This window comes from Chelonia mydas, chromosome 8 (assembly GCF_015237465.2).
Source record: "Chelonia mydas isolate rCheMyd1 chromosome 8, rCheMyd1.pri.v2, whole genome shotgun sequence".
Lineage (NCBI taxonomy): Eukaryota > Metazoa > Chordata > Testudines > Cheloniidae > Chelonia > Chelonia mydas.
In genome coordinates this window covers 6,253,148-6,533,456 of record NC_057854.1, presented here as the reverse complement: position 1 = coordinate 6,533,456, position 280,309 = coordinate 6,253,148, and the positions used below count along the sequence as shown (strand labels likewise).

At 52.3% G+C, this 280,309-nt stretch overlaps 8 protein-coding genes across 27 annotated transcripts; 5 read left to right on the top strand and 3 right to left on the bottom strand.

The window, feature by feature from the left end:
- Positions 1-31,483: 31,483 nt before the first annotated feature.
- On the top strand, positions 31,484-40,976 carry GPX3 (glutathione peroxidase 3). The gene is made up of 5 exons (XM_007071529.4): positions 31,484-31,722; positions 37,691-37,844; positions 38,549-38,666; positions 39,428-39,527; positions 39,650-40,976. Exons 1-5 carry the CDS (start codon positions 31,636-31,638, stop codon positions 39,884-39,886), a joined length of 696 nt encoding a protein of 231 aa, XP_007071591.2. The 5' UTR covers positions 31,484-31,635; the 3' UTR covers positions 39,887-40,976.
- A 1,708-nt stretch (positions 40,977-42,684) lies between these two features.
- Positions 42,685-88,160, bottom strand: TNIP1 (TNFAIP3 interacting protein 1). 5 transcript variants are annotated; one of them, XM_037906460.2, is made up of 18 exons: positions 88,032-88,160; positions 65,121-65,291; positions 63,401-63,523; positions 61,968-62,056; positions 61,286-61,354; positions 57,218-57,406; positions 56,339-56,433; positions 56,076-56,166; positions 54,529-54,618; positions 53,776-53,841; positions 53,197-53,328; positions 52,175-52,303; positions 50,818-50,946; positions 50,162-50,287; positions 48,553-48,633; positions 47,817-48,014; positions 46,887-46,977; positions 42,685-46,359 (listed from the first exon to the last, which is right to left on the bottom strand). In XM_037906460.2, the coding sequence occupies exons 2-18, from the start codon at positions 65,251-65,253 to the stop codon at positions 46,316-46,318; spliced, it is 1,875 nt and encodes a 624-aa protein (XP_037762388.1). In that variant the 5' UTR covers positions 65,254-65,291; positions 88,032-88,160; the 3' UTR covers positions 42,685-46,315. The 5 variants fall into 5 exon arrangements, with proteins under 5 accessions (XP_037762388.1, XP_037762387.1, XP_037762389.1 ...); XM_037906459.2 differs by lacking the exon at positions 88,032-88,160 and adding an exon at positions 82,998-83,205; XM_037906461.2 differs by lacking the exon at positions 88,032-88,160 and adding an exon at positions 82,998-83,205 and having other exon boundaries at positions 46,887-46,973.
- Positions 88,161-100,466: 12,306 nt separating this feature from the next.
- On the bottom strand, positions 100,467-140,220 carry ANXA6 (annexin A6). Of its 9 annotated transcripts, none has more exons than XM_043521270.1 (27): positions 140,150-140,220; positions 138,511-138,770; positions 132,065-132,123; positions 127,954-128,044; positions 127,046-127,140; positions 126,556-126,669; positions 126,097-126,187; positions 123,385-123,464; positions 123,230-123,286; positions 122,217-122,310; positions 121,015-121,110; positions 119,603-119,661; positions 118,896-119,018; positions 118,139-118,197; positions 116,412-116,490; positions 115,231-115,312; positions 113,286-113,380; positions 112,384-112,497; positions 111,086-111,176; positions 110,051-110,130; positions 108,828-108,881; positions 105,437-105,454; positions 103,477-103,570; positions 102,864-102,959; positions 101,885-101,943; positions 101,437-101,559; positions 100,467-100,864 (listed from the first exon to the last, which is right to left on the bottom strand). In XM_043521270.1, the coding sequence occupies exons 3-27, from the start codon at positions 132,080-132,082 to the stop codon at positions 100,805-100,807; spliced, it is 2,022 nt and encodes a 673-aa protein (XP_043377205.1). In that variant the 5' UTR covers positions 132,083-132,123; positions 138,511-138,770; positions 140,150-140,220; the 3' UTR covers positions 100,467-100,804. The 9 variants fall into 9 exon arrangements, with proteins under 9 accessions (XP_043377205.1, XP_043377203.1, XP_037762517.1 ...); XM_043521268.1 differs by lacking the exon at positions 140,150-140,220 and adding an exon at positions 136,539-136,774 and having other exon boundaries at positions 138,511-138,663; XM_037906589.2 differs by lacking the exon at positions 140,150-140,220 and adding an exon at positions 136,565-136,774 and having other exon boundaries at positions 138,511-138,663.
- Positions 140,221-144,833: 4,613 nt separating this feature from the next.
- LOC102945989 (cationic amino acid transporter 2) lies at positions 144,834-154,096 on the top strand. Its single transcript, XM_043520698.1, has 11 exons — positions 144,834-144,849; positions 145,081-145,236; positions 147,426-147,606; positions 148,165-148,277; positions 148,659-148,863; positions 149,579-149,715; positions 150,162-150,264; positions 151,031-151,187; positions 151,508-151,674; positions 152,395-152,503; positions 153,006-154,096. Exons 1-8 carry the CDS (start codon positions 144,834-144,836, stop codon positions 151,110-151,112), a joined length of 993 nt encoding a protein of 330 aa, XP_043376633.1. The 3' UTR covers positions 151,113-151,187; positions 151,508-151,674; positions 152,395-152,503; positions 153,006-154,096.
- Positions 154,097-156,738: 2,642 nt separating this feature from the next.
- LOC102941225 (platelet-derived growth factor receptor-like protein) lies at positions 156,739-163,204 on the top strand. The gene is made up of 6 exons (XM_037907864.2): positions 156,739-157,148; positions 158,538-158,883; positions 160,047-160,198; positions 160,407-160,700; positions 161,479-161,618; positions 162,820-163,204. The coding sequence occupies exons 1-6, from the start codon at positions 156,944-156,946 to the stop codon at positions 163,039-163,041; spliced, it is 1,359 nt and encodes a 452-aa protein (XP_037763792.1). The 5' UTR covers positions 156,739-156,943; the 3' UTR covers positions 163,042-163,204.
- Positions 163,205-167,610: 4,406 nt separating this feature from the next.
- CCDC69 (coiled-coil domain containing 69) lies at positions 167,611-193,783 on the bottom strand. 2 transcript variants are annotated; one of them, XM_037907028.2, is made up of 9 exons: positions 193,286-193,783; positions 181,470-181,542; positions 177,688-177,857; positions 176,535-176,622; positions 175,518-175,591; positions 174,228-174,329; positions 173,521-173,640; positions 172,942-173,039; positions 167,611-172,353 (listed from the first exon to the last, which is right to left on the bottom strand). In XM_037907028.2, the coding sequence occupies exons 1-9, from the start codon at positions 193,331-193,333 to the stop codon at positions 172,185-172,187; spliced, it is 942 nt and encodes a 313-aa protein (XP_037762956.1). In that variant the 5' UTR covers positions 193,334-193,783; the 3' UTR covers positions 167,611-172,184. The 2 variants fall into 2 exon arrangements, with proteins under 2 accessions (XP_037762956.1, XP_043377202.1); XM_043521267.1 differs by lacking the exon at positions 193,286-193,783 and adding an exon at positions 192,350-192,397.
- A 9,278-nt stretch (positions 193,784-203,061) lies between these two features.
- GM2A (GM2 ganglioside activator) lies at positions 203,062-218,062 on the top strand. Of its 2 annotated transcripts, none has more exons than XM_037907862.2 (4): positions 203,062-203,124; positions 209,620-209,772; positions 212,870-213,052; positions 214,333-218,062. In XM_037907862.2, the coding sequence occupies exons 1-4, from the start codon at positions 203,077-203,079 to the stop codon at positions 214,486-214,488; spliced, it is 540 nt and encodes a 179-aa protein (XP_037763790.1). In that variant the 5' UTR covers positions 203,062-203,076; the 3' UTR covers positions 214,489-218,062. The 2 variants fall into 2 exon arrangements, with proteins under 2 accessions (XP_037763790.1, XP_037763788.1); XM_037907860.2 differs by lacking the exon at positions 203,062-203,124 and adding an exon at positions 204,492-205,048.
- Positions 218,063-220,182: 2,120 nt separating this feature from the next.
- LOC102941450 (proton-coupled amino acid transporter 1) lies at positions 220,183-272,283 on the top strand. Of its 6 annotated transcripts, XM_043521264.1 has the most exons (12): positions 220,217-220,336; positions 225,595-225,600; positions 230,791-230,938; positions 231,993-232,083; positions 233,491-233,579; positions 235,200-235,295; positions 237,056-237,140; positions 240,002-240,220; positions 240,894-240,992; positions 245,968-246,134; positions 252,934-253,103; positions 264,354-269,958. In XM_043521264.1, exons 3-12 carry the CDS (start codon positions 230,796-230,798, stop codon positions 264,611-264,613), a joined length of 1,419 nt encoding a protein of 472 aa, XP_043377199.1. In that variant the 5' UTR covers positions 220,217-220,336; positions 225,595-225,600; positions 230,791-230,795; the 3' UTR covers positions 264,614-269,958. The 6 variants fall into 6 exon arrangements, with proteins under 6 accessions (XP_037763786.1, XP_043377201.1, XP_043377199.1 ...); XM_037907858.2 differs by lacking the exon at positions 225,595-225,600 and having other exon boundaries at positions 220,183-220,307; XM_043521266.1 differs by lacking the exons at positions 225,595-225,600; positions 264,354-269,958 and adding an exon at positions 258,739-260,279 and having other exon boundaries at positions 220,183-220,307.
- Positions 272,284-280,309: the final 8,026 nt, after the last annotated feature.

Here is a 280,309-nt window from a genome sequence, read left to right as displayed (position 1 = left end):
TTTGTGAATGACCAGTTGGTGATGTATCAGGGCGAAGGGGCTCAGCATGTGGAGAAGGAGAGGGATTGGATTAAATCTCCCCAGAGGAACAAGAAAGTGCTGCTCAGGAAATGTGCCTGTCCCCGGAGAGCATGTGCCTCTTTTTGGCAGAGTACACAGTGCCCAGGAAATACTTGTTTACTCCCAGCAAACACACAGCTCAGGAAATGCTTCCAGCCCCAGACCACACGCAGCCCAGGTTGTTAGAGGACAGGCTTCCCAAGAGACACTGTGCTTCTCTCTAGGGAACATGATGTCCCTGGCCACGGAGGACACTGTTCAGGAGATACGGGCATGTTCCCAGAGAACACAAAGCCCATCGTGCCACCAGGCCTCTGACAGGGGCTTCCAAACCAGCTCTGAAAGAGTGCCATGCTGGGGAAAAGCAGATCGGGGGGAGCCCTTCCCAGCACCCGCTGAAGACAACAGTTCTGAGAGCAGGAGAAATCTGTTTTCCTTCCCCCTGCATTTAGTGCTGCATCTCATTCCGGCTGATCCTGCTGCAGCTGGGGCCTCCTCCACTCTCTCACTTGGAAGGGGCCCTGCTCCTTGCCTTCTTGACTTGCTCCACCATCTTTGATTCCTTTTGTGGCCTCTGGCCATGTGTTCCCAGCTGTCCTGGCCATAGGTAGTTATAGGGCACTGCCAGACTGTGCGGTGGGAGAACAAATGCAGCGTCCCCTCCCATTGCTACTCTGCTACGCTTCAGTACAGCATGCTACAGCTGTGTCCGCAGCTCTGCAGGGAGTGGCTGTTTACTCAGAACTGAGCTCTCAGTTATCAAAACAAGCCTTTGCTGCCCAGGCTTGTACTTCGTTTGTGGGTGGGTTGGATTTTCCAAGCTTCCTCTTAACCACTGAACCACTTTTCTCCAGAAGGCAGGCGGGATTATTTGCAGGGCATTAGCAGAGTGTGCGTGGGTGGATCAGAAGACTAGACTCCTGGGGGGCTGCTGGTCAGGCCTGAGGTGCACCGGGCAGAGCAGTGTGCACAGCTCCGGGGGGCTGTCGGTCAGGATTGGGCGCGTGGGAAGTAGGGGAGGAGCAGCAAGTGTTGCTGACGGTTGTGTTTTGGAGGCGAGCACCGTCTCTGTTTGGCCCTGGCTATCTGGCTCTTCTCTGAGCCTATTTCTCATTGTGAACCACAGACACTTCCTGATGCTGAAGGCCTAGAAAGGGTACAGGAATGTATTCTTCTGGGGAAAAAAAAACAGGAAATTCCTCTCCTCTGCTGGGCCACTAAATCGTTTGCAGCCCTCCCCCGGCTCCCTTCAACTTACATTCCTTTTATTATCCCTCTGCCTCATTCCAGCAGGCCTGGCACATCGTTCTGAGAGCCACAGCTGGAGTCAGTTAAGACTATCCTGTGGCTGCTAGCTAGGTCCAAAGCTGTCCCCTGATTCCTCCTCACACATATTCCTGCAGTCCCACCCCAGCCCTCCTCAGCCTCTCTTGAACTCTTCTCACTCCACTAGCTAAACTTTAATGGCCCAATGAAGCCAATGAAAAGACTCCCACTGACCTCAGTAGGCTTTGGACCAGCTCCTAAATGGGCGAGGTCTAGGTTGGATATTAGGAAAAACTGTTTCACTAGGAGGGTGGTGAAGCACTGGAATGGGTTACCTAGGGAGGTGGTGGAATCTCCATCCTTAGAGGTTTTTAAGGCCCAGCTTGCTACAGTCTGTCAGCTCAGTGAGGCTGACGCACAGATATCTGACAAGCATGCTGCCCCGATAGCCAGACAATATCCCGGAAAGACTCTTGGAAAGCAAGCTCTGCAGGCCCCAATGAGGCTGCCACGGACTGAAACATCCCCGTGATATGTCGCTGTTGGAGGGAGACTGGCTAAGCACCTCCTCTGGGATCTACCCTTCCACCACCACACTATTCCCCCGTGCTAGCCCATCAGAGGCCCCACATGCAGGTTCCCCTCCTTCTAACCATGGAGGGTGGGATATGGCTTCCTCTGGGGCCTGTGAACAATGGCCACTCAAGAGAGATCAGAGATTGCTCCCCTTCCCCAAAGGGTATGTCTTCACTGCGGAATTAGCCCAGGTGTTACCCATAGTGCCCTTTCCTGGGCTTGAGGGATTTGAACCCTGAGCTAGCAGGCATGGCTGAGTGCATGTATAAGCGGGGGAATAGTCCCGCTCTTGTGGGGAACTTTCCTGGCTTCTGCACTACCCCGGTGAAGTGGGCTAGCGAAAGGATCTGAGTCCTCACTCCCACTTCCTTTACCCACTGGCCTCGCTGCCCTTGAGGACTCCCCTTCCACTCTCTGTCTGGCAGAGTCCTCATAACCCCAACAAGGCTGGGCCCAGGATTCCTGGGGGGCTTGACCCCCAACCCTGCTGTGGTCACCTAGGACAGGGGCTAGGGTGTCCCCACTCCGGGGTACTCTCTCTGCACTGGGCACTTCTCTGATCCTCTGACCATTACATACAAGTTAAAGCAAATGCAAGTTATTTAATCAACAATTAATTTTAAAAAGAATAAGGAAAAATGGGAAAGGTTAAAGGAAACACATCAACCTGCTCTGTGGCAGGGAACATCACAAACAGTGTCTCTGGAATGTCAGAACAGTTCAGTCTGTTCCTTGTAAGTCCCAGGCCTCCTTCCCAGGCCTTGTCTGTGCTGCAGGGATGCTGTAGGTTGGACACTTGCTCTGGTGGTGGCCACATGCTCTCAGGCTCTAAGTGGTAGGACCCTTCTTCCCAGTGTTGCCCCCGCCCTGTCGGGGTTACGATCCAAGCCTGGCCTGCAGAGTCTCTTGGCTGAGGCGTCTCCCTGTGCTGGGCCCGCTGCCCAGGGTCCCCCTTGCTCTTCCCAGCTGCTCACCATGCCCAGCTCCAGACTGCTCCAGCCCCAGCTCCACCACTCTATCTCAGCACGGCTGCTGCTGCTCTGCCTCCAGCTCCCTGGGCTGCTTCTTTGGCCCCTCTGGCTCTGGTTGCAGCAGCTCTGCTCCCAGGACAGGTCTGCTCTGCAGGCTGCTTCTGTGACTCTGCTTCCAGCACTGACCTGCTCCCTGGGCTGCTTTTCTGGCCCCTCCGGCTCTGGTTGCTGCAGCTCCGCTCCCAGGGCAAGTCTGCTCTCTCTGGGCTGTGCCTCTGGCTTTGGGGCTGCAGCTCTGCTCCCAGGACAGGGTCTGCTCTCTCTGGGCTGCTTTTCTGGTCCCTCTGGATCTGGCCCAGCTCTGCTCCCCAGCTCAGCTTGGGCCCCTGCTTTCTCCTTAGCTTGGCCCCACTCTGTCTGTCTGACCCAGGCAAATCCAGCTCACATGGAGGACGGAGGGGACCTCCCTGGCCTCCTGACTCCCTGATTAGCCTGCCCGCCCTATCATTCAGGCTAACCTGGAGCATTGGCCTCTCCCCATTGTTCCTAGGGGCTGGCAGTCTCAGGGTCCTGATTCCCCATCGACCCTTCCCCCTTTTTAGTACTTGGAGCTAGCAACTAAAACTCCACCCCCTGACTGTTAGTAAGGGGACAACAGTCCCCTTACACATGGGCATGCACTTGGGATTTCCTTCGGCCTGGGCTGGCAACCCACCTGCTATGCAGTGAGAATGCAGGCTAATCAAGCCCCGGTACCAGTAGTCCTCCAGGCTTATCCACCCTGGCTGTACTTTCTTATCTAACCCTTCCCTTCTTCAGCACTGCATTTTAACCCCATGTTTGCCTGCTCCATTTTCCGCCATTTGCAGTGGTGCTGTGGCTGTGTTGGTCCCAGGCAGTAGAGAGACAAGGTGGGTGAGGTAATATGTATTATTGGGTCAACGTCTGTGGCTGGAAGAGACAAGGCTTCTGAGCAGCACAGACCCGAGGAAGAGCTTGTCTCTTCCAGCCACAGACATTGACCCAATAATACATATTACCTCACCCACCTCATCTCTCCATTTCCTGCTATGCTTCCACAGCACTGGAGCAGAGAGGCCATCCAAGAAAGCCCTCTCCGGTACTGCCAGTTGGCCAGAAGCTGACCCCAGCCTTCTGGTAAAACTGTGGTTTGATGTCAGTAAGAGCACTTCTGCCCAGGAAGGGCAGGCTGCTTCTCCCACAATACACTGCATATGAATTTGTAGAGTGGCCCAGTTTAATACACCGCTAAGAACCATGGGATACCCCACTAGAAATCCAGCCCAGCCCGTGGGCTAGTACAGCACCATTGTGGATGCAGTCACACGGGGCTGACACTGGTAACGTATTGCAGTGCGGATGCTCCACCAAGGCTACGCTAGCTCAGGCTAACAGCAGGGGAGACGTAACCCATAGAGACTGAGCATGCTGCCTCTTCAGTCCTTCCAGCCCTCATAAGCCTGGAGGGTGAGGGATGGAGTTTGGGACCTACGGAGCTTGGCTCACCTATCCAGTACTTTTGACCTCCCTTCCCCACATGTTGATAAAGACGCATGTCCTGGTGCTGTGTGATTCTGGGCCTAGCAAACAAGACGAGCTGACCCTGCGGTTTCCAAACTAGCCCCAACATTTGCTCTGCTGATGGTCCATAAAACATCACATTAGGAATAACAACGTTGGGTTGGTCTTATAGAGGCACAAAGAAAACACCTGTCTGGGCTGATTTCGCTGGGCTGCCCTTATCAGCGCCCCGCTTGCCATATTGTATTGTCCACGTTCCAAAGTGGAGAAGAAAGACTTGCTCCCGCAGCAGTGAAGTTTCAGCCCTGGAGCAAACACTTTCAGCCAAGTGCCTGCGAACCCCTGCTTGTTATGGGAAAAACACAGCCCAAAAGGCTAGCAGAGGGGAGGGCATGGACGGGGTGGTCCATTTTTTAAGCATGACAATTGGGGATTGAATTTAGGTTGATTTAGAGCAAAGAGTTGGAAATCCCTCCTCAGAACCCTCCAGGATTACATAAAATAATCAAACACTCGTTTGGCCTTTTCCTGGCCATTGGCGTAGTACCAGAGGTCAAAGCCAGGTCCTTTCTTCTCATGGTATTTCTCAGAGGAACGAAGTGGCATTTCCCATCCACATAGGCCAAATCTGCCTCAGCAATGAACCTGAAATTCACACACACTTTGCCATGAGTTGCTGGGCTTGCTTGCCTCTGCTTCATGATCAAGGGAACGAGGCAGCTAAATAGTTCGTACAACTGCAGTGGCCCTTGTGCTTTCAGGTAATGATCCCAGGTGCATGAATACCAGCAGAGCCACTCCCCAAGGAGCTCCAGTTCTAAAGACCGTCAAGATATGTCTACGTGAGCTAGCTGGGAGGATTTAAAATAAACTTTATTAGGCGGAAAATGCCAATTTGGCTATACCAAAACTTTTCACAAAAAAGGGGGGTTTTGACGAATTTCTGGTTTTGAAAAAAAAAAGTTTAGAAATGTTCCAACTGTCCCAGTTCTACATTTTCAAAACAAATGCTCCCATCTCTCAGTTCAAAACTACTTTTTGTGTTTTGAAATTTAAGTTAACATATATAATCAGAGAATATTAACAAAGGTCAAAATCAAAAAGACAATGTTTAGACGTTATTGACATGAAATGTTTCGATTTACCTGAACTGATTTATTTTTTTCTCCAGATTTTTGGTTTGCGAAGATTGGATATTTTAACTTTTTGTTCAGATTCAGGACAAGAAACATTTTCAAAATCATAACTATTGTCACAGAATGGGAAAGCCTCATCTGTATGCCTAGGATGCCAAGTCTAGGGCTGGTTATTTCCTATAAGATTATAAGGAAACCAAAGTGGGATGCTATTCTTCATATCTCTTACCAGCAGCAATTGCTAATAAGAAACCTGATGCTGCAGCCAGTCTCCAGGCAGAACTTTTACTCCTCTGGAGCTCATTGGGGGTTTTGCACCACAAATGACCAGAGGATGGGCTCTGGTCCATGAATTTAGGGCCAATCCAAATCCTGCCGTAATCAGTGCATGAGAGCAGGAAGGAGGATTTTATTGTTATTTATTATATCACTGTAGCACCTAGAGGTCCTAAGCAAGATCCAGGCACTATACAAGCGCGGGGTAAGAATGCCCCAAATTGCTCACCATCTAACCAAGACAAGGAGTGCAAGGGAACCAGAGAAGGGAGGTGACTTGCCCAGAGTCACATTGCAGGTCAGCGGTAGAGCAAAGAACAGAATCCAAGGCCCCACCCACTAGACCACTACCTTCAGGACACCCGCGAATGGGTCTGAGATGTGCTGGGTCTAAAGGCTCATCTAAATGAACACTTGAGCTGAGGTGTAAATCTACTCCACACGCGCCTACTGTGCACTGAGTGTCCATGTGACCCGTGCTGCCGCACACTCCGTTCTCTAGTGCACTTTGCTCTACCCCACTTTGAAACGGGAGGAGATCAGAGCACACCCGGGAGGTTTTAGGGCACAGCAGCAGGGTCCACATGAACACTTAGTGCGTGGCAGGCTAGACGGGCCATGCGTGAAGTTTTCGTTTAGACACGCTTTAAGAAAGCGAAGGGCTGGGGACAGAGGATGAGCACTCTAGACGCAGGAGCTTTCGCTTTTTTGCTGTCATGACGCAGCTGGTGCCCACTGAGATGAGCTTTCACAGAGCAACAGGCCATTTCCTCTGTTTTAATCTGGCTCTTTCTTTTCTTTTCCCCTTTAATCTCAGCATCAGTGAGACCCATAGAATTGCAGGTTGTGTGGAGTAGAGTCACTGCAGCACGTTCTCAAAGGGAAAGCAACCCCTTGAGGTTCATAGGCTGGGGAAATGGTACCTGTCCCGGAGCATTAGGCTGAGGAAACGTTACCAGGACTGACGCCCGGACAGTAGCTGCAGCCAGTCAGAGCTTGGGGAAAGCTGGCTGAGCATGAGGACGACACCAAAGGATACCCAGGTAAAATGGCTGCCTAGAGAGACCTGACTCCGCAGGGGGAAATCCTGGTGACGTGAGCTTGCACCAGTCCTGGTGAATGTGCCCAGTCAATCCAATCCACACCTCTTCACTGAGGCCGGCGGGGGGTTTGATTCTCTGTATCCATTTCAGAGGCAGAGGCGATGGAGGAGGGGCTGCGCATATGACAGAATAGGGACCAGTCAGGGCAAGAAGGGATGGACTGTTCTGGGAATCTGGTCAAGATCCAAGGGGGCTGCCTCCGCCCCCCCCGCCCCCGGCCCAGGAAACGAGTGAAGAGGTGTCTGTGCTGGAGAGCATGTGGATGTGGCGACAATGAGAAGGATGGCAGGATCTCTGAAGGAAATGGGGGGATGCTCTAAGACCCCAGTGAGACAGAGAGTGAAACTCTGAAGGGTGATTGGACATGGTTTACTCATCACTTTAGCACCTCCTGGTGGCTGGTCGGGACATTGCCGGGATCCTTTCATTCTAGCCCCCCATCTTGTCAGCTGACCTAGTTCTGCCATGGACTTCTTCTGGATGACTTGGCCTCTGGCCTGGTCCCACTTACATTCAATCCCCGTTCAGGGCTACAAAAGTCCATCTAAACAATCCAAAGGTCCCAAAAGGTCCTTCTCTTGGGCTTCGCCGCAGCCCTCGCCCTGGACTCAGTCTTGAGCTCCATCCCGAGTTGAATAGTGTCACACTTTTATGTCCTTCCTTGGGGCTGGTAGGGGAGCCCAGTCTCACCCTCTACTCTGGGTTCCAGCCCAGGGACCCTGTGTTAAGCTGCTAAATTTGCCCCTTTGGACATACTGCTGCCTCCCTGGGCACCTCCCTACCTCTAGTCTTCTTGCAGTATCTCTGGGCCCTTCCCCGAGTATCTGGCAGTTACTCTCAGGAGACTCCTTAGGTCTTCTCAGTTCCTTGCCCTTCTCTTGGGACACCGACCGACAGGGCTGCCTCCATGGGTTTGGCTCCTTCACCAGGCCTAGCATGGGGCTAACTCCACCCTCATGGTTTCTCTATGGTTCCTTTTCCCATAGAGAGGAGACCTCCTATCTCCTGGCTTTCCTCCTTCCAACATAGGTGTCTCCCCTAGCCCTCTCCCTTTATAAGAACCATCCAGTCTGAATCTCCCCATCTGCGTCTAATCCTTAATTAGCTCTCTCCCCTCCAGATGCCACAGAATAGGCCAGCGGGGCCCTCAGGCTCTGTGATAACCCTTTATTTGCCAGTGTGTGACATATGCCCCATCACACTGATCCTTAATTACTGACTCAGTCCCCCTTTTCCCAGACCCCTCAGCAGCACTTCAGCTCCCACCAAAGAGCACAGAAGAATTCGACCGAACACGGGGAAGAGTTTGACCCTGGGACAGGAGATCCTGAGGCAAGCAGGGGCCATGGGGGGACAGGTGAACGGATTGTTCTGTGAATGGCTTGGGAACGGTGTCTCTTTTAGCTGGCAGGCTCGCAGGGTGGGAGTTCAGGATCAGGCTCCCTGCCCATGGCTCTCGTCTCATCCCACTACGTCAAACCCCACTCTTGAAGCCGCCCCTTTCATTCATCACTACATCACTGCCCCTGGCAGAGCACATGGCACGGTTCTGGTTATTGTTCCTGCCATCGCCTCTCAAGGAGGCTGCTGTACATCTCCTATAGTGCTGTTTATCATGGCAGGGACACACACAAACACTAGCCGTCTTTCCCTTGTTTTTTTAAATCCCACTTAATGCCTTGCTCCCCCCCAGGTGCCACGTTGTTATCCCTTGGCAGTGAGCATGGTGCAGGGGCATCACATATGTACACAGGCCAAGGGAAGACCTGGTTGCCCTCCATCTAATACCTAACAAGCCCTGCTGCATGGAGGGAGCAGTGCAGGAGCAGCCCTTGGGGACTCTGGTTAGCTGGATTTTCCTGCAAGCATTTGCATCATGCCTGATACTTGGACTCCAAGCCATTCCTTCTTTATAGGCCCACACAAAAGGCTTGGTTAAGGTGAAGCTAAGGTAGCAGGCCCATAGCAATGGTTGGCCTGTATTGTAATGGCAGCACCTCCACCAATATATGGCGCTGTATCTGTATCTTAATGTTAAGTTGTTGTCTGTTATGTTATTTATGTTGCTGTATCTGATTTGGGAGGTGGAGGTTAGTAGGAAGGTTGAGCTCTGCCCGTTGTGCTGGAGTTGTTCCCTGCAGTGGTCCAATATCTCTTTTGAGTTCTATAAGCGAGTATTATAGTGTGTTATCTTTCAAGAATGTCAGAGCCAAGGAAAAATCCCAAATGTCAAAAGCCCTGGAAATATAGTTTGCATTGCTCAGACAAAGCACACAAATCACTTTAACTCTGGCCCCAGAGCAATGCCTGAAGCAAAGCACACAATATCCATCCAGAGCAAGCAGTTCAATTTTAGCACTGATCAGAAAAAATCTAGAATCTCCTAACCTTAATTGTATGGTGGTTTATGGTCATGCACAATACACCTATGCAAATTTTACATATTCCTGATTGGACAAATAGCATTTTCACTCTTAATTAAGGACTTGATCCTGTGAGGTGCTGAAGGAATTTCTCTTTGTAGGGTGACATAATTCAGGAACCCCTTGTGCCATTCACTTCAAATTTTATAGAAAAATTCTTTCTGGGCATCGATCCCTCCTATCATTTTAGACACTTGAAATGATTTATTTGGTGACATTTCGAGGTGGTGATGAATGAGTTTGCTGCCATACCTGGCACATTTATCATTACACAAAAGGTTAAAATACACAAAGGAAACTCAGTGGCATTCTTAACTCTGGAGTGACTGGCCCCGTTCTAGTCAATTCCATACTAGTCAATTCAAACATGTGTAAGGAAGTAAGAGAAGCAGTCAGTTGTGTCAGACATCTGATATTCCCCTTTTGCTTCATCTACTACCGCCAACAAGGCCAGATAATGAGTGAGACTCTTTGACTCAGCGATAATGCCCACAATTGCATAAGCAGGCCTTGACACACAGGGCTCAAGTCGCTGGTCTGTGGTGCTTACTCACTGGGTGCTCTCCTGAGACATGAGTGCAGTATGCATGATTGTGCATACGCATGTGGATATGCAAGGTGGGGGTGTGCGAGAGAAATGATGTGTGCTGGGGGTGGGGGAAGAGGTTGGGAATTGTTGCGGGAGACACAATTAATTCATTAGAAATCTGGGGAGAAACTGGAGGCTTGTATGGCTTGTATATGCGTATGTGCTCTCAGGCAGGAACAAAAGCTCGTGCAGCAGGTGCCAGAATCCATTCATGCCATAAATTTGGGAGAGTTGTCAGCACTAATTGCCTCTCACTCTCTTTCTCTCTCTCTTATTGGGAAGTGTAATCTTTTGAGAGCTCTGCGGCTTTGCCTGTAACTGAGAAGCAGCTGCCGGCAGAGGGAAGTGAGGGCAAAAGGTTGTTGCCAGGGCAGTGAAGGAGGGCCATACAGCAGCTAGTTCTGGAAGCTCAGGCAGCAAGCTCCTGCCACGTGCCCGCATCCTGAGCTGCCGGACTCTGCCAGGGCGCTTCTGTCACACGGCCAGGCAAAGCAGCAGATAAAGAGGCTCAGAATAGCTTTCAGGGAAACGAAGTGCCGGGGCTGGGAACGACACCCAGATGGCTGAGTTTTCTTCTTTCGGGGCTGGCAAGAAGATGAGTTCCTTCCACAAGAGCTGCGAGAGGCCCAGCAAAGGGGTGTGTTCTCTCTGCTTCTGGCTGGAGGTCATCCGGCCAGTGTTACAGCCACAAGCATTGCTACAAAGAGCCCAACCCCCAGGCACGCTTGTGGGCGCTGTAAATAATAATCAGCTGCAGAATAATGCTGCAAGATCACTCCTGGGCCCTCCCTTCCCCCAGCCCCCACTTACCCAAGCTCCCCAGCCAATCAGTTATGTCAGTTCACGAGTTTCCAGTGGCTTCACTGGGCAACGGATGTTGGATTGGACCCACTCTGAGCAATAGGTGGGCTCTTGAGGTCATTGAAGTCAATGGGAGGTTTGCAGTAGGCAGGATATCACCCCAGATATTGGTCTATCTAAGGTATTTAGCTGGTCCACAGTCCTGTTGTGTTAGAACACGTCCCCATCTTTAATGTTTGGTCTGTAATCCTCACAATGGCCCTGTGAGGCTGGGAAATAGGGTGGTATATCCCTTTAGATAGTGTGTAAGCCCTCTGCTGGTGCTCACCATGTTCTGTGTTTTAGGAACCACCAAAGGCCAGCCGTTGTCTGGAGTTAGGCTTGGCCCGTTTGTGTATATTTAGCAAACACTGTTATTTGGGATCCACGTGTGCTGGTGCAGTCTCTTCACAATGCTTTGTTGTGTAAAGAGCAAAAGACAGCTGTAGCCCCTGTTGTACAGTGGGGAATGGAGACACAGAGAAACTAAATGACTAGCATTGGGTCACACAGGAAGAGTAGGAAGATCTGAACTCAGATCGCTGAAGTCCCAGACAAGCTCCTTAAATACTGGACCATCCCCTTGTCTCCTACTTGACCTGTGTGGCAAAAGCTTCCCCGCCTATTCAATCTACCCTGAAAAGCACAAAGCTCTCCTGGCAGCCCTAAGTGAAGAGGGCTGTGGCTGGTCCAGACCAGCTGACTGGTTGAGGCACCCAGCATGATGCTGGGATTTGCTCCTCCTTCTCCCAGTGAATTATTAAAGAGAAGACAGGACACAGAACTGACAACTGCTTTCCCACCCCCTTGTTTAGCACCCACTGGGCCAGTCTTTCTTATGGGAGCTAAAATGAACCCAGTAACTCTCAGGAACCCCCACTTCTTAGATTCTCCATTCTCTGTTATATAATCTCGCGAACACCATCCCTTTCTCTCCATTCAAACACCAGCAATATTCTTTCCTACCTGTGAAACCTCTAAAGAATGTCCATGCATAGCATGGGAAGCTGCAACTGCCGTATTACCGGTCCTCAACATCCCAAGAGCGCGTGATTCCCTGCTGTGATTCAGCAAGGACAGAAGATTTATGAAGCCTGAAGAGAACACTGCTGCTGTCAGACAGCTGGGTAAATAATGTCCTTACACCAAGACGAGATGCAAAGGTAGCTGGTGTCCCTCACCCATCGTAAGCTGTTATTCTTTTGCCTCCTTTTGTGCAACTAGAACAAAAGTTCAGAGGTTAAGTGGACTTTAGATAAATCGTATGTTGCCGGTTGTACAGATTGTTCCTTGAAAGAAATTGCGCGGCATGTTACAATTGAGCACCGTTCCTCATACTCTTGATCTTGGTGAGAGCCTGAAGGTACAACCCTGTTCTCCAAGATATGAAGACATTCGGGAAAGACAGCTTCCTGGCTTGCATTCCTCCAACTGCAAAACTGGACACCTGCTCAGCCTCTGGCCTGGCTTCTGTGCTCAGGAAAAAGTGGTGAGGCTTTTTCATGGGCTGCACATCCAGGCTTTCCTCACTAGGCCATGGCTATTCCTCTGCCAGGTTCCTGCTCCCATCATGGTACCTGATGACCAAGTCCTCAGACTGGGGAACGCACGCAGGCTAGCGTCAGGGTACTAAAGGAGGGAGGAGAAGTAACACAGAGTCTGATCTCTGACCCCAGCTCCCTGGGTAACAAATTGCAGAAGGGACGTCGACATGGGCATTTTACCAGTGAAGAAAATGCCTTTGCTGGCCGCTGACGAGCTGCAAGAGGCAGATACAACATGGGTGCTGATCTGAGCTGAGCCATCCAAGGTATTGCTTTTTGCTCCTCATGCTCCAGTCATGGGTTTTAGCTCTCAGGGGGCTGTAATGCAGCCTGTACTTTGTTGACAATCCCCAGCTCTCAGCGACTGCATTGAAGTAATTGGATTTGCTCCAGAGTGGCACCATTCTTCAGGGCAGAATTTGACTCCCTGGCTTTAGAAAACAAAGACTTTTTGTTTTATACTTTAAAATATATTATTTTCACGTAATGCACTCCCTCCTCCGCCTTGCTGGCTTGGTGCAGGGGAAGAATTCAGCCCACAGAACAATTCGTGCCATCATGGCGGGGTCGTTCTGGGCTGAGGCATCTGAAGGGCATCCCAGTGGGTCAGATATTGGCCTGGCAGCCTCTGGAGGGTCAGGCAGGAAAGTGCTTTCCAAACCAGGACGCATCATTTACAAGAATGGAAAAGGCCCAGATCAGCCCTAGAATTCAAAACACGTTTTATTTCCTCCGGGGGGGGGGGGGCGGTACTGATCTATCTATCTATCCATCTTACTTATAGGGCCCTCAGCATGGCAGTACCAGACACAGTGTTTAATCTAGTTATCCTCACAACACCCCATGCGAGGGAAAGCAGCGCTATTATCCCCGTTTCACAGATGGAGAACTGAGGCACAGAGAAACGAAGTGACTTGCCCAGGGTCACCAGGAAGCCTGTGCTAGAGCAGAAAGTTGAAGCACTGTCTCCTGAGTCCCAAGCTAGTGCCCTAACCCCTGGAGCATCCTTCCCCTTGCACAGCTTCTGAAGGCATCCTGTTGCTTATTGGGAGAGCGACTGATCAGTGGCTCTGTCATGTGACAGGCAAATGCTGGTCAATGCCTGCCCCATGCCTCAGTTTCCCCATCTATACAACAGTGACAGTAAAGCCGAACTCACAGGGCTTTTGTAGAGATTAATTAATGTTTGCAGAGTGCTCTGAGATCCTCAAACGAAAGGCACCACAGAAGTGTTAATGTAAATAAAAGAAGAATGAAGAACCGGGGCGAAATGGTGCAGAAAAGAAAGACTCTTGCAGCAGAATAGTTTCCAAAGAGAACCTTTCCCCACGTTGTCAGGAGGCGCCAGTGGGTCTTTAATGGGTCTCTGAATTCCGCTCTGAACAATTAACTTGCCAACCTGCTTTGGCTGAACGTCAAATGTGAAGAGCTTCCAGAAGAAGAGACAAAGGAGCACTGAAGGGGATTGCATAGCTGGAAGGATTCCAAACGGATCTGGCGTGGAAAGAAGAGGAGATTGTTGGCATGAGGCTTTGCCTTTCTCTGGAAGTTTCATCTCACCAGCATGGGGAATTCTTTGCTCGCCCTTCGGACGTCATCTTCCTGGGAGACGTCAAAGGCTCGTGCTTTGCTGCAATCTTGACGCTGGTAACTGGGCTCATGGAGCACATGCAGGAATCTTGTGTTCCGGCAGATCCAGACAGCTCCGAACGCTAATTGAGTGTCTCCTAGTGCAGATGCCCCGGTGGTGCTCGCACTGCAGTCAGATGAGCAGTTCGGAGGATGTATTGGGACCCGTTGTGCGGGGACGGCTTCATTGATTAGAGAACATAGAGCCAACCCAGGAGGAGAAAGATCTGCCGTTTAGCTTGAGATAAGGAGCTCTCTCCTTTGCATGGGCTAAGAAGGATAGGAGGTTCTCTGAGCTGGAAGCAGGGCTGAACTCAAAATGCAAGCAATGCAGGGAGATGTTTGGGGCTCCATTCCCCCACAGAGTCACAAGCTCTGTGGCTCACAGGCCAGGCCTCTCTTTCCTCAGGAGAAAGCCACTTCACACTAGACCTCCCACTTGGCAGCAGGAGCAGAGGACAAGCAACTCCTGACCTGAAGCTCAGTTCCTCCAGCCTAGGCCCTGATGTCTGACCTGAATGGGAATGGGTGGAACCAGTTCAAGCGAAACGCTGCGGAGGAGCCAGTGGCAAAGCAGACGATTCGCAAGGTGGCCAGCGGGTTAAAGGGAAGAAAATGAATTCAGCAATGAAAGGTGGAAGGTCCTGAGCAGTGGCAGAGAGACATGCGTGGTGCATGTAGGAGTGTGTTGCAGTGTACATGTGTCAAAGTGAGTGGATGCCACCAGGTGTTTGCAGCTGCAGAAAGGGTGGAGTTGTGGGTACAAATACAAAAGCATGCAGCTGCCAACGTGTGTACATGTGCGCGTGTAAAGTATGTGTTTTCAGATGCATGCACTTGCAAAAGTGCAAGCTTCAGTTCGCACAAGTGCGTGAGGGTGCGTTAACTTGTGTGCAGAAGTGGGCGCACGTATATGTCTCACTAGGCTTGATATTAGGGATCCCTTCCCGGCTCTCCTTATCCCAAATCTATATTTCTTATACCTAGTTAAGATAAATACATCTCAGAGCCTAAAGATGGTGCTAGCGAGTTTTGGTACAGCCCATGCGAACTGCAGCCCAGCCTGGTCTCTCCAAGTGCATGCAGCTTTTCAGTCAACCCAAAAAAGGACTTTTCAAGCAATCTGATATGAAAATATCAGCTATGAAAAGCTTTCTTTGGGGGGGGGGGTGTTCATGTGTGCAACCCCAAACGTTCAAAAACCATGAACCAGCCCACCCCCCAATCATGAAGTTGGCGAAAAAATCCTGAGGGTTTTTAAAAAGCATATTACATGGGGCGTAGTTTTGATTTGCCTTTTAGTTTCCGAGCCTGCAGGGTGCACTCGGGTTACGTTTTCCAGCTTTTTTCCATAAACAGGAGGGCTGGAAACGTAGTTTTTTTAAAAACGAAAGCTGGGATTCTCTCTTCTCACACATCCAGGAGCTGGGGCTTTCAGAAAACAGCCCAATATCGCACCTCTCGTGATAAATATCGTGAGCGTTGGCAACAGTGAGGCACTGTTATTCCAGACAGACTCTCAGCTGGTCGCGGGAGTTTCTCCAGGCCCTAGCGGAAGCCCGAAATGAAGGGAGACCACAGAGCAGCTCTGTCTGGAGGAGCAGGGAAATGGAATGACGGGAATCCCGTTTACTTCCCACAAGCCATCTCCTGCCAAACATCTGTAGTAACAAACATGGGGCTAGGCGATGGAATGGAGCCTGTTGACTTCTGATTAAATGACAAATAAGGGCGAAGGTTAGTTACATTGGTCTAACCCAGGGGTCTCAAAATCAAATGACCACGAGGGCCACATGAGGACTAGTACATTGGCCCGAGGGCCGCACCACTGACCATCCCCGCACCCGCTGCCCCGGCCCCACTCCCACTACACTCCTTCCGTGAGGCCCCGCCCCTGCCCTGCCTCTTCCCACCCCTTCCCTGCCCCCATTCCAACCCCTTCCCCAAAATCTCCACCCCAACTCCTCCCCCTCCCTGCCCCCAGGGGGTGCAGGAGGGGTGCAGGGTGCGGCAGGGGGCTAAGGGCAGGGGGGCGGGGTGCAGGAGGGGTGTGGGATGCGGCAGGGGGCTTAGGGCAGGGGTTCGGGTGGGGTGCGGCAGGGGGCTCAGGGCAGGGGGTTTGGCTGCAGGAGGAGATCGGGGGGGGCGGGTCCGGCCCGGCGCGCACCATGGGCAGGGCAGGATCCCTGCCTGCCTGCCTGCCCTGTCCCTGCGCTGCTCCGGGAAGCGGCCGGGACCTGTGGGGGGGGCACAGGGGTCTGTGTGTTGCCCTGGCCGCGCCTCCAGGTACCTCCCCGAAGCTCCCATTGGTCGCGGTTCCCCGTTCCCAGCCAATGGGAGCTTTGGGGGAGGTACCTGGAGGCGTGGCCAGGGCAACACACAGACCCCTGTGCCCCCCCAGATCCCAGCTGCTTCCCGGAACGGCGCGGGGGCAGGGCAGGCAGGAAAATACCGTGGGCCACATCTCTGAGACCCCTGGTCTAACCCACAGACCCCTCCTTTGGCATGTAAATACATTGTCGTGGCTGCCGTGTAGCGCTCCTCCTGGGCCGCAGCACTCGACCTACACGTTGCCTGCTTTGGAAATATGCAGGCGTCTCCCTTTCCTTTCCGTTACTTTGTTGCTGGTGAAAAGGGCTTGAATGAAAAGCCTGGAGATTAAGGGCCCCAGTTTATCCAGCTAGTGGCTGGGGCAGACTTTCCCCACCCCAACCCCTCCCCTGGATTCTGCTATGGAGGGTTCACCGCTGCGAGGAAGCGGGGAGTTCAGGTCTCCTTGCCCATCCTTGTTCTCGTTTCTGAAGATGCCTATTGGTACCAACTGTGATGGCAGCTCTGCTTCTCCCGCGTCACAGAGCAGCTCCGAACTTCCAGCCTGCATGACGCTTGCTGGAGTTTCAGGGAAACATCAAATCAAGGTAGAACAAAACGAAAGACTCCAGGAGAGAGCACCCAGGATGCGTCTCCTCCTTTCTAACATGCTGCCCCAGATCTGCCTCCACAGCAGGCGTCTCCAAATGGCAAGTGCTGTGCAGAGGAAATGAAATCACAGTGCCTACCTAGCTACATACAACACAGAGGTCATTTTTCCTGCTGCAGACACGTCTCCAGTTAGGAAGTGGGCTGAAAATATCCACCCCACAGAATTCACTGAGCAGCAACCTAGGGACAGGAGACCCTCGGAGGGTTTGCAGGTTCTGTTCGGCTAAGCACAAGTACTGGGGATGTTTTTCTTTTCCAGGGCCATTCTTGTGAACCAAGTTTCACCCGCAACGGTGTTTGCAAATTGTGAAAGGGGGGGTGCGGGAGGTTGAAAATATAAGAAGCAAAGTTTTAAATATGACCTGGGTATTAGGATGGGGGCAAGTTGGATCGATACCACAAACTCCTTGACAGTTCCATGGGGGTTTGGGAGGCCTCCAATCGGGCGCATCAGTGGGGCTGCAGTAATTGCCCCACTCTATGCACGGAGCTAACACAGCTCTCTTGCACTTCTCCTTCCCTTCCAGGGCTGCTGCAATCCCCATCTCCATGCCGACACCAGCTGGGAACGTCAAATCATCTCCAGTGGGTTGGGTGCATTTGGGGCGGGAGGCACAGCTGGACGGGGAGGTGGTGCATCCCATGCCTACACCGGCCCTCCCCTTACAAACATTCCCAACAAACCCAGAGAGGAGATGCCGAGGGAGCCTGCCAGAGCTGCTATCACACTCCTGGTGCTAAATACGGAACTCCTGGGGCCAGGCGAGATTGCCAAGGTGTCAGGAGACGGCCCTGACGTTGTTAGTCACACGAGGGTCCCTTTGCTCACACATCGAATCCAGAATCTGGCCCATCTTTGCACTCTGGCTGGGTTTTCTGTGATCAGAACCATAACACTGAGGTGTCCGCAGGCTCAGAGGGATGGTGAGCAGGACCGGCTCTAGGCACCAGCAAAGCAATCACGTGCCTGGGGGGGGGACGTTTCCAGGGGCGGCGTTCCGGCCATCCCAAGCACGTGCTTGCTTTGCTTGTGCCTAGAGCCGGTCCTGTCTCCTTCCCCACGAGCACGCCCGGGGGCTTGGCACTGCCCTCTGGAGCTGGGCTTCGCAGCCCAGTGCCGGCAGGAGCAAGCAGCGGGCGTTGCTGGGGGGGGCTCCCCAGTCCCTCCAGCTAGGGCACAATCACCTCCACTCTCCCGGCCCCAATCCCAGTCTGAAATGGCTGTAGCAGCCCTGCCCACGGCCCCACATCTTGCTATGCAGCAGGAGGCAGGGGAGCGTCCCCCAGCACCAATCCCAGCCATTTCAGACTGGGATTGGCGCCGGGGGAGCAGAGGTGATTGTGTCCTGGCTGGAGGGACCAGGAAGACCCCCCCCCCCCAACACCAGCTGCTTGCTCCTGTCGACACGGGACTGCAACACCCAGCTCCGGAGGACAGCGCCAAGCCCCCGGGCATGCTCGCAGGGAAGGAGAGACAGGAGGCAGAGCTGTTCGGTGCCTCCCAACCAGCTCCAGGCCCCTCTAGTTACTCGGCAGCGACAGCCAGGCTGGGCACCCCGCCAGCAGCGTGACTTGGTGCGACCCACGCAGGCCACGTGAGCCCTGGGGTCAGTGCTGACGTCCTGCCTATGCTAAGGCCTCTGGCGCAGGGGCAGCCATGGCTCTGCCCAGGCAGACTAGCCCAGCTCACTCCATGGCCGGCCCGGTGAGTAAATGAGGACACTAGTAGGAAATTGTTTTATTTCACGAGTTACAAATGCTCTGTTTTCATTTTTTTAAAAATTTAAACAGTCAAAAAACAAAACAAAACAAAACATTGCAAAGTGCAAACGTGTAAAAGCCAAACAATTCGAGGGGGGTGAGGCGGCCAAAATATCTTTTTCTTGGGGCAGCAAAAAACCTAGCGCCGGCCCTGATGGCGAGGGACAAGGAACCTGTCCCCTCTACTCCATGGCTCTGATTTGGCCTGCAGCCCAGCTCTGCTCTGGAGATGGGAGCCCTATGGGTGGACGAAGAATTCAAGGTCCCAGGGGCTGCCGCTGTGCTGGCATTTACTCTGAAGGGGGCCCTCCCTACAGATCACTAGTGCCATGGGAAAGCTGTTGATTTAGTGAGCCCAGCTTGTGAGGTGTCAGCTGATCTCAGAGTTACAGTCATGCCAGTTGCCAGCGCTGTGGGTGTATATTTGCAGTCCCCTTGCGCTGCTCCTGGGCTGAGATGAACTGTGTGAAAGATTGTGGCAGTTTGCCCAGCATAACAATACACTACACGAGTTAGTGGCACAATACATGAGCTGACGTTGGGCAGGCTCTTGTGCATTTTCTCAAGCTATTCAGTTCCCCCTCTATCCTCTCTCTTGCCAGTGTTGTTGGCTATACAGGTATTATGCCCCTGAGACCCGCTGGCCACTGATCTTACACGTTCGCCTACATGCCCTTGGGTTTCTGATTCCCTGGCTAGAAGCCATGCAAAGCAACAGGGTTCAGTTTGCAGGTTGGAGGTCCTCCCTGGAAGAGTCAGGAACTGTCCCTGATGGAGAAGGGACAAAGGAGGAAGCGGATTGATGTGAATCAAGGATGGAGTGAGTGCTCCACCTTCTGCATAAGCCGCCCTGCACTGAGGGATGCAGCCTGTCGCCTTTTGGTTTTTACATCCCCATCAGGGCAGACATGGGAGAGGAGGAGAGTTTATACCTGGCACCACTCAACAGATTAACAGCTCCTTTGGAAGATCACACATTCTGGGATAACAGGTTTGCCTTTGTCCTTATGACCCTCCCCGCAGGGCTGAAGAGACAGATTCAGCAATACCTGCCATACGGCTCAGTAGCCATATGATATGCTACTTATGCCAAAGCCTGGAGACAGCCTGTGATCCTCAGCACGCCTTTAGGTAAGGAGGGGGTTTTGTGGTATGCTAATAGCGGTGTAGTGCACTTCCTTCTCCTATAAGCCATATGCAGGGGTCACTGGATAATGCACGTCAGTCGTGCGCAGCATACACACTGTTGAAAGGAACCACCTGCCGTGCCATGGAAAGGAAATTTGCTGTCCAGGAGCCTTGCCGGGCGTGGTCAGTGCTGTTTGATGGCTCTTTGGCCTCTCTGGAATAGATCCATGGGCTCACTCCTGGTCCTAGTGGGCAGGTGGCCACTTCACACCCACAAAACGACAACCCACTGACACCCTCCGAAGAGAGGCCAAGAACTGAATGGGGCAGCAGGGAGGCTGACCTGGCTTCTCCTCCCTCAGGGTGAAGCTCAGTGGTAGGGGTGGGGGGCAGTGTAGGGGGAAGCTCACAATGCTGTGGCCTGTGCTGAATCCCTTTTGTGGATAAAGGGGTGGTTGTTTTTCCAGTGCTTCCATCTTCCTCCTTGATGCCGGGACGGTCTTTGTGTTCTGCGTTTATGCAGCGCGAGCACCCTGGAATCCTGCTCTCTGACTGGGGTGCTGAGGTGCTAGCTGCAGTGCAGATTCCTCCTTTTGCACTCGGCCCCTGGCCGCCAGGCATGCAGCACACGGCTCTCGAGGGAGTTTTCACGGAAGTCCGTTCCAGGGTTTTGCAGTCATGCCCGCGGCACCTTGCAAAATCTCTGCAGGCTCCACTCCAGGCGCCAGGGTCATGGTCCAACAGAACACAACCCCTGTCTCCCTTCCTCTCCCCTGTCCCAGGGCTGTTGTAAACAATCCCAGGCTGCACTTCAGGAGGGGCCGAGGCTGGTCTTTGATCCCCTGCTTTCCTGGGTTTGACAAACAAACCAAACAGGCGACAATGGGCTGCTGTTTTTAAAGCCTTGCTGACGTAAGCAGGTGCCACCAAGCCCTGGGCACATTCTGCCCCGGAGGGGAGCCAGTGGGAGAGACAAGCCCCCGGGGGTTGTAACAGTCCTGACTGAGGTGCAGGGAGGCTCGTCCAATGCTCCACAGGGCGTCGGCAGCAGAGCTGGGAGTTGCAGGCAGGTTTCCCAAGTCCTAGGCCAGGCCCTAAGCAGCCTTCGGCTCCACTCACTTTGCCATTTCTACACAGTCTGGGCAGGTCCTGTCGCCCAAGGCACTTGCTGCTCTTCCATCTCACCTAGACCCTCTGCATCCGTTCCCAACCCTCGCGCCCCACGACCCTCTGCCCCCACTGCCTTTCTAGTCCAGGCCACTGGGCGGGTTTCCTGCATGAATACCTGGTGGCTCCTGTGCTGGTCTCCCTCCCTTGCCAACTGCTTTTGCAATGGCTGCATCAGCAGCCCCCTGCTCTTTGATAAGCCAGGTGACAATGATTAGCTACCACCCTCTGTGGCCTACGCAGAGCCCTGGTTGAGGGCTTTTCTGCTGGCCAGTAGAGGCATTTTGTGCTCCTTTGTCTCTCTTTCCAAGACACGAGCTCTGTGCTCTATGAGACAGCTGGGCCCAGAGCTATAAACTAAAGTCCTGATCATCCCCTGGGGAGTAAAAACCCATGCCCAGGAAAATGCAATGGAAGTGGGGTGCCCCACATACCTGCTGTGGGGCTGCACATAGCCAGCTCTGCCGGGGCGGGAGGGGGAGGGGAACTATGCTGGGGCAAAGACGGGTACATCTGTAACCAGACTTACGCTGATTTCTTTGATGGTGTATTTCTCACCCAAGCCTGCAGATGTCACAAAAAATAAGCAAACAGCAAACAAGCCAGCTCTGCTGTGTCCCAGCTGCCATAGGGGTCTGGCATGGGGTCGCCACCCACAGAAGAGGAGAGCGAATTGGGGAACCAGAAGTGAAAAGACACCTCAGTGCGTGGAAAGCACAGCCAGCAATTAGCGGCTTGACAACTGCATGCGACATAACAAGCTCTTCCCGTTCCCCCCGCCTGAATGCTGGAGGAATCGGTCCAGGGACTGAATAGCTCAGGAGGATGCACAAGTGATTGTGCAGGGCCAGCTTATATTGTGCCAGTAGCTCACGCAGCGTATTGTGACGTGGGGCGAACGAGCCGCACTCTTTCACACAGTTCATCCCAGCCCAGCGGGGACAGCAAGCATACAAGCCCCGCAAGGGCAACTGGCCTGGCCATAACTCTGCCATCCGCAGGCAGGCAGAAAGCCGGGCCTCGTGCTTCATCAACCGCTTCCCGGGAGCTGTTAGTGGAATAGGGCCTCGGCAGCCTGACACTGGTCACTGGGTTTGATTTCAGAGTGCCGGCTGCCCATCTTGACACCCTAAACACCCTCCTGGGCGGATCCGCAGGTGGAACCTGGAGCCGCTTTCTGTTGTAGCTGTGTGTGGTGGGGCTTGTGGTGGAGGAGTGTACAGCCCTGATCTCGTTTCTTCTCCCCACCCCCCAACTCCTTTAGTCACTGGCATGCCCCCATTTGGCTCTGCGCATCAGTGGGGCTGCAGTAATTGCCCCGCTCTATGCACGGAGCTAACACAGCTGTCTTGCACTTCTCCTTCCCTTCCAGGGCTGCTGCAATCCCCATCTCCATGCCGACACCAGCTGGGAATGTCAAATCATCTCCAGTGGGTTGGGTGCATTCGGGGCAGGAGGCACAGCTGGACGGGGAGGTGGTGCGTCCCATGCCTACACCGGCCCTCCTCTTACAAACATTCCCAACAAACCCAGAGAGGAGATGCCGAGGGAGCCTGCCAGAGCAGCTATCACACTCCTGGTGCTAAATACGGAACCCCTGGGGCCAGGCGAGATTGCCAAGGTGTCAGGAGACGGCCCTGACGTTGTTAGTCAAACAAGGGTCCCTTTGCTCACACATTGAATCCAGAGTCTGGCCCATCTTTGCACTCTGGCTGGGTTTTCTGTGATCAGAACCGTAACACTGAGGTGTCCGCAGGCTCAGAGGGATGGTGAGCAGGACCGGCCCTAGGCACCAGCAAAGCAAGCACATGCCTGGGGGGGGACGTTTCCAGGGGCGGCGTTCCGGCCATCCCAAGCACGTGCTCCCTTTGCTGGTGCCTAGAGCCGGTCCTGTCTCCTTCCTCACGAGCACGCCCGGGGGCTTGGCACTGCCCTCCGGAGCTGGGCTGCGCAGCCCAGTGCCAGCAGGAGCAAGCAGCGGGCATTGTGGGGGGGGGGGCTCCCCAGTCCCTGCAGCTAGGGCACAATCACCTCCGCTCTCCCGGCCCCAATCCCAGTCTGAAATGGCTATAGCAGCCCTGCCCACGGCCCCACATCTTGCTATGCAGCGGGGGGCAGGGGAGCGTCCCCCAGCACCAATCCCAGCCATTTCAGACTGGGATTGGCACCGGGGGAGCAGAGGTGATTGTGTACTGGCTGGAGGGACCAGGCAGCCCCCCCCCAACGCCCGCTGCTTGCTCCTGCCGACACGGGACTGCAACACCCAGCTCCGGAGGACAGCGCCAAGCCCCCGGCCGTGCTCGCGGGGAAGGAGAGACAGGAGGCAGAGCTGTTCGGTGCCTCCCAACCAGCTCCAGGCCCCTCTAGTTACTCGGCAGCGACAGCCAGGCTGGGCACCCCGCCAGCAGCGTGACTTGGTGCGACCCACGCAGGCCACGTGAGCCCTGGGGTCAGTGCTAACGTCCTGCCTATGCTAAGGCCTCTGGCGCAGGGGCAGCCCTAGCTCTGCCCAGGCAGACTAGCCCAGCTCACTCCATGGCCGGCCCGGTGAGTAAATGAGGACACTAGTAGGCAATTGTTTTATTTCACGAGTTACAAATTCTCTGTTTTCATTTTTTTAAAATTTTAATCAGTCAAAAAACAAAACAAAACAAAATACATTGCAAAGTGCAAACATGTAAAAGCTAAACAATGAGGGGTGGGGCGGCCAAAATATCTTTTTCTTGGGGCAGCAAAAAACCTAGCGCCGGCCCTGATGGCGAGGGACAAGGAACCTGTCCCCTCTACTCCATGGCTCTGATTTGGCCTGCAGCCCAGCTCTGCTCTGGAGAATGGGAGCCCTATGGGTGGATGAAGAATTCAGGGTCCCAGGGGCTGCCGCTGTGCTGGTGTTTACTCTGAAGGGGGCCCTCCCTACCGATAACTAGTGCCATGGGAAAGCTGTTGATTTAGTGAGCCCAGCTTGTGAGGTGTCAGCTGATCTCAGAGTTACAGTCATGCCAGTTGCCAGCGCTGTGGGTGTATGTTTGCAGTCCTCTTGCGCTGCTCCTGGGCTGAGATGAACTGTGTGAAAGATTGTGGCACAGTTTGCCCAGCATAACAATACACTACACGAGTTAGCGGCACAATACATGAGCTGACGTTGGGCAGGCTCTTGTGCATTTTCTCAAGCTATTCAGTTCCCCCTCTATCCTCTCTCTTGCCAGTGTTGTTGGCTATACAGGTATTATGCCCCTGAGACCCGCTGGCCACTGATCTTACACGTTCGCCTACATGCCCTTGGGTTTCTGATTCCCTGGCTAGAAGCCATGCAAAGCAACAGGGTTCAGTTTGCAGGTTGGGGGTCCTCCCTGGAAGAGTCAGGAACTGTCCCTGATGGAGAAGGGACAAAGGAGGAAGCGGATTGATGTGAATCAAGGATGGAGTGAGTGCTCCACCTTCTGCATAAGCCGCCCTGCACTGATGGATGCAGCCTGTCGCCTTTTGGTTTTTACATCCCCATCAGGACAGACATGGGATAGGAGGAGAGTTTATACCTGGCACCACTCAACAGATGAACAGCTCCTTTGGAAGATCACGCATTCTGGGATAACAGGTTTGCCTTTGTCCTTATGACTCTCCCCGCAGGGCTGAAGAGACAGATTCAGCAATACCTGCCATACGGCTCAGTAGCCATATGATACGCTACTTATGCCAAAGCCTGGAGACAGCCTGTGATCCTCAGCACGCCTTTAGGTAAGGAGGGGGTTTTGTGGTATGCTAATAGCGGTGAAGTGCACTTCCTTCCCCTATAAGCCATATGCAGGGGTCACTGGATAATGCACGTCAGTCGTGCGCAGCATACACACTGTTGAAAGGAACCACCTGCCGTGCCATGGAAAGGAAATTTGCTGTCCAGGAGCCTTGCCGGACGTGGTCAGTGCTGTTTGATGGCTCTTTGGCCTCTCTGGAATAGATCCATGGGCTCACTCCTGGTCCTAGTGGGCAGATGGCCACTTCACACCCACAAAACGACAACCCACTGACACCCTCCGAAGAGAGGCCAAGAACTGAATGGGGCAGCAGGGAGGCTGACCTGGCTTCTCTTCCCTCAGGGTGAAGCTCAGCGGTAGGGGTGGGGGGCATCGTAGGGGGAAGCTCACAATGCTGTGGCCTGTGCTGAATCCCTTTTGTGGATAAAGGGGTGGTTGTTTTTCCAGTGCTTCCATCTTTCATCAGCACTGACCTCACTCGGAGAAGAGGAAGCCCGCACTAGACTAGCCTTTCCTTCAGGCTTGGAAGGCTCCTTGGCAATTACAGGAAGATATAGTTGATTATCAAAGCTCTGTAGTCGGGAAGGTGCATGCTGTTGTTGGCATGGATGGCTTTTCCTGTTGGCATGGATGAGGGATTAGTTGATCAAGCCCACAGACAGCCTGTCTCTCTCACTAGCTGGTCCGCCCCATCATCTCTGCAGGCTCCACTCCAGGTGCCAGGGTCATGGTCAAACATAACACAACCCCTGTCTCCCTTTATCTCCCCTGTCCCAGGGCTGTTGTAAACAATCCCAGGCTGCACTTCAGGAGCAGGCGAGGCTGGTCTTTGATCCCCTGCTTTCCTGGGTCTGACAAACAAACCAAACAGGCGACAATGGGCTGCTGTTTTAAAGCCTTGCTGACGTAAGCAGGTGCCACCAAGCCCTGGGCACATTCTGCCCCTGAGGGGATTCAGTGGGAGAGACAAGCCCCCAGGGGTTGTCACCGTCCTGACTGAGGTGCAGGGAGACTAAATTACTCGTCCAATGTTCCACAGGCGTCTGCAACAGAGCTGGGAGTTGCAGGCAGGGTTCCCAAGTCCTAGCTAGATATGGAAGGTAGAGGCTGTTGTTGGAGTGAATGGCTTTTCCTGTTGGCACGGATGAGGGATTAATTGATCAAGCCCAGAGAGACCATCTCTCTCACTAGCTGGTCCGCCCCAGCCATCAGGGTGGGAGCCAGCTGAGCCTCGTGATGGGTCTTTACCCCTCTGCACCCATAGCCGGGAACATGGACCCTACATGGCCTGGCCCTGGGATCTCCTGTTCTATGCAGGATGCGGCAGGAGCAGGGGTGGGTCTGGCTCAGAGCATGCACAGCCCCGAAATGGTTCTGTATGGAGAACAGAGTGGATCGTGCGCAGCCTGTTGGCAGGACTCGTGGGGAACTCTAGTCCTAGCATGGCAGCCAGCTCCCCTGCTGTGTCTGGCTTCCCTGAAAAGCATTCACACTGCAAACCTTCTCTGCTGAGAGCCTGACACCCTTCCCTTATCACAGGGGCAGGGAGGGTCATGCTAGCCAATGTTATTAGCACTAGGCCTTCTGCTGTCCTTGGCAATTGCCCACTCCTAGCAGCCCCTTCTCAATCATTCTCGTGGCTCTTCTCTGAACACTCTCCAATGTATCAACATCATTCTTGAGCTGTGGACCCCAGAACTGGACATAGGATTCCATCAGCGCCCACCCCAGTGCCAAATACAGAGGGGATAGAACCTCCTTCTCCTACTCAACATTCCCCAGTATAAACACCCAAGGATCACATTAGCCTTTTAACCACGGTGTCACACTGGGAGCTCATATCAGCTGATTATCCACCATGACCCCAAAGTCTTTTTCAGAATCACCGTTTCCCATGATAGAGTCCCCATCCTTTAAGTACAGCCTACGTACGTTCTTCCTAAATGTATGCCTTTACATTGGGCCATATTGAAATGGATAGTGTTTGCTTGTGCCCAGCTTATCAAGCGATCCAGATTGCTCTCAATCAGTAAATCCCCCAACCTTTGTGTCAGCGGCCAACTTTATCAGTGCTGATTTTATGTTTTTTCCAGCAGGTCATTGATAAAAGTGTTAAATGGCATCGAGCTAAGAATTGGTCCCTGCAAGACCCTACTAGAAACATACCTGCTCGATGATGATTCCCCATTTACAGTTAAATATTGAGACCTATTAGTTAGCCAGTTTTGAATCCATTGAATGTGCGCTGTGTTTATTTTGTATTATTCAAGGTTCTTAATCAAAATGTTAAGCAGTACCAAGACAACGCCTGACTGACGTCTAAGCGTATTACAGCAGCATTTCCACCTTTATCAGCCAAACTTGTCATCTCATCAAAAATGTTACCAAATTAGGTTGACAGGATCTATTTCCCATAAATCCATGTTGATTGGCATTAATTACGTTACCCTCCTTCAATTTTTTATTAATCAAGTCCCGTATCAGCTATTCCATTCTTTTACCTGGGATCAGTGTCAGGCTGACCTGCCTATAATTATGTAGGTGGCCCTGTTTACCCTTTCTAAATGTTGGCAGGATTGGTCTGTGGCAGTCATTGCAGATTTCAGAGTAGCAGCCGTATTAGTCTGTATTCGCAGAAAGAACAGGAGGACTTGTGGCACCTTAGAGACTAACCAATTTATTTGAGCATAAGCTTTCGTGAGCTACAGCTCACTTCATCGGATGCATAAAGTGGAAAGTACAGTGAGGAGATTTTATATATACACACAGACCATTGCAGAGTGAGCATCTAGAGGCACCTGGGATGCTCCTTGTTATCTCCAGCTATGTAATCCTCCAAAGCGTGGGGCACTTTGGCTGAAATCAGAGAAGCTACACACTGCTTTCTCCAGCTAGAATCACTCCAGTGCCAATAACCCTCCTCCACTGCAGCACACCTGGCCGAGATCTTCACCCGCAGCAGGAATTAAGCGAAAGAGGCTATTTTGTTTTCTGATAAAGACACTAAAGCTTAACGAGCTCAGCATTTCCCGAAGGGGAACAGACTCTCAGGCACGTTAACAAGTGCTCCTATCTCTTCCTGGTACTGCCCATGTCAGCTGAACATAGATGGGGCCTGTGGGGCTATGGTAAGCCCCTGGGAGCGCTGTCAGATGGAGCCCAACATTCAGGGTGGCATTTTCAAAAATGCTCATCGTACAGCCGCCTAGTGCAGTGGGGTCCTGGCCCATGACCAGGGCTCTTAGGTGCTATGGAAATACATAAGTGAGGCCAACACTGAGTGCTTAGGAAAATCCCAAATCTTTATTGCCCCTTTCTGATAAATCCAGACCCCGTCTCTGGCAGCTTCAGCCCACCTCCCTGAACTACACGGATCCCACTAGGGAATATTCATCTGTAGCCCAGACAGCTACAGTCAGCATAGCAGAGGGAGCCACCCTGGAGCTATTCAGTTTTTCGTGAGTTCAGGGATTCACATTTATGTCCTCCAATTCTGAGCTTCTCTCCAGAGTTTGCTGTCCGCTGTCCTGCTGCCTCCCAGGGACCTTTGTCCCATATCACTGGTCACTTCTACGTGACCTGGCCAAGAACTCACTTGGATTGCTCCCCCGAACGTCCCCTCACTCAGCTCACCGCTCTCCACCAATCACCTGCAGGGACACTGGTAGGAAATTCGTTTCAGCACCAGGCATATTGAACTTTGATCCAATGCAAGGTAAACATTTTGATTTCTCCAAACTGGGGGGCACTCGAGTCCTTGGCTGCTTGTGTCTGTCCAGGGAGCTAAGGCTACAGGGGACTTTCTTTGCGCTGTGCTTGGCCAGAGGTCATGACCTCATCTCTTGGTTGCAAGCCTTGCTGCTTTTCCCCGGGTGGCTATGGGATCTGCCTGGGGCAACGGTTTAGAGCATGTCTCAACCCCAGCCTGCCCTTTGTCCTCACACACCTCAAATCTCCTCCAGGCCCTGCTCATCTCCTCCTGCGGCCTCCTCTTTGGCCTCCCCAGCCCCACATTCACCCCACCCCCATCCAATACAAGACAGCTTAAGAGCAGTTTGGCTGCTCCTCGCTCTGGCCAGGACACCTCCCTCTGCTGACTCCCCATTTTCCACCACATCCAACTCCTTGTCATTGTCCCCCCCTTCAGAGCCCCTCCTGGCTCTGCACCTCCCTGCTTAGCCACTCTAATCCCCCCTCTCTGTTTTCCCAGCCGTGCCCTGAGGCAGGGGTGGGGAGGCAGAGGGGTGTATTCTTGGGGGACTGGGAGGTTGTCTCCCGACACCGATCCAGTTCCAGGTTTGCATGTGTTTGCCGAAGCTCCCTAGAGAGCAGCTCCTCATGCACTGAGGCTCCCAGGGCAAGCCTTCCTGCGGCCCAGCTTAAAGGAATTCCTGACCCCCACCCCAGCCTGCATTAGCCAGCCCCACTAGTAACTCCTCCCTAGGCGAGAGAAAGGAGTCTAACCCCAGCTGCCCCCATCAGAGCACCTGCTCCTGCAAGCCTTTGCTCTGCTGAGAGGCAGCCTTTATAGGGGCCCTAATGGGTTCCAGCTGCTAACCAGGCTTTCTGGTCTCCTAGTGGCCAGAGGGACCCTTTTCTAACCCCTCGGTGGGGAAGGGGCTGTGAGCAACACAGCAGAAGGGCTGGGGGTGGAGAACAGAGGGGTTACTTGCCTGAGTCACTGCAGTGGCTGGAAGCATAGTGGAGACGTCGGGACTGGGCTACATGTCAGCATAGGGGGTCTGACCCGTGTGACCTCGTGGCCCGATGACAGAGACACAGATGAGCAGTGGAACCATGTCCCTCCTATGAAACCCCCAGCCCCACCCAAACAAGTCTGTAAAATGGAAAGGAGCCCCAACCTGGAGCCATTTGTACAATTTCCCCCGAACCCTGGGGTTTCAGACCCCGGTCTCCAGACACCACCTGGCAAAACCCAAACTCAACCAGCCCTCCAGGGACAATCCCACCCACTCTGCTTCTGCTCAGAAGTGAACAAGGGTGGGGTTGTTCCCAGGCCCGTGTTCACTGGATTGTCTTCTCTAGCCACACCGCAATCCAGCAGGGACCCAGCGTGTAAACAGAGCCGCCCAGCTTTGACAGGCACTTCATTAATAATCCCAGCGTTCCCAGACGCTGCTGAAAACTCAGGGACGGCATCAGTGGGGAGTGGAAAGCAGGCCGCGAAGGAAAGGTTAGGAGCCAAGGAGTCTCTGCTTAGCAGAGGGCAGGAGCCAGCTGTCTCCTGGAGAGAACCCCCAGCTGCTATGGATGGGCAGCCCCAGAACTGCAGGCTGTGGACCAGATGAAAGCACACACAGTGAGTTAGTCAGTGTCGGCCTGGAACAGCCTCTGTTAGGGCTTAATGGGGCTCGCTAGTGTTACTAGGGCTCCTTCCCATGATCGCCCTCCCCACTCAGAGCAGTAGCAGCAGCAGCCTGTGTGTGACTCGAAGGAGGGATCTGTGCCATCGCCATGTCTGTGACGGTGCTGGCCGCTGTGGCTCTGGGCACCCCGAGCAGAGGACAGCAGAGAGGTACTGTGTGCACTCCCTTGCTGCTGGGACCTTCCGCTGCCTGCCCAGTTCCCTGGGTAAACTGCAGCAGCTTGGGGAGTGCTTTAATTTACACTGGCTGCCAAGCAGCTGGGGATCAGCACAGGTGCAGGGAGCTCTGGCCACACCTTCTTCCCCCCCACAGCTCCCCACATCAACAGCTGAGAGGTGGGGTGGTGTAGGAGCCACTCTTTCTTTGTCACCAGAGGGACACTCTGTCCCAAGGACTCTGGCTGGCTTTAGAGCTCGAGCAGCATCAAGTGGCCCTAACACAGGGAATTGAGACCAAAAGATTGCCAGCTCCAGCAGGGATTTCCCCTGGGCTCCCCCAGGCAACAGGAATTGGAATGCCTTGGTCCTTCCATTCAGTTATACATAAGACCGGCCAGACTGGGTCAGACCAAAGGTCCATCTAGCTCAGTATCCTGTCTTCTGACAGTGGCCAGTGCCAGCTGTTCTCTAACCCTTCCTAGGATTATTTGCCTTTATTTTATACCCCACCGCCTACCCTTGGGAGCTCCCAACGACTGCTTTAACCACTGACACTACCATGTGAACATACCCATCTTCCTTGACCCCCACCCCATTCCCGCTCTGCTGGTTTATCCACCTGATGGTGCGTTTAGCCCGTGAGTAGCAGGGGTTGTAGTTGGAACGCTGGGTTGTCCCTGCTCATGCCCCATTTGGTGTGTGAGATACAACTGATCAGTGGCTGTACTTGGGCACGTCCAACGGGATCACCAGGGTGAGACTCGAGGGCTGGGCCACAATAACAGCTATGAATTTCTCCACTGTTTTGATCCTAATCTCCAGGAGCTCAGGCCCCTAGCGTGTTACATAACAGCCAGGTCCGTGGTTAATCTCCCTTCCCCTCCACCCCATGCTCTTTGGTTTCATGTTCCCCTCTGTTTTGGAAAGTGGCTGTAATCTGCACTCAGATCCCAGCCACACTTTCGCACGGGGGCCCTAGCTTTATAAGCCAAACCAAAGCCCTGCACCCGGACCGCTCCAGCCATGGGGGGGTGGTGGGGACGCCTGACCTGAGTCCCGATTCTCCAGTCGCTGAAGCAATCAGTCCCCTTTCTCCCGCCCCCAGACAGCTCTGGAGCTCACCAGGGCCCACATGGTTAATCCTCTGGTAGCAGCCCTGCCATCCCCGCCTCCCTGCGATTGGCTAGGAGGACTCAGGCTCAGCCTTCTAGTTCTCCCTGCTGCTGCGGGTGGTGCTCCTCGAAGGTGGCAGCGTGTGGGGAAGAGGACAGGCCCAGCCGGACCCAGGCACCCAGCTGCTGTGCTCTGTGGGGCAAGAAGCGGGTGCTTGCCCCCCACAGCGGCCATGGTGGGCAGACTCAGGGGCTCTTGGATTTTCCCCTTGTTCTTGGCTGGGTTAATTCAGCCTAACCAGGGAGAGGAGAAACAGAAGGTAAGAGGAAATCCCACCGGAGAACGGTGTGTGTGCAGGGTTGGTGCTCTGGCATGATGCTCTTGGGTCCCAGGGGGCACGCGGGGGTCGGAAGGGCATCCTTCATCTCTGTCTGGGGGGGGGTCTCTCCCCATCACTCATCAGGAGAGATGGATCCAAACTGGATCTGGGTTTCAATGCCCCAAAGTTCTGGGATCTGGGCTGGGGGGCAGAGGGCTTGGGGTGAACAGCTCCCCCCAGAAAGGGCCTGTTTACAAATGTGGAGCAGAATTCCCATTTCTAATGGGTGTTTGCCTCATGGGGCTTGGTCTGGGCCAATTCCTGTTCTCAGCAGGCAAACACGGGGAATGCACTGATTTGCTGGAGGGAGAAAGGGGTAATTTCTCATTCCCCTCTCTCAGCTGATTCCCTCTTTCCCTTCCGCCTAACTGGGGTTCACTCATTTAAATACATGGCGTTAGTGCAGGGACACAGACTTTTCTTCTCCCTGCTCCCCACCTACCGCTGTGGCAGCTCACCCCATTTCAGGGTGAAGTTTCCTTTTGGTGTGTGCAGAGTCCTGGGGTCCCTGGGAATGATTATTCCATGGATCCTGGCTGCTTGAGGATCGTAGAGGAAGACATCTAATCAGTGTCATTGTCTCGGTTGCTTAAGTGAGCAGGGATCCTTGCTTGGAAACATGGTTCAAGTTACACTGGGAACAAGTCTGGTGGCTCTCAGCTTGATCTCTAAGAGGCCACGTCATGAAGCCAGCACACAGGTCAACATGACTGGCAAGCTCTGCGCAGGCCGGCCCCAGGACTGGACTAGCGGGGAGCGGAGGGTGGTAGGGCCAGAGTGAGGGGCATCAGAAGAGCAGTGGGAGGTGCCCAGGGAGGCAGGAGGGTCCGGTGGTTAGGGCGCAAGCCTAGGACTTAAGTTGCATTGGCAGAGCTCAGTGGGGAAGGCTAGCTGGGTGTTTGTCTCTGGCAGGGCTATCAGCTCCCCAAACAGGGCTTACGTGAGAGTTGAGTGCTGCATAATTCCTGGCTGCTCCTCTGCATCGCCCATCCATTGCCTGGGAAGTGACTGTGATGTCACAAGCCCGGATGGTGGCGTCTTGGACTGAATCAGAGGAGCTGGGTGGAAAGGGGGAAAGCTACCAACGTTTGGCTCCCACTGTTAACCCTGTTTTGTCTGTCCGCCTGTGTGTGGAGGCTGCCTTGCCCTCCTGCTGGCAGAGGTTGGGAGGGAGATGGCAGGGGGAGATAATTCTAGATGCCCCAGGGTGTCGGGAGGAAGGGCTGCAGGGTGATGAAGTGCGAGAGACAGGCGTGCTGACACATCAGTGCTGGACATGGGGGAAATGCATGCCAGTCTGCATGAGATGATTAGATACAATTATTGCAGCAATCCTTAGTCTCCCCTACACCTTCTGTAGGTAGCATGTCAAACCCTGGTCAGGAATCAGGGCCCCCACCAAAAGACATATAATGAAATGGTGGTCCTCCCACCAAAAGAACTCACATTCTAAAACGATGGTGAGAGGCAACAGATAGGTCTGACAGACAGGGGCTGCAACAGTGAGATGGTTGTGAGGAGCACAGCAAACAGCAGTCACATTACGGTTATATAAAACGCGTTCACCGACGTTAAGCTGGCACGTATCAGTGCTCTGAGTGCATCTTGCCTTCTGAGAACACGAAAGTGAACCAAAATGCCAACTGAGCAAACAACTTAAGAACTCAGGGAGTTCAGAGTTGAGGTTATACATACAAAAGCCCCAAACATTGGAAGGTTTTAGAGCCATGACTATTTCTTCACTTCTTTGATGTAGAGGGGAAGTAAAGGCAGCTCTAAAAAATAATAAAATATATAACAAATGGAGAAAAGGGGAAGTAGATAGGAATGAATATAAATCAAAAGCTACGAATTGTAGAAAATCGATAAGGGAAGCAAAGAGGCACAAGGAGAAATTTATGGCCAGCAGAGTTAAGGACAGTAAGGAGTTTTTAAAGTATGTTAGGAACAAAAAGAATCCTTATAATGGTATTGGTCCATTACTAGATGGAAATGGTAGAATTATTAATAATTACTCAGAAAAGGCAAAAGTGTTCAATAAATATTTCTGTTCTGCGTTTGGGGAAAAAACAAATATTGTAGTCATATTTTATGATACCACTCTTTCTATTCCACTAGTATCTCAGGAGGATGTTAAATAGCAGCTACTAGCGTTAGACATTTTTAAGTCAGCATGTCCAGATAACTTTCACCCAAGAGTTTTAAAAGAGCTGGCTGAAAAGCTTGCTGGACTATTAAAGCTGATTTTTAATAAGACTTGGAACACTGGGAAAGTTCCAGAATATTGGAAGAAAAGGGTAAACGGGATCATCTGGGTAATTATAGGCCTGTCAGTCTGACATAGATCCCAAACAAGATAATGGAGCAGCTGATAAGCCTTGGATTAATAAGAATTAAAGAAGGGTAATTTAATTAATGCAACTCAGCATGGGTTTACGGAGAACAGACCCTAGCAGACAAACTTGATTTTTTAAAATTTGATTACAGTTTTGCTTGATAGAGATAATAGTGTTGACGCAATATACTTAGACTTCTGTAAGCCATTTGCCTCGGTACCACATAACATTTTGATTAAAAACACCAGAAAGATATAAAATTAACATGGCATACATTAAATGGATTAAAAGCTGGCTAACAGGTCTCAAAATGTAACAGAGAATCCTAATCAAACGGGTGTGTTTCTGGTGGTGTCCCACAGGGTCTAGTTCTTGGCCCTGAGCTATTTAACATTTTTATCAAGGTGTGGAAGAAAACATAAAATCATCACTGATTAAAGTTTGCAGATAACAGAAAAATTGGGGGGGTGGTAAATAATGAAGAGGACAGGTCACTGATTCAGAGTGATCTGGATTGCTTGATGAACAGGGCACAAGCATTTTAATATGGCTAAATGTAAGTGTATCCATCTAGGAACAAACAACGTAAGCCACACTTACAGGATGGGGGACTCTATCCTGGGAAACAGGGACTCTGAAAAAGATTTGGGGGTCTTGGTGGATAATCCGCTGAATGTGAGCTTTGGGCAAAAGGGCTAATGCGATCCTCAGATGCATAAAAAGGGGAATCCTGAGTAGTAGAGAGGTGGGTTTACCTCTGTATGTGGCATTAGTGTGACTGCTGCTGGAATCCTGTGTCCAGTTCCGTGTCGACAATTCAAGAAGGATGGTGACAAATTGGAGAGGGTTCAGAGAAGAGCCACGAGAATGACTAAAAGATCAGAAAACCTGCCTAATGGTGGTAAACTCAAAGAGCTCAATCTATTTTGCTTAACAAAGAGAAGGTGAAGGGGTGACTTGATTACAGTCTAGAAGCATCTACAAATATTGAATAGTGGGCTCTTCAATCTAGCGGAGAAAGGTGTATCACTACCCAGCAGAGGGAAGTTGAAGCTAGACAAATTCAGACTGCAAATAAGATGCACATTTTAAACAGCGAGAGTAATTAACCATTGGAGAAGGTCAGATTAGATGATCACAATGGTCCCTTCTGGCCTTGGAATCTATGAATCTGTGCTCTTTGTCGGCTTGGCTGTTGGCATGGGTAGTTACCCTATGTTGCTGTGATCGTATAAACTAGACACACATTGGCAAGACCCAACTTACTGGAAAAACCTGTGGTCTTGGAGCATAATCATTAGGCTTAAGAGTTAACACCTCATTGAGGTGAATGGGCGTTCATGCCTCCCAGAGCTGCTGTTTCAGACACAGGGAATCCATTCTGCATTGGTTACACTCAGGTCACTGTGGGAAGGTTTCCTTCACAGCCTGAAGGGCTAGGCACTTCATGCTTACATAAGAAGAATTGGAACCCATCCTATAGGCCAGATCCGGTCCATGGGCTGTGTGCTTGGCATTTCAATCCTAGAGTCTGCAGGAGCAGATTTCCCTTCCTGAGACCCTCTGGGGAGCTGTAGGGACAGGGGCAGGCAATCTCTCTTGCCAGGGCCCTTCCCCTGCCAGGTGAGCCGGCTAGACTTGCTTTTGTTTCTCATCTTGATGAGAAAGGTCTCTTCCCCTCTCTGTGTCTCTCTAAATCTCTCCTGGTGAACAGGGAGCCTGGGCCACCTTGGGGCACAGTTTGGCTCCCTGCTCTCTGAGCCAGCGGCTCCACCTGACACACATGGCTGAGTGGGATCCTAATAACAGTCTGTTTCTAGGTGACAGATACTCAGCCAGGAGCCAGGCAGTGAGGAGTAGCAAGCCACTGTAAATCCCTCGGACAGCAATCCTTCTACTGAGCAATCTCCCCTGGCCCTTCTTACACGTACAGGAGGGGGCAGCCAGCACCACCTCCTTTCTAAGGCCCTTCCTCTCCCATCCCTGCAGAAGAAGCAGAGGGGCCAGCGTGAGCGGGTCAGCTCCTCTCCCTGCGCAGGAGCGAGCAGCAATAGAAAGAGGCGCAGGGTTGACACTGTTGACATACTGTGGCTATTTTTGGTCCTTTCCCCTCCCCACCTGTGGTTCTGTGGCTGCTGCTTGGGTGGAATAAACACGCTAGCAGCTGCAGCCCTGGAAAGTCAGAGGCGCTGGGTGGGAGGCCGGTGCACGTCAAACCCGATTTCTGAGACTCCAGGGGGATGAGCACACCGTGCGAGAGCCCGGCATTGGCTGCTGACTGCTATTTGGTCTGGGAAGAGTCTCTGTGTGAGAAACCCTGACCAGGCGATCCACGGAGCCCAGCCACGGCTGTCAGAGACAAATCCTATCAGGGGGCTGGAACAATTTATATAGTGGGGGTGCTGAGAGCCATTGACTCAAACTGTAAACCCTGCATATGATAGAAACCACTTCAAGCCAGGGGGTTCAGTAACAGCCCTAGTTCCAGCACCTATGAATCCTACCCCTTAACGTGATCTGCAGCAGACCCAGAGTGGTAGAGGCACGCCCATGGATCAGTTAGGGTTCACCTCTTTAGAACACAAAGGAGAATATAAACTAGGGGTTAACTCCCAAGAGTGCCCCCCGCTTGACTGTTAATGCGTGCCTCGATAAGCCAGGCCTGTTTGCAGGGAGCAGAGGTGTAATGAAAGCGGAGGGCAGAGTTCGAACAGAGGGAACCATGGAGAAGATTTTCCTCTCACCAGTAGAACATATCGGCTAACCCAGCTTCCCATGTGACAACCGCCATCTTGGCCAACACTCCAGGGAGTGCCATGGGGCTGCACCAACTCTGGGGAGGAGCGCACGGTGGGGCCCGGAACATACACTTCCCGGTGGGTCACCAGAGCTTTGCTCTCTCTGGGAATGCACCAAATGGCATGGAATCGCAAAGCCCTTTTCTGGGGCAGGTGATGGTGTCCCACTGGGCCCCTTCCCCTCCCTAAACTGGATGTTGCCCCTCTGCAGATTCCTTGGAAGAGAGGGGTGGAGGCTGGGTGGAGGGGACAGGAGCTAAGGGAGCATGTGAATGAAGAGAAGAAGGGGAGAAAGGAGGCTGAGGACAGGAGCAGAGGAATGAAGTAACGATTGTGAGGCCAGCGAGGAGGTGGAGGAGATGAAGGGAAGGGCGGCAGTGAAGGCAGGATGCAGGGGTTGAGGAGGAGGTGAGAAGGACTGGGAGGAAAGGAAGAGGAAGGATTGAAGTAGGTCACCCCTGGATCCAAACCTCCCGGTGGTTGGTGGTGGGGGCTGGGTTCAGACTCCAAAAGCGGATCAGAACCTCACAGCTGTCTCCTCCCTCGCCTGAGCCGAACCAAACGCGGCCACACCGGAGGATCCCAGCAGTGTGCCTTGGCCCCCACTGGTCAGAGCGAGTGAAGGGGAAGCCAGGAGAGGAACTGGGAGATGTGGAGCTCCTTGGGGAAACAGTAAAACCTAAAGAAGCTAGTTAATCGCTGGTCGTCAGACCTTGTTCCTTGCCTCCCTCCAGCCCTGCCCCTTCCCACGTGCCCTGCCTGGCTGTTTTCCAGGTGGACTGTTACAACTCGGTGGAGGGAACAATCTACAGGTATGGGGCCCTCACCATAGACGGAGAGGAGTACATCCCCTTTGGGAAGTACAAAGGGAAGATGATCCTCTTTGTGAACGTGGCTACCTACTGAGGACTCACCATGCAGTACCTGGGTAAGATCCCCTGCCCAGAGGAAGGGGGAGGGGATTGTGCTGGAGTCTGGGATAGCCACCTCTGTGCACCTCAGGACACTGGGTGGTGGTGGTGGGGGGGGGGGTACCCTGGTGCAGGCCAAAGAGAAAAGGAAGGTTGTGAAATGAAAGAGGACGTGGCAATGAAGGGGCGGGGGGGGGGGGAAATCCTCCACTGGTGCAGGGGTCAGGTCAGGGTGTTCGGGGGCAGATGGAGCGGAGGAGCCATGGCCAGGGCATGCCTGGGCTCCAGAGATTCCCCTTTGCCACAACGCTTTAACGGAGACAGGGAGAGAGAGAGATGACAGCATGAGCAGGGATTTAAGCACAGACAGGGCCCAAGTCCCAGGAGACCCATGCTGCTGCTAGGAGGACTGAGGGGAGGCTGACGCGCTGGCGTAGAGCTCACTACTGCTGACGGAGAATGCCAGGACTTCTGCCCCTGAGGCCTGACCGATGCAGAGTGATCCTGGCCTGAGAGTCCTGGGAGAAGCACAGAACTGGCGCCCTCTTCCGCCTCCCCTGTGCTTCGGATTCCCAGCCAGGTGTGTCACTGTCACAAACGGGTGCCATCTCCAATGCCAGCCGGCTGCTTGGCGACACCGCGTGCGGCTCAGACACCGGGCAAGCAGCTCCCATCTGTTGCTGTGACTAACCTGTCTCTGGTTGGGTTTTCTTGTGTGCAGAATTGAATGCACTTCAGAATGAGCTGGCGCCACATGGACTCGTCATCCTGGGCTTCCCCAGCAACCAATTTGGCAAACAAGAACCTGGCGAGAACTCCGAAATCCTCCCCGCGCTGAAGTGAGTAGACGGCTGAGTGACGCAGGGGCCTGAGATCCCTTGCGGGGGCGGGGGCAGGGTGGCTGCCCTTGCTTCCACCTGGGCTGGAAGAGGGGGGGGAAACAGTGCGCAGTCAAGTGGATACACTGGAGATCAGTAACAACAATGGCACTGACTCCCTATTGCGTGTCTGAACCCCCCCAAAGCCCCAGGGTAATTACAGCCAGCCGTTCCGCACAGTCTCTGACAGGGGTGCAGGTGTGTAGATCAGCATTGAACCAAGCCCAGTGCAGTTAGCGTGGGGCAGGAATGCAAAAGGACCATTCCTGCTTGACCCCAGCCACTAAGCAGGTGGTTTTGGGTCCCGTCCTTTAGATGCAGTTGCTGCAATCTGATAACTGCGTGCTGACCCTGCAGGCTGCATCCCCCATGGCCCAGGCTCCTCCCTGCTGCTTGTGATGTCGGGGAAATGCGGCTGAGGCCCCATCACGCCAGCAATTGAAGCAGCATCAGTGTGACAGTACACAGGAGTGATTTAAAAATGGTTCCAGCCCACACAGCCTGCGTGGGCACGTAGACCAGTAACCACTTAGAAAACCGTTTACAAGCCTGGCTGTTGACCAGGTCGCTGCTGTGTCTAGCACATGGGTTAGGCCTGGCTTCTGCCGGCCAGGCAGCGTGTATGGGCAGGAGCAGCAGTTTCATGTCTCCATGCTAGGTGAAGATGGGCTCCGGAGACTCCTTTGAACCAGAACCTGACTCTTCTCTCCATTTGATTTCAGATACGTCCGGCCCGGGGGTGGCTTTGTCCCGAATTTCCAGCTTTTTCAAAAAGGGGATGTGAACGGGGAAGAGGAGCAGAAGTTCTACACCTTCCTGAAGGTGCGTGCCTGCAAACGCCCTGCCCTGAGCCTAATCCTCAAGGTTTGGAGAGCCACTAGGTGGGGGCAGATTAGCTTTTCCAGCACAGTGTCATTGATGCTTGTCCTTTGCTCTCCTTGCAGAACTCCTGCCCTCCCGTGGTGGAGAGCTTCGGTGACCCCAAAAGGCTCTTCTGGGAGCCCCTGAAGATCCACGACATCAAGTGGAACTTCGAGAAGTTCTTGGTTGGCCCGACTGGGCGGCCCGTGATGAGGTGGGGCCCCAGGACAAACTTGGCCATGGTGAAGAATGACATCATAGATTATATGAAGCGGCAGGTCTTTGGTCAGAGGAGGCAGCCCCTGATCAGAGAAGACTAATGTAGAGATGTCAGCGGTTGGGTGGGGTGGGACTCAAAGCTTTATCCACAGCCAAAAATCTCCATGCAATGCATCCAAAGAGCTGAATCCCTTGATACAAAATCCCTTCTGCTATGACACCAGTACGGGTAGAATCTCCCAGGAAAGGTACCAGTCTCTACAGCCTAGTTTGCATGCACACTTGTGCTACTCTGTAGAGACAGGCCCTGTCCGTCACTCCCTATAGACCGGTCCTGCAACACGTTTGGGGGAAACACAGTTGGCTAAAATGACACTTGATTTATGCCAGTCACCTCTCTCCAGGTGGCGTCACCTCCCCACGCTGCACCTGCCTGTCATCCTTAACCTGCCCGCCATCCTTAACCTGCCCTTCTCCACTGCCACCCGTTCCATTCTGGAGAGATTCATTATTAGCCTAGCTTCCCACTTCCTAGAGAAATACGGACAGGGGAAATCTCAGTGGAGGGGAAAGACCCTTTGCAAGTACAGAGACCAGCCCTCCCCGCTGCTCCCTCAGGAATAGACTCATGCTGAAAGCCACTCATCACTATTTATTTAGCAGTCCAGCCCTCCTCCCTTAGAACTGATCTCGCTGTATATTTGCCGTTGCTATCCCCGTAAGTTGGGCTGCTCCTGCTCTTGTCCCGGACCTGGCAGGAGAGCCCTCGGTGATGGAGGGGCTTGGATGCTTGGATAATGTGCATTGTCCCACCCCTCCCCACAAAGCCTCCCACACCTGGAATGTGCCCCTTGGAATCTCTCCTGCAGCCCTGAGCTCCCTACAGGGCGAGTTCTCTCTAGCTGCTGTGGCTTAATGTGTAATCTTGGGCGTGCGTGAGAGCAGGGCATGGGCTCTGGGTGCTAGGAGAATGCATCAACATGAAGGTTAGGTCTGAAAGCCCCCAAAGGGTGGACCTGTCCCAAGCCTGCATGGGTGTAGAGTGGCCCTTCCAGTGCATTCAAGCTGCTCTGCAGTTTCCTGTGCAGGGATGCGCTCTCCTCTCTCCCCCAGGAACCCAGCTTCTCCTCCCACGCCCCCGCAGCCTGTGTAGAGCTGTAGAAATGCAAAATAAACACCTGTGCAAACGTTCAAGGAGGCGCTTGGTTTTTAAGGCGTTTTGGGGGGTTTCCTTTCAACCAGGAGGGAAGGGCATGAACCAGTGAGTCCATCTGGCACTTGATCCTGCTAGGCCCCAGCTCTTGGTTCCCAGTCATTGCCTTCTCCCCTGGGCTCCAAAACCAGCTCCTGTCATCCCAGGCATGAGACACTACACAGATGTGCTCATGGACAAGGGCCCTTGAGACACTGCAAGTGCCAGGGGACCCAGGGCCCTGGGGTCCTCACCCTACTTGTAACAGCAACAATGCTGGCTTGGGTTGAGAGCTCTGTGGTGCTAATGCTCCCAGGGAGCGAGGGTGTCTCTGTCTCTCAGTACCTGATGTCCAACCTGCCTCTTCCCTCCCACCACACACCCTCCCACCACACAGCATCAAAGGACTCCCCTTCCTCAGCCATGGGGCCGAACCCACCCATGCCCCACACCAGCTGGCAGAGCAGATTGGGGCAGGCCCCACACTGGGTCCAGAGCCGCCCCAGTCAGACGGCTCTGACCTCACATTTGGGCAGAAGTGCACAGCCCTTTCCCTGCCATAGGTGCTTCTGTGGCCCCCCATCATGGAGTACCTCAGTCTTCAATAGACTTGCCCTCAGTACAGGTGCTCTAATCCCCATTTCACAGATGGGGCACTGAGGCACAGAGAGACTAAGTGACTTGCTCAAGGTCCCATAGGAAGTCTGCGGCAGAGTCCCGGACTCACCCCAACCGCTAGCCCCTCCTTCTCATGGGCTAGTGCAGGGAGAGCTCCCTCCCTCTCCTGTTTCAATCTAAGCCACTCGCTGGACAGGTGATCACCACAAGAACCACTGAGGCTGCGGAAGTGCTTGGGGGTCCCTACTGGCAGCCCTAGGTGGAGTGGGGCTGTGTCCACCCTGGGACAGATACTGGCTGAGGGGGCTGGGGTGACATTGTGCCTTGCTCTTCCATCTCCACCTGTACAGCTAGGAGCAGGCCTGGCCCAGGGCAACATGGAAAGCTCTTCTCCCAAAAAAGGCACCCCCCCCTCCAGCCACTATCCCATTATCTGCTCATGCAAAAGCACCCCCCCCACACACACTCCCCAGCTGAATTCCCGATGCACAGTGGGGAGATGGGCACCCCAAGCAGCTCCCTGCAGTAGCAGATGATACACGTGTAGGGCACGAGGGAGTTGTTTCTGGCCAGGGAAGCTTGGCAATTGCTAGTTAAGAAGCACAGTGATCAAGAATTTTCTGTAGTATCTGGCTGATGAATCTTGCCCATATGCTCAGGGTTTAGCTGATTGCCATATTTGGGGTCAGGAAGGAATTTTCCTCCAGGGCAGATTGGAAGAGGCCCTGGAGGTTTTTCACCTTCCTCTGTAGCATGGGGCACGGGTCACTTGCTGGAGGATTCTCTGCTCCTTGAAGTCTTTAAACCACGATTTGAGGACTTCAATAGCAGAGACATAGGTGAGAGGTTTTTCGCAGGAGTGGTGGGTGAAATTCTGTGGCCTGCGTTGTGCAGGAGGTCAGACTAGATGATCATAATGGTCCCTTCTGACCTAAATATCTATGAATCTAAGAGCAAAACTCTGCTGGCAATTCAGTTTAGGATGCCAGCCTAACACACTGTTTTTGCTCCAAGACAGGAACCCTTTGCTAGGCATCACCGCTGTCTGAGAACAAAAGGAGACAAAGCAAACCCACAGTGGACAATGCCTGGGGTGGAAAATCTCCAGATAGTTTATTAAGGAGTATTGCAAAGGAATAGTTATTGTTACAATTCATCATAATTTTTCTGCACAGAAACCAACCAACCAACCTGTGTCATAGATCTGTACACGCGTCTCTGGGGTATATGTTTGCCCCTGGGGGAATATTATTGTTTTCCAGGATATTGGCTATACAGGGTGCATTTCAAAACCTAGGCTGAGTGGCTGGATTTGTATCAGTTTAAAAGGTTAGCATGTCTGGGCAAAATGGATGGTGAAACATCCCAAATATACGGAAATGGTCTTCTCCATGTGGGAAACCCATGGGGCTTGGGGTGAGAAAAACTAGCCCCCTCACCCCTTTTCAGCTGCAATAATAGCATGGTTCACCGTGTGTCGTAAACACAGTGCCAGCAGCTAGAAAAGAAGCCCAGAGCTAGAGCTTTAATGTTGGATCCCAGTGTCCAAGCTAGTCATACAAACTGGGCAGACCCCTATGGGGACATCACTCTTCAGACTGGTTTTCATCGGGAGCAAGGTTGGCTTTTCGCATACAGGAAACCAGCCAAGATTTACATGGACCCAGGCCTAGATACAGAGCTGTACGGAACGGGATTTAACCCATGTGAACAGGGAACTGAAGGGACAGGGAGCAACCAGAACAAAGGAACAAGAGGCTGCGTTGTTTAGGAGCCACACGGAAAAAAACCAGACACGGGGTGGTAGGTGCAGAACTGGACAGTCACAGGAAGCCAGCAGGACCTGAGGGGACCCACAGAGCTAAGTGACTGAAGTCAGGGTAGATCAAATCATGGAGCGTTTCACACACGCACGTTAGTTACAGGCTTCACTCACTGTAAGCTATAGAGCCGTATTCACAGGAATAGTACAGCCAGCCTCTAGAGCTGGGGTTTTGTTATTCTCCCTCTGGTCTTGGGCAGGCAGGACAGATTTTGAGCCAGAAGAGCAGGTCCATTAGTTCAGAGGCAGAAGCAGACTCAAATCTCTACATATGGACTAGCCACTAGAAGCGGACAAGGAACTGCTTCTATTAGCCTGGGTTACACTGGTAGCCTTGTCTTCAAAAACCCATGGCCAAATCCTGCTTGCTTTGTGCGTGTGAACAGTGCCTGCAAAGCCCATGGGGCTGCTGACATGAACCAGACAAACAGAGGCCAGCTCACTAAATACAGTGCTGTTAGATTGACAGTCTGAAACCCTCAAGTCACATGCCAGTGATGGCCAGGTACGGGTTCTTGGGGACACAGGTGCCATGTTATCACAGACAACAGTCCAGTGAACGGCTGGTGGGCGAGTGCACCCCATGGACTGCAATATGTGCAGTGCAGAGTCAGCGAACAGACAGAGCTATCAGCTGGCCTCCCGTACTGCAAGCTCCCCTGGGGTTTAAGTTCACACCCTCTGGTCAACGTAGCAGATTTAAATAGAGATCATGGGGAGGGTGTGTACACGCAGACAGCTGTTATATTAAAATATCTACCAGTATGGACAAGCATATTTCTGCACAAACAATACAAAACCCAAACTACTTAGAATAGGAGTCCGGCCTTCACCCCTGCTTTGGACTGATGAAGCGTGAGTGATTTAGGGAGCTGGGGGTGCTCCATCATACTGCTCACTTCCTGAATTTACCTGCCTGTGTCCTACGAATGTCCAGGGTTACGATGACTCACAGCACCTCCCTCTGATGGGGTTAGTCCCTTTCCAGGGATGGTCAGCATCTGGAGGGGACCAGAGTCCACTCACATCCCAGAAAGTAAACCCAAGCAGGTGGAGTAGGGGAGGAAAGGGTGAGGGGCAATGAGCTGGGTGTTTTCTCTGTAGGGCAGATGGGGGTGAAAAGTTCCTCTTCTCCCTTTCCCTTCCTTTCAGGTTATTGTTCAACAGTACAGAGAACGGCAGAGATCTGCCCCACTGTTCCCCAGAACTAGCCCATGCAGCTAACAGGGAATTGGAGGAACCGGGGGAAGTGACGTCCACAAGAAAGGAGGGGCAAGAGCCCCCCAAAGTACACATTACCATTTGCATGTCAACATTAACATACAGCACATTAATTACAGACCACAGTACACTGCACACACAATACGCACGCATAAGAACAGACACGTTAGCCTCTTCAGGGAGACCACAGGGGAACTCCCCAGCACCCGAGGGATCAGAACCCTGGCCATTCCTTTCCTGTCCTCAGACCTTGTTTCATTGTTATTTTTTTTGAAGACCTATCTCTCCTTCAAAGCCACTGCTGGTACTAAACAGCAAGTACTCAAAGCCTCTGGTTCAGCATACCCCAGCACTTTGCCTGCAATCAGGGCTTGCAACAGCTACCCCGGGGAGTCTGCGGAGCAGGGCAAGCCCAGGGGCATGTTGCAGTGGGATAAAACAGGACGGAGAAGAACAGGTCTGCCTGGGCCCACAAACGAACTCATGTCTATTGTTTGCTACTTCCATCAGGTTTTCCTCCTCTCCCTCGGGTCCCCAGTTCAGTGAGGTAGTTAAGCACACGTTTGCCTTTGAGCAGGTGAGAGGTCCCACGGACTTCAAAGTGCGTCTGATGTTAGACATGTGTTTAAAGTACCTTGCTGAATCAGGCCCTAAAATATTAGCTCATTACTGAAAGGCGGCTCATCAGCTCTGCTTTGGGGATGTGGGAGAAGAGGGGCAAAGTTCACAGCCTGCTCCCTGGGAGCAATAAAGGCAGGGTTATTGCACACCATAGGCCTGTGGCTCCCCGATAACTCAGAGACTGGACTGTGAGGTCAATCTAATAAGAGAATGAGGGTTGCCACATCTTATCTAGACAGCGAGTGTGTATGTATATGTATGTACAGAGGCCTGGGCAGTATCTACATGATGCAAGCTCTACATTCCAGAGTTTCAATGGAGAGTCGAGACACATTTACATTTGGCCCCTGGACTCGGGACACTTTAAAAGCCATTCAAGCCAGAGCGCTCACTTTAGTCCTAGAGAGTGTTCACAGGTAAATGATATGAACCAATGGATTCAGTTTAGCTTCAGCTTGGCTTCTTTTTAACTATGAAAAGAACACACACAATTAAACCCTCTCCCCCACCCATCTATCCAGGGTACCAGACCTCCCTGTACAGAGCTCTGCTTGTCATGGGATTGTATAGGGGTGGTTCTCCCACCGACACTATTCGACGGGAAAAGTCTCTAGGGTCAGCCAGCAAACATGTTACAATACAAAACCAGGCTGCAGGAAAATCCTCCACTGAAGACTGTTGAAACGTAGGGAATGGGAGGCTGCTGCAGAACGCAAGCTCCCCTCTTAGCTGAAGAAGAAGAAGGAAGGAAGGCTGGGAATCAAATTAAAACCAAAGCGACGTGACTAGGAACAAGATAACCACGCATGGCCATTTGCACAACCCCTGTAGGCCGGGCTCCCAGCTGGGATTCCAGGGAAGCGCCCGCGCTACCTGCTCCTCAGGGCAGGGGGCGTTCGCTCTTCAGCAGCTCCCGAGGGAGGCATTCCAGCCCGTCAAGGCTCTGCTGTTACATACAGAGTGTGTGAACAGGGATAAGGAGGCAGGAGGCAGGCTCTATATACACACAGGCGTGCACACTCCCCGCCCCACTCTTCTTCTGACATTAGCCCACAGCTAAACCGGCCTTTGGTTTTTTGGTAACCCAAGCCCTGCAGGTTCTGAAAGACAGAAAGCACACCCACATCGCGTAAGTATCGCTCTGGTCTCCTTGCACACCTGCTATTTAGAGCCATTTTTAAACAGATCACAACAGCATCCCGTGTTATTCCCACATGCTGGGCCAGAGGGCAGTCGGGGGCCATCTCAGGCTTTTAGTGAACTTTACTGTCAACTTTGAGACAGGTGTTTCCACGCTCCTGGGGCTGAGCACTGGCAGAGGTGAGGCCCAGTGAGGACAAGGGAGTAGCGTGCAAGCTTCCCCACACCCCACTCTCCCAAAGCACCTCGGTCTGTTCCACTACAGCCCCCGGATCCTCCTCGTGCAGCGGGTCTCTGACATGGACAAACCAATGCCAAGCTGGTGACAGATGGGATTTGAAGGTGCAAGCCCACTGCCTCAATGCACTGCAGTACTCAGAGCCCTTCTGAGCCGCAACCTGAACGGCAACTGTCCGGGGTTCTCATGCAGCGCCAGTCTCAGCAGAAGGAAAGTAACCCCTGGCGTGTGAGAGCAGCGTTTCCTTACCGGCTTCCTTGGACAGCGGTTTCACTCCCTCCACTGCTTGGGAGTTCTGGGTCCTTGACACAGCACAAGGTGGGCGCCAGGTGTATTCTGGCTGAAAGGAAGAGTGAGGAACGGGCAGCGTGAGAGAGGGCATGAAACAGGAGGTCTCAGATTCTGTACAGAACAACTTGGCAGGAGGAAGAAGGGGACGTAGGAAGGATAGTCCAGTGGTTAGGGCCCTGGCCCAAGACTTGGGAGACCCAGGTTCAATTCCCTGCTCCACTAGGCTTCCTGGGTGACCTTGGGTAAGTCATGCAGTCTCTTGGTGCCTCAGTTTCCCTCTGTACAATGGGGTAACAGACTCTCCCTGTCTCCCAGGGATAAATGCATTAAAGAATGTGAGGATCTCAGATATTCTAGTGCTGGGGGCCAGATAAGCACCTAGACAGATAGATGGGGGAGAGGTAAGACATACCAACACTGACATTTTAGTTCATCAGTGGTCCGAGTCCACCAGATGGATCATGGAATCATGAGCCACGAACTCCTGAGGGCTACCCCTGGCTCTGCCACTAAGTCACATACCAAGTGTGGACCACCAGCAGCATGTGCAAATTGCCCGGATCAGTCTTTTGTGCATGCAGTCCCTGACTTGTGCACGCAGTCATGCTGACTACACACACATTGTGTGTGCACAGCTGCACTCCCTCCGGGATAAGGAATGAGGCCCATAGCGAGTGGGTGGGCAGCGGCCTACACTTAGCTGGCAGGGGGTTGGGTGGAAGAAGGTGGCCATGCTGCTACCTGGGGATTGTGTGACAGGAACCGCCTTGCCTGGAACACATCCAGATGCTGCAGGAGAGGCTGGGAGGTGCGTGCAAGGAGCAGAGATGGTTACAGGACGGCTCCCCACCCTGGCCCATCCTTATGCCTTCCCGAGAGGGTACTCACAGGAGGGAAGTGGTGGAAGTTTTGCACTGGTGGATGGTCGCCCGGCATTGCTGAAGGTGGGTACCGGATTTGATGCCAGTCTTCATAGCCATGGTAGACGTGGTGGGGCACTGGAGGGCTATACTGGAACTGGTACATGGGGCAGCCAGGGCCAAGAGGCCCCGGGACCGGCTCTGGGTGCAACCTCTCTCCAGAAACCTGCAAGAGGCAGACAGGCAGATTCAGGAGCAAAGCCAAGATAGCCCAGCTTGTACAGACCCCCTTCCGCCCATCTGTGCAAATCAAATGTGCCCATCGTTGTAGCATCTGTGCACCATGAGCCCTGATCCTTGGCTCTGGCCGAGACGCACTTGGCACAAGATCCTAGGCTGAGGCAAAGGTGCCTGTAAGGTCCCTTCATGTCCTCTGATCCCAGCACCAGCCAAGGGCAGGTTCAGTCCCCAGCATCACCTAGAGCAACCTCAGTGGTGCTATGGCTAGACGCCCCCCCCCCCACCAGCCACGCCCCGACACACCCTCTGAGCTGGGGGCACCGGTAACTCCGGCACACGTTCTGATTTCTTAGCCTCCCTAGCAGCTGTACGGGTTTTTACAGCCAGGGCCCCGAACCCCCAGGGTAGCCCTGGCCTACGCTGCTCCCCTTCCCACCCCGCCCGTCTCTGCGGGGCCCATGTTGCTCTGGCCAACAACCCGTCCCCAAGAGGGGAGAGCTGCTTCCGCCCACCACCCTCCATACCTGCTTGTGCTGCTTTAGCAGCTTCTTCAGTTTCTCCTTCTCCTCCTTCTCTCTCTGACAGTCGTCCTTGAAGAGCCGCAGCTGGAGGAGAGGCGGGGTCAGAACCGAGAGGGGACTTGCCGCAGTGTCGCACAGCACCGGCCCCCACCCATGGACGCTGGCAGGCGCCGGAGAGAACTCCTGCCCACCGAGGACAGGGCAGCCCAGCAGACCTGGTAGCAGCGACCGACAGCCCCGCTGGGGCCCCGAGCCAGAGCACTGAACGCACCCACTGCCCCCACCCTCGCTGGGCAGATGCCAGTCTGACCTTAGCATGATCCCAGGGGGGCTTTAAAATAAATCCGCAGCCTGGGTCACGGGCGCTGGGCACTGGCAGCGGGTGGCTGCTCGTTTCCTGCGGGGGGTTACGGCCCAAAAGGCAAGGGAATTTTGGCAGCTCCCGTTCAAATGCGGGGGGGGGTTCCCTCGGGGCCAAGCACCTAAAGCCACCTCATCAGCACTGACCGAAGCCCTGCCTGGCGCCCCCGATGCCAACAGGCTCCTGTGGGTCTCCCACCACCTGCTGCCCCGAGAGCTGCTGACCGGCTGGGCTGCGTGCCGGGGCAAGAGGGAAAGTGGGGGACAGCCCCAAATCTCCCTGAGGGGGCAGCTTCTGCAGCTCTTCAAACAGAGAGCAGCTCAAGCAGCTGCTGCCCGGGGCTGCGATGGAGGAGACGGCTTGGGAGGAGAACAGATCTTTAAAATCTCACTGACAACAGGCCCAAACCACCCTGGATCGCCCACCCTGCTCAGCACGAAGCTCCCCAAGGCTAGAGGGAGCTGGCTGTAGGCCACAGCAGAGGCAAGAAAACAACTTAATCTCAATAACCTTTTAGTGACCAACCCTCGGGGCTGGTGGGAAGCCAGGGCTCACAGGAGGCCGTCGTCGCATACCCCCCCGCCCCACCGCGAAGCAAGGGGGCTCAGCTGAGTCGGGGGGAATGGGGACCTGAACTGGGGCTCAGCTGAGTCGCGGGGAGTGCAGACCTGAACGCTGCTAGCTGACACAAACTTTCCTGCGCTGGGGACACAGGTCTATCGTCATCATAGGTGGGGCTGCACATGGGATAGCAGGACCCCGCACACTATGCATGTACGTGTCTGCTGTGTTTGTCTCTGCTCCCCAACCCCTGCTGACCCCAAAGCACTATGGAAACTGCCGGCTTCTCCCACACAAGTTCCCCTTCCCCAGCTGGCACGGCCTTCACCTCCATCCCATCTGTGTGGAGCAGTAAACAAACTGCCCACACCACACACTGAAGGGCTAGATCCCCCGAGGGCCAGGAGGCAAAGACCCAGCTCGCTGGCCGATCGGCACAAACAGGGGTCAGGGAAGGATCGTGCTGCGAGATCCGGCTCCATCTGCCAGTGGGTTTCACTTGTACCCAGTCAGCTCTACCAGCATTGGCTGTCTCAATGCATCCATACACACAGCAGATGCCATCACATGGCAGAGCTGAAGGCTCGGGGCGGACTTGTCTCCCCTGCCCCCAAAACACCTTTTGGCGTGAGCTTCAGAGCACAGAGCATTCTGAGCATGACTCCCCCACTCCTCACCCAGCTGCCCTACCTGGTTGTTGGAGACTGTTAACTGCTTCTTAAGTTTCTCCAGCTGCTGCTTCAACTCTTCCTTCTCCTCGTTCATTCTCTCCCTGTCGCGCCGCTCCCGCTGAAAGTCCTCTTCAAAGATCTTCACCTGGCAGACAGAAGAGGCAAAGAGGGTCACCAGGCCCTTTCAGACACCTCCCGCAGGGGCCAGGGCGCGGCAGGGGAGGCGCCCTCCCTGGGAGCGCACGTTGAAATTCTTCATGCCAAGCTAACCAAAGAATTCACACCGAGCCTTAGAGATACGAGACACCACTCCCAACAGTGCGAGCCCATGTCAGACCTGGCACCCCGCTGTGTGTCCTTCAATGACACTCCCTGTCATAGGCACTTCCAGCCGAGGCCTGGATGGGGCCACGGTCAGATACCACCAATGCCGTTCCTTACAGCCTCTTCCCAGTTACACAAGAGTAAAGCTAGAGGAATGTCAACGGAGTTGCTCCCCAGCTGACCATGTTGGTGGGAATCCAAGCAGAATCTGGCCCTTTAAGCAGAGAGGAGGCTGGGGCTACCTGCTCAGAGACCCGAGACCCTTCCCAGGGTCTGCGTGAAGGCTCTCTCTGCAGCCTTAGCTAGCCCAGAGAGCTAGAGTGAGAGAAAAGAGCCACAATCCCTCCTTACCTGCTGCTTCAGGAGCTCGTTCTGGGTCAGCAGCTCGTGTGGTCTCATGCTTCCACCTGGCTCCGTGGCGTTACTGAGTGCAGAAGGGGTGGGAGCAGGGGCCTGGACATTCAGGGCCTCCTCCAGGGCCTGAGGGTGGAGGGGGACAGAGGGCACCATTAAAGTGCATAGAGCAGTGGGGCACATGCCCAGCTGGAAGGGGGCTGAGAAGGTAGCCCGGGAACAACAGATATCCAGAGTTAGTGCAGACAAACCAAGTGAACATGGTGAAGAGCACAGCCACCACCCAGGCCCTTTCTCCTCTCGTGCTCCGACTGCTGATTAAAAGAAACAAAATCCCCACCTTTCTGCCTCCCGGAAAATCCCGTGTTGTCACTGGCCCTCCCTTCCCCCGGTCACCACTTAGACAAGCCAGGGGTGAAACTAAGGACCGAACAGAGCCCTGGTCACTATCCAACAGCGAGACATGCCTGCCGCTGCTGCGGGATGTCTGGGCAAAGCCTCCGGCTCGTCCTGCTCAGGGCATAGCTGTGTCCCTCCAGGATTTAGACATGGGAGCGGCGAGGGGCAGGTCAGCCAGAACAGACAGAGAGGGCTCAAACCCAGAGACAGGCAGGATGGGTTTGAGGAGGGGCAGGCTGGTACCCAGAACACCAGGAGAGGCAGGCTTGATGCACAAGGGGTATCTGCCAGCCAAGTGCCACAAAGGGCTAATTCCCCTGTAATGCCCCATCCCCAAAAGAGAGACAGGCCCTCCCCGCAGCTGCGCTTGCAACATGCAGCCTGTACACTGTCAGCACAAGCTCGATCTAGGACCCTGGTGACCTGCAGCTACCAACCAATGAGCTGAAGTGCCCCCAGCTGCCCTCACACTGTCTGATGGAGCCCTAAGCGGAGGCCCTCCCATAATCCCCTGGCGGGGTGCGTGCATGCACCCCTGAGCGAGGCAGATTCCATCAGAGACTCTTCCCAGGGGGGGAGAAACGTTTCTTCTGTCAGCTCAGCCAATTCCTAGAACATTGGCACTCCCCCCTCTTGGGGACCGCAGATCTCCCCGGGCCGCTGCTCTCTGGCACTGCAGTGGCCAGGAGGTATTTCTGTGAAAGATCTTGGCTAGGAAGGCAGGACAGGGAGCAGCTGCTCTGGGTTTACTGCCCAGCTGGGAGGAGGGGGACGAAACGGGGCAGCCGCTGCCTTGCTCTGAGGCACAGTGCATTGGATACGAGGTGCAGCCAGTGCCCGGGGAGCCAGGGGATCTGCACTTTGCCATAGGTACAGGCACACCTCTTTGAACAGGCCCTTGGAAACCAAAGGCTTATCTGGGGCGACCAGGGATGGGCGCTGCCAGGCTGCCCACCTTGTTTAGCCTCTGGATCTCCTTCTCCTGGTACTCCCTTTGCTTGGTGACCGGTGCCAGCTGCTCCTGCAGGAACCTGATTCTTTGCTTCAGATCCCTCACCTCCCCAGCCAGCCTCTCCTTTTCTGCCTGAGAGCGCAAGAGGCAGGGAGGTCAGAGGAAGGAGCAGTCGTATGTTACCCACCGCCCTTCCGCCCAGGCCTGTTGTTCCCTCCCTGGGCGAGAGGGGCGGGAGAAGCCAGGTGGCAGAGCGGGGTTTGAGACAGGAAGACTCATCCCTCGGTTCAAGCGCCGGAGAGCACAGAGAACAGCACCTCTGCTCCCATCGGGAAGGTGCCTTCTTGCACGGCCGTGGCTCCGCAGAAGGGAGTCTAGTCAGACCTCTCTGCCCTCCCCTCTAGTAGAGCTGGCCCCTCTGGAGGGCTCAGCAGATTTCAGAGCCTCTTTCCCCCCACCCCCAGCAGACATTTCCCTGAGTCTGACCCTCTTTCCCACCACCGCACACCAGCCGGGCTTGTCAGCCTGAAAGCAGCGAGATGGGCCTGCTCCTGCTTATCAGGCCCCGTGGAGGCCCTCAGCTCTGGTGCTGCAGGGCGAGTGGCAGCCCGGTTCTTGGGGCCTGACAGGACGCAGCCTCCTTCCAACCGTTCGCTCCCATCCGGGGGAGTTTGACTACGCTGGGAGGCAGAGTGCCCCCAGAGACCCTGCATGGGGCCCGCCCGCTGCTCCAAGGCGCGGCATGCAGAAGGGTCGCTGCGTCCTCACAGAGCCTGGAGGAGAGCAACATGCTCCATCTCTCCCCACTGCCCCGGCCCAGAGTTTGGTCAATCGTTCTGCTACCACAGGGGCTCTGACTCGGCCGAAGAAGCCTGGCTCAGGAGATACCTCAGGAGCCAGAGGGAGACGATGTGCTGGGAAGAGCCAGGGTTACTGTGGCAAGAGGAAGCCAACGCACAAGTGCCTGGTTTTTGCCCAGCTCCTGGGTGTGGGGAGGATACAGCACTCCCCCCAGCAGGACTCACCTCCTCCACCTCAATCTTGGATTTCGCCAGGAGAAGCTTGCGATCAAAATCCCTCTGCTTCGGCTCCCGCTCTGCCTCCAGCTCACTCAGCGCCCTCTGGGAGTCCGCCAGCTTCTGGCGGAGATCCGTGATCTGCCGGGGGACAGGGCGGCCGCGTGACCGTCTGGAATGCAGCGCTGCCCGCAGCTGGTTGTGCACAGCAGAGGTGCAACCCCCACCCCTATTTGCCCCCCCCCGCATTTTAACGTAAAACTTCCCAGAGCCTCTTCTGCTGCCTCTCCCCACCCGTGTCATGCATGAAACAGGAGGTTCCAAGGGAAAGAGATGGGCTCCGATACCAGGGTGAAGATGAGAACAGCACAGATGCCTCGGCTGGCATGGACGGAGGGGGAACGAACGGCTGTATGGGTGGGGAGAGAGGCTGGGGAAAGACGGGTGCACTAAAGGGGCTGGGGATACCCTAGTAGCCCCCACGCTGCTCCCTGCAAACACATGGCACACGTTCGCCTCCGAGACATGTGCATACACAGCATCTGCCACAAGCAAACTGCGTGACACAGGCTGACACCTAGGAGGTACCTTCTGCTCGTACTGCTGCTTCATGGACCTGAAGTGCTGATCCCACTGCTTGTTCACCTCCAGCAGCTAGGGGGAGAAAGAACAGAGTTAACTGGGGCACAGACCCCCCTTGCCCCCCAGCCGAGTGGGGCGAACGGGCGTTTGCAGCCTACCAGTCTCCTACTCACAAAAATATTCTTTTCTCTCTCAGGAGCTCTGTGTGAGCAGTGTGCCCAAGCAGAACCCAGTTCTTCTCCCGCTAGCCAGGCTCATGCTCTTCGAAGTTGAGCTGAACCATCGTTTGTAAAACCTTCATGCTTCGGTGACTTTTAGTGAGCGACTAGCAGCTCCAGCAGGAGAGACAGTAGGAATGTCACAGACAAGCACGGGGCAGGCCAGCTCTGCCAGGGCACCTCAGTCTGATCCACAGCCCCCCGCTCTCCCAGCGCTCCCCCGCCCAGCTCTGCCAGGGTGCCTCAGTCCGATCCACAGCCCCCCGCTCCCCCCTCGCCCAGCTCTGCCAGGGCGCCTCACTCTGATCCACAGCCCCCTGCTACTCTCCCAGTCCTGGGCCTGTCCTGAGCAGACACGTCACTGTAAGACCCCCATCATGCCAAGCGTGGGACTGCTTTGTAATGCGCGTACATTAGCACTAGGCCACCCAACTCATTCTCCGTGTGAGCCAGGCCTGGCCCGCCTTTGGGGGAAACGGCTAACATGCTAAGCCAACAGCTCCTGTGTGCGCCGTGGTGCTCCGCAGCGGGCCCAGCTCACCTCATTACGCTGATGCTCGAGGATTTTCACCTTCTTCTCGCTTGTCCCTGTCACGCCCTTGCCCGATGCTTTCTCTGCCAGCGCCCCACTCTGAAGACAGTGCAAACAGAAACCCTCAGGACCTTCCTGGCAGCTGGGCCAGACGCATCGCAGAGCCAGGGAAGCGGGAGAAAAGTCCTGCGTCCAACGGCTGCCTGCCCCACCTCCCTCAGCTGTCCCCTGCCATCCCAGCGCACCTGAGCAACACAGCTCATGCTGTCTCGCACGGCGATGGCCGTCAGCCCCGCACGGATGGGAGCAGAACCCACCCCCGTGGTTCACCGACACCAGCCTTGCGCTGGTTGTCTCTCTGCAGGTAACCAACTCAAACTCGCAGCCCAGGCAGAGTCCAGTGGCCTGTCCCCATAATCCGTCGATTCTGGCCACCACTTGCCACCCCCCAACAGCCACCCGAGCAAGCGCAGGGTGGGGCAGGGGAGAGGAATTTAGATGTCGTTAGTGTCAGGAATTGCTTTTTGGACCTCAGGAGGCATGGGTCCCCCACAGCGTCACCTGGTGTCTGCCTCAGTCCTGTCCCCACCCCCTTCTCGGGGGAAAGGGATATCTCCCCCTCTTTGAGGAAGTGGACGTGGTGGGAGCAGCCAGCCCTCCGCCTACAAAGGCGGGGGACGCCTTCTAGTTCAAGGGAGATCAGCCTTCGGCTTTGGCCCCTGCTGCTTTACTGCCTCCCTTGGCACGGGAATCCTCCGCGCGCTCCTGTTGCTGGTCTGACGGAGCAATCACCCGCCCTCCCAGTCACACAGGGTTTTCAAGTCAACGGTTAATGAGTGCACCCGCACTCACTTGGCTTCACCACCTCCTGCTGCGGAAGTAGCATCCTCCCCAGTGTGGAGAGGGGGTTTGCACCCCAGCTCCGTGGCCAAACCCTGGTCGCCATTTCTGTGCTTTGGCCCAAGACCATTCCTCCCCTTACAATGACTTGCTCCTTTCCAGCCCAACTCTTGGCAATGGGGGAGGGGAGCAGCCGTGCTCTGCCGCTTTGCACTTCCCTGCTGCAGCAAGGTTTGCTGGTAGCCAGCACTGACCCAGTGGCAGTCAGCAAGGCTGCAGGGAGCATGGCAGAATCATGCCTAGCTCTGCCGTAGCTTTATGTCCCTCCCTCCAAAATAAGCCTCTTAAAGAAACAAATACTTGCACTTGTTCCAAGCTTAGGGCCTGTTTTCCCACCCTGGAGCCCTCCTTCTACAGAGGGTGACTGCTGGAGTCAGGGGCACCACCCCAGCAACACAGGGGTTCAATGGGGAGAATCGGGCCCTGGAAGTTTAAAAATATCAGCCTATGAAGGGTTAAAGGATGCTTTGAAGATAAATGGGGGGGTTTGCCAAGAGGGCTTCCTGGCACCCTCCAGGATCACACTGTGCTCTGGACTTGGGACTCCATTCCAAGGTGCGATCAGGGTATTGTTGCAAAGGGTGGGAGCTATCCCTGTGGCGTGGGAGCTGTCCCGGGATGGCACAGGGAAGAGGAAGTGTCTTGGCTGCTCTTACCTGCTGCTGGCCAGCGCTCTCCACACCGTCCCCTTTCACGCCCACCTTGTTGCTCATCACCACCATCTTCCTCAGCTCCAGGTTCTCACACCTTTGCAGCAGGAAGAGCACAACAGAAATGCAGATTGAGAGACCCTCAAGGATTCATACAGCAACCAGCATTTGAGGAAGTTAACAATCAGGGCAGGAAAGATGCTCAATTCCCTCCGATCCACCCCACCACCAACAGCCTCTTGTCCAACCAACATCCTTCCTGCTCTCACCTAAGCTTCTCCGTAGCCTGGTTCCTCTGCTCCAAATCCTTCTCCAACTTTGCCCGCAGGTCCTCGTTCTCATTACGCAGTTGCTCACACAGCGTCTGCCAGAGGAACAGCAAGTGGCTTTAGGCTCATGCTTCACACAGTCCCCTTGACATACAGTGAAAGGGCATTCCAGCGACAGAACCCCCCTTGGTTTAACAAGGCCAGGTCCCTGTCCAGCACCCTCATGGCCAACTGGGCTCTGTGACTTGGTCTCTCCTCCACTAATGCTACTGGAGGAGAGAAGCGCATACACACCTATCCCTTGGGCACTACACATCTCACTCACAGGCAGAACGTGACCTCAGGGCTTCAAAGGGTGGTCCTAAAGCGGCCAACCCTACTAGAGACCATAGGAATTGAACCAACGGTCCAGCTAACCCAGCAGCCTGTCTCTCGGTAGCATCTGCCATCAATGCTTCTGAGGAAGATGCAAGTCATTCTATGGCCAATAGTGAGCAATTGCATAATCAAGCTGTCCATGAGAGAGATTCCCCCCTGGCCCCAGGCACTTACTGCTTTGGTCATGGCTGGAAGTGGGAAGAGACAAGGGGATGCAGCACAAGAGCAGGCTGGACACAGATGAGCCTGCAGTTTCCCCACACACAGATAGCAGGGGGACACAGAGAAGAAAAGATCGAAGGAGGGACTGGTGTGGCGGAGGGGGAAGAAATGAGGAGAGGAAAAGGGGGAGTGTGGAGAAAGGCAGCTAGGCAGTGCTCCCTGGCGGAGGTCCCTGCAGGATTTACATGGGGGGAGAGGTCAAGAGCAAGTTTCCTAGGCATGCCTACGGGGGACAGATCCCACAGGCCTCTCTGCTGTGTGCAGAAGGAACGTCCCTACCTGCAGAACGGACGTCCTCTGCTCGTTCTTGTGCACTTTGGAGGCCAGGCGGTTAAACTCCAGGGCCATGCGCCCCAGGTGAGCCAAGACCTGGTTCTTGTCCGGCTCCTCAGCGAAGACACTCAGGGTGCTCTCCAGCCGCTGCAGGTGCAGCATCAGGTTAGTGTCCTCGTTCTGCAGCTCTGCCTCCTGGGAGAGGAATTGCAGGCGGTCAGAGAGGTCAGCCTGGCAGCCTCGCACCGTGGAGCTGAGGGAGAGCAGGGCTGTGCAAGGGAGGAGGCAGCCAGCCACTCAGGCAGCCTCTCTTGGCATGTCAGCAGCACCTTCCAGCCAGTGCGGAGTTAGCCTCACCTCGGCCCTGCCAGGCGAGCACTCCCTGACAAAGCACTTGGTTAAAGGGCAGCGAAGGTAGCTTAGCAAGCACCTTCCAGCAGGCAGAAGATAGCAGCCAAACCCACAAGCCTCCGAGAACTGGTGCTCATCATCCCGCTGAGATGCCCAGCGGCAAATGAATGTGGGGCCAACTCAGACCCCTAAACAGAACCCAAACAGGGCATCCATACAGCACAGGGGATTTACGGGGTTCACCCCGGGGTCCTCCTTTCTCGACCTAATTCGCACTTCTCCCTGCTGAAGGAACAGTGTCTCCCTCCATGCAGGACTCTGAGCCTCCAGTGCCCTCTAGTGGCTTCTGTGTCTAGACAGCGGTGCCCTTCTACATCCCAAAAGACACTACAATGAAACCCAAGTGGCTACCAGAGTTCTAGGATCTCCCGGCTTCTCTCTCCATCATCCATCCCACACAGGCAATGCTGGAAAGCACCAGTCCCAGCCTGCCCTCAATGGCCAGCCAGAACCCCAGAGCGTCCAGAACGCGCCTGTGCCCTGTCAGTGAGATCTGAACCAGCCTGGTGCAGGTTCTTCCCCACCGGGGTCTCCGTTCAAGGACAGTCCCCTGGGAGACATATTGTGGGTAGCCCTGGGACCACACAGGAATCTTGGAGCGTAGGAGAGCTCGCCCAGACGACTCGGTACACAACCCTGCTCTGGCTGGGGCGCCAATCAAATGCCAGAGTCCAGGGAGATGCCCCGCCTCTTGGGGGACAAGTAAGCAAACGGGACCCAATGGGCGGCGACTCCCCTCGCCCCCACCTCGCTGAGAAGTGCCAGAAGGTGCCGCTTTTGAGCTACACACTGGAACAAGTTCAGCTTGTGCTACCTGGTGCGGTATGGGAGCTGGATCCCCTGGACCTGCTCCGGCCTCGCTCAGAACTTGTCTCATCCGTTTCCTCTCTGTCCCACTGCCAGCGCCAGGCCCTTCGCCTCTGTAGCTCCTGGTATATGGGCCGGCCTTCCTGCAGCCCTCCACTGCTTCTCCAAGCTCAGCTGGGCGCAGCTCCCTCTCTTGCCTCTACCACGTAATTCCTCTCTTCCGCTGGGCTTTGTCCCTGCCGTTGTCCTGCTCCCAGTAACCCCAGGGCATGTGGGGATCCAGGTCCCAAGACAGACACTTGCCGAGATTGGCCCAGGCTGTATTTATCGTGGCCGGGCACACCTGCCGGCATGCGTCACCCCGCACACCCACTTACTTACGCACATGTTGACAGAACTCCCGGTTGCACCGTTCAGCTACTGAGCCCTGACTTGCCCTAAGCTATTGTGGGTGTTTAACTGTTTGGTAACCTTGGAGACTGAAGACACCTTCTGGAGCCATGACTCCCAAGAGGGAACAGGTCTCACCCTGCGTGCCACCTGGCCAGTCCACCAAGAACGGGGCCTGCCCCGGGCAGAAGCTTGTGAGCCTGTCACCTGCTGGGAGAGCCTGGCACCGCTCCCCGGGCTGTCTGACTCACGCCCCGCCCCACCCCCCTGTCCTTTTGCCCCCATGGCCCAGGGAAATCCCAGAGTTGCAGGAGTCCATATCCACCTCTCACGCGTCCCGTGGCTGACTCAAAGGGGAAAGCGAAAAAGCAGCATCCCCCAGCTTCACAAACCACAGGCCGTCCTCAGCCCTGTGACTTTTTGGCCCCATCAGCTTTTACCACCGTTAGCAATGCTGCTGAGGAGGGCACCCTGTCCGGGCACACCACGCCTGGCTCACACTCAGCCCTGTCAGCCTCCATATCTGCCCAGCCAGGCAGCACACAGGTCAGCTGTAAAGCCCCCCTGCCACTGAGTCAAGCCAAGAGAAAACTGGCTAAGACAACGGCAAGCAGTAAAGTTACTGGAGCGAACTCCATTCCCAGCATCTGCCGGGGGAGCTGCTTGTATGTGGGGGTAGCTCCCTGCTATTCCAGCCCCAACACCAACTAGCAAAGGGCGTGACAACATAACACGCTTCTGACTTTCATCACTCCACCTCATGTGTCTGCCACACATGCACCCAGCTGCCCTCTTGCCTGCTCCTGGTTTCTCTCTATGCACACTGGTTTCCTCTTAAAACGGGGTGAGTTTCCCTATGGGGTTTAAATCGGTTGAGCTGGCACCTCTCAATGGACGGGTGGAAGCGGGACGGATATAAGCTGATTTCAGAGCATCCACACACAAAGTCGCACTGGATTAATTAAACCGCTACAAGTCACAGCCTTTAGTGAAACTGGTGCAAATGTGTGCGTGGGCTGGGCTTCGCACAAACCCGGGGACCTGTCCCGGTGGAGCAGCACGGGTTTCTGGGACCTGGCACTGGGGCTGTTTTTATCCAACAAGAAGCTATTCTCTTTACTGTCCTATTTCCCTCCCCTGCCCCACAGTGGTCTGGACCCAGAGCAAAGGGTGCAGCGACTCGCTCCACCACAGTGCCGGCAGAGTGGGAAGGATTCCCCCCTTCGCAGACTCTGGGAACCAAAACACAGGTACAGTCAGTAAGTGGACACTAGGGGGCGAGTGCCCCCTTCCTCAGCAGCTCAGCTCCTCCTCGTTCGGACAGCTCAGTCTGAATCAGCCTGCCAGGTAGTGCAGCCTGCGGACAGACTCCCAGGAAAACATCCCCAGCCTGCTCGAAGCAACAGGGCGGGCGAGCGAGAAGGGCAGGGAGGCAGTGACTGGCAATGCTCTCAAAGGATGCGCTCCCCTTACACCTATAGATTTGTTCTGGGACTCCTGTCAGGGATACAGCCAAGCTTACCACAGGCCGGCTGAGGGCAGGCTCCCCGATGGGCCTCAGTGGGGACCCTGCCCTCCCAGCTCTGCTGTGCCAGCAGCGGGCACCTGGTGAGCCGAGCCTGCTAGCCATGTGGAGTCCTATGGTGGTTTTCACAGGGATAGTTAACAGGGGGCTAAGAGGATCCTAAATAGGTCAGGGTGGGTGAAAAAATCCCATCAACTGTGTGTGGGGCAGGGGGGCAGTGGGGGGTGGGTGCGGGGGGAGAAATAACCCAGCGATTGTCAAGTTGCGCAGGGACCGAAAGGGTTACGAAATGTGCGGCACCAGATTGCTCCAACGATTGCATCACTCAGGACTTTACGGCCCCTTTCTTCAGCCCTGAGGCGCCCAGTTTCCCAGGCCGATGGCCTGCCCTCCTGGCTGAACGCCCAGCTGCACAGAGCCCACGGCACCTGCCCAGAGGGAAGTCACCAGTGCCGGCCCATTTGCATAAGTGAGCAACGAGGCCCTTCTGCAGCAGCCTCACGCTTTCCCCTTGTGAGCTTTCTGACCATGTCCTGGGAAATGGGCCAAGGAAAGCAATCACACGGCGGTTCCTGTGTGCGCCCCACAGCTCTCATGCATCACACCAGGGACTGAAACGGGGTGAGGCGATGGGGAAGTGGGTGTGGGGAGAATTGGCTGGCTGCTCCTCTGGCCTTGCTACTCCCCTAGACAAGCTGGGAATCAGCACTCTAGTCCTAGCTACTGCCCCTGATCGTCCACCACCTACCCGGCCTCCATTCCCATTCAGGAAGAGCAAATCCTGTCAGTGCAGGTGAAACCAAAACAAACAGCCTTGCCCATCTCACACAGTCCCCACCACCTGCCCGTGGACACGCTGTGCCCCCGCTGTGTACTAATAGCCCTGTCTCAAGTCCCAAATGAGCTTCCCCCCAAGGAACCGAGCTGGCAGGATGACTCACCGACTTCCTGCTCTCCTGGGAAAACCTCTTGTCCTCACCAGATACAATTTCGAACTCCGACGAGGATCCCTGAGACAGGAGAGAGGGGAGTGAGGCCCTCACCAGGGAAAGCAAATCCTGCGGTGCTCCATCATAGCAAAGGGAGGACGGAGATTATGGGGGCAGCAGGGAAGAGAGACATTTCCCCGTTCCGCCTGCTAGCTTAATGCCATTTGCACCAGTATAAAACAGGAATGGTTTGGGCCAGCGGGTCAGCTCTTTAAGCCGCTCTATGCATTGTAAAGATGATCCTCCAGGTCTGGGGACTCGAATCCAGTGACAGACAGGTTTCCCCACAAACAGAGAGCAAGTCCCGTGTCTACAGGGGTCAGAGTTGGGATGGAAGCCCCTGAAGGGAAAGTGAATGGGCGTAGATAACGGTAGCTGGCTCTGCATTCTAATGCTGTAACGCAGAGCAGCGGTTGCAATTACATGCTAGTCTAAAGCCACAGACTCACAGTCCATTCTATCACTGATGTGGGAAACAAAACAGGGAACCCGCCCCAGTCAGGCAGAAATTCTAGCCCCTTCGACGTGTCTGTTTCCTTAAGTCTCCGAGTTTGTTTTTTTTAATTGCCTGATAATTTCAGGGTCTGGGCTGCTAAGGGTTAACAGGCAAATGCCCCCCTTTCATCAGACTTACAGTGGATGGAGGCTTCTGAGCTTCTGTATCCTGCTCCTTCTCAGCTTTGCCTGGACCCGCAGGGGACAGGCGGGGCTCTGGTTCACCTCCTGTAAAAGGCAGAGGACACCATAGCTGTGAATGTTGGTAAACAGGAGAGCAGTAAAGAGGCAGAGACCAGACAGGCTAAGAAGTCAGAGAGAACCATGATTTCCAGCTAGTGGGACAAGACAGAAACCTACATCCCGTTCCCCGGAGGGGAAAGGGAAATCAGGTTTCCACGGGGTGAAATTCTGCACTGGCAACAAAATGTTACTCAACTGGCCCATCTCCAATCCCTTCCCCCTGGCTACAAAACAACAGTGTTTTGTAACATCAACCCGTTGCAGAGAGAGGTCAGACTGCGGACTTTCCTCCCACCTAACCCGCAGCAACGGACTAACAGGCACCGAGGAACGGCTTCCAGGGCCAAGCACCACACTTGCCCAACCTTCTCCTGTCTCTTTACCCTGGCCAGTGACTGCTCGGTGGGTAAGTGGCCCAGGTAGCGCCCTGCAAATGCAGACTGTGTGCATTAACTCCCAGGCGTTTGCCTTTGGTCAGTCAGCTTTGTCACATAAAGTGGCTGGAACTTCCCCTGTTCGGATGCTTCACACAGCTATCCTGAAAGGTCAGGTCCAGGGCTTAGATAGTCTCTTTGCAGCCAGTCCCTGTCTCATCAGCCAGTCCCTGTGAGCAGACAACTTTAAAATAACAGCCGTCACACAGGCCTTGCCCATTCATGGATATGCTTTGCCGGGTGCAGGGCGCCATTACCTCCCCGCAAACTGAAAGCCTCAGGCAGGTGCGGAATTTGCCCCCTACCCCATGCAACTCCATTGACTTGACTGGAGCTTCTCCCCCGCGCCCCCCAATACAGAAGGCTGTTACATTAAGAACATAAGAAGGGCCAATACTGGGTCAGACAAAAGGTCCATCTAGCCCAGTAACCTGTCTTCCAACAGTGACCAATACCAGGTGCCCCAGAGGGAATGAACAGAGCAGCTGATCCATCCCGTCGCCCATTCCCAGCTTCTGGCAAACACAGGCTAGGCACACCATCCCTAATATATGTGCACCAGGGAAGGTTAACGGGCAGGCCAGATGCGACTTGCCAAACTTTGCTCTGACCTTCTCCCTCCACAAATGCAGAGCAGTGGTTGCAATTACATGCTAGTCTAAAGACACAGACTCACAGGCCATTCTATCACTGATGTGGGAAACAAGGACACTTCACAGGCCATGCAACTCCCTGGGAAATTAGGGTCAGAGAGGAAAGGTCAAATTGTGTGTGTGTGTGTGTGTGTACGTACGTACACCCAGCCAAGTGTGAATCTGCTCAGAAAAATACTTTATGTCCTCTTCCTGAATCTGGAGTGGATGGCTCTCCCTGGGTAAGCCTCCCACCTTCATACCTGTTATTTCGGACAGTTTGTCAAAAGAGGAAGACGACCTCAGCATCTCATTGTCCTTCACGAGGTCCTCCACCTTCTGCCGCAGCTTTGATGCTTCCATTTGGGACTCTTCCAGCAGTTCTCCTGGTGTATACAGTAAACAGAGGAGTTCGCATTTCCTGGTATTTACCCTTCCCTGGTATATAGCTGCCATGCCCCAGAGGCCAGTTCCCCAGGCCAGCGTGCATAAATCCCCTCCCCAACTTATATTTCACAACCAGAAGAAATGGAAATGTCCCACATGGCCGCCTTCACCCAGAAATAATTCTTCCCAAGCAAATAATCCCACACTGGAACTACAGTTGTTGCTTCTCTGCCACAGAGGGACTCTGGCACGGAAACATCAAGGACAGCACATCTTACAGGGGAGATTTTGTATTTCCTATGTCTTCTCCAGTTTTTAAAAGCTCTGATCTTAAGCCAGAGAACCTCACTCTGGGCCAGGAGGGTCCCTTTTCCAACCCCTTTAATCTCCAGTGGGTAATACAACAAGATCTAATCTTTTCCCACACTCAGGCATCTTGTCAGGTGTCTCGGAATGGTGCATCGCAGTCTTCTGCCGCCTGTGAACTCTCAGATGTTACTGGCTCATCTACACTCCAGTGGCACAGCGACAGTGCGGCCGTTGTGGCAATGCAGCACCGGAGCGGAGTCGCTGCCTACGTCGATGAAGGAATCCCGTCTTCTTAACGGTGACTACACCAGGCGCTACACCTCACCCCGGCACGCAGCAGGCGAAATTTCTCACAGCTCTGAGCGATGTAGCTAGGTCGAGCTAATTCTTCAGTGTGGATCAGGCCTTAGTCTGCATTATTTGGGTCCACAGGGCCAAAAGATTCCCCTACTTTTGCAGCGCAGAGGCCAGCAGTGAGGTGGACTAAGTGTAATCAGGTCCCACTACAGCAAGAGGGGAAAAAGCCGTCAAACGGATTGGGGGTGGGAAGTGTCAGGTGGCAGCTGAACGTGAGCATAACCTTATTTAAAAGTAAACGCTAGCTGGATCAGGGCTCCTGCGGTACATCACAGAAAGATGCCGGAGGAGCTGAGCACCCTTAAGATACTTCTCAATTCTCGTCCATGCATCAGCACAGTAACCAGAGCAACCCATCCATTTTTAGCACAGACCATGGGCCTGTCCGTAGGCTACACCAACAGCAAGTGTCTCAGCCCCTTCGCACGTCCCTGTGCGCAAGCCAAGAGATCCTGCCGGCACCATAGCAGATTTTACAGAGAGCCAAGAGCTTTCAGTTGCCTTCTCAGTGACGAGCTAGCACCTGCTGCCGGTATGCCCAGCTGCGCCCCTCGCTGCAGAATGGCATAATTCATACCCGGGAGGGGTTTCCCAGGCAGGGACTTACCCGTTGGGTATCAGTTGTCCAGGGCATGTTCAGGAAAGCTTAAGAGGGGCTACACATTGAATACATAGTCCCAGTTTCCCATGCCCAGGCTAGGGAGTGCTGCAGAGTCAGCAATCGCACCCTGGGGTGGGGAAAGAGAGGGGTGTCACTCTGTAGCACCCCCTCTAGCTGATGAAGCAGTCAGAGCACCATGCACTTTCGAATAGGGCATCGTGGCTGCAAGGCAAGGGTCTGTCACAGGAAGGCAGCGGACTCCAGAAAGTAGAAGGATAAAATAAAAGCCACGCCCCCTACCCACACAAGTCCAGCACCACAGCAATTACCTAGAGACTTTATCCCCTGCATCTTCTCCTTCAGCCGGGTGTTCTCCTCCACCAGCCGCTCAAAGGCTGCGGCCGCCTCTTCCTGTGTCCCCCCACCAGGGTCGTAGATGCGGTAGGGTCCTTTCCCTTCCATGTCTGCAGTTTAATCATCTACCTCCCAACCAGCCATCCCTGAAAGGCAACAAATCAGAAAGTCACCCTTCCCGACCTGAGCCCCTTGGAGTGTGAGAACGGCCCTGGGGTACCTCACGCCCTAGCTCAGATCTCACAGGGCTCATCAGCATTTGGGTTCCAGCGGCTGCCAGACACAGCTCTCTCCAGTTGGCCTGCTCACAATAGCTATATGTAAATGTCACCAGAGGTGGGTGGGTGGGTGGGTGGCTGGCTGCATGTGTTACAGTGGGTTAGTGCACTCCCTGGCCTCGCTGCAGACCTGCGTTTGAAGCCTGGTTCAGGTCAGCAACAATGAGCACACTGGTCTCTGTTGCTGGGTGTGGCTGAGCCACAGGACTGGGCACCAACTGGCAGCCCCCTGCTCATGGACAAAGCCTGTCCCGCCACTTCCTTTCGCCCTGTCCCCAGCATGCACAAGTGTGTCGCTGGTGTTCAAAGCCACCTGGAAGCATCACAGCAGATTCTTCTCCTGTACCCTCCGTCATCTCTCACCCATTAACGCAAGCTACAGCCCCTCTCAATTGCATTTACTCACATTCAGAAACTCTGGTTATTTTGGACCCCCAGCATTGTGTTTGCACACCTTTCCCTTAGAGAAAACATCTGCGGGACAGGAGCAGAGCCAGTTAAGGGCTGCTCTCTGCATGGTTTTTGCACCAATTTAACTAGCTCAATTCAGAAACCGATATCATTAAATCGGTGAGACACCTGTGAGCAGACCAACCCCAAGATGGTTTATTGCAATTATCTTTTGAAGCTTCTGAGTGACACACGTTAGTCCTACACCCAGTTTGCACTCAGGGTATTCTTTCCCCGCTACTGACTGGCCCTTTGCTCCAATCTCCTTCTCCACCTCCCTCAAAGTCATTTCACCGCAGTCTCATTCCACTTGGTCATGCTTGGAGCTGCTGGGCTCTCCTGCTCTTTGGCCATGTGGTTAACACTAGAGCTGGTTAAAACATTTTTTTTTTAAAAGATCACGAGAGCTGTGGAAGTTGTTTTCATCACAGTTTGACAGAGCAAGTTTGTTCGTTTTTTAAAGAAACATTCCAAGGATATGGTTTTTTTTTGTAAAGTGACATTTTCTAAAATGATTTTTTTCAGTTTTGACAAGATTCCCGCCACATGACCAAACAGATCAAGTAAACCTGTCAGTGCAAACAAAACAGAGAGAAAATTGCCCCACAGAACCCCCAAACTGAAACCCTCACAAAGGGAAACCAAAAGATAAGAGGGAAAAAATCTCCATGAAAAATTTGTAAAAGACTGAGAAAGAGCAGAATGGTTACATGAATATTTCCGTTGCCAGAAAATGGCCACATTTTTTAATTACAAGTTTTTTAATTACGAGTAAACGCCTTCAACCAGCTCTCAAACACACAGCTTAGTCCTGTCTGTGTTGCAAGATCAAACTCTGTTGGGCTCCACCCTGTTAGATCCATCTTCTGCAACTCACTAGATGATGACCAAAAAGAAAAGGAGTACTTGTGGCACCTTAGAGACTAACAAATTTATCTGAGCCTAAGCTTTCGTGAGCTACAGCTCACTTCATCGGAAGCATGCTATAGCTCACGAAAGCTTATGCTCAAATAAATTTGTTAGTCTCTAAGGTGCCACAAGTACTCCGTTTCTTTTTGCGGATACAGGCTAACATGGCTGTTACTCTGAAACCTGTCATAGATGATGACCGTGTCAACACAGAACCACAGATCGGGCTCTGAGATATCTCAGATAAGCCCAATAATTCGTTAAATAGCATTTTTGGCCCCTGGATACATTCCATGGCCCAACCCAGACATATTCCCAGGTGGAAAAAACAGTCTGTGTTAAGTTAACCAGTTATACAAGATACAAAAGGCCTGGGGAACCACTAAGTTATTTGCAGGGCCTAAATACCTGGACGTGGCTCAGCCGTGTGCAGAGAATCAGGTAGCGGTGGGCGAGGGGAGAAGAGAGAAAACAGCTGACACCATGACATTTATTTATTAAGCCACCATTTTTGTGGATCTCTCAAAAAAAATAAATAAATAAAAAAATTAAAAAAAAAATCACACCACTGGCTGGCTTTCTGCAGCAGTTAAGTGAAACACTCCTTCTTTAAGCTCCAGGAACACCTTTGCCAGCTGCTACATGGCAATCAAAGGCTGCTAAATTACATTTAATACTTCTCAAGTTACTTTTCCAGGTAAGCAATGGCTGTAGTAGTCACCACAGGGATCTTATGAAATTGCGAACGGGGTGGAGCGGCTACCTGAGAATCACTGTATCACCACAAGTTCCACGCTAGAGCTGGTCAGGAATTCTTCCACAAATAGTTTCGGTTTTTTACCCCCAAAATGCCAATTCATCAAAACCAAATCTGTTCACAAAAAGGGGCTGGATTCGATAAATCTCCTAACTCAAAAACCTGGGAAAAGAAAAGTTTTGAGATTGTCTAAATGGACATTTTACCATTTTCAAAACAGGAAGTTTCACATGTTTTAAACAAAATGACTTTGTTTTGAAATTTTTAGTACATTTAAAAAAAAAAAAAAAGGAAGAAAGGAAGGAGAGCCGTTCAAAGAACAAAGATCAAAATTGAAACAAGATCTTTTGATTGAGCCAAACTTTGTTTTCCAGGATTTCCACTGGCAAAAATTTTCAAGTTTTTGATTTTTCATCCTGGTTCGGGGCTGGGAATTTTCTCGATATCTCACATTTTTGTGGGACAGGAAAGCTCTAGTCCACGCTCTGAAAATTTGAAGCCCCCTGGCCTGAGGCACAGAGATACTTCCAAGTTTACATAACCTGCCTGTCAGCGGGATCAGGGACTTTCCAGATGACAATTGCCACCTGACAGGATCTGCAACCAGAATAGCAATTAACTCACTGGATTGTTTGAAGATAATTAACATGACCTAGGGAGGGACTTTTCCTCCAGAGTAAGGTTTAAAAAACTGGTAGTTAGAATGCACTGGGACACTAAAGGCACAGCTCTGTGCACTTTCCCTTCTCTCAATGGATGTATTTCACTAACCAGGCCTGGATTCCAACAACGCCCACTATGATACAATTTGTGTCCTGGGTTGGAGGCCCAGGAGAAGATTTGCAGGTCCAGTCCCTCAGTCCCTCTGCTTACTTCTTTGGAGTGCTGCGAGTGCATTATCTTATCATGAACATGTCGCAAAGGCCTCCAGTGCACTGCAGTTAACACAGGGCAAATCCCAACCGTTCCCTTTCCCCCACCGGCAGGACTCGTGAAAGAGGAAGTACTGAATCCCAGTCTACAAGTACCTACACGGGGAACAAATATTTAATAATGGGCTCTTCAATCTAGCAGGTCTAACACAATCCAACAGCTGGAAGCTGAAGCTAGACAAATTCAGACTGGAAATAGGCATCAATTTTTAACACAGTCAGAGTAATTGACCATCGGGACAACTTACCAAGGGTTGGGGTGGATTCCCCATCACTGACCATTTTTAAATCAAGATGGGACATTACTGATAAAGCTCCACTCTAGGAATTATTCTGTGGAAGTTCTATGGCCTGTGTTATACAGAAGGCCAGACTAGTTGATCAGAAAGATTGCATGGGCAGAAGGGACCAATGAATCCATAAGGAGAGACAGCAGTGATAGATAGGCACTGAGCGAGCCCCCTGACCCCTCCACAGCACATAGCTCTCCCAGTGGACCGCCGTCCTGGCCAGCAGCACCTTCTGCCATTCCAGCCCCGACCTCCCTGGGCAGAATCATGCCCAGGCACATGGGCAGCTTGCATGAGGTACATGGACGCCCACAGTAAGGCACCAAGCCTAGATGTTAAGACTGGTGCTTTCTGCACCCTGAGGGAGTTACGACACCACATCTCCAAAGGGAAGACAGGTGCACTCTGACCCTCCAAGGGGGTGAAAAGCAGTCAGAACAGTCACTAGCTTCTCAGCTGCTGCCAGACCAAAGGCTCCGTTTCTGTAGCATGCAGGAGCAGCTGACAGGAAGCTGTCCCAGAGCCGTGGCAGTTTCAGTACCTGCTGACCTCCCATAAGGAGCGAGACAGCATCCAGCACTGGGAAGTGCTCAGTACTGTCAGATTGAGCATCCCACAGAAGAGATGCACCGAGGGCTAAGGAATTCCCTAAAAAGAATGCAAGCCAGCAGGAAGGGACTGGAAGTCAGGCTGCCTTAGACACGCCGGGGAACTAGGACCATCTCACATGGCGGGGAGGGGGGAAGGGGACGGGACATTCACCACCAGCTGTCCTAGCAGTTCTCCCTCATTATCCAAGAATCAAACATTTGGCTGCTAAGCCTCATGGGACTGGGTGGTTTGGAGGGCAGGTGGGTTAATGCACAGGTCTCTCTTAAGAGAATGAGCCATAGAGAACCATTGTCCTAAACTAATGATTCCAATAGCCAGCGGTTGGCTGACTGGAGAGACTTGAGCCACCTGTAGCCTCATATGGATGGCAGCTTTTGTCTGCCTCAGTCTGCTGATGGCCTAGAACAGTAGTTCCAAGCCATCCGTCTCTGTCACCTCTGAAGTCTAATGAAGGCAATTCAAAAGTCAAGGTTATTAAGTGTTTCCCCACCAATTAGAAGTGGTATTTAGGCCCAGCTCATTGTGACACACACAGCGTTTCTCTGTCTCACACAGGGTCCAAGTCAAGGCTCTTTCTGTCACACCCAGCCCCCACAATCCTCCTGCTGTTCAAGGCTCCACAGGTGCCTTTGTTAATCCCTGGGGCCCTCCCATCCCCTCTGACTCAAGGCCACTAGAAGTTTTGTTCATGTTCTGAGGTACGGCCAGAAGGAGCTGTGAACTTCACTGTTCCTCAGCCCCGAACTGACGAGAAACGTGGGGTGTTTGTTTGGTTTTTTTTTCAAGCTGTCCTGGTCTTTTCATCAAGCGATGACGACTCCTCCCGAGTTGTGAGACTCTCTGGGGAGAGAGCACAATAACCTCAAGAGAACCGGAGGGAGAGGACACAGTCACGCAAGGCAGACTGCGGTCACCTGCCCACCAGCTCCGTTCTCAGCCTGCTAGAGTAGAGGGTCGGGGCACAGAGACCTTTCAAAGGAGGGCTTTTATAACAACTCAGCACAAGAAGAAATGAGAGGATGAGAGTGGGTGGGGGAGAATTCAGATTAAAGATCAAGACTGTCACATGTCTAAATAGCCACATTACAGTGTCTGGGAGAAAAATACAACCCAATGAGCCATCAGTGCCAAGTCAGCAGCATTGGGGATTAGTAACGGGGGGGGACAGCTCTTGCTCTTTCGTTAAGAACAAGAAGGAGCTTCTCTTCCTCTCCCTCGTTCTGTTCTCTCCCCCATGCCCGATATGTTGACTGTAGAGCTAGTCAGGCATTTTCAGACAACTGTTTTTCATCAGAAAATGCCAATTAGTTGAAACCGAAACCACTCGGGGAAAGGGTCGTTTTTCTACAAAAATAAATAAAAAAAATAAAATAAAAAATTTTGAGTTGAACAAAATTGTCAAAAAGTTTTAAAATTGTTAAAATGTTTCATTTTGACATTCCAGGTTGAAATCACTTTTTGTTTTAAAATTAAACTAATTATAGTAAAGAAGCAATAAAAATTGGTCAAAATTGACCAAAACGGGATTATTTTTTGATTTTTCAGTTTGTGAAAATTTCCTTGGTTTTGACTTTTCAGCCCTATTTGAGACAGGTCATTTTTTCAACATCTCGAATATTTTCATGGGACAGTAAAACTGGTCCGGTGCTAGCCCCTGCTTAGAGTTCTCCCTCCTGTCTCACTCTACTTTAAGTAGCAGGCAGCACCAAAGCAGATTGAAAAAGGAAAGGCAGAGAGACAGGGCTGCGAGGCAGGACTCCTGGGTTCCCACCATATCCCTAGCACTGACTTGCAGTGATGCCCCTTCTGCAAAATGGGGATCACGCTGGCTTAACACCCATTCAGGTGTGACAGGGACTAGTTAACGGTTGCTGAGCACTCTAGAAAGCATAAAGGCAATGGGCATTAGATCAAGGGTCTTCAAGGCAAGGTCTCTCCAGTCCGAGGTCTGAGCAGTGTTCAGTTGAGTCCAGTCCTATACTGTACCACACATTCCAATAATAATGCCAGGAAAAATTCCAGCATGGGATTTTTCCAGAACTGCTATACTCAAGTGGGGAGTGTTCCCAAGCAAAGTCTCTCCTAGAATCAGGCAGGTATAGGAACTCTCTTCGACAGCAATTAAAAACGTTCCAGTAGCCTGAAGTGCACCAGATGCAATCCAGGGAGCTCATTCGGATTTGCCTGTTTGAACTTCACTTCAAACCAAGAGAGGGCTTTGCTGTGGCCCTCTGATGGAAGGAATCAGGGCTGCTCAGCTGTGAACACTGGGGCCTATTCCGCTAACAGCCGGTAGAGATCCTTCCTTAGCTCAGACAGTGGGGACCTGTGCATTTGGAGTATACGGTGACCAGACAGCAAGTGTGAAAAATCGGGACGGGGGTGGGGGGGTAATAGGAGCCTATATAACAAAAAAAACCCAAAATGCAGGGCTGTCCCGATAAAATCGGGACATCTGGTCACCCGATTGGAGTAGGATGACCTCAGTTCTATTCCTGTTGCTACCATCATGCTGTGAGTGGCCATGGTGTACAGGGAGGAGCCTCACAAACCCATAGCCAGGTCCATGCCAGGAAGAACACAAACAACTTCCTTCCCTTCCGACTTGAGCTCTAGAATTCAATACAATGAGCATGTGCGAATTATGTAACACCACTTCCTTGGAATTTCCCTGTGGAGTTAGCCTCCTCTGAAAGGGTTCTTTGAGACAGTATACAATAGAAGCCAGTCGCGAGTGAGCTAGGACAGTACATCCAGGCACTAGCCTTTCACTTCTGGAGACCCACGTTCAAATCTGCTTACAGTCATAACGACTTTGGTGACCTCCTCTTAATCATTAATGAAAGACTGTCAGTCCTTGGCAGAGAGAGCCCAGCATGGACCAGAGCAGGTGACACCGCTCAGGACGGAGGTGCATCCGCAGAGCTGGGTGGGGGAAATTTGCACGGTGTTTCCTGGAACCATAACTGGTTCAAACTAGTGCTATGTGCCCTTTTTGCTAGCACGGGCATTAAATTCTCACTCATAGTTCCAGCTGCCCTGCAATGTGCTTATTTGTAGATCTCATTGGCCATGACCAGTCCCTCCCACCCCACCCCCAAGGTGATTTAAAAACCCAAGTGGCAAGAGGTTAATTATCAGCCATCCAGTGGGGATGGTGTGAACCTAGTCACAAGCTAGTGAATAGCAGCCCTTCGGAACACAAGCACCTATTAAAACATCCAGCATTCACCACCACTGAGAAATGGACGCACACAAAAGCAGCCCACCAAAAGCTCCCCTTACAAGTTCAACACCAACCCACTGACTAGCAGCAAAATGCTGTTTCCAGATCATTCCTCTTCTTGGCGAGGCCCATGTACAGATGAGAAAACAATAAGAAGCCGCACTGGTTTGGGCTATGTTAGAAATATACCACTTTCTTTTGTTTTGGTTTTTGTTTTTTTAAAAGCAGAAGCAGATAGACAATTGGAAAAGAAAAAATATTTTCTTCTGGGCAAGAGGAGCAATTGGTATCATATGAACTGCTTAGAGCCCAGGATCACAGAACCCTTAGCTTTAAACCACAATTGTTGGCATCATCTTCCCCTCCTTCCACACGCCCTGCATTGAGAAACCATGGCACACCCAGGAGACTGAGCTAACTAGAGTAGAAGGCACAGTGTAGTCACTCCTCCCCCCCCACCACACACACATTGCAAAACGTAGGCACCGGCACATCCATGGAGGACAACCCAAAAACCCCCCACCATGGACCAGGCCTCCAGAAAACATGAGATTGGCTCAAAAATAACACACAGTGGGTTCTTTTTATTTCCCTTCGGGGTCCACATTTTCTAACTTTTCGTCACAACCCTGAGGCTAGAAACTTACTTTTCGTAGCAAACACAGATATTGGCGGTAGCGTCAAATGGTTTCAGCAGATATTGGGGCTCCACCGTGCCTGGGGCTGTACAAGCACAGAAGAGACAATCCTTGCTGTAAAGGGTTTACACTCTAAAGACACAGACAGGTCATGGGTAGAGGAGACTGATACAACATACAAGCAAGTGGGAAAGGTGAAGAAGTGACCCGGCTTGGTTAATTACATGTAAGGCTGCGAGTTTGTCATGGAGGACACGGAAAGTCACGGAATCTGTGACTTTCAGCGACCTCCATGAAATTCTGCAGCTGCAGCAGCCAGTGTGGCTGACCTCAGGGCCGCACAAGCAACGGGCCCCAGGGGCCGCTGCTGGAGCCGCCCCGGGGACCACCCGAGCAGCAGCCAGAGCAGCAGCCCCAGGGGTGGCTGCACCTGGCCCCAGGGACCGTCTGAGTCGCGGCCGGTGCAGCTGGCCCCGGGGACCACCTGAGCGGCGGTCCTGGGGCAGCCAGAGCAGGGCCCTGGGGGCAACCGTAGCAGCAGCCGTGAGGCAGCTGCACTGGCTGCTGCTCAGCGACCCCAGGCAGCTGGCCTTGGGGACTATCCTACCAACGGCTAGTGCGGCTGGCCCCGGGGACCGCCTGAGCACTGGTCCCAGGGTGGCTGGGGCAGCAGCCCTGAAGCAGCCACACCAGTCACTGCTCGGCGGCCCTGGGCAGCTAAGATTCAGTCAGGGGTGTTTATAGTAAAAGTCATGGACAGGCCACGGGCCATGAATTATTGTTTACTGCCCGTGACCTGTCCATGACTTTTACTAAAAATACCCATGACTAAATCTTAGCTTTAATTACATGGACTGTAGGGTTGGGTTGTTTTTTAAATAATTCGGGTTACCCGCAGAGCGAGGCGGGGGGGAATAGGAAGAGAAGAGAAGGAACCACAGCTATTGCAAACGAAAGCGGAGATTCTCATGGGCTCTTGTCATTCCAGGAGCTGGGGTTTTAAGGGAAAACACCAGATATTGTGAGACTCGCAATAACGTTGTGACCCTGAGCCATCAGAGAGCCAGCCTGCATGTGACCCTTACCCGGCCCCTGGGAAGCCCCAGATATACCGGGAGAGTGATCCCTACATTGCTGCTGACAGCCATGGTTGTCCCCTCTCTAGTGGCTCTGAAAACAATGGACAGTGCTGAGAAACACGCTGGTGCGTTTACACTAGCAGTCAAAGGAGTTCCAAGAGCAGTGGAGGTGTGGGGACAGATTCTGTGCTGAGCCGGAATGACTGTAACAGGGCATTTTCATAACGTACACAGGGGACCTCAAGAATCATAAGGTTTAAGGTCAGACGGGACCACACCAGATCTTCCCGTCTGACCTGCTGTACATCACAGGCCACCAACGCCACCCAGGACCCAAACCCCAAATCCCGCAACCAAAATTGGATTGAAGTAGGACAGCCCACAGGAGATGAGGCTCGTATGTGTCACACAAAGAGAACAGGCAGGACCAAAGTGCACAGATGCATGAGGCCCCTGCCATGGCAGGGAAATGATTGAGAGAGATAAACCCAGATAAACCTGGCAAGTGAACCCCACACGCACCCTGCAGAGGAAGGAGAAAAGTCCCCAAGACCACTGCCAATCAGACTGGGGGGGAAGTTCCTTCCCGACCCCCATATGACAATCAGTTAGACCCTGACCAAGAACCAGCCAGCACCGGAGAGAGAAAATGTCTAGTGCCACCTCAGAGCCCGGGATGAAGCCCTGAAGCCAGAGCTTTTAGGAACATAAGATATAAACCGGCAGTGAGTCCCAGAGGGCTGAGCCGTTCCCCCACCATCACAAGCAGCCCCAGGTGTCACATAATCCCATTCACGAATTCACCCAGCTCTCTCAGAGTTAATTCAGTTGTTTGCCCCCACAAGCCTTATTGGGAGGCTCAGAATCACCTGGCCAGTGAGTGAGCCTCTCTCAGAGCTCCCCTTCACCCCTCAGACTGTGGCTCTGTCCCACACATCCCTTAGACACCACCAAATCATTCAGCAGGACTCTGGCACTCACGGGAAATCGAGACAGACGCCCCTCCACACGGGCAGGGCCAGGAAGCAGGTGTGCCAAGCATCAGGAGTCACTGGCACAGCACCATAGAAAAACGCTACTCAGCATCAGCCTATCCTTATGCAGAGCAGGGGGTTTCCTTCTTGCAACACAAGGCAGTCCAGGGCACCCAGGAATCCAGGGCATGAAAGCAATCCCCCAAACTCTGGCAGCACACTTGGATTCCAAAGGGCACCTGCTGAGGACAGCAACTATCTCCTCCAAATGAAAGCAAAAGCACTTCAGCCTTATTTACTGGAAAGCAGCTAACTATAATGCGGCTGTGCCGTCAGTGGCCAGGAGGGTAGATACCACGGGGGCTACAATTGGTTTAGGTCTCGGTGAGAACTCCAGTAGTTCCTCAGTCCAGATACAAGTATTCTACAAATAGCTCTCACACACACCCACCTAACCCCCCTGGGGACCTACTTGGCTGGCTACCCTGGGCGCACTGCTGTTTTTAGCATGCTAGCTCAAACAGCTCTAGCGCATGTCTGGTTTCCCATGGTGGGAAGCACACTCCCAGCTGCCGTGTAGACATACCCTTGGAGGTGAAGCCGGAGGGGGAAGCGCGTGCCAGAACACTTGCAGGGCGGGGAGTTGGTTGGGAGAAGGGACTTTCCTGAACGAGGAGCTGAACCTGGAGAACAAAATCCAGATTGTATTATAGTGAATTCAGCCTAGAGTTTGGGTATCTCCTGGCCGGCTGCCTGCAGAGACCATGCCAGAGTTTTATTTACCATAAGGGCTGGCTGGAAAACAACTATTTCAAGGGTTCAAAAAGCAAGGTTTCAAAATTTGTTTTCATTCTGATCCGAAATGAAACCACGACCTTTGGCCGTTTTTTATTTGTCGGGGGGCGGGGGGTTAGAGGGAGAGAGACACACCCCAGAATAGCCAAAAGCCTAGTAGTTCTAGTCCCTGCTCTACCTGCTTCACCTACCTCCCCAGCTGAGCGCCCTAACCACTGGGCTATCAGATATTCTAGTCTCGGTCTCTGGGTATGTCTACATGGGAGCTGAAGAAGGTGGAATTTCCAGCTTGGCAAACGTACCCACGCTAGCTCTGATCAAGCAAGCACACAAAAAAAAACACAAAACAAAACAAAACAGTGTAGCCCGATGGAGTGAGTTGCAGGATAGCCTAGTTGCCCTGAGTATGTACCTAGGATCTCTTACCGGACTGTACTCGGGCATCCCGCTGTCCATGGCTACACTTCTGGTTTTTGTGTGCCAACTCAATACTAGATAGCAGAGGTATGTCTACACAGGCTGGAAACTACACCTCCAGTGTAGGTGTACCCTCTGTCTAGAAATTCCACCCCAGACCCAAGAAAACGTCCCAATGAAATTTGTGTCCAAACAGATATATTTCCACATAACATTTCGGTTTTGATGAAACAGCATTTGTCACTGGAAAAATGGTTCATCAAAATTTTTTCCAGCTCTTCTTGCAATTCCCCTGGGGGCAGTGACCATGCAGGGGGCAGGTTTTTTAGCAAGCAGGAAAGCCATTGCTCTTATAGGTTCCTGCTAGAAGCAATTACCAGCCACCTATTAGCCAGAGACCAATGCAAAGGAGCACCAGTAGTGAGATTTTAGCAGTAGCGCCCTGATCAGAAGCTAAACCCCTTCTGTGGGGTGATGGTCTTCTTTGCAGGATTCTGTCCTTGGATGCTGCTTGGGGACCCCATCCTCTTTTGGGAAGATAAGTTCTCTCTACTAATCTACCCTTTCCCTAGACCAAGTATTTTCATTTCGCTTCCCACACTGCATCAGTACCTGCCTCAGCTACTGATCACAGCTTTCCAAAGTAGCAGAATAAACTGACATGCTTTCCCAGCAGCCTTCAAAGCTCCAAACAGCAGCATTTAAAATGAGTCAGAACTTGTTAAGTGTACTCTGCTGCTGCTTGAGGAAACTCTGAGCAGCAACAGTGGCAGTGACACTGCCAGCAGACTCAGGAAGTCAGCATGGAACCAAGTCCCATTTGAAAGGTTTTCTTAAATAAAAGCTGAAATTCTGTAGAAACTGATGGCTAAGCTCCTCTATGCTCTCTTCACTCCCCGGGCAACATTTTGTACCCATCATTGGCAAGTGAAACTTCAAGCCCTGTGCAAAACAGCGGGTCAGGCTGAAGGGGTATTATAGGATCAGCTCAGCCCGTAGTGCTACAAGAAGAAAAGGCCGTTAAAGACTCACTTCCCTTTCTGTCATTATTTTGCCTTTTCAAACACAGTTCTGAGCTCCGGATGAGAAATCTTATATGAGTGTCACTGTTTCCAGAGCTCCCAGAATAAACGCCATGGCTCAAGCTATGTGGGACGCACACCCCCAACTCCAGTATCCCATAATTGTCTTTGCAGGAGGTAACAAACAATAACTACATTTAGCAATAGCTGAGGCTGCTCCAGGATATACCCCCTCCACCCAAAACCTGAGAAGCATGGAAATAAGATAAGGGGAAGGACTTGTGCATTCTTTTCCACCTTCATCTTGCTTCCAATGCCATTAATAACACTGCATAAGGCTCTCACTTCCATCTCCAACAGATACCCAAAAGCAATACCAAGAGTCATCCAGCTCACTCTCTAAAGCAAGTGCTCAACAGTGACCTCAGATGCATCTAGGATCCATCCTTTCAGCACATCTGACTATCCAACATGCCATGTGTTGGGGGAGTTATTCTGCCTTGACCCTGCTGAGGTCACCATATGATGCAGCTATGTCATGACACAGCTCCAGCTTTTCAGGTGTGGTTCCAGGTACATTAGTAAACAGATCAGTTTTCCCATAGATGTTTCAGAGCAGCAGCCGTGTTAGTCTGTATCCGCAAAAAGTAAAGGAGGACTTGTGGCACCTTAGAGACTAACAAATTTATTTGCTGTTATACCTACATTTAGAAGTGTGATTTCTAAGCTGCAGGAAATAACCAAAAAGCTTTCTGAGGATGGCAGGGGAACAGGCCTCCCTACCCCAGCCCTTATGAGGTGCTCATTCACTCACACCTAATATTGTTACAAAACATGTATGTAGAGCTGGAAATGTACACCATGCTTTATAAATATAGAGAGGAATGTTTCTGGACTAGAAGAGCTTACAATAGCTGGACCACGTGCCATTCTGTCGCTAAATGCTTTCCAGATTGTCTCAGAGAAAGCATCTTTATAATCCAGGAAGCACTGTGGGATTACGGGTGGGGGCTGTGCCAAACTGCATATGCGTGTTATTATGTAAATGAGTATTATTATGAACTAGCAATCTGGTAGGCACACCAGCCTGGTCCTCTACTAGGTTTCCTGGACAGAAGACAAGAAAAATGACGGACAAAGCTTGCTCTGTTTATTGTAAACTCTGTGGAGTGGGGACTGTCTTTTTGTTCTGTGTTGCTCAAACTTTCCCCATAGGACAGAGCATATCCTAACAGATAGACTGGCTCCCGGACACCTCCCCTCTCATTTGGGACCACACAACATCCCTGGGGTCACTACAACAATTGCTTACACGAGAAAGTAAAACTGGAAGGACCGCATGTATTTCAGAGAATCTTATACATGTAGGGTTGGAAGGGACCTCGAGAGGTCATCTAGTTCAGCCCCCTGGGCTTAGACAGGACCAACTAAACCTAGACCGTCCTTGACAGGCGTTTATCTAACCTGTTCGCAAAAAGCTCCAGTGACGGGGATTCCACAACTTCCCTTGGAAGCCTATTGCAATACTTAACTAGTCTTATAGTTTGGAAGTTTTTTCTAATATCTAACCTAAATTTCCCTTGCTGCAGATTAAGTCAATTGCTTCTTGTCCTATCTTCAGCGGACATGGGGAACTGATCGTCGTCTTTATAAGAGCCCTTAACATATATGAAGACTGTAATCAGGACTCCCCTCAGTCTTCTTGTCCTCAGGGCTAAACAGGTCCAGGTTTTTTAAAGCTTTCCTCATAAGTCAGGTGTTCTAAACCGTTTATCTTTTTTGTTGCTCTCCTTTGGACTCTCTCCAATTTGTCCACATCTTTCTGAAAGGCGCCCAGAACTGGATACAGTACTCCAGCTGCGGCCTTGCTCGTGCAGAGCAAAGTGGGACAATTACTACACTCCTGTGAATAAACCCCAGAATGATAATCAGCTTTTTTCACAACTGCGTCACATTCTTGTCACATATTCAGTACGTGATCCACTATAACCCCCAGATCCTTTTCTGCAGTACTGCTACCTAGCCAGCTATTCCCCATTTGGAGTTGTGCATTTGATTTTCCTTCCTAAGTGTAATATTTTGCACTTGCCTTTATTGAATTTCATCTTGTTCATTTCAGATCAATTTTCCAATTTATCAAGGTCATTTTGAATTCTAATCCTGTGCTCCAAAGTGCTTCCAATCGCACCCAGCTTGGTATCATGTGTAGATTTTATAAGCATACTCTCTGTTCCAAGTCATTAATAAAATATTGAATAATACTGGACGTAGGACAGACCCCTGCAGGACCCCACTAGAAATATCCCCCTAGTTTGAGAGAGAACCATTGATAACTACTCCTTGAGTATGGTCTTTCAACCAGTTATGCAACCACCTTATAGTAATTTCATCTGGACCATATTTCCCTAGTTTGCTTATGAGAATGTCACGAGGGTCTGTGGCAAATGCCTTACGAAAATCAAGATACATTAGGTCTACTACTTCCCCCTATCCACCAGGCCAGTAACTGTGTCAAAGGAGGAAATTAGGTGGATAGGACATGATTTGTTCTTTACAAAACCATGTTGTCTATTCCTTATAACTATTATCCTCTAGGTGCTTACAAATGGATTGCTTAATAATTTGTTCCAGTATTTTTCCAGGTAACAAAGTTAGGCTAACTGGTCTATAATTCCCACTCCCTGGGTCCTCTTTGTTCCCTTTTTCGAAGATAGGTACTATGTTTGCCGATCTCCAGTCCTCTGGGACCTCAACCCATCATCCATGAGTTCTTGAAGATGGTTCCAAGATTGCTTCAGCTAGTTCCTTAAGTAGTCAAGAGTGAATTTCGTCAGGCCCTGCCAACTTCAATACATTTAACTTATCTAAATATTCTTTAACCTGTTCTTTTCCCTGTTCTGGCTTATGTCCGTCCCCCTTGTTGTTAATATTAATCATGCATCTGGTCACAATTAAACTTTTTGTAAGTGAATCAAAATAGGCATTAAACACCTCAGCCTTCTTGATGTCATCAGCTATTAGCTCTCCTTACTTGCTAAGTAGTGGACCTACACTTTACTTCATCTTTCTCTCACTCCTAATGTATTTATAGAACCTTGTCTTATTGCCTGTTATGTCCCTTGCCAGGCACAACTTAGGTGGTGCTGTAGCCTGATGTTGTCCCTACATGCTTGTGCTATTCTTTTGTATTCATCCTTAGCAATCTGTCCATGTCTCCACTTTTTGTAGGATTCCTTTTTGATTGTCAGTTTATTAACCGATGGAGCCATATTGGCCTCTTACTATTCTTCCTATCTTTCCTTTACATTGGGATAGTTTGCTGTTGTGCCATTAATACTGTTTCTTTGAGAACATGCCAGCTTTCCTGACATGTTTACCTTTCGATTTTCTTCCCCTGGAACCTCACCTACCAGTTCTCCGAGTGCGTTAAAGTCTGCTTTCTTTGAAGTCCATTGTCCTTATTCCCCTGCTTTCATGCCTTCCTTTCCTTAGAATAATGAAACCTATCATTTCAAGATCACTTTCACCCAAACGGCTTTCCACCTTCAGATTTGCAAACAATTCCTCCCTGGTAGCCAGAATCAAATCTAAAATGGCTTCCCCTCTGGCTACTTCCTCCACCTTCTGAAACAAGAAGTTGTCCCAATACGTTCCAATAACTTATTGGAGATTGTGTGTTTTGCCATATTACTTTTCCAACAGATAAGTGGATAGTTAAAGTTCCTCATTACCATTACAACCTGGTCTTATTTTTAGATGTCTTTGTGTGATGCAGGAACTGGAAGCAAGGAGAGATGCCAGCCCCATATGACCAGCTGGCTGTCTGGACCACTAGCAAGCACTCTGTGAACCACTGATGGTCCATGGACTACACAGCTCAGTAACCTTTGATCTAACCCAAAGAGGCAATCAGCAAGTTATATTTTCCTAGGGCTCGCCTTTGCTTTTCAGTCAAAGCAGATAAATGCAAATCTGGAAAGGTAAACTGCAGGGAGAACACGGCTCTCTCTTTCAAAGATCAGCTAGGACGTTGTTCTTCAAAATCACAACTGGATTGACTATTGAGATGTTTCTTCCCCCCATCAGATCCTTTGACTTGCAGCACACAGAACCAGGTGTCCACCAGACACTCTTCTAAGGCCAGTTCCGAGGCCTTCTGTGCACGACGCTCCCTTTGTCATTTGGTCAATCTGTGACAAGGGTAGCAGGGAAGGCTGTGTCTAGTGATCAGTTCAGAGGACGGGTTGTCAGGCCTCTTGGGTTCTACACGCGAGCGACGTGAGCGAGGCAAGTCATTTCCCTGAGGATCAGCGTCTCCATCCGTACGGCAGGGATAATACTATATATCATTATCCCAGGATTGTTGCAAGGTTTATCTAATGCATGTCCATAAAGTCCACAGAGACTCTTGGATTAAAAATACTGTATGCGAGCAGGACGTCGCCAATATTACCTGGGGAGGCACAGCCTACAGGGACTCACCAAGGAGCCTCAAATGGCTCCTGGGAATGGGTAAGTTTCTCTTCTGAAAGCTGCTACTATGATAGACACTGTCCCCAAGGAAGAGCTGTAAGTGGCATCTATAATCAGCAGCACCCCAGGTCCCAGCACGCCCCCAAGGTCTGCGCTGTGTATGGGCAGCATGTAACACCCCCACACCTTACCCCATGCACACTGTGCCTTAGGGGGGACCTCGAGGGAGTGTGGCACTGCCGGGGATCTTTGGGGTGAATGGGTTTGCAGGACGACGTCTCATGATTCGCCAGGTGGGCACCGCACCTCAGCCCTTCCACCGCAGGTCCATGAATCCTCCAGGCCCGCTCAGAAAGAGTGAGTCACTTGGTGCCGGGGTGGGGGGCAATGCAGGAGATGTCTGAAGAGCCGCCGAGAGGGTGGCGGGGTGGCTTTACACACACGCCCCGGCCTCCATGGCACAGAACCCATTATCAGCCTTGTAGGAACCCCACCCCCCAGACCCCACTGCTCCGGGGAAGCGGAGCAGAGCGTGACTTCCATCAACCTCCCCACTCCCTCTGCAATAACAACATCCCCTCCGGGACGCCACCACCTCCATTCCCACACCTACGGTGCTTCCTTCCCAGGAGCCCCACAGCAGGGGGTGGGGGACCGCACTTGGGGAAGCAAAACGCCTCCAGAGACAGCCGAGCTGCTGGGTGCAGAGAGGGAGGGAGGAGAGAGAGAGAAGCCCGATCTGTCAAGCCCCGGTCTGCTTCCCAAACATTCAGCTGTAGTCTCCCTCCCAGCCAGCCCCCCAGCCCAGCCCCCCGGCAAGGGGGACGCAGCCAGGGCCAGCCGAGAACAACACAGCGCGGCGGAGCCAGGCAGCAGCAGCAGCGCCCCGCCCCTGGGGCCGGCTGCAGCCAGGGCCCCCCCCCCCCCAGCGGGGCCGGCTGCAGGAGGGGCCCGTGCACCGTTGCAAGCGGGGGGAGGGGAGGGGAGGGTCGCGTCCTACCTGGGAGACGGGCAGCCCGGGTCCGCCGGCAGCGCGCGCCCTACCGCGACTGCGGCTCGGACATCGCAGCGCCCCGCGCGCTGGCCGGCTCGCGGCGGAGGCGGAGGAAGTGTGAGTCAGCGCCGCCTCCCCTGGAAATTCCCACCCGTGATTGACGGGCTGAGCGCTAACCCGCAGATCCCCCCCCGCCCTCCCCATGGCATGCCGCAGACCAGCTGCCAGCGGCAGGCGGAGGGAGATATAAACAGAGAGGGCAAGGGGGGAGCGGGGGCGGGAAGCAGAGGGAGCGGTACGGTCAAGGGGAAGGGAAAGCAGCGGGACAAAAGGATGGGAGGGACCATCAGGAAACTACCCTCGGGTTCTGGATCGATTGGCCCCCGTGCCCCGCAGCGTCCGGGTTGCACGCGGTGGCGTTCTGGAGCGTTCTGGATCGATGGCCCGGTGCTTCGGGGTCGCGCGCGGTGACGTTCTGGAGCGTTCTGGGTCGATGGCCCCACAGCATCGGGGTTGTACCCTGTGACGTTCTGGATCGATGGCCCGGTGCTTCGGGGTTGTACCCTGTGACGTTCTGGATTGATGGCCCCGTGCATCGGGGTTGTACACTCTGACATTCTGGATCGATGGCCCCGTGCCCCGCAGCGTAGGGGTTGTACCCTGTGACGTTCTGGATTGATGGCCCCGTGCGTCAGGGTTGTACACTCTTGACATTCTGGATCGATGGCCCCGTGCCCCGCAGCGTAGGGGTTGTACACTGCGACGTTCTGGATGGATGGCCCTGCAGTGTCGGGGTTATACCCTGTGACGTTCTGGATTGATGGCCCCGTGAGTCGTGAGTCGGGGTTGTACACTCTGACATTCTGGATCGATGGCCCCGTGCCCCGCAGCGTAGGGGTTGTACACTGTGACGTTCTGGATGGATGGCCCTGCAGTGTCGGGGTTGTACCCTGTGACATTCTGGAGCGTTCTGGATTGATGGCCCTGGGCCCCGCAGTGTTGGGGTTGAACACTGTGATGTTCTGGATGGATGGCCCTGCAGTGTCGGGGTTGTACACTGTGACATTCTGGATCAATGGCCCCGTGCCCCGCAGCGTCAGGGTTGTACACTGTGATGTTCTGGAGCATTCTGGACCAATGGCCCTATGCCCTGTGGGTTGTACAGTGTGATGTTCTGGAGCATTCTGGACTGGCGGCCCCATGCCCTGTAGCATCGGAGTTGTACACTGTGATGTTCTGGAGCATTCTGGACTGACGGCCCCATGCCCTGTAGCATCGGAGTTGTACACTGCGATGTTCTGGAGCATTCTGGACTGACGGCCCCATGCCCTGTAGCATCGGAGTTGCATATTGTGATGTTCTGGAGCATTCTGGACTGGTGGCCCCATTCCCTGTAGCATTGGAGTTGCACACTATGATGTTCTGGAGCATTCTGGACTGACGGCCCCATGCCCTGTAGCATCGGAGTTGTACACTGTGATGTTCTGGAGCATTCTGGATTGATGGCCCCATACCCTATGGGATCACTCGCCTGAGCTGTAGCGTGCTGGATCATGGCTACAGAAGGCTGTCATTGCCTTTATAATGCAAAGAGCAGGAAGAGGCAACCACTCGTATCTCCCTAAGTTTCCCTTCCTAAATTTAGCACTCGAATGGTTTGGAGTCTTCGAATCACTGATCCACCTTGGCTATCTGTGAAGGGGGAACGGGCAGGCAGGGAGGCAGAAGGCTGATTACATATGTGGAGGGGATTTCCACTCCTGGATGGAAGTGGGTACCGCCACTGTGGTGCCTGCAGTAAACATTGGGCTGCTCACGATCTGCTGCTTCCTCTCAGTCTCTCCAACCCACAGAGTCACTCCGGAAAAAAAAAAAAGCCTTTAAGCCTGCATCTGATTCTGTTAATATTTACTATTCGTATTGTCATAGCAAGCAGCAGCCCCGGACTGCCCAACGACCAGGACACCATTGTGTGAACACAGAACAAAAAGATTGTCTTTGCCCCACATGTTAGATGCCCACTGGCTGTCTGCTTGCATCTGGCAGTATCGGTAATCATTACGAGATACTTATGCATGGTGGCCTTTGTGATTTGCAGGGTGCCAAGGGAGAGCAGGTCCCATGCCGATGATATAGCTCAATGTGCAGCAGCAGTCAAAAAAACTAACAATGTTAGGAACCATTAGGAAAGGGATAGATAATCAGACAGAGAATATCGTAATGTCACTATATAAATCCATGGTACGCCCACCCCTGCAATACTGTATGTAGTTCTGGTTGCCCCATCTCAGAAAAGATATATTAGAATTAGAAAAGGTCCAGAGAAAGGCAACAAAAATGATTAAGGGTATGGGACAGCTTCAATACGAGGAGAGATTAGAAAGAGAGGGAGTTTTCAGCTTGGAAAAGAGACGACTAAAGGGAGTTATGATAGAGGGCTATAAAATCATGAATGGTGGGTAGAAAATGAATAAGGAAGTGTTATTTACCTCTTCACATAACACAAGAATCAGGGGTCACCCAATGAAATTAATAGGCAAACAAAAGGGAAAGTACTACTTCACACAACACACAGTCAGCCTGTGGAACTCCTTGCTAGGGGATGCTGTGAAGGCCGAACTTATAATGGGGTTAAAAAAATTAGATAAGTTCACGGAGGATACATCAATGGCTATTAGCCAAGCTGGTCAGGGATACAACCCCATGCTGTGGGTGTCCCTAGCCTCTGACTGCCTGAAGCTGGGACTGGATGGCGAGGGTTGGTCGCTTGATGATTGCCTGTTCTGTTCATTCCCTCTGAAGCACCTAGCATTAGTAGAGGGGGGAGTCTGTCAGCAAGGACTGTCAGCAGCTGTCAGCAAGGACTCCTTGGTTCTGGGGCAGGGAGAAATAGAACAGAAACCCTGAACCTTTAGGTGGATGCTCTTAAGCCGGTGAGTATCATAGAATATCAGGGTTGGAAGGGACCTCAGGAGGTCATCTAGTCCAACCCCCTGCTCAAAGTGGGACCAATCCCCAACTAAATCATCCCAGCCAGAGCTGTGTCACGCCTGACCTTAAAAACCTCTAAGGAAGGAGATTCCACCACCTCCCTCAGTAACCCATTCCAGTGCTTCACCACCCTCCTAGAGCAAAAGTTTTTCCTAATATCCAACCTAAACCTCCCCCACTGCAACTTGAGACCATTACTCCTTGTTCTATCATCTGGTACCACTGAGAACAGTCTAGATCCATCCCCTTTGGAACCCCCCTTCAGGTAGTTGAAAGCAGCTATCAAATCCCCCCTGACTCTTCTCTTCTGCAGACTAAATAATTCCCGTTCCCCCTCAGCCTCTCCTCATAAGTCATGTGTTCCAGCCCCCTAATCATTTTTGTTGCCCTCCGCTGGACTCTTTCCAGTTTTTCCACATCCTTCTTGTAGTGTGGGGCCCCAAACTGGACACAGTACTCCAGATGAGGCCTCACCAATGCCAAATAGAGGGGGGACATCACAGACTCAGAGGTGGAACCCCCTGCCAGACTGGGGAGGTGAAGGTGGAGCTCGGGGAGCATGCAGGTGCAAAATCCATTCTTACTTAAAGTTTTCACAAGTGAATTATACCAATGTAATTGTGAGTTGCCAGACAAAGCATTCCGCTAGCTAGAGAATGGTCACTGTGTTTCCTCAGAATGCCAGAGACTCACTGCTTTGTTTCACAATGACCACATATTTGCCTAACCTTGTAACTATGGCTGGCTCCCCTTGATATCAAGGGGAACTGTCCATGAAGGTCAAGAGTGATGCACGAGAGGCACGCCTATATACAGTGCAAAGAGCAGCTCCAGAGTTACCGCAGCTTTCCTGGCACCATGAGCAGCTCAGATTGTGAGAATTCCCCAGTCTTTATTGCCTAGGGGAGAGTCAAGTCATCTTTGAGCTGTTTGTTCTCATAATATATTGGAAAACTGACATTACGATCTGTTTCCTTATCACATTCCCCCCCCCCCCCCCGGCACCATCGCTTCTGTTATTGTAGGGTTGCTCGTGAGCAACAATGGTGGATAATGACAGGAAAAAAGAGCCAGTGACAACTGCAGGGAATTTCCCCATTTCTGCACAATATTGCATAGATTTTCACATATGCTGTACCGATCTTCCATTTAATTATTAGCCATTTTTTGCCAGCAAGGTGCTAGGGAATATGCCTATCAGGCTGTGGAACAAGCAGAGGATCCACACTGCAAGCAGAGAAGTTGAACCATTCCCCCACAGCTTTCAGCCTATGCACCTCACTGCTGACTTGTAGCAACTCCAGCTAGCCCATGGTGGGCTCTCCCAGAAGGCTGCCTGTACACTTCAGTCCTGCCCTACAGCATGGTCAGCCATTCCAGTCTTGGGTTCCCGCAGCACGCTGCTCACGCACCACCATCACTTTTTGGAAACTGGAGGCTTCAGGAAACACTGGAGAACACGGTCATTAAAGTACGTTACAAGGGGTAAGCTCTGTGGCCTAGTCCCTTGTTGCTCTAAATAGAACAATGCCTTAAAATGTTCTACAGGGTTTAATTTCACAGCTCACTGTGTTCTAGGACTTTGGTCGTGGGACTCTCTTCTCGTGTCCTGCATTTTAAACCAGTGCAGGAAATGTAAATGCCTATGTTCTACAGCTGAATGTACCACCCAGGTGCTCCGTGCACCCAGGAATCTATGGGAACCCTGGGACTGAAAAACAGTCAAATTATCCCTGCTTCTCCTAGCCCAACTGGAACTCGTTTCGTTCTGTTTTTTGTTCTGTGAGCCAGCAGAAAGCCTGGAGGCAAAGCTAAATACGGCCATATTGAGCCACAAAGGGGCTTATTTTTAAGATAGTTTCTCAGCCTGCAAATAAATAGCCTAAGGCAGTCTGTAAAAACTCTGGTCTATTTCTGTCAAAGAGAGACAAAGAGGTGTCGTGTCTCTATCTCCATAGTTCCAGAATCTTGATTTACAACATAACTGACTCTTCTCCCTTTCACCTTATCTACCACATGCTCTGGCTAAAAGAACCTTTGGTTACTCACCCAGGTAGGGCCAAGGGGAGCTGGCGAGAGAGAGCCTTCGGTCCAGACTCTGGGCTGTTAAGCGAATACAGGAAGGAGAGCCCAGCTGAGTTTACTTTTAGGCAGGAGAAGGGAAATTCCCCATGCTGAGGCCCCAGACAGCTGGAGTGGTTTTGATAAGGAGCCACACACAGCATGAAGGGCTATCCTGTGTCTGTCCTCCTGAAGAGGGGGCTGTACCTCACTTATTAGTTAGTAATTGCAGCCTGGAACTACAGAACAGTGATTCAGTTATGGAATCCTAGAAAGGCTGATGAGATCATCCAGTTCTTGCCTGGCCATCGGAAGATTGTTCTCTTTCCCACATTCCCATATGTTTAGTGACTTCCCTAGGAAGCCTGTTTAGCGTTGCTAGGAAATACTTCTTACTGGCCAGCCTGCCTTGTTCTCCCTAGCCAGTGATCAGCGCATCCCATTGACAGTCCCTCACTGTCCCATCAGCCTCAGCAGCAGTGAAGTCAAGTGGGCCAGTGGTAAATTCTGAAGGCAGGGTGAATAGACGCCAGCCCTGCAGTCGTTCCAGATAAACCATGTGGCGTGGTTACCAAGTTCTTTGAGAGTCTGCTCAATGGCCGGAACTAGTTGGCACTGGAATAAACATGAAAGACTCAGAGAGTCTTTTCCACTTTAAAGAGATTGATCCCAGCTCTCCACGGGGCCTTGGACTGAGGCCATAACGTTACTTCAGTTATAGTGCAGAACGCTGCTCTGACAGCATGGACTTTGTATTCCTCCGATTCCCTCATTCTCCAAGTCAAAGGATGATGGAGGACCAAGTCCTGCTGTCAGGTACACCCAATGATTCCAGCAGCCTTGTCTATACTAGCAAAATGACTGCTCGCACTATATAACAGCTGTTGCACTGGTGTAAGTAGACAGTAGGCAGTGCTCTTACCACAGTATCATGCAAATATGCTCCGAATATGTCCTGGCAGTTAAAACGCCAGAGCCCCATCTACACGGGAGGACAAATTCTCTGATAGTATAACTCCGCTCATGTCAAGGGACTCATAGCACCTAGAGCAGTTTAGCACCCAGCAGCTGCACCATTGCTGGCTCCTGCTCTATTGTGAGCATTTGTTTTTCTATTCTAGATGCACCAAGTGACAGCAGAGTCTGGAGAGACAAGGTGGGTGAGGTAATCTCTTTTATTGGACCTTCTGGCTCAGTTTTTCTAGCTGCCAGCCCGGCATCTTCTACCTGGCATCAGAAATTCAAGCTGTGTTCTCCCAGCCCATTACATCACCTTACTTCTACAGTGAGAATTAAGGGGACAACTTGACTGATGCTGCATGAGGCAGATTGGAATCCAGCTTGCTCCCCCATTGGCATTACTGTCCTTGGCTTTGGCACTTGGAACAGGAAACTAATTAAATTTGAACTGGTTTAGTTATACCAGTTTGGTTACATTGGTGCAAACCCCAGGCTGCACACACTTAGTTCATTTCAGAAGTGGCTTATTACGGTTTAGCTTAAACCTGTTCCTAATCAATCTCCTGCTAAGCCAAAACAGACCTGGTGTAAACCAGAGTCCCTCACACGGCCTTTTGCACTAATTTATGTAGATCAGTTTAAAATTGCCCCTTTCGTTAAACTGGTGCAACTATGCATGCAGATGAGCCCTGAGTAATAAGACATCCTGGTGCTCCCTGTTTGCTTACTCGGGTTAATTTTGCAATCCAAGCTCTCGCCCTATATCTTTGTGCAAGTGGAGGGGGGAGGGGGGTTGGGGACAAAGGAGAGGAATAAAATCCCAGACACAGAGGGCACCTCGAGAGAAGGCACAGAGGGGAGTGGCACAGGATCAAAGGCTGAGTGCTTGTCTAGGCTATTTTTGCACTTTGATCTGCGCAGGGCACCACATTTCTGACATCTCGGCATCTACTGACATCAGAAGTGGGGTTTCGCTGCTCCTGTGGCTGTAGTATTTACCAGTCCAGGCTGGTCTGTTTTGTTGCTTTGGTTGACAAAGGAAAGCAGAAGAACTGCGAGGATGACGCCTTCTGAGCTCAGGGAGGAAGCTTTGGCCACAGAAGGGGATTTCCAGAACATCAAGATCTGACTATGTAAATCATGCACTCAGATTACCCTGGCAGCATGAGAGGGCTCAGGGACAGAGTGCGAGGGAGAGGGATGATTTGGAGATCAAGTAGAATGGAGGCAGGAACTGAGAGGGAAAGAGGAGAAGGAGAATGGAGCATTGAGGAGGTGAGAGAGGGAAAGAAGATGTGTGGAGGGGAGAAGTGATAATGGGAGGAAGGGAGAGGAAGGGGACAGGGCTATTAGAGGGAAGAAGAGAAGAGAGTTAAGGTAGGCAATTGCTGCTCCATACCTTTTGCAGCCCACGGCCTATGAAATGCACCAAGCTATTTAGGCTCATGCCTAAAGGGCAGCTTCCTCCATGACCCATCCCATCATACTGGGGCTTTTACCCTTTTGTTTAATCAGGTAACTCCCCCCACTTCCCAGAACGTGTGCCAAGGATCTCCACTACCCAGCCAGCAGTCCTATGGGCACCAAAAGCTTTGGTGGCATGATCTGATAGTCAGTGATGGGCATAAACTGAATATCCAGCCAGATTACCTTCAGGACCTAGCCAGAGATGGAGCTGGGTGGTGTTCCATCAGCAAGGAGGTCATCATTCCCTTCCCATGACTGTAGGTACTCGAGACCATTTGGTGGCGAACAAAAACTGTAAAATCAAGATGAGGCATGGCCAATTCTACGGGCCACATTCTGGTGCAGCTCCAGGGATAGCAGCAGAGCCACACCGCTATGCAGTAACAGAGAATTTGGTCCCAAGAGATCTCAGATCATGTTTTGCTTTGCTTTAGCCTTTAGCTATGTCAAGCCTAAATTTTCGAGGTCAGTAACACACAGGGGATTCTCTAACCCCAGAGACTCAGAACTGTTTGCCATCAAATTGCCTTTAACTGGACACGACAACAGGAAACAATTAACAATCATCATCTTCTGGAATGTCGGCACCGCAGAGATGAGCAGGTTCCTGGGACAGCCCTGTGTGGGCGGGGAAGGGGATTTGTCCCATGCACTGAGAAAATTAGGCAGTAGAGACACAACTGAAAGAAAAGGAGGACTAGTGGCACCTTAGAGACTAACCAATTTATTTGAGCATAAGCTTTCGTGAGCTACAGCTCACTTCATTGGAAGCTTATGCTCAAATAAATTGGTTAGTCTCTAAGGTGCCACTAGTCCTCCTTTTCTTTTTGTGCATACAGACTAACACGGCTGCTACTCTGACAACTGAAAGAGTAACACAATGGCATAACATGGTCATGCCTTTACCAGCTTTCTGCAGCTACACTTCTCTGTAAATAACCGGGCCCCATGGCCAATACACCTCCAGCATGGACATCAACTTGGGACCCAACTCTAGTTTCCATCCACTGTCTCTGGTGAGAACAGGTCCCTTTCTGCACAAGCCAGTTCCACGGAGCTGGTTTGTGATGGTGGACCATTAAAACTGGTACAGGGAGTTTCGTGTGAAAACAGGCATCAAGAAGGGTTGTCAACCCTCCAGAATTGTCCTTGGAGTCCAACCAAAATTGGCAACCCTAGAATCAAGATTGTTTCCTCCTTATCTGTCTAGTTTGGGAGGGCTGAAAAGCCAGAGAAAAACAAGAATAACCTATTCACTCCCCACCACATACAGAGAAACATGCTGAAATCACTGCTCCAAAATCCAGCTTGCTGGTGTTTTAGTGCACTCAGATTTCTCCAAAGCAGCACAGTCGGTTCTGGCCGGAAGTCAGAAGCTTAATGAGGCCACAGCATGGAATGTAGGAAGAGGGGCTAGGCCCCAAAGCCAGCCTCATGCTGAATACATTCGCCAGACCTCCCAGAGTATGTCAGCAGCAAAGAGGACCTGCAATAGCCCTGGGAACTGACTCAGAGTGAAAGCTCATCCATTTGGGACTCAAATCACTGGCTTTGGGGGTTTTTTAAGTGTTGCAACAAATGAAATGCAATTTTGCTTTGCCTGGAAACAATCCATCACTGGCAGTGATGCTGCTGCAGAATGCAAAGCAGCTGTGTGTGTCTGGCCCTCTCTGTTCTCATACTGGTACACGAAACTCTGGCCCTCACAGACAGTTTCCTGTGGGAACACCGAAGGCCTTGTTTTCCTGGTGGGGGGGGAGGGGGGGAGAAGACAGACCCAGACCTGCATTCATACCTCACCCACGAGTCAGCTTTTGGGTGCTTCCCTTTTTTTATTGTACCCCTCCTACCTTCCTTCTATAGCGCTGTGGCTCTTAAAACATTAGAAGAGCTTTCCTGTTGCATTTATTTCTGTGTTTAACATGGTTTTCCCCAGGAATTGAAATTGGGGGGGGTGTTCAAATTTTCAGGGGGGTGTCAGGGCCGATGAGGGGTGAGACTGCGAGGGTGAAGGTGGGCTGTATGGCACCATAGTAAAAATTGAAACATGTTTCATGACCATTTTATTAGATTTTTAAATCATCACACAAATTAAAGTTGGCTACTCAAGCCTTCTATGAAGCACATCGTCTACATTCTTCTTGGTTTCTTGTTATACTTTTGCACAACTCTGTTAATGAACTTCTTGAATGCAATGCGTTCATCTTTGGTGGCTTCTCGTGTGTCCGGTACTTCCAGTCCTTCAGTTGATATGCTCATTAGTTCATTCCCATGATCAGGCAGAAGTTTTCTAAACACAAAATTCTAGTCAATGATGAAAAAGAATGCCCCACTGTAGCTGTTGTGACTGGGAGTAGCAAGAGATGAATTCCTAGTTCTTTCAGCCCAGGAAACACAGCGTAAAGATCGGGTCGAGCCACTAATGATGATAAAAAAGAAGTTGAAGTCAAATCTTCATTCATTCGTCGTAGGATATTCCACTCTGTGTTCAAATTCTCTATTCTGTCCTGAGCACATGGGACCCTCATTGCTGGTAGTGCCTGTTAGATATAGATATTCAGGCCTCTCTGCAAAGGCCTGTACTTTAAGAATTTAGGTGTATTCTTATCACTTGGCTAGTTATAGAGGTATAAAAGAAAGAATCAAAATCACTGTCTGCCAGTGTAATGTCCTTGTCTTACTGTGACAGTTTGAGGCCCTGTGCTTAAGCTAAGGCCTTTGGCTAAGCAACAGAGGCAGCCATAAGCTGGGAAGTGAACGGTCACATCCTCACATTCCAAACTAGTCACATTGAAATAAGGTGCTATTGGGCTGTTAGGAATACAATCCTGTCCTGATAGTGCCTATCACCTCCAGAGAAAGGGAAGTGCCTTGAAAATGTAAAAGGAAACTTAGTTTGATAGCATCCTGTCTGGCAAGAACTCACTTATCAATAGCTGGGACGTGAAATCCTCACTTCTGTATTGTTTTGTCATTATAGTTCCCACTTTGCTATTGCTTGTCTGTATAATCTCTGTCTGGTTCTGTGATTGTTCCTGTCTGCTGTATAATTAATTTTGCTGGGTGTAAACTAATTAAGGTGGTGGGATATAATTGGTTACATAATCATGTTACAATATGTTAGGATTGGTTAGTTAAATTTCAGGAAAATGATTGGTTAAGGGATAGCAAAACAGAACTCAAGTTTTACTATATAGTCTGCAGTCAATCAGGAAGTGAGTGGGTATGGGGGTGGGAATGTGTGTGGGGGAGATGGGAACAGGGAATGGGGGTAAGGAAATTGGAATCATGTTTTGCTAAAGGGGGAAATGGGAACAGGGAATGGGAGTAAGGAAATTGGAATCATGTTTGGCTAAAGGGGGAAATGGGAACAGGGAATGGGAGTAAGGAAATTGGAATCATGTTTGGCTAAGGGCAGGAATGGGAACAGGGACACAGGTGTAAGGCTCTGTGATGTCAGAGCTGGGAAGGAGGATACTAAGGAAGGAAACTGGAATCGTGCTTGCTGGAAGTTCACCCCAATAAACATCGAATTGTTTGCACCTTTGGACTTCGGGTATTGTTGCTCTCTGTTCATGCGAGAAGGACCAGGGAAGTAAGTGGGTGAAGGAATAAGCCCCCTAACAGTGCCTCACTCCACTCAACTGTCGGTATTTTATAAGACAGGGATCTGTAAAAGCTACGCAGAGGTTGAGTAGAATCTAGAAATCGCTGTTGTAGATTTTTAAGAATCTAGTCTGTGTACTTTTTCGGTTGTCTTAAACACTTCTTGTCCTCTTCACTTAAGGATTCATTAGTCAACTTCTGGACTGAAGTCTTTGCTTCTTCCAGTATTTTTTCAATGGATAGCTCTCTGATTGACCCAAATGTAGCTTCTATTGCTGGACAAAGATCTACTACTGTTGTAGCAGATGCCTGGATGGCATTGTTTAATGACCCAAGTGGTTTCAACAGTAGACTTACAAGGAAGAGAATGGCAATAGTCTTCTCTAAACATAGTAGCAAAAGTAATCCACCAGCCTCACTACTTAGATCCATCCCATTTTGGTAGATACTTTCCAAAGCCAGTAATAATGGCTGGAGTAATTTTAAGACAACAGCCAAGGATCGCTCATGAGAAAGCCAGAGGGTTTTCCCAGGTTGGACTAATATGAACTTCAGTTCCAGTTTATCTTCTATATTTTCCAAGATATTCAGTCTTTTTGGACTCTTGTTGAAAAAAGAATATAATGAAGACATCAAAAGACATTTAAAAAGCTATAAATTTAAAGAGTCTGCAGCTCATACTAGCGCTAGTTGGAGCAGATGACCTCTGCAGTGTGTATAGGAGAGATTAGGGTAACACTTTTCTCTGAGCAAAGCTTGTACTCCACCATGTCTTCCAGAGAAGTTTGCAGCTCCGTCAAATGCACAAGCAGCCATCTGTTTGGGGTCTAACTGACAAGCATTTAACTCTTCTAAGATGTGGGTTGTCACAGATGCAGCCAATCTGTCTTCTATAACTTGAACATCTAGAAATGCCTCTACTGGCCTACCACTGACATCAAGATAACGAACACAATGACTTAATACTTGGTGACCATTTGCATTGGTGCATTCATCAGCCATGTATGCAAATTTTTTGAATGCGGTGAGAGAGTTCTTCACTTTTTCAACTGTTGAGTCTTTCACTGTTGCACCACATGCATCTGGCCAGTCAGCTGAGTTTCTTGCAGAAAGATCGTGAGCATTTGCTGTTCTTGTTCAGAACTATGTTCAACTTCAGGATGAACAGTGACAATGCACTTAACATTGGCCTCCAGTTTGTAGTGTGTGGTATCTCTTGCCTAAATAGAAAGTATGATGCCACAGCCATGTTTGTTCGCATGAACTGTGTTGTGTAACAGCCTCATTAACACTCACCGGTGTTGTCCTTGGTCAGTGGAGACTGAGTTCAGAGGTGCTTTCACATGAGTTCACTTCCCAGGTGGGGGGCAAGAAGGCACCTTGCTCGCTCCTCCAGCTGCTCACTGTTCGCTCTGGCCACTGTTGTTCGTTGTGCCACCGTTCACTCCATCGCTCTGTTGCCAATGGCCCTGTGCCGTCACCTTCGGCTGCCACATGCCACTGTGACCCCTGCGAGTTGGTCTCTTGAGGTTCCACCCAGCTCTCAGTGATTTCAGCGGAGCTCTCAGTGGGGAACCTCACTGCTAGTGCAGCCTGGGCCGTCTCTTCCACAGAAACACTGTCCCACAGCAGGTCTAAGCACGTAGACCTGATTCTCAGTGATTTCAGCTGTAGTGGTCACTGGACACAACAAAAGACTCTCTCTGGAACCTAATCAGCTCTGTCTTTAAACAGTGGAGAGGGGCAGGTCAAACAGTACTTGTGACTCAGCAGACCATCAAGTAAAACACCTGTCCCCACCCTCTCTCTCGATGCCCTCAATCGGCACAGGCTAAGTACAGTTCTGCTGCCCTTTACTTAGACAATAAGAACATTTCTTCCCCCCCCCCCCCCCCCCCCATTCAACTGATTTGTAACCCAACCCCAGCCAAAATCTGTCACTTGGGCAACACAGCTCTATTTGCTGGATACCTAGGTAGGTTAGGTATGAATGTAAATACAATCTGGTCCTGAAGCTTTCCCCCCAGCCCCCAGCTCATCACTAGCTGCCAGGGAGAGCTCATTTAGACTTTGCTTACGAATCATAATTTGAAATTATTAGGTTGGCCAACATCACCGAAATGAATGCACTGATGTGGTCATAAAAACAACAGCTGTATAAGGAAGCTAGTCTATGTTCATACTTTTCAAATCTCTTATACTTTTTCAGATACACGTATTTTATCATACACTGTATATGCTTTAAAAGTGTGTATTAATGTTTCAATTTCAATTCAAATTTCCAAACAATCACTAAATTGGCAACACTGCATGTAACTAGTTCACAAAACAGGGGTAGGGGGGGCGAAGTAAACACCCCCATGGGTAGGGGGGTGTAGGGAAATCCCTGCATGGCCCTTTTCATGTACTTACTGGAGGCAGGGGGAGAAGCTATTTGGGGTGTGACAGGTGAGAGAGGAAATACCACCTAGGACCGATGACGCTTTCCTGGTTACAGGTGTCCATTGAATTACCAGAGGTAATTACCAGAGGTCGCCATTTGCCTTCAGAACCACATACCCTAGTCAGGTGAGGTCCTGAGAAAGATTTCAAGGCTGGGAAAGTTTAACCCATGGCACCTGAGCTTAGAACAGGCTCAGCTCCAATGCATGATGGGGGAGAGAGAGGTGTACTGGAGGGATAGTCCCAGCTCTCCTCTGGAGACCAGGACGAGAATCCTAGATGGGTGAAGATGGCCTGGATTCAAGGCTTCTCACCTTCAAATATCTCCATTTGTAAAGGTCACACACACTCCCCCGCCCGCAGACTTGGCCATGAGCCTCAGGGGACCGGGATAGCAGGGGCTGCTAGACAGGGACCTAGAACAAGAGTAGCAAGAGGTGCTGCCAGAGGGGGATCAAGATGCATTTAAACCCTGGGCAGGGGAACCACTATGCTTGGCTCAGGCTGCTTCAATTAACCAAACGCCATCCTGCTTGCTCTTGCGAGCACCTTGCAGCAGAGCCTATTCCTTCCCTGAGGCCTTGCACAGCATCAAGAAGTCTGTCAGAAGTTAAATAAGATCACTTCTCCCCCGCACCACCCAATTTCCTGCACCGCAGAAAGTGCCGGTAGTTTACACGGTGACTGAGTTATCTTTTTGGTACACAAGAAGTCTTAAACCTTGGAGCCCAGAGGTTGTTACTCCCTCATTTCCTCGTCATTTGTTTCAAGTGGGTGCTACTGCACTTTTGGTTTCGGTTACAATTCTCACTGCAGAAATAGCTGCACTCTTCCCCACTCATCCATGACGATGAACAAGGACAATTTCAGGGGGGCTGCCTGGGAAGTAGAGAAGAAGGTGGAGTTGGATTATTTCCCAAAGCACTGGAGGGGAGGGATGAAGAGGGAAAATACTCCAAATGCAGAATGAATCCTGTAGGACTGTGCTTGAGTTCCCCAAACCACTACAGCACTCCTATTGTTCGGGGGAGGGGGGCAGGGATGGGGACCCCACCTCCGACATACTCCAGGCCACCAGGAATTGCTCCCTCCTGGCTTGGGATGCTTTTAGGGGCTGCTGAGCTTCCCACAGTGATGGGACATTGATTTCATGGTCTAGGTCTGCACTGAGGATCTTTGGAAATTCTGCCACCAGCGAGTGCTGGGTACTAACCAGCACTAACAACAGCAGGAGCAGACATGGAGCTCGGGGTGTTACAGTTAGTGCAGATGGTGGTTACAGTGATGATGGCTTGTTTCTGCTGGAGCTATAGCTAGTGGAGCTTCGTTACCACAGCAGTAAGGGCCAGATAAGGACCTAGATCAATAGATAGATGCCCTGGGGCTAAACCATCAGTGGCAGGGGTAATGTCAGAGAATCGGTGTTGCAAAGGGAGCCCCTTTGAGGAGGATTTCTCCCTCCTATCACTGAGTGACTTTGGTGTCCTCATCCACTCAACAGGGAGCAGCCAGGACTTAAATTCATAGCCACGCCCTCCCAGGGAAATTCCTCACACATGAAAACAAAGACGCTGGTCTCAGTGTGTCAGGTTCAGCTGGAATTTCTGGCAGGCGGCGGAGAGTGAGTTTAGGGCAATCTCCTCCGAGCACAGGGCCAAAACAAACAGACCTCCCAGACCTTTGGGGATCATCTCTCTATGTTTGGCTTGCCAGTGAATGGAAGCAGCTTGTCTCTAGTTGTGCAGTTTGGGGTGGCCCCCAGCGCATGCAGACAAACAAGCCCCACCTTCAGGAGTCAGAGTTACATAAGGATGCCATGCCCAAGAGGGCAGTGGTAGCTCACCATCACATTTGCCAGCAGTTGCGTGTTGCTGTCAATCTTCCTGTTTCCAAGCGAAGAGAGACACTTGACGTGCTGCTCTGGATTCCTCTTCCGACATAGGTGTCACTTCTAATGACACACCTTCCGACAGAGGTGTCACATCTCCACCAAGTCAATGGAATTACTCCGAATTCACCCCCCGGTGACTCAAAGCAGTAACTGCCTCACAGCTTCATGCCTACTTAGAACATTCTCGATGAGCAGCGCAGAGGAGCGAGTGGGTCAGAGCAACCACTAGACCTGCTCCGTTCTTGAGTCTAACCTGCTCATGCCCACAGGGCTGACAGGCCCGGCACTGAATTGACCTTCATACAATAGCTTTAGCCCCTTTTAAAACATCCTCCTGCAAAATGCTCTCAGCTCTTCCCAACAGATGGCAGCAACATGGGTTAAATGCCAGCTGCTATGTTACGTGGCCCACCCTCAAGGCAGCTGTGTTTTGGGGATTATGAGCTTGCATTGCAATGTTGTCCCTCCGCTTGGGTTGCCTGTTTGTTGTACATGGGGTGACAGGGTATGGTAAGGTACGAGGAGAGTGGGTTAAAAATTTTTTGATGGAACAGTTTTCCTTTGGAAAATGCCCTTTTGTAGAGCCCTGCAAATCCACGGGTATCTGCTTTATATCTGTGGACCATTTTTGTGGATAGCCACTCGGATGCGGATACAACTTTTGCATCTGCACAGGGCTGTGATGGTAAGAACTGGGCAGGCAGCTGTGAGGAACCGTGGTGCGGACCCTCCACCTGCCCACGGTGCGGGGATGGGGGGGAAGGGGCTGAGAGCAGCCCCTGGCCGTGTCCCTGCCCCCCAGGCCCCCCACCCGGCCAAGGGCAGGTGGAAGGTCAGCGACTCCTCGCTGGCTCCCCCCAGCTGCCTGCATAGCAATCCCTGCCCCGGCTCTGGCGGAGGGGGAAGCAGAGGGGGGACGGTGCCTCGGAGCCTAAGCCCGGCCACGGTAAGCAAAGCCCTGCAAATCTGAGGATATCCACAGACAATTTTTGTGGATTGTGGCCCAGATGTGGATACACATTTTTGTATCCATGCAGGGCTTTACCCTTATGTCCAAATTGTAATGTTTTGCGGGAACACGTCGATTGCAAAGAAATTTTTGGTGGCACTATCTAAACAAATCATTTTGACGTTCTTGTTTTGATAATTTTAAAACATAGGTTCCACGTTATCATTTCATTTTGATGTTGATGTTTTGATTATATTTATAACAACAGTTGGAAGTTCCAAAAAAAATTTCAGTTTGGAAACATCAATTTGGCAAAAAAGTTTTGACATTTCAATGTTTTTTTCCCCCCGATTCAGAATGGAAACAATTTCCAAAATGTTGGAATTTCCTGCAGAATGGATATTCGAATTTCCAACCAGCAACACTTACTAGGATCTGAGGGCAATTTTAAAATAAGTAATTGTTGGGTGCATATTACAGGTTTGGCACATGTGCTTTGAATGCCCCATTAGCAGCTTGTAAAGCACATCAAACCATGAATGGGATCAGAGGTGAGGGCAGGAAGGTCAGATGTTTACTTCAGCTTTATTGTACCAATAGCCACACAAATATCTGATATCCAGAATTGTAACCACAGTCCATTCCATAAAGGTACAGAGATCCAGTCCAGATTTTTCACAGAGGAAAAGGGAAGCTTACATAGGCTACTGCCAGGGAATGAACAATGGGTTTAATTAACCAACCTCTTCCCAGTTCAGACAGATCCTGGACTGGATTTCTGTTTCCATTTGGAGCGGATTCTGGGTCACACAGCACTTGGAGAACTCCTGACAGCTCTGTATTTTGGAATTAAACCATGAAGTCCCTGGATGGTTTTTGCATGTACCGTTCCCGCTATTTCCCCTGGGTATTCCGTTCCACACTCCACCAGAAAGAAAAAAAGACAGATTTCCCACAGAAAATACCCACGGGAGTGAAAGTAGCAGAGCATGCAGCAGCCAATGTGATCAGATAACAGAACTAGGTGGCACTCAGCCTTACATAAGGTTCTGAGAAGATGGGCTTTCTCTCACATGAAGGTCTTGCAATAAGCGAACTGGAGTCGTTCCATGGTCAGCAACATTAAGGTTTTATTTCTGTGGTTTAAAATGTTTCTTGTATCACAGTAACTTCCTGGGTTAGTGACACATTTGGACACGAGTCATCTTGCACCAATTCAGACAATAATTCCCCCCCCCCGCCCCAAATCCCCACCCCTTGACCACCTGGGTGGTCTGCACTGCTTGCAATGTTACATTCTTCTGCGGTACATTTTTCGAGGTGAATCTTCTTCCAAATGGAACTGAACGTCCTCTGAAGCCCCCTAAAAGCTACAGTGACATCTAGGCTGTGTGAACGTGATGGCTCAGACACAGGGACAGGCTTTCACAGGGCTCCCGGGGCAGCTTAGTCGTCCCCTCCACAAATGGCCAGCAGAGCTTTGCAGTAATCGCCGGAGGTGTCCTTCTGCAATAAGGAAACAAACGCCAGAGAGAAATGAAAAGCCAGAATCCATCTGGGATCTCTGCCTCTGCAAATCAGTCTCACCCTGGGGGAGGGAGGAGAATCTTGTGTCAACCCGATAAGGGGAGCGCAATCTGGCCCTTGAAGCATTTTGATCTCCTCCAGCAGAAGGCAGTGATCAGTACTGCTGGTGCCCAGACATTATGGGGACAAGCCTCTTAGAAGTACCTTAGAAATTTTCACTCACAATGTTCACTGCCTGCCTGGTACATTTAAAGCGTGAATGGACAAAGTGCCAGTTACCATCCAGCGGGGCACAAACCTGCATCCCCTGGCAGATGGACTAGCTGGCTCCCCGAAACAGTGGGGGCCAGACTTTCTAAAGTACCCAGCAGTCACCATGGTGACACTAATGGCCAGCGATTAAGAAGAGCCCAGGACATTCCCCTGCAGTCAACTTTAAAGGGCAAAGGCCCAGCTAAGAGGCATATCTTTAAAGCCTGGACTACTACTGGTCAATGATAGGGACAGTGCCCAGTGGGAATGTGACAGGGAAGTTCCCGCCTCCGCCTCACGTCAATCATGTGGTGGAGTGACTTCTCATGCATCTCCTTGAACACACGCCGGATGTTCAGCAGATCGATCTCGCTCCTGGACACCATGATCCTGGTGAGGGTTCTCTCATCGGTGCCGATGCCCTGGCAACGTGGGGAGAAAGTACAATAAGCAAAATGGGCAGGGCGGGAGCACGGTGGGGTCCCCTCCCACCGTTCCTCTAGCTGATAAATTAGACGAGTTTCCCAAATCTTCGTGCCCAGGGAAGCATGGTAGCAGCGACACTGTCGTCGGACATAATGCGGGGCAGAGGCATTGCACCTGGAGCAGCCAGGCGGATGCTTCACCTGAACCCACGGAACGGAAAATACCAGCCACTGCTAGAGGGCCGCCCCAGCTCCAGCCAGGCTGCAAATGCAAAGAGGGCCCAGTTGCCATGGGAACCCCAAACCGAGAGTTTATGTTCACCTTCATGGAGTCGTAGAGCTTGTCGGCAAAGAAAGCTGGCTTGTCCTTGACGCTCCGCACTGCAAGCAGAGAGAGACAGTCTGGAAACCTTGCCAAGGACCAAGTAACCAGTCCTGCCCCACACCCCCAGCAATAGTAGTAAGTCTCCAGGATACCCCAGTGGGGGCTGGCATGGGGGAATCAGTCCCCACAGTATAGCCCCTCTAACAGCTTTTGCCTTGGGGGTGCTGTTTGCTCTCTGCTTGGGTATTTCAGAGGGAGCAGCCATCCTCCCTGTATGTTAGTAGGGCTGGGATAGGAACCCAGGGGGAAAACCTGATCCCAATGAAATCAATGGCAAAACTCCTGTTGACTTCAGTGGGGTCAGAATTTCACCCTAGATCCCAACTTCACAGTTTAGGCCACTCTCTAAGATCTCTCCCCGCCCAAATCCAGGCAGGCAATTAGCAGGTTCTGAATTATCCAGCTGCCTCATCTCCACTGAATGGAGAAGATGGACCAGAACCAATCCCCGATTTTCTTTTGTTTGCCCCTAGTATGATTTTGATTATGGCTTTCATACAGAAAACAAGAGAGAATAAAAGACAGCTTTCCCGATACCATCACAATATTTAAATAATACAATCCCTTCCTAACAATGGGTCCCGCTCAGTTCCCACTGCGGTCACTTGCAAAACTCTCCTTGACTTCAGCAACGCAGGACTGGAGCCTATAGTACAGCACCATGAACTCACTATGGCCCTGATCCAGCTGAACACTCAGGGAGAGAAGAGGCGCCCCAGAGCCAGCCCTAGAGAGGTGTGGTACATGAGACTGCAGGTCTTAAAGTGGATTGTGATTTGCGTAACCTAGTAAAGGAACCCCCTGCATGGGCAATGGCAGAGAGCCCCACAGGGCCATGCACCATCCCATACGGGGCCAGTGTACACAGTAGAATCCTGGGCCCCCCCACCCACTGAGCACACAGCGGGGAACTGACCTATGGCCACGAAGGCATCCCTCACGTCTCCAGACATGTGCTTCCGGATGGTGTGTGCCACGTCATGGTTGGTCATTTTAATGAACTCTTGAAACACTGGGGACCGAAGGAGAAGAGAGCAAGTCACAAGCCAGAGCATACAAAGTCCCAGCCCCACAGTCCTGAGGCTGCTCTAAGTTCTGCTGCAGGCCAAACCAGCCTCAAGTTGACCCCAAGATTGGGGTGCAGGGGAGCAGGGTACAAAGCCACCTAAGCCCCTCCTTTGCATCCTGCCCCAAGCCACACGCCCCTAGGACCTGAAGATGAAGCCCTCTGGTCTGTGTTAGGAAAGGCTAAGTAGGTGCCAGAAGGAACGGTTACAAAATAGCACATGGGTATTTCCTAAGGCAGGCGCAGTTGGCAACCAGAACCCAGAGACCCAGAGACGCAGGGTCTGCCACTCTTTCCCTCGGTGAAAGGAAAATTTCCACCCTCTTATCAGGGGCTGCATCACTATGGGCGAGGCCATCGAAAGCTCACTCTTCCAGGAAGCCGCAATGTGGGCACCACAGGTCAGATTGAAGAATTCACGACTATTCATAGGGCCAGATGCTGGTGATTAATGTGCTCCTACCTCTGCGGAGATGGGGGTAACTCCGGGTGCACAAAATGCTCAAGAAACGGGTTTCCAGGGATGTGGAGTCGCCGCTGGAAACATCGGATAGTTTCTGCAAAACCAAGCAAGAGTGAAGGAGGAGAGGAGACAGGGCAGAGAGCAGGAGGTGGCATGCTGTACACCCTTTCTTTCTGGGAGAATTGGTGGAAAAATTTACGTCCAAAAAGCTTTTCAGAAGGAAAACAGCTTCTTTGACAAAACTGGGATTTTCACACAATAAAGTCCATTTCTCTGGAAAATAGTTGAGTTTTCACTGAAAAACAGGAAAACCCAGACACAGAAATATTGTGGTTTTCCACAATCTGAAAATCTGAAAAATTGCAACACAAAGGATTCCCCCGCCCCCCTGTTGTTTTTGTTGAAAAAGTTTGACAGGGAAAGTTAATTATTTCCCAACCAACTTGGCTCCCTCGGTTTGATTCTGGTCCAGGGGGCTGAACTTGACGTCCTGAGGTCCCTTCCAGACCCACAATTCTGTGATCTTATGTTTTACTCAGGCCTTGCCCACACACAAACACTGTAGTGAACGATGCCCGGTGTAGTTAAAGACGTGTGTGTGTGTGTGTTGGTGCAAAGGTGCTTTATTCCTGTAGGGAACGGGAATAGCCTATACTGAAGTGAAGCCCCTTTATCCCACCAGAACTGCGCCCACCCTAGGGATTTTACCGATTTCACTATTTCAGTAGAAAGTCACACTGCAAATAGCAATAGTTAGCCCGCTCTAAAACCGTGCAGGCCCCCGAGTCTCAAGTCATTAGTGAGCAGCGGTCACTCCTGAGCAGTGCTGTGGTCCTGACTGGGCTGTACACAGTCGGAACAGCCCCGCCGGCGTGACCTTGCACGCATGTCGGGTGCGCCATTTTGAGAGCCAAATGGCCTCCTCTGTGCGGCAAAAGTGCTGGTGCAGAGTTTCAGCGCCACTACCCCTGTGCTCCTGAGACACGCTCCCTCGGCGGGGGCCTGAGCCTAAACTACTGCAATCCAGGGAAGTTTTGCCCTTGACTTCAAAGGGAACAGCACTGGCTCCCAGCTGTTCCACATCTAGGCTGGGAAGGATCCGATCTCCCTTCTCCTCCCCCTAGTGCAGGACCTTCCCACTTAGTGTGGACCCTGTGTAAGCAGCTTCCATTCAAGCTCCCAAGTGCACCTTGAGGCCTGGCCAGGCTCTAAGGTGGCGGTCCCAGAGGACATCCCATGGGGCCCTGTTGGGCACGGAGAGGCTTGTCGGTCTGTCTGGAGTCTGCAGACGCCTCTGTAGATTGCTGGGAGGGCAGATATAAAGCCTGGGCCAGTGTAAATCAGGAGTAACCCCACGGCAGTCAATGGGGCTACGTGGTGTACAACTAAACTGGGCCCGGGGGCATCATTTCAGAAGAGTTCGGGAGGGGCGGGGAAAGTTTGTGTGAATAAACCAAGGTGTGGGGGGAACTGCCCCTGTTCCCCATAGCAAATGTCTCCCCTGCTTGGGCCCACAGTGCTGCTCCCTCTGAAGTGACTTGGGACTGCCCCGGGACTCTGCCATTACTCACATTTCCCAGACACCCATCATCAGTCTTGTCACTTGGGTTCCCCTGGGACTTTCTGGGAGGGGGTGTGTGTGAGAAATTGAGGAGTTGGACCACTGCCTAGGCTGCTCCCCCAGGACACTGCATACATGGGCTCAGGCCTGGAGCCCGCACTCCTGCAAAATTCCCCAGCTGGCATCAAGGGAGAGCTCTGACAGAGACAGGAGTCAGGATTTGGCCCATGGGAACGAGATGGAGAGCTCCCTGCACAGAGAACCCCTAGGAGGAGCCTGCAGCTGTCCAGCGGGCAGGCTTTTACTGCCCCCTCCCCCTCCGGCACTGCAAACAAACTAGGTAGGATCCTGTTAATCATGCAGATGGGGGGGTCAAAGAATAAAAGGGCAGGCACTCACCAGGCTCTCAGCAACCACCTGGCAGAGAGAAAGAGAGAGGGGGGGGAAGAGGAAGGCAACAGGGTCAGAGATGTGCAGCACACCCCCTTTCCTGGGGGAGGCACCGATCATTCCCCCCTACCGAAAGAGAAGGAGACAAGGGTGGCAGAAGAGGACTCACGTTTGCCTGGGGAGGCGCCCACCGTTCTGGCCACTGAGCGGCTTGGCCATTCCCTTTGCTTCCCTGGCTGCTGAAAATGCCAGTGGTCACCAGGGCAGGCAATGAGGCTGTTCACAAGTGCATTAGGTAACATATAGAAAACTCCATTGCCCCTCCTCTGCTAACAACCCCTTAAAGAGAGGGCCCTCGTGTGGGGCAGAGGAGAACGGCGTGCACAGTGGAAATCCCGTTGGGAGTGGTGGTCTCCCAGCAGGGTGATGGAGCATAAAAACATAAGAACGGCCCTACTGGGTCAGACCAAAGGTCCGTCTAGCCCAGTATCCTGTCTTCTGACAGTGGCCAGTGCCAGGTGCCCCAGACAGAATGAACAGAACAGGGAATCATCAAGTGATTCATCCCCTGTCGCCCATTCCCAGCTTCTGGCAAACAGAAGCTAGGGACACCATCCTTGCCCATCATTATTATTCACAGAGCACCAACAATACACCCCGAGTTTTGCAAACACATTGGAAGACAAGACCCCTGCTCTGAAGAGCTTGCAGGCTAAGGCAATGTCTGGGCTGCAGTCCCAGGGGGTGATTACAGCTTTAATCTCACTGGCTCGGCTTCAGCAGCAGTGAAGGCGGTGGTGCGCACTTCAGCACAGGCTGCCCAACCCAGGGTAATTACAGGGCTAAGCGTGAAGCTGCTGCCACTTCACTGCTCTGGTACCTGAGCTGGCTGGATTAAAGCTAGTTCAGGTACATCTACGTGAGCTGCAATCACACCCCGTGACTGCAGTGTGGACATACCCGGAGAGGGGGAGGAATGAGGACGTGACAGGCCACCTGTGCACGTGCCAGAGAGGAGCTGGGTGATGCAAGGCCAAGCCACAGGAACTGGGAGGAGGTCAGGGGGTTTGCTTGGTGCAGTGAGAGGGAGAAGATGTTCCACACACACACACACGGTGGCCCACAAAAATACATGGCGACCGTTGTTCTCTTCTGCCAGCCTCGAAAACCTACTCTGCCCTCTCTGAGCCCACGCGGGCGGGGAGGGCATTGGTCTTGCTATCTGACGAAATGGGAGATTATTCCCGTGCATTCCTCCAGGGCTGAGCCACGGGGAGTAGTTTGGCTGGAATGGCCTGAATGGGGGCCTGGGATTTGGAGTTCATCTGCTCAGCATAGGTCATTTTAGCCACTGATCGCTGCCTCTCTCTTTCTCCGGGACAATCAGCGGCAGGTCCGAGTGAAGCACTGCACAGGACAGGCAGAGGAACGCACAGCAGCATGCAGTCGTGATGTTAGCCCCCCCTCTGCTGGCAGCAATGCTAACAACGTCCTCCAGGAGAACAGCGCCAGCCGTGCTAACGAAAGGCACATGTCACCATGCTTCAAGCACAGAGAGCAGTGCATGGCGGGGCCACAGAGCTAGGGTGACCAAACAGGGGGTGGGGGGTAATAGGCGCCTATATAGGACAAAGCCCCAAATATCGGGACTCTCTCTATGAAATCGGGTCGCCTTACACGGAGCAGCCGTGTCCACAGGCATTGCAGCAGCAGACTCTTCACGCAGCCCTTGGAAGCCACCTCAGATAGTTCAGGCCAGTGAGATTCTTAAACAGGCTTTGGCTCTCCAGCTGGTGCAGTGCAGGGGGTGGGGGAGAAGGGAGACGATTCTTGTCACGGGGGTTGAAGTGTGTGCTCTGTGGAGGGCAGAGCTGTGCCAAGGGGTCTCCACGCTTGACCCCCACCAGGCTAACCGTGACTGGATCCAGGTGACGAACCAACAGGGCACTCGTGCCATGCTCACTGGGAACCAGGGGCCTTTGAAGCAAGCCCGGGCTGGTTTAGGTGCTGAAAATCATGAATTCAGCAGTTCCTGGTTGATTCAGATTAGGAACCAGGTGCAGCCCAGCCGCTTCAGCTGCCTTCCACTCTGAGATTCGGAGTCACTGCCAGCAGAACGCAAGGGATCGGTAACTCCCACAGATCAAACCACAGCAGCCACTGGCGCCAGCCTGTGCAAAGCGAAAGTGCTGAGCTTCTCCCCGTGGGACAGCCTTCCTAAGCTCACTGCAGCGGTGGTGCCAGCAGGGGGATCTGACTTTTATTTGTGTGGCCTGGAAAAATGGTGGCTATTTTGCCAACTAGCTTCTGAACAACCAAGTGGTGGTGGTGGAGGCAAGGAGATGTTTCCTTTGATAAGAACATTTACAATCCAGGGTGCCAGCCTGGGAGCTTCTCAGGAGAGGGACCTTGTCTTCTGTCATGGTTTGTAGCCGTCACGTATGTTTACAGAGCTCTGGCCACAGCAATGGCTCCAGGATATTAGAACTAGGGCTTGCAGAAATCGAGGGTGGCAGTTTTACCCAAACATACACAGTTTTGTCCCAGAAACGGTTTTGCTTCACTAGGCATTTTTCTTGTGGGTTTACGCATGGGAACATCTGAGTCATGAAGGCCAGTCTTTCCAAACATGGGGGCCTGACGTTGGACACCTGAAGCCGTGGCTTGATTTGCAGAGGTGCTGAGCACTCACAGCTCCCATTGGAGCACCTCAGAAGACCAGGCTCCTTGTTTAGGTGCTGGATGTTAGGCTCCCAGTTTGAACATTTTGGCTTTGTTGGCTTTCCAAGTGCAGCGGCTGGTGTCGTTCAAGGCAGGCGGAAGGAGCAAAGCGAAGGCAGGAGACAAACAGGGAAAGAGCCAGCGATCGCACTAACCAGCGTGGAGCTGCTGTGGAACCCAGGAAGGAAATCCCTCCAGAATGGTCTGAACAGTCTATCTGAGTCAATGCCACAGGGACCTCTGGGCAGACTGGCACACGTTACAGCACTTCATTCAGGGCCTTGGACACCAACCAGCTCACTAACTCTACGTCTTAACTAATAAAATGATTGATTTAAATTCTAAAAGGAAGCTCCACCCCCACAACTCCTCCCAGTTCTCCTAGCAGTACAATGTGATTTCTGCAAGCCCCAGCTAGACAATTCTCATGGAAAATTTCATTGAGATTTTTCCTTTAGGTTAGGAAAAGAAGAGCTACTAAGCAACGCAAACTCTTTGAAGGCCCTTCACCTCAGCGCTGGGTGCAGGGAACCCAACAGAAACGGAGAGGGTAGGCGGTCTTGGGGTGAGCATTCTCAGAACCAAGGAGCAAAGGAGAGGTTGATAAATAACACCCACTCCCACACCCACGTCTGGGAGCATGCCTGTACGTGTGCATGCCTGCCGGTGCAGTTCTCACCTTGGCATCTTCATGAGCTCGTGTGAGGTCTTCTCCTCCTTCGTCACGGTTGCCCTGTGTTTAAACATGACAGCGATGGAGAAAGGATCTTGGAAGAAATGTCTGCTCAGAGTAGGAAGGGTCCTTGTCTCGGCTGCACACCCAAACAATATTGGACGGCCGAGGCTACTAGCGGTGGCAGAGAGAGTCTTTCACAGCCAGGTCACGTGGTTGGTGGCAAAAGCCTTGGCTTGCTGACAACTGTTTGGTGACCTCTGCCTGGTTCCTAATGCACGCGAGTCTACATCCCAAAGGCCACGCATTTAGCACTAATGGGCACCCTGGGGCCTGTACTCCCTTTTCACCACTGCCAGGGGTCTCTCCAGAAGACACCTGACACACATGGATGGGGCTGGGAAGCCAGCGCTGCTGCTGCCTGTTCCGTATTGAATTAGAGGACCAGAGTCCACGGTACCATCTGCGTGGCAATGTCCCTTTAAGTCACCGGGCTCCCTGGATCTTCCCTGTTCTCTGCAGTGACAGTATATTTATCAGGAGTTTAACTGGGGCACAAAGACTCCAGGACCATCCACAGTCAGATCTCCAGTCCCACCCCAGCATGTGGGCACAGAGGACGTTTCCTCCAGCACTCCTTGACCAGCTGGGATACAGCATCACCAAGTCCTGTTCGCTAAGGACAGGCTGCCTGAGAGCCCTGGGCATTTCCTGCCCAGCACTCAGTTACCATCTCAGAAATAGAGATGAGATGGGGCCAGATCCGGGGTCAACCACCACAGCATCATGGACCTAGAGCAGGAGGTTGGCTTTAGTAGAGCTACACCAATTGACACCAGCTGAGGATCTGGCCCAGGGACTCTAGAGACATTTTTGTCTGGATTTATAGCTCCGTTCCCCCCTTTAAAAAACGTGCCCTAGAGCGTGACCTTTTCAACAGCCTGCAGTCTGACTGGATGGCCATTTGGCATGTTGCTTTCCTATAGGCCACAGGAGCTAGAAGTGAAAGATTTGAGCGGGTACAGCCAACCAAAGGGCACACACCAAGGCATCCTGGTGTATTCCTCAGTTCTGCAAGCTGTCTTAGATTCTACCTGAAGAAACACAACCACATCCCTGTTAACTGTTGGGGAGAAGGGGGGCTATGAGGAAACTGGAGTTTTGCGAGGGGTTAGATTGGAAAACCAGAGTCCCACAAGCAAAGCACACTGGACAAAAAGTGACCCTACCAGAGCCAGGGAGACAAGAATCCTCTTGAAGTGTCCTGATGTGTCAGAGCTCAGCGCATCCTCCAGAGATTTGTGATACGCTGAGGAGGAAGGAGTGCAAAAACAAACACAATATAAATGTGCATTCCACCTCAAAGAGTCAGTCCCCACCTTCCGCTTACGCATCCGTTTTTGCTCAGGCAGCTAATCATGCTTGCCACACGGGCCCCGGGGCTGGAACAGGGCAGGTGAGAGCAGTCCTTTGCACCTACGGCCTGTGTATCCAGCTGCCCTATTTGCACACATAAAATGGACGCACAATAGCTTTTCCAGGCACAGTTTTGGACACGGAACAGTGGGTGCTCGGAATTGGAGGCTGGCTGAAAAGCCTTCACCTGGATCCCACGTGGAAAAGGACAAGCCCTTTGTTCCACAGATTCCATAACGAAAGGGCCAGATGGAGGAAGAGTGGGCGAGGAGAGGGCAAGGGCAGGACATGAGTCATGTAACTGGGTCATGGCGAGGCTCCAGGACAGGCATGTACTGCTAGTTACTACGGATGGAGCTGCCTGGTCCAGGGCAGCGGGTGTTTGGGAGAGAAGGGGAGGGGCTCGGAATCGGATCCTGGACTCTCCCGTTTTCTAACGACAGACGCTCAGGGAGAAGCGATGGTGATGGGCACTAAGACAAGAGCCTGGGTAGGCAGGCATGGATCCCGTTTGCCGAGGATGGAGATGCAGGAAATCCAGGACTTGTGCCAAGCACCTCATACATTTCTATTGCTCCTGAACGGAGGCAAGGGCCATGTGGGAGATGTTGGCCATGCCTAGAAGGCTTCATGCCTTCGTAGAGCTGCGTGAGGAACCCAAGGCTGGAGCAGCAGTGGTACATAGACCACTTACCCCGGCAGAGCTGTGCTGGGGGGAGCTTGGGCAGCATCGGTCTTGAGTCCCTCACTTTCAATAATGCTGAAATGTAGCCCTCTTCTCCCCAGGCTCACTGCCCGTGCAGATTCCCCCCGGCATTTCTCTAAGATCTCTCCTCCGGCTTCCTTACCTGCTTTATACGCCTCGTTAATAGCCTGGATCTCCCGATTGTTCCGAGTGGCCAAAATTTCAATGAGAATGTTCTCATCGGTACCAATCCCCTGGAAGCACAAAGGGAAGAGAACAGCACGTCCCTACGTTAGCGACGCACGACACTGCGGGATGGGAACTGCCTTCCAGAGGGATTTTGCTGGTGAAGTTAGGATGAAAACCCTCCAGGCTGGGCATTTCTACATCATCCCAGTCACACAATAAGGAAGATCTCTTTAATCACAGCAATGCTTTGTTTCACGAGACAAAATCCATAAGTACACGGTAACTCCAGGGTAAATACCCTGCTGCTATGTCCTCATTTCTGTTTATTTCCTCTGTATTTGTGGAGACCGGAGAACCCCCCAAGGCAGTGACACCTAACGCTGTGTTTATGGACCTCAAGGCAAGTCATGACTAATTCACAGCACAGCAAACAGAAGCTATTCTCCTTGGATTGCTGGCTTGGTTCCTCTCCCGCATAGTTATCAGGGGATTCTCTCATTGCAGTTAGGCATTCAGTGAAGAGCTCTCAGGATTCAAGGCGGCAAGAAAAATCCCTTTTGCCCTGAAAATCCTACAGGTGCCCATTCGGTTTTTAAAGGGAAGTTCTGCTGTTCTAAATGCTGAGAGCTGCAGCAGGCTCTGGAGATGGTAGGATGATAGGTTCTCTATCGTCATCATGTTTTCTTGTTGGGGTGGGGATGTTTACGACACATGGGATGCACAGCAAGTCTCTGAGCTGCATCTGACCCTGGTCTCTCTCTTCACTGACAAATGGTGCTGTCCCAGGCTGTCACATTTTGCTCTCCCTCCCATTATAGCTCCTATCCCAAACTCCTGCTGGCATGGCCCCGTGGTAGAGCATTGCACGGGCCCTCAGTGAACCTGTGTCCTATTCCCAGCTCTGCCCCTGGCCTGCTGAATAACCATGGGCAAGTGACTTCACCTCCCCATGACTCATTTTCCCCACCTGTCATGATATTGACCCCCTTTTGTAAAGTGCTTTGAGATCTACTGATGACAAGAGCTGTATGACAGCTAGGTATTCTGATTATTTCTGCTTTGGGTCTGGGCCTGTCCCCTGCCTCTCTCCCTGTTAGTTTGTTGCAACAGGAGAAGCAAACGGAAGTCGCCAACTGGATGAAAGATGCCACCCTATGGCATTGCTCCCGTGCATTGGCCATGCAGCACTGGAAGCCTGGCTAGAGTGCAGCGGGAGCACCACGTCTGACTTTCAGACACAGCTGTGGAGAATTTTTCGACCGAACAATTTACCTCCATGGCCTTCTTCAGCTGCTTGGCATCAAACTGTGCCGGTGTCATCATCAGTCCAAGGATCAGCTTGGCCAAGCTTCCCGACAGCTCTGATTTCAGATCGGCCATCAGATCCTGCAAAAGGGAGGGATGTCAAGACGTTTAACTCGGTCTTCCTCACCAGTCACAGCTCAGAGCAGCTAGTGATGGAGGAAGTCACAGCTATCCCCTAATCTTCAGTGCTCCCTGCTGGCCAGCAAGGGGAAAGGTGCAGAACGCAGGAATAAGAGAGGGGAGCAAAGAAGAAATACCATGGGCAAATACTTAGGCTACCCTGTGCCTCAGTGCCCTATCTGTAAAAAGGGACTAAATACTTCCGCACTTTGGGTGGCATGAGGAGAAAGTCCATCAATGAGTGTGAAGTGCACGTACTATGGAGACATGGAAATAGTATATTTAGGCCCAAATTCTCAAGTGTCTCCTCTCATTATGAGTGCCTCCGTTCTGGGATGCCCCACAGGAGACCCCATTTCACAGGCATGAGCTCAGTTCTTGGAAGATCAAACCCCAAGTTGTCTAAAGTTGGACACTCAAAACTTGAGGCACCCAAAAATTGGGGTCATTTTGAAAACATGGCCCTTAATGATAGGGTTATTTGGGGAGAACGGACAGAAGGGCTTTCCACTAAAGACCCAACTCCTTCCTGGCTGGGATTTCTCTCACAGGAAAGGGATAGATACAAAGATGCTGAACTCTGTCTGAGTCTTTCCCCCACCCTTCACAGCTTTGTCAGACCTGGGGGAGACAGAGGAGACAGTAGTGGGGAAAGAGAAGGTGAAAATGAGCAACCAGACGGAAGGGAAAGAGCAGAAAGGAAGGGAAGGCGGCAGGAAGCGGCAGGGGAAAGGAGCCAGCGTCATTACCCTGCCAAAGTGAGACTTGTAGGTTCTCAAGATCTCCTGTCTCTGGGCGTTGCTCCTCTGTGTGACCACATCGATGATGGCACCTTCGTCAGTGCCTGCAATGACACAGAAACCAGCCCATGTGAAGACCAGGGGACCTCGCACTAAAGGGATGGGCCTGGAGGACAGGTCGGCACAGACTGAGCCAATCCAGGCTCTAGACAAGGCCACTCAGCAAAGTCCAAGCTCCTGAGATGTGTTTGCTGCCACAAGGCCTGTGAGGCGGGAAGTTGGGTTTCTAGGGGTCTGGGAGCCCCGCTATCTAGACCCTTCTCAGCAGGAATGTGAGGGGCTTGAGGCAGAGGCCTTCCCCACCCTAAGGCCGTTTCTAACAACAAGCCTGGTATTCAGAGTCAGTCTGGAATGGCTGGGACACTATGCTCATCACATCCAAGGCAGTGGTGTCACACGATCACCCCAAATCGGCAGCACTCCCCAGAGGTGCTTGTGCAGCATCTGCCAGCCACAGGGGAGAACCTTACCAGAGAACTGAGCAAAGCTGGCAACGGCAACTTCTGCCAGTAAAACAAACGAGCACGCGGGGGGAGAATTTTCAAGTGTCTAGACAAGGACAAGTCCCATTTTCAAAAGTGACTTAGGTGCCTAAATCCCACTGAAAGTCTAATGGGTCTTTTCTAGCTCGGGTAGCTACGATTCTGGGATTCTTCCCTACGAGGAGAAAGGTGAGGCTACAGCTAACTGTTAGGTTGACATTAACCCTGCTTCCTCCTGACTCACAGTGTGTCAGCCATGGCAGTATGACTCAGGCTCGTAAGGCTACAAATAGGAGAGCAGACGTACAGACCTGGGCTGGAGTCTGGGCTGTGAGACCCTCCCCCCTTGCTGGGTTTCAGACACCAGGCTCCAGCCAGAGTCCAAGTGTCTACACTGCTAACTCTGAGAGCCACAGTCAGTTGAACCAGTGTCAGGTATCCCAGACACTTTCCTCAATGTAGACACCAAAGGGCCTGATTAGCTTATCAGCCTGCCAGCGAAGGGGTTGTTCCCTACTGTATGTTCTCCAGTCTAATTTTCAATGACCTAAGAGATGGGCTTTAGCTGTCCAGAGAGAGAAGCACACTCCAGAAGATCCCACTGGCAGGACATGTCCTGATATTTAGTCTAAATTTCCCTTTGATCACATTTCATCACATCCTCTGACATCCCTCCTGGGCCACCCCAAACAGCCCCTCTCCTTCCTACTTGTAGACCAGAGCTGGGTGAATTGAGAGCAACTATCCACAAACATCTCAGTCACCCAGGTGCTCATCTCTTCCTGTTGTTTCCTTTCCACAAAGATGTGCACAAGCAAAGTGCAGGAACCCAGGTGTTCATGGGAAGTGGATTTGGGGCCCATGGCCCAGAATCGTCTACTCAGGAATCAGAGTTTGTTCCCTAACTAAATAAAATTCATGTTGGGTGTAGGAGCTTCTAAAAGTTAGGCCATTCAATGGTGGTGGTGGTAGGGGGTACACATAAAAAAATCACATGACTTACGTGACCCGTCACACACGTGCAAATCTCTAACGCTTGAAGGCATACTCCCTGGTGTGAAGAGTTTGCAAATGCCTTTTATGCTGAAATATGTTTGCAGAAAACATGCAAAACAAAGTCCGTCTGTTGAGGGACAATCAGCGATATGGAAAATGGGCCAAATTCTCTGAGTAAATCCTTCACTACAAGCTTTCCACTCTACGCAGCTCCAACTCCAGTTGCCTGAGCCTAATGCAGACAGTTCTTCATTCCGGTCGATCTGCAGAATTATGTTTCTAGATCTTTATTCAGATAGCCTCAGTCCTTCATGGGTTTTCTGCTCTAGAATCCACTAGGGAGTGGAACGTTTCCCCAGAAGATAGAGGAGACAGGGCCTCCCACCTTCCACCAGTGCCCACAGTGTCCTACTTACCAAGTCCCTTCATTGCCTTCCTCAGCACCTTTCCATCACCATCAGCATTGAAGTCTGAAGCCGGGCGCACGGTTCCTCTCAGCTGCAGAAATGTTAAGAGGTTTCAGCTTAAATCCAGAAGCCCACTGGGCCAGGACAGGAGAAGAAACAGAGGAGAAGGCGTGCTAACCAGCAAGCCAAAGGCAAAGCAGAGAGTGGGATTAGAAAGCAGTTGGGGGTCTGTGTGTGGATGCCAAGCCAGCAGTGTCCAGATACTGGCCCCCAGGGAAGGAAATAGCCAAAGAAGCCCCAAAGAAGAGGTGCTGTTGCTCGTATAAATACCATCCTCACGTCATGCTGCCTGAGAGCCAGACTAGGCTTCACCACCTCACACGCCAGGCAAAGGGACAGAGCTGAGAACCGGGAGTCAGCAGCACAAACGGGATGAAAGTCTTTCCGCTCCCGCATTAGGCCAAATTCTACCCTCGGGTGTCCTCATGCAGCTCCCACCAAAGGGAACGGAGCCATCCGTTCCCTCCACAAGCTGACTGGGCTGGGAAGGTCCTTGCCACCCAACCCAACTCTGCTCCTCGTCTAATACTCTGCCAGGCAATGTTTCTATGGGGCTCCTTGAACAGCCTTGCTGCTGGGGACAGAGCCCCCTGGTCACACACACCAGATCTGGAAAAGGCTCCTAGCTGATCTGCCGCGCTGCCATTCCTCAGGGGGTTAAAAGCATGTCCACCCCCATCACCACCCCCCATAGCCCTGGGATGCCTCATCAGTGCAACACCATTAATGTGGTGAACACGAGGCCCCCTGAGCCACACTGCTGCATGTGAATGGGACCTCCGTGAGGCACCGAAGCCAGCCTGCAGGTTGCACGCAGTGAACTGTGCTGACATGGCACGGGACAGCACCAGCATGCAGCCGGATCCACCAGGCTTGCATTTCAGTGTTAGCAACATGTGTTAGTAGACACACGTGCTGCCGCTGGGCATGGGAGAGCATCCAGCACCTCAGGGGTTAACTCATCAGTGCAAATCAGAACCTCAAGAGAAGCCTGGTGTTAATATGCACGGTAAAGACGTCCGATTGGCCAGGGCAGCAGCCAGTTAGAAGGTGCCAGCACGCAGAGGGAGGAAGCTGTGATTTCCGAGCTAGCAGGGAGCAGAGGAGGAGGGATTGGAGTGGGTTCTGACCTCTACTTTAGCCACTGCACTAAGCTCCCACATCCGATAGGCCACCTGCGCAGCTTCAGGGAAGAACTCACCTGCGGCACTGAAATGGGAGGGGATAGGACACAAGGAGAGTGAGCAACTGGGGAAACTCACCAACACAGGACAGATCAGCCAGCACCATAACCCAGCCGCTGAGTGATTCCAAGCCAAACCAGCCCACACCATCACCCGATCTCTAGTGCCCCCAAGCCAAACCAGCCCACACCATCACCCGATCTCTACTGCCCCCAAGCCAAACCAGCCCACACCATCACCCGATCTCTAGAGCCCCCAAGCCAAACCAGCCCACACCATCACCCGATCTCTAGAGCCCCCAAGCCAAACCAGCCCACACCATCACCCGATCTCTAGAGCCCCCAAGCCAAACCAGCCCACACCATCACCCGATCTCTAGAGCCCCCAAGCCAAACCAGCCCACACTATCACCTGATCTCTAATGCCCCCAAGCCAAACCAGCTGACACTGCAATTCAGTTCTTAATGCCCCTGGGTACAAATCAGCCACCACTCTAACCCAGTCCCTAAATGCCCCTCAGGACAAATCAGCCAGCATCCCAACCCAAATCTGCAGCCCTTTCCCCACAGCTTGAAGCTTAATGTGACCCAGAGCTGCTGAGAGACTAGTGGGGCTTCTGTGCATTGCCAGGATAAAGCGGCCGGATGAGGCGGGTGAGTTGAGCCTTGGGGGCGGAGGTGTGTTTCACACTAGCATTGCCAGGACGCGGGGTGCCGCCAGCTCACTAAGCTGACACTGCATCGGCTGTCCGGCTGCTTCACTGCGCTCTGGGACACTGGTAGGTGACGAGGCGCTGGCTCCATAACCGGAGCGATTGGTGGGCCGGGAACAGGGCAGGGAGGTTTCTCTGCTCCTTGCACCCAGCACTGGGGGGACAAGGACAAAGCATTCTCCCCACCATTGCTTACAGCATGGGACCCACTCTAGTCCATATCCTGCATCTACTGTGCTCCCCCGGTCATGTCCCTGCCTTCCCCCAGCTGGCAGCAATAGGGTGCCGCAGGGGGGACCGCAGGACTGCGAACAAGGCTGGTTTCTCATCAGAAGGTGCCTGCCGGTGCTGGGGCTCACATGGGTTTGGACAATGGCCCCGTCCCTGCAGGGTGGGGGGAGTTGGGTTGGGTTTTTACAGCTGCGTTCAGGGGCAGCTCCTATGAAAGGAGACTGTTTCGCGCTGGCATATCACCAGTGGGAGAGTGACTCCGCTGCAGATGTGGAGGGGGCCCCGTGCCAATGCAAGCTGGAGATACGGGAGAGCGTGGCATCCCTTCAGCAGCTCCCTCAAGCCCACGGACCAGGAAGCTACAAATGCTTCAGCTCAGATGGGGCTGCCCCCAAAGCCAACGTCTGACAGGGGCCCCTAGAGGCAACAATTCGGGGGGAGGGGGACATTAGGGGATTGGGACAGGACTACAACCCCTCTGGTTGCGCTGACCATGTGGACTACGGGACCTGCTCCTGCTGACATCAGTGACAGAGGATCAAGCCCATGATGTGGACGCTCCACTTTGGCACCAGACCAGCGCTGCGTGCCTTTCCCTGGACTGCGGTGGGCCCCAGACGGAGCTCCAGTCAAGGAGGCTGGAGAGCCTAGTGTCTGGCCTCCCCATAGACCCTGACGGAAGCTGGCGGGACAGTACAAGGTAGGCACCGGGTGCGGCGGGCGTGCTTACTCATCGTCTCCCCCACACAGCTTCAGCAGGGCCTTCTTGTACTCGCCGGACGTGTCGTCCTGCAAAGGAAGAGGCAGAGGGAGACGCTAAAACCACACACTCGCACAGGGCAGACCTCGCTGATGGGCCTCTAGCCACATCGCGGAGCCAGGCCTCAACCGGGGTTGTCTAGCTTGAGCAGGTCATGTGGGCGTGACGCTGGGTCTCACAAAGTAGCTCATGAGCGGGAGGGGATTTCCTGTCTGCATTCTCCAAAGGAAGCCAGGGCACAAGGCAGAGAGGGGCCGGTTGGGGTGCCACCATCCAACACACTGTGGATTCAGGAACAAATCCGTTTGGCAACATATTAGGTGGAGCTTTAACCAGCCTGGGGCGGTGGAGCCCCAAAGCTCACTGCAGTTCTGGGGGTGTCCTGACCAAGAGGGGAAAAAAATCTAGTCAGAGCCTTCCAAAAATGCCTTAGGGATGATTCCAGGGAGCATTGGAGAGTCTCTCCCTAAAGCTGCCTCAGCAGCGAGTGGGGAGTAAGGGGTTCTGCATGTCAGAGAAGAGGCTTTTTCACAAAGCCAAAATCAACCTCAACAGCTCCCCAACGTTCTCCTGTTGGTTTTCCAAGCCCTCCTCCCTGCCGCCCCTCCCCACACTGTCAAAAGATGGGGCGAGGATGGGATTCCCTGGCACTACGTGTCTCCTTACGTATGTGGTTGGGATCAAAGCTGAATTACTGGGTATTCTCCCGGCCGTGCCCTCTGTTTACCTTAATCATGCTGTGCAGGGACTTCTCATACTTCGTCCTAAACACTTCCCGGATATCCAGCATGTCGATCTCGCTGCGGGAGACCATGATGCGGATCAGCGTGTTGTCCTTGGTCCCCAGCCCCTGGAACGGATGCCCCACAGGCCACAGCTTAGCCACACAATCATGCCAGAAAGTCACAACTTGTTTGCAGACAATTCGCCAGCTGAGAAAGAGGCAAAACCCTGGACGGGGGCGGTTCTCTCTGCACTAATCACCCAGCTGGGCTCCCAGTACCTTGCGAAACCAGCCGAATGCCAGCTAACCAATGTCCCCGTGGCCCATTGTCAGAATCTCTGCTCATGCACACTGCTAGTCCCCAAGCCTCTTCAAGGTTAATTCTCCTGCAGCTGGAGCTGTGCAAATCTTCTCCTAGGGCTCAGTTTCAGAGGAGAGCAATGAGCACAGTATCATTATGCTCACCTGGGCTAGGAGTTCCATGGCCAGAATGAATCTGCCCAGATTGCTCCCACCCCTCTGTCCCATGCTCTGCTGAACTCTCCCTGCACCTGCCCGGGTGTTAGAACCCTGCCAGGCCTGCACCCGGAAGAGAGAGCCCCTGTGCCTCTCACGGACTAATGGAAACGGGGCTTGTGCCTCGCTAGTGGGGTTTCCCTGACACAGCATCTGCGGAGCCGGGGCTCCTGAGAACCTCCTGCACCACTCACCTTCATGGCCTTGTAGAGCCTTTCAGCGAAGTACTCTGGGGTGCTCCGGATGCACTTTACTGCAGGAGAAACAATGAAGGTGAAAAAAAACAAGAAGAGTCACAAAAGTCCAGTGACCCATTGGCCAGCAGAGCAGAGTGGATTCCTTAGCCCTTCAAACCACAATGCCCCAGCTGACTCCTTTAAATCTTCCAGGCTCCTGGTCTCTTCCCCCACACCTCCACCACCACATTAGATGCTGCTCCCAAACCCCCCACCCCCGCCCCAGCTTTCTCAGCCTCAGTTATTCTCTCTGTACCGGGTCTGTTTTCCTCCTTTCCCAGTATAATTCCAGAGGCTCCCTCTAAAGTCTATTGTAGCCCACCCGCAGGACAGTGGTCTCCCTCTAAGATGTATTGTAGCCCACCCGCAGGACAGTGGTCTCCCTCTAAGGTGTATTGTAACCCACCCGCAGGACAGTGGTCTCCCTCTAAGGTGTATTGTAGCCCACCCGCAGGACAGTGGTCACCACTAAAGAGCCAGGATGAGTTATTGTGTTGTGGTGCCTCAGATGTCACAGCTGTTGGCTAATCTAGTTAGAGGGAAATGAGAGTAGCATTGCAGATGCTGGTGTGAGGTAATAGCTCGTAAAGGTCTTTTTAATGGTGGGTCAAATCTTGGAGCTCTATTTTCCTGCTGCAGATTACAGGTCATTACTGTAGACATGGGACCTCACAGCTCTTCCTCCTTCCTTACGCCCTGCAATAACGGGGGTATGGACTGAAGGAGGACTGCAGGATTTGGGCTTGCATTTACACGCACAGCGTGGAGCTGGCCCCATGGCACAGCAGAGATTTGCACATACTTCCGCGAGTCAGCCTCGCCGCGGGCTCCTTTCCACTGTCCGGGGCTCTCCAGCCATTCCCTGCACGCTCAGGGGAACGTTACACGTTTTAGCACGAACGATTGTCCGCCCAGAATCTCTTTCTGAGACAGGACACCAGACTTGACAGACCGTGGCCTCATGCAGTCGGGCAAGTCCCACATTGGTATACGTGGGGGGACCCAGTGTGTTTTTCCACAGGGATTAGCGTCAAATATTCAAACTTGGGTGCCTCAAGATGGGCACCTGGGGCCTGATCTAAAGCCCATTGATACCAACAGGAATTCTGCCATGGACTTCAGTGGGCTTTGGAGTAGGCCCCATAATCCATATTAAGGCACCTAAATAAAAGCGGCCCATTTCTGAGAGGGGTTGAGCACCCACAACACCAGGTGACGTCAGTGGGATCACGGTATCAGAGAGTGCTCAGGTATCTTCTTCAGCTGTCAAAATATGGAAACGGGCCCTTCACTTTAAGTCCCCACATTTGACCCTTTTGGCTTGAGTGTCTCCTCCAGCCCTGCCCCTCCACAAGACAGCACCAGCTCACCCACTGCCAGCATCAGCTTCTCAATGTCCCCGGACAGCTCGCCCCGGATGCTGTCCTCGATGGGCTTCCCGGAAATCTTCAGATACTCGTCAAAGACTGTGAGGTGAAAGCAGGAGAGAGGCCCCGTCACAAGCCACACTGGCATGGCCCACAGGCTGGGGAATGGAGGCCAGCGCCTTTGTGGGGGAGCAGACACCACTCTGCACATTGGGGGCTCTCAGAGGCAGGGATTATTGCCTTTTAGGTGCTTGGCTGGCAAGAGGCCGCAGAGCATCCGGCTGTTCTCAGTAACCCTGCCCGTCGCTGCGTGGGAGGAGGAACTAATCTGTTGTGTTTTCTCTTCACTGCCATATGCCAGGGTTGCAGCTGCCCCTGTGGTACACCCTCACTGGCCACAGAGAATGTGTCAGCCACCGGAAATCTTCAGCTGACATGCTGGGGATTGAACCGGGGACCTCCAGAACTAAAAGCGTGGGCTCCTACAGCTTGAGCTAAAACCGCCAAACCCTATAGCTTGGGGCTGTAACCACTCATATCCTCTGTGTACCAGCATAAAGGGTCCCAGTAACCTGCACCCCCTGGCTTGAAGTGGTTTCCATCATATACAGGGTTTACAGTCATGTCCAATGGCTCTCAGCACCCCCACTATAACATACACTCCCAGTGGGTTAGACAGACGTACTCCCGCCCTTTGTGCATTAGCCAGATTGCGAGTCATTCGGACACCACAGCACGAAGGCAGCCATCCAGCGGCTGGTTTACTCTACCACGTGCACAGCAAGTCTGCTTTTAAGGCAACTACCCAGCAGCCGACTCACCGATGTGGGTTGTAATCAGCGGAGGCACTAGTGACAATAATGAAAGCTATGAAGCACTTCTACAGAAACAAAATCTCTTGGGGTGAACAAGTTATTGCAGCCATGAGGCCTGAGCATTCAGGGCTCCCCCCAGCAACACCCCGATAAGATTTTGCCAGAGATGGAATGGGCACCGGGGTCTCCTCCCTCAAAATTCATTAGATCTCATGGAAAACGGTTACTTGTCCTTTCCAAGCGTGACCACCAGATGGCAAGAGCCCAGACTGTCCGGCATGTTACCGCCAATCCACAGAGAATCTGCAAGAACCAGCTAGCTGCTTTGTGGGGAGGGAGGGAGGGGCATTGTGGTTTGGTGATTGCATGATCGCTATGAAAACAGCTTACCCAGCCGGAGATGCTGTTTGCTTCGGTTTCCCAGGATGTAGATGAACTGGGCCTCGTCTGTGCCCCATTTCAGGTCGCCAGCTTCCAAAAGATCCTTGTAGAGAGGCGAAAAGAGCAGCAAAAGCCCAGAGTCAGAGAGTGCTAAACTCCTGGCCATGCAACCCAGAACGAACACGCTCAACACCTGCCTTCAGCGCCAGCTCCAAACCCTAATGCCACTGCTTAAAAAGGCAAAGCTCCTTCCCGGTCTCACTCAGCTGCATGGAATGCTTCAGGCTCGATCATTTGTTTAACTGACTTCATCTATAGGGACGTTGTCAATTCAAAATCTGATCTGTCTTGCCTTCCTTCTCCCATGCTATATCTGATTGTGTCTGTGTGCAAAAAACCAGTTACAATCTTGCGAGATCACATGGTTGGAAATGAAGGCTGGTGTGTGTGTGTGTCTGTGTTTGTGTGCATAAAACCAGTTACAACTCTTGCAGGACCACAAGACTGGAAGTAACAGTTGCAGAGGAGGGCTCAGTGGCTCAGTGAATTAGATGCACTGGCCTTTGGTTGCTGGAGACCTAGGTTCGTATCCTATTTGGCCCACAGCCATGCGTGTTTGTGAAGCTTTCTACTCAGTTCGAAAGCAGGTCCTGGGTGGCTCTTGCCCACAACAGCATTTGAGAGGCTGAAGAAGGGCTGATAAACATGGGCCAGAGGTCAGAGCTGAACTTTTCCGGTATGGGGTGTCCGCAGCCAGGGCTTTGGGCCCCTTTCCAGCTGCCCAGACACACAGCAGAGCAATGAATAAACTACAAAAAAAATGTGTTTAAAACTGAAGTCGGAGGGGCCAGGTTCTCAGCTGGTATAAATCAGCGTCGCTCCGATGTGAACTGGCTGGGGATCCAGCCAGTGCCATAAAAAGCTCGTTCTTTGGCCCTGACCCATCATTCTTCCTCCCAGTCACTGGCTGTGTAATAGTGATTGCCAGGGAAGTGAGCCAATCTCAATTCAGCGACACTTACCTTGGCATCCTGCTCTACCAGGTCCTCGCTCACGACATCGTCCTCCTCCCGCGTGCCCTGCATCAGAGACAAGAAGCCAGCGCCTCAGTCACAGAGGAATGAGGGCAGCGGACAGACAGAGGGGATCGGGGAGGGGTGGACAGATCAAAGTGTACCTGAAGCAAAACGACGAGCATCTTCTTGAAGTGCCCCGAGGTGTCTCCCAGGACATCCGCCTCCAGCTCCCTCTCATAGGCTGGAGCGTTGGAAAGGAAAACGGAAAGCACGTCAGTTCTGTATTCAGGTTAGGCCGGAGCCCAACACAAGGTACATTCCTTGGCTCCCAGGATCCAGACCCTGGGTTCAAAGGATGTATGGGGCACTGGGCTCCGAGGAGCTGCTGTCCAGCATGCCACCCTCTCTCAGGTGCAATCAAAGCTGCCCTGCCTCTCACAGCAAGTCCAAAACAAGCCAAACCCATTTCAGAGGCACTGCCCCCTGCTAACAACTCCCTCGCCCCCACAGACCCAACACCGGAGGCCTAGTTTGACTTCTATATTTGGGGGGCTGCTCCAGTCAAGCCAATTGCGCTGGGCATGGGCAGGGGGGAATTCCGTGCCTGCCCACAGGGGCACCATTTCAGGTTTTTTATTGCGGGGAGGGGAAACTTTATACATGATTCCAGGGGCTACTCAGAAAACTGAAAACTCTAATTTTTTTTTTCCAGATAATAACTTAGAAATGATCTGACAGGAGCACTGTATTGAATTCCTATATCAAGAAAGAAAGAAAATGAAATAAATAGTAGACCCACTCAGCTCTAATACTAACATGTTCCGACATCTTGTGGGAAGTCACTTAAGGGACACTGGTTAGGTTGAAAATGGTAACGTCTATTCTTACTCAACTACTCTTATTAAAGTCAGAAGGGACCATTGTGATTATCTAGTGTGACCTCCTGCACGTTGCAGGCCACAGAATCTCACCCAGCCACTCCTGTGATAAACCCCTAATCTCTGGCTGAGTTACTGACTTCCTCAAATCGTGGTTTAAAGACTTCAAGTTACAGAGAATGCATAGGTTTCAGAGTAACAGCCGTGTTAGTCTGTATTCGCAAAAAGAAAAGGAGTACTTGTGGCACCTCAGAGTCTAACCAATTAGTCATGCTCAAATAAATTGGTTGGTCTCTAAGGTGCCACAAGTACTCCTTTTCTTTTTTTAGAGAATTCATAGTTTAAACCTGCAAGTGACCCTATGCTGCAGAGGAAGCGAAAAACCACCAAGGTCTCTGCCAATCTGACCCAGGGGAAAATTCCTTCCTCACCCCAAATCTGCCAATCAGATAGACCCTGAGCCTGTGGGCAAGACCCACCAGGCAGATACCTGGGAAAGAATTCTCTGTAGTAACTCAGAGCCCTCCCCTCGAATGTCCTGTTTCCAGCAGTTGGGGATTTTTGTTACAGGCAGTCACCGCTGGGCCACACACCATTGTAGGCAGTCATGTCATACCATCCCCTCCATAAACTTATCAAGCTTAGTCTTGAAGCCAGTTAGGCTTTTTGTCCCCACTGCTCCCCTTGGGAGGCAGCTCCAGAACTTCGCTCCTCTGATGGACAGAAACCTTCACCTAAACTTGTTGATGGCCAGTTTATATCTACTAGTTCTGGGGTCCACACTGATGCTTAACTTAAATAACTCCTCTCCCTCCCTGATATTTGTCCCTCTGATGTATTTATAGAGAGCAATCATATCTCCTCTCAGCCTTCTTTTGGTTAGGCTTAAGGGGTTCTCAAACTTCATCACACCGTGACCCACTTCTCTCAAATTACTACACGACCCCAGGAGGGGGGACAGAAGCCTGAGCCTGCCTGAGCCTCATTGCCTTTGGAGAGGGTGGGGGCAAAGCCAAAGCCCAAGCCCTACTACCACAGGTGTGGGGGGGCAAATCCCAAGGGCTTCAGCCCCAGGCAGAGGGCCTGTAACCTGAGCCCTGCTGCCCAGGGCTGAAAAGCTCTTGGGCTTCGGCTTCTGCCCTGCGTGGTGGGGCTCAGGCTTCAGCCCTGGCCCCCAACAAGTCTAAGCCAGCAATGGCAACCCATTAAAACGGGGTCGCAACCCACTTTGGGGTCTGAACCCACAGTTTGAGAAGCACTTAAACAATCCAAACTCTTTGAGTCTCCTCTCATAAGGTGGTTTTCCATTCCTCAGATCATCCTAGTAGCCCTTCTCTGCACCTGTTCCAATTTGAATTCATCTTTCTTAAACATGGGAGACCAGAACTGCACACAGTATTCCAGGTGAGGTCTCACCAGTGCCTTGTATAAAGGTACTAACACTTCCCTGTCACACAGTGAGCTGTAGCTCACGAAAGCTTATGCTCAAATAAATTGGTTAGTCTCTAAGGTGCCACAAGTACTCCTTTTCTTTTTGCGAATACAGACTAACACGGCTGTTACTCTGAAACCTTTCCCCTCCTCTGTCACTTCCAACTGATAAATCCCCAGCTTATAGCAAAAATTCTTGTTGTGAATCCCTAGATGCATGACCTTGCACTTTGTACTAATTTCTCATGTGGAACTGTAGCAAATGCCTTACTGACACCCGGGTAGATTAGGCACAAAGGCAACAGCAACATTTGGGAAATGCGAGACCTTCTCCCACCCATGTGCGAGGTGCCCCCAAGAAGCATGCACAGAGTTTGGAGTGGAGGAGTCTATCTCAGGAGCGGCGGGGGGAGGGGGAAGCCCACAGGAAGAGGCTATTGGGGGATGTTCTAGTTCTGGTGAACCTGTACCCCCTCTGACTTTAATCCTCCCCTGCCCACAGGGCAGTGACTGCTGGCCTCCTGGCCCCAGAGAAGCCGGGACGCCCTTGTCCCCCACACTCACCGTCTCTGTAGGCTTCCACCAGGTTGCGTATCTGCTGGTTGGTCCGGGATGCCAGGATCTCAATCAGGCACTTCTCGTCGGTGCCAATGCCCTATAGGCAGGAAACACAACCACCGCGTGAGATGCCATGTGCTGATGCCAGGTGGGTATCACCCAAGAAGGGCAACCTCTGGGGGACTGCATTGGGGAGTGGGGATAAGTACACCTGCCCTTAGAGGGTGCACAGTGGTTCTCAAACTTTTGTACTGGTGTCCCCTTTCAGATAGTAAGCCTCTGAGTACGACCCCCACTTAAATGCTGGAGGTGAAGCGGGGTTTGGGGTGGAGGCTGATAGCTTGCAACCCCCCATGTAATAACTTCGCGACCCTCTGAGTGGTTCCGACCCCCAGTTTGAGAACCCCTCCTGTAGCACATACTGTATTCCAGGATGGTCAGAGAGTGCCCTTTCCTGCCCCTTACCTGAAGGGCGTCTTTAATCTCCTTGGCATCAAAGTATGCCAGGGGCCGCATCAGACCCACAATCAGCCTCTCAAATTTCCCTGTTAGCTCCCGCTTCAGGTCTGCGATCAGGTCCTGGCCGCCGGGCACAGAAGGGAGTGCGAGAAGGAGAGAGAGAGAAGAATGCATGAGTGGCAGACTCTCCAGGAGAAAGGACTTATGAAGATAGCCCCCTTAGATGTTGGGAGGAGGTCACGACCTTCTCAGTAGGGCTGCTGGCAGAGTCCAGGCTGGCCATGAGTATCCAAAGGCTTTTCCCCACCCTACCATTAGCTAGTGAATTTTCCCAATGATTTTACTTTGCTTTGTATGCCCATTGCCAGTCTGGCAGGGACAGGGTGAAGCAGGGAGCTGTACACCCTGCACGCTCTGGTTTGGAGGAAGCAGCAAAGGCTCCCTCTCCTGCGGATCACAGAGCAGGGTTTGGCACCGTCCGATTCTCTGGGGTTACCTTTCCATAGAGCGATTTGTAGGCCTGGCTGATCTCGATTCTCTGCTTGTTGTTCCTGGATGTTATCAGGTCCAGTATGGCCTCCTTGTCACTGCCTGCAGGGAGACACGGTCAGTCACCCTCGTCCCACTGCCTAGATTTGGGTCTGCTCTAAGATCCAGCTTTGCCTGGACCAGAAGCAGATTCCAGCTCTGTGCTGGAGTTGATAGGACAGAGAGCTGCAACCAGGGTGCACCCATCCACAGCTGGCCTACCTGGGAACAGGGCAAGGGACTGACTGGCCTCAGGGGCATCACTTGGGGAAAGGGAGGGGTTGTGGGGCATAGCATGCTAGCACAGGGAATGCCCCATTCATTCACTCTCCCCATGGGAATCCTGCACTTGGGCACCAGAGACTGTCCCAGGTCAGATCCAGACTGAAGCGCTGTGCCTTCTGCCCGCCCCCCCCCCCAGATAAATTGCAGACATGTCCTGCCTTTCCCCCCGAAAAAAGATAAGCGATGGGGCATTTCCCATAGGAAGGGTAGTTTGTGCATCATGAAGCCACTCCGGCGCCCTGCAGAAACAGGCAGCAGCCGTGCCCTGAAAACACATGCACTGTGCCAGGGAGGCACAGGGAGGTGATGCAGTGTGCACCGCCTGCCAGCGCCGGAGGGGGCAATGCTGAAGGGCCAGGAGGTGCTTTCATGGCCTTCTCCCCCTAATGTTCTCCCTTGCCTTCGGAAAAGGGACAACCAGGGCATCCAGCGTCACCCCTCCATTCCGCTCACACCCGGGCGTGCAGCCCCAGCGGCTATTAGCAGGATGCTTGCACAAGGCCTGCTCCAGAGCCACTAACGTCAAGACCCCTGGAGATTCGATGGACGTTGGCCTGGGCCCATAGCGGGCCGGCAGCGGAATGTACGCACCGAACCCCTTCATGGCGGTGTACAGCGCCTCTGCATCCTGGCTCGCGTTGAAGTTTGGGAACTCCTTCACGGAGCCCCTGTACCTGCCAGCCTAGAGAGAGGAAACGAGAAAACAAATGGGGAAGAGCCAGCTGGAGGCGCCTCTCCACCGCCTGGCCAGAGCTGGCATGAGGGCGGCAACGTGAACGTGTGGGGCAAACCCAACATCTGATCCACCCAGCTGAATTCCACCACTGGGCTTGCCATCCAGCCTCCACAGGGGGACTCCGGGAAAACAGGGCCCAGATCCACCAAGAGCTGGGGGCTTCCCAGACAAGTCACCTCCCTGTGCCCTGATGGGATCTTGTCTTTGTTTCTGCTCCAGCCTGGCCCTTCTCCGGAGCGAGGCAACTCAGCTCGGCCAGCAGCCAACGGGGATCAGGCCCCAGGATCCTCCCTTAACCCTTTGTCTTTGCAGTCCTCGCTGCTCCAGTGTGCGCGGCTGCTCTGCCATTCTAGCACAACTACCTGAGCCAGGCTACAGGCGGGCTTGGCCATCGATATGGATGGCAGGCCCAGCCAAATTTGTTCTAGTGAACACTCAAAAACAAAATGCTTTGAGAGATGCAAAGCCTCCTGCCTCATGGCATATGCCAACCTCCAGCCACGGCGGGTTGAGAGGAGGCTCCCTGAGGGGCAGGTTATCCCATCAGTATCTCCTTTGGGGTTTCACGCACCTTCCTCTGAAGCATCTAGTACTGGCTAAGGTCAGCGATGGGATCCCAGACTAGGTGGAGCCCACGGTCCAACCCACCATGGCAATTCCTATGCACCATGTTGCTAGCAAGTCACCATGCACAGTTATAGCAGAGGAATAGAGTCTAAGAATGAAGAAGTCAAGTCAAATTGGAGCAGCTAGGATTTCTCTCACGGTGCCTGGCTAATTTTTAGCCACCGTCCTCTCAGGCCAGTGCTGAATCAGCCCTCACAGAGGCAGAATCATCTACAGAAGAGCTTGTGCAAGAACACAGAAGCAGGGCAACTGTAGACTGCTGTCCAGTAGGGCCTCAGCTATGACACCCGATTAGCAACACTCAACCACCACAATGGTTCAGTTCAAGGAACAGAAGAGAGACCACAGCAGGGGAGAAGCAAACAGTAGGGTCTGGTGACTCAAGCAGGAGACTGTGAGCCTGTTCTTAGTTACATGTGTGAAGGCATCTCTGCTCTAACCACCATCCTCTCCCAGAGGCAGTGTGCAGTGCCTCTGGCATGGCTAATAAGAGATGCCGATCGCTGTCCCGGCTGCTAGGGCAGGATCATGTTGCGGGTGATTCAAGGCTTTATCCCTGCTTTCCCATAAGGAAGCTCCTGAGGTCCCTTATTCCCAGTGTGAGCAGCTTCCCACACAAATGCCTTGGAGAGACATGAATAAATGTTACAAGGCCAAGCCGCCTGTCACCGACTCGAGCAGAATGTGTGGGGGTGGGGCGTGTTCTCTGCGGATGAGAACTCAGAGCAGAGGCCCACTGGGTCATCAGGTACCAGCAGAAATGCTTTCTGCCTGGGAGCTGGGGTGGCATAGATCACGTTGGCAGGGGCACACTCAGCGTCCACCACTCGGGCAGAGACTTTAATAGTACCCAGCACTGACATGGCACTTTGTAGTCCCAATGTGCTTTACAAACATTAACTTGTTCACCCTCACAGCCACACCACTCTGAGCCCAGTGGAGAAACTGAGACACAGAGAGGCTAAGTGCCATGGGCAAGGCTGCACAGCGCATCAATAGCAGAGCTGGGAACAGCCTGCAGGAGCCCGAAACTGTGCTGTATATATACACACTTAGCAGGAATGGAGGGCCCCTTTGGCACTGAATGGGGGGAGGGGAAGCAGAGGCTGCTCCATGCTAGTAGTGAGCTTTCCTGGGGCAATAACATCCCCCACCCCCTATTTCCTGCCTTGCTGGGCAGCAGCAGAGCGAGATGCTGGGAATGAGGGGAGCCTTCCTTCCCCCCATTTGCTCTGCTGTTTTAATTAGTGCATAGGCTATAAGACTCCCTCCTGCTCCCATCCCCCACTTCTGAGTCACACCAGCCTCTAGACAGCTGGAGCCGCTGAGGCTATAAATAGGCAGGCTGCTCCATGCTGGGTGGAAGCCCAATTCCCTACACAGCTTCACTCGCTTTTCCTCACACAGCCTCAGCATCCACCTGGGCCCAGTGATCGCTGGGTGCACATGCTCACCCGCCCAGCACCCTAAGCTCTTGCCACCTCTCTCTCGGGGGTGGGGGTCACTTTCTTTACAGTGTGAATATTTGTCTGTCGCTTTAAGGGATTCCTCCTGTTTTGGGGACAGGACTTCCCCAGTGGATGAGAGGAGAGAACGCCAGCTTCCCACCCACCCCTCCTTCCTAAGTGTCCTGCGGGGACACCTGGACGCTCCAAGGGAGTGAAGTGGTGCTGACTCCTTGCCAGTGTGATAGCCACCATCTTGGCCAGCACCGGGATTGAACCGGGCCCTCTAGATCCAGGAGCACAAGGCCCTGCAGCCTGAGCTAAGGAGCTGGGCTGTCTAGCGAGGGGCTCTAACAGACCCACAACATGTGTGGATCGGGCACGCAGAGGGAGACATAACACACGCTGACCAGTGGCTACGGGATGCGTTGCAGTGGGAAGAAGCGCAAGCCACAGGTGCCCATGGGGGCCGCGAGGGATCAGGTGGCAGGAGCTGCCCTCCAGCAGTGACAGGCATGGGTGCATGCAGACCTCATTGACACCAGAGACAGGGGATTTTCCACCTCTCCGCCCCTCCGGGGCTCGGCAGCGAGTGGGTGTTGGCTTATGGAGCTGCCAGATGGCAGAGGGTGAAGGGACTTGCTCTCTTAGCAGAAGGGAGTCGTTCTCCTTCAGGGGAGTTGCCAGATCGGTTTCCTCTAGGCGTGATCAGAGGCCAGGCTGGGACATTGTGGGATCGCTGAAGTGCCCACTAAGGACAGGGCCGAGCAGGCAGAAGGACCCTTCCCTCAATCTGATATAAGTGCAGGGTTTGTAGCAAACAGCCCCCCACCTGTGGCTGTTAAAGGTCACGCCCAGATGGCTGTCCCTGCTCCAGGCTAGAGGAGCTGTGGTGACCTTTCCCTTCGCTCACACTCCTCCCGCAGTCTGCATTACAACAAAAGGTTTGGCAACAAGCTCTAGATTACAACTTCTTGAGCTTCCAGCACCTGACCGACGCTTGGCACCCAGCCACAACCGTCACCCCCAGCATTTTAAAAACAGGGGTTGTACCACTTGCTTGGAAAACCAGGGAAGTGGGCCAGGCTGTGATCTCCATTAGACCAGTGTAAATCAGGAGTCAGTCCTTCAGTTTCTGTGAAGTTGCTCCAGATTTACACTGGGGTAGCTGAGACCAGAATCTGGGCTGAAGGCCATGAACCGGTCTGATCTATAACCTCCCCAGGCTGAATGAGAAGTTTGTTGTACACGCCACTTCTTTTGTCCCCATAGAGACTCCTGACCCCCCTCCCTTTTTTTTCTTTTCTATTTCTACTTTCCTTTCTTTCTTTTCCTACTAGTTCTTTTTTTCCTTCTGTGTTCCCCTCTGTCTTTCTTCCCAGCCCCACTCAGATCACAATCATTTGGATCTTACTGTGCGTCTGCTTTGTGTTTATACAGAGCGCTAGCCGAAGGACGAAGACCGTAAACAGTGTCTGTCAGCAAGATCTCAAGCCGCATGGATGAAAAGCAACGCCAGCTGCCAAACTTGTGGCTGCTTTCCTGCTTCTCAGCCTTAAAGCTGTGTGAAACAAAGAAACTGCCCCCACCCTGAGCAGAAATGCTGAGTTAACCAGTACTCCTATGGCAAGACGGGTCGGTGAATAGTACCAACGTGCTAGCTTCACTAACATGGCCCCCTGGCAAAATATGGGATGGGTTCTTGGGTAGCCAATCCTTAAGCCAGGACTGTGGCTGCTTTACATTGCCAGAGAGGCACAAAACAACTGGAGTGAACCAGTGAATCTGTCCCAAGGACAAAATGGGATCCCTGAGCCCCTCTATGTCTGCAGAGGAGTCGGCAGGAGGTAACCAGCGCTACGACACGTCCCATGGGCTAGAGCTAGTACAGTACCTTGCCGGTGGGCGCCATGGCTTCTGGATCGGAATCAATGGGGGAGGAGGAAGAGGAAGCTGCAGGAAAAAAAGAAAAACGTCAGGCAAAATGTCCTTTCACCCAACAGCTACACTGGCTTTGGTGGTGCTTGTGCTCTCAGTCACAGCAATGTAAATCCGGAGTGCTGCCACTGAAGTCAGCGGATCCACTCCAGATTTACACCGGCGTAACTGAGGACAGACGTTTGGCCTGTTATGTCCTTTATTGGCCCCTATCGAAGGCTTGGCCAGGCTCACACACCCAATACAGTTGCTGCAGGGCACGGATGCCTCTGTCGGGCAGAGATGCTGCCCAGATTTGCTCTGCCCTTCATCCCCTCTCTTCCCTAGAGCCATTCTGCATGTATTGATAGACCTAGAGGGCGGAAATCCTGCTGCCCTGTGCTGGCTCGTGGAGCATCATTCCAAGAAATCACCAGCATTCACCAGTGAGAGCAGCCCATGCACATCTAGATACACAGTGCCTCTTTTTCTGTGGCCAGTTTTGCTTCGCTCTCGGTCCCTGGCGTTCTGCTCCACGCCAGGCAGCCTGGCACAGACAGACACAGGAAGGGGACAGGAGGGAGGGAAGAAACACAAAGTAAGTTGCCCTTGAGTCAGCAAGGAGCAGAGCGTGGTCCCAAGGGGACCAGTGCCGCATCTGGAGCGCCTGTGGCAGCCCGCTCCCCAAAGGAAAGCCTGCTAGAGCAACTGGCTTTTCAGCACAGAGCACTGAAGTCTCGTGGGGCCGGGGACCTGGTTACCTAGGAGACCCACTCTCCCTCCCTGCATCCTGAGTGGTGGAGATGCTCTTGTTGTTGCTTCGTAGGGTTGAGCTCTCCATGGCTGGCAGGAGATGATCCCTCCCCAGAGCCCATGTTTGGGGAGCATGACGCAATGGCCCATGGCTGCTTTGTTCCTGGCTGATCGCGTCGGGGTGTTCTGTCTCTTGTCGGACACTCAGTCTCCATAGCTTTGCTGGTGACAAGTCATTGTCATGGCCCAGTTCAATTTTTAAGACCTCCTTCTGCTGGCACTAATTTACGTAGGCAATGGGCCTAACCCAAAGCCCATTGAAGTCAATGCAAAGTCTCCCACTGAATTCAATGGACTTTGGATCAGGCCCTGTGTGTTTTCATCTTATTCTAATTAAACCTCAGCATTCCTATGGCAACAGGGGTTACAATAAAACAACCAGACCCCACATGAGCAGGTCAGGAAGATTCAGCTTTTGCCACGAATACAAAAGCTCCCCTGTTCCTGCTCCAGTCACCTTGTAGTCACCTGCTCGAGTCACCTTCTGCTCTCCCTCTGCTTTCCCCGCTGTTCTCTCTTCCACACCTCATTTACTGGAGAACTCCTCTAGGGGAGGAACGAATTGCTCTGGACAGGTACAGAGCAGGCAGCGCTGAACAAGCTTCCCCTCCAGGACTCTGCCAACGCACCTCAGGCCGGGCCTGCACCACCCCCTGCTATCCCAGCGCTTGGCTTCCCCCAGGAAGCCACCCCCCATACCAGCAGACAGGTTTTATTTGTAATCTAAGCCCCGTTCAAGCCCAGGATCATCAGGAGTGGAACCCAAAGGCCAGATCCTGGCATGCTCAGGCATTTTTACGAAGTCCTTGAAGTCAACCGGAGTTTGCCTGAGCGAGGACCTCAGAACTGGCTCGATGCTGACAGCACTTGAGTATGAGACAGTATGAGGAGCCCGCGGAACGCCAACCGTCTCAGTGGCATTTTCCTCTGGAACAGCGTCACGCCATCGTGGCTTGGCATCACCGTTGCGGGTCATCCTCCTTTGCACTACGATAGCGTCCAGATGCCCCAGGCAGAGTTCAGGGTCCTGTTGCTGCATCCCCATGAGGAGAGGATGCCGTGCTGGCCCCAAAGAGATCGCAAGACATTCAGACACATCTTACAAAATCTTGGGGCAGCCCTGCCAGGCAGGGGAGCCACCCAGGGAAAGGGCGGGGGGGCTGGTGGAGCAGGGCAGTGGTCCCCGGGTGCATACGCGTCCCAGTGCACCAGTTCCAATTCCTGCCCTGTCAGAACACAAGGGAGTTGGGCTCAGCCGCGCCGGGTTTGGCAAGTGAGTCCCGGGCGACAGCGTATAGGGGGCCTGTGAGAGAGACAGCGGGCTGGAGAGGGCTCTCCAGAGCTCCCAGGCAGAAGTCCTGGCAAGCACAAGCCTGCAGGGGGCAGGAGCTGGAGAGGAGGGGTTAAGGGAGAGCAAGCCCATGGCGGGAAAGCCACTGCAGGGACAGAGTGAAGAGCCCGACACCGAAGGTTGTGATGCACAAGAGGCTGGGCGGACGGCTTGTTTGTTGAACGCTGTTAATAAACCAAACTCCCAGAAGGGGAGGGTTATGATGACTAGGCCTGCAGTGGGATGCTTACCAGGGGGAGAAGGGAAACTGAGGCAGCAGCAGAGGCCAATGGCAGATGGGGAAAGCCCCTGCTACAAGCGATGACCTCACAATCCAGACCCCCCTGCAATGGGGTGTTGTGTTCAGAGACCCGGCAGGGCGGGACGGCGCTGCTCTGCGTTCTGGAGCACAGCTGGTTCTCTCCCTGTTCCCCATTTCATCCCGCAGGCCCTTGAGAGACAGAATCTCGCCTCGGCTTCGATCAGTCCCTTATTTCTCAGGGGAGCTGGGGGCCAGAACCAAGTGCCACATTTCAAGGTCTGCAGCGCACCGTGCAGCTCCCTCTCAGGGGCCCCACACTCTGTCTAGACTAGAAATCAAGCCGGATGTCGGAGACATACAGAGACCCGACCCTAGGAAATACAGTTTGGTTTCCATGGCAGCTCACTGTACTCCTACTTTAAGATAGATTTCACACCAACGGGAACAAGCCCTCACCGCTAAAGTCACTGCCGGTCACCGTGCAATGGACACCCCGTCCCCACAGGGAGGAGATTCACCAGAGAGGGGGAGCCATTTTCATTTTCCTTGGGACTAGAGAGAAGCAGAGGATGACAGAGGGAGAGGAGCAGCTGGATAATGGAGCCTGGAAATGAATAAGTCTATTGAGTGTTATCTGACACCCATCGGATCTCGGGACAACTCATATTCTCCCCCCCCCCCCAACACACACACAATTTCCTGGAGCCAACGCTCCGTGTTTCAGGAAAATTCAATAGTGGCAAAGCCCCAGAGCAGCAATTTGGAAGGGGCTCTCCTGCTGGGAGCACTTTTCAAAAACATACGTTGAATGCATTTTACTTTCCATCCTGTCCACTTCCACAAAGCCTGTGTGTGAACGGCCAAAGCTAACCGCATTCAAACAGGGAAGCTCTTCTCCCGCACAGCCCCAGAGGAGCCTGCGGGGAGGTCGTCCGGCTGGATTTCGGACACCACAATCATGTCCAGGGGCAGCAGGAAGGGTGGGCTTGCCTCATTGTTCCTCATGAGGCGAGGAGTCAAAAGTTCTGGGTTCTCTTCTCGACTGATTGCCACCGACTTCCTGGGTGACCCCAGGCAAGTCACTTAACCTCCTCCAAGCCTCAGTTTCCCTCTTGCTAACAAGGGTGATAACAGTATTGTCCCAGGAGTGCTCTCCAAACATGAATTAAGTGCTTTGAGATGCTACAGAAGCATCCGGCATCGTCACAGTTTTACTTGTGATTCTGAGAATTACTTATGATTCTTATGCTCTGCATAGCAGCCTCTTCAGCCCCCTTTGCTTTCCTGTTCTCTTTCCAAAAGCACACTCTTGGCTGCCGCGCTGCCCAGAGAGGGTGGGAGAGAAATGTCTGGTGTGGGTGGAGAGCACACAGCTCAGATCGCCAATGGGAGAGCTCGGCTCACAGTAAAAGGCCTGGCTGGCTCCTGGCTGACAGCCTACCCCTGCATTGCAGTCAGGCTGCAGGGCAGGGATCCAAGAGCCAGCCGGAGCCACCCCTCGGCCTCCAGGCAGCATGGGCTGCACTGTCTGGCCACGAATTGGCCAAGAGGCACAGAACTCTGCAGTTTTGCTGGTCTTCGCTGGCCAGCCCCAGTGGGGTGCTGACGTGTTCTTTCACTGAGGCTCGTTGCCTGCCATATTTTCTCAGGGCCAGCTCCAAAAACTGGGCTTTTATCCACAAATGCTGAAGACAGCAAGCCCGGAGAGTGAAATACCAGGAACGAGCAGGGCTCAGGGCCGAGAGCAGCTGAACTGACAGGCTTTGCAAAGGGTGGCCAGCACCTGCCGTGGTGTGACGGTGGGTAGAGCTGTGCTGGAAGGGGGCGTTGTGCAAGGTTACTTGCATAGATGGGGCCCCTCCCCTGGGCCCTGGGTGGGGGAGGGGGCTGCTTGTGAATACTGCAGCAAGGAAATGAAGAGACTTGTACCCAGTGCAAGCTTCCTGCCTTACTTCCTCTGATACAGATCACCTACCCAGGCCTGGCTCCCACCTATGCATGCAGCCCCACAGAAATGTGCAACAGAGACAGCCAAACTCATCTCACTGGTGTCTGATAACTCCCAACAGCACCTGGATCCCCTCTGGGGAACACCACCTCCCTGGAACGAGCAGCTGCTCAGGGTTGCAGCTGGCCTTCCGCATTATCCCTGTTCTTGAATGGGAGCAGGCCCATGCCGGCGCCACCATAGCTCCATCCAGCGCTGCTTTTTAACATGCTCCTGATCCCCCTGGCCCTAGGGGAGGCTCTTCTCCCATGACAACTGCCTAGGCAAGGTCCAGCTAGGAAAAAACAAACGGCAAGAGCTGATCACCACTTGGGACACTCGTTGGAAGACAAAGACAGGCCCATGGGGATTGAATTTTTCAACACGCCATTGTGCCGCACAGCCTTGCGCCTGCAGCACGTGAGCTGACGAGGGGCAGACGGGACCGCTACTGGGGGGGCTGGCCCCACAGCACAATTCGGGGTGCCGCCTCTCCTGGCGAGCGCAGCTCGTTCCCTGATTGCTGAACATCAGGAAGAGCGACCTAGACCAAGGGAATCAACAGAAAGCCCTGATGGCTGTGGGGGTTGGAATCTGGGAGGTGGTGCCGGAGTGTCCATGTTTGCTGGCTCTTGGGCAGACAAAAGGATTCACCACTCATTATGCTTTAGGAGGGCTTATAGGGATTTTCTTAGAGCACCTAGTAAATAATTTACCAGAGCAGAGAGCTCTCTGTTGTTGCATCCAGAGTCTCTGAGGTCTCAGCAGCCCCTCCCCACATCCTTTAAATCCTTGGTACAGTGGCAGCATAATTGTCCTGAGCTCCCCTTCCCCAAAAGGGCCAGTGAAAGCCATGGTGCACGGGCCAGCCACAGCCCCTGTGTTTTACTGACGGATTCACAGCTCCTCTAAGCAGCAGGGCTTTGGTTTTACAGTGTTCCCAATCCTGCAGATTCATGCCAGGGTGAAGCATGGACAGAGAGGCAAGAGACCTAGTGGTTATTTTTAAAAGCTTTAAGGCTGGCAGTGGTACTGTGAGCACACACCCTGCCAGCTCTTATCCAGCATCGTACCAGGCTGCAGCCTCAGGAGGGTTTACTTCTGCTTTAGACAGGAGGGGTTTTCCAGAAAGTTACTCCCAGAGCAAAAGTGAAGCCCACGGGCTCCACCCAGCCCCCTGGAATTGGGGCGTTGGCTCAAGGACCACCTGCATCAGCCCTTTGGGGCTCTTCTCATTAAAAGAAGTGCCTTGTACGGTGGCAAATGAAACATTGGGAGGGTTAAAAAAAGATGCACAAGCCACCTCAGAAGGCAGAGACACGGGACGCTACAAATCCAATGCAGTCTGTTTTTTTAAATTCAACCTTAAGTCTTAGGACAAGTGATCCCAGCTCCCCAAGAACTGGCCCAGAGCTCAAGCATCTCCCTGCCGGGTCATGAATCTTTTAAAAACATACATCATAAAATAACTATCACATGGGACGTTTTATGAAACAGGAGGGCAAAATTCCATGGGGATCCACTTTCCCCAAACCAAATTCACAGATTTAACCCATATCCCAAAGAAGTGTGTCACGGGGATTTTTGTCTTTTTCTGCCATCTGCCCAAATACGGGGACAAGCAAAGCTAAGCAAAGCTCATCCTTGTGGCTGGGTTTTGCACACACACCCCGGGGAAGGGGCCCCGGAACACACCCACCAGCTCCCAGCCATCTTTGGTTACAGAAACACTACCCAATTCCCCCAAACTCCCAGCGAATTGGAATGGGGCTTGCTCTCAGTTTGGAGAGTGCCAGGAAGACTTATGGTGATTTTCATTAATAATAAATAATAATTAATTTACTCTAAAGAGAAAATAACCCTGAAACTCACCAGCACGCCAAACAGTTTGCAATGCACATGGGAGGGGCTATTCATTTGCCTTTAGTCCAGTGGCTTGCCAGACCCCCTTCCCCACAATCAGCCCTGGCACTCTCCAGCTTCCCCTCTCACTAAGGATAGACCCTTTTCCCGGGCCCGGTTCAGACTTACATGTCCTGCCAAGGCCTCTTCCCCTGAGCAGCCTTTCTCAGCCTGCAGCGAGACAGCCCAGGAACTGTGCAGAACAGCGCTCGGTATGGCAGTGTGCAGCCTGCCCTGGTTGCAATGCAGCTGTTTCCTCTCCTCCGGTGGAGCAACGTCACACGCTCCAGAGCCTTCCAATCCGGGCTAGCCCCTGAGTGTCACCCAGGCAGGGGCAGAGGCCACCAGGAGATGCATTGGTTTGCCCTCAGCGACCCTCACCCATGGCACTATAGAAAGAACATGCACCAACAAACTGACATAGGTCACCCTCACTGAGAAAAGGCAACAGGGGTCCGAGAAATAATCCAGCTCCTGCCCCAAGCTGATTTACTGTCTCGCTGCACCGGCGGGAGCAGAGCTCAGCAGCAGCAGCTCATTATACACACCAGGACGTCCAGGACAAGAGCAAAGAGAGCGATAAGTTGGGTGCCTCTCCAGGCTGCAGAGATAGAACTCCAGTCCCCACGTGTCGGGCCCAGTGTGGTGGGAAAGGCTAGCCCCGGTGGTTTTCACAGCAGCCATATGCCACTGCCCTCAGCCTCGTGATGTGCATTATGTGGCACGTACTGGAGTGAATGCTTATTTCAGTTTTATGGCATGAGTCTTATTCCTTCTTAATACACGAGCATTTAACACAGTTAAGTCCTTAAAATATAGATCAAGCTGTCTGTGCCACCCCTGAGCTACGTCCCCCAATGACCGTAATGCAATGATCCCCTCTGCCCCATCAGCTCATTCCTGACCCTCATTCAGGGGAAATCGCAGGCTGCAGGAAAATTAACTAAGGAAGCCGGACTCTGACTCACCATGGAGGGAAGCAAGTTTTGGGGCTTCAGGAAGAATGCCCTGCCCCTTTTGAACTATGGGGGCTCCCATCTCAAGCACCTCTGATGGTCACTCGCGGTGTCAGCATCGCACTGCATGGGAGTGAATGAGAGGAGAGAGCAGGACAGTGGAGGGCCAGAGGGATGCATCCTCCGTATAAGCAAGGAGAGATCTAGCAAGAGCCAGACCATGTATGGTGCCTTTCCCTTGTGCTCTCTGAAAAGATAAAAAGTCCAATTTCTTCTCCTCTGAGAGAGAAGCAGCCTCTCGGGTCAGACACCAAGGAGGGTTTTCAGCCATTTGCAAGCACTAACAATTGGGCTTGATCATGGAAATACTAAGAGTCTTAACTTGAAGGTGGTCATAGCATACCCCCTGCCTGCAGGGTGACATGCCAGGCCTGGGTTACAACAGCTCTGGGGTGGGCAGCTGGAACTCTGGGGCCTCCAGTTTTCAGTGTGTTGCACCTTGACAGTTCTAAGCCCTCTGCCTGTGTGCTCTTTGCAGAAGCCATTTCCATCTCCAGGCTGTTGCAGCCACAGCGGGAGGAAATGTAGAAAGAAACAGCCTTATTGGGGATCCAGGAAGTAGCAGGCAGTTTCCTTGCTCAGAAATCCCCCTGTCTGCTGCTCCAGCATGCCCAAGAAGCTCCAGGTGTCTCTGCTTTCTGGCTCATGCTCATAGGTTGTTCTGCCTGAAACCAAATAGCCTGCAAAGGATGTAAACCAATAGTCTACCCTAGCCCCTGCACTTGCCCCTAGGAAAACCCCTGTTAATCTACCTGGATTAGCTCTACTCAGGCCTAGCCATGCACTTTAGTGCCTCGGGCCCCAGCTGCCATCAGCTGTAGCTGTTTTACTACCTACCCCTGGACTTTAATAAGGTCTGTGATTGGTCAAAGGGTCACCTGATGGCAGCCATTAGCACCTTTCAGCAGCACCTCAGGAGGGGGATAGTGGCTCCCAGAGCAGGGATTTTAACCCAACAATCCCATCAGCATTGCCCTGTTGGGAGCTGAGGTCTATGCTCTAGTGGGGGCTCCGTTCCTGGCTGGCGGGACTTGCTCCAACATCAGGGGGCTCTTGGGTCCTACCAGAGAGAGACTCAAATGACGCGGCGAGCGCCCAGCCCCACAGCAGCTGCGTCGCGGGCCGTTGCCAGAGCTAACGCAAACAGCTAAGAGAGGGTCCCAGGCACCAGCCTGGCCATGCTCCAGAAAAGGGCAGGAAAAGATTCCTACTGAAATCGTTAGGGGCCTGATTCTCATTGGCAGGAAGGGCCTTCTACACCCCTCGAGTGGCGTAAAGAGGCCTGCCTGCTTTGAGGCTTCTCCATTGCCTTAGTGTCAATGAGAATCAAGCCCTATATTTCTTTCCAAGAAGTGTGTTCTGGGCCTGCTGCTCTTTATTGCACAGATAGCCCCCAGAGCGAGTCCATTTCTGAAGTGTTTTTAAAAGGGTCAATTGTGCGACCAGCCTCTGGCTGTTTCTTTGGCACTTCCAGTCTATTTGCTGGTGTTTTCTCCTAGATGTAGCAAGCACAAGGGAGGAAACAGACGACAGTGCACACAATTCCTGCCTTGCACGTGCAGGTAGACGGTTTGCCTGTGCAGAGGGAGGTGCACGAGTTCATGCACAATTCTTTTGCCTGCAGACCTGTGCCCCCATTAAAGAAAATATTTGCTCCATCATGATCACGAATGGCCAGGAAATTGGTTCAGTCTCTTGTGAAATAGTGTGAACAAACTGATCGTAAATAGAGGGCTGGGGGCCATTCCTATATTTGAAACTGAAATGCATCACAGTTACAATAAACTCCAGGCCCACCTGTGCCACAACAACTGGTTTTCTGCCTCTAAAAGCCAGTGCTGTGTTAGGGGGTAGCAAGCAGGGCAGTTGCTTGGGGGGCCTCATGCCACCGGGGGCACTGCAAAGCCGCTCAGGCTTCATCTTCAGCTCTGGGTGGTGGGGCTCAGGGTCCCAGGTTTCAGTCCCTTGAGGCGCGGCTTTGGCTTTCTGCCCTGGGCCCGGAAGAGTCTAACACCAGCCATGCTTGGCAGCCCCCCTGAAACTTGCTCGTGGCCCCCCAGGAGGCCCTGGACACCTGGTTGAGAACCACCGGTCTAGTGGATTGAGCAGTGGGCTGGGACTCAGGAAACGGTGGTTCTATTCGCAGCACCGCCACTGCATTGCTGGGTGACCTTGGGCAAGTCACGGCTCGCTCCGTGCCTCAGTTTCCCCACCTGCAAAACGGAGATAATGATAGCCACCTCCTTTGTAAAGCACTTGGAGAGCTGGGACGATGATGGTGATCATGGCTGAAGGCAACGGCAGAACTCACATTGACGTCAGTGGGGCCAGGGTTTCACGGTTAGCGATTAACAGGATGTGCTCAGGAGATGAGCGGCAGATCTTGTTTGCAAAGGGAGCACCCTGCCTGCTGTCGCCAGCCAGGCCTGCATGTGGGACGATACTGCCAGAAGGAATGCCCCCAAATCCAGCTCAGCGCCTCCTGCCCCTATTTTCAGTGAAAGAGCAAAGCAAGAGCCATCTACAGCGGCGCCACACATATGGCGACAGGGCCTTTGGCAGGGGACGGGCCCTATATTTGTTGGCAAAAAGTCTCCTATTTTTCCACTCTACTCTCAGAAATGGATTTAGGATTCAAGCTGTGCAGCTGGAAAATTCACCAGGAAGTGCAGCAGTGGGGCCCTTGGAAAAGGATTCGTAAAGGCTCCTCCCCAGCAGCCCTATGCTCCTCCCCTGCAGAACAGGAGTCAAGAGGGAATGAACAGAACAGGGCACTCTGGAGTGATCCATCCCTTGTCGTCAGTCCCAGCTTCTGGCAGTTGGAGGTTTAAGGGTGCGCAGAGCATGGGGTTGCATCCCTGACCATCTTGGCTAATCGCCATGGATGGACTGATCCTCTCCGCAGAATACAAGTCAATGGGAGTGACTCAGCGTTGCCAGCACGAAGCGTTCAAAAATCACAAGTCAGGGTCCCCAAATTAAGAGATTTGCTTAAAACTGATGAGATTTTTGTCAGTAATAAAGGTTGGGATCTTTTTCTTTGCCTGCTGGTTTCTGAGCCTTTTGGTTGCACTCGCTGCATGTTCTCAAGCTTTCCTCTGCATTGACGGGGGCTCAAAAGTTATTTGACCTTTTTTTTTCCCCCAAAGAACAGTGGAGATTCTCCCGCAAGTTCCTGATTCCTGCAGCGGGAGCTTTAAGAGAAACACCAGAGCTCACCAGAGTTGGCTACACTGCATATTAGGGGATGGGGTGGGAGAAATAAGGCACCTGGTGAGGCGAGCACGTCCGTGAAAATCTATCCACCCCACTCCATCACGCTTTCAACCCAATGCCTGTCACTGAATTTTCTCTTCTGCGGCCTGTCCCTGTCCATCGCTTTCAGGTGCTGGCAGGTCTGACTCGGGTGCCCAGACGTCCCGATATTAGAGGCTTTCTCTTATATGCGCAACTACACCCCGCTCTCCCCCTTCCAAAAAAAAAGGGGGTCCTGATTTTTCACCCTTGCTATCTGGTCCCCCAAGGTCTGACGGTGCCTGACACTATCACCGGGCTCCTTAGCTGCCAGAGACACAGACAGTTCTCCCAGTGGGAGCTTTAGTGTCAACGTGCAAAGGAGTCTCCCTCTGCCTCCTGCACTCCCCCGGACCCCAGCTGGAGAACTGCCTCCTGACCCAAGGCAGAACAGCCAGCCCTGCGGTATGGCCTCTGGCCCGTGTGTCGGTTCACACTGCCACCTGCTGGCCCAGCAAAGCCCAGCAGCAACCCAAGGCATTAGCTCGATGTACCCCAGAGCAGGACTCCAAAGCAGTTCGGGGTCAGCCGGGGGAGCAGAGGATCACTGCAGATGAGTAGAGAGGAGCAGAGATGAACACCCCGCTGCCAACTTCCTGCTGTCGGCAGGTAGAGTGGCATCATGACAATCACCAGAACGGGCATCCTGGTGACAACCCCCAGCCGCTTCCCTGAGCCCATTTCCCTTCTCTCGCTGAGCCGTCGGGGCATGGTGAGAAAGGGGCAGAGAAGGGGGCAGGGCAGAGGGATCGCACAGCCTGAGGGACAATGCTGCTGGGAAAAGGTAGGGCTTTCCCTAGTATAAAAAAACAAATGGAATCCCTCCTCATCCCCATCCCCCACCTAGGATCTAACAAGACCTGTCCTAGTACTGACAGATTGGCATTGCTACCTCCCTGTGGACAGGTCACTTAGCTAGCATTGTCTTTTATCATTTGTATCGTGGTCACACGGAGCAGCCCCAGTCCAGCTAGGCGCTGGGCAAACACAGAACAAAGAGATGGGCCCTGCTGCAAAGAGCTAGTCATCTACGTACAGGACAAGAGACAATAGGCGGATACTGACGGACAGATAGGGGAGCCCAGTGAGACAACACTGGTCAGCAGGACAGGCAGCGGTCTGAGCACACCCACCAGCTGCCTAACTACTGTGATTTTGTAGGCACCACAGCAGGGGAGCGCTTGAAGGAGGGATCCGAAGGACAAGGAGGGAGTTGGGTTTATAGGGAGCACAAGTTTCCTTTAGTTTGGTTGCTCCCCACTAGTCATTCCAATAACTCCCCTGGCCGTCACCCAAGCCTGGTTTTCTGGGTAACACAACCCCGTCTGCTTTGTATAACCCAGTTGGCTGGGGTGACAGTCACGCCTGTTGATGCGATTAGGTGCATGAGGAGCAACTGCTCCTTGGAGATGGCTGCAGGAGACAATAAAAGCTTTGTTACAACTGCCAGGCTGTCGCCTTCTCTATGATGGAAAACAATATTTGTCTCCACCCCCTGCCCTTTTACCAGCTAGCACTCCACTCCAGCACAGCTTGGCCACGACAATTTTGCCAGGCACGCTCTAAGCTGGTGAGCACGGCTTTTCACGACACAATCGAAACAGTACCCTGGAATCCGGCAACTGACTCTGTCAACCAGCAATGCCGAGGACTTACAACTGTGCAGCTGCGGTCTGCCCAGCTCCCACTGGATTGGTCCCCGGTACTTTCTGCTGCAGATTTTTCAGCCTTGTTGCATTTAGGCTGGGCAGAATTCCATTTTTTTTTATAATTTCGAAAGATAACATCGATGTTTATTTTAATGCATCTTTTTCTGTTTTCGCAGATTTAAATTTTCACAGCTATGCAGAATTATGGGGGAGGTCAACATCGCACGTCAGCGTATCAATAGCCTCACGTCAAAATCGAATACGTTCTCAAGCAGCATCTGCCTTGCCTTGCCTATCTGTATGTTTTTATTATTATCGATGGAAACATTTTTTTGTTGGGGTGAGCGTGTGTACGGTGAAATCAACATTTACCCATAAAAATCTAGTCTTTCCAAGTCAGGTGTGATGCACCCACAAATATTATCGTGCACATCAGGCAGCCCTCTCAGCCTCCTGACCTGCTTCTTCCTCCTCCCATAAAGTCCTCATTGATATGGTAGCTTCTGTAAGTAACCTAATGGTTTATTCTGAGGGCATGTGTTAAAGAAATAGGACTTCCAGTTTAAAAGTTTGGGGGTGGATGCATGGTCTTGTTGGTACAACATAGACCTGGGAGACAGAAAAGTGGGCAAAGAGAATCAAGCATGGAAGAGATACCTGCTGTATCTTGCTTTAATGCAGGGACATGTGTTTAGCCTCCCAATGCTGGCATCTTTGCTTACCTGGCTGCCTCTCCCCAGGTACCTCCAGTGTCGCCCAGGCCTGGAGTGCCACATTTGATGAACTCCTCCACGAGAAGATGGGGAGGTTTTTTGGCACCTACATGGCCATGAGGTCTCCGGGACTGGCAGAGTATGCAGACATCTTCGCTGTCTGCCTCATCGTCATGCTGGCAGGTACAGTGTTTGCATTCAGCTTAGCCTGAGGCATCGGATTCGGGAGCTGAGTCTTGCTTTCAAAGCTTTACAAAATCATGCCCCCTTCTGCATTGCTGTCTGCATCCCCCATGTCTCCAGTCCTATCTACCCTCTTCCTTCACTGCCCCCTTTCTGCCATTCTCCTGCAACACTTCCCGTGCACTTGGCCCCCTCTTTCTGTTCTTGTCCTCCAAGCCCCGCACTCCATCCACCTACTTCTAGGAGCTCCCAACCAACAGCCCGCCCTGCCCCTTCCTGAATGCTGGTCCTGTCATAGCTCTTCATAGCTTTCTTTCTCGAGGCAAGGAACCTATGCAGCACAGTGTACACGTACAGCACTGGAGATGTGGGGTGAACCCTGGCGTCACTGACTTCAATGGGGCCAGGATTTCACCTGTGGTCGTTATTAACACCAATAACAAAAAAACGATAATATAGCTTTGAACAAGGGGCATTCCCTTATTGGATACAATTCACACGAATGCTTTCATTTATTTGACCCTGTCTATAAGAGGCAGAATGTCCAGCCGTACCCCAGGGGATATGATAAACCTCGGGTCTATATGGGGTTTGGATAGGCTCAGTCAAAGGCTGCCACTACATCCTCAAATGGGCTGGGACCTTTATCCAAAGTGCCTTATGCCCTATGCATACTGTTAGGACTGGCTGGGGGGTTCCTGTGGCCAGACTCTAAGCATGCTTCCGCCTTGTTAGGCAGCCGGTCACTCTGTCTACCTACGGGACTTATCTGCTCCCTCCTCCCCACTGTGTCTGGGCACCGCACAACCCCCTGCACCCCTGTGAGGTAGGGAAGTGCAATTGCTTCCATTGTTCAGCTGGGGAACTGAGGCATGGAAAGACTAATTTCCATCTCTGGGAGACGTACCCGCATTCGCTCTGATCCAGCTAGCATGCTAACAAGAGCAGCGTAGTCTCTACAACATGGCAGGCTAGCCACCCTGAGTACAACCCTGTCTGAAAGCCTACATGCATACTCAAGCGACGAGCCTGTCCCATTGTTCGCACCACTGCAATGCCACTGTTGGTGTTAGCCCGCTACGTGGGGGGTGTCTACCTGGGCTGGAATTTACAGCTCCAGCATGGACACATAGCCATAAGTGATCTGCCCCCGGCCACAGGGGAAGCCTGGGGATTGAAGCCAGCTCTAGCCCCAAGCTAGCCCCCTGGACCATCCTTCCTCACCCCCCACCCCTTTCTGGAATTCACTCCTCTTCGCAGCCTGTCAGAGACCAAGCCCAGGGCATGAGGCCTGGGTTTCGTTTAGCATTCGGATGAGCTGGTTTTGCCTTCAGCCTTAGAAATGAGGCAAATACAGTGAAATGCTTGGGCCAGGGGGTGCTTCCCATGCCTGTCAGAGCCCTACGGGCCCCGCTTTCTTCACACCCCCCACTCCCAGCCCTCACATCACAGTGGCTCTCCTGGCATCTGAGAGGAGGGGCCAGCTCTTCCTTCAGTGAAACTCTCGCAATGACCCCCAGGGGTCGCAGCCCGCTGCCAAGAGCCAGGGGGTCCGGTTTGCAAAAGAGGCGTGTTTGTTGCAGCCAAATACTTCTGCTTATTTGACGCCGTCAGTAAACTGTCGCCTCTTGGGCGAAGCAGGCAGCTTAGCAGCATAGGTCTGTAACGTGTTCTGTGGATCCTTGCCCTGTGTGATGCAAACCAGCCACCCAAAGTGAGCATCTCAACACCCATTTGAAAGTGTCACCAACACATGTCGGCCCCCCTGCACGTTCCAGTCCAGGTCCTCTAGGCCCGGCCCGGCCCGTGCACCACAGTCCTGGCCAGCTGCGTCTCTGCTATGGCGGTGCGACAGACTGCCGTGGTGTTTTCATGCACCCAGCAGAGGAGAGGTGAGATCACTCGGTCATGTTCACATACGTGACTTGGGGCCTCATCCAAAGTCAATGGGAGCCTTTCCCTCAATTCAGTGGGCTCTGAAGGAGCATCTGAACTCAGCTTCCCAGAGAGGAAAGGCTCGTGTGCTCCCCTGTGCTCCTTTTGGGGTCTTTCAATGGTTCCTTTGGTAAAGACACACAGGTCTCATATTCGGATCCCTTTCCATATGGTGGCACCTGGCCCTGATGCCCCGTGCGCCCCCAAGGGGACTGACCAGCTGGGCGTGTTGCTTTTCTGTTTTGATTCCGCAGGGCTCCTTTCCTTTGGGGTGAAGGAGTCTACCACAGTCAACAAACTATTCACAGCCATCCACGTGCTCTTCCTGCTGTTCATCACAGTGAGCGGGTTCAGCAAAGGGGACCTGAGGAACTGGAGGATGAGTGAGGATGACCTGCTGAGGGCCGCTGCCCACCAAGCCAGGTGCGAGCGTGGGTGGGCCGGCCCCAAGACCTCTGCGTGCTTTAGAATCACCCCACAAGGAGGCCTCCCCTGAGAGCCAACCCCGGGTCTAAAGTGATTGTATGAAAGTGCCCCAACTGCACTTTCAAGTGCCATGTGGTTGGACCTTTAGTAAAGAGCCTGCCTGCAATGCAGCCCGTATTTGCTGGGCCCATCGGTGCGGCTAGGATTTAGTCACGGGTATTTTTAGTAAAAGTCATGGACAGGTCACGGGCAGTGAACAAAAATTCACGGCCCGAGACCTTCCCATGAATTTTACTATATACGCCTAACTAAAATTTGGGTGTGGGGGCGGGGGTGCTCTGGGGGGGGCAGTCTGGTGGCGCTGCAGGTGCTGTGGGGGTGGCCCAGGACTCCCACTGGTGCTGGGGGCGGGGCGGGCCTCAGCGCACGGGCCGGGACCCCTGCTGGTGCTGGGGGCAGGATTGGTGGGGCTTTGTCAGAGACAGGCCCTCAGCTTGCCCCCTGGTAGAGGTTCCCCCCGGCTGACTTCCTTTTTCTTCCCAGTAACCAATCCCTGGCTGGCAATAGGACCAGTGAGTTTGGAGTTGGAGGGTTCATGTCCTATGGTTTCACTGGGACACTGGCCGGAGCCGCGACCTGCTTCTACGCTTTTGTTGGGTTCGACTGCATTGCTACCATGGGTAAGCGAGAAGGGGAAAAATAAGAAAAATATTATCCCCATTGGACAAATAGGGAAACCGAGGCAGGGAGGGTCAGTGACTTTGCCTGAGGCTACGGAAGGAGTTGGTATAGGTGCCAGGATCAGAACTGAGGCATTCCTGGCTCCCAGCCCTGGGCCAAACCCGCCCGAACACACCCCTTGCTCTAACTGCTCGAGCGGGGAATGGGCCACACAGAGGCCTCGGATGCATTCAGGAGGCTGGCTAGCAGGAGGGGAAGGGAAGTCTCCAGTCAGTTACTTGTAGGTGCCACAATACTGCAGCTGCCAGCAGGGGCCATAGGCCCCAAAACAACAAGGATTGCTGATGCCTGCATTGACCCGCCAAGCGTGCCTTTCCCAGGGGCGGAAGTGAAGAACCACCAGAAATCCATCCCGGCAGGGATCGTCATCTCGCTCTTGGGCTGCTTCCTGGCATGCTCTCGGGTTTCGGCTGCCCTGACTCTCATGATGCTGTACCACCTCTTGGACCCCAGGAGCCCACTGCCTGGGTGGAGCGTGGCCAAGAACGTTGTGGCCGTGGGGTCGCTGTGCACCCTGGCCACCAGGCGAGAAGGGAATAAGGGGAAAGAAGCTCATTGGGAAGAAGCTATTTTTGCTGAGTTTACCTCAGACTCATTCATGTTCCATAGGCCCAAACAAAGTTTCCTGGGCATCGATAAAGCCTTGGGTGAGCTTTAGGCCTTGTGAAAGTCAGAGATGGATAGAACTGGCTAGAGCCATGCCTGCTTCCCCTCCCAGCCCCAACTCAGCTCAGCCAAAGCACCCCCGTCATGACTAGCAGCACCCCTGCTTTTCCAGTCCTGGGCCCCAGCAGAGCTCTGCCAACTCACCCCAATGTGACCTGACCTACCACCTGCTACTCCCACCCTTCCTGAGCAAGGATCTGTACTCAGGCCCATTTCCTGTGCAGGCTTTATCATGTGAGCAAACGTCTGCTGGCCTCTAAGGGAAGAGATCAGCCCGTCATTTGTGACCACACCTGAACTCAGTTCTAGAGAGAGGAAAGGATAAGGTCACACAGCGCAGCCGCATACGCTATCCAGCATACCTGCCTTGTAGCCCCAGGCCCCTTCCTGGTCAGGCGTTTGGTGGTGCTCGGGCAGGGCAGTGTTAGTGGTGTTTTGTGAAGGCCTGTCCCAGTACACAGCACAGATCTGCCAAAGCTTACTCCGTGTGTCCCAGAAAAGGAAAAAGAAGCAAGGAAGGTTGCTTGGGTCGGGCTACACCTGTTTCCCTGTCTGTCTCTTTCCTCCCCTACAGCCTGCTCGGCTCCATGTTCCCAATGCCACAGATCCTACTTGCCATGGCCAGAGAGGGGCTCCTTTTCAGGCCTCTGGCCACAGTCAGCAGCCGCCAAAGCCCAGTGGTAGCAACTCTGGCGTCTGGTGCAGTGGCAGGTAGGTGCCCTTACAGTGAAGGTGCTGCCGTGGGGTGCCAGCCGTTAGCTGTGTGTGGGGCGGGAGGAGGGTCTGCAGGGTCTGTAGAGGGCAAAACCTGCAGAGACAGAGAGGCGGGGTGTAATTTTCAATAAATGGTGGTCTTTCCCAGTGGTTAGTGCTCTCACCTGCCATGCTGGGCGGGCATCTCTAGGTTCAGTTCAGAGTCCATGGTCTCTCTCACACCTGGCTATCGCACAGGCTATGGAGGCAGTATGGCCAGTATGGCGAGGGAGATGGGCTATAATGAGCTATCACGAGACACTCATGTAGTCTTTCCAGGCTGGCCTCAGCATGTGAGGAACAAGCTCTGGGCAGAAGGCTGTGCATGGACTGACAGGAAGGAGCAGAAAATATCTAATCTGAGGCCAGCGTCAGTGAGCTAAAAGCCCCTCTTGTCTCCACAGCCAGGATGGCTTTCCTCTTTGATCTGAAAGTCCTGGTGGACATGATGTCCGTCGGCACTCTGCTGTCCTACACCCTGGTGGCTATCTGTGTCCTTTTTCTCAGGTAATGGCCAAGGAGCAGTTCTGATGGGAGACGAGAAAGGGAGTGTCTATTCAGCACCATCATTGTCTTTACTTTCTTGTACGGCAAGGACAATGTCAAGGGGCAAGGGCCTGGGCTGGTGTGTGGCTTTCAATACAGTATAGAATAAGCTTCCTCCATCCCCCACACCTCCCCATTTCCTTGCCCCTTCTTGCCTTTGCTCCAGGTTTTCGTGGCACAGGTTTGCCTCTGAGCAACTGTCACAAAATGCTGCACGAGGGGCAGCGGGTGGGGGGCAGTTAGTGCCGGAGCTGTGGGCCCAGTGGGTACGGGGACTGGAATTTTGATATGGGTCAGCTAGAGAGCCAAATGAGGGGCAGGAAAGCTGGAAAGCTAATGGTCAGACTGGTCAAGCAAAGAACTTAGCAGGATTCAAAGGGGGATTGGATAGTTATATGGATATCAAGAATACCCAGCGTGATCCTAGTTAATGACAACAAGCATTTTGAAAGGGACATTATCCCACATCTGCCCATTGTGGGTTTGCTTGCACCTTCCTCTGAATCGTCTGGTACCGGCCAACGTCAGAGCTATGGGTCTTGGGTCCGATCCCGCCAGGCATTTCCTACGTCCCTAAGTCCAGTGCTAAATGGGATGAGTTGCCCTCCCACACCCCTTTGCATGCTGCACTCTGCAAGGGCTGCCATGAGGTCAGACAGGGTTACAGCTTCCATCCAGATACTTCACACAGCGAGGCAGCCTTCTGGCAACCAGCCATGTCCTGTAGCCTCTCCTCCAGAAGTACCGGCCTGAATCCAGCACTCAGGACCCCTCAGATGGAAAGATCCCCGCCACAAGGCTCTGGATGAACTTCCTCATCCGCCCACCCGTGCGTCCAACTCAATGCTCCTCCAGCCTGGTGTCGTATGCCGTGACACTAGCCGGTAAGTGCTGGGGCCCTAATACTGGGGATAGCACAGGGAAGCAGCCAGGCCTGGGTTTGCAGGATAGGGTGGCAGAACCAAGACTCAGCCACCTTAGGACAGAAAGGAGCACTGTGTCTGCTGAGAGGAACTGGCCCACCCAGGATGATGAGCCAAAAAGCCCTTCCTTTGCCCCACTCTCACTCCCAGCTGCGTTCCGGGAACAGCAGCTACATTGGCAAAGCACTTGGGGAGGTGGAGGGAGATCTGGTTTGGGGGTTCGGGGATATCTGGTCATTAGCCAGCCCCTTTTCACAAGCTGTTCGTGGTTCAATTCCCAGCCATCCTGGTCTGCGTTGTGAGCATAGTGACCACAGCAGGGCTGGAGTGTCTCTCTTCTGGAGGAGCCTGGTGCATTGCCTGTCTGGTTCTCCTTCTGCTGGGGATCCTCGGGGTGTTGCTGGCCATCTGGAGGCAGCCTCAGAGCCAGAGGAAAGCGTCCTTCATGGTAAGCAAGAGCCAGAACATGACACTGGGGGACTTTCAACGCCCCACTCCCCACAAAGCAAACGAGAAACGGTGAGTGACCAGAGATGAGAGACCCTCCATGTTCATGCGTGAAAAGGCCCTTGCAGGCTTACAGTGTCTCATTAATGGCTTTGATATAGGGATGTTCACCCCATCTGAGCTCAAGATTGGCTGGACCTCTTCCATAGCTGTGTTAGACAGAGGTCCATAGAATGAGCCTGGGGTAAGGTTCATTGGACTCTGCCATCGCAGAGCTGATAGAGTCATCGGATTTAAGGCCAGGAGGAACCACTGTGATCATCACCTCCGGCATAACACAGGCCGGAGAATTTCGCCCAGTGATCCCTGCATTGCGCTTAATAACTTGTGGTTGAACTAGAGCATTTCTGTTAGAAAGAGACAGCCAGTTTCGATGTGAAATGCTGGAGAATCCACCGTATCCCTGGGTAAGTTACTCCATTGGGTAATTATCCTCACTGGTAAAAAATTGCACCTTGTTTCCAGTTACTGGGAGAGGCAAAGCAGACGTCAGCCTAATAATTGTTTCCCACGCATCCATTTGAGATCAACCCTAGCAGTATTTACTAGGAACTTTGGATTCTAATTACCCACCCCATAGCTGTTCCTTTCATTCCCTGGAGTTGCTGCATCCGTGCTACAAACCAATGCTCGCTCCCTTGCACGTGCGTGTTCCCTACAGGTGCCTTGTCTGCCGTTTCTGCCCCCTGTCAGCATCCTAGTCAACAGCTACCTGATGGCCCAGCTCAGCGGTGTCACCTGGCTGCGGTACGTGGTGTGGATGGCGATTGGTAAGCCTCTCAAAGCTGGCTCTCAAAGACACTTCATAAGCCACAGCACTGGGCAAGTGAGAATGCTGTGTAGACAGCAAGAGACCTCCGCACTTGCTGCTGAGGCAGGGTTGTCCAGTGGTTGAGACAGAGGCATGTGGGTTAGGAGACTGTCATAGGGTGGCTGGCCTTTTAAGGGTTAAACTGAGGCCCAGCCCCACATGTGTCCGCTAAGGATCAGGTGATTGTAAAAGTAGCACGTAGCCCAGATGGGCAGAGAGCTTCCAGGAGCAGCGAGGCTCCGGTAGCAAGCCCTTGGGCCCAGCGGGGAGGAAAGACTGAGAACTATGGGCCACAGGTTGATTCTCAGGGAAGTGAGAATGCAGAACATCCCAAAGTTCCTGCTCTCCAGCTGAGTGACCCACAAGCTACCCCCATAGATGCCCGTCTCTCCAGCCTTGAATGGATCCATTCTTGGGAGCTGGCAGGGAACTGAAACGGGATGTGTGTGGACCTTTTGCAGGGTAGAAGAAAGATGCTGGCTGTGTCTGTTTCCGGAGAGAGGAATGGTACCTTTTGGGAGGGCAGTGGCAGTTATGTGACCTCCGAAAGAAGGAAGAGGTCACCCTTCCCTGTTTTGCGTGCTGCCAGGTCTCCTGATTTACTTTGGCTATGGGATCCGCCACAGCACCGAGAGACGTGGGGCCATAGGGATGTCGGCGCAGGAGAAGGCAGAGGGCACAGCAGGTGATGTGGACGCAGACACTAATACTTGAAAAAACTAACTCTGGGGAGCCCATGACTTTGAACAGCAGAGCTCTCCGTAGAAGTACAGCCCGTTTCTGACCACAGCTGATTTCTCCCAGTTATTAAAACTGGTGTTTAAACAACCCCCCACCCTTCCTCTGATCGTACATCGAAATATTAGCCATATGGGAACATGCCCTGCTCTAGGTGATGGTGGTGGTTGTCCTTTGGGTCACTGCTTTCTAGAATGGGGTAAATATCCAGGGACTCGTCATTTAGGCAATGGATCTCACCTCTTTTTCTGTTGGCAAGCTGGCTGCTGGAAACGGAGTGGGATTGTCTGGGGTTCATTCATTGTCCCGCAGTTCTGATGAAGGAAACCCCTAGCAGATTCCCATGGTAACAGGCTCACTTCCCTCCCCAAGGGCCAGTTTGTCTGTTCACAAGGTCCCATCCGTAGGAGCTGGCTCAGGGATGAGACTCTCTCTAAGAGATTCCCCCCATCACCCTGTGGTGGTCATTGTCCCCTTCATGGAAAAGGCAGTGGGGTCTGTTAACAAGCACGTCAGCTCCCCAGGGATCCATGGGAAGCCAGGCCATCCACATAGAGGCCATGTTCCTCCACACCAGCCATACTCCAGTCCTGACAGCTTCCCCACGCCATCTCCAATGGCGTCACACTAATGGGGACCCCCTGGGCTGCAGCTGTCCATGTGGAGGAAGGGGTGTGCTCTGGGGCAAAGAAAATACAGCCCCTGGCTGCATTCTCTTTACGGGGGAAATTCCCTGGGGCTGGTGGGGAGGACATGGGAGAGAGGAAGGAATGGAGTTGATGGCCATACTTGGCCTTCCCTTCCCATTCCTCTGTGCAGAACATGCACCTGTGAACTCCCTTTGTGTGTGTGGGGAGGGGGGTCGGGGAGGGGGGAGAGGGCATGCAGCTGTGGAAGTACCATGAAGGATGGGGAGAGTCACACATGGCAGGTTCCTTCCATGTTCTCCTTCCCACTAAATTCGAGAACAATGAAAATTAAATGGTGGCAAATTCAAAACCAATGAAAGGAAATACTCTTGCACGCAACGCATCATTAGACGGTGGAACTCACTGCCACAGGAAGGTCATTGAGGCCAAAATGCACACAGAAGGGATTGGACACTTGTATAGACAACCGGGATGTCTGGAGTTCTAATACTTAATGCTAGCATCAAGTTTGGACAAGACATCAAACCTTATTCTTCAGGGCTAAAGCCATGCTCTAACTGCTAGGGATTAGGAGGGTTCTTTTACCTTCCTTTGACACCTCTGGTGCTGGCCTCCATCAGGGACAGGCTACTAGGCTAGATGGTCCTGGATCTGATCCAGGCTGGCGATTCCAATGTGAGGCTCCAAGTCGGGATGATCCAGGATTAAGTGTCCTTGCACCAAGCAGGTGCTGTTACACACTGACTCGTGTGTGTGTGTGTGTGTGTGTAAATGGGCTGAGTCCTTACCCTACACTACCAAAACCCCACAAACTTTGTGTGAGGGCCCGAACTCTCCCCTCCTTCTGGCATCTCACCTTTATTGGCTGTCGAAACACCAACCATACAGCATAAAGCGCAGTCTACACTATTGCCTCCAAGCTACGCTGTGACTGGTCTACACTGGGAACTCACATCGGCATGGCTACGTCTCTCAGGGTGTGAAAAAGCCACAGAATTCTTCCCGGCGACCTGGATTAACTACAGCCGTGGGCAAACCCCGCCCATAGGCGCGGGGAGTGTCTACACTGAAGCGCTCTGGCAGCCCAGTTTCAAGTGTGGACAAGCCGTCAGACCCTCGTTCCCTCTGCCTGGAGAGCCACGCCCAGGGTGCTGATCATCAGGGTGGGGCTGACGATGAATCAGATCTGTCACAGTGAGTCAGCGGCAATCGGCATCTCCCTGTAGGCTCCCAACACCTGAGCGTGGGTTGGGGCCACAGACACTCCAGTCACACAATCGGCCATCTCGTCAGAGAGGGAGCACGGCTATCCGCAGCTTGTCCCGGAAGGCTGGTGCTGCACTTTGCAGCCTCTGGACCTGTGCTAGGAGCAGCTGCGTGGCTTCCCGACCTTCACCAGATTACATGTAGGACTGCTCCCTGGAGTGCAGGGGTGGGGGCAAAAAGCCCAAGGGGAAAATCTTGGGGAAGCTGCATTTCTGGGCTGTCATGGGCCCAGACTCTGCAGCTGCTTTACACGCAGAGCTCCCATGAACATCAAGAGCAGGCTTCGGTGTGTGGGGTGGCTACAGAACCCGGCCTGTCTGCCATCGTGCTAACAATGCAGTGACAAACCTTTGCCCTAGGAGGCAATGCTAGGCAGGGCTTACGATTCCAAGTGGGAGGAGACCTCTGGGTGCCATGTGGCCCTCGTGCCTCGTCCCACAGGGAATTAAACTGCTGCTCTCTATGGAAGCTCAAAAACGGGGCTTCTCCAGCAAATATAAGTAAAAAGGCAACACTGAATATTTCCTCTGCCCCCAAGCGACTCTAACCCTAACCCTAAATCTCCCCTAAACCACAGGGACACTCCACACCAGGTCCTGTCCCCCTTTAAGGCCCCGCAGCCCCCATGTCTAGTTAATATGTGCACCCATCCTCCAGGTTGCGGGGATGGCCTTCGGTCCACAAGTTTGCCCAGCATCCTGCAGAACTGTCCTACCATGGAGAGGCCACATGAATCAGGGCTTAATTTGTAATGGAAGAGCGGCCGGGGCAATGTTCCCTCTAATTTTTGACAGGCCGTGTGTGCAAAAAATGTCTTCTGTGCAAATTTTTGACAGGCCGTGTGCGCAAAAAATTTCTTCTGTGCAAATTATTGTGCTTCTGTGCAAATTGTTGTGCGTGCGGTGTTTCGCCGTGTGCGCGGGGTTTAGGATCTGTGTGCACGCGCACATGCGCACAGTTTAGAGGGGACAGTGGCCGGGGCTCAAGCAATTGTTTTACATTCATAATGGATGCAGCAAACCCAGAGGTGCTGGGGCTCTGAACTGCCAGACCTAGTCCTGCCACTGTCTCACTGAGTTTCCTTGGGCTAGTTAATTCATCCCCTAGTACCTTGGCTTCCCCTGCTATACAGTAGGGATGGTGCTTTGAGATCGGAGGATGAACAGGGCTGTGTTGGAGCTAAGTATTCTATTAATCCAGGCTGCTGGCCTGCATTGTGTTGCACTCTGTGACATGATCTTGCACTGCCATATTTACCCTTTAATACTGTGTATCAAAGGTAATAGCTGGAAGGGGAAGCAAACTGCAGGATTCAAGCAAGAAGCTCCCCTTCACCCACACTGTGTTATCACCATCATCGGGGGAGTTAGTACCCAGTGTCTTCCCTCGGGATTTGCACCCCATTGTACTAGGAGTTTGTTCAAACACTGGGGTAGAGCTGGCCCCTTCCCCAAAGCGCTTTGCATCCAACCACTCCACCTGCCCCATACTCTCCACTGCATAACCGGACCAGGCACAGCCTGGAAATGAAGGCGGTGGGAACTGTTTTCTTTTTAAGCCTGGAGTGTGACTGCTGGAGCCAGGCTTTGAATAGCTCCATTCACCTCCTCTGAAGGAACCTGAATGCCTTCATGGCACGTGGGGGTGAAAGGAATTTTGTTTAACGAGGCAAAGAGTCAAGCCTTTGATTTGCTTTGAAACCTCTCCCCTTCATCTCCTGAGCCCCCTGGACTCTCCGTCCCCTCATGCGCCCCATCCTCCCTCTCGGAGAGGACGTGAGAGTGTGGAATTGCTGCCGAGCTGGGAACGTTGCAGCTGCTGTAGCCCTCAGCCGCTCGCGCTGCAGCCCCACCTCAGCAGCGCAGCTCCCTGGTTTGTGCCTGGCTTGCCCCAGCATGAACTCCAAGGCCCTGGCTGCCCTGGGCTGCAGCCTTCTCCTCCTCATCTTGGGTAAGTCTTGCTTTTCTGACTCTTTCCCTTCCTCCTACTCATTTCCCAAGCCCATACGATTCCCTCCCCCTCCCTAGCAGGGTGCTCCTTGTGTTCCTCAGTGGCCTACACAAGGATGCCTTGTTGGAGGGCAGCATGCTGGAAAGGCATGGCATGAAGACAGTCACTTATTGCCTGCAATACCAGCAGGAACTCAGGGACTGTGGCTGTACAGGGACTTGCTTCTGCCGCTTTGGCAAGGCCGTGGTACTGGAGCAACTTCGCCAATGGGCCGCAGCCCCAATTATTTTGGCTTGAGTGTCATCAAGGGAAAGATCCCAGGTTTTGCTGGCTTTATGTCAGCATAAAAAGGAAGCTGGATGAGCTTCCCTTCAGACATGCATCAAGTACAGGAGCCATCTCTTCCCTGGCCAGAGAAGGATACATGGGAGGGCTGTGAGCCAGGCTGATGGCTTGGCAGATTTGGGAGACCCACATTTAAGTTAGGACGCCTGATCTCTTGCTCTCTGCCAGGTGCATCCCAGATGTCCCATGCTTGGGTGCATATGGGGATGACAGGTAGGAGGCAAAAGCTACTTGCTACACAAATGCCTCCCAACATCAATGAACAGAGAGCAGGCAAAACAGTGAGTGAACAGAGAGACCTCTTGTCTGCTCAGCTACCATACTTCCACAGCGTCCTCCTCTGCCAATACCCAGAAGCAGCTTAGAGTAGGAAGACAAGTAACCCTACTAGGTAAAGCCTCGTCTTATACGGCACAGGGACCCTGCCAGTCATGTCCTTTGCATGGTGAGTAGGTAAGAATTTCCTTGGTAAATAATGTCACCCTGCAAGAATTGCAGATTTCTGCCCCTTCAGGGGGGATATGACATTTGGGACCAGTTTTCCAGAACTGGTCTCTGATTTTGAACCCGCTATTGATTGTGGCCATTGTATCAGGCACATTCCCATTTTGAATACGCAAACAGCCTTTTGTGGATGTGGATTCAGGGATCCAAGAACCTAGGGCCAGATGCTCGGCTGGTGTAGCTTCATCAGTGTCAGTGAAACGACACTGATTCACGTCAGCTGAGGCGCTGGGCTCCAGCCCAGTCGATGTGTTGTGGTCCACGGGTGCCTCCCCCCATTTTGTGGGCTCAGTTAGCTGCACACACAGAAATGGGGCATCTCATAAGCGGACCCTTAGTGTGTCCATGGACCCTGTGCTGTGGGTTAGGAGGGAGAATAAGCATCCTCGCAGTGCCTGGGTCCTGACCCGGTCCTGTTGCTGAACAGCCTTTGTCATTAAAGATCAGTGCAAAAACCTGCAAAGCCATGCTGCGCCCTCTGCCCCCGTGGGCCTGCGCCTGCTGCTGCTCTGCTGTCAAACTCGTCTTCTCTGTCCTCAGCTGAATGTCAGGAGAAGGAAAAGCCCCCCAAAGCCACCGAGAAGAAGATCACAAAAGAGCCTAAGCCAAACAAGCTCAAACCTCCCAAAGCAACAGGTCAAAAGCTCCAACAGGCAGCAGCCAAGCCCCGGAAGGCCAAAGCCCGAGTGAAACCCACGGCCCCTCCCAGCCAGGTGCACCAGCCTGCGTCCATCCTGACTCGGGTGGTGGCCAGGGGGCGGTTCCAGAAAGTGCCTGACTCCCTGACACTGAGGGCAGGCGACACCCTGGAGCTGCGCTGCAGAGGGCAGGCCGTCAGGTGGAGGTTCCCTGCCTACCTGGAGGACGAGGATGAGGGGCGGCTCAGGTGCGTGTCCATGATGTGCGACGGGCTCTGGGAGGCTATCCAGGCCCGGGGTGTTTGTCAAGGGCCTGTCATGGATGAGGGGTGAGCAGGGCCTGTGTGGGGTCCATTCCCCCGAGATGCGAAAGACATCAAATGGCTTCACTAAATTACATGCAGGAGGCTTGGATTTGGGGATCTGGGCAGACCCTTGTTCTGGAAGCCAAGCACGGGAGAGGGCATGCAGCAGACACATTACCTGGGCATGGACAATCGGAGCTCGTTTAACAGGCACAAACACACAGACACCCCCTGCTCGCTCTGTGAGATCCGCCAGGGAGCAAAGCTGGCTGGCGCTCGCCCGCTGTGCTCAGCCAGGCTCAGGGATGTAGAGCCCAAGCCGCACATTCAGCTTGAGCCTGACTGCAGCTTCCATTGCCCGTCCCACCGTTCACGCCCCAGGGCCCTGGGCTAGGGGACAGTGCGAGCTACACAGCAGTTGGGAGCACGTTACGGGTGGGGCTGTGCCATGCACTATCCATCTCTCAGCATTTGGAGCGCACTGGCCAAGTCTCCTGTTATTAACCATCTCCGGACTTCACCCCTCTGGGTGGGCAGGTAGGCCAGAGCGGGGGAGCGTGACACTCAGTGCCCACTGGGAATCGTTACCGTGACCCTGTCATCACTGTCTGTGCTTGGACACAGGCAACGGGGTCACAGGAAGCCCTTCCCCGGGCCCAGGCCATCACCGTGAGCGTGAAGATAAGTGGGTGTTTTCCTTCCTCACGCAGTGCACAGTCAACCTGTGGAACTCATTGCCAGGGGATGTTGTGAAGGCCAAAGCTATAACAGGGTTCAAAACAGAATTAGATATGTTCATAGAGGATCGGTCCATCAAGGGCTATTAGCCAAGATGGCCAGGGATGCAACCCCATGCTCTGGGTGGCCCTAGCCTCTGACTGCCAGAAGCTGGGAGTGGACGACAGGGGATGGATCACTTGATAACTGCCTTGTTCTGTTCATTCCCCCTGAAGTACCTGGCTTTGGCCATTATCAGAGACAGGATACTGGGTGACACAGACCATTGGTCTGACCCAGCCTGGCCGTTCTTATGTTCTAACGTTTGATGCAGAGACCCAGGGTGACTTTCCTGGAGTCTGAGCGGGGCCCTCTCCCCTCTGTTTCAGAATCAAGCACTTTGAGAGGCACAGCCAGCTGCTGGTGGTGAACTCCATGGCGGCAGACACGGGCGAGTACAGCTGCTGGTCCTTCCAGTGCCGGGACAGCGAGTGCCAGGACGGAGAGGACAGGACGGGCAAGGCTTTCATCTTCTTCACAGGTCAGGCTTCTGCGCTTAGACCGGTTTGGGGCAGGCAGGGGACTTGAGCCAGAGAGCATCAGCATCTGCTCTCATTATCCAGTGGACAGGGAAGCCCTGGGTGAGGCCTACGCGGGCTAAGGCGTGCTACACAGGAGGCCGGCGCAGGGGGAGAGCCGGGAAGTGTCTCCCTGTCTCCAGTATGTCCACTGCCCTCCTCTCTCCCCAGACCCCCAGGAGCTGTTTGTGCCAACAGAGGATTACTACGAAGTGGTCCAGCTGCGCACGAACCACCCCACGCTCCTACCATGCCAGGTGACCAGCCCTCTGGCCAAGGTGACGCTGCACCGTGAATTCCCCCCCGAGGAGGTGGCCGTGGACGGGATCGACATCTCGTACGACATGAAGAGGGGGTTCGTGATCCACCGCCCGCGGCCCTCGTATGCAGGGTCGCTCTTCTGCATGGCCAGCCTGGACGGCATGCGGCAGATATCCACCAAGTACATGCTGATCTACATCAACTGTGAGTGCCCACTGCCTGGCAGGGATGGGAGATCCAGCTGCCAGAGCTGGTTCAGCAGACCCTAACCTGTGTGTTCCTTTGGTTTCGAGACCTCCACCTGCCAGCTTGCTGACATTCGCTGCCTCTACCCGAGCCAGTTCCATCGCTGTCAGCTCAGGAACTGTGCTAGCTAGCCAGAAATGCTCCGTGACACTAGCAATGGGGGCAGGAATGGGGACACAGAATTCCACCCGTCTTCCTTAGACCGAGCGGAAGGAATTAGCCCACGAGGCTGTGTATTGTTACCCTCTCCTCACTGTCACTGGCTTTTCTGGGCACAGCTGCCCTCATACAGATCTGCTCATGCAGAGCAGTCCCTTTGCCGGCTGCGCTATCAGGGCATGTTAACTGAGCGCCCCTTGTCACCTGCACCAGTCTGTAATTATCGAGGACCATACACACGCTGGCGTACCATTTGTCAGCCGGCCACATGTACACACGCCATCCAGCACAAGGAGACGGTAGGTTGCTACATAGACCGAGGTCTCTAAGCAGAAGCAGTGACCCCGTTAGGTGGAGATACCTGTTAGCAGGCCTGTCCCTCCCTTAACCCAGCCCTAAAGCCCAGAAGGGTTGGCAGGGAGGTGATGGGCTGATGGACTCTCAGTGCTACAGCTCCCTGAACTGCCATTGGCTGACTAGCCCGTCTCCTACGATCGGGAAGGGAAAGTGGCTAACCCAGGGTACTTTGCCGCCCTTCCTTATCCTGCTTCTCACCACTTCACTCTTTCCCTCGCAGACCCTTCCTCTGCTCCCAAACCCATGGTCAGCCCCTCAGCCACCACGGTGAGGACTGGAGAAAACTTCAACGTGACATGCACGGTTTTTGGAGAACCAGAAGTCGCAGTCGATTTCACCTGGGAGTATCCGGGGCAGCAGGTAGGGAAGCGAGGTGGCTGGGTGGGAAGGGTGTTGTTAGCCTGACCGTACTGTAAAACCGAAAGGCTTCAACCAAGATCAGGGTCCCATTGCGCCAGGCACTGTACCTACAAAGAGTAAGAGGCAGTCCCGGCCCCCCAAGGCTTACAGTCTCGACAGAGAAAGTGTGTGTGTGTGTGTGGGGGGGGAATAAAGGCCAGAGAGGGAGAATGAGTTGCCCCAGGTCACACAGGAGGTCAGAGCCAGAAACAGAACTGAGGTCTCCTCACTCGCAGACCATGGTGTCTCCCCAGCTGGAAGGGCACAGGGAGAAGCCTGGGGCTTGTGCTGCGCACAACTTTCCTTCTTCTCTGCAGCTGACCAGAGGCATTTTCCCCACAGAAAACAGGACAAAGGGCTGATGTGCTTTGCCCTAGCACGGTTCACTCAGCACACCAGGGCCAGGGAAACAGAGCTGAACAGGACATGGGCTGGGGCCTGCAGAATGGTGGACGGTGCCAGTGAAACCAATGACTGTGGGCAGGGGGTTGCGGGAAGGGGGAGGAATGGGGGGATGGGAGTTGGGCTTCATCGGACATGCACACGGCGCCCTACTCTTAGTTTCACAGAGGGCGCTGTATGCTCCCCAGAGGCAGCTTTGGAGCACGTACCAGCCTGGCCGCTGTCCTCACCATGACCATCCTTCCTTCACACCACTGGCCCATGCCAGCTCCCGGGGAGGGTGTGGCACAGAGGGGCGCGGCGTGCTTCATTCTGGCTGGTCAGTTGGCATAACACAAGTCCATGCAGGCTCAGCTGGTGGCCGGCCTGTTGTTGAGCTGGAAGGGGGTGGAGTCCAGAGCTCGCACGACAGCCCAGGGCTGGTGCTGCAGGGTAACATGGAGTGTGTGTGCAGGGGGTAGTTGGCGGGGCCGCCATGCAGACCAGGTGTGAAGCTGAGGTCCCTTCTGCCCATCTCTGGTGACACTTCGGGGGGAGATACAAAGACCCCTGTAGTGCCCCGTGCATGGAACAGGGGATTGGCTAATATGCCCTCTCTTGCTGCAGCAGATGCCAGTGACCAGGGCTAGGCATGAGGGGCTGTTGAGCATCGGATGAGCCCTCCAGCCCTGCATTTACCAGCCCCTAGCTCTGGAGGTTCTGCAAGATGCCTAGGAAGGGAGAGGAGCTCTCCAACCCCCATTCCTCGCTTGCTTTTCAGATTGGCAGGCCCCCCTACATCCGCGAACGCACCGACCTGGCGCGCCGAGGCGGGCAGGTGCAGCAGGAGTCCGAGAGCATCCTCTATGTGGATGAGGCACGCGCCATAGACGAGGGGCTTTACACCTGCAGCGCCACAAACCTACAGGGCACCACCACCGTCTCCACCCGTGTCCGGGTACTCCCAGCCACCCTGTCCCCAAAGGGGGCCCAGTCTGGATAGCCAGGCCATGCTTCAGACAAGGAGATCACCTATGGCAATGCATAGAAGTAATAAAAGGACCGGAGATCTCTTTGTGACACAGGGACCAAACTTGCTTCCATTCTCCCTCCTCCCCTTCATGTGAATTATTTACTCATTAAACTGACCAGCTTCTTCAAAGAGGAAAGACTGTGTTTTGTCCTCAGGGTGTACTGGTGGGAGGAGAGAGGCTGCCCCAGGTGAGTCTGGGTCAACCCTGAACAAGCAGAGCCTTTCAAGAAGATCCGAGATGGGAAGCCAGTCCCTCTGTGCCACAGAGCCTTGCTGCCAACGTGCCCCAGAACCCTAGAGAGTCACATTGCTGGCTGGCAGGTTCCCTCACTGCTTCTGCTCTTGAGTTCTTAACACAACACCATGGGGAGCTGGGCCCAGGGTAGCAGAACCACGTCAGCTGGGTCACAGCTGCTGGGAAAGAAACTAGATCTGGGCAAAGCTCTCCGAGGCGAAGAGAGAGATGGGTGGTCTAAGCTGTTACGGTCCAATGCAGAGGGGGGTCTGAACTTCTGCCAGGTTCAGGGCCACCTGGGTCTGGGATTCTTCCCAGGGCTCATTGGACATAACAGGATCAACACCAATGTTCAGAACTGTGGGCCCAACCTATCCCAAAGTTCAGGGCTGTTGGATCCAGGATTTTGGGTCAGGCCCAGCTCTAGTTCAGGCCAGCAGATGGTCATATCATTTTAGTCACCCGTGTACCGTGTGTGATCACTTTTGTGCGTGGGTGTGCAGCGTGTGGGAGCCTGCGCGGGCATATGCAGAGCAGTCCCTTGGGTATGGCAAATCGGGGCGACCGCTCCGGGCCCTGCGCTTTGGGGGGCCCCACACTTCAGAATGCATGTGTCTTGGGGGGGGGGGTGCTAGGCCAGGCTGGGGTGGGGCTAGGGGTCCTTGTATTTCTTGCTTGACATCGCGGGGCTTGGGCTCAGGCTTCAGCAGCAGCAACTGCAACCCCCCCACCCCCGCCATGGCTCCTGGTGTTGCCCTCCACCGCACTGGCCACCAGCATCCTAGCACCGCCAGAACACGCCAGCGCCAGCGCCAGGCTCACCCTATCCATTGCCCTTCCGTCCTTTCCCGGGACGCCCCAGCACAGGGGGGCCCCTTGCCCCTAGCACAGTTGCCACCCTGTGACTCTCCATCATCCCTCACCCCCCCACCACTAGGGTCCCCTCCCCACACCAGATTTCACCTGTATAAAAAATGTTATGGGGGCCCGATACAGGCTGATTTGTCCTGGGCCCCGCAATCCTCTAGGGACGGCCCTGTGCATATGTGTAGGCTCATCAGGGCATGCAGAGTATGTGTGCGTGTGTGTGTCTGCCTACACAGCTGTACATGTGTTTGTGCATGCATTTATGTATGCTCGCCTACACATCTGTATAGGCACATGCCTCCATGTACATGTACACCCCTGTGCATGCATGTATATGTGCAGTGCATGCGGGTGCTCACACAGGAGCATGCTTTCCCATGTGCAGTCCTGAACAGGGACCATCGTATGTATTTTCTAGCAGCCATAAACTTTAATTCTAACACGGCACCAGTCACGCTGCCCTCCCTCGTGGAACCATTTCACGGGGACAGCCCAAGGGGGGACAGCCATGATATAGAAATACACCCTATCTTATTGCCTACATCTGTTTTTAACACCCAGTAGGGGCCCTGCCTGCAATTCTTACACTAAGGATTGTACCTCCGGGAAGTGACAAATACCCCCTAATATATCAGGCCAGAGAAATGTATCATAGAAGATTAGGGTTGGAAGAGACCTCAGGAGGTCATCTAGTCCAACCCCTTGCTCAAAGCAGGACCAACCCCAACTAAATCATCCCAGCCAGGGCTTTGTCAAGCCGGGCCTTAAAAGCCTCAAAGGAAGGAGATTCCACCACCTCCCTAGGTAACACATTCCAGTGCTTCACCACCCTCCTAGTGAAATAGTGTTTCCTAATATCCAACCTAGACCTCCCCCACTGCAACTTGAGACCATTGCTCCTCGTTCTGTCATCTGCCACCCCTGAGAATGACTGATGGCTGGAGGCCTCGTCTCCCCCTACCTCCCCTGACTCCTTCCTGACCGAGCAGGCTGAAAAGATATTAGCAAAATACCAATGTGGGAGAGAGCGAGTGAGCTGTGCAGTGCACCCCGCAGCCTAATTGGTCCCAGGCATTGGGGAGAGCTGGAGGCATGACAGAACGGCTGGCCAGACTCCAGAGATCCTCTTGGTCAGAGACCAGCAGAGGCAGCCTCCGTGAAAGTTTGCTCTTCCAGCCAGCTCTCCGGCGGATGGGGTCACTCATGTTGCCCCGATGCATGCGAGTGCTGCTGTCCTGAGGGTCAGTGCTGGATGCCCAGCAGAGTCTTTCCATGGCTGTGACAGCCGCAACAGCAGGACTCAAGCTGCCTTTCCGCCCCTGCCCATACTTTCCTGTCTCCTGGCCCACAAGGAGCTGAGACTTCTCTCTGTGGAAGCTGTTTCCTTTTAAAATGAGTTTAGTGCAAGTGACAATTGCCTGATTGACAGCTCTGGGGAGCCACGTTCTCAGGGTCTCTGCGGAACGGGGGTAGGTTTTGTGGTTAGCACAATGGCATAGGACTCAGGAGATCAGGATTTGGTTCCCAACTCTGCCACTGATGCCCTTGGCAAAGTCATGGAGGGCCAGATTTTCCGAAGAGCTCAGCTCCCTAGTCTGTCTCGGGGGTTCGTTCTGCCCATCCCCATGTGCTCTCAGCTCCTTCCATGTACAATCAGCGGCAACAGAAAGGCTCGCGTGAGCTTCTTGGCATCTCTGTCAACTGCTTGCAGGAAGGATTTTTTAAAAACAAGGGTTAATTTCTCTCTATAGTGGGGTTTATTTAGGCTGCTTCATTTCAGGGTTTACTTTGATTGGGGAATAAGGGGTGTCTTTTAGGCGGGTCGATAAGGGGCAGAGTTTCTAAGGTGCTCAGCAGGCAGAAGCTCCCATTGCAACACCGGTGGCCAGGTTTTCAAGTGTTCAGCACCCCATGGACTCCCAACTTGCTGCGTTCTTTCGAACATCCTTAGCCTCAGTGCTGCAGTTCCCCATCTGTATAATGGGGATAAAACCGTAGTCCCCCTCCCACCCGGGATAATTTCACCAGTGCTCGAGGGGCTAACATACTGTCATGATGGGGGCCAGATCTGTAGCTAAAAAACAATGGGTGCGAACTCTCGCCGCCCCCCCCGCCACACACACTGAGCTACCTGTGTGTCTCTGTCCTAACAGGGAGGGGCAGGAGATGGGTAAGACAGTAGCTCAGTCAGTCTTTGGCTTCTCTGCCGAGATCGCTGACAAGGAAAGCAAATCGTGGGGGTGCTTCCTATGGAGATCTGTGCGCTAGCCACAGACCTGACACTCAACAGCTCCTTTCTGCGGGGAGGTGGCCCTCGGGGCCGTCCGAGCCCACCCAGCATGCTGGCGGAGGGTGGGAATTTCCGCAGTACTAAGCGCATTAGGAACACGAGTCCACACTGACCTCTGCTCCACCCAGGATCCCTTCCCCTCCCATCTGAATGTGAGCGCTAGAAAAACTTCAGCCAGCTCCAGTGGGATCTCTGGGGCAGCTAAAGAGAAAAACACAGGCCAGCCTTGAAACACCCTCTGCTTCCAAAGGGCCCATGCTTGCACCGCATACATTGTAGCGTAGGGCAAGGCATGGGTGACTCACAGCGGGAACCTGAGCTCTGTTCTCATACAGGAAAGGGCTTCTCACCGACCGCACTTATACACAACACTGCAAAGGGACCCTTGCAGCCAGTCTCCCCGTACCGTAAGGTCTTGGTAGCTGGCGTCTTCCCCTCTCTCCCAGTTTCAGGGAGGGTGCAGGCTGGGTTCTGCAGCTTCTCCTCTGTTCTGGGACGAGGGTTTAACGGCCTCCCTGCCAAACACAGGGCAGGTTCTCTGCATCCCATCTGTGGTGGGGCAGCTAGTTATAACCCTCCCAGCAGTCAAGAAAAGGCTAAAGAACTCCTGTGGTCACAATCAGCCCCAACCGGCCGCACCTGTGCGGCTTGTCAGCCCTGGGGCTGGGCGCTCCTGAGACCCAGCCCAGCTCGAGCTCCGGGACCAGGGCCCTGGCTCACATGCTGAGGAGCAGCTTGGGAGCGCCGCCAACCTGAGGGGAGAAGATGGGCCGGTTTGTTTCTTTTGTTGAAAAGCCTTGGCCTTTAGCCACGCGGAGGGTGGGGGGCCAGCGTTTCATCCGGAGCCGGAGAGACTGCTTCCCTCCTTTGTGTGCGGGAGGGGCCAGGGGCCCTGGAACTACTTTCTTTTTCGTCTGGACTGTTTTATACCCCGGGAAAAGGGTGGACTGTAAGGGGTGCAACCAGAGGCCCAGGCCACAGGACAGCTGCTGCCCAGGGAACGATCTATGAGGTGAGTAGCTGCCTGCCCTGACCCCAAGGGGGGCGACATCAAGACACAACCGTCGACACCGTCCCATTGCAACCCCCCGAAAGAGCTGCTGAAGCAATCCGTGCCATGAGCCAAGGAAAGGCACACGCCGCCACATGGAAAATACTGACATTTCATTGTTTGGGTATCTTCCCCTTCCAGAACTGTATTGTTACAGCCTTTAGCACACAGGTCTGTTTCACACACACACACGCACGCACGCACACACACGCACGGCTCCACACTCCTGGTGCAAAGCTCAGGGGCAGTCTGTGGCACTAGCTAACGCTCCACTTGGTCTCTCCTGAAAGCATTCGCACGCCCAGCGGAAAGTGCTTGCGTGCATCCAATTAGCGAGCGTCAGCTCCCCAGCCACGCCACACTGTGCCGCCGTCTCCTCTCACCCTGATTTACCTGTCTGCGTGGAGCACCGTCAGTGCTCTGGGCACATTAGGGCACGGAGGAGGGGGGAAGGAAAGAGAAGACAGCCAGCGACGGGGCTGGCTTTACACATACCACTACAAACACAACGGGGACTTAGAAAGAAGCCACCCCTAGAGGAGTAACAGATACCCCAAAGTTAGCAGCCTCCGTTCGGCTTCCGCAGCAGGAGCTGGAACCTCTGTGGCAAAAGGACAGCAGCCAAGTCTTAAGATGGAAGCCATGCCCTGTGACGACTGGACAGAGCGCCATCCCTAGCAGAGCGTGGGCCCAGGTGTTCTCTTCCCGGCCACTGTACTCTGAGCAAGTTGTAGGGTGGCACCCAAACACGGTTCAAGTTCTAAGTCAGCGGCGTGTGGATTTACTCCCTGCCACCAGCGCAGACTTTGCTAACGGATGGTTCCTCAGCTAAGACAGGCCCTGGGAGAGTCTCAGGGCTCTGAGCCCTTGGCGAGGGAAGCAGGAGCACACAATTCAGGGGCCCACGTTGTCGTGATGCATCCTATGACCGTCGTGCTTCTCAGAGCCAAGATTTGTAGACTTCAAGGCCAGAAGGTCCCACTGTGGTGGCCTAGTCTGAGCTCCTAGACAGGTGCATCTCTACCTAGTTCTTGAGCCTGCTTCAGCGCTCCCTGAGGCTGGTGTAACTCTAAGGCAGTTGCTCCTGTCACGTCAGTGTAAGCGAAAGGAGAATGGAGCCCACCAGAGCTGCTCCTTCCTGCTGCTATGTACAGTCTCTTTCTAGGCCAACCCACTCGGAGGGCCCTGGGCTCTGTAAGAAATGGGGCTGCAAGGAAAGGCACAGGATGGGGAAGCCGGGGAGTTGTAATTAGTCAGTACTGAGTGAGCAATGACTTCTCCATTGTTCTCGAGAGCCCCGCTAAGTTCCCTTCACTCAGGCCCCCGGGCTTGTGGGGGTTCTAGAAAGACTGTCAGAGGTTTGAGACATCTTCAGGGGATCTTGTCTACCCCTCTCAGAGACTGAGCTATGCAGAGCAGAACAGACTGGTTTCCCCCCAGCCCCGTTGTGCCAACCCAGGCACTGTGCAGACACTCGGCTCTCAGCGAGGATTGACCCTGTCGCAGTTCACATTCTAGACACAGCTTCCCCCCGCCCCACTTGCTCTCAAAGATGGTCGAGCAGAACTGCTTGTTAGTTGTGGTGTCCGTGATCTGGAGCATTTTTGTGCAATGTCTAAAAATCTCTCCTGGGGCCTGAGGTTTATAAAGGAAAGAGGCACAGAAGAGAACGAGAAACTGGAAAGATGAGGAGGAAGAGAAGGGGCAGGGAAGGATGGGAACGATCTTGAATTTCCCACACCCATGGAAACAGGCGGCTCCCAGACACAGAAAAGCCTCATTTCACTGTGAAAATGGTGACCCTTCTTTGGGAAAATGGCCAATTTTCACCTGAAGCAAATTGCCCAGGTTTCTTAGGGGGCTGAACGGGATCTTGTGAGTCTCCAAGCCCTGCCTGCTAGCACACAAATGACAAGATTTCAGCGTTTGCCCAAACTCTCACCAAAGAAACAGCCATTCTCCCAGGTGAATCACGGCCAGGCCGACAGGGGTGGGTCTGCCCAGCCCGGCAGTCAGGTTGCGTGAGAACAAACTCTTTCCACTTGACAAACAGGACAACGGACCCAGAGGCAGCACTGTTCATTGGCGGAGAATTTTCAGAGTTCAGTGGTGTATGGGACCCAGCTGACAAGATGCCTGGTGCTTTGTGTTACCAGTGACTCCAGTGTGAAGTGAGCGTGGGGTTTTCGGAGTGCACAGCTGCTTGTTTGCAGCCATCATGTGTTTTTCCAGGGTCACCGTCCTTTCCACAGCGACGGTGGGGAGGATTAAAGGTTCATGTGGGGAGTAAACAGCAGGAGCAGGTGAGCTCGCAAGGAACAAACGTTCTTTTCCAGGAGGTGTCCTGTAGCTATGAGAGAGCGAGGGGGCGAGTCTAGAGTGCAATGGACAATGCTTTGCAAATGACCGGGAGGCATCAGGGGCTTATTGTACAGAGCGAATCTGATATGACATCAAGGGGCCAGAGTCTTATTTACAAACAGGCTCCCTGACACCACACTGGCAAGAGGAAAGGGGTCTTAAAGGGGGAATAAATTACATTTGTGCCGTCTTTCCGGCCCTTTTGCCCTGCCAGAGCGGTGTAAAGGAGCCCTAATGTAAGAGGACATCTGGCCCTGTGATGGCATATAAACCTTCAGCTTGGTTAACCCAGCCTGAGACCTGTTAGGCCAGTGGGTGGCACCTGGAGTGGTGTTAAGTGTAACTGGAGGTGGGCCTTCATAAGGGAAGGAGCACAGCAGAAAGAAAGGCCAGGGAGGAGACCCAGGAGAGAGGTAGACCCAGGACTGTTCTCTCTTGGGCTAAGGGCAGAGAGGAGGCTAGAGCCAGAACTAGAAGGAGCTGGCCCAGGAGGAAGCCTGGGGCAATAGGACTATTGTCTTGAGCCAGGAGGAAGCAGGAGGCAGTGACAGCAAAGTCTAAGGGGGATTTGGACTGAAGCTTGGAAGACTGCGAAGAGGAGCTGCAGAAGGGGACAGGCACCTGTGGCAGACCCAGAGAAGGGGAGATTCCAGGGAGGGAAGCCCTGGGAGGCAGTGCTCTGAAACAAAAGCAAGAGAGAACTTGGCAGGCCGCGGGCTGAACTCTGGCAAGAAGCCAACAGGAAGGAGGGCATGGGACCTGGAAGAGAAGCCGAGTCTGTCAGGGAAGGCCACCAGGGCCATGGACAAACAAAAGGCGAAGGCTACAGGAGATGGTGATTCTCACTGCAGCAGCCCCAAGGAAGATTCACTATGGAGCTGGGAACCAGAAAGGACCAGCATGGCAGGAGACAAGGGGTCTGGCCAGGGTGAGCCCAGCACAGGGTTCAGGAAAGTACTGGGAGCTTAGCGGGACTAGACAAGCAGCCCCGCTCACAGGAGCAAACTTTCCAGTCACCCTCCATGGGCCCATGTAACCTAGTCATTGGGCACCAGGAGCTCTAGGCACCCCATCTCCTCCCAGAGGTGTTACTGGACCACATGATCCATCTGAAGGCAGGTCTGGGATTTCTGAGACAGGGGCATGCAGCTGTCCATCTTCCCCTCTGCTGCTCCCCAAACTCCTGCTGAAGGCGCTCACTGGTCCAGCTCTGGTTGCCACTGCCAGGTGGTTTCCAGGGACAGGGGGTGCGTGGGCAACCCTATGGAGCTGGAACCATCTGCTCCCAGAAAGCCTGAGCAGTGAGCGCACCAGGGAGAGACAAGCTCTGTCCACCTCTTGCTCACTGTGTTACCTCTCCCCATCCTCACTTGGCCCAGCAGACATTCCCCCCCTGTTTGCCACCTCGGGCACCACTTCGGGTGGCTGCTACGGGCCATCGGGGCCGTTTCTCCAGCTGGGAACAGCAGGCTTGCTGCTTCTTCTGAAGCTGGTGTTGCTTCTTGGCCAGCAGCAGGCACAGTCTTCTGGAAGCCAGTGCCAGCCCTGAGCCTGGGTCACACAGAGCAGCATGTTCCAGCTCCAAGACTCTCAAACTTTCCTTGCGGGGTTGTTCTTGAAGAATACCAGAGAGAGAGACGCCAAGGGGTCGCCTCACCCGCTGCCTGCCTGTGTACACCACAAAGCCACCCGTGGCTGATGCTGGACTCAGCTAGTTGCTGTTTTAAACAGCTCCATCTGAGACGAGCATCCTTCACTTTGGTTCTGGTTAGAGATGGACCCGAGCTGCGAACTTCAGCCCCGGAGCCTGATCCAAACTTCCCCAGAAGCTGAGGTTGTTCAGATGCAGGGCTCCGGTTCAGCTTCACCTGGGCAAACCAGTGCGTGAAACAGGCCTCTCCTTCCTGAACGCACCGGAGAGCCCCTTAGCTTTGCTAGCTTGTTCCCCTTGTAACCACAGCTACTGACTGAGATGTGAAGCCAGGGGCAGCCAGGATACCTCACACCACATGTGTCTAGGTTCTGGGGTGTCTCGTAAGCTCCCCCATGTTCAGAGTCAGGCAGGGGGACACACAGGAGGGTTAAAAGCACATTGAAAAGGTTCCGAGAAATACTGCACTGTCCCCTTAGAGAGAGGCCGTCCCAGGGTTGGAAGTCTGAGGAGCTCCCCTTCTACTGGACAGAGTCCCCATGACAGCAGCTTTGGACCTGTGCAATAAAGGAAGCGCTAAAACGAGGGGTGGAAGAGTCTCTGGTGCCCCTCGCTTGCTTCCTCATCCCAGCAGCCTCCGTTGCCACTTCCCAGAGCGCTACGTGGCGATGAGCGGCACCTCACTGGAGGGGATGGGGAAGGTAGGGGACGAGTCACCATTCAGGACCCTGTACAGCAGCTCTTCCTTCTCCCGGTGCGCCTGCTCCCGCAGCTGGGACTCCTTGTCCAGGGCCTCCCGAACCACCAGGAGCTCGTCAGACAGTTGCCTGCAAAGAAACAGCAGGTGACGAAGCTGAGCTGGTAAGAACCCCGGAGTGAGATGGAGACAGGGATCAGGGCCCTGCCAGCTGTTCTGATCACTGCCAAAGGAGGCCAGGGCAGTGGGGACATGAAATGGGCTTGAAAAGGGGTGGGGTGGATTATAGAGCCAATTAGGTACTGTGCCAGGTCACGGTCTCCCTGACACATACACACACTCTCACCAGAGCCAGATGGGTGCAATGCAAGCCCAAGTTCGTGAATGCACATACACCCCACATATTCACCCGAACCAGACCAGTGCTGTGCAAAGTCATGCACCCACAGGAAGCCTGGCTAGTGCACCTCAGCCCTATCATGCAGCACCCCTACTCTCATAGCTCTTCTCAGCTATCTCCCCCTGACCTGCAGCTTCTGTGCTCGTTTTGATGCCATCATACCTGCTGTTTGTGTCCTGTCCCAGCATCTAGTTATCGGCCTTGCATTCAGAAAACAGCCTCTCTTGAGTGCAATTCATACCTAGCCCAGCGCTCAGCCCCCGTGAGCTCCGACAATGGCAGCAGGTAGGTTGTACTGCACTAGGCTGCAGATGTTACCTTGTCATTGTCAAGTGGTTCTGTGTCCGAACGTGCAGATCCTCATTCTCCTGCTGAAGGGTTTTCACTTTCTCCTCCAGAAGCAGGTTCTTCTCCATCTGTGACATCCCAGAAGGGTTGGGGAAGGGAGGATTCAAAGGAGAGGTCAAGGGTCAGAAGTGATATGGATTTGGCAAAAGACGATCCCCTATGCTGGTTCATGAGGTCCTGCCTAAGGGCCAACGTCAGAACATTGATGGTTACTGACAAAAGTTGCCTCTATGCGAGGTTAGTGATGCATAGCAGCAACCTGCTGTGTATGCCAGCAAACACCCAGCACTGTAGCAGCCTGGTCCAATTAGTGTAGCCCTCCATCTGCTGGCTGCCCTCACTGTGTCTGCGCCCTACATGCTAGCTCGGCTGAGAGGCCAGCCAGGACATAAACCTGCCCACAGGTAGCAGGTAAGCCAGAGGGGAATGCGCCTGGAGAAGGCTGTTTGCATTCAGGTAGGTGGCGCGCTCTCCTGCAGGCTGTGCTTTTCCATCTCTGCCCCTGGAAAGGAGTCCATGGACTTTTTGGAAGAAGAACATCAAACCCACCACTGTTTCCAAGTTCAGCAGCTTCTTGTCCAGGTCATGGATGCGTTCATTCTTCATCTCAATGACAAAATGCAGACTCTCCAGTTCTTGCTCCCAGAACTGGCTGGGGCTCCCATAATCCTAGAAGGGGAGAAAGAAAATGCATGAGTCCCCCACTGACTGGAGAGGTTGGGGACGGGGGCTAATGCATGGTTCTGGTTTGGTTCTTCATTCCAACGGAGGTGAGCCAAAGATGATGACCGTTAGTAGGCATGTGTTCTCAGTCCTGGATTGATAGGATTCTGACCCCCCAAAATGTGCTTACTAGTGCTCATTCAGTGCCTACATGCATGTCTTTACGGCATTTGCATTAGCCACCTGAGTGCAAGGAGCTTGAGCTACCTTCATAATGCACAGAATATGTACCCTTAATTTTCTTATGATCTACTTCCTATCCCTTTGCTTACTTCAACCATACTACAGGTTTACCAGGCACCACGAACACTACCCTCTCCAGATCCAGTGATGGGGAGTTTTCCAGGGAGGCCTCTCTTTGGCTTTTATTTTGGTGACAAAGCATTTATAGCATACAGATGCTTCTATGACTCTGTAAGTTTGAGCTGTCCATTGCCACTACTGTGAATCCAACAGGCTTGCTCGGAGACCCTGGCAAATGATGGTTAAAGAAATACCCTCCCAGGAGGCCACAGTTCGCTTATTTCCTGCACCTGAATATGTTTCTTATAGTCTCTGCTCAAGATCGATTCCTCCACCCGTTTCATTTTCTCCTGGAAGGACTTCAGCTGGGAATTCAACCCGTCAATCACCTCCTAGGGCAGAAGAGAAAGGAAGAGGGATGTGATTATGAGTCCTGTTTTATGACCTCCCCTCCAGCAGGGGCACTGTTCATATAAGGGAAGAAAATGACCTACTGCATTGTACGGAGGTGGCAGGAGTCAAACGGCAAGACATTTCACAATGACTAACGAAGCCCCATGCAGCAATTCCCTAATACAGTATTTAGTGGCAGCAGGGAGCAGTTCCCACTGTAATGCCTTCTGCCATCCTGGCTTCCTTGGTTACAATGGGTCAGTCGGTAACCATGGGAGAGATCTCTTTATAATCAGCACTTCCTGGGTTGCTTGTATAAGAACAGGCTCCCTGACTCTGCCAGTTCTGCTATGAGCCACAGTAAGGCAGTTAGGCAGCTTGTTCGCACCCGTTTCACGGCTGGAGTGTTCAGGCTACAGGCTTGCCTGCCAGCAGAGATGTGCCCCAACCAAAACCTGAGCTCTGAGCGCCCTTAACAACATGGAGACATTCCAAACGCAACCCACCTGTCCCCGGTGTCAGTAGTGGTGTGATGGGGTGTCTGCCCCACACTGGCATGCAAGGGGTTAACAAGCTCTCGGGAGGCTACGCAGGAAGCAGCCAATAGGAGAGGGACTGTGAGCAGGGTCCCTGACTCCCTGCAACTCAAGGAGGGAGGACCGGGTGCCTTGCAGGTGGAGGGAAGCTAGCACCCTGGACAGAGCAGGGCAGGAACAGGGGAGCGCCCGGCTGGCTGCTAGGACTGGCACGTGGAGGGGAGGGCGAAGAAGGTGCTGGGGCTGGAGGGAACTCTGCACTTTTTTGATTGAGCCAGTGAAGGACTATTTTATATTTTGGAACTGAAAGCCCAGGTGGGCATTTCGATTTAAATATCTCTTTGACTGCTGCAAAATGAAGGCACGCTCACTTTGTGAGAGGCCCCTCTGGGCTCAAGTGAGCCGGTCATTCCCACAAACAGCCAGCCTGGGTTACCCAAGGGTGGTGGACTCCGGGCAGCTCGAACAACCTTTGCTTTCTCAATTTGGCTCTCGTGAAAAGTAAGGGGCAGACAGTGCTGTTTTGCCCCAGGGGTAGTTCAGGCAGGTCCCTTGGAAGCTTCCCCCAGTGCCCTCAGACCTGTGCACTGAATCTAGAGAGCTCTGCTCCACAGGGAATTTCTCAGCAAGCCAAAGCAAGGGGGCCAGCACCTGTAAGGAAGACAGGGACCTTTCGTAGGTTTCCCTTAAGAGCATCGTCTCCTGGTTATGGGCCCTCTGGAGTTCTGCAGGGGAAACATAAAATCAGTGTCAAAAGCAGGAGACAGGAAAGCAAGCCCTGCCCAAGCCCCTTACCTGCACAGAATGGCAGTAGATGGCACTGCCACAGGGGGGACCAGAGTTACTCTGGGTTAAGAGTCAGCAGAGGCTTGGGACTGTAAACAGAGGAAATGCAGTTTCTTGGAGCAGCCTTGCAGCTGGGAGCTCCCTGGAGGACTCGCTCAGCTAAAGTCGCAGGGCTACTAGCTGAGTGATTGCCACGCTAAGGAGAGAGGCAATATGCCACCCGTAGCGAAAGGAGAAAGAGAGGGAATGACCCCATCACCATTCACAGCCTTACTGCTGAGACTGGGTGAGCAGATCTCGTGTTGTTGGCTGCAGTGTAAACGCTACCAGCCCACAAGCTCCCTGGGAAGCCTCCTGCTCCGACGGAAGGGGTCTCCTTTTTGAAGAATTTTAGGTTTATTTCAGAGGCACTGGCACTGCAAGCGTAATACCTCAGTGGGGTCAATTTTCCAAACGTTGGGTTGGGTTTCTACAAACGCTCCATGCTGTGTTAATGAACTACAGAGTAATATCTCCTGCCAGCATTTCTCCATGCCCTTCCTAGGGTACCCTCCCTCTTGGCTTGAAGAGGTGCAGACAACAGGACAGTAAGCGAGCACCATCGCAGCTCTGAGAGCATGACAGGTGACAGTACGGTAATCCAGAGGGCATGGTAGGTGATTGCCAATGGGGCCAGTCAAAACATGGGCAGATCTCTTGGACACATAACATCTAATGACAATGCTGAATATTCATTACAGGAGTGATCAGCCTCTGCTCAAGAGAGCCACGGAGGCTGGAGAGGAGAAGAGATGCAAGAACAGCCCTGTGAGAAGTTTAAACCATAGCGGTGGTGGCGTAGAGGGAAGCCAGTGCCTAGCAAAGGAGAGACTCGGGCCTTACCTCGGAGGTTCTCTTCATGCTCTCTCTTCAGTGTGTTGAACTGCTCTGAGAGCTGCTTTTTAAGCTCTAAATCTCTTTCGTTTTCCACCTAGAAACAAAGTGAACAACAAGCCCTAAGTATCCGGGGAATTCAGAGAAATTGAAGTGTACCTGCCTGTGCAGTCTCCTATTTATCTCCTGGGCGGCAGATCCAGTTTCCTGTCGCTATTTTTATGAATTAATTTAACTTTGGTACTTATGACAGTGAGAGGTTAATATCACTGGCAACAATATGTGGGGGAGAGGGGGAGAGCATCACACACAGCTCTGCTAGGACAGCTGACCTGCAACACCCTGGACTTTTCCAGGATTTCCTGGACAACTGCCCTTTTTGCTGAGCTCTGTGGTATCAGTAAAAGGGGGACAAGGAAGAGTGAACCACTGAGCTCAGTTTCACTCACGGCTAAGGCTATGATTTTGGCACGTAAATTTCACAACAGAGTGCCGGGGGAAAAAACAAGTCAGAGAAGGGGGAGAAGTTGGAGAGCGAGCTCACCTTGCAGCAGGTGGGACTAGGCACAGCCTCCTGCTCTGGGCATTGCGAGCTGGGGAATGGGTCACAGCCCCTCTCAGGTTGGGTCTGTCTACCCTGCCATAGGTGGAGCTGGAGGGGCCAAACCTGAATAATGCCGTGACCCCAGTGCACCAAGTCAAATGTGTTTTTACAGCCATTTCTGAGATTTCATGGATTTTATTCAAATTCACGATTTCCGTGACCTTCATGACAAAATTGTAGCCTTACTCATGGCCTTAGGTGTCTAGAGGTGAAATCTGAGGACACTAACCAACCATACGGAGTCTGCTAACCCTGGGGAAGACAGACAAGTGTCTATAACTGGGGGAGCAGGCCAGCTGGCTCTGAATGCGAGATCAGGGCTGAAAGGGGAATGTCAAAGCCTGCTAGCTGACCACCCAAAGGATCTCATGCTGTCTGGTGTCTTTGGAGACCATCAGGTCATCAAGGTCCTGCTGTATACTACTGCCTAGCTCTGAACCTATGATAGTGATGCAGTTCGAATGTCAGTAAGCAGAAGCATGAATGCCCAGGACTGGGGTGACTGTGCTGGGACACTACACAGACACTCCTGGGGTGGTGAAGCCACTTTGATCCAACCTGGATTTTAATGTCTTGGGTCAGTCTCTGGGTCTCTGCCTGGTGGGCTTCCTTCAGCCTCTCCATTTCCTCCTGATGTCCTTGCAGGAGCGTCGCAATCTCACTCTTCTGATCCTCCAGCAGCAGCGCCTTCTTCGTCTCCACATCCTCGTGCAAGGGAGCTGCGGTGACTGCAAATTAAACATAAATGGCTAGACCATGGCCAGCTGGTTTTGCTGACAGGATTAGAATTTCTGGGGCTGTTCTCCACTTGGTCATGTTAGGGGGCTTATTCCTTCACCCACTTACTTCCCTGGTCCTTCTCGCATGAACAGAGAGTAACAATACCCGAAGTCCAAAGGTGCAAACAATTCGATGTTTATTGGGGTGAACTTCCAGCAAGCATGATTCCAGTTTCCTTCCTTAGTGTCCCCCTTCCCAGCTCTGACACCACAGAGGCTTACCCTCTGTGTCCCTGTTCCCATTTCCCCCTTTAGCAAAACATGATTCCAGTGTCCCCACCCGCATTCCCTGTTCCCATTTCCCCCCCCGACACACCCCCACCCACTTCCTGACTGACTGCAGACTATATAGTAAAACTTGAGTTCTGCTTAGCTATACCTTAACCAATCATTTTCCTGAAATTTAACTAACCAATCCTAACATATTGTAACATGATTATTTAACCAATTATATCCCACCACCTTAATTAGTTTACACCCAGCAAAATTAATTATACAGCAGACAGAAACAATCACAAAAGCAGACAGAGATTATACAGACAAATAATAGCAAAGTGGGAACTATAATGACAAAACAATACAGAAGTGAGGATTTCACATCCCAGCTATTGATAAGTGAGTTCTTGCCAGACAGGATGTTATCAAACTAAGTTTCCTTTTACATCTTCTAGGCACTTCCCTTTCTCTGGAGGCAATAGGCATTATCAGGACAGGACTGTATTCCTAACAGCCCAATAGCACCTTATTTCAATGTGACTAGTTTGGGATGTGAGGAGGTGACCGGTCGCTTCCCAGCTTATGGCTGCCTCTGTTGCTTAGCCAAAGGCCTTAGCCTAAGAACAGGGCCTCAGACTGTCACAGTAAGAGAAGGACCTTACACTGGCAGACAGTGATTTTGATTCTTCCTTTTATACCTCTAACTAGCCAAGTGATAAGAATGCATCTAAATTCTTAGAGTACAGGCCTTTACAGATAGGCCTGAATATCTATAACCTAACAGGTCACCAGTTTGAATTGAGGCCTGGTCAACTCATTATCACTTGGGGGTGATTTGGTGGCCCACGTAAAATATGATCTCAGTCTAGTTCCTATTGGACAATTACCCACACTACCCCTGGCACTAATTAGCACCAATGGGCAACGTGTTGGCAGTCTCCACAATGGGGACAAGTATTGAATAGAGACAGGAGACAACCTTGGCCTCTCAGTCCTGGGGATGACCCTTCCAGCTCAGCTATTTCTCCCTGCGCTGTCTCATTTAGGTCTTTGTTTCCTGTCAATCGTTCCCAGTTTCTGCGAGTGCATTCATTGCTCAACGACTCGTTTGAGCAAATCATTTCCAGCCACCGGGTGCTTTGCAAACAGTCTGCTACAGCTGACTGCTAGTCACAATTTGGTGTGTGGGAGTGGTCACATGGTATCGTGTCCACTTCCTGATTGGGTGACTGAAGCTATTTAAACGGGACTTTGACGAATGACAAACACTGCCTGCTGAATAACTCAGCTGGTAGAGAGCACTTATGTCTGAGCTTGTCTGTAGTTCTCTGCCTGAACCAGCCCTTCACATAAGGGCTAGAGTGTGTCAACTCTGAACAGAGCAACAAGACACATACCCATAACGTAATTCATCTCACTAGCATACAGACACCATCCTCTCCAGCTCCATGCAATGTCCTCCTCACTACTGCACCGACTGCTTCCTTAGGGGTGGGATTGTTCGTCTGGTGGGACGTTTTGGCTAGCTAGTGCAGTTTTTGAGCTGGCCATCTGTGGTGTTCGCCTGGTCATACGTATTACTAGACTTCAGTCAATGATTTCTCTGTCCATGAATAAACACCAAGGCAGCTTCCTAGAATTCTACCTGCCCACTTCCCTTGGGCAAGGAGCTTTGTTTTTTTACTTGCTTCCCTTATGAATTCATGACATTTTTAGAATTTGCTCAGATTTTCACGAGCAGTGTTGTCACCCAGGCATTTGAGAGTGACTAATAGGGTCAGTCCATGAAGAGCAGCATGTGGAATTTGCTGTTCATCTTGGAAACTGCTTGTGAATCTCTTTGATTTTCATTCCTGGGCAGCACAGGGAAAACTTACACTGATGCCCTGCCAATACCGAGCCTGCTCCGTGGGTAGAGGGGCTTCTGTGATGGCAGCATTACACTCTTCATCAGCATGAGTTGGACTTTCACCATTAGATCCCCAGCTGATGTAAATCAGCATCACTGACAGGCTAATTTATGCCAGATGAGGATACAGATCTTTATTTCTAGCCTGGCTCTGCATTGTGCGGTTTGTCTCATACAAGTTTGCAATATTTCCACTAGAACAAGGATGCATTTCCAGGAACGTATGCCAAATACTCTGTCAATTTCTAAGGAACCATCCGTGATGAAGTGGGAATCTCCTGTAATATTTTATGATTCCCCTGCATGCCTCAGTTTCTCTGTACTCTGCACTGCTCCCCAGGGGGTGCAAAAGGGTTAAATCTGCTCATGGGGCAGAGAAAGAGACATGAGCTGTTGTGTCACGTATCTGTTTGGGGTGAAATAAATGGGTCTGTCAAGTACTGGCTGAAACCGACCCATATCAATGGAGGGTCCACAAAGACAACGGAAGCCCCAAACACTGAGCAGCTGACATTTATACATGGGAATCTCCTGCAGGTGGAGCCGTGTGAACGCAGCACGTGTCTGCAGGAGGTAGACACTGGATTGAAAGGTTTCAGGTGGCTGGGATAAGAGCTGGCTTTTGGAGGGTCTCGGCAGCTCTCACCTGGGCGTGACACAGGGACATGGAGAGCCAGAGCCAGAAAAGGACACTAGAGGGAAGGCTGGTGTGGCCAGAAGAGATGGTGTTTTAACCTTTATTCCTCTATGCTAATCTCAGGCCTTCCCAGTGCTGGGCTCCATCTGCCTCTGTTCTGAAAAGGCTGCCTGGTGTCTCTTTCAACACTTGCTGAGGTGCACTGGTCCCTGAAGTGTGTCCAAGACTCTGACCAGCGGTCTAGCTCAGTGGGATACGTTGGGCAGAGCTCACGGTGTGACTCAGGAGTGCTGAAGCCCAGAGGCTCAGTTTTGGAGGCACTGCGTGGCCTACCTTAAGGAAGAGTGGGACCCCTTGCAGGTCTGCCACACAGAAGGGGACCCTCCAAGGGGCTGTTTAAAAGCTGGCGTGTAGCACCAATCCTGTGGCTCTGTGACACCATCTCAGGTGGGACTCGTGCCAAGACCCCCAGGGAAACTGGAGTGAGAGAATCCACTCTGATTTAACTCAAGTCAGTAAAGCCCTTTTAGCCCAGTGATCCTCAGACACATCGCCTCCCCATCCGGAGGAGCCTTCTGAACAGACACAGGTGAGATGGCCTGGGCATGGACCAGAATAGAAGACTCCCTAGTCACAGTGCCACTTTGGCCGCATCAGAGTTCACAGTGCTGCAGAAGGTACAGAGTGCATCTGTGCGTGGAACACACTGGCCCATCTGTTTGGACCCTGTCTTAGCTTAATGCTTTTAAAGGGGTAAGGGCATTGAAAAGCCCTGTGAGGGAAAAGATTTACACCTCACCATGATTCTCTGTCTTCAAGGCCGTCAGCTCCTGGGAAACCTGCCCCTTTGGCTGCTGAGCTCTTAGTCGTTTCTGTGGGGAAAATAAGAAGACTGGAGTCATGAAATGCAGGGAGGAAAATGTACTTGCTGAGGTGCATTGGTCCCTGAAGTGTGTCCAAGACTCTGACCAGTGGTCTATCTCAGTGGGACTCGCTGGGCAGAGCTCATGGTGTGACTCAGGAGTGCTGAAGCCCAGAGGCTCAGTTTTGAAAGCACTGCGTGGCCTGCCTTAAGGAAGAGTGGGACCCCTTGGGAAAATGTAAAACCACGTGGGTTTGTGGCAGAGCTGAGACCCAAGGGAATCGTGTCATGGATGATACACCCTGAAATTAGTCCCCCTAAGAGAAGGACATTTTTAAATGGGTCCCTATGAGGTGGAGTTACTTAGCAGGCCCTCTAAATGAAAGAGCTGCCGCAACATTAAGAACCCAGCAGCTCCGCTAGGTCCCGTCCAATCCAGAGCGCTGCTGAAATGTATTCAGCACCTTGTATTTATCCAGGGGTAGTTCAACCTGCAGCCCCAGCCAGCGACCCCAAGCCTCTGTCACACTCCATCCTGTTTAGCCAGCTCTGAATCTGTGCCAGTTCTCCTCCTAGGGAGCTCAGTATCTCTGCTATCTCCATCTTTGGCCTCCAATTTTAGGTTGTTCCATCTCCACTTAGCCCACTCTGCCCTTCTGCCATCTCTCTCTCCTTTGGGTATGATGGAAAGTGACACGTTGGCTGCCCTTATTGCTAACATGGTACAGCACACGAGGGGGGAACGTGTGACCTGGGAGCTCCCATGCAGAGAGGCCCTGCCCCCATTATAGTGGAGATATCCTGTGGCATGTAAAGGGCCATTCTGGTGAGAAATCCCAGCACAGGGAGGCGAGACCGGATCACACGTGCCCGCTCGTTTTCTCTCCCTCCTCACTCCTGGTTACTCACGTTCCCACTTGGCCCTGGATTTCTGTTTGCAGAAGTGCTCCGTAGAGAAGGCATGTACCAGCGAAGGGAGGAGACACCCGCACCCCTCCCTTCACACCCCCTGCCGCACACAAATACACCCCCCCCTCCACACATACAAACACACACACTTCCTGTGCAGCCGCCCAGCCACACGGATAGGCTAGAAGATTTACTGCCCTTCCACCTTTTTTGTGGGGGGCCCTGTCAGTCTCACCAGCAGGCCTTTCTGCTTACCAGGACCCTCCTGGCTCGAGGTCCAAATCTCCACTTTTCCTTAGTATCATTATCAGCTCCACACTCCCTTAAAGGGCGTCTGGGATGGGGGCACTGGACAATGTGATGGACACGTACAAATCTGTCCAGCAACCAGTCCACGTGAGCTAGAGGGCTGGAAACATTTCCCAGGGCTCTTGCTGTGCCCCTCCCTTAACCCCATCTTCATGCCGCTGGTGCATGCCCGGGACCCCGGGCAGCTGACTAGCCAGTCAGAGCCCAGGCTCAGACAGTGGGTGCAGGTCTTTTAGCAACACCCACAAACTTGTAGCTCAGCTGATGCTTTTGACAGCCAGGCTCAGAGCCTAGAAACAGGGCTCTGAGCACGGAGCCTGTGCAGGAATGAAAGATGAAAAACAACTCTAAACCAAAGGCAATTACAGGGATAAAGCCCAGTTCTAACAACGCCTCAGAATATCTGGCACCGGCAAAGCTCTCCCTTTCCCTCCAGCTCAAACAATTACATCATCATCAGAGGAATGCTTTGTTATAGCATCAGCTCCTGCACCCAGCCCCTGTTGAGTGAGTGCAAAGGTCCTGTCACAGTTTCCATCCTAGCCTCCCTGTTTAACAGGATTTATAGAACTCAGATTTAGGAGCTTGCTTAGGAGATACAGTCGCAGCAGGCCATGTTCCAGCCCCGGAGCAGTTTAGTTTAGTTGCATTAATAGCACTGGAAGAAAAAACTAAATTATTTTTAGCAATTGTTCAACTGCCAAAGAGCAGCTCTGCTCCCCCCCCCCAACTCCCCTGCCTCAAAGCCCTGTGCGGATCTGATTGGTGTCAATCAGGAACGGCTCCACTGACACCAGTGGCGTTTACACCCGTGTGGAATGGAATGAAGAGAACTGACCTCCGTGCTCTGGGGCTGTCTTCACTAGAAACGCTGCAGCTGCGGACAATGGGAGAATTCTTCCACTGACCTGGCGCGGTCTACACCCGGGGTTAGGCGGGCTTACCCATGTCACGCAAAGGTGCAGATTTTCACACCCTGCCGTGATGAAGCAGGGTCAGCCTAACTCTGTCGCGTCAAGGAACGTGAAGGAATCCAGCTGGTGCCACTTACGTTTTCTTCCACCGGCTCTGCCGCTCTCAGCCTCAGTTGGACTCCTGAAAATTCACACCCACTGCCCAACGTGTATCTCACACCTTCGCCGACCACCTCTGAACTGGGCCCACGGAGCCTGGCTGAACGGAGGGCAGCACGCGGGCAAGGGTGTGTAACTTAGTGCACATGCCGAAGGGGTCAAAGGAGGCGCAAGTCACACCAGGGGAGGCCCTGTCCACATTCGGGAAATTCGTCCCAGTGTAACCACACTGATGGAGTTACGCCAGTGCACGTTGCCTTGTTATAGACAGCACCTTAGACTGGCTTGTTGTGCTTTCCTGTCCCAGTCTCTAATAGAGCAGACGAATGTGAGTCCAGCCATCTGGGTTCTGTTCCTGACTGACACCAATTTGCTGTGTGAGTTAAGCAAAGCCCTGGGTCAATGTCTCTGCCGCAGCGCCCCTCTCTGAAAAGTGGAGATAGGGAGATTAGGAACCAAGGGTGGTTTTGTAAAGTGCTTTGGGAGTCCTACTATTGCTTGTAGTGAGGCGGCTGTGCCCAGGGCGCCACTTGTAGAGCAGGACCCCGTTGTGCTAGGAGCTGTACATACAGAGAACAGAAATGTCGCCAGTCCCTGCCCCAGCTGAAAGGCAGTCGATACTTGCCTAGCGTTTTTATTATTTTATGTCCCAGAAGCTTCAGACTGACTCCATTTATAGCAAGGGCAATGACAGTTTGAATCAGAAAAGCTGTAAGGAAGTAATCTGTTGTAACAGTGTGTAAATCACCTCTAATTTTTTTAAAATCTGAACCTCATGTCTAACAAACCAACCACCAACAACCGGCCGCCCTCTTATTTAGAGTGAGAGCAGATCGCCCTATGGGCAGCATCTGCATTAAAATTCCGTAGCTTATCTACACCCGTGCACGGTGGAGATGCACATCTGGAAATGAAAGATTCCCAGGGAAGGAGCATGTGCAAAATCAGGAATGAAATATTCCCAACCTGGCACACCTGCTGCTATGCGCAGGAAACAGTTCCCAGAACAGGGCAGGTGCAGACATGTGTAATGCGTGCAGATGCAGATCCCCTCCCACCACAACAGAACATTCAGCTCATGGAAGTCTGAAGAGGGCTTATACCATAGATTTTCAAGGCCAGAAAGGACCATGGTGATCATCTAGTCTGATTTCATAACACAGAGAATCCCACCCGTGATCCCTGCATTGTAAACGGCCTTCCATCATTAATTTGGCATTCACAGACTCCTACTTGGATTAGTGGGTAACCCGTGGGGTTCTCTGCTCCGGGTCCCTCTCTGCATCCCTTGTTTTGACCTTGAGCCCTGCACCCCTGTCCCTGGTTTTTTCATTCTCGGTTCCAGGTATTTAGCTGATTTGCTGGGATCTGTGGCCCAAAAGGACTTGTCGTTGCCCTAGTGGGCTCTGCCCTGGAAATCAAATAGGCTGTGGTGAACTGAACCCAAACTGGCTGCCTGCCTTTCCCTGCAGACAGAAGGGTCCCTACAGATTGAAAGGTGCAGTACACAGAAAACAAAGGCATAACAGTCGCATAGGTAAAGACACCTCAGGGGTGATCTGTGCCCAGCTCCTCCCATGCAGGCAGATTTCAGCGTAGCAGCCGTGTTAGTCTGTATTCGCAAAAAGAAAAGGAGTACTTGTGGCACCTTAGAGACTAACAGACAGAGGTATGCAGACATCACTTACTGAATGGAAACTGACAGCTGTTCAGGACCCAGACCTGGGCAAAACAGGGGCCTTTAACTGACATAGACCTCCCATCTGCACTAGGAACCTGAGAGCCAAGAAAACAAAGCTCTGAAAATTATCTGAATTGTACTGACAATGACTCCATGCCAGAATGGGAGTGAGGAGAGATGGGTTCAAGAATAGAAGACCTGGAAACGGGTCAAGAGTGGTCACAGTACCCTATGTTTTATGAGATCCCTCATGCTCTAGCTACCCTTGCTAGGAGGATTTTGGCCCCAGGCTCTCAGTGTTTATGTGCTGGAAGCACATGGCTTGTTCACTTGGGCCAGGAGGCTCCATGCCACCAAAACATACAGAATGCGAGAAGCAGCCAAGTTTCATCTGAAGCAGCAGCACAAAGCTAAAAAAGCCTGTCCAAAGCCCAAGCTGGTGCCTGCATCCTCCCCAGAACATCCCTAGAAGGACTTTGCAGCAAGCACTCTTATCTCACAGCAACAACTACGGAAAGAGAGAGGAGACAAGGAGAGTCATTTTCTGCTCACTGCCATGCTCTCCTGGAGGGTGCTTGTAGGGGATGGATTAGAGAGGACGCAGGCTGGAAAAGAGACTGAAAACTTAAGCGGGGGGGGGGGGGGATGCCCAGTGCTGCAAAACAGATTAGGGCAGTGCCACCTTTCCTAAAAGCTGCAGGACCTCCCTGAATTCTGAACACTGGGCTGGAATGCTCCAGACCTCCAAGCCACAGCATGTGCAAGAGAGAGATTGAGCGCAGTCCAGAAATATCAAACAACTACAGGGGCTGCTACTTTACAACCTGTGAAGTGTGATAGCCACATTTAGAGAGCGGTGAAAGGAAGGACAGCAGGGTTTTGTGCCTGATTTCCCAGGACAGGGAAAGATCAAAGAGGTTGCTGTCATTGCATCACTGAGTCCCTGGGGGTGGGGAATGAGCGACAGACAAGGAGACAGCCAGGAGCCTGAAAACCCTGAAATAAACTGGGGAGTCTACCTCTTCTCCAAGCAGTAAATTACCCCGAAAGGAGTGATCCTCGTAGGCACAGGGACTGCTCTTTACAGCAGGATCATATGCTCCTACTAGGTCTGGAACAATAAAAGATCACCGAACGCTCTGGCCTGAGAACCACAGTGGACAGCTCTGCTCCTCAAGGACAACGGACCCTTCTACCATCAGAGTAAAGTTTTCCATGCAGGAGGCAGAGCTGTTTCAGGGACCGCTTGGAGCAAACTCGCCCAGGAACAAAGGCCCATCACAAATCTTCCCACCTTCTGACCCCAGCGCCGAGGCATATTTAGTCAACTGGACTCCTCTAAAATAAACACAAAGCTGCACCTACACTTAAAAAAAAAAACCCTCTCAGACAAAACCCTCCCCTGCGCATGCGTCTCTTCCGGCATGGAGCACGACACAGAGAACATGCCACACGTGGCAGATGTTAGCCTCATCACTTAATGCACTATTGGAAGCTGCTCAGATACCACGGCCATGGTGATGTAGGGGAGGGGCACACGAACCTGTACAGAATTCTGTCAGAGGCAAACCAGCGAGCTCCTGTGTCTGTGTGCCGCAGGGGCTGGCAGGAGGGAGCGGCACCTCTGGCCCTGGGAGAGGCATTACAAGGTCAGATCAAGGGGAGGGGCGTGTAATTGCTGCCTGGACCCCAGGTATGTTTGGGAGGCAAGTCATCCCACCTGTTGGTTGGTATCGGCTGCACGCTGTAAAAGCCGGGGTGTTCCCAAGTGCCTCAGTCTCTCCCAGCAGCGATTTGTGAAGCTGCGTGAAAGTTTTGCTGAATTAATCACAGACTTGAAAGCACAGCGACAGAGGCCAACACGCGGGAAACCTGAACCCATGGCAGAGCACCTCAAGGTTCCCCATGGCACCTCTGGCCAGGCTGGCTGCCGTTTGCCACCACAGCGTCCCCTTATGGCTGGCTCTCGAGCTGCAGAGAGAGGACTCGGGGGCTGTAACAAACCATGGGCAAACCTTAAATCGGGCCCCTGACTCCAGGCAAACTTCCCCGATCACAGCTGAGAGCCAGAAATGCCACAACCCGTTCCCAGCCCATACCCCAAAGGAGCAGTCAGGGGAACGATCCTCTCCCAGCCATGCCCTGTGTGGCAACAGCCTTTCGAAGTGTGCAGCAGGGTTCAGATCAGAAAGTGGCACCTGATGAAACCTCAGCAGGGGATGGACCCTTCTCTGTCTAGCTGCCTGCCTTCTGCAGGGGCTGGCCCGCGCCTTCCCAGGAACACACCTCACCTTAAGCCATGGTGAAACAGTGCATCCCCCTGCGCAGGGACACGGCAGTGCAGAGCAGGTGTGTGTGTGCGTGTGTGTGGGGCAGAGATGTATGTGTGTGGCACAGGCAGGGAGGGATCTGACCAGGCCCCTCAGTCCTTACCTAGCCCTGGAACCAGCTGATGTCCTGTAAAGATGGGAGCCCATCAGGCCATATCAGCCCCCAGGGGAAAGGAGGTGGCAGCTCAGCTCCCAGGATTACTCCACTCTCCCCAAAGGCAGCTGCTCTTGGTGGGTTTGCACTTGGCTCCCCTCAATCCCAGGTGCCCTCTTCCCACCCTCATAGAGATGGCTCCCGAGGGCCCACTTCTGCCCTCAGGCAGCAGCAGCAGCTTCCAGGGCTCCTGCCTAAGGGAGACCTAGCAGTCAGGCTCTGCAGAAGCCTGGTGGAGGGGGCACTTGCATGAGCTCCTGGTGCCCTCTTGGGCTTGCGAGGGTCCTGACCACAGAGCAGTTACCTCCCATCCTCAGCATTGGTCAGGCCACCATGGACCCCCACCCCCGCCTAAAAGCAGGAGGGGGCCTGCACAGGCTGCAGAGCGTGCGGGTAAACAAGGCTTCTTCCTCACCGAGAACAGCCGCTCTCCCTGGCACCATGCCTGCCAGCTGCTGCTCCTGATCCTGGTGGCAGAATGGGCTGTTCCAGTCTGGGATTCCCGGACAGAGCCTCTCTTATCCCTGTGCACTTGGATAGTCTTGAGGGGATGGTCGGGCCCATTAGCTAGAGCTGGGCAATGATAGGCAGGCCCCAAAGGCCTTTCCCCTGGCGCAAACCTAACACAGAGACTGATGCCCTATTGCCATTTGGATTCCCCTCCCCGGTGAAAGGAAATGGGAACCTGGGAAATGGAAGAAAAGCTGGTTTGATTTATTCTTCTTTTCTGCTCTTTCTGGCCTGCTGCATTTGTGTCCATCACATCTAGATCTGATCCCCTCTCTCTGACATGACGCTGTACACAGTGATGGGGGTCTATTCTCCCGACTCCGCACAGGAGAGGAGTAACTTCCATGGAATGCAATGGGTGTTGTCTGGAGCGGACTGCGCCTTTGACAGTCCCAGTTGTGGCACCCCCCCAGGAGGTGCGAGTGGCTGGATCTATGCAGGGCAATCTCTGAGCAAGCTGCAGTAAAGGGCTGTTTGTTGGAAGCTCCTGGATTGTGCTGCTGTCCCTGTGTCCAATACCAAACCAGGGAGGTTACACGACTCACGCCCTGCGAGGGGGGAATAGGGCCTGAGGCTTACACTGGGAAGAAAAGTCAGAGTATTCCACATGTGCTAACAATCTCTCTCCATTTCCGTGATAGTCTCTCTCGGAGTATCCCATAGAGACCATTAACTGCTTCACAGGGGCCAGAGTGAGCACATGCCCCTGGCTGCAGTTTCTGGTGGAACGACCGTCCAAATAAATAGCACAGCAGGATGTCCAGCAGCGCAAGCAAGCTGTGTTTCACGAGCCCACTGCTCTAGCAGTGTAAAGAGGCCTTAAAGTGGGTGTCTGTCCCAAGGTGAATTATTTTGCAGCTTGGTCCAAATGCCTTTCACTAGTTTTGGATGAGGAGTGCGGGCCGAAGAAAAGCAAACCACTTTCCCCAACGTCAAAAATTACTGTCATGTTCCGCACCCCCTAGAGGTAACGCCAAGCTGTCTGAAGCTTGGAAACTTGATTCTTAGGTGTCCGTTCAACCTAACTGGGGAGAAGGCTCATAACCAAGCCTCAAAACAAAACCTGGCTGAAAATGAAGAACGTTTTGGATGTGCCTATGGAGCACTGGCACGTTGGCAGAGATACTTGGAGCCTGTGCACTGTTCAGTGAGTATTTGCTGTGTCCCTTTGTTACTCTACTCTACTCCTCACGAACTGAAGAGGCATCAGTCGGCCTTTGACTGAATGACCCCTGCAGTCCTGCAATTGAGCTGCCCTGTGGAGCCAGTGAGTCTTGGTGTGGGTAGAGAGATGCACCCAGGAGCAGTCAATGTGCAGGATCCGTGCCTTAGATTTTAGAGCAAGATTTTTTTCTAAAATTGCATTTTTAATGCATAATGCAATCTTCATGTTGCAGAATGAAATCACCAAAAAACAAGGAATGTGTGTTTAAATCCTGACACTGCTCTTCCTAAAGTCACCAGGAGCTTTGCTCTGTGACTGCTGTTGACGTCAATGGGAGGAAGGTTAGGCCAATAACTTCAATGGGAGCAGATGCTCAGTGCTTCAAGAGCAGTGTTTGCAGAGGCGTGGTCCACTTATACACCATTGTCTATTCATGGCTTTTAACATACTACCATTCGCGCAATTAAATCTGCACCATAAACATACAAACTGAGCTTTGTGGCTGAGTTAACTGTCTTGTTAGCATCTTAATTTCTGACCCTTTCTGATTTTAAGTGAATAAAGAATAAACACCTTGAGAATGGAGTTTGTTTGTAACTCTGAAATGTTCCTAACTCTGAACAAAACGTTATCGTTGTTCTTTCAAGTTTGCAACTGAACATTGACTTAAGCCAGTTTTGAAACTGTACTACGCAGAAGAAAAATGCTGCTTTTAACCATCTTAGTTTAAATGAAACAAGCACAGAACCAGTTTCCTTACCTTGTCAAATCTTTTTTTAATTTTTTCCTTTTTTTTAGTCATTTACGTGGAACACAATACTGTACTGCATTTGCTTTTTTTTTTTCTTCTTTTATCTCTGCTGCTGCCTGATTGTGTATTTCTGATTCCAAATGAGGTGTGTGATTGACCAGTCAGTTCGTAACTCTAGTATTCGTAACTCTGAAGTTCTACTGTGTGTGTGTGTGTGTGTGTGTAGCATTTAATTATAATGTATATAACCCACTGTTGGAATGACGTCAGGCCTGAGCCCTGATCTTTCAAGAAGACCTCTCAGCACCTCTCCTAGTTGGATGTCAGATGAAATGCAGGTTGCATCCTGCTACTTCAAGCAGCGGAGTTTCAGAGCTGATCACATTCCAGTGGTCTTATGGCTACAAGATCCCAGCTGGGTTCTTGCACTTGGCACCTACACAATCACTTTCTTATCTTTTTGCTTTTCTAAGAGACAGAAATAGATGACACGAAGGACTGAGGCCTGCCAATGACCTTCTCCCTGCACTCAGAAGATGTGATACGCCCACTTGATCTGAATAGATGATCCCTGGTTCGTACCCTCGAGAAAGGTGATGACTCCCCAAGGTCATTTCCAACATGGGTCCGGGGAAAAAAATCCTTCCCATCCCCAGTTCTGGCAATCAGGTTTAACCCCATGCAATGGTGAAAGAATCACAGCAATTAAAACATCCACTCCCATTAAAACATCAGAACCACTGGTGTCCAAGGGACTTTTCCCAGCCTGAGAAGTCACTAAACATGAATGGAACCAGGCCTGTAGCATCCAACTTTATTTTTCTCAAATCCTAGCATTGAGGATTCGTCTTCTACTTCCTTGTGACTCTCTGAATTTCCCCCACCTTCAATCCCTTTTATACTCCCCCTTTCAGGCTTTCTGATCTATCCTTGTGCCAGAGGTTTTAAACCAGAAGCGACCATTGTGAGCATTTAGTCTCACCTACTGCTTAACACAAGCCACAGCATTTTACTCAGTGCTTTCTGCATCAAGCCCATACATTCTGGCTGAGCTAGGGATACAATTGAGAAAGGCATCCAATCTTGATTTAAAGATGTGGCCAGCAAAGGCTGTATCCCCTTCCTTGCCCCAGCTAAGTTTATGGTATTTACTGGACATATCGGAATCAAGGGAAAAGTCTCCAAATGACTCCATCTCATGTCAACGAAATGCCCTCTTCTCAATTCCTGGGGCCTTTTGTATGCAGCATTTCTCACCCAGTGTCTCTTTTGCACAGGGAGCCCTCAGAGGCATGGACTGGCCTAGAAGTGTTTGACCTTGTGCATAAGAGATGAGTACATTTCTTTAATATTCAGCTATTCATGTGCATGGGGCTGAAAAAGAATATTCACAGACCTTTGTCTGCAACTCCACTGTGAATTCTCTTGGACATTAGGCGTGTCCTTTTGTTTCCGTTTCCCCTGAGTATCTGTACAAGTGGGTTTTTTTCTGTCTCAGTGTTCCCGGAAGTCTCAGAACTACTCCCTCGTGCAAATATTAATTTGTGCAAAGCTTTGTGCAGCCATCTTGCAATCTCTGTGATTTCCCTCCTCCTTTTAAAATCATCCACGCAGGGTGCACTGCCTGGCTCAGCTGACCAATCACAGGCCCCGAATAACAAATAGCGAATAACTGTAAGCACAAGGGAAACCAATAGTTCACAAACAACCCAGAAACTGACAATGAACACGTGACGTTTCGATCAAATAATGAACACGCTTGTAAAGATCAGTCTGTTGGCAGATAATTCCAGAACTGGAGACAGGCTAAATCCATAGAATAAATAGTTCAGGGAGAGTACTTTGCTTAAATGTAGTTAGCACCCTTAGAATATCAGCTATTGCACTTCCTGCTTAGCAGCTCAGGTAGCAAAGCAAGACAAGGAAGACTCTAACCATCAGATGCTTGAGGGTGAGGTTTGCAGACATCCTGCTCTGGTGTTGTTTCAACCTTCTAGGCTCACGTTATTCTCTCCGATTCCTTCTCCCCGGCTGCCACCCTCCCTGCTGTAGAACAGTTAGTTTCCTTAAATCTTAAAAGCATCTTTCTCTCCCCCCGCCGCGCTCCCCCCAGGAACCAGCGATGGGCAGATGGAAGGAACGCTCTTGTTTAAACTGAAAGGAGAATCAGCCAGATTTTGCTGCCTTTGGTGGAATTCACCCCTTCCCTGGGTACTGCTGCTAACCCTTTCCTGGCAGAGAGAGTTTTGCTGAGAGTCAGGGAGACCCTTCGGACGGGCAGTTTTTTGTTGTGCCTTTGGGATTCACCAGAGTTTACTCATGTTGTGAATAATTATATATACCCGGTACAGTGGAAGGAACCCCTAGTCTCTCTCAAGACCCTCCCCCCCGCACACACATTAGTAGAGAAGGAACTCCTAGACCCTCTTCACCATACACACAACTCTACAATCAACACAGGCCCTGCAGTTTTCAGGAACAACAGCGTCACCCCTTTACAGCCTGGTAGTCTCCCCAGCAGTGGGCCAGCCCCTCTTCTCCTGCTCATGGTTTTGGGGAAGGGGCTTTATCTAAGGCAGGGGGAGAACAGACGCCCAGCCCCCCACCCCACCCCGCCCCCGGGGTCACTAACTGGGGTTCATCAGCGCACGCCATGGGGCCGCATGCTAGAGGGCAGGCAGCCCGGCAGCGAGCTGGGCAAGGGCAGAGCCCTGGGGTTTGCTGGTAAGCTCGGTGCCAGCGGGGCGCTGGCAGGGGGGCACCCCAGCAGGGGCAGGCTCTGGGGGCCGCCATCCTTCCCCGGCGCTGGGATCGCTGTCAAAGCGGAACCCATCACAAACCCAGCTGGGGGAGGGGGTCGCTCGCCGTTACCTTGCTCCTGGCTTGGCAGCGGCCGGTCGTGCTGCATGTGCAGCCCATGGCCGGGCGGTCGGGACCCGCCGCGGGGCGCGGAGCGCTCCGTGCCCGGCGCTGCAGCTGCGAGCCCGCGAGCGCAGCGCGAGCCGTCTGCTTGAACTTCTGCTGGGACCGCCGCGCGCCGTAAATACCCGAGCAGAAGCCCCCCTGCAAAAAACCACATCCCCAGCTGGCAGGGCTGAGCCTGGCGGCATACCAGGCGCCCGCTTGATAACACGTGTTGGCATGGCCAGGGGAGGCTGGAGCCCTCTGCGGAGCCCAGCGCCGCAGGGAACCTGCTCTTCCAAACTGGGGTGGCGGGGCACAGCCACCCGCCTGAGCCCCCAACGTACAGCTGGTCCCCCCGGGCAGCTCCGGGGTCTCAATTCCTCTGTCTCGGGGCCGCACGTGCCCCCCTCCCACCCCCGCTTTTCCTGATCAAACGCGGGGCCACCTGCCCTCTGTCCCTGCGCTGGGGGAGGGAGGAAGCGGTTACTAGGTTTTAAGGCCAGAGGGGATCATTATGGCCATCCACTCTGCCCTCCCCCAGGCCAGAGGACACCCTCCCAGCCAGTGATCCCTGCATCAAGCCCATAACTGCTGGGGGAGCTTCTCGGAAGAGTCCAGTGGGAGTCACAAAGCAAAATACTGGCATGTTTGCCCTGCACATTTACCCCCCAGGAGTCGCTGGCTTCATGTGTTAAGGAACAGATGGGGAAAGAGCCAGAGCGTCCCATATCCCTCTGGGCAGAGGGCAGCCCCAGATATTCTGGTAGGTCAGGTCTAGGCCAGAAACTTTTGCCAATCTTTGTGGTGACCAGTGATGTTTTTACAACCTTTTTAAACCAGCAAAAGTCTTAGTGTAGATGCAGCTGTATGGCATAAAAGTGCACTGGCATCCTTTCTTTCACTCAGGGAAGCAGCATACCCTACACTGGCAAACACTTTTGCCCATATAAGCTGTGGCTTGGGCTGTGCGGGACTGGACTTTCCGGTTGGCAGGAAATTCCATGCTGCTGTTGGTTTATTTGTTTTGTTCCGAATTGGACTGGAATTTAAAAATTTCCCGCACCATGACATTTTCAGGGGGAAAAAATCATTTTGCGTCAAAGGAAACATTTCGTTTTGATTTCAACATTTGAAATGCTTTCAACATAAAATAAAAGAAATGCCCACACGAAAGATTGTTGTGAGCAGAAAAATCAAAATGTTCCCCTCTGAAAATGTCGAAACAGAATGTTTCAACCTTGTTGAAACGCTTTTTTCCCCCACGCCACAAAATGTCGTCAGAACAAACATGTTCCCACGGCAAGTTTCCATATAAATCAGGGGTGGCCAAACTTTCCGACCCTCCGAGCCGCGTACGACAATCTTCCGAAGTTTGAGAGACGGGGTGCGTCTGCTGGGGCTCGGGGCTTCAGCCACGCTCCTGCTGAAGCCCCGAGTCTCGGCAGGCGTGCCCAGTGGGGCTGAGGCCCCGACCCCCTTCTCCCCTCCCCGTGGGGCAGAAGCCACTAGCCCCACCACTCTACCACAGGGCAGGAGCCCCAACCTCCCCCGCAGTCTGTTAGGTAGAGAATGGTGGGCGGCCTGGGGGGCTCTGTGAGCCACACTTTAACTGTAAAAGAGCCGCACGTGGCTCGCAAGCCGCCGTTTGGCCACCCCGATATAAATGAAACAGCATTTGCTAATGGAAACCCATGCCGCAGGAATATTTCCAACCAGCACTCGCTCCATAACACTACGAGGGTTTACTGGTATGGACAGCTCTACTGCCAAACATTTTCTAGCGTAGACAAGGCCTTTGGGAAGGCACTAGACTAATTTTTTTCCTGCTCCTGGTGTGAATGGAGAGACCCAAGAAGTGCCCCTAGTAAGAGCAGCGTGGCTTGTGGGTAGTTTTCCTGGCTGACGCATGCCAGAGCTCGCTTTGTCACAACCACAGGAGGAAAAAGCCCAGAGAATTGTGAAAGGTTGGTTTGATAACAGGGTGGGGGTGGACACACGGCAGCAAGCCAGTCAATCTGCAGTTCTGTACATCAGAGAAGTCTTCTTGGGACTGGTACAGCCAGCTTTGCCCGTTCTCTTTTGGGTCCGATGTTGCATAATCTCTATCTTCTGCTGCAAATTAGCTCTGAGCTCAGCTCGTGAGGCACTTTTGCCTCCCAGCATTCAGTTGTCACCAGCTTCTCCTTTGCCAAGGTGATGTGGGAGCCACAGATAAGGCCAGTGCTCTGAACTCTTCCATGGCTGCCGTAAGGGAAGCAGGTCCTTGCAGTGCTTTCCCTGGGAACATTAAATATACTGGGCAAGACGGGTTCATCAGCTGAGGGTATTTGCAGGATGTGCCTAATATACCATTTGGTGGGCAAAAGGTCAATCAGCACAAGGAACTGGACTCGGTGATGATTAAGAGTTAATTAAAAATACTGGCCCAGGTTTTCAAAATTTAAGGCATGCAAAATGGAAATGCAAAAATACATGCATGTTTCTGTGTGTAATTTGCACGCAAGGTTGCTGTGATGGTGCACAGAAACATGGGAATTAATTGCATGGGCAACTGACCAGTTATGTTTCTAACTGGTCACTGGCACTTGAAATGATGGCAATCGCTTGTGCATTATTGGTAATTGTGTGTGCAAACGGAGTGCCCAAATCTGCACACAATTTTGTGCATGTACATTTTTTGAGATGCCAGTTCTCAGACTGCCAGGCTAAGGTCACTGGTGGGCTAGGATATTCAGAGGCATCTTTAACTTACATATTAAAAAAAGAAGAAGAAATCCCAGGCACTGTTCTGGTCTTACTGCCTTTTAAATATAACATGAAAAGGGATAGCGGAGTGGACATTGTACGCAAGGAGGCCCCCAGAAAGACCAGATCTGATGGGCCAGATTTTCAGAAGTGCTCTGCACCCAACAACTCCCAAAATTCTCCATGGGAGCTGCTGAAGAACTGTCCAGTGTTCCTAAATGCAGCCTGAGGTCTTTTGGAAATCTGGCCCAATATTTCTTTAAACACCATAAAAAGGCACAGACACAATCCCACGCCCCTTTGCTCATGGAAAATCCTACAGAACTTAATTATTAGGAAACGATAACTCTTCTATGGTTTTTTTTTGGCCTGAAATAGAAAATAATTTCTGGCTGCTAAATCATTCTGTAAGACATTTAAAAAAATCCTATAGCTTTGGTAGCTTTTTAGAGTGATTTCTCTAGAACCTTATTACATTCTATAGGGCTTTGCCAGTCACCTTTTAAATGAGCGCTCATGTGCCATGTGATGTCAATGGTTGTGCAGGATGATGGGTATTTGAGACCCCCCCTGCTGGGGACTCGTTCCATAAATGCCTCTGATTTTAGCAGAGTGGGGCGGGGGGCTGGTAGTCTGTACAAGACATAAGTCTAAACCACACAGTGTAGATCCAGATCAAACTTCCCCCAAATTCAGGCATGTCTGGATTCAAGAACCCAGATGCAGAATGGAAGTCCAGGTGTAGGCTGTCTGGATTATGGGAAGAGGAGGGATGATGTGTGGCAAGAGCTGTTGGAGGACCGGGGGGCGTGCGGTAGGGCATTAGAGGACAGAGTGGAGTACCGGCAGAGTGGCTGGTCACAGGAGAAGAAGGAGTCCCTGCTGCTGTCATGAACTCAGCCATACAAAAGTGGTCTTTGGAACTGACTGTCTCATGCAAGGTCAGTATCTGGGCATTGATCTGTACTGTCGGGAACACCTTTACCTTGGCAGGGAAGTGCACTAAACGACCAGCTCTAACAACTCTGACTCAATTAAGGCTCCACCCTCCTTGCCCGCAGAATCTGTGAACAGATGCCATCTGCTGCTCAGCGCCGATCCCTGGTCAGTTCCCAGCTTCCCAGCGTGTCCGTTCCCACCTCGCGGCTTGCGGAGCTGGAGGGCTGGTCTCACCCCGTCGGTCAGGATTCATGGTGACCCGGCGATGGTTTTGCGGTGAATGTGGGCTTGGATCCATGTTTGGCTCTCGTTCTCTGGGCTGCTCTCGCCTGCTGCTTGGCGCACGCTACTCGTTGTAATACGATAACTATGTTGGATGTGCTGATAGGCCAGGCTTCCTGTGTTGGGCAGCAGCATGGCAGGGAGTGTTATGGTTACTGAGTGCAGTTACAACACATGTTTGCTTTTAAAATACTGCCATTTAAATCAGGGGCCTTGGGCCAGATTAGGTTACATCCCCGCAGGCCCTCCCCTCAGCGAGGCGGTTGGCTCTGCACTGGTACCTGGTGGAGAGCTGGTTCGCTGTGTAACTTTGCTGCACCAAAGATCTCTGCATTTCACTGGCAGTAAATCATTATGAAACCTTGCCTGTGCGGGCTACACAGGATGTGTCCTCACTGGCGAGATTTCGCTTTTCAGGCCTGTTTCCTATGTGGCTTCCCATGGTCCAATGCACTGGGAGTTTACTCCTTCCCCAGACAGCCATTTAAAGGGGATTCAGTGTCTTTCGGTGCATGCATTTTGGTGCAGGGAAACAGTCACTTTAGGAACATAGGAATTGCCAGATGGGTCAGATCCAAGATTCATCCAGTCCCGTATCCTGTCTCTGACGCTGGCCAGGACCAGATGCTGCAGGGGAAGGCGTAAGAACCCTATGGTAGCAGATGTGGGGTAATCTGTTCCCCCTCCTCCCCCACATTAGGCCTTATCATGGTCTCTAATAGTTGGAGATGAGCAAGATGAGCAGAAGCCTTGAAGCACAAAGCACCTTCTAACACCTTCCTGTCCCGGCTCACTCCAGGATCCCCAGAGCTACAGAGAGCGCCCCCCGCTCATGGGCCCATGGGACTGTTTCTTGGAGATGGAACACACACCTTTCGGGGAGGTGGGAGATCTGTGAGCAGAGGTGTTCTCTCCCCATGCAGATCACAAGGGCACAATCTGGCACTCACTTATTTTGATTGTTGCTATCTGATAAATGGCTGCGTTTCACAACGGGCTGATTCTCGAGCTGTGGCCGTGGCATCACAAGAGTTGTCAGATTCACTCCTGGTAGGGAAGGGGGGAGAGAGGGTTTGGTTTGTTTTTTCCATGTTTCTGTCATTCAGAATGGGCTGGAGAGATTTGCACAGAGCAAAGGGACCTAAAAGTGGCTGGAGATGGCCCCTGGAGGATACCCTGCCCTCTGCCCAAAGGGCCTTCCAGAGAGGGCACAGGGGTTCTGTACCAGCCCTGCTCTCAGCTCCCTGGGGGCATGGCATCATGCATGGCACTATGGGTATGTGCATACTGCGGTCACAAGGTGTGATTGCCCCTGGAGCTGACATAACCGAGTAGCTAGTTCTGGTTCCGGAGCAGTGATGCTATAGCAGAGTGCCTTTCAAGCGAGGGCGGTGCAACCATGCCTGGAGCCCTGCATAATTACTCGCAAGGCTACGACTTTAGTCCGCTGGGACCTGAACTAGAAGTCAACAGACAATGGGAGGGAGGGTGAGGAGACCACAGCAGGGGTCCATGGGCATGCGGACGGGCTACATGCACAATTTGCCAGGGTGAGGCCTTTTTTGATAGGCTATAAATAAACGAGCTATTAAGGCTGTCACTGATTTCTGCTGGCTGCTTACCTAGCCTGCCTATGTTTATGGGTTTTGTCTAACCAGCTGAGATGCTGCAACTTTGACTGAGCACGTGAGTTTTCAGAAGGTCAGTCGGCCCGAGTAAGAGCTCAGGCCCACCGGAAATAGGCCCACAGATTCCTGCAGATGGAAACTGTGGAGTCTTCTAAGGCCTCAGGGCAAGTGTGGCTCTGGTTTTGGGCTGGGGCAGTGATTTCAGAGCCTTCCTGTCATTCTGGGGGAATAAGCTGTGTTTTTGCAAAAGGTGGGGAGAGGAGAAAGCCAAAGCCAGTCACCTGTGTTCCTTTTCTGCTCTCTCTTTTTAACGGCAAAAAGGAAAAAAATAATTAAGTACAAAAAAAAGAAGAAGAAAGAGAGGATGAAATTCACTTTGCCTACAAAGAGCAATAAGCTAGGCTTGCAGATGGGTGAAAAGCACAAGGCTTAGGGCAAAATCCAGCCCCCCCGCTCCCCCGAACCTGGGGACAGGGATCTAGTTTCAAATGTTGGTCTTGGTCACAAGTGAACTGAGTGTGGTGTTCTCAGCCTAGCCACCGGTACAGAATTGGTCACAGCGTGGAGCCACCATACATTCTCCATCTCTGCTCAAGAGGGGCCTAGAATGAGAGGAGCGCGGGTGCTGTGCATCAGGACTGGGGGCACTGCCAGAGCCGCGTGGAGTCTCAGGACTGTAATCCGACAGGTATGGCAGGCCAGGGGTGAGGTGCGCTGGCAGAGCCGTGTGGTGAGGATGCTGCTGGGACACTGACGTGGCTGACTAACCAGTACCGTGTTGGCTTCTGCCTCGGTCTAATGACAGGTCAGTTGCGGGGTGTGGCCAGCCCACGCACAGTGCCATTTCCCAGGTGAGCTCTCTGCACGCTAAGGGGCTTCCCTGGTAGCTCTCGGGCCCTGAGAGTGAAAACTGATCCATGCTGGGTAACTTACATTGTCTCGCCCCTCCTGCCAAGGGCATGGGAAGATCACGGCTGCCTCAAGGGGTGGGTGGGAGGAACAGGTCCCTGGGCCTGCTGCTATTTATTCCTCAGCCCTAAGCCACTGTAGGATGATAAGTGAAGCAGTTGTCGTTGCCTGGCTGGTGTGAGGCGAGGTAATACGTTCCAGGCACCCCTCCCTGGTCACCCCCCTCCACATCCCCCCGCACTCCCGCACGCACGCGCTTGTTCGGCTGATGACTAAATAAGGACGAGCTGCAAACACAGGGCTGCTAAAAATAGAGCTCCGCCAAGAGCTCTGCTGACCTTCGGGACCCTTCCCCTACCGGAGTCAGTGACTGGGCGTGTAAACTGGGGCCCATCGGAACATTGCTCCCCCTCCTCACGGCCGCACATGCAGCTCCGCAGCCAGAGCAGGCAGCCGGTCGCGCTGGGTCTGATCTGCCAGGGAAGGAGGGAGGCACCTAGGGAAAACTGCATCTCCCCTCCAGTCTCCAGCCCCCCCCTTCAGAGAGGGGAGAGGGCAGCGGTGGCTGCACCCGCTCTCCAACAGCTCCTGGGGGTGTTTCTCTGACGTGTGGGGATTAATTCTAATGTTCAACGCGCTTGCAGATCTGCCGACACCGGCAAAGCGCGGAGCACATTTGTCACTGATCACTGTCGGCTGGATGTCACTTATATTCAGTTCTTTCTTCGCCGCATCATTCTGCATGGGGCGGGGCAACTACTGAGCAAATAAACGTAAAGTCCCAAAGTGCTGTTTCTTACCCCTTTCCTGAGCTACCCGCCCGGACGATGCTCCATTCCCTGGGAAAGCAGCTAGGACAGTTAAAGGAGAGGATGGGTGTGTGGGTGCTGGGAGTTCCAAGGAGTTCCTCTAAATGTGAGAAATAAACCCCAACATTAGTCGGGCTGGAGCACAATGAACTTGCATCAGAGACACCTGGGAAGAACTAAGAGCCTCTGTGTAGGTGCGTGCGTGTCCCATTCTTGTGAGGTTCGTCATTCCAGATCTCCCACCTCCGAAGCTCCCACTCTCCAGCACAGGCAGATTATCTGAAGCCTAGAAATGCACAGCGGGTCCCTGACGGGGTAGGTCCCACAAACAGAGCAGAAGGTGAGAAGGAGGCAGGGACTTCAGGGAATGGCCTTTTCTCCAGCAGGAACACAGGTAAGCAGCTGCAAGGAGCAAGGGAGTTAGCCTGGTCTGGTAACCAGCCGGTTCCCCGGCCAGTACTCTATTCGTTTACAATGCTGTAGACTGTGTGATCGTGAGGGCTGTGAGCATCTCCATGTGCCCTTCTAACATCCGCACTCTCAGAATGTGTAAGAACTGGACTGGGCTTCAGCTCAGACATCTACGTGGCCATTCCAGTGAGGAAGGACTATTTGGGGAAGCATTTGCAGGATCAGGTGTACAAGCAGCCCCCTGATGCTTCGGTGAAGTACTCGTCTAAAGTATTGTATTTATACCAGGCCTTTGCTTTGCATGGTGATTCATAGAAATGTAGGAAAACGTGGTTCCTGCCCCAAAGAACTTATAATGCAAATGAACAAATGTGGATTATGTTGTTTTCATTGCTGAATTTTCTCTTTTCTTCCTGTAAACTTTCTACTCCTTCACCTGGGTCTCTCTCTCTCTCTCTCTCTGAAAGTCTTTGTAATTTTTATGAGAGACACGTGAACTAAGCGTCATTGGCTCCAAGTCACATTCTAGATTTAACTAAATGTTTTCTCCGGATATAATTTTGCTCTTCAGGAGGCTGCTGGGGCTTTTCTCTTTTTCTTTTCTTTATGTGTGTGAGTTTGTTATTTGTCCTATGAAATGTTTTGCTGATAGAGATAGACCCAATTCCCAACCCCAAACCCAAGCACCCTGAAATTCAGGGATGGTCGAGATCTGCATCCCTATGTGGTGGCTGGAGCCATTTAAAAGGTAAAGAATTGCAGAAAGAGTCACTTTCTTTAGAACTTTGTTTAGACTGCAGACACTGATCCACCGGATACGCACACACGCGCTAACCCAAAACCTTAAAACACCTTCCGAAATCTTGCATTTCCGTTGTGGGATCTATTATACATTGTGTCAGCTGGGGAGCTGCGCCTGTCAGGGATCTTCCTGTACCCATCAGGCTGCAGGGAAAAGCATCCCCTGGGTGCAGGACTGTGACGGGCTGGTGACGGTAAAGCATGGAGTCGAATGCAGCAGGGTGTCAGTGACTGGTCACTGCTGAGTATGACTTATGCTGTACAGAGACATGGGCAGTACCTGCATCCACCGGTGGCATTACGTAAGGTGAGTCAACACAGATGTGCTCCTAAGCCTCATTCTGTACAGGCCATGCCGGGCTCGTTGTGTTGGCTGCGACATGCAATGGCGGAGCTAATGGGGGTGACCTTTAAGCGTATGTGTGGTGCCTTTTCAAGCACATTATGCAATTGAGAAAGAAGGTGTACTGGGGGCTGCAGAGTGAGCCCACCCTGCATGCACCCATCAGCAGCGGCTCAGGTCCTGGCCACGGGGCTGGGCCCAGCTCCCTGCTCCAGGCGTTGTGACATGGTGCACAGGGTCACGTGGCACTGCCGACCCGGGCGCCGGGTTGCAGCGCCACGATTCGGCCTGGCTGCCTCTCTGTCATGACAGGGGGTGGCCGAGCCAAACCTGAATGGTGCTGTGACCCCAGGGGCCAGGTCGCAAAGCCCGGAGTGGGGAGCGGGGCCAAGCCCCGCGGGACGGGAGACATTGCTGCTGGGTGAGTGCGGGGTGGGCTCACTCTCCAGCCCACTCACAATGACCCATTCCCCTCTCCCCCATTTGCCAGACCTGCGTCCGCAGCTGGAGACATGGTGCTGCTGTAGCTTTCGTGGCAATCATACCCACCGCGTGGAACGCCCAGGCCTCAGCTCTGTATCTATACATTTCGTCTAGCTGGAGGCCAGTCCGCACTGCAGGGTGACAGAGTCGGTGTGTTGTCTCCAGAGGAATCGGGGAGAGGCCCTGGAGAGAGGGTAACCACTGCCTTAGCACGGAGAGATTGATTCAACTGCGTGAGCAGGTGCCAGAATGAGGGTGTTCCCCACATCTCAGAGAGACGCAGCTCAGCTGGTTCTGCAGAGCCCTCCACCCATCCCAGTGCCAGGACGGATATTACGTTATCAACATTGCACCAAATTCATCGGCTAAACGTACCCTCAGGGAAGACATCACAACCGCTTCCCAGACATGACTAAGCCTTTAATAGGAGCCCTGTGTGTCACAATCTACAGTCAGGTAAGACTCTCTCATCCCTTCCACCCATTCCCTGGGCAGTTGCATGGCAGCTACCCCACCGGTTTGTTGCAAGGAAAGATGTTCCATCCCACAGAGCACTTTCTTCTTGCTTTTATGGTAAGGAGAAGGGCCTGAGCCACAAAACATGAGTCTGGATCATGAACCCCTCAAAGTTGGGGGCTGTTTGGATCCCAGGGTTTTGCTTTGGCCCGATATAAAGGCAAAGACAATGGTGTTTGGGTTAAATAACTTTGTGGGCGTTCAAATCCCGCCCACCTCTCTTACATAAGGTCATGGAGGTGCAGCTAGTCGGAGCCTGTGCTGATTGTCTGACATTCACCAAGTGCCTTACGCTGCCAATTTTAACCTCCTTGCTGCTGGGCTCTGCTGGACCCCCCGCTCAGAATGAGATAGCCTTGGAGTGCCTGCCTTGACACCACAGTGGCGATGGGCCTGCTGGAATTCTGGACATGCATTTTGCTGTATGTACCTCAAGCACTGAGAAGTTAAAAAAAAAAAAAAAGCTCCAAACTCTTCAGCACAGAACTGGACTGTCCCCTTCCTGTTGAAATCCTCTCCCGGTTCACACAGATTCTGGGAAACCTGCCTTTTGTATGGATCCTCACCACCTGCCCCTCCCTTTCCTCCACATCTTCCCTAACTGGTACATTGCTGCCCAGACACTTTGCCTCTGTTTGCACGGAACAAACCCACACAGCTGGGAAAAGTTCTGTGGCCCTTTTGGACAGATCTGGAGGGGTTGGCTAAGGGTTCTAAGCCTCAGGTTTGGAGATACCAACACTCCTCAGGGAGATAAACGGATTAGCTTTTTACACAACACGCTGTTAACCTGTGGAACTCCTGCCACTATATATCATTGACACCAAGAGTTTAGCAGGATTTAAAACAGGATTAGATATTGAGATGACTAACACCATCCATAGTGACATAATATAGGTTAAAGCAACCATTAATTGACTGAATGAAGTGAGCTGTAGCTCACGAAAGCTTATGCTCTAATAAATTGGTTAGTCTCTAAGGTGCCACAAGTCCTCCTGCTCTTTTTACGGATACAGACTAACACGGCTGCTACTCTGAAACCTGTCATTAGTTGACTGGGGCTAGGAAAAATACATGGTATGGGCAGGTGTCCATGATGCGGGTTCCTCTGGAGCACCGGGTACAGGTCCCTGTGAGAGACAGGACACTGGGCTAGGCAGGCCATGGGTCTCGCTCAGTAGGACTGTCCGGAGAGTCCTGTGCCATCCGGGATCACTGGCAGGGGCCCTTGTGCCGAGATCGGTGCCGGCACTGTGGCCCTGGTTCCCGTGTGTCTGTCGGTGCCCACCTGCGGTCTCTTGTCTTCTACTTAGATTGCAAACGCTTTGGGGCAGGGGCTGCCTGGTGCTGGGGCTGCACAGCGCCGAGCGGGGCCCTGGTCCCTGCCTGGGGCTGCTGGAAGCAAGAAGTGAGGCAGGGCAGGCGGCCAGGGAGCTGCCTTGGCTCAGCCCTTCTTTGCCAGCAGAGGGCAGGGCCCCTTTCCCTGCATCCATTCCCGGCTGAGCGGCGCCTGCTTCCCCGTCCCAGCGCCCTGCGCCGCCCGCCCGGGGCTGAACCAGACCCACCCGAAAGAGGAAGCGACAGGCGGCTGAGCAGCCAGGAGGCGAGCAGCGGCTGGGGCGAGAACGGCCGAGCCTTCCCCTGCCCGTCCCGCTCCGGCACCCAGACCCCGCCGCAGCCCGGCTGCCCCGGCCTCCGGAGCGGAGCCTCTCCGCGCGCTCTCCGCCTCCCTTCCCGGCTCCCGCCCGCGATGCTGGCCCTGGCCCTGGCCCTCTGTGCCCTGCAGCTGTGCCCAGCTGTGCGGGGCGGCCGGTGGGGGCAGCCCTTCCTGGTGGAGGGGCCGCAGTCCCGGAGGCTGAGCAAGGTAAGGGGGCTTCACCCCACTGGGGGACGGGTCATGGGCTCTGGCGTGGGGCAGAGGCAGGTTCCTAAGGGCCCATGAGCACTAGCCCACACGTGCCAAGTGCGGGAGCCTGCGAGCGTCCTGACTGCCTGGGGTGGGCTGGCCTGTGTGGACGGACAGCCGGGGCCCCAGGGAGCGAGGTCCCAGCCCTGGGCAGCAGCCGGCGCGGGAGAGCTGGGTGGGAAATGGTTTTCCTGCCTGGCCAGGATTTTCCAGGTCTCCAAAAAGGGTCCCCTCCTGCATCGGGACCAGGAGCCTAAATCACCAAAGGTTTCGCAGACCGACAGTGGGAGAAAAATTCCCATCAGGTCAGTGGAGACGTCCTGTTTCGATCGTTTCCATGTGTTTTGATTTTGATCTTTGACATAGTTCTTTAATACCTTTTTGGGGGTATAAATTAACCAACCATTTGGAAGGAAAAGTCAAGCGTGGCTTTAATGAAAAGCCCTTTCCAAGAGCCGGCTCTGTATCGTTATTATTTCTGAAAGCCGACGGGGAGCAGGGACTCAGCGTGAGGGCTGGGACTGTATACCCTTGGCAGCATGGGGCTATACGCCCATTCCTGTCCCCAGGAGAGCAGTGGTGCACGCTGGCCTGGATTCCTACGGGCGTAGCACCCTGCTTGCTTGCCCGGCCCGCCCATGTGTGGGAGTAGGGCTGCTTGCCAGCCTGTAACCCGGTGCTGCTAACAATGAGCTCGAATCCCTGTGGCTCTGCACCTTGTGGAGTTGTTTACACCTGTGCCAAGCAGATGTGAATTGCTGCTGTCCTGATGGGGCAGTGCACCGAGCTCCTGTTGCATGGGTACAAATGATGGCACCAGGTGGGGAATCAGACCCCAAAGGCTTTGTCCTTCTGTGAGCTGGCACTGCCTGTGTCCATGGCCAGAGAGGGTCTCAGTAGTGGTGGTTTGGTGACATGGATGCTTGTCCACCAGGAGCTGGACCAAGGTCCCTCAGCCATACTCGCATACTATGGATAACTGCGGCCTGAGCTGTTCCTAATGGCTGTCCCATTCCTTACCCACCTCCTGGAGTCTGCCTTGCCATTTGGACCATAGCTCAGACATGACATAGATTGCATTGTTATTGAATCTGTACAATAACAGCCCTGTGACCGCAAGAGAGCCAGCACAGAGGCCAGGCTCAGGAGCTGCTTTAGCTGGGCCCTGCCCAACTTTCAGTTCTCATTTTGTTCTTTTAAATGTCAGTTCTGCTTTTGCAGCAACCACCTCACCAGCCAAGGTCATGAAAAGTTGGAGCTGGTTCTGTGGGTGTGAGAGATCTCCCCAGAGCCGGAGGCTCTGTCCAAAAACTCAAGGTTAGGCAAATAAGCATGTAACTCTTTGCACAGAGGCTGCAGAACGGACATGGATGCATGAGCTGAGGGGTGCAGCTTGGGAAGGGAGGTGCAGAGATGTGTGTAACCCCCCTTTATGCTCTGCTGATATGGGGCTGTGCTTTGGATTTGTCTCAGCCTGAAATTCGGCAGCTTTATGCCTGTTCTAAGTGACGCCGGTTGGCAGTGACCCCCTAGGAGCCCAGAAAGGAGCAAGGATTGCTGGGGCTGGCTTGCAGGGTGGAGCGACAGTGTGGAAGAGCTGCTACGCTGGCATTACACCTCATTGATGTGAACCCCCCAGGCCGGCTATGCCAGGGCTAGAGCCACTCCGTGCTGCCAGCGTGGCGTGAAGTCACCTGGGTGCAGGGAACAGTCTGGGTTGACAGCTTTCAGTTCGGCCGGATTCAGACAGAGGCGTAGCAGCGCATGGCTCCCTTTCCCGCTCCTGTCTCCCGAGCCATCGTGATCCCCAGCCTTCGAATGCAGGACTTGGAGGTGAAAGGCTCAGTGTCGGTCATGTACCCCTGAGCCTGGCTCTTGCTTTAACTGTTGCCTCCTGTCCCACAGATCCGCTTGCAGCAAGCAGCCAGAGGCCACATGCAAGCTGTAGTAGATAGATGGGAAAGGATGTGGACCCTGGAAAGGGAGTTGGCTAGTGCTGGGTGTTGGTAAGATGAAGCCAGGCTAGTGCAATGGACATTTTGCTATTGGCTTATGCCAAAGGACTAGGGGCACCAGGTGTGTCTGCTGAAAAGAAGGAGACCTTCATCTCCCCATGGGGTTTCCGAAACGGTGCTCTGCTAAGCCAAATACAGCAAGAGTAAAAGCTGTTATCATTTGGAGCATGCCCAGTAGGGTTCTGAGCCGTGTGTGAGCACAGGACGGGGTTTCAGTGAGTGGCAAACCATTATACAAGAGCATCTAGTCCAAAGCAAACATTGAATCGATGCCTGGTTCGCTTTTATACTGAGGCCACTTTCCACCGCCGTGGCAGTGAAAAGGGGCATCCAATGGGAGTAAGGGCCTGGGATTTTAGTGTCCCATTACCTGAGCTATAACTGGTGGAAACAGCATTTCCGTACTTTTCCATATAGCCCCCCCCCCCCCCCGTCAGAACAATTACTCCGTGCTCCTTCTGAGCTCACGTTGGTCAGTTCAGTACCATCCCCTCCCAGGGAGCTGGGCTTGTTTTAGTTATCCAGGAGGAGAAAACCTTGTCTCTTGCTTGTTCAGACGTGTGTTTGCACTCAAACTAAGTAAACGGCTTTAGTGATAAAGTTTCAGATTGGCCTTGGCTTTTGTCCCTTCCCGGGGACATGTGCCTTTGATATGGCTGGAGAAATGTTATTTAGAGGTAGCAGAGTTATCCATGACTCAGACTTAGGCACTCTGAGTAGGCAGCACAAGATGTTCCATGGAAATGCTAAGCAGCCCATGGTCTGGGTGGCCGTACACCTCTGACTGCCAGAAGCTGGGCCTGAATGGCTGGAGATGGACCACTTAATAATTGCCCCATTCTGTTCATTCCCTCTGACGCATCTGGCACCAGCCACGGTCAGAAGATAGGATACTGGCCTAGACTGGCCGTTGGTTTGACCCAGTGTGGCCATTCTTATGTCTTATATTGGAGGCGTGAATCTATAGATATACACCCACTCCAGCAGAATGCCACATGCTGAAATTTACTAGGACTAGACAGAGGTGAGCTACTGGGACAAGTTCTCCTCTTGGTGACATGTTGGCAATCCCACTGACATTAGTGGGATGGCACCGACAGTAAACCAGAGGGGTTGCCCCCACAGAACCAGTCTGTCCCAATACGGGAGCAAGGTATGCTGGTGAGTCCATGTGAGGGGATGCCCAATGCAGCTGTTGTTGCCTCTGCTGTACCTGCCTGTGGATAAATAGACGTTGGTTTCGAATGGTTTGTCTACACACACAAGTTGCACTGGTTTGAATTAAATTGGTTTTAATTTGATTTAGCCCCAGTCGTGCACACAAAGTTGTGTTGGTTTGAACTGGAGGTGTGACTTTATACCAGTTCAGTTAAACCAGTGCAGTTTTGTGCATGGATGCTCTTATACCATCTTAAATCTGCCTTATATTGGTGTAATTTGTGTTGGTAAATTTACAGGTACAAGCTGAACTGGTCGAACCAGTTTTAAACTAATATAAGAGTCTGTGCACAAAAGTTGGTGCACTGGTGTAACAAAACTGATTTAAGTGATACTGGTACAACGTCTGTGTGTAGATAAACTCGTACCACAAACCACTGTAGATACTCTTCTGGTGGTTTAGCTTGCACCTGTTAATTTACTGACACCAGCTAACCTGGTATTAAACCAGATTTAAATCAGTTTAAGACTGTCCACACACAAAACTGCACTGGTTTAACTAAATCAGTATGAAACCACACCTTCAATTACACTGGTGCTACTGTGTGTGTAGACTAGGCCATACATACTCAGTTCAGAACCTGTTAATAAAACAAGCCCTCTGAGTTTCAGAGTCTAGTGTTTGTTGGTGACGTCAGTGGCAAATGTGCTATTTCTAGACACATGTTAAATCTGGGAGATGCACGTTTTTCAAGCATTATTAAGCATTATTCAAGAGGAAGCTTGGAAATGCCAGATAGAGGCGCATGTGCTGGGCTCCAATGTATTAAAAGACTTTATAATTATTGCCTGAGGTGGAGAGTTTCTAAAATGCCTGATGGATTTAGGATCCCAGAAGCAATGGCATTTGTGCTCCTAAATCCCTTGGGAGCTTTTGAAAATCTCTCCTGAAATGTTAATACAGTGTTACTATTTCTTCAGCCTTTGACTGCATGCTTTAAAAGCTCATTTCCCCCTGTGAATGTCATCAGTAAGTGTGTGTGTGTGTGTGTGTGTGTGTGTGTGTGAAATGGATGGAGTTCTCTGCCCCCACAATAGAATTCTGAGGGGCTGTCACACTCCAGAACTCTGCAGTGCAGCTGCCGTCTCTCCTGCTGTGAAGGGCTGGAGGGGACTCCTTTCAGAGCCCCTCGCGAACCCACTGGAGCACCTTCCCTCCTGTGGCAGCCTATGGTGTCTCTGGGGAACATGACAACTGAGTCTCCTTGGCAGGCCAGCTCAGAGTGCTGCTCCCAGGCCGGCCAGCCCAGCTGAGTGCAGAGACTGTTTAACCCTTTCCTTCTCTGAATCCTGTAGGTTGGTGGCTTCTCGTGGGAGAACTGTGGCAATGGGACCGATCCCTTTGTGATTAAGAGTCTGTCCGTAACCCCGGACCCGATCCACATCCCCGGGGACCTGAAAGTCAGCATGGCGGTTTCCAGTGGTGTTGACATTGTCTCACCTCTGAAGGTATGTGAAAAGGGCAAGCCCGCCAGAGAGGCCTCTTCAGACACAGGATCTGCCCATTAACGTGCTGTGGAGTGTTGGGAAAGAACGTGCCAAAAGCCACCACAACACCTGGCCCCGGCGGCCTTTCAATTCTCCGCAATGCCCAAGAGGTGTGAATAAACGGGGATTGTAGACCTGGGGCGGGTTTCCGGCCCCAGACCTTCCACTGCTGCAGTCAGTTTCCAGGGCCCAGAGTTTCTTATTCCTAGCAATATTTGCTGCTGGGGGACCGAAGGCTGGCTTGGTCTGTGCACGGTCTGTCTGTTGGGCTGCAGCTTTTTACTAAAATGGATCAGTGCAACCCCTAGGACGGATGCAGTTACAGTGGCAGAAAGGTGCTCGTACCACAATAGCTATTCCCCTTCCCTTCAGGAAAGTTAAAGCAGCCCGTTTATTTGTGTGGAGTCACTCCCTTGTGACTTCCCAGCCCCTCTCCGTGCCCCCGGGCCCGGCCTGGGAAGTGGAACTAGGTAAGATCCAAGCTGCTCCCACCTCCTGCTCCCTGGAGCAACCTGGCGGTGTCTGTGTTAGGCTGGGGTGATGAATGAGTCTTGGACTCGCCGCTGAGGGAATGCAGTCAAGTCTGAGGAAGGCGGGCACCAAAACTGCCGCGGCCTGATTGGCAAATCCTGGGCACCCACAGCGGGAGCTGCTGAGCGCTCAGCACCTTTGAGAATAAGGGTTTTAGATGTGGAGAGCTCCAGTGGGGGCTGTATCCTTGATCTTTCCTTGCCCAGGTGGGGAATGATTTCACCGAGCTAAAGGCCACAAAAGGGTGTTCAGAGAAAGAAAAGAATGAGGCAACATGGGGAGGGAGAGAGTGGGAGGGAACACAGAAGCAATGCGAAGGGGGATGCTGGGGGCGGGGGGGGGCAGAGAGATGGGAGACCCTGAGTGGGGGAGTCAGATTAAGGTCAGGAGGAGGAGAAGAGACAAGGGGAAACCTTCATTGGAAGATGAAATGAGAGAAGAGGAAGGGGCGGGGGAGGGATAGGACTCCAGGAGATGCGGAGAGGCAGGTGGGAGATACCTCTCTACCAGGCGACCTCTCCCCGCCCGCCCGCCCCAGAACACTGGCCATGGGGAGCAGACCTATTATCCACCCCCAACTGCCAGGCTAGGCTCCTGATTGCGGAGACGCCGATAACGAACATAATCACTTCCTTAAAGCTCCTCCCCATGTGCACAGCACCCACTGCAGCTGGGAGGCTGGGGGCCTCCTGAGCCCACACGCCTTCCTGGGACCCACGGCAGAGGGTCTGGCCTTTAGAGATTAGTGACATGCACTGCCCAGGCTGCAAACACGGCTGAGAGGTGGGCATTGCAGGGCGTCTGCCCCTTGCAGGGGGCGGGAGTGCTATGGCGAAGGACTGCTGGTGGCAAGGGTTGAAAGCGGAAGGGCTGCAGGTGGCAAGTTCCCCAACCATGCAAGCTGGATCATATGATGGTGTGGGCGGCAAGGGGCGGCAGGCCTCGCTACAGGGCTCCCTTCCCACCAGTGACACTGTGAGCCCCGGCCCACCCTTTTTCCGTGTCAGTGTGGCAGGCGAGGGCTTGGCTAGATGAGGGCAGTTACACCTGCTGTGCCCTGGGCCCTGATCTGCAGGGGCAGGACTCTCCCATCTGGTCTCTGATGCAGGGTGTTAACCAGCAGGCAGCCCCGCCTGCAGAGCCAGTGCTGACGGGGCAATGTTATGATCATTTCCCAAGAGTGTGCGTAGCGAGTGATAGCAGGCCTGATTCTCCCCTGCCCTTGACATCTGGGCACGATCACTGCCAGCGCTGGGCTGAGCCAGTGGGAATTCCCCTTTGCTAGCATGGCACACCCAACTACCGCTGGCATAAACGAGGACGCGGGGTGTGATGCTGCTGCGGCCCTGTCCTGGCTGCAGCCGGCAGAGGGACGACTGCTGGGATTCACTGGGGATGCTAGGGCAGGACGAAACCAGGGCCAACTCAAGGCCGCAGCTGCGATTGCAGAAGTTACAGAAGAACTAGCCCGCCTTTCACCCCTGTTTCCCAAGTGCCTCAGCCAAGCAGCTGCAATGGTAACAAACACCCAGCAAGGCGAAAGGGGAATTGCTGCCCAAGACGGTACATTTCTGTTCCGCTTCTTTTATTTAGTGGTATGTGGCTCTGGATCAACTTTCTGCAGCTCCTTGTGGTGTTTTAGCACGCTGCTGCTCATGCCAAAGAATCAGAGCGGGTCAAATTCTGCCCTGGAGTTTGGAGGGAGCTGTGTGCCGGCACCTCCAAGGGCAAGGCTTTGCAGCCTTTACTGCTGTTCCCAGTGCTGTTATTTCATGTTTGTGTTGTGGTAATGCTTGGAAGTTGCCTAGATCGAGGTCCTGCTGTGTTAGGGGCTCTGCAGAGAGATAGTGAGGGTTTACAATCTGGGTAAGTCATGTGTTTTTTCGGGAACAGAATTAAAGAGGAAGATGGGTCTCCGTTGAGCTGTTCTGAATAGGAAACCTACAGCTCAGTGATAAGAAGAAAAGGAGTACTTGTGGCACCTTAGAGACTAACCAGTTTATTTGAGCATGAGCTTTCGTGAGCTACAGCTCACTTCATCGGATGCATAGCATATCGTGGAAACTGCAGAAGACATTATATACACACAGAGACCATGAAACAAAACTTCCTCCCACCTCACTCCCCCGCTGGTAACAGCTTATCTAAAGTGATCCTCAAGTAGAGCCATTTCCAGCACAAATCCAGGTTTTCTCACCCTTTCCCCCCCCCCCCCCTTCTCAGGTGTTGTTGATCCTAAATGTCTCTTGCATTGTGCCCTAAGTACTCAGCACTTTGCAGGCACAGGTTTCTGATCTGTCAGTCTGGAGTAGCACCAGTGCCTTCAGTTTAGGAAGGTGCATTTCCTGCCTGGAAGAGCTTACAGTCTAAAACCACCAAGAGAAACCAAGACATGGGCCGATTGGTCAGGAAAGCTGGTGTATGGTAAGGTTACAGAGGAAGGCTTCCTGGTGGAGGGGAAGGTTAGAGGGGAGACTGTACCAGCTGGGATTCTCTGGTATGTGAAGTGTGCAATCCTTTGTCCCAGGCGGTGTTTACCGTGGAAAAGAAGGTAGTTGACATATGGATAAAGGTCCCCTGCCTGGACAATATCGGGAGCTGCACGTACAGTGGCCTTTGCGGAATCCTGGACAACGTCATCCCCCCCGGAACTCCATGCCCCGAGCCCCTGCTTAGCTATGGCATCCCCTGTCACTGCCCCTTCAAACAGGTAAGTGCTAAGCCAGCCGTTCTCCGCATGTTCCTTGTCAGGACCCCTGCTTCCCGTCTAGCCAAGAGCCAGCAGGGAGCCTCCTGTCACATAGTGACATGGAAAGGGCAGGGTGGTCACAACCCCTAAGTCCAGGACCCCTGCTCAGCATGGCAGCCCTCCTCCCCCCTTGCCCTCTCAGTCAGCTGTCTGTGTGCTGGGGAAGGGGCTTTGCGAGCACTTGGAGGAGAGAGAATAGAAACCGGCTGCTGAGAGAAGGGGTAGTTAGAGGGCAGCTTGTCTGTTGGCTGGATTCACCATTGCCTTGCAGCCCGTGGGTCAGGTCAGAGGAACTGGCTGTTGTTGGAGACAGGGTCCTGAACTAGATGGACCTGTTCTGATCTGCTCTGACCCAATCCGAAGCACCCACTTTGCACACACGGTGCAAGGCAGTGGGGAATCAGGCAGAGTCTGGGTCCAGCAGGCCCACGCCAGGGAGGTCTGGGGCTTTGCCTCCCCATCCCTGGGGGCATTCTGTAGCTGTTGTGGGTCAGCAGCGCAGGAAGGCCCCCGGCGTTGTGGGCTAGGCTGGGGGCGAGGGAGTCCCTGAGGACTGTCTCAGTCGCTGTGTGATCACTGGATCTTCTTGAGCTTCGACTGGCCTAAGAAGGATGGTTCCAGACGGATTTGATTGGGTGTCAGCTCGCTTTGATCGGTGCTGCCACCTGGGGGTTGTTTGTAACGTTGCTGGGAAACGCTGCCCCAAAGGTAGCTGGACTCGGTCCGGCCTGGGAAAGTCTCCCTGATCAGGGGCAGGGAGTAACTTGCCTGCAGTGGTGAAGCTGGCTGGAGTGGAGAAAGTCACCTTCCAGACACTGCCAGAGCCAGTCGTACTGAGCTCACCCGGACCGTGGAAAGGGGGCCCGGGAATACAGGCAGAAACCCACAGATGCAGAGGTCTCTGCACCAGGCAGGTGGCTGAGAAGCAGAGAGGCTGAGCTGGAAATCACTGGGTGGTGGGCTGCAGGGCGCCCCCGGGGATGGGTGGGCAGCAAAAGGCACCACTGGGGGAGTAATTAGTGATCAGTAATTATGGATATTCGAACATGCTTGATTTGTTCATCTTGATCATGACTGAGACTCCACAAGAGGTGCAGGGCAGGGAGCGGATGGGGGTAGAATCCGAAAGCTTGGTGGAGTCACCCCTCAGTGGGCTTGAACTTTGGGGCAGGGGAAGCCAGTGGTGGGGTGAGGCGGGAGCTGCTGTGTGCTAACGCTTTGGCTTCTGTTTCCCTCCTTAGGGCTCCTACTCCCTGCCAGCCAGTGAGTTCTACTTGCCCGTCATACAGTTGCCCTCCTGGCTGACTAATGGTGACTACCGCGTCCAGGTTGTCCTGAGCAACGGTGCCAAGCAGCTCGCCTGTGTCAAGTTGGCCTTGTCCCTCCACTCTGAGTGAGGCTGGCCAGCCCTGCCCGACCACAAGCCCGCCCCGCGCTGAGACACACGCCGGAGCCGGTTGACAGCTCTCTTCCTCCTTCCGCTGCCTCTTGCTGCCGTCTGCCCTCACACAGCTGCTGCTTCCCCTTTCCCGCCTCTCTTTGCCCTTCTCCCTCTCAGAAAAGGGGCCAATGGAAGGGGGGATGGCGCGGGAGAGAGGCCTTTGTCTTCTGTGCAGGGTGGACTTAGAGGTGGGCAAGGTTGGCAAATGGGTTGGGTCCCTCCTGATCCTGATTCAAAGCCTGTTGAAGTCAATAGGAGCCTTTTCAAGGGCTCCGGCCCCTAGTGAGGAGACTTAGAATCATAGAATCACAGAATATCAGGGTTGGAAGGGACCTCAGGAGGTCATCTAGTCCAACCCCCTGCTCAAAGCAGGACCAATCCCCAATTAAATCATGAGATTAAAGACTTGAGAGAGTCTTCGTCACAGTCCCTACAATTGCAGCCCCACTTGTTGCATTTCCCAGCGGGGCTTCGATCCCTTCCCTCCACCCCTATCCATGCTGTTCTGTAGAGCAGCATCCCTCTCCTGGTCCAGGTCGGCTGTGCACCATTCCCCATGCCAGCTTTGGGCTGATCCACTGAAGTCAGTAGAAACCCTCCCCCCAGCGCCTGTTGATTTGAGGCCCGTATGGATCAGGCCCATAGGGAGGCACATGGCACTAAACAGAACTTCCCATCGCAGTTGCTGTTTGATTCCCAGCTGCGCTTTGCTGGGGAACGCCCCGCGCTGCAGCGCAATGTGCTGGATGGCCATATGGGTCTCTTCTGCCCGACTTCTCTGATCCTAGGAAATATCAGGTTAAACTGCTGGCTCAGGTCTAACGCCGAGTCTTTCTCGTCATATCCTAGTGGTGGCTCTAGCTTTCAGGAGCTCCGTTCCAGGCCAGAATGTCCCCTGTGCACTCTCTCACCTTGAGAGGGTTGTATCGCTGTGCTACAAGCCAGCCTTACGGAGGGGGGTCCAGTTTGATTATTTTCCCACATATGTAATGAAATTGCATTCTTCATGTTGCTTAACGCTCCCTTCTCCCCCCCTCCAGTCAGTAACAGTGGGAGGGCCCGTTAGCCCTCCAGCTGACTGGCTTAAAACAAAATGGGGTGTCACAATATTCCACACATTGAGTGTCCTAGTTAACCTTGACCATCCTAGGGGTTTTTGCCATCTGTTGGCTAGGGTGTGGGGCTGTTTTTGTTTGTCTGGGTTTTTTAAAAATATCACACAGGGAATTTTAGAAAAAAAAATTGAAAGAAGAAAGCAGAAAGAAATAGTTCTTTTAAACAATCAGTTGGAAAAAGGAAAAGAGAGGCTTAGAGCTGGCCGCCCCTGTCTGCAATGTGGGGTTCGATTGCCGGTCAGGAGTGCCGTCTTGTATACTTTGAGGGTGTAAGCCCCCTCCAGGAAGGTGCGCCTCGACACTTGACTGGAGAGATGCACGCACAGGTAGACTGACACGTTCATTCTTACTGGCCACTGCTGGAGACAGGATACTGGGCTAGATGGACCATTGGTCTATCTTGGGGTGGCACTTTTTATGTTTCTGAGTCAACCTGGGCAGTAGGAGCAGGAGATCTGTCAACAGTAAGAGCTGTACAGCTAGCACTGAATTCTCTGACAACAAATAACCTTCCTAAACGGGACCACGCTGGACCAGATCCATTCCGAAGAAGTCATTGCTTATGGTAATGTAAGGAGAGCCGGGAGGGTGGGCATTGCCAGCCAAAGAGGCAGATCTTCAACAGCATGGACATTATCTCTCTCCCATGTCTGCATTAAAAAATTAGAAGAGGGATAGAACAAGAAAACAATGTACTCATTCTCACTACCAGAGGACCAAATGACTCATTCTGCTCTGGGCTTCTGTTACTCTAAAAAGGATGTGGTTGTCACAGCTTGAACCAAAGGAACAATTTGGTTGGCTGGTGAGGATTCCAAGCAGTGTAATTACGAAACTGAAAATCACCTGACTGTGAACTTCTCGACCACAGTGTTAAAGTGACCATTTCATAAATGTGCTAACCCATGGTGAGGCAGGCCGTCACACTGCCATATCCTGGGCAGAGGAACAAATGAATTTAGAACCTCGTGAGTTTGCAGCCAGCATATTTAGCAGCTACAGCAAAGGAATGGTGCAACTCAAAATGTGCTGATCAGACTCTTTCTACAGGACGTGGTTCAAGGACGTTCGTCGGTCTTGACAGGCTTTAGGGAGAAGAGTCTCTGTTTGGCCTAAATTGTTGTAGCTCAGGATGTGGCCCTGGAAATAGAGAGTCGGGACCCTAATCCGGTGTACCGTGAGCTGTTGATTTGTTCACTTTGGGTGCGATTCTGCACCGTTAATGGGAGCTTTGCCATTGATTTCAATGGGTATAGGATCAAATTGCTTGGGTGGTGTTTTTTCAGCACTGTAAGTCCCTGCCTCCCAATTCACATGCTGGGCTGTCATTGCACCTGCAGATCCAGTTCAGTGCAGCTAACCCTAAGATGTGTGTAGAATACATAACCCAATCACTGCACACCCCGTCCCGTATTAGTGCACTGGAGCTATATGTATACAATCATCAGAGAGGTAGCTGTGTTAGTCTATATCCACAGAAACAATGAGGAGTCCGGTGGCACCTTAAAGACTAACACATTTATTTGGGCATAAGCTTTCATGGGTAGAAAACCCCACTTCTTCAGATGCATGGAGAACTTCTTCCAGGCATCTGAAGAAGTGGGTTTTTTACCCACGAAAGCTTATGCCCAAATAAATCTGTTAGTCTTTAAGGTGCCACCGGACTCCTCGTTGTTTTTATGTATACAACTGTCGCTGTGTTAACGCACCTTAGGTGTGAGTGGATTTACACCATCACTGCACCCCTGCTATTGCAGCTGAGGTGCATGTGTGTGCCATGCAATCCCTACCTTCTACCCTGTATTGTTACCATCGATTTGTGTGGATAAGACACGCTCACTGCACACCCTCTCCTGTATTATTTTGTGCAAGACAGGTGTATATGACCTCATCCGTGCACACCTGTCCTGTGCTGTTGCGGTACATCACCACATCCTCTGTCTTCCATTACTACCCTCTGAGCGTGCACATGTGACAGCCACTGCTCACTCTGCTCTGTATTACATCTGTGATGCATGTGTATGACACCCTAATAATACTACTTAGCAGCTGTGTAGGGCTGATCTTCAAAGCACTTTAGAAGCCTTAACTACTGAATGCCCGCAGTCCATGGGCTGGTGTGATACTGATTAACACTGGGCTAACGCACAATGTTTTGCACAGTCTGTGTGCCCATGACAGCTTTAAGAGACAAAGGCCTTTGGTCACCTTTCTGCTTCCTAAACTTGCTACGCTTTATAGCGACATCCTAACCGACAGTGGGTTTTGCTCTGCTCTGTTCTGTGCGGAGAAGCACTAACTGTCCTGCCGATTCCTGCATCCTTACTGCTTAGCTGAAGCCTGCTGGTTTCTTGGGAGGCAGCGGCCCTTCGTGCTGGTGCCACAACGAGTGCTTAATAAATCTTTTTAACTGGAGGGCTGAGTCCTTCGCAGTGGTTCTTGGCCCGTCGGTAACTTTGGAACCTGTGATTTTCTTTATTTTAAATGTAAATGAAAATCTGGTGAGTTGGTTTGTTGCCCGTGATGGTCTGACAGCACTGGCTGGAGCGAGTGATAGTGGATTCCCCAGCTGCTCTAAGCTCCTATCCCAGGGGTGGGCAAACGACGGCCCAGGGGCTGCATCTGGCCCCCCAGATATTTTACTCTGGCCCTCGAGCTCCCGCCGGGGAGCAGGGTCCAGGGTGTGCCCCTCTCCAGTCAGGAAGTGGGGTCTGGGCGTTGCCTCACTCTGCATGGCTCCCGGAAGCAGGGGCATGTCCCCCCTCTGGCTCCTATGCGTAGGGGTAGCCAGGGGGCTCTGCATGCTGCCTCCGTCCCAAGCGCTGCCCCTGCAGCATCCATTGGCCGTGCAGGCAGTGCACAGAGCTGCCTGACCGCACCTCCGCGTAGGAGCCGGAGGGGAAGACATGCCGCTGCTTCTGGAAGGTGCTTGAGGTAAACGCTGCCCAGAACCTGCACCCTTGACCCCCTCCCGCGCCCCAACCTCCTGCCCCAGCCCTGATCCCGCTCCCACCCTCCAAATCCCTCAGCCTGGAGCACCCTCCTGAACCCCCAACCCCTCACCCCAGCCCCACCCCAGAGCCCTCACCCCCTCCCGCACCCTAACCCCCAATTTTGTGAGCATACATGGCCCACCATACAATTTCCATACCCAGATGTGGCCCTCGGGCCAAAAAGTTTGCCCACCCGTCCTATCCCATGCTGCTGTCAGTGCACCTCACGCTGAACGTGCAGCGTTCCCTCGGCCTGGGCACTCACACAGCTGTATCAAAGGATCTCAGTAAGGAGGTGCAAAATCCCCCTCTTAATACATCGCTGGGCTTGGAAGGGCCCTGCGTGTCAGGCAATTTGCATTTATCAGACTGCCCGGAGGAATTCTCCCCCAGCTTCCCCGTATGTGGGCAGCAGTGGCAAGCATTTCCCAGCAGCTACTCTCACTAGACATTTCCCAGACCACTGTGCCCCAGGGTCGTTGCTCCACAGACTCTCCGATTCAGATGTCACTTCACGCAACTCTGAAGTGCTCATGCAATGCTCTGACCAGCATTGCCCAGAACGTGCCAGGCTGTCCTGTGCATGCTTTCCTCCCCATAATCCATCACTGGTATTGCCCAGACACAGGCCCCAGCCTGTCCCTGGTGCATGCTTCCCCCCTCTGGCCCCGTGAGCGGTGCACACTCCTTTCTCTGAGTCCTTGACAGTGAAACATGCCCAGTGTAGTGGTGGCTTTTGTTACACCCACGTGAGCGCTGGGGTGACAGAGCATCACATTTATGTGAGAGGCTGACGCAGGACTCGTAAGGCCAGGCCGCTAAACCTGCAGCGCCTGGAAACGCATCCCTGATGTTGTCAGCGGGCATCTCTCCTCCTGGGTTCTGGCTCCATGCTGCACCCGGATCTGCTTCCCCATGGTGGGGGGTGGGGTTTGGGGGCAGCATCGCCAACTCTTGACTCTGTGGGGCCAGGTCCTGGAGTCCCACCAACGCCCCGCGGGATCTCAGCTTTTCCTTGCCAAACAAAGGCTGCTTCTCATCCCCCCTACCCCTGGGTGTGGGGAAAATCTTGGAACGGGGAAGCCTGGAGGTTGCCAGACCCCAGCGGGCAACGACCCAGAACTGCAAAGCGATGAACCCGGGCCCCGAGCAGCCGGGCTGCTGACGGGCTGAGGCCTGACTGTTCCTTGCAGGCGTGGGGAGGCCATGCGGGCCTGGGGAGCAGCTACAGGTGCCTTTCCCACTGACTGCAGAGAGGGCTGGGTTAGGGGCCAGGCCAGGGAGCAGCCCCCCAGCACCGGCCCGGCCAGGGAGCCCCCCTGCAAGCACCCCCCGAGCAGGGGAACCAGCAGAGGGAGCCCTGAGCTGGCCCAGCAGCGTGCAGCAGCCTGGAGCGGGCCTGGGCTCTGCCACTGCGTCCCTCGCGCGGCTGGGTCCAGCCCCGCGAGCTGGGCCTGCGCAGCGCCAGCTCCGGCCGCCAGGGGGCGCAGCAACACCGCCCCCCTCCCGACTCCTCCTCCGCCGCCGCCCCTACTGCGCACGCGCAGGTTGGAGACGCCGGGCGAGGGAGTCGGCTGAGCCGGGCGTCACGTGACTGGGCGTCGGGTGACCGGCAGCCGGAAAAGCAAGATGGAGGGGCGGGGCCGGTGAGCCCCGGGCAGCTGCCGGTGAGCGCCGAGCTGGGGGCGCGTGCCCGGTGGGGGGTATGGGCATGGCCCGGTGGGGGGTATGTGTATGGCCCGGGTACTGGGGGCGCTGCATGGGGGGCATGGCCCGGTGGGGGGTATGTGAATGGGGGGCATTGCCTGGGGACTGGGGCCCCTGCATGGGGGGCATTGCCCGGTGGGGGGTATGTGAATGGGGGGCATTGCCCGGGGACTGGGGGCCCCTGCATGGGGGGCATTGCCCGGTACGGGGTATGTGAATGGGGGGCATTGCCCGGGGACTGGGGGCCCCTGAATGGGGGGCATTGCCCGGTGGGGGGTATGTGAATGGGGGGCATTGCCTGGGGACTGGGGGCCCCTGCATGGGGGGCATTGCCCGGTAAGGGGTATGTGAATGGGGGGCATTGCCCGGGGACTGGGGGCCCCTGCATGGGGGGCATTGCCCGGTACGGGGTATGTGAATGGGGGGCATTGCCCGGGGACTGGGGGCCCCTGAATGGGGGGCATTGCCCGGTGGGGGGTATGTGAATGGGGGGGCATTGCCCGGGGACTGGGGGCCCCTGAATGGGGGGCATTGCCCGGTGGGGGGTATGTGAATGGGGGGGCATTGCCCGGGGACTGGGGGCCCCTGAATGGGGGGCATTGCCCGGTGGGGGGTATGTGAATGGGGGGCATTGCCCGGGGACTGGGGGCCCCTGCATGGGGGGCATTGCCCGGTAAGGGGTATGTGAATGGGGGGCATTGCCCGGGGACTGGGGGCCCCTGCATGGGGGGCATTGCCCGGTAAGGGGTATGTGAATGGGGGGCATTGCCCGGGGACTGGGGCCCCTGCATGGGGGGCATTGCCCGGTAAGGGGTATGTGAATGGGGGGCATTGCCCGGGGACTGGGGGCCCCTGCATGGGGGGCATTGCCCGGTAAGGGGTATGTGAATGGGGGGCATTGCCCGGGGACTGGGGGCGCTGCATGGGGGGCATGGCCCGGTAAGGGGTATGTGAATGGGGGGCATTGCCCGGGGACTTGGGGCCCCTGCATGGGGGGCATTGCCCGGTGGGGGGCATGCGAATGGGGGGCATTGCCCGGTGGGGGGCATGCGAATGGGGGGCATTGCCCGGTGGGGGGCATGCGAATGGGGGGCATTGCCCGGTGGGGGGTATGTGAATGGGGGGCATTGCCCGGGAACTGGGGGCCCCTGAATGGGGGGCATTGCCCGGTGGGGGGTATGTGAATGGGGGGCATTGCCCGGTATGGGGTATGTGAATGGGGGGGCATTGCCTGGGGACTGGGGGCGCTGCATGGGGGGCATGGCCCGGTATGGGGTATGTGAATGGGGGGGCATTGCCGGGGGACTGGGGGCCCCTGCATGGGGGGCATTGCCCGGTAAGGGGTATGTGAATGGGGGGCATTGCCCGGGGACTGGGGGCCCCTGCATGGGGGGCATTGCCCGGTAAGGGGTATGTGAATGGGGGGCATTGCCCGGGGACTGGGGGCCCCTGCATGGGGGGCATTGCCCGGTGGGGGGTATGTGAATGGGGGGCATTGCCCGGGGACTGGGGGCCCCTGCATGGGGGGCATTGCCCGGTACGGGGTATGTGAATGGGGGGCATTGCCGGGGGACTGGGGGCACTGCATGGGGGGCATTGCCCGGTAGGGGGTATATGAATGGAGGGAGGTATTGCCCGGGGATTGGGGGTGCCTGCATGGGGGGCGTTGCCCCGGGGGGTGTAAATGGAGGGCGCATTGCCTGGTGGGGAGAGGGGTGTGTGTGTGGGGGGGGGCATTGCCCTGGGGGGATGGGTATGGATGCCTGTATGGGGGCTGGAGCCCTCGGGAGCCCTCTGCAGTGTTAGTTGTATGGAGGGGGCAGCAGGTGTCTGTATGCCCCGGGGCGGGAGCAGAAGCTGCGTTGGGGATTTAAAGCTCAGGGGTAGCCACCTCCAGGGTGGGGGTAAATCTGGAGCTGCAGGCGCATGCACCAAAACGGGCGCAATGAGATCGGGGTGGGGGTGAGTTGTATTGTGCAAGGGGAGGGTTATGTTGAGGGAAGTGTGAACCAGGTGGCATGTGCCCAGCATAGAGGCTGTTTTTAGTAGTGCCAGTTAAAGCTGACCATACACCTAGGTGACCCATGTCTATGGTGTGTGGCGGGAGGGGGAACAAGGGTAAGTAGTGGGAATGTCTGTTAGCGGGAGTTGCTCTAAGTATCATCTGTCCTGAAGATGCTGTGGAGCAATGAGAAGTGGGGTCACGTGTGTCCGGCAGGGGCAAAAAAACTACCTAATAGAGCGGCTACAGGGAAATATTTGTCAGTGCCTCAGTGCCACCCACATGTGGGCAAGCTTGTCCTCCCCAGGCAATTTGTATTTAGCAATGTGGAGGGGCATTCAGAGCACTGGTGCTGCTCGTCATCTCTGCAGGCATTGGAAAGTAAGAATAAATGAATACTGGCAGAAAAGAGCCCTGACATCTGACACAAAGCTCAAATTATGAAGGTCTTTCCGGAGGTCTGAACATCACCTTAATTTTGAAAGGAATAGCAGCACCCCAACCTTTCATCTCCAAACCAGACAAGGAAGAAACCCATAATAATGGCGGAAATGGCTCCTCCACCCCAATTCTGGAGGTAGAATCCTGATCTCAAAGGGCTAGACTCTGCAGATGCTTACACACACGCTTATCTTTAGGCACTTGGTAGCCCCAGTGACTTCAGTGCGGCTTTCTTGGGTAAACTTGTCTTTGTGGTCAGAGGGGGGACTGAATGTTCTTGTCTCGACTCTCTGTAAGTGATGAGGAAATAACTAGTGGGTTTTGCTTTTGGCTGAGAATGTTCTCTGCATGGATGAGACTGAAACCCTCTTTCTCCCCTCAGTACTTTTCCAAGCCCTGTTTTAGTGGTTCTCCTTCTTGCTGATTGTGTGGAAAATGACCACTTGTGCTTCCTGCTATTGTGCAATCTTTAATCCAGAAAGGAAGATGTCAAGTCATGATGGGCAGATCTGCCTGGATTTCAAAAGAGAAGAGGAGTTAGGTGTGCTCTGGGAAAATTCAAGGGAGGAATTGAGTGCTGACTGGAGAGAATATAACATAACTATGTTGTTTCTTGTATAGAGAACATCACTGATGCGAGCCTCAAATAGCATGTCAGGCTCCTGCTCCACTCATGGTTTGTTTCTAGATGCACCATGCAGAGTAGGTGGAGCAGCTGGTTGCTGTGTAATTACAGTCAGATTGCTTTGTTGGAAGAGTTTCTCTTTGATCCCCAGGCTGACAATTGCCTTTAGTGTTCACAGTACATACATCAACAATTCACTCTCCACTGCCATTTACATCTTCCTGTTCTGAGAGTGAGTAGGATGCTGCTTGTAAAAATATCACCAATTGTTTTGGGGGGCAGGGGTAGAATTTGGAAGTGAATCTGTCAGAAAGCTGGGGTCGGATTGATCTGCATTACTGACTGGATTTGAGATTATGCTAATTGCCTTTTGGGCAGGACCCCATTTTAATGGCTCGTCTGAAGCCGAGCTACGCATGAAGGAGATTGCTCGTTGCTCTTGTATTGGGCACCTGTTTTTCGCTCACTTCCTTCTTTCTAGGCGGGGGAGGTAATTATTTGGGTTAGGGATGGTGGGGTCTGGCGCAAGCCTGCATCTTCCCAAAGGCTTCACTTTCTCTCTCCAGTTACCTTCCCCATGCTGTCCCTTCTCGAAGCCTTGCAGAATATCATTTCTACTTCCTTTTCTGTGGAAGCCTCTCTCTTTCGTTCACCTAATGCCAAAAGCTTAAATGAAGGCCTTCAGTGGATATTGGCCCTCTAAACCAGGGATCTCAAATATGTGGCTCGCGGGGTTATTTTCTGCGGCCCGCCAGCTCCCTGCGGTCCCCCGCCCCCTCCAGCATTCACCTAGAGTGGCTCTGTCCCAGTGCGCACCGGGGGCAGGGCAGGCTCCCTGCCTGCCTGCCCTGCCCCCGGCGCCGCTCCGGAAAGCAGCCGGGACCTGGGGGGGGGGGGGGGGGGGGCACAGGGGTCTGTGTGTTGCCCTGTCTGCACCTCCAGGTACCTCCCCCGAAGCTCCCATTGGCCACGGTTCCCCATTCCCAGCCAATGGGAGCTTCGTGGGAGGTACCTGGAGGGCAGGCGGCATGGGGGCAGGGCAGGCAGGCAGGGAGCCTGCCTGGTGGACCCGAACCCCTCCTGCAGCTGAACCCTCTGCCCTGAGCCCCCTGCTACACCCCCCACCCCTCCTGCACCCTGACCCCCTGCCCTGAGCCCCCTGATGCACCCCTTCTGTTCCCCCTGGGGGCAGGGAAGGGGTGGAGATTTCAGGGAAGGGGTTGGAATGGGGGCAGGAAAGGGATGGGAAGAGGTGGGGCAGGGGTGGGGGCCTCACGGAAGGGGTGGAGTAGGGGCGGGGCCAGGGCAGCATGAGGTTGGTCAGTGGTGCGGCCCTAGGGCCACTGTACTAGTCCTCATGTGGCCCTCATGGTCATTTGAGTTTGAGACCCCTGCTCTAAACTATGATGTTAATTTCAAATAAATGCTTACACCTCTTCTCTCACGTCTAGGAGGAGCCCTCCTGCCCCCATCCTGATAACCTGGCTCACATCTCTTTTCAGCAAAACTCCCCTCCCCATTGAGAAGGGGGATCATCCAGCTTCCTTAGATGCTGCTACGGAGCAGTAGATCTTGCTTTTATCATGGAAACTAGAAGCAGGACTGTGCTGGCCTTATGTGACTGCCTGCCCTCAATTCAAACCTGCCTTCCCTGCTGCTTGGTGCAATGGACTTCCTGTAGGCCACTGTGGTGACCCACAAGACGTGTTCTGTGTCAGCTGCTTTCGGGTTAAAGCTTGCTCAGAAATAAGAGCAGGCCCAGGAGAGGACACAGTGTGGAGGAGGGTGGTGAGAAACCTGGTTTTTTTCCCCCCCGGAACACTGCTTATCTGAAGGGGGCCTTTTCTGAATGAGAAGGAAATCACTTGGGCCTCCAGGACGGGAGGGGTTGATGTAAACTAACTGCAGGTGAGAGAGAAGTAGGTGCTTTGCTGACTAAGGAAGGAGAAAAGTAGCTCGAAGGACTGCTGGAACCTGAGCTCCCCAGTGCTGAGGGCAGTGCTGCCTGATCATCCTAGTAGGTACTTTCCGTGGCTGTACAACTTTTAACAGCAGGAGGAGTGTGGACTTGACTCTAACCACAGGGAGACTGCAACGGGATAAGATTGATTGCCTTGGAGCAAAGGGTTCTGGGTTGAAATGAACCTCTTAAGAGTGACAGCTGTCTCAGGTAGTGGAGGAGCAGGTTAACACATGTGCTTTATCCAGATAGTCTGTATGCAGAGCCTTGCTTTCCTCCAGCTACAATTCTAACAGATCTGCCAATCGCTTGTTGAGAGCATTTGGAGAGAGAATGTTTATGGTCCAACATATGTTGGGCTAGCAGTCAGCTGGGAGTGGGGTGCCCTCCCAGCAGTTGGGGAGCCAGGAGGAGAAGAGCAGGGGTTATACTTTTAAGGTCAGGATTTAATAGCAGTGGGCAGGGCTATGTAGGAGGAAGCTAGTGTGACTTCTGTCCGTGCTATGTTTGGCTCCAGACGGAGCAATGACTCCCTCCGTTCCCTGGTCAACTAAGTTGCCAAACTTCAGAGAATAGATTTTAGAGGTACAGGGGAAGTTACTAAACTAAGGATGCTGCTTGCTGGATTTCTTACAATGGGGGTCTTAAAGCTTGACACCAAAGATCTCTCTAGATAATAGTAGGGGTGGAAGATGCCATGGTCTGCTGTCCCTGTTTCTTGGTGTTCTTGACGTGCAAGCTCTTCTCAGACATATTGCGCGAGGCTCTTGAGGTAAGATTGTTTCTATGCCTCTCTTCTCCTTTCCCCTTCCTCCTGCCATAGCCCCCATCCCAAAAAAGCAAATGTGGTGTGTTTCCAGACAGCCCTTAGTTTCTGTACTGCAGTGCTACTGAGAGCAGCTGGGATGTTCAGAAGGAAAATGAAGAGTTGAAGATGATGGAGCATCTGGGCCTGAGCAAGGAGGAGGAGGACAGTGAACTCGTCATAGTGGCAAAGAAATGTTTTGGGGCAGGGTGACTACTGGGAGTTCAGTTGCTCGCCATTTAGTGCCAGCTGACCAGTGTTGGAAAGGCAGACCCCAGGCTGGGGAGAGGAGGGAGAGTTGGAGCCAGGAGTTTACTTTGGGGGAGAGTATGGAAGAAGAGGAGGGGCCAGGAGCAGAACACACACACAGCTGCAGGTGGGCATCCTGAAGGGAATGCTGGGAGGTGGCTGGACAGGTGGGAGGGGAGCTGGAAGAGCTCAGTGCCCTAGAAGCCCAGAGGGTTACGTTTGGTGGGAATTCCCTAGCGTTCTTCAGGATACCTTGCACCCTTATCTGATCTTCCTGGCACTGGGGCAGCAAACTGTCCTCTCTGGCCTGCCATGCCCCCATGTGTTGTATCTGACTCTGTTGCCTGTCTCCACTGGCTTTTGTCTGTTCTCCCTCTGTCCTTTTATTATTTGCATTAGAGTAATGCCTAGAGATCCCTAGTCAAGTCGGATTTTGGGCAAGTCACATGATGGTGTTGCAGAGCCAGGAACATGAACCCAGGACTCCTGAGTCTCCGTCCAGTGGGGTAACCCCAAGGCCAGGCATCCATCCATCTTTCCATCCCTTGTTTTGTGTGTCCTCTCTCTCTCCTGGCCTTGCTTTTGTTTTCACTCCTAGCTGCTTCTGTCTACCAATTCCCTCCACCACGTGCTCCTTTTTCCCCATTCTGTTCTCTCGCTCTCTGCAGTGGTGTCTCCTCGACCAGCCCACAAGCTGTAGCAAATATTTGAGTGCCTGTTGTCCAGGGAGAATGGCAGTTTGCTCTGGGCCCAATCCCGCTTTCATTGCGGTCTCGCAATTGCTTCAGTCGGAGCAGAAGCAGGCCCCTTGTGCCCAGGGGAATGACTCAAAGCTGCATGGTGCCACGCACTTCCATGCACGTATATTGCATATCTCCGAGGCTGTGATGCTTGTTGGTTCTGCTTGTGGTTTGTTACTTAAAGGTGAATTGTGACACTCCTGTGGTAGGAATGGAAACCGAGCCTGGATCAGCTTAGCAGTCATTAGAGCATATTTCTCTCTTCGTGTCTCTGCAAATTAACGACAGGTTTCCAGCCGGTTGCTAATACTGCCTGTGGGGCTGCAACCATTGGTCACCCCAGCAGCAGACTTGTCTCTCGGCTTGCCTGATGTTTTCAGCCCAAGTGGAACTGCTGCTCCGAGGCTGAGGCTGGGCCAGGAGCAGTGAAACTAGATGCTGGGTGGATTTCCAGGCCTTCCCTCCCAATCCTCCTGCAAACCTCCGAAGCCTCTTTGTTCCATTTAGAGGCTTTGAACGTTTATTATGTTAAGAAACAGCAAACATCATACCTGGGAGGAATAGTGCTTGGGCCTGCAGTCAGCATGCAGGGGGCAAAGGCATCTGGAAACTCTCCAGGCTTAATCTTGGAATTAAGCATCTGATTGCTTCTTGGCTTGCCCCCAGGAGAAAGAGGCCTTCCTTTGAAATGATAACCTATAGGTTCTGTAGGATGCCCAGTTGCTAGAGCACTCATAGAATCATAGAATATCAGGGTTGGAAGGGACCTCAGGAGGTCATCTAGTCCAACCCCCTGCTCAAAGCAGGACCAATCCCCAACTAAATCATCCCAGCCAGGGCTTTGTCAAGCCTGACCTGAAAAACTTCTAAGGAAGGAGATTCCACCACCTCCCTAGGTAACGCATTCCAGTGTTTCACCACCCTCCTAGAGAAAAAGTTTTTCCTAATATCGAACCTAAACCTCCCCCACTGCAACTTGAGACCATTACTCCTTGTTCTGTCATCTGTTACCACTGAGAACATTCTAGAGCCATTCTCTTTGGAACCCCCTTTCAGGTAGTTGAAAGTAGCTGTCAAATCCCACCTCATTCTTCTCTTCCACAGATGAAACAATCCCAGTTCCCTCAGCCTCTCCTCATAAGTCATGTGTTCCAGTCCCCTCATCATTTTTGTTGCCCTCCGCTGGACGTTTTCCAATTTTTCCACATCCTTCTTGTAGTGTAGGGCCCAAAACTGGACACAGTACTCCAGATGAGGCCTCACCAATGTCGAATAGAGGGGAACGATCAAGTCCCTTGATCTGCTGGCAATGCCCCTACTTATACAGCCCAAAATGCCATTGGCCTTCTTGGCAACAAGGGCACACTGTTGACTCATATCCAGCTTCTCGTCCACTGTCACCCCTAGGTTCTTTTCTGCAGAACTGCTGCCTAGCCATTCGGTCCCTAGTCTGTAGCGGTGCATGGGATTCTTCCGTCCTAAGTGCAGGACTCTGCACTTATCCTTGTTGAACCTCATCGGATTTCTTTTGGCCCAATCCTCTAATTTGTCTAGGGCCCTCTGTGTCCTATCCCTACCCTCCAGCGTATCTACCTCTCCTCCCAGTTTAGTGTCATCTGCAAACTTGCTGAGGGTGCAATCCACACCATCCTCCAGATCATTAATGAAGATATTGAACAAAACCGGCCCGAGGACCAACCCTTGGGGCACTCCACATGATACCGGCTGCCGATTAGACATGGAGCCATTGATCACTACCCGTTGAGCCTGACAATCTAGCCAGCTTTCTATCCACCTTATAGTCCATTAATCCAGCCCATACTTCTTTAACTTGCTGGCAAGAATACTGTGGGAGACGGTGTCAAAAGCTTTGCTAAAGTCAAGGAGCAACACGTCCGCTACTTTCCCCTCATCCACAGAGCCAGTTACCTCGTCATAGAAGGCAATTAGATTAGTCAGGCATGACTTGCCCTTGGTGAATCCATGCTGACTGTTCCTGATCACTTTCCTCTCCTCTAAGTGCTTCAGAATTGATTCCTTGAGGACCTGCTCCATGATTTTTCCAGGGACTGAGGTGAGGCTGACTGGCCTGTAGTTCCCAGGATCCTCCTCCTTTCCTTTTTTAAAGATGGGCACTACATTAGCCTTTTTCCAGTCGTCTGGGACTTCCCCCAATCGCCGTGAGGTTTTAAAGATCATGGCCAATGGCTCAGCAATCACATCTGCCAACTCCTTTAGCACTCTCGGATGCAACGCATCCGGCCCCATGGACTTGTGCTCATCCAGCTTTTCTAAATAGTCCCTAACCACTTCTTTCTCCACAGAGGGCTTGTCACCTCCTCCCCATGCTGTGCTGCCCAGTGCAGCAGTCTGGGAGCTGACCTTGTTCGTAAAGACAGAGGCAAAAAAGCATTGAGTACATTAGCTTTTTCCACATCCTCTGTCACTAGGTTGCCTCCCTCGTTCAGGAAGGGGCCCACACTTTCCTTGACTTTCTTCTTGTTGCTAACATACCTGAAGAAACCCTTCATGTTACTCTTAACATCTCTTGCTAGCTGCAACTCCAGGTGTGATTTGGCCTTCCTGATTTCACTCCTGCATGCCCGAGCAATATTTTTATACTCTTCCCTGGTCATTTGTCCAATCTTCCACTTCTTGTAAGCTTCTTTTTTGTGTTTAAGATCAGCAAGGATTTCACTGTTAAGCCAAGCTGGTTGCCTGCCATATTTACTATTCTTTCTACACAATTGCTGACTGAGTAGAAAGGCTCCTGAAAGCCTCTCCATTGTTTTCTCTTGTCAGATCTTATCCAGGAAGCAGTTTAAACCCCTAATCCAACTTGATCAGTCTGATTTCATGGTGGGGGCGGGGGAGGGACAGGAAGTCCTGAACCCTGGGTAAAGATTCCTGGAGCTGGCCCGGGCAGTGGGGTTGGGACCTGCTTGTTATAAACACGGATCTCAAAATACCAGGATGAAAGACGGTTGGGAACTCTGCTGGCTGCGTGTGGGGCAGTTGCTCACCTGCAGCGAAAGTCACTTAACAGACAATCCGTGTCTCTTCACTGGGAGTCCTTTGTGTGCCTGTCAGTCCTGAGTGTGTCCACTCCCTGGTGGGGTGGTACAGCCGCTATCTAGCCTGTACAGAACCTTCCATTCTGAGCAGCTGTCAACAGCCTTCCGTAAAAGTGACCTGCAAGTAGATTGAGAGCTCCGGGGCCGTGTGCTGCCAGCTTGCACGGGCGCTGGTTGCTCTGTGTACCCGGCCTGTTTGGGAGAAGCGGTACAGACGTCCGTGTCATCTGGTGTTAAGTATCTGGGCAGGTCACCTCCGAGTGATCTGTCCCCGCAGGAATTGCTGGGTGCATCCCGCGTGGGTGTGTCTTGCTTCGGGGAGGAGTGCAGGACTTATATTGACCCCTGCACAGGCCTAGGCTCTCCGGTTGGTCTGGAGGCCCTATAATAGCCTGCCAGGGAGAGCCTGCTCTGGCAATTGCACAGGGAGCTGGTCCTGTGACCATGGGTGAACCAAAGAAAGCCCAGGCAGGGAGCACAGAAGTGACTCGGGCAGGGAGCGTAGAGTTAGCAGCAGTAGCAGTTCCTGATGTGATTGTTTCCACAGCCACTATGTCCACCAGGAGGCTGCGGAGCGAGGACTACAAGGACTACAGCTCCACAGAGGCTACGCCTGACGGGAGCCCCCCCGAAGGCATAAACGGCTTTGCCTCTCCTGAGTCCTACCAGCGGTTCGGGGAGAGCAACGGGACAACGTGAGTGACTGGTTCAGAACCACCTCTTGTCTCCGCTGACGCAGACTGCCTGGGCATGGCTGGTGGTGGGCTCTGCATTCAGCTACTGGCCGCCGCGACCCCCCGGTACTCCTCGGAGGATGCTCTGGGACCCTGTGCACAGGCCCTGTGCTGTGTAACCGGGAAAGCACTAGCCCCCTTTTGGGGTGAGGGGGAGGCAGCTGGCTTTGCAGACTCTCTCTCGTGCCTGTCCGTACAGGTCTCCAGGAGCAAGGGCTCCGCCCGCCAGGGTTGCTGTAAGCTCAGTCTGGGCGTGGATAGATTGGGTACTTGGCACAGATGCCGGGTCTCGGCAGAAATTTTTTCCAGCAGTTTATTTCCCCCGCGAAGCCTGACTCAGAGACAGCATTTTTTAATTTTTTTTTTTGAAAGCAGCTTTGGATTGCCCTCTCCCCGCCTGCATTCCCCCGCCACCCTTTTTTCCCCAGCCAGCTCTGACTTGGGGATGTGGAAGGCAAATGACTTGCCCGGATCCAGACCAATCAATGACGTGCTTGCAGTAATGTCTCAGCATCTTCCTTGCTCCCAGTTTAAGCAAAAGGGTACCCGCCGGGGCAGCTAGCGTTGAAGCAGCTGTAATCAAAAATGATTTCACACCGTGGGCACCCAGGCCTCCGAACGGGGAAGCTCCTGACCTGCAAAGTTCGCTCGGGGCTACCCAACATCTCCCTGAATGGCAGTGCAAGATGCTTGAGCTCATGGACCCATTCAGTATCAGCCGCTTCTGACTGCGTTGTCACCTGCTGGTGCGGCTGGGCTTACAAAGACCTGCAGGTGCTAAGCTCTGCTTGCTGCTCCGGCAGACGCATCTGCTGCTCAGAGATCCTGCAAGGGTATTCTCTGTTCCCAACCACTGGCAATCTCTGTTCAAGGGCAGCCTAGGACTCGAGTGGCTGTGTGGCGGGGAGGCTGGGGCTGAAGTACGCTGTCAGGCTTGCACTGGGGCTCGGGTATGGGGCTGGGGCTTGAATATCCTGTGGCACTCCTGACCGTCTCTGTATCTTCTCATCCGCAGATGGTTTCAAACCTTGATCCACCTTGTGAAAGGGAATATTGGCACTGGCCTGCTGGGACTGCCCCTGGCTGTGAAAAATGCTGGCATCGTGGTAAGACCGCGTCTTCCTTCCTAGCACGCAGGCACCCATTCCAATTGCGGGTGGGGGGCTCCTGCTTGGTTTCTAGACAGTGGCATATTGGTGGCTTGGACTCAGGCCTTCTGTGTGTCTGTCACCTCCTGCTTAGATGGCTGCTGGGGTTGGTCATAGGCTAGAAAGCATTCGGCCCTACGTCACCGGTTCCACTCCCTGCTAGGTCAGTAGCGACTGCGTGGCTAGTGGCTGGCTGTTCAGAAGCCCCAGCGAAGAGCTGCGGCGTTGGGCTGGTTCCTTGGGGGAAGGTATCAGCAGGGCTTTGCTGCTGGGTTCCTCTTGGTGCCATTTCCTCTGCCTGGGCTTGAAGCAGGGCGTTGGGGAAGGTTTGCCCGTGCACTGAGGTCACTGTGCTGTATCCTGTAGACAAACCGAGGGCTGCAGACTCCAGAGCTGTGGGGCAGGCCCTTTTTGCTGATCGTACAGCGACCCTTAGCCTCGTGTGGGTCTCTTTCCAATGCTGCAGTTAGACCAGTGACTATAAAGCCTCTGGCTGCTAGAAGGTGTCCTCTCACCCCCTTACCTAGACTGAGAAAACACATTGTGTAACATCAGGCGGTCTCTTCTCCGCTCCTAGCAATTAAGTACACGTGTAAATTGTGACCTAAAACAAAACCTTGCAGTGTGACAACATCCCGTCCGCCGAGCCCAGGCGGTAGAACTTGGGCGTTAACGCTGTCCCAGAAGCACCTTGTGCTGAACTGCATTCCTTAGCCATCAGATGCTGCTGAGCCTTCCTGCTGATTAACATTCTTGTGTATCTAGCTGCTCCTGCAACCCTCAGGCACTGATACGGGCGTATTCGTCTTGCCAGTATCTATAACAGGCCATACAGTGCATCGCTTCAGCATCTGTGGAGGGAGCAGGCAGCCCTTCTTCCCATTCCCCTGGAGCTCCAGGGGTGCTGGGGATCCTGACACTGAGTCCAACCCCAACGGTTCCATTTCCCCCATGACTTTGTTACTAATCTGGTGCCATGCACGGTTTAAATATCGTCCGTCTTCTATAAAGCTCCTTGAGGTGCTTTGGCATCAGACGAAGCCAACATACCTCGCTTGGGGCTTCCGCTACTCTCCACCAGTCCGCAGTCGCGAGGTGGCCCCAGACCTGGGACTATGTTGGACTGCAGGGAACAATCCAGCATTTGGAAAGGCAGAGCCTGGATCCTACAGAGCTATTCCCACTGTGTTAGGAGTTTTGCCTGGGTTCCTTGGTATGCTCTGCTAATGCAGGCAGGACCGCGCTTGTGTTCTCAGCTCTCTATACATTGCTGTCTAATGTAAACCCAGTCTTGCAGTTCTCGTTTTAACCATCAGAGTGCACTCTTCTCTCTCTCTCCTTTCTCTCTCCTCTCCTGCTGTCTAGCTGGGCCCTCTCAGTTTGCTGGTGATGGGAATCGCCGCAGTGCATTGTATGGGCATCCTGGTTAAATGCGCTCACCACTTCTGCAACAAGTAAGAGAAATCCCCACTGCTGTCATGCCTGAAGTGTTGGCCTCCTATCCCCTTCCCAGCACTCCCCTTGCCTGAGTTTTATGGAGCCCATTAGAAATGGGGTTCTTTGGTGGCACATCCTTTAAAGTCCACAGGCAGCAATCTATCCGCGGAAGTCTGCCAAAGTGCTGAAAGCCCTTGTGCAACCTGTGGACAGAAAGCTCTCCTTCCTGAATCTCTGGGTGTGGTGCATGGTGGACGTAGAGGGTTGGAGAGGATGTTGCCTTTGTAATATTGTAACCAGATCTGCGGAGCGTTGCACCAAGTTCCTCCTATTGGGAAGAAGCTTTTTGCAAGCTGCCAGGTTAGGTAAGTTACACAGACTTTTCAAGGGCTTGGTCAGTTTCTATTAGAGAGAGGGAGCTGATGGGGAGGAACACTTACACCCTGGGTAAGGAGAGAGGCTATTATAAAGGTGATTGTGTACAGCATGTGATTGTGCTGTGCCTGGCCCTCAGAGTCACTCACACAGTGTGCTACAGGTGTGTTCCTCAGTCCTGATTTCGTACTACGCCCCCTTATCCCAGTGCTGAGCCTGGCAGTGCACCTGACAGCCCTGTATTTGTTGTCCCAGTCCTTGGTCTCTCAAACTACCACCATGATGCAGTGAATCAAAGCTCTCCTGGTTCTTCAGACTCCTTTGTGAATCACTTAATCTCTCTCCACCTTTGCTTCCCCACCTGTAAAATGGGGGTGGCGATGCCTCCCTACCTCCCAGGGGCCTTGGGAGGTGCACGTCACTCACACCTGCGATGTGCCTGGAGATCACTGATTGGGAAGAGCCGCAGAGGGGGAAAGTATTAAAGAATGAAACAGAAAATGGCGGTCGTTTTCACTTCCCATGGCCCCTGATTGATTTGGGGATTATCTCCCTGCTTGCACTAGTGTATCCAAGAGCTCTCCTTGTCTGTTGGTTCAAGTCCCCAGCTCACACCTGTCCTGGGTGGATTCCCATCTTCCTCTGAGCAGATACTGTGGGGTTACTGCTTGTGGTTACACAAGCTTGACGGTTCCATCTCCATTATATGGTACCTGGGTTCAACAGAGAAGCATGACGGGTTATTTACAGTGGCTTAGCAGAGTGGTCCCCAAACTATGGGGCGCGCACCCCTAGGGGATGTGGAGGAATGTTTGGGGAGGCGCAAGAGGGCCTGGGCCAGTCTCCACAGGAGCGCCACCCAGCCTTGCTCTGGCCCTGACTCCCGGCTGCAGGGTCACATGCAGCCCTGGCCTCGGCACTCGGCCCCTGCTGCCGGCCCCGACCGTGCCTCTGCTCTTGGCCTGCCCCCAGCTGCTGCTTTCTCAGCCACAGCCTCTGGCCCTAGCCACAGCCCGGCTGCAGTTCTGCTCCCAGACATGGCTCCGGCCCTGGCTCACGACTGCGGCCCAGGGGGCACAGGCAAGTGGTATGGGGGGGGACATAATGTAAAAAGTTTGGGGACCCTGGCCCAAAATTTGCCAATCAGAAATATCTTCAGCCTTGCATCTAATACCAGCAATCTTGTGTTATTCCCCCGGTTTGAGCCTCTGAAACTAGAAGGTAGATTGGGCCACCATTGTCGCTTTTCTCTCTGCCTTCAGATATCAAAGGCCTTTTGTGGACTATGGAGATGCTGTGATGTACGGACTGGAAGCCAGCCCTAGTGCCTGGCTTCGGACCCACGCCATCTGGGGAAGGTACCATATTCTCTTCTTGCTTTGGGTTTGGATTGGGAGAGGAGGGGCTGGCTGGGCTCTAAAACATGCTAATCAAATAGTGAGCAAAATAAGAGACTTAACCAGTTCTTCCAGTTCAGGGGAACGCCACATCTGCCTTCTCAGCCTTGTCCCAGTCTGAGGGGAGCCTGGCTTTGTGCAGAGCACCTTTCTTACCCTGAGAGAGGCTGCACAACGCAAAGCCCTAGGGTCTGACCAGGCTCTAGGCAAACACAACTGTTGTGTGCGCCGCAGTTGCTTGTCTACGCCCCTGGATGCTGGACTCTGTCTCGCTGTGTGTGTTGCCTTGAAATGCGGGAGGTCGTCCTTCCCCATGTGCTCAGCTGTGGTGCTGTAGGGGAAATGTGGTACTTGACTGCAGGTATCTGGGTGGGAAAAGGAAACTCATTTGCGCCGCAGCTGAGCAAGGAAGGAACAGATGACGCTAATTACCTCATTGCATGTTGGCACAAATTCCTGTCAGCTGCTGGACACCGAGGAAGCTTAACCGCCGGTCAGAGGCTTCCCATCCATTTCAGTAACTCCTCTGCCTTGCCGGTGTTGCCCAAGTCCGTACGTTAGCAGTGTGCCTGTTACACACACTGACAATCCATATGTGAGGCAGGGCTTCTGTGGCTTGGGGCCTCTCTGGTGCAACAAGAGCCTGTAACCCCTCTTCCTGGGACTGGTCTCCTTGAATGCGGCGGGGAGAAAACTTTTAAAGCGAAAAAGGATGAGCGTAGCTGAGTCTCCCAGATGGCAAGGCTTTCCTTACGGGGGTGTGGTGCTGGTGCCGGTGCCTTCCGCGGAACGGGCAATCCAAACTCATGGGGGTGGGGAGGGACCCTCTTCAATTGACAGCCAGGGTAATTAACCATTGAAACCACTTACCCCAGGCTTGGGGTGGATTCTCCATCACTGACAATTTTAACATCAAGACTGGATGTTTTCCTAACCGATCTGCTTGCAGAATTACTTGGGAGCAGTTCTGTGGCTTGTGCTCTACAGGAGATCAGACTAGATGAGCACAATGGTCCCGTCTGGCCTTGGAATCTATGAATTTTGGGGGTCCAGATCTTCATCCCCACCCAGTGTAAACTCTGTGCTTCTGCACCTCGCCAAGCTGCAAGATAAGGTCCCCTCCTTGGTCACAATCTTTGAGATGCCTTTACGGCACTCTTGGGCTAAATCTCTAGAGGTCACGATGTCAGACTTACCCAGGTCTAGCACAGGACACTGAGCCCCTTTTAAAATGGGAGATGGGGTGGAGAAGGTGAACAGAGAGCTAGGCATTTTTAAGCATAAGATGCAGGATCCCATCTTATCCCTTTGCTGAGACAGTGGTTGGAAACCACCCTTGCGTGAACAGATCTGTTCATGCACCTTTCTCTGCTTGCTGCTGCTTCTGATGGGCCTGTTCCAGGTATTGGCTTGTCTCCGAGTTGAGAGCTTCCACCTTAAAAAGGTCAGAGTACTCAAAGGGCCTTCTGCTGTGTGAGCTTCCTAGTGAAAGGGAGGGAGAGGGGAAGCTTCTTCCTCCAGCAACGCTCCCTCCTACCATCAGCAAAAGCAAGCAATCCAGATCACCCTTTGACCTCTAGCTCTGTATTGCAGTCTCCTAGCTGAGGAATCACTCACACTGTTGATGTAGCATTAGGATCAAAGGATGCACCTCTAGCATGAGTCTGTGTCTTTTAGCATTTGTTTCTTTTTTAAATACTTTCTTTCCCCTCCCTCCCCAGATACGTAGTGGGATTTTTCTTGATTCTCACCCAGCTGGGGTTCTGCTGTGTTTATTTCGTATTTCTGGCTGACAATCTGAAACAGGTAAGACTTCAGCTTTTTTGGTGATAAGGGGGTGGGGAGGGGAGTTTTTGTTTAAAAATTCTCTCCAGATTTGGGGTGAGGGAGGAGCTCAGGTTGTTCCTCCTCCCACAAACTAAAACCCAAACCCAGGGAGAAGAGACTTGCTTCCATAACTAGAGCGGTAGGAAAATATAACCCTTCAGACCAAAGGCAACGATCAATATCCCGGCCACATTTGTGCAAAGTGGGAAAGTGACAGATATAACCTCCCCCTATCATGTATTTGTCACAGGTGATAAATGGCTGTTAGACCTCTTGTCTTCCACACTCACAGAGGGAACTAAAGGCAGGACCTGGAAAAAAAAAAAATCTGCACTAGATAAAACTTGCCTGCCACATCCCTTGGCTGTGGATGCTTCCAAGCCTCCGGGATTAAGAGGGGAAGGGGATTATCCCACATTGCATATTGTGGGGAAGCTTGCACCTTCCTTCAAAGCAGTTGGTACTGGCCACAGTCCGATGGGATATTGAACTAGACGGTACGGTAACACCTAGAAGCTCCTATTGAAACCAGCTCAATTTCAAGGTTCCTGTTGTAGAATGATGCCAATGAGAGCTCTTTTAAACAGAACCAAATGAATTAGGTCTCTCTTCTCTGGACTGCAAACTTCCCAGGGCAGGGACCATCAGATCATGTAGGCTGACCTCCTGTATATCACATGTTACCGCCCGGCACCTACACCCTAAGCCCAGCAACTGAAATTAGACCAAAATATTACAGCCTAGAAACAGGCATTTGCAAAACTTCAGAGCAAGCTGGGAGTCCCCTGCATGCCTCCCCATGCCAGTCACTCCTTTCCTTTTAAATGGCTGGAATATAGCAGGCAGGGTATAAAATGAAAGTGCTGTAGCTTTTAAATAAATAATGGCCAAGGAGATTCCCTTCGTGCTGATGCCTCTCGAGGGACGGTATGTAGGAGGGAGTCAAGGGCACACCAGGCATTGAAGATCTGACTGTTCCACGCTCTGAGCCAGGCCATGCACAGGGGGAGCCGGATGGGAAAGGGGCTGTCAAGTGTCCCACAAAGCATCAGAGGAAACCCTGCCCACCTGCTTGCCCAGCATGAGGGGAGCTTTTCTGGGGGAGCTCCCTTGATGCTGTGATGGATCTTTTTTAAATAAGTGGCTGGAAAGGAGACTGCATCCGCAGTCATACCTACTTAATAAACACTCTGCAGGGAGCTTAGTCACTGTGAGAAATCCACAGGTGTGTGCCAGCTCAGTGGGTGTTTTGATCTGTTGGATGCTGGTGGAAGTATGAGAACGCTGGAAACATGCTTAGTTGGGTTTTATTCAGATCAGTGGAAATTTACTCATCTGGGAAAGGGCGGAGATGTAGGGGGGAGAAGAGAGGACACCTCAGGTTGCTCCAAAGAACTGGGCCATAATGTCATGAAAACCAATAGCCTCAGGAGGTGGAGAGAGCAGGGAGGGGATCTTCCAGTCACCACACTCGGGAATACACCGGAGTGAATTCCTGGGGGTTTCATGTCCTTCCCAGCATTACATTGCCTTCTGTCTTTTGGGGGTGTCCTGTCTGTTTCCACAGGGCAGTGAATTAGTGTGAAGTGGCTGCTCTGCATCAGTGCTCTCTCTGTATGATGGGCTGTTTTTTTCTTTCACCTCACAGACCCTGTCATAGTCAATCATGACTAGAGGGCAGGTGGACAAATGCAGCCAGCTGTTAGTTCGCTGACCGCATTGGCTGACTGTCACTGCTGTTTCAAGGCAGGCTTCCTGCCATGGGAACCCTTCATGTTGCTTTAATAATGGAGCGATCTCGACGTTCCAGTGCTCGCTGAGCTACAAAGAAGCCGACCATTAGAAATGGAGATTAGATGTTTGTTTGCTTCTTTACTAGCTGAGGGTGGGGAAAAGCCCCTTGCTGGTTTCAGAAGCCCATATTTGGGGGCATTATTTTACATGATCGTAAAGTAAATCCTCCTATGAGATCTGGAACATTAAGTCTTTGCACAATATGTGTTTATATTTTGTGCTGTGCTTCGCCGCCCCAGGAGTGGTTACAGCTTGGGTAATACATTGTATACTAGCACCAAAGTGCCTTTAATCCAATCATGATGCAGCAAAAAAAGAAACCGGCTGTTCCCGCTTTATGCAGAGCGTGTGTGTGCACTGAGTTCTGTAAAAATATACTGTACTGTCTCTTTAATAGACTAGTTATGGTTTGGCTAAAAAGGGTTATTTGCAACTCGTTTGGAAATCCTAGCTCAGCTGTCCAGCAATTTGACGGATTTGCACTTGATGTGATAGGCGAGGTGTAAAACCGCGCTTTAACTGTAAGAGTGTCTTTGAGTACCCAGGATCTGTGACTATGGCAGGGGGCGGATGCTGTTGTGTCTAAAGCACAGGACTGGGCTCTATTCCTAGCTTTTCATCGGGCGTGCTGTGTGACCTCAATGCAAGTCTCTGAGTCGCTACGCCTCGCTTTCCCCATCTAGGGACCCTAGTGCTTCTCGCTTGGGAGTCTGAGTTTCATTTGGTGTTTACAAAGCTCTGTAAAATTCATATGGAAGCTGCTATAGAAGTTCAAAGTGTTTGCATAGCAAAGCCATGTTAAATGTCCCCTCCCTCCCTGCCCTACAGCCGTCTGTTGGGTTATTAAAAGAACTTGCAGTATTTTAGTTTTGCAAATGCAGCCTATCTCTAAAAGATAAAGGTTGTGTGGCTCTTAAATTGTGAGACCATAACTGTGTGGCTAGGACTCGCCATCAGCCGCGCGACTCGGTTGCCAAGTTCAGGTTATGACAGAGAACAGTTCAGGATCCAGGGTTGTTTTTTTTTTTTTTGGCTCCTCCCTCCAGGTGATCTCTGCAGCAAATGGCACCACCAATGACTGCCATTCCAACAAAACCACGGTGCTGACTCCCACTATGGACTCCCGGTTGTTCATCCTCTCCTTACTGCCGTTCCTGGTGCTGCTCGTGTACATACGGAATCTCAAGATCCTGTCCATCTTTTCCATGCTGGCCAACCTCGCCATGCTGAGCAGTCTCATCATGATAAACTGGTATATCATCACGGTACGTGCAAAGAGCAAAGCCGAATGCCTCGCCAATCTAGAGACCTTCCAGACCTCACTCAGAGACTGCATATGATGATCTTCAGAAGTTTGAGAGCCGGGCATGCCTGCTGGAGCTCGGAGCTTCAGCCTGGCGGAGAAGGAGGGGGTCTTGGGGATTCTGCCTGGCCCGGAAGGGAGGGGTGTGTCTCGGGGATCAGGAGTGGGGCTGAAGCCCCAAGAGCCCTGCTCTCACAGGCCATAAGCCCTGAGACCCACCACCCTGCCGCAGAGCAGGAGCCCAGACCTCCCCACTACCCCAAGTCTGGTAGGTGGAGTACGTGGGGGCATGGAGGGCTTTTAGCCACACTTTAACTGTAAAAGAGCCACAGTTTGGCTACCTCTGCATTTTATGAACTACTCTTAGGGATTGCTGCCGGTCAAGACGGTTAGAGGAGTGGGTGTGTGGTCGGGGGAGGGCGTCCACTAGAGTCGGTGGGGGACGGTAGGTAAAGCATTAGGTGCACTGTACAGGGAGAAACTTGCCCAGCTCTTGCAGTGCTGGATGCACACCTGCTTTCAGGAGCATTTGAGTCCACGTTTTGACTGAGTGGTGAGCAAGTGCGACAGAAAAGAACCTTTGAACCAGGCTTTGGTTTCTCTCTTGCATTTAAATCCAAGTTGCTCTTTTCTAGGGCATTCCAGATCCCAGCAACCTGCCTCTTGTAGCGGGCTGGAAGACCTACCCTCTGTTTTTTGGCACGGCGATCTTTGCTTTTGAAGGTATCGGAGTGGTAAGTGTCGGCTTGTCAGCGGTGCAAGAATCGGCTGCTATTCATGCTCTCTGCAGCATCTGTTCTGTATGTGCTGATCTCTCTCTCTCTCTCTCGTAAGCCAAATGTTTGACCTGGGTGACTGGTATTCGTTGTGCAACCACTACACAGACACAGCTTCCCTCTGTCAAACCTCGCTGCTACTAGGAGAATGGAGGGGTATCGAGCCCTTGAAAGAAATCTTGAAAGACCTTTATACTAAAGCAGCAATTCTTCAGTTGCTTCCTCTTCAGATCTAATACTTTCAAAGCTGGCGTTCTGACTTAAAGACCTTGGTCTATCTGTGTGGCACAGATAAGTGTGGCCTATAGGAGTGAACTTCGCTGGGTTTTAAAGCTGCCTTGCTAGAGACAGGAAAGACAAAGTGACATGAGGATTGGAGTGCTTGGTCTAGTCCCTCCGCTTGAGTCGCCTGCTATCTTGCAGCAGTTTCGGTTCAATTTCCGGTGGTGCCAATTATGTTTGCCTACTTTCTAGTAGGTGCTGTAAATAGAGCAGCATGCTGATGTGAAAAAGGAAGGGGTGGGTGGGTGGAGCACTTTTATTATCTTGGTTAAACCTCAGAGGCGATTTCCCAGAGCTCCCTTTCTAAGGGGACAGCTGGTTTTATGTCTTTGTGTTACCTGGCTGCGTAAACACATGAGCTGGAAGCACCAAGTCCATTAAGAATATGAGAATGGCCAGACTGGGTCAGACCAGTGGTCCCTCTAGCCCAGTATCCTGTCTTCCGACAGTGGCCAAAGCACTGGTCTTCAGAGAGAATGAACAGAACAGGTGATCATCAAATGATCCATTCCCTGTCGCCCATTCCCAGCTTCTGGCAGTCAGAGGTTCGGGACACCCAGAGCATAGGGTTGCATCCCTGACCATCTTGGCTAGTAGCTATTGATGGACCTATCCTCCAGGAACTTATCTAGTTCTTATCAAAGACACTAGAGTATTGAAAAATGCACTGCACAGAACTGTAAAGACTGTGTACAAGCCCTTTCTCCCCAGCCGTGTTCACAAAGCAAGCATGGAGCAGTGGGAATAAAAGCTTTTTCTTTGGCTTAATTTGCTTCTCTCACAGTCCTCTACTCCAACAGCTGTGCTTCTGTGACCTGTTGATGCTCCCTCTTTAAAACCCAGTGCAGTATAAGACACATAGCAGCTATCACAGGATCTCACAAAAGTCTATATTTGAAGACCCAAAAGCACCACTGACAAGTCAACTGTAAAAGAATAAGACTGGCCAAGAAAGTATTTGTGTCCTGAGCTAGTTGCTCTTCAAATTCTAACAGCAAAAATGTAAGTACATCAGAAGCAGGAAACCTGCCAAACAGTCTGAGGGGCCACTGGATGATCGAGGTGCTAAAGGAGCCCTCAAGGAAGACCCAGGCTATTGCGGAGAAGCTAAATGAATTCTTTGTGTTAGTTTTCATGGCTGAGGATGTGGGGGAGATCCTCACACCCGAGCCATTCATTTTAGGTGACAAACCTGAGGAACTCTCCCAGACTGAGGTGTCAGTAGAGGGGCTTTTGGAACACATTGATCAATTAAACAGCAGTAAGTCCCCAGGACCAGATGGTATTCACCCAAGAGTTCTGAAGGAGCTCAAATATGAAATTGCAAAACTACTAATGGTATGTAGCCTATGGCTTAAATTAGCCTCTGTACTAGATGACGGGATGACAGCTAATGTTATGCCTATTTTTGAAAAAGGCTCCCTGGCAGAAGTGGATCCTGGCAATTAAAGGCTGGAAAACCTAACTTTGGTAAATGGGTTGAAACTATAGTAAAGAACAGAATTATCAGTCCCGCAGATGGACATGATTTGTTTGGCAACGGGCAACAGGCAACACGGCTTTGGTGAGGCAAGATTTCACTTTACAAATCTATTACAATTCTTTGAGGGTGTCAACAAGCTAATAACAAGGGTGATCCAGTGGGAAAAGGAAACTGGACTTTTAAGAAAGCCTTTGACAAGGTCACTTACCAAAGGCTCTTAAGCAAAGTAAGCAGTCATGGGATAAGAGGGAAGGTCCTCTCATGGATCAGTACCTGGTTAAAAGATGATAAACTAAGGATAGGAATAAATCGCCAGTTTTCACAATGAAGAGAGGTAAATAGTGGGGTCCCCCAAAGATCTGTCCTGGGACCTGTGCTGTTCAACATACATTCATAACTGATCTGGAAAAGGGGTGAACAGTGAGGTGGCAAAATTTTCAGATGATACAAAATTACTCAAGATAGTTAAGCCCATAGCCTACTGTGAAGTTACAAAGGGGTCTAACAAAATGGCAGATGAAATTCAGTGTTGATAAATACAAAGTAAGTGCATTGGGAAACATAATGCCAACTATACATACGAAATGATGGGGTCTAAATTAGCTGTTAATACTCCAGAAAGCAATCATTTAGTCATTATGGAGAGTTTTCTGAAAGCATCCGCTCTTTGTGCAGCAGCAGTCTAACAATGGTAGGAATCATTAGGAAAGGGCTAGATAATAAAACAGAAAATACATAATGTCACTATATAAATCCATGGTCTGCCTACACCTTGAATACTGTGTACAGTTCTGGTTGCCCCATATCAATAAAGATCGATTAGAATTGGAAAGGATGGCAGAGAAGGGCAAGACAATGATTAGGAGTATGGAACAGCTTCCATATGAGGAAAGATTAAAAAGACTGAAAACAGCTAAGAAAATAGACAAGTAAGGGGGAGGAGGGGATATGACAGAAGTCTATAAAAGCATGAAGGGTGTGGAGAAAGTGAACAAGGGAGTGTTGTTTAACCCTTCACGTAACACAAGAACTAAGCGTCACCTAATGAAATGAATAGGCAGCGGGTTTAAAACAAACATAAGGATGTACTACTTCACACAATGCACTGTCAACCTGTGGAACTCATTGCCAAAGGATGTTGTAAAGGCCAAAAGTATAAAGAGTTCAAAAAAGAATTGGGTAAGTTCATGGAGGATGGATCCATCAATGGCTATTATCCATCCTAACAAGATGGTCAGGGACGCAATCCAATGCTCTGGGTTCTCCTTAACCAACTGCCAGAACCATCTGGCACTGGCCACTGTCATGGATAGGCTACTGGGCTAGATGAACCACTGGTCTGACCCTGTATGGCCGTTCTTAAGCACAGTGGCCATAGTCTTGAGTAGAGGTAAAGCAACATGCTGCAAACTTCACAATGCACTCCTACCACTCCCCCAGAAAAGTGTTGTCTTTCCTGTTACTTTTGATTACTAGGGCTTCTTGAAAATTGTTTGTCTCAGCAGCTTACAAAAAATTGCATCTTCAGTGGAATGAAATTGTTCAAAAAGTGTGATTTCCGTGGAAAACTTTGATATGTTGTTGAAAACCAAATGCACAAAACCTGAAATATTTCGATTCAAAATGGTGCAATTTGGGGGTTCTGTGCGCCCATTCTCTTGTATAGGAGGGCTCGCTGCCTGGACTTTTCTTTGCATAAAGTCAGTGACTCCTATAATGAATTCCCTTCTCCAAAAGGGGAGGAGGCATCATGGGAGATGTAGTCCAGCTAGCAAACCCAGCCCTTTGAGGAGATTGGGAGCATAAGGCGCCCAAACTACAATTCCTAAGAGGCATTGCTGCTTTGTTGTTTTTCAGTATTTTGTGGAAAAGTTGAAATAGCTTAAACCTGTGGCTTTTGCTAATCCGTCACCGTCTGGTTGAAATGATTGGGGACTGCTGCCTGCACTGTCTTTACAAAGAAGGGAAGGCATAGTAGCTTCCTGTAAATTATACCTGACACCTGCTAACTCCTACACAACTCCTTTAGCAGCTACATTACCTATGGCCCAAGCATGAGAATAGCGGATGAGGCTGTACGGAGAAGGTACATGAGTTTAATGGCATTCTGGTACATCCTGAATGAAGTTCATGTATCACTTACAGGGATGCAGTGCTGGTACTTTCAGCAGGAGATGACATGGTAAAGCCAGTTAGTCTTAAGGAATTGGGAAGAATGGGAGGGGGCGATTCTTTTATTTATTAAGGAGAGAAGGGGGTCTCTTGAAACCGTTTATTGTGAAGGGGGGAATGGAAATCTTCAGGATTCACAGAGGTAGTGAAGCCAGTTAGCAGTGCTAGATGTAGGACAAACTAAAGTATAACTTTATCATCCCAGTATAGACTAGTCCCACCCACGCATAGTATTTTCTCCCCTCCCCTCCCCCAGCAGTCCTAGCCAGTAGTTCTCTGAAAGCCAGCAGTGCAGGGAGACTGGGTTGGACAGGGAGATGGTGATAATGCCCCTCCTCTGGAGTGGAGTGTGGTGAGCAGCTGGTGCAGCACGCAACAGGGGAAATCTTGCCCAAGAGCAGGATTTAAGGGCAGGGGCGTCTAACCGCACAGAGGAGATAGCGGCAGGACTTTCGGTGCTATGGTACATTGTGTGGCACTCTCCTCTTCTTTTGAAAGGTTGAAGGGATGAGCTGACCCCATTAGGATTTGACCACATGATTCCTAGGAACCTGGCTACCTCATACCAGAGTCTTACACGGTGTAATCCATCCCCGGGCCTGCATTCACCCTACTGTTACCGTCCCACCTCCTTAACTCCTCTACAGTGGAGCGACTTGGGTAGTCTCCGCAGTCACATGATTCCCTGCTCCTTTTCCGTGGGTCTTGTTGCAGCATGGCATGGGCTGGGGAGGTTACCCATGATCCAGGGAGCATCTCGTCCTGTTCAGCTGCTGGCAAATGGCTAAACAGCAACAGTCAGCTGTGTGCCATGGCTGCTACTCACTGCTGCTTAGGGTCTCCTCTGACTATGGGGCACAGACCCAAAGAGTCTTCTTGAGCGAGCCACATCCAGGAAGATGCTGGCTCAGAGGTGGCGTGCTAGACTCCAAATCCATGGAGGTGACGGGTAGGGAAATGAATTCAGTTTGGTTTTCCTTCTCCTTTTCCTCCTAGGTGCTCCCCCTGGAAAATAAAATGAAGAATCCCCGGCACTTCCCAGTGATCCTGTATGTGGGAATGGCCATAGTCACCTTCTTGTACATCAGTCTGGGGACCTTGGGATACCTGCGATTTGGAGCCAGCATCCAGGCCAGCATTACTCTCAACCTGCCTGACTGCTGGTGAGTCTCCGGTCAATGCTATTTACCACCTCCCGTAACTCAAGAACTGGGGGTCACCAGGTGACACGAATAGGCAGCAGTTTAAAACTAACATGAGGAAGTACTACTTCCCACAGTGCACAGAAAGCCTGTGGAACTCATTGCCGGGGATGTTGAGAAGGCCAAAATATAGCAAAAGAATGAGATGAGTTCATGGAGGATAGGTCCATCAATGGCTATTAGCTAAGATGGCCAGGGATGCAGTCCCATGTTCTATGTCTCCCTAAACTTCTAACTGCCAGGAGCTGGCGCTGTACAATGGCCTGGATCACTCGATCAATTGCCCTTTTCTGTTCTTTGCCTCTGTAGCACCAGCTACTTGGAAGGCTGGATACTGGGCTAGATGGACCACTGGTCTGAGCCATATGGCCCGTTCTTACATTCTTTGTGTGGGGCGCTTGCATTTCACATGATGCAGAAAGGAAATCGGTGGGTGCAATAGCTCTTCTCAGTGCAGGGCTGCTCAGTGCAGGGATGAGTGTAGCTTGACCACACTTGAACATGTAGCTCCAGAGCAGGTGCTTAGATTGCAGAGCTTTTCCCTCTGGGGTCACGTCTGGTACTGGTTCAGTGCTACTTCTGCCCTTTCCCTTGGGATACGGTATCTCTCTGCTGTGAGTCTTCCTTTGTAAGTGGAAACCTTGCTGGGGTTTCTGATTTATCACACGCAATACAGAGGAGGGTGTCTACCTGTCTCCAATCCTGCTGCAAAGATAGATATCTATCTCCACCCCTTTGGACCAGACTGCCCCAGAGTTATATATATAACCCCTTCATTAGGGAGCCAAGGAGAGTTATTCAATGTCTGCAGGGTGACTGATCTGTAGGTTACTGGGAAAGGTGTGAGTGGGAGACAGGTTGTAAACAGGGCTCTCTTTTGACCTTGGGTAAATCACTTAATTTTGCTGCCTTAGTTTCCCTGTCTTTGAAGTTTGGGTGATATGGCCGTGAGAAGTAATGGGGTTTAAAGCACTTTGAGGATGAGAAGTGCCAGGTGCGTTTCAGCCCAACACACACTTCATAGCATAGGGTAACACATAGCTACAATTCAGCAAGGTGCTTACAGGAATAGTTTGTTTGTGGCATTCTAACTGACAGGTGTCAATCAGCAGCCTGTGCTGCCTGGTGCTGCCTCACGCTTTACCAAATAGGAATTTCATCTAAATAAAAACTGGCTAATAGGCTGATGTTGGGGAGTGCCTTGTTTAGGGTGACCAGAGGTCACGATATTAGGGGCTTTGTCTTATATAGGCACCTATTACGCCGCCCACCCCGTCCCAGTGTTTCACACCCTAGCCTTGTCATAGAGAATGAGATTAAAAACAAAATTGCTCGGCCCCCGGGGGGCCCAGACAAAGGTGCTAGCAGCTGCTCCAATCGAAACCCTCCAGCTACAGAGCTGCCTTCTCTGTTTTGGCAAGAGGCAGGTTTCAAAGGACTCTGAGGAACTAAGGTAGCGGGCAGGCAGGACAGCAGGAACTAACTAAAAGCCCAGTGCTGTCCATTAGCAGCTAGGGGCTGTGTTTTGCAGCTTGTTTGGAATGTGAAGGCTGTGATAATCGATTCAATGAGGCACACAGATGTAAGGCTTTTGAAACTGTTTGTTTGAGGTTTAACATTTGCCAGCCTAAGTCCAGGAGAAGGCATGTTGTGTAACTCCCTTTTTGTCTCAACTTCCTGACGTTGATTTCCACCTCCGCTACTCAAGAAGGTGGTTGTAGGGGAGGATTTAAGTGGGCCCCCGCTTCCTGGCCTTTTGCTAGGATGCAGAGTGACTCCAACTTCTGGTCTCTAAAAGTGGAACGTCTCTCCTCTCCTCGTGTCAGCTCAGCTCTGTTCCTCCTTCCCCATCTCCCCTGGCATCACGACAAGAAATGGTGGAAAACCATATGCTTTGACAGGGGGCGGCGTGTCATTGATACAGTAAGATGCGTAGATGTAAGGACTTGCCCAGCGTGCTCTGTTTCTCCAGCCTGCCGCGGTTTAGGTGTTGGGAAAGCCATGAGCTTCTCAGAATGGGACAAATCATGAGTCCCTCCCTCCCCGGCGGGCTGCCGTGCTTTGTAACCGTTCACGGGAAGGCCTCTGATTGGAACGGGTGTGCTCCGCTTGTGTACAGCACTTCAAGCAATGGGCAGAAGTAACAGACAAGAATCTGATTTGCCGCCTCCTCTCTCTCCTCAAACACTTTGAGTAAGTTTCAGACATGGGCCTTCTTGGAAGGGATGTTGGGTCACTAACTAGCCCTTGACCAAGCTGGTGTTGAACCACTACCCTAGGATGGCTTGGAAGGATGGCACATCCCCACCCAGGGGAGACCCAGCCAAGCCACTGAGTGTCCAGGAGCTTGGAGAATCCATGGCATCTGTCTCGCCTCTTATCCTGGGCGCCATGGTCATTGTCCAGTGTGTCAGAATATTTCGTTGCTCTTGTCCTCTTTGGTAACTCCAACTGGACAAGCTGTTCACTGCCCTTTGGTTTTCTTTTTTAAAAAAAAAGAAAAAAGAAAAAAGCATGTTGGATTGGGGGCACAGACTGGCTACGTGTCCTGCTCCCAGCGCTAGCTGTGTTTCTCTACGTAAGAGACATGTTGAGACTCGGCAGCACCTGCGTCTCTCTGATGGAAGAATGCTTTAGAAATCTGCGAGCTACGTGGAGTCTGACTAGCCCGTCTGTAGGAAGCAGGTGGCTCTGTGAAATACAGTGCAGCCCTGGAGAACAATGGATGACATTTCTCCTGTCTTAGTACTTCTGTGTCCCCCATTACCATGGTATCTGAGTACCTCACAACTCCCTGGGGATGTAGGGCGTGGCTGTTATCCACATTGCATAGAGGGGAAACCGAGGCACGGGCTTGCCTAATGGATCACAGGGAGTCTGGCGGAGCAGGGAATTGAAGCTGGGTCTCTTCTCCTTGCCTGGTGAAAGGGGAAACCATGTGTACACCAGCCCATGAGGAAAGCCCTCTGTCTGGCTCTGTGGCTGTCCCTTTGCCATCTTTCCACTCACTGGCCATGTGCGAGAATGGGTGTGCCTCATACAGAAGCTGTGACACTGCGCTAGTGCGCTGACCTGTAGTGGAATAGGTATGCCCAGTCTCTCGAGGCTGAGGTCTTCAGGATGTTTTGTGGCCAATGGAGAGAGAATGTTTGCCCAAGAGGATGAGCCAGGGTGCTATTGGCAAGAGAGGTCTGGGAAACTATTCAAAGTTTAAAAGTGTGCCGTTTCTTTGCCTTCATTGGCCTGGAACCCTGCGTGTCCCAAGGCGGCTCATGAACCAGATAGCAGCGCTTAATCTTGGCTTGTTCCCTGCTAGCCCTACCCTTTACCTCTAGTGGAAAGTGTCTTGACTTGTCATGTGACCCGACTTGCCATTCCTTACCCATGCGTGATAAAGGTTACAGTAAAACTCGTATATCCTGAATCATTGGGCTTCCCCGATATTGACCTTTAATATTTAATGGCCCTATAAGTAGAGAACACAGCCAGGGTGCTCAACTAACTGTCTGAGTTTACAGTCTAAACAGGCAAGATACAGGGTAGGAGAGTGGAATATTACTATCCCCATTTTTACAGATGGTGAACTGAAAGGCAGAGGAACAAAGTAGCTTGCCCAAAGTCACACAAGGAATCTGACAGAGCTAAGAATTTAACCCAGCTCTCCGCAGTGCCTTAACCACAAGACCATCCTTCCTCTATGCAGCATCATCCACTTTCTAAAACATCAATGGCTTTTTCCAAACTCTTAGGTGACGTTGTGCTTTGCCCCCACCTAGGGGAGCAGGGGGCGAAGTTGCTGACTCCTTGTGACCTGCAGAGACTCCTGGGCCAGCCCTGCTCTGGATCTTTGAAGACGTGCATTACATTCATACAAACTTCTTGCTTTAGGAGCTAGTTCTCTGTAGCCTTTTCCCATCTTCGGTGGTCACTTAGTTTGACACAGTAGGAATATAACCAAACCAAACACAGGAACACGTGAGTTATGGTCAGATGTTCAGAAACTCACCCCCATACCTGGATGTAGCTCATGCCCCAAACCCCAACTTGCACAACAGGCATCAGGGTATTTACACCCTTAAATTAGACTCTCACCAACATGAAAATTTTGCCTGTAGCTTTTTGTACATTAGGCTGCCTTGATAAGTGTGGGCATTTTCAGTAGCTAGTATGTCCTGTAAGGCCACAGTGGGCAATGTATTCCGAATTCTTGAGTTACTCGCTATCTGAACAAGACTGCATAAAGTGACTAGAGAATTTATAAAAGATATTCCAGGCAGATTGACATAGGAATAATCTAAGGGAGATCTGTTCCAATATGCTCAGCAAATAGCTCCTGTCTATAGCTTGCACTTTGTACCTCACCTTGTCCTCATCACTGCTTCAGGCAGCGTGTAGTTTTTCTCCCGGCACTGCCACCGTTGAGCTGATCTTCCCAAGCCAAAGCAGGAATGTCCTTTCACCACAACCCCCATCAGGTTCGGTGTGGAGCAGAGAAGCAGCACTGCTTGAAACTGATTCCCAAAAGGAAGAGAGGGATTTTTAGTTACTACTTAATTGTCTCTAGGTTAGAACTGCAAAGTGCTTAATCCTCATGCTTACCAGCTGTTCTATGCTCCAAGGATCAGGTGGTTCTCTTCTCTTCACCCCAACTGCCTGACTCCTAGATTTGAATCCCTCACTGGTGGGTTGCAATGCTGAAGAGCCTCTTGCCCATAAGAATGTGTTCAGGTCGTCTGCGTCCACCCACTGCGCACCAACCCTGGCTTCACAGAGTTCCAATTTCTCAACATGCTTTGGTACCTTGTATGATTACGAAGGGGCAGCACTTCCAGCCTGTAGACACTAAAGGATTGTAAAAAGGTGGCTAGCCCCTCCTGCCTTAGCTGGAGCTTTTGCGTCTCCAGCTTCTGCTTGTCTTCCCCCGTGCCGCACAAGTTCTGTCTAGCTCTGCTCCCCCATGCATGTTCTTATTTCTCCAGACAGGCGTGCACACATGTACACCAACTGGAAGCCTGATCTAGATTGGCCCATGCAATGCTGGGATCTAGTCAGCTGGTTGGCCCAGGTTATACAACACTCTTTTTCTAAAAGGCCGGTTCTCTTACCCAGGGATTCCTTGACATTGCACAGCAATTGGTATCCTCTAGCCAGCCTTGGTCCCAGATCGGGGTCATTCTCACACAGAGAAGACAAACGCCTTCCCTTTGTATTGCTGGTGTCTGTCACTGTAGAATGAATACCTAGCGAGCCCCCTGCTGACTTGGGGACTTAGCAAGGGGCTCTACCAGGACTCAAAACCTGCCCAGCACTGCTATTTTAACAGTCCCTTCCCCCAAACCCTCTGTGTCGAGCTCCAAAAATAGTCTGGTTTCTTTTTTTTTTTTATCGAGCAGGTTAAAGTGCAGGTGGTGGTGACGTCTGCATGGCTTTTAACTTCCGAAGCCTGTGCTAATCCTGGTAGTTCCCCCTGGCTGGGGGGGGAAAGGCAGAAATCAAAAACTGTGAAATATTCATGTCGAAAGCTGATAAACCGCTTTGAAGGTAGCCTTGATCTTTTTATTTTAAGGCACAGAGTAGAATTGGGCTCGCTGCAGAGCAAGGCGAAATGTAGCTTTCTCTTCCTCCCGCGAAGAACCCAAATTTTGCTAGCAAAGGTAGGGATGAGAGAGAGAGAGAGAGCTCAGGGAACAGGTAATAAGAGACAACTTCTGTAATTCTAGCTCACTGGCTGACAGCCAGCGTGGGTTGCTGGTGGTTACTGAAGTCTGATCAGCTGGCTCCTCAGTGAGGCGACCTGTGGTCTCTGTCCATTTCCGGGTGGATGGGTGGTCAGGTGCCCCAGTGGGTAGTGCCCTCATAGGGATTAGCCTCCCTGCATTCCTTAAAGGTGGCCCCTGCAGTTCTGGCTGGGGAAGGCGGTCAGGGAGCTTGTGCTGCTGGGACAGTGCCCGCTCTGCAGCTGAGCAAAGGCCTTCGGACTCCAGTTGTCAGGAGCTTGGTGGACGGTGTCATGCTGTGTGTGCACGTGCTCACAAGTTCAAATCCCTGGCCCCTGCGACCCACCCTGACTAGAGTATGAAATGTCCCCCTTTCTGAGCAGTGGGAGAAGACCCATATGCAAGCAGCAGAGCCCCGGAACTGGCTAGCAGCAGCCTGCTTTAAGCCAGGGGCTGAATGTATGGTCTGAGGAGCTTCCATGGAAGCCAAAGGTATTTAGTGCCCAGAGATGCAGCGAGGCATCTAGTGGGATTTTCCAAACATCCAAAGTAAGTTAGGCGCCTAATTCCCATTGTTTTCAATGGCAGGCACTTCCCTTAGGCAGTTCTGTAAATTCCCCCAGGCACCCAGCTGCGTCTTTAAGCACCTGTGTCAGTCTGGCCCTTCATACCTTCATGATGGTCGGGGCGGGGTCAGAGCTCTCGAAGCATTCGTCGTCGATAACTCCGGTCCTGTCGACTCCTAGGGCACCCGCCCACGCTGAGATCTCTCTCCTCGTGGATACAGTCACCTGGCCAGAGCAAGTGCCTTTCAGCTGCGGGCTTAGGGCTTGTGCTGCCCTGTCTTGTGAGGGGGATGCTCACTTACCCCTTAACCAGGGATCGCGGGCCAGGCTTCACAGACGGGGATTAAGACAGCTCTCTTTCCCTTCTAAATTCGCTCTTGTCACAGAGCTATTTTTATTTTGTTTTGATTAACTCTGCCTCTGAGGGAGCTGGGATGTGAGTGGAGGTGACTGGATTTCTCCGTATTCCCTTTGCAGGCTGTACCAATCTGTCAAGCTGCTCTACTCCATTGGGATCTTCTTCACCTACGCGCTGCAGTTCTATGTCGCGGCTGAAATCATTGTGCCCGGGGCTGTTTCCCAGGTGCCGGAGCGCTGGGCGCTGTGGGTCAACCTGCTCCTCAGGACGTGCCTCGTCTGCGTGACATGTGAGTAGGAGCCAAACCCGTTCGGTTTGCTCGCCTTCTCGGGCGGGGACGGGGGCCCAGCGGTGTGGGAACCCTTGTGAAAGTGTTGGCAGCATATCCCGGAATCTCCCCCGGTGCTTACCGGACACTCGTCTGCATTACGAAACCTCCATGCAGTCCGACGCCCCTTGGCACAATCGTTAGACTGCCCAGGAGAGCCCGGGGACTGGGATCGGACGTATTGCTGGTTAGGACTTGCCCAGCATTTGTCCCTTCCCTGGCTGCACTCGGAGGCGGTCATGCTTGGCTCTGCATGCACCCAGAGTAGGTGCTGCAGGTGGTCCGTGTGTTGGAGCAGCACATAAGAACCGTGCACAACGCTTGCCCGTGTTAGGTCACGTATCAGGGACTCCTTCCCAAAGTGCCGGCTGTTGGGTGAGGAAATCCCTTTCAGAATGCAAAGCATGGGGCAAACCTCCCGGTGCACTGGGTACGCAGTGTGGTGCCTTCCCTGTCCGCTTGCGTAGGGCTCATGTGTGTTCGTATTGGACAGTTACACACTCTGCAGACGGTTTCTGGCTGCTCTTCCTTGCTTTAAGGCTTGTGAGCAGCTCACAAACAGGCAACTTCCTCCAGTGACTCAGAAGTTGCTGGCTAATACAGTAGCTGGATGGGAGGGGGCAAGACAGGGAGGGGGAGCATGTTAAATCATCCAACCACGCTTTCATATATAACTGACCTACTTCACCAGGCCTTTGTCTTTTGCATTCTGTGGACTCTGTTTTGAAAGCAAATCTCTTCAGTTGTCGCAGAGAATCTCCATCTCCCTTGTTCCCGCCACGGGAGCTCTCTTAAAAGCCCACATTTAAGTGCCGCATGCAGGAAAGCGGAAGGTAAATAACTGGAGACAATACATAGATGGTTTATAATCAAACTCTGGCGTGAGCATTGGGCCTCCTGCCATCTGCACATCCCAGGGCTGCTGTGCCGGATGGACACAGAAGATCTGAAATTGCCCATCTTCCCCTGCCAAGAGGGTAGTTCTTGGAAAGAAGTTCTAATATAGTAGGCCAGGAGGCTGAAATCATGGTTATCTATAGAACAGGTGCAGCGTAGCCAGTAGCAATATGGGCTTCCCCAATCTGACCCCAATGCTTCCTCTGCTGGGGGAACTCACCCCTTACTCTAGAGTGGATGGGTCACTCCTACTGTGAAAGGGTAACTTAATCTGTTCCTGCTCTCTGTTCTTTGTCCAACTGCTGAGAGTGGACATGCCCGAATCACAGTATATGAATAGAGAACTGGCAAAATGAAACAGAACAATCTTCTGAGCAGGGCGAGAGGCTCAAATAAGTCTACTCTATGGAAGCTGAATAGCCCAAAGGAAAGCCCTAACCTCGGAGAACTTTGAAGGCTGATAGAGTGGCTGTAGCAGCAGGTGTTTAGCGTTGGTCTTGCCTGGAAGCAATGCAGACGACCTGTGTACCAAAAAGAAAAGGAGGACTTGTGGCACCTTAGAGACTAACCAATTTATTTGAGCATAAGCTTTCGTGAGCTACAGCTCACTTCATTGGATGTATACTGTGCATCCGACGAAGTGAGCTGTAGCTCACGAAAGCTTATGCTCAAATAAATTGGTTACTCTCTAAGGTGCCACAAGTCCTCCTTTTCTTTTTGCGAATACAGGCTAACACGGCTGTTACTCTGAAACCTGTGTACCAAGGAATTGGATGAGATGATTGCATCCTCTGTAGGGAGCATCGTGAGTAGGTAAAGATTTGAAGTCTGGGCTTATTGCTGTCCCTGGATATTCAGTTCACTGCAGCCAGAGATGCCTCATTCCATCTCTGGCTAGTGGGAAGACTGCGCTCCTTCCCCTCAATGCCGATCTAACCATTGTAATCCTGCTGTATCACCTTTCTCGAGTTACTGCAACGCACGTCGCCAGACACTGACTTCGAAGGCTGCAAGGGACAACTGGCTACTGCCGGTCTCCTAGGCTAGGCCAGACCAATCAAAAGCTGCTTGTATTGCTGCTCCCCGTCCAATCCAGCAGCATCTTCAACATCCTGGCCCTCATCAAAGCTTTCGGTATGCCAGTTACCTCTGGGCTACCTCTCTGTGCAAGGCAACGCAGATTCAGAGGCTGACGGGACCTAGAGCCAGTTGTGGACTGGGAAGCTCTTGGTGGAGGGCCTTTGCCTAAGGAGCGCTCTGCCACAGATTTTGCTGAGCTTGGATCACGCCAGAGGATGAAGCAAGTCATGCTTCTGTACGCAGGTCTTCTCCGAAAGACTGGAAGCCGCCAAATAGCCTTCCATGCTGGGGGTGCAGGGGCTATGCTACTAATAAGATTGTTCCAGTGCTGTCCTCTTGTATTATCTTAGATACCACAGTGGTGAGCAACAGACGAAGAACCTGGGCACCAAGAAATTCTCACCAGGTTGGGTTTGTGTGGGGTCTGTGTTGATAGGATCAAACGGAGTTACTGAATCAGTGAGAATTGCTGTGTAGATGGTCCCTATGCATGGCTGACGCCAGAGCCTTTCTCTGATGCCAAGAGGGATGGATGAAGGGGGAACCCATCAGTGCCACCCCCTTTCCAAACAACTCATGGCCAGTAAGTACTACAAAGAAACTACAACTTCAATTTTCCTGCATCCAGAGTTTGTACTAACAGTAGTATCTACTGCTAGAAGTGGACTCCCTGAGCAGATACATCTAGAGGCTGGGAAAGAACAAAGGGTTAAAGGAGATGGGTTTTGGTGGCCATCCGTGTGTGACTGCAGCGAGCCCACAGATGGTGGATTAAAAATAGTCCCAGATGTGCTAAGGGGACAGGCATGGATTCCTTTGTCACGCATATCCCTGCTGGGTTTGTGCGCTCAGAGGGGAGTGAGTGTGAGTTCACTCAGAGGGGAGTGAGATCACGGGTTCTCAGAGGATAAAAGCCATTAAGTGGTTGGTATGAATATTTATTGGAATGATCTCATGACCTTGGACCAAGCCTCTGTCAGAGCTTCGGTGGCCCAAGAGAGGGTGCAGTTTGGATTTGTTTTAGCTTAGCACTTCAAAACCTACACCGTTAAAAGCCCTTTGAATTAATATCTGTGGAAAGCACAGTGGTTGTCCCCTGAGGCTGAGGGACTGCAGCCGGTGATTTACTTTCGCTGCTTGTTTTCAGTGGGGTTTTAATTGTGTTTACTTTGAACCACCACAATCGAAGGAGTCGTAGGGGGCACACGATAGCACGTTTTGCAGCCCGTTACTCTGCTTGTCCTGCGAGTTGTCTCTGTAGGGTTGTGCCCTTTGGAGCCAGGAGACGGGGGGGAATAACTGGGGGAAGGAGAGATGAGAGAGAGGAAAATGAGGTGCAAAAGTGTCTGGCTCCTGTTATTCCTCAGCATCCCTCCCTTCCATCCCGCTCACGCCCTTAACTTGAGCCAGACCTGAGCAAGTGCCATACTTGAGTTAAACTGCACTTTAAACTGCAGCATTGGAGTGGGGAGCTTTTGTCAAGAGGTGAAGCCTCTTTCCATGGAGCTTTGTAAGTGATCCAGGCTTCCTTCGCTCCCTTGCCGTGGCCCGATGGCCGGCTGTTCCTGGAAGCGGCTCAGTGGCAGTGAAATATCTGCTTCCGTGTAGCAGCCAGTATCTCAGTACGATCACTCTGTCCGGTGTAGTGTTTGGGCCACTTCTGAGCCTGCTTTTGAGGCCTGGGAGCCAAAGACCTGAGTTCTAATCTTGCCTTTGACGCTAACCAGCCTTCCTGACAAGGTGGTTCGCCTTGAGGTGAAAAGGACTGTGTACATTCTGAGAGGCTGCATCTGCCATCAGTTATGTGGCTACAATTCCTGTTGACTTCAGTGGGAGCTACACCCTGTAACTGAGGGCAGAGTTGGGCCCCAGTATTGTCAGAACACTTTTTAGTTTTTAAGATCTACAGCCATGTGGTTTTTCCCCCCCCAGTGTAAAATATCCAGGCTTTTAGGGTTCTCTGTTTACCTCCTGCCAATAATATTTGGGTGCAAAACCATCAAAAGTGGGAAAACCAAGATTTCTCCCTTTCTCCTTGGCACAGTTGTAGGCCTTTCTTGCTTTGTGGCTTTAGCGCGCATAAATGAGAAACTGATGATGGCAGCAAGACTGTGCGGGTCTGTTCTCCATTAACCCCACAGCTCCCAGTCCAGCTGAACTGTGGCAAACTGCGGTGTTGGGATAGGGACAAAAAGGCCCATGGAAGACTGCAGTGAGACTATCAAACCCCGTTGAATTAGTGACCTGAGTCAGGATTTTGAATCCAGCAGGTGATGTGAGAACAAATTGCCCATGCACACAATTCCTTAGATTGAGGCAAATTCTAACATGGTCCTCCTGGATGGCCAGTAGCTCTTGTAAAGGAAGATCTGGAGGTGATAGAAGAAACAGTTGCAAAAGTGCCCTCAGTCTAGCTGTTGAGATCTTTCAATGCCCAAGAGCTCTTCACGAAGAGCTTTTCTTGCACTACGGCCCCTTCTCTCAGCTATTGTTGTTACTGGAGAGAAGAATGGGGAGGGGAACATTGATTCTGGCAGAGTTATTACACTGAATCCTTTCCATTTGAAATGCCAGTTCCACATCTGCAGGTTGCCCCTTGTGCTACTCAAATGAGCATCTTGATCCTGTGGTCAGAGGAATAACGTCCAATCATCTGTGGCTGTCTTGTGCAAGCAGCAACCTGCTTACAGAGGCTAATTTACTAGCTTTAGACACGAAAGTTCAGTGCCCAGATATCTGTCTAGAGCAAAGCGCAGGACTCCAGGCAGACAGAGCTGGGGTAGTAATACAGGAAAAGTTACACAGAATGCGACAAGGTCATAAATTGCTCAAAGGTGCCCCCTGTTGGCGTTAGAGGATGCTGCATTATGAACAGGTTGTAGCAGGAATCTCTCACTCCAGCACTCAAAGGGTGAGCTGCTTGCTGGCTTGATTGTGATCCTCTCTCCTATCCTCGTTGCTTCTTAATCCGTGAACGTGTGGTCTCCTTTGCTAGGTACTGCATGCCTCCTAGCGGGCTGGCTCCTGCCACCTGGCATGCAAAACGCCTCATTGAGGAAAGCAGTGTAATGTGCCAGAACCCTGGTGCCTACGCAGCTTTTTCCAGCCGGTGGAGTGAGTTGTGACTACTTGCTCCAAACCTCCAAACCATAAGAGCCATAGTCCTCTGTGCCTCCGATCAGTCTGATGAGACAACTGTCAGCTCCGGTGCTCCTGGGCTTTCCAGGGAGACTTGCAGCAGAACAGGGAAGACCAGACTTGACACCAAGCCCTGGGCTACACTACAGACGTATGTTGGTAAAACTGCATTGCTCAGGGGTGTGGAAAATCCCGCCACCTCCCCCCCCGTTGATGCACTTATACCGGCTGAACTCCTGGTGTAGACAGCACTATATCGACGGGAGGGCTTCTCCTGTCACCATAGCTACCGCCTCTCGGGGAGGTGGAGTTCCTACCCCGGTGGGAGAAGCTCTCCTGTCTGTATAGACAGCGTCTTTACTAAGTGCCACAGCAGCTCAATGCTGTACGGGGTAGACAAACCCTAAGACTACTTCCCCGCCCCTTTTGCATATGCTCCAAAGACAGCCAGGAGCACGTGTCGGATTTGTTTTCTCCTCAGGTCGCCTTTACAGCGGACAGGGGTAGGATGAGCTCGGCATCCAGTTGGTCTCGCGCTGCTGTAACCTTACTCGGAGACTGGCTGCAGCACACAGCTGCAAAATCCTATGCTACAGCAGGTCCTGCGCTGTCTAAGCAGAGCGGGGCCACGGAAGGACAAGTTGGCCTTAACTTAGGAGTTGCTGCCTGTGTTGTGACAAGTTGTGTTTAATTCCAGATTTCTGTTGCAACCCCTCAGCCCTTCCCTGAGGTTCCACCGTGGCCAGTCTTGAGCTAACCAGCCAGGCTTGCCGGTGCTGTTGAATTAGATGGCTGTTACTTTCAAGGCCCTGATCTTGTGACATGATTAGAAAGCTCTGTCAGAGGCGCTAACCTAAGCAAGTTGCTTGCAGCGGCGGCCGTGTACTTCGCTGTCTGAGTGTCACGGGGCAGCGTAGCCACCGAACTAGGTATGTCAGAACCTGCGGCTCCAGTGGCTGTCATAGAGTTGAGTTGCCATCTTACCTGGCTGCCCCTAGCCCTCACGCTGGAGCTGTGTTGGCAGAATGACCCCTGGACTGAAGACCTTGGTATCGGGGGCGCTGTGATGCAAGCTGAACAGAGCCACGTTTCTTTCCAGGCACGTTTCTTGTTCCGTTGCACAAGAGATCTGTTTTCTGGTGACCCATATTAAAATAAATAAGCTCTGGGTGCAAAAATGCAATGTTTTTTTTCCTATATCCTGGGCTCGAGGAGTTGGATTCTTCCCCCCCCGAGTGTGTAGCAGACAGTATTTTTTTTGACAGGCCGTGTTTTCAAAGCAATCAACCAATTTCCTTTTCTCTGTGGTGATTATGCTTTGAAGTGCCCTACTTCCATTGCCGAGAATCTTTTTTTGTTGTGGAGAATCCGGTTGCCTTCCTCCTTAAGGTTTTGTGTACTGAAAAGCTTTAACAATGCCATTGAGCACCAAAGATGAAGAGGTCTGCCCACCTTGTCTTTTCCTTTCTTAATAAGTTAGCTGTCTGGGGCTTTGGCCCTTACAATTTTTTTAAATTGATTTATTTTATTGAACTGCTGTCTGTGGTACTTATCCGGCCCCACTACTGTAGTGTTGGAGTGCCTCAGTCTTTAATGCACTAATCTTCACAACAGTCCTGTGAGGGAGGTAAGTGGTGGTATTACCATTTTGCGGATGGGAAGCTGAGGCATTATAAAGCTAAGTGACTCGCCCAAGGTCACACAGGACATCTGTGGTGGAGCAGTGGATTGTACTCTGCTCTCTAGTGTCCCAGTCTAGTGCCTTAACCACTGGGCCATCTCTCTTCAGTGTTGTAGGGTCATCATTCTGTTTAGGATTACAAAGAGTGAAGCAGCATACACCCAGGCTAATGCGGCTGGCAGCTGAGAGAACATCCCACAACTAGCTTGGAGTTTCTCTCTCTCTCTCTCTCTTTCTGTGTAGCAGAGCATGTGTCACACCCAGGGCCCAATATACAACTTCAGTAATGGAAATCATTAGGGACAGTCAAACCAGGGTAAGTATTTTCTGTAAGCGTTGAAGCTGGGGGGTGTGTGTGTGGGGGGGGGGGGGAGAGACAGATTTTTTTCGTTTGAAACTATCCATGGAGTCTTTTGGGTTTTTACTAAATAAAACTATGGCTTGAAACAAAATTTGAGGGTTATCTTTTTCTCATCTCACCCCAACTGGAAGAGAAGGGGGACATTGGGGGGCTCGGGGGCAGAGAATCCCAGATTCTCCACTTTTTTCAGTTGTCAGTCTAGTGTTTTCAGTCTTCAAAATTTTCACCAAAACAAATTTTCCACAATTTTTGTCCTGATCAAAAAGCCATGTGTTGCTGGGTAAGACTTCAACAAAAAATTTTCAACCAGTTCTACAAATCATATCAAGAGCTTCACCCACCAAATTAATGGGCTGGGGTTGGGGTGTGTGCCACCTTGGAAAAACTTCTCCTCGACAACTGAATAAATTCAAAATAATGAACCTTGCACTGTTTGGGGGGCACTTGTAGGGTCAAACAAAAAAAACTAGGCCATCTGTGGTTGTGTTTTTTTTTTTTAAGGAATTTCTTAACTCTAAAAACCTCTCTAGATGTATTGATAGGCTCATCTGTGCTGGTGTCATTTCCGAAAAAAAATCTCTTTGCTCTATTCTGACACAGCGGGATACAACTTTTCCCCTTCCTCCTCTTTGTGGTTCAAGGGGTTTTGGATTTATGGGCTCGGAGCTCACGGAGTCGATGGTTTAAACCGTGCTATGAAACGCAGAGATGTTCTGGTGGCTATGATGGAGCACGGGAATGGCCTGAGACACTGGGAAAGTGGGGAGAGGCGGAGATGGATGTGAGGAGTCTCATGACAGCATATGGCTGGCAGGGCCTTTTGTCAGACCGGAGTCTCAGAAGTTGTTCACGTTTCTGGAAGTGGAGTCTATTGGCTGTCACCCTGACTGACTTGCCGTCACGTGCTCCTTTCTTCGCTGTGATGATGGCCCTTCGGCACTGGTGCCAGAGGATGGGCACCGACCTCTGTTTTAATTTACACCTTTCTGGGGTAGAGCAGGGTGCTAGGTGGTTTTTTCTGGGCGGTTACTGTCTGGGTGAAGAATGTGAATTGTGCAGGAATGCTGGGACTGCACATAGAGTTCAGTTGGGCCGAAAGGCCTTGGCCCGGCAGCAGGGTCCTTGTTTCGGGTCATTATCAGGAAGGTCAGTGTTTAACAACTCAGCGGGTCAAGTGGTAAAGTCCGAGGCAGTGCAGTCCTGCTTCCTCTGCTGCCTTTGACGTCATTTCCTGCTCTGGGTTGTTCCCACCTCTCTGCCTCAGGCTCTGTGCAGTCACCCTCCTCTCCTCCCTCTTGTTGGCACACACGTTTCCTGTCTTCTAAGTGAGGGCTGAGCCGGAGCTGTGACCCTCATTCATGGCTGTCTGAAGATGGCCAGGAGAAGCATCCTGTAGTGGCAAAGGCAGAACTGCAGTAAATGCCCTTCGCTGCTAGCTGATCAAGTCGGGAGGTTCCTCATGAAAATGGGACACGTGTGGCGAACGTCTGCATGTTTCTAACTGCCATCCAAGCCCTTAGGTGGGAAGAGTTGAAGTTGCCATGCCATGTGTGACACCACAATTACCTTCCGTAGCAAGAGAATGGTTCCACTAATTCCGGACTGTGATTTGGGTGGGGGATTAAGGAGAGAGCTGCTGTTTCAACACAATATTGGACACGCGTGTTGGCGAATAGAGAAAACACCTGGCCAAGGAACATGCTTGTTTTTCTTTCAGGTTTTGTTCTAGTGTAAAAATTCCCCCTCTATCGGTCCAAATTCACTTTTTAAAGCATCATAGATACATATTGCCTTGATCGTTGCTAATTATCACAGTGCTTATTGGCAACTGGAATGCTACGAAGGCCTGTTTAACCCTCCCTCTGCCCTAAGAGATCAGTGTCCCTCGAAAATCCTCTTTATTGCTCTTATGGTCCCCACAACCACAGATCTGAGCACCTGTTACGCAGCCAACCTTGCTGGTATTGGTCCTAATCTGAAGCATGGGTTCCTGACACTGGGCATGTAGATCTGAGTTTAACCCCCTGATTTTGAAAATGTGTCCTTACTTGGCAGTGGGGGGGGACATGACTCTGGATTAGCTGGAAAGCTCCGTTTGTGTGCAGAATAACAAAGGCCTTGGTGTCCCTGTGCAGCAGGTGCAGCTGCTTACCTGTGATAAGCACATACCCACCCCGGTCTGTGTGCTGGCTCCCTGTCCCTCGGCAGATGCAGCCCAAGGCCTTGGCAGGCTTGTAAAGGCCCAGATTTTCCCAAGGCTTGTTTATCCGTTAGTGCCTAGCTCTGCTTTCTGTCACTGCTGTTAAGATTGGTTGGGGGCCCTGGCTGTCAGGCCCTGTGTGTGCCTGGTTTTCTCACTCCCCTCTATAGCCTGTTGGAGCCAGAGTCCAGCAGACCTCCAGGGCATGATGCAAAAGGCCTGGGTCTTTAGCGACAAGCTGGTTTTAGCTCTTGTTCCCAGGGGATGCGCCTGCTGTCTATAAGTGGATGTCTCACTGCCACAATCATGGGCCCTATAGAAATAAGTTAAATGAGCCTCCTCCTCATAAAACTGAAGCTCTGCAAGTAGCCCAGTCCTATTGCCATGGTGCCATTAATGACTCTCACTTCAAAATGCATTTTCCAAATAGCGATCTGAATTCCTCCTGTCCAGTGGGCTGCTCCTTCTGCTTTCCACATCCCTCCCTTGCTTCACCCTAACCAGTGAGCCTCTGTTCCACAGGCGGCCCTTGAATGTGTAAATGTTTGACTGGTGAGAGCGCTGGTCACTGCTCCCCACCTCCATTGCAAGCCGCCCTGTGCACTAATGATCCCGCCTCTATCTTCTCTCCACCTTCCCTCAGAGGCAACGGAACCCATGGCAGGTGGGGAGGGTTACGTTGGCAGTAGAGGGGGCCTAAGCTTAAACTCTAAAATAACTTTCCCCTGTATGCCCAGCCTTGTCCAGGGAGTTCAGAGACAGCGGATGAGGCTTGGGGATCTGTGGCTTATTCCTTTGTACTGGGCTGCTGTCTGACATGTCCTGTTGCTCTGAAGGAACCTACCCTCTGCTGAAGAGCAGTATTCCCCATTGCAAGGAGACACTCACCCCTCGGGCTGCTGGCCTTTCTGTGGCCTAGCCAGCTGGGAGCACGACACCCTTCTGACTCCTGCTCAAACAAGACTCCTCAGTCTGGTGGCCACTGAGGGGACCCCGTGCTCCCCAGACTGAAGGGGAGAGGGCATGACCATGTGTCAGTGTTCTTCTGGGAGAAGATAATGGCCACGGTTCTTGGGACCGTGAACCTGACTGATTCCTGGAGCGAAGCTGCCACTGTGGGGATTTCTGATACGTTTCTCATCATTTAATGATATGTGAGTCCAGGAGTGATGGTGCCGAATCCCTGCGCACGATGGCTCTCCGTGGAACCCTAGTGCACTCCTGGAGGAGGAGGAGTCGTCCCCCCCTCCCCCCAATCTGGTCACAGTCTCTCTAGCCAATCTTGTGTGCACACTGGGGCAAGGTGGAGCTCTAAATGGCCTCTAAATACCGAGCACCAAGGGGCTGTTCCGGAAGACCAACCCCTGAAAAGCTCCTGCTTGCTTTGGTTAATGACACCAGCACCTGTCATCTGTAGCTCTCTCCGCTTTAGATGGGTAGACAAGTGCTATCTCCAGAGAGAATCTCACTTGCCCAGGTTACAGTGACTCAACTGGCAGAGCCAGGAGTAAAGCCCGGGGCTTCGGAGTGCCCTGTCCAACAGACAATCCCGCCTTGGGGGCGGGGGAAGTTGTGCCTGGATTGGGTCGTTCTGTACCCTAGATGTGTGTTGTCACTTTAACAGACTTTGAGAAGGGAGGCGGGAAGAGACACCCAGGCTGCTGGCTTCCAGCAAAGCTTGTTTTGGTTGGTGGGCAGAGGCAGAGATCTAACCCATGGGATCATTACACCGACCCCTGCTGCCTCATTTACCTTATGCTGTGATGGCCTGTCTGTTCCCACCCGCTCAGAGGAGAGCGGTCCCTCTCCAGGTGCCAGTACTAACAGCCCTGTATTTCTCTCTCCCTCTCCCAGGCCTGCTGGCAATCCTGATCCCCCGCCTGGACATCGTCATCTCTCTGGTGGGCTCTGTGAGCAGCAGTGCTCTCGCCCTCATCATCCCTCCCCTGCTGGAGATCACCACCTATTACTCCGATGGCATCCACCCCATCACCGTCGCCAAAAACTTCCTGATCAGCATCCTGGGCTTGGCGGGGTTTGTGGTGGGCACCTACGAGTCCCTTTGGGCACTGGCCACACCCCCCATTGCCAACACCACCAGAGCCTTGGTCTAGTGACCCCTTTTCCTTCCCTCGCTCCACCCCAGCAGCGCCATACAGCCTCTTGGCAGCTCACTGGGTTTTCATCAGGGTCGTGGCAGTGACTCTCCCTTCCTTCTCTTTAAATGTATTTGTCCAGGTGAAGTGAGGGTGAGTGCACAACTGGAAAAGACAGGACCCCGATTCCCATGCCCTTTCCCTCTCCTCTTAGTTTGCAGTTCCCACTTTGGGGAGGGGGTCTCATTGCTTGGCTCTGGGAGCCCTGCAGAGATGACTTGCGGCCCCTGGTTGGGATGGAGTGCCTTCCTTTGCTCCACCGGGATCCTTCTGGCAGATTAAGGTGACATACCTACAGGTGCCAAGGTACTGCAGTTTTAAGTGGACATGCTTCTAGACTATAGAGTACCAAGGGGAGGGAAGAAATCCTTGGGCTCTTTCAGGGATCTAGATGACTGCTTCACAGCTCAGGGTACCTCTACCCTTCCCAAACTCCCCTCTGCCCAGAAAAAGAGAATCTCTGACTCTTTTCTGGTGCCAGCCCTTTTTTTTTTTTCTTTCAGCACTTTAATTCATTGCAACAGAGTAACTCCAGCCAGTGAGTGACACATTAGAGCCCTCATCCTTCAGAGCTGTAGAACCTGGAAAATTACAGTGGCAACAAGGGGAAAAGGGAGCAGGAAACTGCACAATGAGAGAGAATCTCTTCCGTGCACTGACCTGGCAGGCTGATAGGCACAGCCCAGTTTGACACTCGCCGTGTGTAAGCCGGGCCTCGGTGGGTAGAGCGCTCTCTAGCTTGAGGAGCCAAACACATAAGCATTAGATGGCATTGTTTATTGGAATCCACATTACAAACCCATCTGTCTGGGCCTTTTTCAGCCTAGATCCCTGCCACACTCCATCTCAGGCTCCGTCCATTCTAGGTCACGTGGGATGAGGCAAGTCTGTGTGTGTGTTTGGGTTTCAGAGAAGAATTGGGGGATTGTGCTAAATCCCTGACTTAAGTTTAGTTGTCTTTTTTTTTTCCTTCCTTTGTAGACTCTGTATAAACGATGTGGGGTTTATCGAAAGCATTAGGAACAAGGTACGCATGGAGCAGCCTGTGATGGTGTCTGGGGGCTCCACTTCCCTGCTGAGGCAGTTAGTTATTTTATTCTTGAACTAGGAGCCCACTTTCCTTTACACCTTTCTTTCAAAAAAGGGCATGGGACAGGGATGTCCCCTTGCCGGTACTACTTTAAGCTCACTCCACCTCACCCTGGAACACTCCCTGCCTACAAGGGATGTCTTGTGTTTACACCCACCGTAGCTATGCCCCTGCTGGGTGGTGCTACCTCACTGTTTGTTATAAATCACTGATAGCTCACATGCTGAATCATGACAATGAGAATTGAAGGCAAATTGTTATAAAGAATCTGCGTTCCTCTTCTCTTCCCCTGCTGGATCTATCCTTTGTTCTCCGGCTAGTTAAGTGGGGGTCCCACAACTTGCTAGGTAGGAAGAAGCGTTATCTGTTTTGTCCACTTGGTTTGATTAGTGAGGGAAGGGAGCTGTCTCTTTCGTGTTCCTCTTTCATTCATTTCCCTTTACTTTGCGCTGGATCTCTAGGCAGCAGATAAGCTGTTTAAAGCTTTGTCATTGTCATGCTTTGGTGAGGCGTGGCTTGACATGACACCCTCTTTCTCATTCCTGTGGCTTGTAACAGTTTGTCAATGACCAAAGGACTAGAGTAAGCAATCTATGGATATAGATGCAGAGTTTGACTTAAAAATCTCTTCCTTCTGGTTAGCGTAAGAGGAGGGGATCACTCAAGTGTGAATGAAAGTGCTAATGAAGGGAGTGTTCGTAAAGCGACGGCTGGAAATCCAATAGCATCCCAGCATACGCTTCGGCACACATCCAGGACTACTTTGTAGTGATTGTTTTTTGTAATTTAGCTTTTTACATTGATTTTTTTTAAAGGCGCTGCCAGCACTCCAGCAGGATGGTTTGTTAATCTCGTGTCTAAAAGTAAGCACAATCTGAAAGGGCTTTGGGCTGAATTTATTTATTTGCTATGGCGGGGCAGGTAGGGCCAATGTATAGTCATCTTGAAATCAAAGCTTGGAAGCCAAACTTGCAGCGGGTGGTCAGCAGAGGTTTGTTCCCAAAGCCCTGTGCTGAATATGAATGGTCTGAAGGGAGGGTTGATGCTGTCTCTAAACCATCCGAAACCTCTGAGCTCTTGGACTAGTGTAGCAATGGAAAGATCAGCCTATACAATGGCTGGAGCATTTCATTTAATTAGAACAGGCGCAGGGTTTGATTTCCCCTTGGCCACAAAGTGGCTGTCTTAAGTAACTAGCAGGGCCTAGCCGTAAGTCTCTGCAGCCCTAACACAGGCCTGGAAATGGAGTCTGTGCACATGTGAAATGGCAGGATGGCATTTTCAGGCAGGTTTTTTTTAATGGCAATTCCAAAACATGGCAGGCAGGTCCTGCTCTACCCAAGAGGTTGGGTCGTGAATACCTGACCCTGAGGGCTTTACTGGAAGGTGTCGATTTATGCTGTGGCCATACCAAGGGTTAGTTTTAAAGGGTACCCTGGAAAATGGGGTTATTGTGCTTTTGCATTCCCCAAAAGCTGCTTCTGTCTCCAGGAGCCCTCAGGGAGATGTTCAGGAAGCAATTGTGGACCTACATTGTCTGTGCTGCTCTCTCCATGTAGATTCCTAACACAGATGTTTTCGTTAAATGGAGAATTCACTTCCTTCATCAGCTCCTGTTATGCAGGTTGTTTCCTGAAGCAAACAAACTCTTAGCAGAACATTAAGTTCATATCTCCTTGAAAACAGCCTGACCAAAACAATGCATATCGGCACCTCTCCAGCCCCTGGCGTGGGCCAAGCTTTTCCCACTCTCTAGTACCTCTCCTTCAAAGCCTCAAAGTGTGTCCTCTCCAGGGGCACACCTTTCCTTTAGAGATCCCCTCTCCCACCCCGCAGATACCCTGCTATCTCTGCAGTCCCAGTGCAGTCAACAGATTCTAGGAACAAGTTCCATCTGGGCCAAGAGCCAGCCCTGGTTTCAGCAAGGAATACCGTGACTGGTTTGAACTGAACTTGGGGAAATGTAGGCAAATTTGGTGTGCTGGCTTCTTGTTTCCGACACTGGGAAACAGTGGGGCTTACCGTTCTTTGGGGTTTTAGACCTTTTTTGAGAGAAGACAAAATGCCGGGATGAGAAGCTATCTGGAGATGAGCTTCAATACATAAACTTCACTCAGGTCCCTCCTCTTGTACGTAAGTAGCCTCTTTCCCCACAATGCAGTCGTAGTATAGAAATCGCATTCAGTTCAGCATCGGGTGCATACGTTATCTACACCAGTGTGCCCAGGCCTGGTGTCTTCCTGCAAGATTTTCAGGCCAGTTGTGCGGTGATGTAGCTTTTTTTTTTTTAGCTGTAGGTAGCTATATCTTATGCTCCTTTACATTTTTACTGCCACTCTCATCATTGGGGTGGCTGCATCTGCAAAACAAAACCTGCTCCATCTGCAGACTTCCTGCTGAAGGTCATAGCAAGCGCAGCTGCCAGTGAGGGCGTGTTACTGTTTACTTAGGTGACGCTCTTGAGTTGTTAGTTGATATCTAGCTGGAGTGTCCCTTTAAGACCAAGGACCTGATCCTGCTGTCGCTTGCTTTGGTGTAAATTGCAAGTAACTGCATTGAGATCAGTGTGAACGAGATCAGGATCAGCAGACCCCTGTTTCCGGGAACTGCACTGGGGAACTGCGCTTGACGTGCACACTATATATGGAAAGAGTGCAATGTAAAAGATCATTTTATATTGACGCCTATAGAACTTACTCTGGTGTCTGATTTCATTACTGACATGCAACTCACTGGGCCTCACCTTTTCTACCCAGCATCATTGCATGCTGGAGTCTCGGGGAACAGTTTCTCTTGGCTTCATGGCTTTGTCTTCTGCGTGATGGGAAGTTGGCAGCAATTGATAGCCACTACCTCCTGTTATCAGCCAGGCTCTCCTTGCCAGCCAGCGTAAGGATTATTCCATCTAATGGAACACTAATGTGTGTGTTGCTCCCCCTGCCACTCCCACCCATCCACATATGCTGCTCTTGGCCTCTACACAGTCCTGATTGACCATGGAGGGGTGTCTCTTCTCCATTTCCCCAGCTAGAAGTGACCGTTCAAGTTAACCCCAGCACTCCATCAACCTCCCCTCCCTCGCTCCATGTAAAATACTAATGTCAGAATTATTGCTAATGGGACATAGACTATAAGTTATGGCCCCCAACAGTACGTGTCCTCTTCCCCCACCTCCATTTAAAAGCTGTTTCTATTGTCAGCCCTGAGCTGATACAGCACTGTACAGCTCTGGGGGCTGGCTCAGTGGGCACTCTTGCACGGAACACAACATAGATTAAATATAACTTTGCAGAGCACTTGGATAACACGAGATTATTTGCTCTCTGAATATTAGCAGCTTGCTGCTGGTTCAGAAGAGGGGGGGAAACGGTTTTGTTTGTACTAACTGTCTTGGCCATATGATCATGTTTAGAGGGATATTACAGAAGTGGCCACATCTACTTTTGGAGCCCCTGGTCGCATTTTACATACATATCATGCTGTCCCTCTAGCTCTGGTGTGGTACCACATCTCCAATCAAGGGAATGAAAAGGGCATTTCATGGCAGAGTAGAGGGAAAGAATGCATGACATGCCCATCTGCAATGGTAAAGAAACCCAGGACAAAATTCCACTTCAGATTACACAGGAGTAACTCCATTCATAGTCAATGGATTTACCCCTGATGAGAATAACACTTGGTCCCTGGTGTTTAGAATGAATGGTTGGCATGGCAGTTCAAGTAACTGAATTTAGACTGTAATCAGTGCTGAAGTCCTCGCATTTGAGGTGCTTGTAGATTCCTATGATCAGGACAACAACATTCAAAATTTTTTGACTAGCTTAAATGTTGGGCCTTTCAGCTATATTTAAATGAAAATAAAGGGGTGGGGAACAGGGTGCATTTAGCTGGGGTTACACTTATCCATGGAATGACTGAATAATTGCGGAGCGAAGTGTAATTTGACGTAAGGTAGTCACAGCCAGCATTGGTCTGGATTATCAGTGAGACCTACCATTTGACTTCCACGTTGTCAGCAGGTCAGTGACCAGGAAAAGCGTGTGTATACATATATCTAATCTGTCGATGTATTTTTTTTGTGCCAGCATATATGTGCATTGCCAGCACACAGTATGTATATCTGCCCAGTGAAAGAACTTATTTGTATTTGGTGTTGTTCCCGGATCATGTATTCTGTTGTTTTATTCAATAAATAAGGTCTATTTTTATTTTATTAAAGGCTTCCATGATGCGATTTTTATACTAAACTTTATTTTTTAGATGTTGGATAAATTTTACCCTTTTGGGTTAAATGTCCATAGTTACTAGCTGTGATCATTTATATGTAACAAGTAGGCTATTCTTAATTATTTAACACTGGTAAATATTGTTTGGCACCCAAAATGTGCAAGGTGCTTTATCAGTTACCTTAAGCCATGGGTCCCGGCCCCAGAGGGCTAGGCATGTAAATGATGAAATGCCTGTCAGGTCCAGGAGCTGAGAGTTGGTTATCAGGAATCAGGCCTGTTAAGGATCAGGGGACAGGAGCAGTTAGCACTTGGTGATCAGCGTGGAGCCCAGTTGTACAGATGACTTCCTGTTCCTTCTTCTGGCTTAAGGAGGCGGGGGAGAAGGCCAGTTAAGACCTCTGGTGTTCCACCAATCAGGGCCCAGGGATGGAGTCTTCTAGCTGATGCTGTTAAGCTGTTGGGTGGAGCGTTGACTCTCAGGAACCTTGTCGGCCTGGGTTTTAGACACGTGGGTCATGACGATGACGCAGGAAGGGAAAAACAAAAGAGAAGGCAGCTGGCAGGGGAATAAGGGTACGGAGGTTGCAGGTGCAACATAAAATGAACGAGTCTGACTGGTTCTAAAGTATCCCAGATTTGTGCAAATTGCTTACTTCTTCCCTGACCAGGAAAGGAGAGGTCATGATGACTATAAATCTGTATTGTGGGAGAAGGGGTTTCAAAGCCATCAGGGGAAATAGCTGTCCAGCTCCCATATATGTCTCATTGACCCAGACACCTGATTGCCATGAGCTTTGAAAATCGATGCCTACAACTCCTACCTCTCTCCTCCCTTCCCTCCTAGCACTTTCTAATATGTTGCTTTTGAGAGAGACCGAAGCCAGCCCGTCTGCAGCGGGCATGCAGACTCTGTAATCCCTCAGTTCCAAGCACTGTATCGAAACGTGTCGACTTCTACGGCATAGGAGAATTCACAGGGCTTGATCTGCAAGAAATTATACTCCCTCAATGGGAGATGGTCGGGAGTGGATTATTGAACAGGTGCAGCTTGGTGCACCCAAGAGATGCAAATGGGAGCAACAGAAACTGCTAATTTTACTGGGCAGTATGCTAAACAAATACTTTATTAAAATACCCCAGGCTGTTTGCCCTTATATGGCATGACCTTCTTTTTTATTTTCTTCCAAGGGACTTGTTATGCTGGGGAATTGCAAGCAAGGATTATCATCTGACGTTGTCAGCGAGTGGTGAGCACCGAATGCTAAGTTGTGTTTAACACTGTTACCATAACTCCACAATGTCGCTTCCCAGTGTAGACAAGCATTCAGCCAAAGAGGAGGGAAGTGCAAAGGGTTCAACAGTCTGTGCTGGAAGGATAAGCTGCACAGTACACCCAGTGAATTGATTTTGCACTTGTATAGTACTTCCCCTTCCAAACGCCAATGAACTAACATGCCAGTTAATTCATATATCCCCATTTTACAGGTGGGAAAACTGAGGCAGGGAGAAATTAAGTGATTTGCTCAAGGTCATGTAGGAAGTTGCAGCAGAGCTGTCACTAGGACTTAAGCGTCCTGGCTCCTCCTTTTGTGCCTGCACCATAAAATGCTTTTTCCTCTCTAGTAAACGGCCCAACTTACTAGTATTCAGTTTTACATTTTCTGTTTCTACTGTAATAAGTTCTGACCATCACCTCACTTTATAACCTCCTTGTAAGAACAGTGACTAAGATGATGCCCTAATTCTGCATCTGTGTGGAAGACCTGGGTTTGTTCCTTTCGCTGTCTAGTGTTGGTCAAAATGTTTTCCTACAAGGACTGCAGGAAAGCCAGCTGTGTTCTATTAGCCTCCTGCATGATCAACATAATTGCTGCCTAAATGCTTGTTACAGAATCTTTACTGCTGGTCCCTGTGTGCAAAGCAGAAGCAAAAGTTTGATCTTCAATTAGCAGGTCAAGCTTGTGGCTCCAATGGTTGTGACTTATCAATTGAAATTAATTTGCTCTTCCCATCAGTGACGGAAGAGACTGTGCGGACACAAAACTCCTATCCGCATTCATCCGCTGTCTGAAACAGTCTGCACATATAAAGCAGATATCCGCAGATTTGCAGGGCTCTAAGTATGGGACATATCAACCTTTCTACAGTACAGACAGGGCGTTTTCTTTCTAAACTGCAGATGGAGCTACGGGTTTTCAGAAAGTATCAATATAATCAGGAAAGGTCTGTAGATCCACCTCCTGTATATGAGTCTGTCTGTGGCCACCTGGATGCATAGTTGTACCCGATCCACCCAACAGAGTGATATGACTCACCGAGTAACTGATATTTAACCTGTACTCTCTGATAGTTACTCATTTGGAAAGTACAGCAACAAGGTTGTAACTTGAATTAGCTTCAGGTACTGCTGAATAATTCATCATGATGATGATACTAATTCATGTTGCTGCTGTATGTCATCATCAGGGCCATTTGGAAAATCAACTCTCAAGAAATGAGACTCTACGTTTGAAAGATGCTTGGCTTCTAAGCATAAGAAATCATCCATAATGGATGGAAGGCCTGAGCATTGGGAATGTATGACCCCAGGAATAGGATCAAAGTGGCTCCAGCCTGGAAGTTTAGAGCAGCTCAGGACCTTACTCCAGTTCTGAGAGCCCATCCTGCCCTAACAACGGCTCCTGCATCAGTGACCGTCTCTGGTGGAAGGGGAAAAGGGGTAGACAAGAATGCAGCCTGGGAAACTGTGCTATAAAAGAGCTCTCTGAAGATACACCTGGCAGTTTGGGCACCTAACTGCCCTTTGTGCCTTTTCCAAATCAATCCATTGTGTGGGTGGCACCATTCCTGTGAATCCAGCAGCTGTTTGGGTAGTGGGAGAAGAGGGAACCTCCTTGCACCGCATTGAGTGAACCTGGCATTTGGAGGATAACCTCTTCAGTCAGCTGATGAAGTTCAGCGTGCCCAACCCAAATCCCTGAATAGTGGGGTCAGTTTTGCCTTTGGGGAAAGGGGAGGGATAATCTCCAAGTTCAACAGAGTGAATTCTGCATTGTGAAGGAGGAGAGTCCACTAGTGACTTGTCCTGTGTGCCACTTACTGGAGCAAGACAAAGATGCTACCCTCTTGAACAAGCTCAGGATTAATGCAGCGATTATAAGTCTCCAGTGTTTACATGAGCCAGATAATCCATTTGAAGCCAGCCCCCGGCACGAAGTGCATACAGCAGTGTTTCTCAACCTATTTACCATTGTGGGACGTAGGTTGAGACCCACTGCCCCAGACACACATTGGCCCGCCCAGCCCTACGCTGCCAGCACGCCCCTTCTCCTCAGGGGCAGAACTGCACCATGTGCCCCACTGACCCACCGACTCCCTGGGCCTAGCGACCCCTCCCTGCTAATCCCTCCCCCAATGCCCAGAGACCTCTCCACCGAGCAGGGCCAGCAGCTGGGACCCCAGGTGCGGGGCCAGGAGTAGAGCCCTACGTAAAACCTGGGGGTGCTGCAGCATGTCCCCACACCCCTAGTTCCTGCACCAATGCTGCCCAGCACCCTCACCAAATCCCCCACTTCCCAGCAAACCCCTCTCCCCCCCCCCCCCCAAAAAAAAACCTCCCCAGAGACTCTCTCTCCTGCACCCTGCCCAGCCCTGCTGCTGGTAGGAGCTCTCCAGCAGGGCTGTCTGACACCATCTGCCCCTCAGCCAGCCCTGCCCCCTGCCAGACAGGAGCAGCAAATTTTGGATATTTTTTGGCGCACAGCTGCAGCCCAGCTGTGTGCTAACTGGGCTGCAGGTTGAGAACCACTGGTATACAGTATGGCCATTGCTCTCACCAGCAGATTTCAATTACACGTCCTTCTCTCCCACTACTTCGTAGTTTGAGCATGCATCTAGTGAAGCAGGTGCAATCCTAGGCCGAGCCGGGTTCAGACTGACGGCAAATTAATACATCTCATTTTCTTCAAGGCCAACTTACCAGTACTAGAGCACTTCTAACTCTCTCTGATTTTACTAATTTAAGGGCCTTTTCATTTAAGTGCTGGGTGTCCACAGCATGCACTGCGGTCGCTCAGCTGAGCTTGCTTCATTCTGTTTGTTACCTCTACGTGCTTTATTGAAAGTTTAAGGAGAGAGCTGATCTTTTCCCCCCCATGCAATGGGTTGCCAACTTCCAAATCGCACAAAACCGAACACCCTTGCCCCGCCCCTTCTCCAAGGCCCTGCCCCACTCATTCCATCCCCTGTCCCTCCGTTGCTCGCTCTCCCCCACCCTCGCTCGCTCATTTTCACCAGGCTGAGGAGGGTCCCTTTTCGACCGGGTGTTCCGGTTGAAAACCGGACACCTGGCAACCTTTACACGAGTTACTGCAAATGTGCTGTGGGTCAAGGAAAAAAGCCAGGAGTCCATTACAAAATAAAGAATTTATAATATAAGAGCCCACAAAATCTGTTCATTTAATTCACAATATTCCACTAGCAGCTTCTTAAGAAATAAATCCCCCCACCTTGAGGTGAGAAGGCTTTTAATTGAAACCCTTAGCTAAAATCTAGAGCTCTAGGTCTTAATCTAGGCTGAGCTCCTAACTCAAATTAAGCTTCTGAAACTGGGATGGGCTCCCAGAACTGGAGCAAGGTCCTGAGTTGTGCTAAATTTCCAGGCTGGACCAAGTGGCTGAGCTGTTACATGCTAGGCTGGAGTGAGTTCCAGACTATGCTAAAGGGCTGGAATAGACGTCTGACGAAACTGAGCTCCCACACTTCAGTGAGATATTCAGGGCTGGAATTCATCGTAATAGGTTTTAGCCAATCAGCCCCCCCCCACATGACCCAAAAATGGAATGTCACGGCCAGCTGCAAACACAGGGGTCTCTTTCAGCTCCAAAGGAAACTCCACCGTTATGTTACCCCATGATAGCCATTCCAAAGACTTCATTAGTGCAAGATCAGAGCATCTTGAAAGAGGAAACCATCCCCACAGTTGGGTTCTGCTTCACGGTATCTCCCTGAGCTTCAATAAGGAATTTTATTACAGATCATAGTTGTTACGAATTTGATCCTTTCACAGGCTGTCCCATTGGGCCTTTGCCCTCTCTCCAATGGCTTGCAATGTCAGTTTTATTTCAGGAGCTTTGATAAGTCTTTTAAAGACACCTACAAAATACACTCAGGCAATAGCTCCCATCATTGCTAGCGCATGGGTATTAAGGATTTTTTGTACACTACTGTACAATAATCTGCCAGATGCATTCCAGGTTGCAGTCTCTTTCTAAGCATCTGACATCAAACGGTGACTAAAGTCTGATCCAGGGTTGGAAATTTTGGTCTTAGGTCTTCTCTTTCCAGCCACTTTGAGGGCGGTAAAGTAGAGTTTTGTCGCAGCTTGACTTTTAATTCTTAGGAAGGTCAGACTTCTAATTGTAAAAAGAAAAGGAGGACTTGTGGCACCTTCGAGACCAACCAATTTATTTGAGCATAAGCTTTTGTGAGCTACCGCTCACTTCATCGGATGCATTCAGTGGAAAATACAGTGAGGAGATTTATATACACACAGAACATGAAAAAATGGGTGTTATCATACACACTGTAAGGAGAGTGACAGTACCCCTGAGGAGATGTGGCCTCCCTGTGGTTCGTGACACTGCACCTCACAATTCAAGGTTGTGAGAGAGCCTGTTGGATACATTACTGGAACACGTCTCCTTCTATCACCATCACCAAGTGCCGGCGTTATGTTTTAATTGGAATTTTCCAAAGGACTTCAGGCACTCGTGAACGTCGGCTGTCATAAAAGGCTGGAAATTGATCCTCGCATTTGATTAACTATTATTTGCCATTTGGAATTCACAGGGCAGCCAGCCACCGTTGATTGAAGTTGGCAAATGGCAATAAAACTCACTAACACGCCATTTCTGGGGCGTTAGCATGTTAGCAATCACGGGGGGGGAGCCTTTTTTAAAGAGATCAACCAAGATCAGGTATTCTCTGTGGATGCCTGCTGATTCCTGCTCTCTCCTGAAGCAGGTGTGTGTGTCTCTTACGCTGCATACGTGGGTGTGCACCTGTAGAACAATGCCTGTTAAATCCTATTTGTCTCTACCTCTGCTCCTTGTCCTCCTCCCTAACACACTTAGTCCCTTTGATTTCCGTGGGACTGCTCCCACAGTAAGCCTGTACTCAATGTGAGAATTGCAGGATCTGGGTCTTATTTATAGGTGGCGCAGGTAGAGACACCCATAATTAGGGTTTCCTGGTACTTCCCATCATAAACCCCTGTTTCCAGAGGTTTATAACTTTGTCCAATATTACCCACTGGAGCTGAAGTTTTCCATGCTGGGTGTTTGCCTCAAGGCTGATGTGTTCTGAAAATTTCAACCACACCAGTTGTATTGAGGCTGGGTAAAAAATACATTCTGCCAGGTTAAAAAAAATATTCTTAACTGTCGTGTTGAGAAGCCCTCGCGCCGCTGCGCTTGAGAGCAGGGACTTGAAAATGGGCAGGAGTGTGTCACCAGGGTGTCAGGGGGGTGCCTTTTACTGTTCCCATAAGAAAATGCCCACATTCCGCCAAGTTATGAGCCTTTGCATAATCTGCTCACACTTGTTAAAGGCTTGTTAAAGCTTCACAGGTGAAATCTCCAAACCTTCCACCTGCCCTGGGCCCGTTCCAGCCCCTGCACACTCTGACGGGGTGACTGAACTGTTCATGGGCCCTCCTCCCAGAGTGACGGCGCATTCTCCACCCCAGGCTGCAGGTCTCCTTGCAATAGCTCCTCCTGGGCTGCCGTGTTACTGGGAACCTTGTCTCTCTGTGCTGGTGCCCTGGCAGGTAGTGGAAAAAGAGGAGACAGTGACTCAAATGCAGAGGAGTGGAGGAAGGGGACATAACGGCAGGAGCAGAGGGAGGCAGAAGATGGAACAGGGACAGGGAGGGAGGGGGTTGGGGACAGAAGCTGAGGATGGGGGGGGTGATCTGAGAAGAGGGAGAAACATGGGCGGGAGATAGGGAAGGAGGCAGACAGGAGCAAAATGTAGTGAGAGGAGAGGAGGAGGGATACAAGCATAAGGGAACAGGGCAGAAGAATCTATTACCACTAGAGAACACTCCCACAGAACCTGGAGTGGAACCCATTATTCCGGAGTTTGCATTCCTGTCCTCTCTAGTAAATAGCTACGTGTGTTTCTCCATCCCCCTCCAGAAGCAGGTCAATATACAAGATAACTTTCTACTGCTACCAATTACTCTGTTGGTTCAAGCAGTGGTAGAGGACTATGCTGTGAATCTAAAGAGCCCAAGCCTGCAAATGACTCAGGGTGGGCTCCATGTGGTGAATATTTTGTTTTTTCCATGCAAAGTTTTTTTTTAAAAAAAATAGGGAATTACATCCAAAAACCGAATTAAAAGGGGATTAAGGTTGCAAAGCCAAGCACTGAAAAGTTAGGAACCGTCAGAATTCAGGGTGCTTGTGTAACCTTCGTTTTGCCCCCTTATGCATATGCATTATCATACCGTCTGGACCGACATGATCATGCACTGGTTTTCCTTGCCGAACCCTGCCTCAGTCAGTGCTGCGGGGAGGCAGGCACCATCTGCATAGATGCTCCTGGAGAACAGCTGCCCTTTCTCCCCCACATCCAGGATATGCAGAGGAGTGGTGCTGCAACAGGGTTAAGTCCCTGTGGGGCAGTTCCCAGCTCTGTTAACTCTCCACCTGATTGCAGCATGGAATTACAGGAGCCTGTTCTCCTCAGTCTCCTTCCCCTTCGACCTCAAGCAGAGCCCCTTATGGGTGAGGTGCTGGGTTTGCTGCAGCCCCCCTTATTTCTCTGACCTTTGGCCTTTGCTGAATTTGACCCTGCCTGTTCCCGGTGCCTGTCACGTGGACCCTTCCTTCCTCAGGCTGGCATGAAGGTGGGGAAAGAGAGAGGGCAGCTGCACCAGAATGATGCTAATGCACGAGGCCTGTGCGTCCCGGTTGTAAGCGTGTGACATGCCCATGGAAGACCACAGAATGCCCTGGCACGCTTGGCCGCTGTCACCGAGTGCAGAGTACCCAGGGGCAGCCAGGAATGAGGGTCTAGGGGGCTCAGATCCACGTTTGTTTTCTTCAGAAACACACTTGCTGCTCAATGTCTTTCCCCAGTGCATTCTGGGTCACGGAGGATGGTGGGGACAGGTGTTCTCCTGCTCTCTGAGTGCAGGCCTGGGAGGGAGACGCTGCCCTGTGGAGCTCATGCTGGGTAGGGCGGATGATTTCAAGCCCCTGAGAGAGCTCCTCCCTCCACTGAAAACATGGAGCAGGGCTTTCCAGGCTGCTTTCTTCTACCCCTCTGGGGCACAGGATTTGCAGCTAGGTGTCTGAGCGCCATCCCACCCCTTGCTGGAGCTGTATGGGAGAGCACCAGGTGGAGGAGTTTGCCAGCACAACCCTTTGAACTGGAAGATCCCAGGCAGCAAGTGAACCAGGTAGGAAGTGGGGCCTCTGGGGGATGTTTTTGGCCCATGGGGGAGGGCTCTTCTGCCCAGCAGGAGGTTTATAGTCCACAGAGAGTCCTCCTTGCTCAGTGGCGGGCCTTGGTGTTCAGGGGTTGAGGAAGGGGATTGAATAGTCTTTTCTCAGGGGGCTTTCCATGGTCTAGTGGGTTGAGAAAGCATCTTGAGGAGGCAGGCAGGGAGCTGCGATGGGGGTTAGCTCAGACTGGATCTCCTTTGCTGTTTGGGGGAATTGCTGCTTTTTGGGGGGTGGACCAGAAGTGGGTTTATGCGTGTGCATGCAGGGTGGAATTGCAGCTGGGCTTATGTGGTCAGTAACGAATGGTTTTACGCTGTGGGTTGTAGATGGTTTTATTGTGTGGGATCAGCTGGGATTTCGCTTGGTGTGTGTTGGAGCCACAGCTGTTTTGCTGGTCAGCAATTTAGGCCTTTGCTCAGAAATGATTTCACGTGTGGGTGGGGCGGGGGTTAAGTGCTTTTTGTTTTGGGGGGAGTTCGTGGGAAGGTGTCCGGAGTGATTTGGTGGGGAAGGTTATGTGTGACCGTTTTGGGGACTGGTATTTGTGAAGGTGACAGAAATGACTATGCGGGTGTGTGTTAGAAATGTTTTTTAATTTGGTGGAGTCACAACTGATTCATTGTGGGGGGTTCCACCGTTGTTTGTTTGTTTGTTTGTTTAGTTGGTCAGAAATGATATTGCGTGGTGGAGTCTGAACTGATTTTGTGGCTGAGTGTGTGGTCGCTCTTCATTCTCTCGGACAGGGAGAGAGCCCCTGGGCACTAATATAATCCAGACAAGAAATGCTGGGTAAAAATAAAATCAATTAAGCGAGTCTGTTTTGCTTTTTAACTGCATGTTGTGTGAGCGACTACGTTTGAGCACAGGGATTCGATGACTCAAATTGATTTTATATCATTTTATATCATAAATCCCTCTTTGATTTACGTAAACAGTTAAAATACCAACCAGACTCCAGGGCAGTGACTGGGATTCTGGACAACTCACCTGATCCTCAATAAAGTGCTTTTCTGAATCCGTCACTAGCCTTGCTGTGATCAAATCACTCCCTGTAACATTAGTTCACCCATAGGTGCTGGAAGTAGGAGTGTGGGGGATGCTGCCGCACCTCCTGGCCTGAAGTGGTTTCCATCATATACAGGGTTTACCGTTTGGTTCAATAGCTCTCAGCACCCCCACGATACCAATTGTTCCAGTGCCCTTGAGTTCACCTGCTCAATTTCTTATTTCTGTCCTGATCACCGGGAGGCACACCACACGGCAGCACCTCCAGCATCTGGGAATCAGGCCAGATCAACACGGCTCTCGGTTGTGTCGTTGTGGATTGTGCTCCTAGCAACTCATTCAGGAATTGGGCTTTAGCAGTGGATTGACAGCAGGTTTCAGCAGCTGCTGATCAAACCGTCCGAAGCTGCGGAGAAAGTACCCCGACCGTTTCTCGCAAGGCCCAGAGTCCAGTGGCCTTGCAGAATGCGCGTCTTCTATTTAAACACGTTGCTGGGGCACGTGGAAGCGAAGGGCCTTTCTTAGAGAAAAGCACTGATGCGATGACTGGGCCTGTGTATGTTAAATGTGAGGACAGGGCAGGCTGTTCATTGCTCCATTATTGATGGGATTTTTACACTTCAGACAGAATCCATTAGAAACTGTCTCGTCAGTGCTGGGGTAAGTGAAAATAAAAAGTTACTGGAGACAGGGGGCAAACTTATCCCTGGTGTAACACCACTGAAGCTGATAGCGTTTCTTCAACCCTGTTAACTAGAATGAGATGTAAACCTGGTGGCCTGAGTGACTGGGGATCATTAGAGAGCCCATAATGCTC

Excerpts from the sequence above, each read along its gene's own strand:
- TNIP1 (XM_037906460.2), bottom strand. The coding sequence starts at position 65,253 with ATGGAAGGGAAAGGACCCTACCGCATCTACGACCCTGGTGGGGGGACA. Across the intron at positions 56,434-57,217 it reads AGAGGACGTCCGTTCTGCAG|ACGCTGTGTGAGCAACTGCG; the intron begins GTAGGGACGTTC and ends TTCCTCTGGCAG. Across the intron at positions 50,947-52,174 it reads AGATCCAGAGGCTAAACAAG|GCCCTGGAGGAGGCCCTGAA; the intron begins GTGGGCAGCCTG and ends CTCCACCCTCAG.
- ANXA6 (XM_043521270.1), bottom strand. Across the intron at positions 122,311-123,229 it reads TGGTAGAGCAGGATGCCAAG|GATCTTTTGGAAGCTGGCGA; the intron begins GTAAGTGTCGCT and ends CCTCTCTACAAG. Across the intron at positions 112,498-113,285 it reads ACAAGTCTCACTTTGGCAGG|GATCTGATGGCCGATCTGAA; the intron begins GTAATGACGCTG and ends TCCCTTTTGCAG.
- LOC102945989 (XM_043520698.1), top strand. Across the intron at positions 149,716-150,161 it reads GGCGTCTGGTGCAGTGGCAG|CCAGGATGGCTTTCCTCTTT; the intron begins GTAGGTGCCCTT and ends TTGTCTCCACAG. Across the intron at positions 150,265-151,030 it reads ATCTGTGTCCTTTTTCTCAG|CCTCTCCTCCAGAAGTACCG; the intron begins GTAATGGCCAAG and ends CATGTCCTGTAG.
- LOC102941225 (XM_037907864.2), top strand. The coding sequence starts at position 156,944 with ATGCGCCCCATCCTCCCTCTCGGAGAGGACGTGAGAGTGTGGAATTGC. Across the intron at positions 157,149-158,537 it reads CCTTCTCCTCCTCATCTTGG|CTGAATGTCAGGAGAAGGAA; the intron begins GTAAGTCTTGCT and ends CTCTGTCCTCAG. Across the intron at positions 161,619-162,819 it reads GGGAGTATCCGGGGCAGCAG|ATTGGCAGGCCCCCCTACAT; the intron begins GTAGGGAAGCGA and ends CTTGCTTTTCAG.
- CCDC69 (XM_037907028.2), bottom strand. The coding sequence starts at position 193,333 with ATGGGCTGCACATGCAGCACGACCGGCCGCTGCCAAGCCAGGAGCAAG. Across the intron at positions 173,641-174,227 it reads ACTATAAGAAACATATTCAG|GATTATGGGAGCCCCAGCCA; the intron begins GTGCAGGAAATA and ends CTCCCCTTCTAG. Across the intron at positions 172,354-172,941 it reads AACCACTTGACAATGACAAG|GCAACTGTCTGACGAGCTCC; the intron begins GTAACATCTGCA and ends GTTTCTTTGCAG.
- GM2A (XM_037907860.2), top strand. The coding sequence starts at position 204,935 with ATGCTGGCCCTGGCCCTGGCCCTCTGTGCCCTGCAGCTGTGCCCAGCT. Across the intron at positions 205,049-209,619 it reads AGTCCCGGAGGCTGAGCAAG|GTTGGTGGCTTCTCGTGGGA; the intron begins GTAAGGGGGCTT and ends TGAATCCTGTAG. Across the intron at positions 209,773-212,869 it reads ACATTGTCTCACCTCTGAAG|GCGGTGTTTACCGTGGAAAA; the intron begins GTATGTGAAAAG and ends CCTTTGTCCCAG.
- LOC102941450 (XM_037907858.2), top strand. The coding sequence starts at position 230,796 with ATGTCCACCAGGAGGCTGCGGAGCGAGGACTACAAGGACTACAGCTCC. Across the intron at positions 237,141-240,001 it reads TGGCTGACAATCTGAAACAG|GTGATCTCTGCAGCAAATGG; the intron begins GTAAGACTTCAG and ends TCCTCCCTCCAG. Across the intron at positions 240,993-245,967 it reads CTTTTGAAGGTATCGGAGTG|GTGCTCCCCCTGGAAAATAA; the intron begins GTAAGTGTCGGC and ends TTTTCCTCCTAG.